The following is a 287734-nucleotide window of genomic DNA, read 5'->3' on the forward strand; positions in this document are numbered from 1 at the left end:
CTATCCGTGCCTCATCTGTCCTTGTTTTTACCATCGCCCTACTAAAACTAGTGCGTTTAAATCCGTTATGTACACATTGTTCTTAAGCATTTATACCACCAATATACTACCTTTTACTATACACGGGGGCACATGGGGACACACACGCACACGCGATACACACACCGTTGTCCACCTTTGACTTCATAAAACTGTTTCAACACTATGCTACTGTAACACATTTTCGATTATTCTACTCTCGCGTACATTCACACTGCAGATGCCGTTCTGTTACCCTACTATGTACAGGTTAAACCCATCTTCTTTAACCATTAACTTTAGTGAAAGTTTCTTGCCCCTTAAAACTTGGGCGAATTGGCGCAAGTCGACGTATGTTTGTTGTGTGGTTGTTCTGGGCCTTGTTGTCGGTTGGTAAGTATGAATTTGTTTACCATTCACACTGCTGCCTATCTGTGTGCTTGTGTGCAGGATAACTACACCAAAGCAAGCAGCCGCAAATAAAACTGAGAAGAAAATTCATTTCCTAACTTCACTTCCCCTCTTTTGCGCTTTGCCGTCCCGTCATCTTCATCCATTCCAACAAAAAAAACGCACTAGAAAGCAGCGCGTGACTCATCGGAATGGATAAAGCAGCAAAACCGTTTTGCTAAAAACTAAACCCTGCATTCAGTGTGTTTGTTGTAATACTTTCTGCCTCTTATCATCATGTTTCACACGATCCTTTTTGATAGTTACTTCTACATCATGGGTTGCTATCGAAAGTCTAACAATTCTGTATCCAAACAGCTTACACGAAAAGAACAACTATTCGGATCCCCCCCCACGATTAAACGAACTGTTTATAAGACGACGACACACCTTGCGGCCATTCGCTAATCGTGAGTGTTTTGTAGCGTAATTTTGCTCAAACTGAACAATAGTCGGAGGAACGATTTTGTTTATCCTTTCCGGAAACCAGGCAAAAGCACAATTTAAAGCAATACAAGCCGTCTTGACATCGGATCTACAAACGGATCTTGTACCGGAACAACGAAGCGCATAACTTATACAGTGTTATTTGTCCTTTCGTTCACACCAATACACCCGCACACACGCATATCCATCATACGCTTGATACCCATATGAGTAGCGTCCCTGCTTTTTCGCACAATTAGACGTTTTTGTTGAGGTCTTTGAAAACCTTCGAACTTTCAACCAGGCAACCCCCGCGTGTAGAATTGAATTCAATCAAAATATTACAATCTACTCATTTCTATGAGTAATACTATGTGTGGGTATGCACGTGCACGTGTGATTGTGTGTGTGGGTAAAGCCAAACTTCGCTTTTCGGCTTTTCAACCACCATTGATTCTCTTTTTGCACTTCTTTTGGTTCCTTCTCCTAGTGTCATATTGTTGTGTTTTGTGTTTCCTTACACCCTCGCAAACACCACCAAGCCTTCCTTCCTCCATTTTCTCTTTTCCTTTAGCTGTCCACCGTTTCACTGTTTCTTTATCCGATCGTTTTAATCCTGTGTCCGGTGTTCAGTTATTATGCTACCCGCAAATTAAACCCTTCTTCCAGTTTGCTTGATTTTATCATCGATCTTCGCTTTTTCTTCATTTTGCTAAATATATATTCCTATAAATATATATATATATATATAATATGTGTGTAACTATAAATAACTTTATATATATAATCTTCGATATACACATGACCCCGTCCAGAAACATCGCGTTCTCTACCACCTCAACTGATCGAATCTTGCGATCAATTCCGACCCCCACCGTCCAGACAGCATCTGTCGTCGGGTCAGATGTTAAAGCTGCCATTGGTGGCGCAATATCTCAGAGGCTCAGTAGACATTCCACTACGATGATGCCGTTATCGGATGCTGTGACGATGGTTGTGGAGGTGCTGTAGCGACATTCGCTGCTGGGGAGGAAGGGTTTGTAGCTGCTACGGCTGATGGACTCGTGGGAACGGTGTTACTACTGCTGTTGCTGCTGCTGTTGCTGCTACTGCTACTATTGTTGCTACTACTGTTGTTGCTACTGCAATTACTGCTGCTGCTAGTGCTACCACTGTTTGTTGTTGCCGTACTGGCGTTGCTGTTGGACGTTCCATCCGGGTTCACCGATGTTACGCTCGTCGCTGCTGCAGGGGAGGCAGGCGTGTTAGTTGCCGATGCACCGTGATCTGCCGCAGTGTTCGAGGACGACGAAGAACTGGACTCATCAAACCCAGCAACTACCGCCGTCGAAGCTGCCATGGAAGATGCATCAACGTTGGCAGTCCGATTGCTGCTGCTATCCACACCCTCAGAAACGTTAGCGGTTGAGGAAGGAGTGGATGGTGTGACAAATTCTTCCGCTGTCACCTGTCCGTTCGTCGCGGCTGTTTGGGTGATAGTCACAGTTCCATTGTTCGTTACTGGCGCGCCACTGCCATTCGTTGCAGCACTCGGGGAAGAACCATCCGCTGTGGTCGGTAAACTACTGCTGCTGCTGCTGTTACCATTGGTAGACATCGCTGTTGATGTTGTTTTCGAGTCAGCTCCCGATTTTGTTTCCATCATAGACGAAGAGTTGGAAGCAGCCATTACTGAGGAGGAGTTGGAGGAGTTGCTCGAAGTGTTCGTTTTACCTCCCGATTCGATCTCCATCGTCGTAAGCGGTCCAGTTCCCCGAGAGCACTGGTACAGTACACGGGAGATAATGAGCGCAACCTGCTGGTCCAGTATGTGGCTCATGACTAGCCCTAGCAGTCGTTGCTCCTGCTGCATGAACAGGGGTCGATTGTCCGGATGTTTCGCTAGGTGCAGCAACGTACCGGCAGCCCTTCGCAACATATCAAGACTGGTGCCCATCGAGTCAGGATTATCTCGTAGGAAGTTAATTCCGTGCTGGTTGGCAACACCCAATGCTGATTGTTCGGCTTGCTCGATGAATGCCACCAGATACGACACACATGGTGATTGCAGTGCAACCGTGCGTGCCATCGAACTGTCGGCAGCAGCCAAATAATGCAGCAAATTGACCGAGAACTCGCGCAACACCTGATCCTCGTTCTTGCATAGATGACGTGTTAGCACCGAGCACAACTTTTCGAGCCGCGAAAATGGTGGTGTCGCTATTACCAGATCCACATTTGCGTCCGTCACACACAGCTTGCACAGTGCCTCGAGCGCTAACCGCTGTGGCGATAAGGCCGCATTCGGACCGAGCGTTGGGAACGGATCCTGACCGTGCGCCGACGGGCACACCGCCCAGTGCAGCAGTCCGTCCAGGATTGGGCGTGAGATCGGCTCGTCGAAACGGGACAAATCGAGCTGGCCGGAAATGTTTGCCGTGGCCACTAGCATATTCTCGCGAATTTGCACCAGAAAGTCCCACCACCACTCATGCTCACCCTGCAAGCTGCTGCACGAGTCGGAGAAATCAGCATCTTCCTCGCGGTCATAGTTGCGTGTCTTTTTAGTACGCAACGGGTGCTCATGGTTCAGTAGCAACAGCTTGCCGAGTATCGCCAGAAAGCGGGATGATTTGGAGAACTCCGTCTCGTTGTTTGGCAGGAAGGTGAGATTGCGCAAGATGTTCGAGATGGCTACACAACGCCTAGCCAGTGCATCCTGTCCCTCGGTCACGAGGTACAGGCTAGCTTCGTCCCGTGTGTAACACTCGTCCTCGTAGTCACTCATACGTCGACGTTTGAGCACTCGGGCCGGATCACGCACCGTTTCCGCAATGTCGAAGGCTATCGTCTTTCCAACCATCGGAATTACTACAGACGAAACATCATCTTCTTCCTGTTCATCGATGTCCATCTTTTCGTCGACCAGTTTTACGACTGCTGATGACTTCTGACATTCCTCCGATTTCACACTATTTTGCTGAGGTTGCGGTTCACGTTCAGTCGTTGCCGACGATTCACTTGTTTCGCTACTATTTTCCCGCTCATTATCAGCGTTATGCGCCGGTTCTTGTGGACCATTCGATAAACTCGACGTCTTCTCCAGCTCCATATCGATCTCGCGGCAGTCCGCATCCATTGGCGTCGGAGTCGTACCCTTTGCAGCAACCTTGCCATCAACTGTCTCGCCTGGTGCTGCTTCCTTGTCATCTACCGTCGCTTTCTCTTTCTTCATTATACAGTTCTTTACCACCTTATCCACACCACTATCCACCACCTTTTCCCTCGCTTCTTCCTCCTCGCCACTTTCACCATTCATCAACCGCGCGATATGGTGATCTTTCCGGGTGCGTAACGTCGGTGGCGTTGCGGACGATTCCTCTTTCCTTCGCTTCGGTGGCGATAGCAGCTCCTCCTCCTTTATGTCCACATCCATCTCCATCACCTCTTCTGACGTGTTTTTCAACGCCGTTGTCGTGTTTTTCTCAACTGGTGCTTCTTGTACTTCTGGTTCCTGCTGATGCTGCAGCTCCCGACCGTTTTTACTTGTACACTTTGCACTGTTGTTATTGTTACTCACGGTGCTAATGTAACAATTGTTGTTGTTAATGTTGGCTCCTATCCGCTTGCCGTTCCGGGTGGTGATGGTGCTGGCCGTCTTAGCAGCCTCAGCATACTTGGCGCTGGTTTTAATGTATTTTGCAAATGGAATGTTCACAAACTCGGCCCGGAACGTGTCCATAATGTAATCATGCGGATCTGGATCAGTATGACCGGCCGTCCACGGATCACCCCCGACTTCAGTGTCTCGCTGATACTGATAATCGGACGCTCGGTCCCAATCCCTCCTATGGTCGAGCACAAACACATCCTCCTCTGCGGGATGAATCTTTACCGGACGACCCTTGCGAGACGTCATCGTGTAGTTCGTAGTCGACGTAAGTATCAATGTACGTTCGTCCGGGTTCGGTGGATTCTTTACCGCACCCAGATCTAGTTCCTCATTCGAATCACATAGTTTCGTGTTGCGTCTCGCATAACACTGCGTGGTTCTTCGTCTATCTATCGCCGAACCAGCACTTTTAGTAGAACCTCCTTTGGTACCACCGTTCTCCTGCGTTCCATTGTGATGCAGGGAAGCGGCATCCGGTAAACCATTCTCTAGCTTCTCCTGCTTGATCATGGTGGTAGTAGTTGTCATTGTAGTCGTTGCCATCATTATGGGCGACGATGGTTCCAGCTTTATCGTCGTTTCGGTGGTTGTGGTCACCGCGATCGAGGAGGTATTGACTACGGAAGTTTGTTGATCCATTTTTCGACCATGTTCTTCGCCCTTCTCCGTTTCATCATCGTCATCAACGTCTAGCATTTTGTCCAGCAGAGCGGCACGATTACTTCCTTCAACGCTGAATCGGTTTGTTGTGCCTTCCCTTTTGCCACTCTCAAACATATCGCAAAGACTCTTCTGGAAGTGATCTAGCAGTAAATTCAACAGTCCCGGCATGTGCGCTAGTCCGAAGTAAGCAACGGATGAGTCATCGAACAGCAGAATGTTTAGCACATCCAACGCCCAGGTGCTTTCAACGAGCAGTCCAGAACGTAGTGCCATAAATATCCGCCAGGCATCAGTTTGGCCAATATCCAGTTTAGTGATGCGCTTTCTCCGGTACAGTACCGGTGTGGTAGCTTCCACACTATCCGTAGGGAACACAATGTCTCGCTTTTGCTGTACACCACCGGTACCAGAAGGTTGAAAGTTAGGCCCAGCCGGTTGCACTTGTCCTCCGCCTTGCACAGTGGGCTGTGCTTTAACCGCTGGTGACGCATTAGCTGCCGGAACTGCTCCGGGTACCACGCCACTGGCATTACCAGCAACGGAAGGCACGCCACTACCCGGTACTACGCCGCCAGCGGAGGGAACAACGGGCGGAACACCGCCCGTAACAGGAACGACCGGTCCAGATGACGTGGTTGTACCAGGAGGTCCACTCACAACTCCCGGCTGTTGCGGAGGCGTGTTAATGCTGGTGGGTGGCATTCCAGGCATGGAACCAGGTGGTGTGGGAACACCAGGACCGGCTCCCGCCATTGGCGGATACGGTTTGCCACTGCGTAATGGTGGTCGTAGTGGTGAATTCTGCGACGTTGGTGGCATCTGATTCCAGGGTTGTTGTTGACTCTGTGAAAATTTAAGTAATGAGATATAGTCATACGTAGGTGGCACAATCCATATATTCAAAATCAATCATCTACTAACCTGCTGATGCGTTGGATAAGGTGGTTGTTGTTGATTGAGGGGGTAGCGATTAACATCCGTGGCGGCTCCCCACTGACCTGGAGCGCCCGGTGGACCTCCCGGAGGGCCACCAGCACCGGGCGGTCCCGGAGGACCGCTTGGCCGGGGACCATTATGTGCCCACTGTTGCTGAGGGCTTTGCGGAGGATACTGACCACGGTATTGACCACCAGGGCCTGCTTGCCATCCACCTGCTACAGAACAGAGTATAGACTTTTATTAAGAACCGAACCGGACACGGTAGGCCTACAAAGAAGTCAAATACTTACGATACATCTGAGGCCGTTGCTGGTATGGAGGGTAGGGCTGTTGGCTCTTTTCGAAATCCGGATGACGACGCGGCTGGTTGGGCTGTGGGTAGGGAAGAGCCTTGAAACACATTTACATGATAAATATCAGAATGCAACACAAAAACGAAGCCAAAACAGATAAGATAACAACGGAAAAGAAAAGCTAGCTAGGTACCTGTTCCTGTTGCTGTCGGTAGTAATCGGCTGCTGATTGAGGCACGCCCGGTTGACCGACCGGTGCCGGATAACCACCAGGTGCACCCGGTTGTCCTTGTGCGCCAGGTTGCTGCTGTGGTGGAGGTGTTTGTTGCGGTTGCTGTTGCTGCTGTGATGGTGGGCCACCTGGTGGCACCTGCCCTTGTGAGGCACCACCAGCCTGACCCGGAATTGGAGGAGTACCTGCCGGAGGAACTCCTGGGGCCGCACTGACGACAGGTTGCTGTTGCGGCGGATATGGTCGTTGCTGGGGTGGCGGAGGGTATGGAGAGCTGCCGTATCCACGGTAGGGATCAGCCGCAGATGGAGGTCCAGGAACCCCGGCCGCCGACGATGGTGGTGTGCCTCTGTAGAGAGATCTGTCATTAGGTTAAACGCATTGGTCTTTATTCGTTTGTTCTGTATGTTTGCACGACAATTACAACATGGGGTACGAACATAAAGTGACGCGGCTAAATAGAAAACAGATCGATGCACAGTGTAATTGGTCATTCCAACCATACCACCCGTACACAGAATCTTCTAATGCCACTATTCACACCTTACACAACCAATGGTCACAACTGACACAAAACATAAATATATAACCAATATCCTTACCCTTCTCCAGTTTCTGGCGGTACATATGGAGGATAGAGCGGTCGGTTCGTTGGCGGGTACTGTCCCTGCTGACCGGGCGGTGGTGGATATTGTCCAGGCGGTGTGCCCGCAGACGGACCGTACTGATCTGGTGCACCATACTGTCCGTAACCTCCCGGCTGTCCTTGATAAGGTGCGCCTACACGTATACAAGAATTACGAGAAAATGGAGAAAATTAATAAATAAAATACACTATTTTGCTAGTTGAAAGCTCTTTCAGTCGCGGTTACATTTAGGGAAAGTTTCGGTGCAGAATGTTAAGCTTGGGTTGTGTTTAAACCATTTTTTGTTTCCCCGTATTGATCTTTATACAAAACGTGTATGGTGTTAGTAAATGTTTTCGGGATCAACAAACAAACAAAACAAACAAATGGTGACGGAACGGGGATGAAGGAATGAACTGAACATTTTGCGTGTTAGATAGGGAGCGAGCATTGGTGTGCCATTACCTTGGGGACGTGAAACCGGTGGATAGGGAGCACCCTGTTGATATGGGGGACGCTGTGGACCCACAGGATCATCAAAAGGGTTGCTCACGCTAATGTTATCGCCAGAGGCAGGCGGTGCCGAACCTACACGATGTTAGAAAGAGGATAAACAGAGAGAGAGAGAGAGAAAGAGCGCAATGATGCAAAGGGAACCATGAGTCACATATACAAAAACCGGGACAACAGTAGCCACATGTGTATCTATATCGAGGCAACGAAAAACACATACTAAAGGAAAAAGGACAAAACGCGAACTACAGTTGCTAGTGAATGATGGGACAATAATGACTGGCGCTGCCTCTGAGTTAGATATATACAATAAAATATGGTGTAGTGAACGGTGTATATCATAGTCCTAGCAATTATTACGCCTTCTTAAATTATTTGCAGTTCGTGTAGTCAAGTAGTTAAAGGTAACATTTTCACAGCAATATTTATCTAAAAAATGATATAAAACAGTCAAATGCCTATACCTTCACCAACATATTTTACTATAACGGTAAACACAAACGAACACAAACATGTAAACAGTTAATGTGTATGGTTTTTTACTAGAATTATGAAAGTATACCGAAAACACCCTACCTGGATGAGGAGACTGAGTGCCACTCTGTTGCGAAGGTGGCCTTTGCTGGGGTTGTGGTGTTTGTTGCTGTCCCGGACCCGGTTGTGCCACGGCGGTAGTAGCACCCGGTGGACCTCCGGCACTACCTTGTTGTTGCTGTTGCTGCTGCACATAGTCCGGTGTAGAACCTGGCGGATATCCGCTACCAGGATACGGCCCATAACCATCCATTGAGGCACTGCTGCTGCCAGGCGCGGGAAAAGAGTCTTGCGAGTTGGATGAACCTAAAACAAACAAAAATTTAATAATAGGTGATGAGGAACGCTTCAGCAAACCTTCTTCAAGTAATGTAACTCATCCCCCATCCTTACCTGGCGAGGGAACGGAAGTAGTTTTGGCAGACTTTTTCTTCGAACCCGCCTCCACCTGTGCAATGATCGGACCCGGATCGATGCCACCGCGATCAAACTTGCATTCGAACGGTAGCAAATTCTTTGTGTAATGTTTTCGCAGCGTGTAGGCTGCACTGCTGCTTGCACCAATACCTAGCATACCGGCGATATCCTTCCACGTTTTGCTCTTGGTAACCTTCAGTGATTTGGATGGCGTAGAAGGAGTAGGTGAGGTAGTGAGAAAGGGAAGAAAAAAAAAGAAAAAAAACACGCAGACACCCGCGTTGTACGCTCAACCATTCTCGAATAAGCTTCAGCTGCCTCAACGGTTAGAGTGGGAGGGTAGGGTTAAGTTGTTGGGGGATCGGACAGGTCAGGATAGCTTAGCAACTCACCTTACACACCTCAACAAACCCGCCACGCTCCTGCACGTACACGTACAGCTTGTACAGATCCAACGGTGTCTTCGAGATCGTCGGACAGGCCGTGATCGGCGATCTTCGCTCGTCCATGTACGCCAGCAGCTTGTCCAGAAACACTCGTCGCTCCGGCTTATCGTCCATCTCGTACAACTTGTTCAAACTGTCCGATTTCTGCTGAGTTTGTCATAAAATGATAAAAAAGGTAGTGGGAAAGGTTAGCCTACGAATTTTTAACTTTCATTTATTTGATAAAATAAATAAAAATAGAAAACAAAAAGATCGGAATCACCTGTGTTACGAAAGAGAACAAAAGGGATAAAAACTCACACCAAAATAAAAAGAGCATTGTAAATTGGAAGAGCAATTATATCACCATATAATAAAATATTTTATTAGGGTTAGTTCCACGAGACAGGATGCATTTATTTTGAAAAGATGGTAATGTTATAAAACAAACGATTAATTAGAGATTTAAGATGAATTGTTAGCAAATAGAAAACAATGAAGAATCAAACCAAATCTAGTATATTAAATCTAGAATATTTAACATAAACAAGATTGGTAATGAAATTTCTTTAAACAAAACAAAAGATCAATTCCCTTATCATTCCTGGGAAGAACAACCAAAATATTTATAACTTTTTAATTTAACAAACATAACAAATTATAATTTAACAAATGCAAGATTGTTTCAAGAAACATATCATCTGAGATAGGGTTAAATATTGTTAATATTCCTAGCATCCAAAATTTTACTCACACCACACTGTGCAGATGGTAGAAATGTTGTGATGATTAAATAATTATTAAACACAAAAATAAAGTAATGAATATGCATACGTTCTGTCACCGTGCAAGTTTGTTCGGAACGAAGAGGGAACTTGAGAAAAAAATGAGACTTAAATATTGAAAGGCAACCCATAATAAAAGCACCGATGCACAGACATCCAAATCCAATCCATGCAATAATATATTTTTGCTAACAAGAATGCGCAATTCGCATTCACTTGGCAAGTGAAAGAAACGATATTAACCTTAGTTGATCTAAAAGGTGTCTCCGGCGTGGGAGGAACGTGACTGTTAAATACCTGCGAATTAGAAGGAGAAAACGATCGAAGGGAACCAGTTCAGTAAATGCGACAATTTTTCAGTAAGCTTTGGTGGTGGTTGGTGGTGGTGGTTCATCAATTGTTCAATTAGGTATCAACTTGTAATTGTAACATTGATAGTATAACAAATATGACAGTCCAAATTTAAACGTATGGTATGTTGATAGCGGGAAGAAAGAAGGATGCTTATTTTCTGATGTGAAAAGAGTAGCACCGAGGTACGGCTATGATCAAGAGTTATTGTCCATCCCTCGTGTATACATTTGGATAGGTGTTTAATGTATTTGGTATTTTGCGAACTAAAAAATGCATTACATAACGTTTTGAGCTTATCCATAATAATAAGCTCAATAATAACAACCGTAAAATCATAAGAACAGACAAAACAACAGCATTACAAACAAACAATGGAAACGAAACAAACGAAAGCCAAATCATGATTTTAATTCAAACCACAACTCTCATACGCCTATGCATACGACGTACAAAGGAATCAGCGGAAAGAAAGCTATGAAACTAGAAAAAATACCATAAAAACAGTACTACTGACAAAGAAAACCAATCAAACAGCTAAATTAAAATAAGAAACTTATGGGAAACTTTAAGGGTGGAATCGTGTAAACTGTGTATGTGTTTGGTGTTTATAGATGAATGTATGGAAGGTAAATAACGTTCTTGCTTTTAGAAACAATTCAATTATTAGTTTTAAATGTAATTCTTTAAAATAAAATTTAACTAATTGTCGATTCACGCAATAACAAATTTGAACGTCTTAGCACTGAATTGTAATACAAGTGGATTGGGAAAGAATTATTTTTTAAAGGATAGATCACCACACAATTGTTATAGTTGGAATGGAAAATTTTGACTTGGACACTTGGAAGGGAAACAAGAGGACAAAAACACAGTTGTTCTATAGTAAAAAGACACAAAAAGAAAACCGATTGTACATCTACGTTTCTACTACGACTGGCTACGTTCGACGGACGACGTATCAACATCGGCGTCGCCGTCGTGCTCGGCACGAGGACGTGTGAACGTGACGGCGACGTATAGGAGGAGTAGGAGTACCAGTACGCAACAAGTGCCGCAGCGGCAGCGGCAGTAGCGGCCGCAGCCGACGATGGCGACGATACAGCACAAGACGATGGTAACGACGGTGACAGATCTTCTCGACGAGCCAACGGCAAACGAGATGACGAAATGGCGGCAGCACCAGCAGCAGCCACACCTCCATCAACAGCAGGGACTATCAATGGATGATCACGAATTGATCTCGATCCGGTCGATGTGGGCAATCGGGAGGAGGTGGTCCCAAACTCATTAAAAGTAGATCGATTCGATGCAGTCACCGATCGTTGGGAGAAAGAATTGGGCCGACAAAACAACTGATGATAAGGATACGAGGAGAGGTGATGGTGATTTTGGTCGGACTGTTGAAAAGGAACGTTGTAAGTTGGTGGGTTTTGGTTTCGACGAAGTGGCATTGCGCCTCTACTGTGCACGGGACGCTGCAGAAATGCAACTCCACAACGCTCATCAAACGAGGGGGAAGCGGATGGAGGAATGTAAGCTACGACACTATCGTCTTCCAACGATATTTGCTCCTGTTGGTGCTGCTGTTGCTGATGTTGCCGCTCATTCCGAGACCGTAGCGAAGAGAGAAGAAGTGTCTGTGAACTGGAAGAGCTCAGACAACCGTCAACCACATCGCTATTGCTGTCGTTGTTGCAGAGTTGTTGCTGCAGGTGTTGCTGTTGCTGCTGTTGCTGATGATGATGCGGTTGATGCTGTTGTTGTTGGTTAGTGTTGTTGCGGTTGCTACCGTTGCGTTCGTTGCTGCTGATGTTGTTGCCACTGGCGGCAGCAGCAGTAGTAGCGGTGGTTTCGCCATGCGTTACTATACTCACTGGACTAGCTGGCGTCCGGGGCCAGGACGTTGGGGACGAGTTGAGTTCGAAGTCTTCGTGTGCGTTGTGCGGCCCGGGCGACGCGTTCGACGACGACGGCGTGTTGGTGCCCGTCAGATGGCTTTGGTTGTAGTGATCGTTTTTCCGCGATTTCGGCGTCGAGCACGTAGGATCTTCTCCGGAAGCTGTAAAAGAGCAAAAAAGGAAATTGCGGATTAGATGCTTAGCAAACATAAAACACAACGTGATGCAAACGGACCATCACGTTTAGCTAATACTTGCCTACTGAGGTATTGGATAAGGTACTCTGCTGACTGGCTTCGTCGAGTGGTGCGCCATCAGGTCCCGTCGTAACGAGTGAGGTAACTGGATGATGATGATGGGGATGATGGTGATGATGGGGACCTCCTCCCGCTCCTCCACCGGGCCCACCAGTCGCGTTTATGATGCCATTATCCTGTCCCGCTCCCGCCAAAAGCCCATGATGTGGTTGCGGTGGCACATCGGCCCCGGGATGGTGTCCCGGTTGGTGCTGCGCATGGGGTGGCGGCCCGTGCGCATGGTGGTGGGGCGAGTGGGGAGGTTGTTGTTGCGATTGTTGGGATTGTTGTCCCGGATGCTGTGGTTGCGTCGGAGGCTGTTGCTGATGCGGCGAAGGCGGATGGCCACTATCTTGCTGCGACGGATGCTGGTGTCCTACGGCGCTACCTCCAGCACCAGAAGGAGACTGGCTGGGTGGCGTACCGGCCGGTGGTGGTGGACCCATACTGCTTGCATTCGGCGGTGGCGGTAACCCCATCGGTGGACCCATGTGGTGAGGTGGACCCATCGGTGGATGCATGCCGGGACCGTTACCATAGCCCTGGCCGGGTGGTGGCGTAGGACTAGGGGCACCGCTGTACGCACCCTTGTGCTGAAGGTGTTGCTTTAGGTAGTTGAGCGGTTGCGGTGAACCACTCTGGGGCGGAGGTTGCTGGGACTGGGGTTGTCCCGGATGGTGGGGCGGCTGATGATGGGCTTGATGGTGCGGTTGATGATGTGGTGGCGGCTGGTGGTGTTGTGAGTGTTGCTGCTGCTGGGGTGACTGCGGATGCACTCCGCCAGCTCCCGGTGGCCCCGGCGGCATACCCTTGCCTTGCCGAGGGCCTCCTGCTCCGCCAGGTGTCGGCGGACCGCTCTGTCCCTGTTGCGATTGCTGTACATGATTATTTACATGGCCCGTACCGGCTCCTCCCGGTCCGGCCTGTGTGTGTGGTGGTCCCCAAGGACTTGGTGGCTGATGTGGATACTGATGCGGAGGGTACTGCGAGTGCGGTGGTGGCGGACCACCGGCACCCACATGATTAGGCATGCGGTGTTGCCCCGGATAGCCGCCGGGTGGTGGATGTGGTGGTGGTGGGCCACCACTACCGGGTGGACCCTGTTGGGGTGACTGTGTCCCGGGTGGTGGCGGTGGTCCCGGTACGGGTGGTGATGGCCCATACGCCCCCGGATACTGCGGACGCGGCGAGTAACTCGCGGGCGAGTGTGGTGAATACTGCTGCGACTGCGGTGGTGGTTGCTGGTGAGGGGGTGGTGGTGGATACGGAGACATCTGCTGTCCCGGACCGCCCGGAGGCATACCACCGGGCCCTCCGGGACCCATCTTGTAGGGACCGTGCATGTGCGGCGGATGTGGCGCTTGCGCCTGGTAGCCTTGAGCGGCCATACCTGCCGCTGGACCGGTCGATCCTCCGCCGCCTGCCTGAGACGACGGTGGCAACGATACACTGCCTGACGGGGCAGTCGACACGGGCGGTAGTTGCTGTGCGGAGGCCGACGGTGGACGATTCGGTGAGGCAACACGGGCGTGATGATCCGGCGGTCCCTGTGTCTGATTGCCGTGCACGAGATTACTGTTACTGCTGCCGTGCTGATGATTCGGACCCTGCTGTTGCTGATTTGGAGTTTGCGAGTGACTGCTGGATGGACGAGGAGGCATCGAAACACTTTGCTGGCCTACAATGAATTAAAATAAGGAAAACGGAAATAATTAGCTACTGCTTAAACATTTAGGTAGAAAACAAATTGATGTTGTATGTATTAACACTTGTAACTGGCGATTTTAGGATCTATTAATGTTGCAAGGAGAGTTTTTATTTTACATTTAGTATGTCACATCTTTATTACTTTAAAACTAATCAATAGGAAAAGCAGTTTTAAATCACAAAAGAATGTCAAACATGTGTCTGTGAAAATTCTTCATTTAGAAAACATTAACTTTACTAAGCGCTTACATTTTTACAATATTTCATTTACGTTTCGCTATTTGTTTTATTGATTTTTTTTATTCTTGAGCACGACGAATAATAGCAAAATATGGCGTTTTATTTATCATCTCTCGGCTATTTAATCAATACCTCTCCCGATAGTGACAATCGAAAGTGACGTCGACAATCGTTACGAACATTATCGGTGCACGTATTGACTGACATATTTATTATTATTACTACTATTTATTACATTAATCTATCACATCAACATCGAGCACTTGATCACATTTTTGGCAGTATAACATTGTTAACTGTTTTCTAAGATTCATGATTCGATGCACACAAAAATGCATTTTAAAACACCGTCGGTACAACAGCCACAATCAGCAACAAGTGTGTTGACTTACCTACTGCCGGCGACATAGAACGTGAACCGCTGCCAGAACCAGTTGGCGACGGCGTTGGTCTCATACCCTGAGACGACGAAGAGGAGGAAGAGTTCGGTGTACCGGGTGCACCGTGCACTCCCGTTGGCCCTGTGGAATTGCCAGGCCCGCCACTACCTCCTGTTGTGCTGTCATTACTGTTCTGACCCGTGGAATCCTGTGGAAACAACGAAAATAGAATGGAAACACATTCGTTAGTGGGAATATTCGTGAGTGAAAGACCTTGCGACGGGTCTACGTCAACTATCGTCTTCTGGTTGTAGTTATAGACATATTAATATTGACATACAAATGAACCACCGAAGTACCAGCAAGCACTAGCTCCGGTAGTATTATAACGCCGAGATGACCAACGCCGTGTGGTAGAAGTTGGTACCGGTAACATTGGCGACGTCGTCCGAGGAAACCCGGACATTGCCAGACCGGAATAAGGGACCGACGGAGTAGATGAAACCATCATCGCTAGTCGCCACCAATCATCGTACGCGGACGAAGCAAAGGATGATGGAGCGGACGATGATGACGTCGCAGAGGACGATGATGTTGAGGATGTTATGGACGAAGAAGAAGGTGGCCTGTAATTCATAGTGCTAGCAGTGCAAAGCAGCCAAAAACACGCAAGCAAACACCTCTACACCTAGCACAATCAGAAACACACTTCACACACCACGCGAGGAAGAGGAGGAGTAGCGATGATAGTGGAAACATAACCAACGGTCACCATCACTAAAGACCATAAGGAGATTGTTGTTTGTAATCTATATCACACCTACAGTACACACTGATTGGAGGTCTCCACCTCCACAGTCGTTTTGCACTACACAAAAAAAAAAGAACAACCGAGAACTCGATTCACTCCATCCAAATGTTGTTGTTCTTGATTATCCTTCTTCCTCTGGCCGCTTTGGTTTTGTTTTGCCTTTTGGGAGTCTTGGCTAGTTGGACAGGGAACAACAGCAGCAACAACGGTTGCAACAAAAAGTGCAGTGCATATGATCAAATTTTTCGCACAAATTCCACCATCCCCATTTAATCGCCCAAATGTGACTGATTTAATAGCCTTCCGGTGTTGTAGCAGTAGCCAGGACCCAACGGTCGTGTTGAAGCGTTATGCTTTTGCTGCATATTTCTACTTTACTGTACGCATACAGCTGCTGCTGCTACTACTACTACTACTACTAGTACCGCTACTGCTGCCGCTGTAAGCGAGCACGTCAGTGGTACAGGATAAAAGGTCCTTCCCTGGATATATTATCTCCCCCAGAATAATATGAGTGCCGTACGCACTACAAACGGTGCTGCATTCAGCGGGGGCCCTCTGTGGGAAACAAGTGACAGGTAGGAAGGACACATCTACCCTACTCACACACGGGTGCACTACCCAGTATACGCATACAACTGCACAAATGCAATGGGTGAATTTTGTTTTGGTGATGAGCTGAAAAACTGAAGAAGAAAAAAAATGTGGCAGGAAAAAGGAGGAGATGAAACAGAAACAAATGATGAACGAACCCCCCTTAACTACCCCTTTTTAAACAGACACGCACACACACACACTTAAATGTATACTAGGCCCAGCAAAGCCAAATGACCACAGCAAACCAACACAGACAGCGACAGAGAGGAAGGTGTGCCAATGCAACAAACCATTTTAAATGTGCCTTTATTTGGATGATGGGAGGGGGATGCTGATATTAGGGAACCAGCAACATCATCATCAGTATCGCGCGTGCACAACGAGAACAACGTGGAAAAGCGGTAATTTTTGTAGGCCGCGGTGCACGATCCACAAAACCCAACCAAAAAAAAAAACGCCACCGTGAAAGAAGCCACGGTAAATAGTTGGGACGCAACACAGGACAAAAAGGGATTTGCACACAAATTGCGAACATTCCCCCCCCGCTTCCCTTTACATTTTGCATTGTAGTCCTTCCTATTTTTGCCCTTTAGGTTTTCTCTCTGTGGCGATCCACTCCCATAAAAAAGCGCAAGTTTGGTCAACGATGCATAATGCACAGAAATAAAGAAGAAAAAGGAAAAAAACACACATCAGAGAGACCACGGGCTTCCACAACAGTATTTGATGCGGCTGGGCCCAAACCATCCCCAAACCACTCAAAAACGGACAACCCGCGTACCACACACATCAAATTTCCATGACACACACCAGCACCATCACTGTTTACCCTATCTGCCCTGTCACACACATAGTGCTCCTACTTATCTTGTACGCTCTGTACCTAGTTCGCCCGGTTTTATTTTATGGTTCTTTTTTCCCCAATATGACCAATAATCGATTCCGATGTGAAAGCATCGCCACCGTGTGTCCATTTTCTCACTCTCACTGATTCCCTCCACTCTTTCACAGTTTCGCCGCGCTGTGCTCCGTTTTTATATTTTTGTTCCGCTTTTTGTTTGGGAGGGAGCAAAAATTAAATTCGCACGTGCGCGCGAATAGCGTAGAACAGAGATAGAAAGAGAAACAAAAAGTGCAAACCCACCCACACGTACAGTTGGCTGACCGCTGCGGGAAATGCAAAAGGATAAAAGAGGCGCAGCAGGATAAAAAGAATGCATTTTACGAAAAACGAACTGCGCGGGAAAAGGAGAGAAGGTCAGCAGCACGCGTTCCACATATTATGTGTGTATGCGTTTTGGCAGAACGGACCGTGCGTGCCAAGTGTGTTTGTGTGTGTGTGTGTGTGTGTGTGTGTGTGTGTGTGTGTGTATAAAAATACTAAAAATAAATAAATGAATAAATGCAGCAATTCAAACCCTACCAAAAACCTGGAAACAGGGGATGCACTACGCCACAAAACTGGGATGAACAGAGTTGCTTGGCTGGGAGGATTGTGCATGCCCATTCAATTAGCCAGGATAGCACACGGACGGTGTGTGCAGGGGGAGGGGGTGGATGGGGTGCAATTGTGGAAATGAAATTAGAGTGATGCAGCAGTGTGGCTTTTGGCCACACAATCGAGTTTAATATGTGTCCTGGACGAGACTACTACCCACCCCCCACACCAACCCATCCGTACGTACTTCCTTTCTTTGCTTCGTCTGTTATACAAAATATCAGATGAAAAGTTTGGTTTTTTATTTGTTATTTTAATATACAACCCCCCCCCCCCCCCCCCTCCCGCACTCCCTCCTGCCACCCCGCTGTCCAACTCCCTCTCTTATGTCGCCCTGGTGCCTTCAGCCACAGCAATGTTGTTTTCGTTAGATGCCGCATATACATCATTTATGTATATTTCCAAGTAACCCCGGGAAATCGTACACTTTTCCTGGGCTGGCCGGGATTCGTGCCACTGAGCGATGGAATATTTAAAAAAAGGAGATTTATCATTACCAGCCACAGCAAACCGGAGAGGGTGGGCGGGCTTGTGATAGCGATCCTCAATGTTCTGGAAACTAGTAAAGAGATGGCGGAAATGTTCTTCTTTTTGAGACCGTACTACTCCCCATTATTACTTGCGCCCGGTAAAAAAGGCAAAAAATAAGAGAATATATGAAAATGAATCTTAAAGGCACTAAGCGGGTTAATTTTTGAACGTTCTGCTTCAATACCTCCGCTAGGGAAGGTGTTGATATACATTAAATTGAAAAACAATAAATTAACGTACACTAAAAGACGATTTGCTGTTGAATTTACATTATAATAGAGCAATTCATTTTGTGTAGTTTATTATGATTGTTACAAGAATAATTCAAATTTAGCCCTCAGGTTTCATTTCCTATTCGGTTCCACATTGATCCATTGAAGGAAAAAATGCAACGATGTTTTAATAATCTTGTCTCAATAATACAATAACTAATAATCACTAAACTTTAAAAGATTTGTGAGAGTTCAGTAAGTTATCCCACACTTGCAACATATCAAACTTTGCCGCCTGTAGTCAGTTAAATTGCACAACATCACATAAAATTAATTACTGTGCTGCCGTTTTTCAGAACACCCATAACATTTGGTATGATTGAATTCATGATTGTTACTATTTTGGTGCGAGTGCCGGAAAACTTCAACAATACTTGGCTCAAATTAACATTAAATACCTACAGGGGCACATGTGTAATGAAATTTAGCACCCGAAGTGTGGATAAAAGTTAGCGAAAGAGTGGGAAAAAATCATCCAACAATGAAAGTGCCAGTAATCCGAAGCCATATCATAAAACGATGGCGCAACACCACAAAATTGCTGCATGAAAAATTGTAAAATACATATTATACCTCCTGAAACCGAAGTCGAACGAACGAATCGTTCTATGTACGCAGGACCTCAACCGGCGATCGAACGGACTGGAAACGGTGACAAGCAACGAGGCGAGAACGGAACAAGCGGAATATGTACATATTTTTAATTTTATCAATTCGCATTTTCAATATAATTATGCTGCATTCGCAAATATGTGCAATTCAAGCTGTGCACACGAGTTCCATAGTTCTGTGCTCATCGTGCCCTTTTCATTACTTCCCACAATGTGCAGCTGAAAATCGACACCAAGGGACCAAACACACGGCGGCAAAGGATTAGTCATTATGGAACCATTTTCACCTCATTGCACTTTATAAAAAAAGGACAACAGTTTTGTGCATGTCTCTTATAAAAAATCAAAAATATCGATGAATGCACCACCGGTAATAAAATGAATTAAAAAAGAAATCGGTTTCATTCAATTTGTACTACGCTGTAATTTATAATTGTAATTAACTATAACTATTTTATGTGAGAAACATATTGCGGAATGTTTAATTTAATCCCTAAAGACCCACGCCAAAAATATTTAGATTTAAAAAGTTGCAATAATGCAGTAGACCCCCTCTCTCGGTGGGTGAATTTCGGTGGATAAACTTCAGGGAAAACCGCGTTATCTGATCGTGGGATGCACATATCGATTGCAGAAAGAGATGCAGTTTGTTTACGCCATCATTCAAACATAATGCTGGAGTTTTGGCTGTGTAAGAACGATACGAGAATCGAGCGTATCCCCTGAACATGCCAACAACGGTGAATCCGGATGCTGATTTTGAGGACAACCTATTACGCTGTCCGTTCTCAAACACCAATATGTGTCGCATGAAGAAATAGAGATACAAAAATGTGTTTGTGGTTTTGACATCGCCGACCGATTGGTTCGTTAGGTTTGGCCCGCACAAAATATACAGCTGTTATTTAATTATTTCACTTATATTTTAAAGCGAATGTCCAAAATGCTTTAAACATAATCCACTAATACAACATTTGTAAAGGGAGCGTCGAAAATACGACTATAATACGTTTAAAACAGAGTCACTGCATCACTGCAAAAGTTGCCATTTTTATAAAATTTAAACGCCGAAATGTATGCAAATTACAACACAAAAATATACTCTCTTAAGGACGAGGAATTCGAAAGAGATCTAGATATACATGAAGTTCTGTATACTTCTATTACGTAAATTGTTGCTTAAATAAATTGACGTGCTTGGAATTGTTCTATGTACAACTCAACTTGATTATAAATCTTACCCATGAAGGCAATAAAAAATGTATCATGTATGACCTACAATTCCGGTCGTAGGAAATCCTTTGAAAGAAATAAAATCCTTTTTTCCATAAAACTTAAGAAACAAGTACCGGGCATGATCGGCACAATGGTGAAAACATAAAACACAGGATTTTGTAATGGAATTCCGGACAAATAACACTCATGCTTCATCGATAGAAATCCAAGCATCATTTACACACAAACTACGGCACAATGTGAAGAAATTGTGCTGTTCTAAAAAGAGGTATCACCCCTACCGGGTATGGTCGAGAATCTTTGCTGCACTACAGCGGTACTGGGTTCTCTATCGTTTGTCTGCTCCCGCTTCCTACCGCCAATCCATGATTTAAACTTCCACCGATGCTCTGATCGACATTTTTCATTTTTAATTTCATATAAATCCTTCCAAAGGATAGTGATGGCCGAGCACGAACCGGAACAAAAACTTCCAACTCTACCATCCCCCTCGACTTCACCTCTTCGCATATATCCCAGTGTTAGGAAAAAGGAATCGAGAGAGTCTTTGCGTCAATTTATTTGCCCACCACCCTACCGCCTTCACCCTGCCGCCGATACGGGGCGTTTTCTTCAACTTGGGATTCACATTTTCTTTTGTGCGGAGAAAAGGAGAGGCGACATGATGGAGCAACCATGCTCCCTGACCACTGATCCCTCCCAGTTTACCGGCTCCTGGGCTCGGTCATCATCCTTAATTACACCGGCATACCGTAGAGGACGGCCAAGAAAACAACTAACACACAGGACGGAACAAGCAGCGGTGCGTGGAAATCGTCTCCCGACTGGGGAAAATCGACAGCACAGTAAGGATCGTTTGCGCAAAATATCGATCAGTTTGCTTAGTTCATGTCGTCCTTACCTTACGAAGTACGTCCTAGTGCTCCCGCCCCGTGGTACAATCGTTCACTGATTGGAGTTTATTGGAAGAGACCAAGTACGCTTGCTTGTGGTGTTACTGTCCTGGTGTGTGCAGGAAATGTGTTTGGTTTTTTGAATTTCCGAGTAAATGGTTTGAAATGCAACCGCAAACCAAACAGCAGGAAAATAAATTCATTGTATTTAAAGGAGATCAACTGTCCATAAACACAATATGCCCCCGGTAGAACAGTTTTTTTTTGTATTATTGTGTATTAATTATACATTTTATTCGGAACGGAACTCTGTTAAATGGATCGTCTAAGACGAATTTATAACCTCATAACTGTGATAACACAAATGAAGTTAATAATTTGAACATTTACACATATTAGCGTCAGTTGGCCCTATAGATTAGGTACCTTCAGGCCGTAGTAGGAGCGTGAAAGTTCATTGATGCAATTTCAAAACACCCCGTTCTGCTCTGGCGTCAGTCATTGACCCCAAATGCTGGATGAAAAAAAAGTATTAACAAAAAAAGACATCGAAAAGCTCAACTTCCCATACACCGAGAACCCATATTCCACGCCGCAACTGCATCACACACAAACTGTGTCATGTATTGGATCTGCCGGTGCACATCCCACAAAAACCAACCGAACCGTGCACCACAACACCACGGACAAGAATCCCTTTTGCCGTTGCACGTTTGCTTTCAAGGTCACCACAGCGCAAGCAAGGCGCACTTTTCCTTCAGTGGGTCGCCGATGAACACCGAGCCACTTGATGATGTTGAAGGTTGGGGGGTTTTGTTATTCGTAGCGTTCGTTTTTTTTTTGTTTCTTCTGCTTTCCGCTCTGCTTTTTGGTCTTTTGCCGATCTACCGCCGCCGGAATTCCGTTATCGGACGCGTGCGCGCATCTACACAAAACCCGCACACAAACGTGTCCCAAAACACACACGCGCGAGAGATGATATTGCCGGGTCGTGTACCGCCCTCTCGCCGCCAAATGCATCTCACTCTTTCGCGTTCGTTACGCGGCCCTCGTGGATGATTAAGGTCATCGTTCGCTCGGATGTGGCGTGGTGTATGTACAGCGGCGAACCTTTGTCAAACTAGGCAGAGAAGAAGCACCAGCATAAAGAAAAGTTTACAATAATTGCATAATAGAGGGTGGCGGCGGGTTACGACTTTACTGTTTTCTGTGGACGCGCCGGTTCTCCAGATGATTGTATGCGAGGGCAAATGATTGCCGGAATAAGAAATGGTTGAAGACAATTTGCATGCAATACATCAACAATAACAACCACGACTAGTGTTGGGAGGGAGAATCTTTATAACTCCAAAGGACATGATACATCACTCTGCTCTGAAGATTCATGAATCTTAAATGGTCGATTCCTGATTCGTATGACTCCCCATTCAATGATTCTTCTCAGAAGATGCATTAAACACAGCACTAATGCATAAAAGACTAATGCATTAATTTCTCTGTTTGTCTAAGTTCAATGTAATTTATGATGTGATTCTGTTGCTCTTGCTAAAACAAACAGCAATCGTCATACCGTCGATCATGGGGTGAGCATGATGCATTTCCGTTACACGCGCTAACCCCTCCCCTCCCGCCCTTCCCTAGGTTGCACACCTCAAACGACCACACCAAAGCAAACGGTACGATAATTGAAGTGACGTCAATTAATGTCACAAATGTTGGCTGCTTCTCGTTCGCTTATCACTCTTGGGTGGCTCGCGACGCGGGAAGGCCAGGGTCCAAACCAAAAGCAACATTAAAGAAGAGGGTGTGTGTGCGTGTGTCGTATAAAATTCGCAAACTTCACATAAATACACACACACACACACAGGGACATGCAAACTGACGAAGGAGCATGGAGGACTCTTCAAAAGCCAGCAGACACTCTCACTCACCTCTCCTCTGCTTCAAAGCGACCTCCCATCATCATCATCATCATAGGACCGGCGCGTCGAAAACGTACAATGCAGCAACATTGTGCGGTTACGGTCAAACATAAACCAAACCCATCACTTCCCTGCTATGCCGGCCCTTCTACCACCCACCACCCTCTATTCCTACCACCTCTTTCCCATTGGTAACGTTGCTGTGTTGAAAAAGTAACATTAGTTGCAAAAGCGATCCTAACGAAAGGGGGCGGGGAGGGGAAACACACAGCACGGTTCTTGTCATAAACGCATTAAATTGCAACGAAGTCGTCGTCATCACCGTCCGTCGGTTCTCCGTCCGTTGTGGGGCCGCCAGCCCAAAAGAAACCGGCGGCGCCCGTATTAACCTTGGCACGATCGGTCGTGTTGGGCCTTACCGGCAAATTCATTTCACCCGCCCGCTGGCCTTCCCCGCCCCCCACCACACACACGTCCATCCGTCGGTCAGCTAAACGAGAACGAGTTGAGTCAACGGGGAACACACACAACAGAACGGATAGTAAACTTTGTATGTTTATTTTCCCCTGTTCCGGGAGGCAGCAAAGGTTGGGGTTTCGTCGCTTCACCAGTTCCGCACCCACATCCACTGCGGACCACGCCACATATTTCGTCCACAGTTTTCGGTGTTCTTTGCCGTATTTCTTTGAAAAATACAACACAACGAACCTTTCTTTTTTTTCTTTTTGCTCCGTTCTTTGCAAGCATCTTCGCCAATCGTTTGAGACACTTGGTCAATCCACTTAGCTCGCCACGTCCATGGCGAGTTTATGGTCTCATCAATCATTGATTGTTTTTAAAATTTAGTATGACGTAACATAGCGAGTTTGGTGGGCGCGCGGTTCGGACCAAAAGGTACCAAGACTTCCGACAACAACAAAACCCAGTAGCAACAAAGTGCCATTCGCCGTTTTATCGCCTACATGTTAATCAGATTTCTTTGGAGTTCGTTTTTAACGTGTCTAGACGCTTTCACGTGCGTCTTCCAATCCCTTGTATTGACTTCCGATAGGTGCTATGAAACTGAAGCTATCCTGCATCACGCCTAAGAACTTTGGAGAGAAGTTTCATCATCCGTTACACTAATGTTCCACTTATTTCTATCCAACTGTTCTATGGTCACTAAGTTTGAAAGCCTTACTACCCTGGGAATTTAGTATTAACCGATCTTCCACTAACACTGAACACAATTCTATATGTGTTTCTTTGGTAAATATCGTACATCAATAGCAGGCCATTACATAAATTAACAATTCGACATAAGCAGATTATTTTTACGTCCAAAACAGCTCGCTCTATCCAACAGAAATTACACTACTAACCCCCTTTCATTTCCTGTTTACGAATGTTTGTTTCCGACTTTGGCGAAGGACACAACAACGAGATGAATATGCTACAATGCTACAGGCACCGAACCGATACAAAATTGCATAAATCCGGCAAGCTTCCGCCGGTGATGAGACAACGAAACGACTGCTGCGCTCTACTGAGGTTGGTATGAAAAGTATGGAACGTAAATGTGCATCAACTTCAAAATTTCCGCCCACACCAGGCCCGCTCCGCTGCCAAGTGAAAAGAACGGTTGGGACTAAAGTGCCAAACCCTGAGCTTGTGTCCCATCCAACCCCCCACACATTAGAATCCGCTGAATGGATGGAGTACAGATACAAAAAAATAACGCTAGCAGAGCAAAGGGCTTCCTTTGAGGGGGGGAGACGCTCCTACGCTTATGCTGGAACACGCGCTCCTGCTCCTGGTCGGAAACGTTGAGCTATAAATGAGATTGCGCGAGGTTGCCTCCTGTGCGTCAGGGTCTAATCTAATGGGGAAGAGAACACACCACCGGCAGCGGAATGATTCCAGTGACTCATTCTCTTCCGTCCTACTAGGGATCATCTGCTCATGCACAGGGGGGAGGTTACCCATTCCAACATCGGAAAACCTCTCTCTCTGTAGGGAAACCGCGCTCGGTTCCAAATTGCCATCAAACAGTCCGCGCTCGAGCTACGGTTGCGCCGACGTCTTGGTCCGTTGCCATCCAGAAAGAATCTGGGAAAGCTATGCCCCAGCGCTAAGAGAATAAATAATGGCACGAACAGAGACAGCAACCGAGGGGGGACGGTTGTACTGCTGCTGCCCGGTTTTGCAGCGCTCGGGCTTCGTCGTTGGCTTTTCCCAAAGGGTCGTCACCGTTTCAACGCAGGCAAAACCAAGCAAAAGCCCGGCCGGCCGGCCGTCCGGTGTGCTCGTAATCTAGCGTGTGTCTCCGCTAAATTGCCAACATTTGCTTTCTCACTCGATCGCGCACGCGAAAGCAATTGCGGCGATTATATTCCTTCCGCGAATGGCAAATCGCTCATTCCTTACCCAAGAACGCAAAAACTCCCCTTCGTGGCGGATAAGAGGACGGAGCGGACTCTGCGCTGGAACTTCACGAAAGTCGGAACCAGCAACAAAAAAAAAGACCGGGAAAGACGGCAACGTCGACGACGTCGATGAAACCGCACACAGAGACGAAGGGGGGGGACGAGCAACAACAACAACAAAAATGCTCACATAACCATCTTATCCGCTGCTGCTCCGGCTTCTTTGCTGCTGCTTCACGCCACACGATCCATACATCATCATTCCAAAGAAACACACGACTGAGTGAGTTCAGGTCTCTTGCGGTGAATGTCGTCGTCGTCGTCGTCGTCGTTGTCGACGTAGCTCTCTTCCCAGCGGCACACAAAAACAGGATGACAAAAACACGCAGAGGACGGGACGACGGGTGCCTGCTTGTTGTTGGCCTAACGACGTATACGCCCTTCCTCACCCATCACCCCCAATTATACTCTACTGCTCTCTCATGGCCAACAGCGATGGTTGAGGCTCGTTCGGTATCAGCGCTCTACACACAGCGGCACCACCAACGAGCATCGAAAATCCATCCTCACGGCAACGAGCGACAACCAACCAAGGCACCGTGCGCACCGCATCGAAATAAAGCATGTATAGTGAGCTGCTGCTGCTGCTGCTGTTGCTGCTCTGCTGCGGTGGTAGCACAGTCGCCAGAGCCGTGCCATGCCATATCAGCGTAGCCAAAGCCGGGACACAGCACCGAGAGTAAAGTGTATTTTCGACCCGGACCCGACCGACCGAAGCGAGCGCGATACGCCTCTGTGCTGTGTGCGCTTTGGTGCGGCTTTGGTCGAACGACACACCGAGCGCACCGGCACACTGGGCACAGAGCGATCCTCTCCGGTGGTAAAAAAATGGCGATTTTGGACGAAGTGAATAGGAGAATATAAAATAGCGCAAAGCGTGCCGTGAATGGTGCACAAATTAATGCAAACTGCTGTACTCCGTTCATCCGGCCCTGAGGGACTTTTCCTCTTTTTCTAAGAACTCCTCTCGATTCAAACCAGTTTTAAGTCACTGCTCACACTGCAAATCCAACGAATTGCAATTGTTTTCACCCTTTGAAGATACTTTACCAACCTCAGACACAGCTTTCAGCCGTTCATGCATTACTTTGCGAATTCCTAAATGGACAGCACATTTTGACCAGTCTGAATGTGCACCATAAACCACCGTGCCTCGACGGTCGGTGTGTACCCCAATGTCGACGCTTTCAGTGCTCTTGCTATGTGCCGTGCGGTGTGTGCTGTCATGCCAGCGCGTCCATTCCGTCCGTCCGGGTGTCGATGTACGTTCTCGATGGTGTTTTTCCCCCGTTGATATCCTGGGGTACACACTACACACAGTCGAGTTAGTCAAGTCAAAAGACAGATACAGGGCCGGGCGCGCGCGTAAGTGAGCGAGCGAGCGAGCGAGAGAAAAAAAACGACCAGCGGGTCTATATTGGGGAGTTATGGGTTGGAGCTGCGCTACCACACACTGCTGTTGCTGCTCTGCTGACGCTGTTTTCTGCTGTTATGGCAGACACACACAGAGAAAGAGAGCACTAAAAATGCGCTCTGCCTGCCCTGGTGTGTCCACATCACGTCGTTGCGGTGGTTCATTCGAGCAGAGCCAAGCTCCACAACCAGCAATAACACACAGGCACAGCAACAGCAGCAGCAGCAGCAGCACAAAAGCATTAACTCTGAAGAAGAATCTGCGCCTCTTTCTGCCCTTCTCATGCGCCACAGAAACATACTACTACCACCGGCACCATTTTTTTTTGTACCATTCCACAAACAGAAAACACAGTGAGACATTTTCGCCGTATAATTCCCTTCCGACAAACGCTGCTCCACAGTCGACCGCATTCTATAGCGCTCGGACATGCTTCGGCTGACGTTGTTTTGTGCTGATGTCGCATCGCAACTGACAGCACAACTGACACAAAAATTTAAACACACACACACCTATACATCCACTTTACATCCCCTTGCGCATCGCATCGCAATGTCGATCAACGATCGCGGCAGTTGAGTTGGGATTGGAAGGATGGGTGAGAGAGCGAACGGTAGGGAAAGGAGGGGAGGGAAAAAGAACAGTAAGGCAACCGAAAAAAAAACCGAACTCATGAAATAAAAATAAAGAGGAGGCAGCTTTATTTTCATTCGGTCCCGCGGACGCTCACAGGGTGAAGTAAGCGAACGCGATTTGAAGCCAGCCGTAATGCGTAAAGAATAGCGCATGCACCACCGCACGCACCCATACACATATGTATGCCGTGGGTGCGGGGGGTGGTGGGCCAACAAAACCACACATTAAATATCGCGATATCGCGCACGGAGGGGGGGCATGGCCCTCAAGGGAGACACTGAAGGTAGAGAATTGTGTGTTTTCTTTTTTACTGCCACGGCCAACTCTCTTGGCTCCGCAACATTTTTTACTTTTCACCCCGCACTGCAACTGAACGTGGTGCTGTGTGGTGTTGTAAAGGTACGAGAATCGGAACGAATGGAACTTTATTTTATCTAAAGGATTGATATCGCAAAAACAAAATAAATGTACAACAAAAAATTATATATTTCCAACCGTCGGGTTTACACGAGCGATGCCTTTTTGCGCTACCTTTTTTCGTAACACTCGCTTTTAAGTTTGCCCAGCACGCGCGCACCAATGTGGACTCACGCCGCGTAGGCTCTCGTTCGTCCGGTGTGTTTTGTTGCAATAAAATCCACCGTCTCACCTGTCGCAGCATTGTCCGATGCGCGGCAAGACAACAGAAAAAAAAACACGTAAAGTAATTAACGCACACAACCGAATGCGCCAGCGCGCGCATGAAAACGGCAGAGCGGAAATTCATTAAATTTATCTGTTTGTGTGTGTGTGTGCAAATGGGTTGATTGTGGGATAATAATATATTCGATCCAGCAAAGAAAAAACGATAACAATCCAGCGTGATCGTCGAATGTTGCTAATAAAATTGGCTTCACAAATTTTACGACAAAAAGATCAATAGAACAAAAAAAAAATAGGAATCCATTTGCAACTTGGAATGTTGATCAACAACCAAGCGTTCGGGACCGGGACCGTGGTCAAGCAAGCGTTACACAGGGTTTCACAATAGATAGGATATGGCGAGCCCAACTTGCTGAATCGCAAAAAACTGGATATAGAATCGTTAGTGAAATCAGTAAAAATAAATTAGATTACTATTTTGTGATTGTCAAATCGGCTAGGCTGTTTACGTACAGGTGGATTCAAGAGTTGAGATATAAGATACACAATTTTAAGAAATTTTTAACAAATGATGGAAAGAGTAAGAATTAAAACTATTATTAATAATGATAAATACTTGTGACTTGTTTCCATCAAAAGTAATCGTGAAAAGTTTCATTTAATATCTCAACTCTTCAACCCATCGATATGAAAACCGACGGCCGATAATGCCGTAAAGTGTTTTGTGTGTCACTATCAATCTTCCCGTTTATCTTGTTCGTTTTGTGCAATCGTTTGTAAAACCCTGTAAAGAAGATTTAAGTAATTTATCTTTGCCTTATCCATACACGTTGATTGACAATGTTGCGATTCTTCCTCCAAGACGAAGTTTAAAGCATCCTGACAGGCGTGAGGAAAAAAAACCACAATGAGAGTGAACGATGCGTGTGATATCTCGTTAATTCACTTCTCACTTGTGAAAGGTTGTACCGCATCACTCACGTCCGTCTTTGAGGTTTCCTTTTTCTCGTGTTATCTTACGAACCCTCCGTAGCGTGTTCAACTCGACCGGTAACAAAAAAAAAAAAGTTCCCGCCAAAAAAGGCGGCTCCATTCCGTTGTCGAGCAACTTGTGGAGAAGTCGTAAAGATTTAGCAACATCCTCTTCCCGTCTTGGGTGAAGCCAACCAGGCGGGACGGAAGAGAGCACAACATAAACAACTACAGCAACATCCACACAGCTCAAGCAAATAAAAAAGCTTGCATAAAACAGATGCAGGGTCTAGCGTCTACTGTGCATCCTTTTTTTTTGTCAAGCAACACCAAACGGTACACATGTGTGTGAGGCAGATCTAGGTGAGAAATGAAAATGAATGAAAATTGACAACAACAAAAAAAGGCTTAGTTTGCGAAATGCAAAAATATAACGCTCTTCAAACAAACCGCTCTCGCTATTGGGACCGTATCTCAAGGGCAAATACGTTAGGCAAAGTTTTTCAAGGGCCCGTTTTACCCGATTGCCGGCGATACCCACAAAAACCAGTACCTTTCACCAACAAAAAAAAAAAACACACACACACACAGGCGGCAATGTATTCACAAACATTTGCTCGATAGATTCAAAAATACACTGCCGTTCTACTCCCTTTACACCCGTGACGTTTGGGGGAGCCAGAGTCTTTTCTTTGCCGCATGAAGGCGACGCGGTGGCCCACACACACACACAAGTCGGTGGTGAATGAGTGGGTGGTGGGTGGTTATGTTTTGCTTTGAGCCGGCATAATAACGATGCTAACGAGCAGCGATAGCATTATTGCGACTACTTTTATAAACACTCACACACTTATAGGAACCATCGGCATCATATCACGTGTGCTGTGCTGGCTCCACTCCGAGACCAGACGCGGTATCATTCATATCACTAAGCGCCGTAACGGGAAGATCGTGACCGAGCGCGCCAATCGCTAACAAAAACATGAAAGACTAGGCGCAAACGGGGGGGGGACTGGGGTGGGACCGCGGAATGGGAAAGCACCCGGCACAATCCCTCATGCGAAAGGAAAATGCTTGCTTTACCGTTAAAACGAATTCTTCTTTTATCCCCGTGCGGACGGCGCGCGTTAACTCGGGCAAATTCTTCCCCGGTAAGGCTGCGTTGGTGGTTTGGTTGGTTTTGTAGCAAAACGGAAAGCGGTTTAATGAAAGTGAATCTCCCGGGAAAGTGACGCAAGAGCACCCCGTTTACGGTACTGCAATCGGGTCCGGGAAATCGGGTCAATAAATCGTGGAATTTGTTACAAAACGTACCAACATCCATGACTTCTGGGGACTTTCCGGAAGCTAAACAAGATGTTTACTTAACATTATGCACATTATGAACTGTTATCACACAAAATAATACACTCCGTGCACGCCGTAAGGAAACGCTCAAAGCAGAGCGGACAAGCGAAGACATTAATATACAAAGCACCGTGGAAGAGATGTGAATGGTAGCTGCCAATCACTGCATACGTGCGTATACTAATCAACGAACCTTGTTCTCCTCCCGTCGTCATGGCAATCAAGTGCGCGGTGCATAAAATTGCGATAAAAAATAAACAACCAAACTCACCAACAAACACACACACACAACGGCACACACCTTAAAAATAAAGGCCCGGTGTTGCACCGGTGTTCCGTAATCAAGTTGGGAAAGGTTAAGAGCAACCAGAAGAATAAAAACAAACCCAAAAGGAGACCAATCCAAACCACCCCCTCCTCCTTCTCCCCCTTCCTGCTCGGTAACCGCATCCAACGAGGGAAGCGAAAAAAAAAACCGGCAAGACAAAACACGTGAAAAGGGATCACACCACGGAGGATAGGGGGGGTGGGGGGGAGGGGGTCGAAATGAGAAACGTGTGAACACACAAGCCGGCATTTAACCGTCGGCTGTCGTCGCGTCACATATCTGTTCGTGTACGTGCGTGTGTGTGTGTGCTCATGAGATGGGGTCGGTCTTCAATAATAACAAGCAATAGCAATATCAGCAATGTGCACCGTTCACAGCGGTGCTGCAAGCAGAAAAAGGCCGCCACATCACGGAGGAAACATAAACAAATACTTCTTCACACACAGGCGTCGTGTAGGCCCCCCCTTCGCACATACCAGTACTACCAATATGGTTCTACAACCAGTTTCGCGCTGACGGCCACGTGGGCAATATCTTGCCGTAATCTGTAGTGTTGTTCAAGCTACGGCCAGACTGACAGTGTTACTGTTACCGTCAACGATCGCGCTTCTTATCAACGAAGCTACGCACTCGCCGGGCATAGGCATTGGCATTAAAGAATCGTCCCGCATCACACAGTGAGAGATTCGACATTCTAATTGTCCGATTGCCGACGGTGTTTTTGTTACTTTTGGGAAGAAACTGCAGATACACCTTGACGTTATCCAAGTGGTACACACACCACTGACCAGTGCCTATCCGTCACACGACATGACCGTTACGCCTAGTCGTCCATGCCGACACTATCCAGACCCACCGTTTGGTGTATTTGATAGCGGCGCCGTTCTTCACACAGCACAGGACCGGGACAATATTCAATCCCAAACCCAAACAACCCCGCGGTAGGCAAGACCGACTATCTCACTACGGGTAAATGAAGGCAAAGAATGCTAGAAATGGCTCTCTTGAGGTTGTTGTTGCCGGTACAAAAAAAGAAACGCCAGAAATGGTAGCTCGAGCCCCGAGATCTCCTGAGGTTCCCAGTCGTTGTACCACCGGAAAGCGCCTCACGGATAAAACAAAAAGCAGAAAAGGCTCCCAATGTCAAGGAAAAGGAAAAACACATCCGTCGACTGACTAATTTCCAAGTTAACGCTTAAGGTGGTAACGCTGTAGTGGTGCCCCAAAAAGAAAAGATTAATTCTATTCTGCATTCCATAAGCAACAATCGCATAAATTTGTACTCAATACGGAACACATAAACAGCAATTAAAATCACCAATCGACGTCACGAAGGCACACGTTTCGCCGTGCCAGATCACAATCGTACAACGCACGTACAAATAGAAATTTATGTGTAGAACATTTGGCCCATTTCGAAATTCCTTGCCTGCTTCCACGGTGAAAAGGGCATAAAGCAAAGGATATGCGACTGGCGCGAGGACACTAGGAGTGATTGGTGCTGCCCAGACTAAGAGAAAAATTATGCACGCCGGCACACTCGACTTTTCTTCGCCACAAACGATAAAATGCACCGGAGTTTCAGTGTAATGAGTCGGGAAAATGGCACAGGCAAGCAATGGCTGCCGTACCGTGCTGTTGTTTTCTACCAGCGAACCGTAAAGAAAAAGGCAGCATGAAAACACAGGACAGAACACACACGGCAGCAGCACGGTCACATCGGGAAAATCGAGGAAAATGCCAACCACAAAACCGAACAGTGTGTGTGTGTGAGCAGTGTGGCGCAATAAAACGGAAACCCCGAATGAAAGAAAACGAGTTTCCTGTGAAGGCAGAGTAAAAGGCATGCACACACAACCAAGAATAAATATAAGCAGCAAATAGTGCCGGAACGGAAAAGTCGTCTTTCTCCGGCGGGAAAGAAGCCACAATCAGCACACAGTCAACATAAACGTCCAAGGAAGACAGAACCGCCTGGTCTGCCAGGACGACAAAGGTACGAATTGGAATATCCAACAACTTCTTACCATAAAGGATGAGAAATGTTGATCAAAATACATACTACAAATATTCATTTGATATAATTTTCATTATTATAAGAGTTGCTGTTATTTGTTTACTACACAGGGTTCATATACACCACAGCAAAAAATTACAACACTATGCTCAATATTTTTAATGTCCCTCAAATTATATATATTTGTTTGGTGTTCTCAAAATTTCACACAAAACGTTTGCAAATAATTTAGTATTTTTTAATCACATAAAGCATAGTGATAACAATCTGCCCACTGTGCCGGAGCCATTGGACACGTTAACGGTGTAGAAGAACTCTGCAGCTGAATCAGCAGAATCAACCATTTTCCGGCACAGTTCTGGGCAAATCCTTGGTCCTTGGTACAGGAGCAAAATGCAAAAGGAAATGATGATCCACCCTACCACCTTCTTAGCAGAGGGAAAGAGAGAACGTGAGCTGATGTATATGTGGGGGGCTAACGTCTAAAGCAGACTACTCCTACTCATTCCACCCTTGTACTGTTCTGCTGAAAGGGCAGACACAGAAATTTTCCCCTTGGGGTCCCCGCGCTGTCACATCCGGTTTCTTTCGGAATCGGAAGCACTCTACCAATCTAACCTATTCCCATACACATGGACACATTTCGCAGTATGCCCCGCAAGGTATGCCCCGGTCTTATATATCTTGAGTGGATTCTTTATACGATGGAATACAGCAGCGGGTCCATGCAAAATTTGCTGCTCCAGTAGTAGCAGAATGACAATAGCTGGCTACGAACAAGACCAGACATTCCTCCCTTGCCGGGTCCCATTGGGCCTTTGCGAAAAGAGGACCGCATCGAAGCATTTCAGCACACGCATCAACGCTCTTCCATCGAGCTACGCGGTGAAGATAAAGGACGAACGACGCTAGACCAACGTGTGTACATTTTGATTCATTGCAGGAGCGATTTGCCGTCGGAACGATAAAAGTTGGTATGGGACAAGCCCGCGATTCCACATCGGCAACATGCGCTGGAACCCATATGGATGTATTAAAATATGCGAAACATTTCAATAGCTGCACAGCTGGGACTGGTGGAGGTTGCATATCTCGCCCGCAGCCATTTTTTTACGGCTTACATGTGCGGGTGTCGCGATGTCTAGATGAGATTAGAGTTTAGATAGGTTCGGCTGTCACGCATTAACGTTCTGTAGTATTTGAGTAGTTCGGCAGTACGGCAACGCAGACATTCTTCAATTCGAATTCTTCATCTCCGAATGCTTTGTCGAACAAACAGTAACATAAATACACGCTATATTACTATCATGGGGACAACAGTCCAGTCAGCTTCGATGTTAAATAGTCCTATAGGCCGCCGTTCGAAGCATACTTTATAGCCGCCATGACCTTCGCCGATTGATTGTAGTTCCCAAAATAAAATTAGTATCAACAATAAGGCACACATATAGCGACGCGAGAGTAGGGAAACCCACATAGCAAGAGTAGGAAATGATGAACCACAGTTGTTGCGTTGCACATCGCAAACAGCTGCTCTAACAAAAAAACAGAAATCTTCGAGCAGACGCCGTTGATCCGAAGGCATAGTTATTTTCCCAACAACAGAGGAATATAAAGCAATGCACACATAAAATATCCACGACCTACGTCAAGCTTTACCAAAACGAACGGCGACAAAGGGTAGATCAGGAGGGGGGTGTATATACAGACGGGTAGAGAATTTCAGGGCAAGAGGCTACACAGAACAGATGGCAATAGTATAGCGTTTGGTGTGTGTGTGTGTTTGTGCGTATGTGTGCACGCGGGAAAACCCCAAACAAACCACCCAAACCACCCTCGATCTCTCTCTCCGCAGGTTTTCGGGCGGTATGGTGGATGGGGATCTATCGTCGTTATCGGTCTTCTCATGTTCTACGCAATTCCTGCAAAACTGGACGGAGAACGGATGAATCCCACACCGCTGCGGAAACCTTTCGAACGGTGTTGCCCCTCCCAAACTCCCAACCTCTCTAAAGCTTCCTCGCTCCCCACTTTCACCGAAATGGTTTACGTGAAGTGAATGAAAAGTTGTGCAACCGATGGATGCTTGGGGGTTTGCAAATATTGTACTTTTCTGTTCTACGCGCTCCCCAGTGCGTGTGTGTGTTGGTGTAGGTAAATCGGGTTAATCAAGAACCTTTCACTAGTGTTGAGTGCACGAGCACTTCTAAACACGCTGGGAAACAGCAAAACACGCTTGAAGCCATTGGAAACGACCAGCTGCAAGTGTTACATTGGAGCTGATGTTGCGAGTAACGCGACCTAAGCTACATGGTCTCAAATCATTTGGAAAACCTTAACTCATATACTGGTACGAATGTTAGACAAACAGGCTTAATGCCTGGATGATTTGAATCAGGCTCCTCGAATCATGAGCAATTCATCCTCGAACAAGGCTGAACCCATTACAATCCCGGGGGTACGAAATCTTAATTCAAATGACATGAAAATTTGCAATCCTTCTAGAAATGACACAAAACAGGGGGGCTAGAACATTATTTTCATTGGGCCATCTTCGAAACTCGATCAAAAGTTGAACTATCCCATAGATTGTGTTACGTTTTTGTTATTTTCTTTGAATTTCGTGCAAAACTATACTCTCTAAGGTTGTCTTTAATAAAATTATCACAAATTAAATCAGCATCGAATCCTTTAAAATGCAAATTTTGGACATTTTTAGGCTTACGTTTTCAACTCAATTTCACACGAACTTTGCACGCTGGGATGTAATGGGTTCAATACCTTAGCCCTCATCTCCAATTAGTCAACTATCGAAGTCATTTCGTCTAACATAGTGTTGGGTAAATCTGATTCTGAACGAAACATTGAACTGCCTTATTGAATCTGAATTTCCTTTCCAAAGATTCACGAATCCTCCCAGATTCACGAACCCTCAAATGAAATGCATAAATCCTCCAAGGATCCTGTCCGCTATGGACTTGTTGCAACGGGGCTGGTTAAAAAGGGAAAGATCCGCCATTACTCTGAGAATTCATCAATCTTTTGAGAATCGAATCCTAATTTGAATGACTCCTCGCTAAAGATTCATATGAGTGACACTCTTCAAAAGATTCATTAAGCACTCTAACTTTAACTAACTCTAATTTAGTATTGCCAAACAAGCAACAAACTCCACTTAAACGCATCCGTTGTGAGATGGAAGTCGAAGTAATAAATCCATTCGTTGAATTGCCGTGCCATTGCGACTTGGAGAAAATTGCGCTACTTACTGTTTTCTTAAGCGCAAACAATATTTTTGTCGTGTACTTGCTAACATGAATCTCCAAACGTACCTGCAAAGGAAAGAAAAAGAACACATTATTAGTCAAACGTTCATAGAAACATTAGACGTACAAGAAAGGTTAGTATAGAATGGTATGCTTCTCGTCTGAAACATGAACAATCATATGATATGAACGGTTGAATCATTAAATTTTTTTGTGATCTTTCATTCACAAATCATTCAACGAACATATAAAACACCCCAAATGTCGTCGACGACCTTGCGTGGGACGATCCGAATTTTACAACCGGTTACTCAGAAACGTGGACACACACAAGCGGCAAACCGGCGTTAGGACATAGAACCGGTGTCGAAACGGCGAAACGATGTGCGTGTGCATTAAGTTACGCGTAATGCTTCCTCCGTACGCACACACGGACCTACTATTTCTCATCCTGGCCGACTAGGAGACCGTCGAGTATTCAGCTGAAGTGTGTGTGGAGCTTGCTTTAGCTGTGCAATCATAACAGACTCGTACACTAATGTTGCTGACCGAAAGGCCCGATCGCACGTACGTTCGTTCGGAGGTTCCACTTACGGGGCGTCGCGAACAATACAGCCCGAGAGTGCTCTTCGTTGCTGCGTATAGAATGCTTAACTGCTTGTTTTGCGTTGCAAATCTGTTTAGCTTTACACAACTCATGCATTCCAGAAGACCGCCACGCAGCCAGCGAGTTTGTGACATTGCTGAATGTCGCCCAGATTTCCCACAAATCAAACCATAGCAATGCGCGGTTCGAAAACACTGCTGTGAGAAATTTGGCAATATTGCACCAGCAAAAATGTGAAAATGCACATACTCGTACGAGCCGTTCGCCGTTTCAGCACACAACAAACGCACCGAAACCGGAATAATATCGCTTGATTCATCAACAGTTCCTTTGACAAACTCACCATGCACCGAATAGGAAAGCACGTGGACCATCATTTGGCGGCCCGGGCCTCTGCGCTGTGTGGATGTATGCGTGGGCAGGGTAAGTGAAACGAGCAAAACGTGCAAGTGTACACACAATAATAAACCGCATCTGCTATCCACTGCACCTCTCCCCCCCTCGGATCGCGCGCACCTAAAAAGCAAACCCAATTTCCATCTCGGCCTGCGCCGTCGATTATCAAAAGTGGGAAAATGCCGGATGGAATCGGTAGCCGGTCCCTCTCTCTCTCTCGTGCTCTTGAACCAAGAACCACCGATGGTACCGACTCCCCGGGAAGGAAGCCGTCCAACCGTTCCCACACGTGTGTTTCTTTGTGCATTTTGACCGTGTTTAGGAGCACGACGGCGACGGGGCGGCGGCTTTTATCGCCCTCTCGTTCGTAGCGGTTTTGTCGCGCAATGGAGTGGGTACGGAGATGTGTTTATACGACGACCTTGGGAATATATCGTGGTCATCGACCTACATTGAAACGAAAATAGCATACGAACATGACGGAAGACATGCAGGTGGCGGAAGTGTACCGGGGGAGGAAGCTTTGAGACATGGGACCCTGGATTTGGGTTACCATGTGTGTTTCAGACGCGTGTAGAATCACAGCCGTTTTTACACAATGCTACCATAAGATGGGTAGATCAGCTGATTTTGCCACCATGACCATGTGGCAAAGGGAAGAAACTGTCCGATGAGTATGGAATGGTTACTAACTGTGACAATATAGAAACCTGAACGGTGGACGAAATGTTTCAATCAGTTTAGAGCAATGATATGTCTACTGACGGACTTATGGCTCGAGAACACAACTTACGTAGAGAGCGAATCTCTAATTGATAGATTGGACTAACTTCATTTATGAAGAAAGGGTTTAAGGTGAATACAAGTTCAAAACAAGGCAAACGTATCACGAATACGCACATGTTTCAACAGTTTTTACGCACATATTTCGCTGACTACCAGCAATGCTATTGTTACATCGCTTCTCCAAAACTCCAATCGATTCAAAGCACACAACTTGTTCGAATTTGCTAATCACTCAATGGCCAAATTCAACGGAAGAAACATTCACATCATCCTAGCTCACACCCATGCAGCACCCGTATCACAACCCACAGCTCACCGATGCACGGGAGCACTGTGATTCGAACACGAACACGTGCATGCTGCTGTCTGGCTGGCGATGGTCGGTCACGAGAGCAAAGATAGGTCGGGTTTTAATGAATGAATCATGTTACACCGGTACCGAACAGTGACGTTTACGGTTTCGTTAAAGGTTCGCCTGTGTTGTTATTATTTTACGCCGGCATCATTCCCCTCTCGTTCCGTACACTTCCCTTGCAACACCCTGCCTATTTACACCATTTAACCAACCCCGGATCGGCTGCTGATCGGAGCATCGCCAAAGGAACGGAAAAGGAGAAAAAAAACACACACACACACACGTACGCCACCCAACAACGCAACGGAATCGAAAAGGGAAAGAGAAAATCGTTCACCAACAGGCCATGTACAGAAATAAGAAGAAGAAGAAGAAAACTACAACCCCTACTGCCATCGCCCCATTCTTGTCTTGTGCCGCTTCATCCGCCGCTCACAGCATGACGATTACATCACCGACCAACAACGAAAGCGCAAATCTTCCGCGGAGTTTCCCTACCCCCCCGGCCCAGCATTACACACACACACACATATCCATACACAGCCGCGCTGATCAGCTGATCATCTACTAACGATCTTTCGCGCAACAACAATCTTCCGCATTACGAAGGTCGCCGGCGCTGTAAAGTTTAACCGGCTATAACCATGCAAACCTACATAACGGGAAGGAGTTCGGCGGTTTCGTTATCTTATCAATTGCCTCCCTTATCATAAGGGTGTCCCCTTACTGAGTACCCTCGAGTCGACGAGGCGAAATTCCTGCTAAGTAACGTATTAAACTAAATGAAATAAAACTGAATGCAGATTTTCCGCCGTTGCGTTTAGCCGGTAGGTTAAGCTATTTGATTAAGAAGTATTCGTTCGTACAGCACAATTGCTCAATAAAGCGATAATGTAAATGGACCGATTTGCCAATGAGTCAGTGCTGGATAAACGTTGCGCCAAAGGGAATAAAAAACTGGACTGTAGTCGGCATCAGAAAGTCTAATCGATGAGAGCATTGAACGGTGATTCCATGTGTTGGGGCCTGCTGTTTGTGTACACACGATGACACATCGGACTTTCTTGAGGCAGGAGAGTGGAAATATATCTCCATCTCAGCGGTGAAGACCGGCAGCGCTAATGAGATGTAAACAAACGCAGTGGTGGAGAAATCAACACCAGAGGGTAAGTTTTCACAAAACCGCATTATGGTGATGGAATTCCGATAACTTACGCATGTCGTTGACACTGAGATGCGTGAAAGGAATTCTGCTAACTTGAATAACATCGCTTACTTATTCAATCGATCAAAGGGAACTTTGATAATTTTAACTAGATTTTTGTCTGCATTTTGACATTAGGAGTGGTGACGGATGAATCTTACATGGACACAAGAATCAGAAAGAATCTTTGAACCGAATTCAAGAATAAAGATGGGTTATATTCCCTATTACCTGACCATTTGAATATTAGTGAATCTTTCAAAATTGAAAACAATTACTAAGATTAAAACAATCTAAAGGAGTTTTGTGTCCCATGGAAAGGTGGAAGGACAATAGGGGAGCCGCCCACTGAATCATGAATCTTCCGAAATTCGTTACACTTGGCAATTTCAACTCGCTCTTTAACAGAAGCTTCCTATGAATGATTCTTTCATTTGTTTCATTAAGCGGCAACACAAGCCCGAAGACTGGTTGCTGTCTATTCCAGCTGGCAGAGCAAATCTGTGTGGTTTAGCGAGGGAAATCTAGACCAAACAATTAACTTCCACCCGACCATTCGTCAAACGAGGCTTTTCGCAAATTTCCTGACAGTTTGAACCTATTTTCGTCCGTGACAGAAGGTTCAGGAGAATGTTAATAGAACTTTGGGTGGCAAAAAAACAAGCGTCCCAATACCAACAGAAACTTTCGTCATGCGATGTGCACTCACTGGCTGTTCGCCGGTCTATATAGCAAAGCCCTTCTTTTGGCACATTTTTCACAGCAACGAAAGATCAGCGTCCACGCGTAAACACGAACCAGATGGGGAATTTTATTTAAAAAAAAACTTGTTTGTGTGTGTGTGTGTGCGTCGAAACACATAAACATCCTTCCTGTCACCACCACCAACAACCGAAGAAAGGATGTGCGTGGCAGGATGGAGTATTTCGTGGACTTTATGCAAAAAAAAAAGGCAGGAACGCCATCGGATGCGATTTTTGGCGAGTTTTCCAACCTTCTCCCTAGCTGTGTGTGTGTGAGAGAATTTCGTGAGGTGCATTTTTTCTTTCCCCTTTTTGTTTGCTCCCGGAAACTCCGAAAACTCCTTTCACTTTCTGCGTTGTTTACTGGCTTTGATAACGGCGTGTTGGACCGCGTTTCATGAGTTTTTCGTTTGCCATCGTATTGCTTTTCTTTTTTAAACTTTTTGTTTCTTCCGAATGCACGCGGGCACGGGGGAAGGTAAACGTAAACTTTCCGTGGACCACATGGACAACATAAAAATGTTTAGGAATATCTAGACATCCTCTTATCTGGTCTTGTGTATTCTTCACTTACAGATAGTATTTTGCAGATGCTGATATTGGTACACTATTTACAAGAGCTATTTTTTCCTAACCTTTCACTATCGAACCTCCGACACTGAGAAACATTTTTCCAACAAACCATATGTCGCGCAAACGGGGGGGATTAAAACTTTTCCCGAGAATTTATATCAGCTTAACTTTTGTCGAGAAAGATAAACATACACACACACTCGAGCATACGGCTATCAATTCGGCATCACAACCATGACCTAACAAGAGCCGTCTTTAAGCAAAGAGAGATACGCGCGCAACGGACGTGATTCCGCATCGCACAACCTCCGCCTAGAGACCACCCCCCACCCGCTTCTGACGCATTTCAATTTCATCGAAAAATCATGAATGAAATCTTTGTTTACTTTTTTTTTCAAGGTACGATTCTGTTCTTCACTTCTTCTTTAACACGCTCCAACACGAACCGTCGCGCCACCCATATCATCAGCAGCGAGCGTATTGTGTTGCATGTATCCGACAACGTGGTTCAACATCCTTCGGGTGGAGCAGATTCTCCACCACCCGCTTTCCGAAAACACTGTATTATTATACTGCACGTCGTACTTATGCGAACGGATGTGTGTGGTAGAGTAAAACAAAAAAATGCTCCCATTCCCAACAACAATCTAGACGCAGATATTTCTTTCCGATTTTTGACTGTTTCTCCTATCACTGTACGAGTTTTAATCACTCCTACCAGCGTTCCGGCATGTTCTAACGTATGTAAAAGCCCAGTGATTTTCAATAGCTTCTCTGGAACGCCGCAACACCCGTATGATAATGGTCATAAATATTGTGATTTTTAGTAAAAGATATCCTTTCCCGGTGGTTTGAGGAGAAAAATCCATACCACCCTTTTTTTGGGGGGTGCGTTGTGTTAAAACGATTTTCCACCCCGACGCACTATATGCAAATTGCGGAAAATGCCGAGCATTTGAGGGATTTAGTAAACACACGCACACACAGACAGATAGAGGAAGAACGATAACCTTTTTAGCTGTTTTCCCCCCATCGTTCGCACCATCCGCCCGGTGAAGTGACCTTCATAAAACCAACTTAAAACACGTGGCATTATTATGACATTGTAACGCGCCTACTAAAACCCGTCAGAACTGCAACTGCAACTTTCTCACATCTCTTTGCACCCAAACTAACGTCTTGTGATGCGATGTAAACGTCGGATTTAGAACTTACTTTGAATATTTCCTCGTGGACGTTCCTTTTCTGCGCCGGTTCCTTTTATACAAGCAGCAACTCTTCACAAATATTCTGCTTCTTTTGATAGTAAGCGGCTTTGCTTATATGTACTAAACACACTAACTCTGCAATGTTTGTTGTCTAGTTATTTAGGGCAGTGTTTTGTATGTTTTCATTAGTTTTACTACTGGTCGAAACATCAGTTAACATTCACACACACGCTGCACAAACATATGTTTCCTTTTTCGAGCCATCTTTTTACACGTATCGATATATCGTTTGCTACTCATTTTAGGATCTACAAAGAAGCAACAATGCAGAAACAGGGTAATATTTGAAAATAGTTTACTAGTGTAATGGTAATAATTGATTGCTTTTTTAATAGTAGTAGCTTCTCTGGTACGCTACATTAAAATAAAATATTGTTTCTCACTTTTCAGTAAAACATACTAAAAATAGAATCCAAAAAAGAAGATCTTATACAGGTTACTAAACTTATGTTTTACGTTAGAAACGAAACCATTTAATTGATCTTGAATAGCCTCTTTCAAACCGAAAAGAGCAGAATATCTAGTAAAAACATATAAAAGTGATAAAAAGCAGTAAGTACAAGCAGCACGCTAGCAAGGCTGTGCCTTTTTAATGGTAGTAGTAGTGAAGAATAGTGGTCATCTGCATCAGCCACATTGTTTTGTTGCAATTTCACGTGGCAGCTGGGGGCAGCTGCCCAATCACACACCGGCTTGATATAATCGTGAGACGACGGTCGTAGCGAGAAGGAACAAACAAACGAAACTTCTTGCTTGGATGCACCGTATCATCATGCAATACGCTCCCGCTTTATAATTTGTTGTTCACAATAATCTGGACATACAGCTGGACACAAACAAACGTGCACACACTGCTGGAACGGGAGGTCGGCCAAAATAATCACCAAAGCCGCGAATGTGGAGGACGCGGATCAAATTTTGATTAATTTGTCAATGCAAAACAAGCTTCATTTTCTATACGGTGTTGCTTACTACTTATCAAACATGCCAAAAATTACGCTCCCCCCAACTACCCCACACGCACACACGACGACCTCCTCGCACTACACACATCTTCAGGAGGATGCTGAACGGATAGGTGAGAGATGAGATGAGATGAGATGAGTTTGGGTTGCTTATGTTGTTTTTTTTTTTACTTCATAAAACCGTTCTCACCAAACATCATCACCACACTACCTCACACACACACACGCACGCACTTCACTTGATGGGATGTGTTCCACTTCATAGTGAGCTGGGTGCTCTTCAGCGAGCTTACGCTGTTTGTTCACCGAGAAAGAAACGCGCCTATTTTACTTCGCTTTGTGATAACGGTTTCGATTAAAGCATTCCATTCTTAAACGACACGGTACACACATAATCAATACCTTTTTCGTACACTTTATTACACATTCGCTGCTTTAGCACACACATGTACACAATGATCGGTCACGATGAAAAAAAAACCTACAGGGTTTCTATTTGCTGTTCCAACATATACGCGCGCGGATACAAAGTAGAGCACGGTCCGTAACTTTGCTGACCGCGCAACGCCGCGATTTGACGAGATGTCCGTGGTATGTCCGATTGGGTGGTAGTAAATAGTTTTTTCTTCACCTATCAAAGCTGGGCAGCTTTTTTTTTTATTTTAGTCCGAAACCCAACAAAAGCGACCCGTATATGCGTAAACCACGGCCACGGCTCGAAAGCGAAACCTCCGTACGGAAAAACGGCACCCGACTGTTCGCTGCTCCGACGGCGGCAACTTGGCCAAGCGGCAGCAGCGCCATTCGAACAACACGACACTGGTGTGTGCTCGGAGCGAAACAGAGAGGGGATCAGAGCGCGCGTGCGACCGGGACGGAGCGAACCTTAAGCTCCCATACACTGGCAAAAAGCAAACGGAGGCCAACCACACCATCTCACGGTGTGGTACCCCGCGCTCTCATGCGCCTCTTCCGATCCGTACGACACGTCTTACTGCTGCTACCTCTGCTGGTGTTGGTGGCCGTGGTGTAATCGAACAGCACACTGCTCTATACACATGCAAAGGTGTGTTTGTTTGCGTACGTATGTGTATGCCTCTGCACAATTCATATTGATAGCGCGCGCATCAACCTAAAGCAGGGCATGAGAAAAACGAAACGGGAACGCAAGGCACACGCATACACACACACACACGAAGAAGCACTAGAAGAAAATCGAAACACAATAAAAACAGGCGCTATTGCAAGGAAAGGGCCGCGCGCACACACAATGTTGTGGCAGTTAGATTCACAAACACTGCACACATACCAACGCCGTTGTTCTGCTTGTGCGATTTTACTGTGCGAAGAAAAAAAAACTCATCGCTGCACCAACACGAACAACGCTGCTGCTTGTGACGCTGGCGCTCTGACTACGCAACCGGCCCCAACGTAGGGAAGAGAAAGCGATCGAAGAACACACATAACCTAAAAATGCTTTGCCAACTGCTTGTCTTCAACTATCTCGCCACTACCACTACTACTACCAAATCCCTCCGTACGCACGCACAACATGCGTGTGTGTTGGTGAGATGATTCGAGCGTGAGATAACGAGCGAGCGGCAGAGGTGTGTGCGTAATTGTATACCCATTTGCAAAGGCGCAGCCAGCTCACCAAGGTGAGAATGAAGCACAAAGTCTTTTCCTTCTTCGCTTTTATGTCAACGTTGTTTCGTTTGAAATGAGACCCGCTTTCGACATGACATTACGCTGAAGGGTTTTGCAATATTCACCTTAAACACACTCGCACATTTACGCACACACTGAAGTTATGTGGCGATGACAATTGCGCTGCTTATTTCATAACTCCTTACCACTCTGAAGCTTCGGGAGCGCAAGACAAGGAACAACACCATCAAGCACATACATTCTACCGCAAGGCATCCGGTCACAATCCGGTTAGAAAAGGAATTATCACATTCATGTCTCACCGATTCACGCGCAACCTCTCATCGCATCTCGCTGGGCCAGCTCGTATTTCTCATCCCACAATGTAATGCCGGCTCTTAAAATGTTGTTTTAGTCGTTCCTTCAACGCTTCTCACATCTTCCTCATGTACCGCGTGCCCCCAACCACCACGCAGCAACGTGCCGCACAGAACAAACAACTAATAAATAAACCCACCCACCCAACCCCTTCGTCCTACACCACCTTCATTCACTCAAAACGCTATACCCAATCATCACTAACAAAGCATAGCCATATTCTGCCCCATTCCTTTCCCAACGCGCTATCACAAGACAGCTCACACCAGCCGGCGAGAACGAGAGTTGCCGTGTCCGCACAGCACACGGGAAAAAGATAAACAAGTAAACGCGCGCGCACCCATACACACGCGTGCACACATCGCACAAATCGATCGTCCGTCGCCCACTACACTTCTAATTTGCCAACCGTGAGATGAATTGTGGCACGCACCAACACGCGTCTCTGGCTGGCGTGAGTCGAGGAACTGGAACGGTACACGCTGGATGAGAAGCGAATTGCTCACACACGAAGGATCACGGTGCGGATATGCCGGTGTGGGGGCCGCACGGGAACCAAAGGACACCGAATGTCATTGAATTTAGGGGAAAGTTTGACGTATCCGTTGCGCGCCTATCCTGCGCCTTTTGTCGTCTCCGGTACAATGAGACATCACTCACTGTCAAAACCGGGTGTCTGTTTGCAGGCGTAGGGATCCAAAATACGAAACCATTTCCGCCGTACCGCGGTACATGACCGCCAGATGATGCCCAAGGATGCTCGGGAAACGACCACTAAGGGTGGGTTAGTGCTCGGGCAGATAAATCACGCACAACGCTACTGTATAGCATCCTGGAGTGGCTGATGATAATTGTTGCAAGCGCAGTGAAGGCAAAGGGTGTCGCATTTGATGTTTGTCCTTACCTAAAGGATGTTTACCAGCTTCTTCATTCCTTATCAAGGACTCTATCCCTTCAGGGAAATTAATAACCGAGATCACTAGCACGGACGTCGAAGTATGGCAATGTTACGTTGTTGGTGATGTCAATGGACAGAGATGAATACAATTGATTTACAATTGAAATTTATTAGTCTGTCAATCTATAGCTCAAAAATACACCTCTGCTGAGACTTCTAGTCATTTATGCTTTATGATAGCACATCTTTTTCTTGGTAAAAACATATAGAATATTAAATGCATGAATGACTGAATAAACATATTAATTTGTCGCATCCAAATTCTATTGAGTACAGAGGACTTTTTTATTAACAATGAGGTCTTGTAGTCTACGGTAGTCCATGACGACATGATCATCTTGGATGTAATGTACAGGCAGTTCCCGAGATGTACCTACAGTCTACCTGTTACTGATATACGGCAAACGAATCCAACTTCCTGAGCCATCCCTTGCACGACCTCGAAAGAGTTCGAGTTCTTCGAGATTAGTCCATGATGACATGTCTATCAAGGATGTGATTCTGACATTGTACAGGCAGTTCACGAGATATACTGATATACAGTAGAGAAATCCACGTACCAGGGCCTTCTCTTGGACGACCGCAAAAGAGTTCGAGACCGGGAACTAAGGCCATAAGTCTCTCGCACGGTTACCTCATAGATCATATCAGTGTATCTCGGAGATTCCCTGCAGCGTGGGTAGCAATCCTCGTGAAGTAGCACGCAACCGTGTCTACGTGCCAGACACCTATCTGTCAACTAAGTTTTCAACGTTATTTGCAGAGATTCATAATTATTTCCAAGAGATGTATATTCAATAGATCTTGGACGTGTCACATCAATTCTTGGTTTTTTAATTGATCTAAAGGCAATAGCGAGTGATCGCAACATTCCGTCAGCGATAACATTCACGAGAGTGCGACCGATTACACCCGGGATAAGGTGAGCTTTCTCTATTTGGAGCAGGAATTGTCTTCAAACGAATGTGAATTGTACGTTAGATTAAGCTATTATTAGCCATTAGTAATAAGCAAGGCCGTATTGCTTCCTTTCGAATAAAAAAAAAAAAACATTTATGAGTTGTCAGACCAAGTTGCATACATATGCAAGAATTAACTATGTTACCTGCCGTTGGTTGAGGGAAATTTTAGTCGCAATAAGAAAAGTTTCATGTTTACAATGCGCGCAGTCCAGTACGGCACGTCGCTACCTGAACTCGGCAGTGTAAACATATACGGGAAAGCAAGTGAAATTGAATGGAAAGAAATGCAATAAAAAACATTCACACAGACACACATACAACCATCCCAATTGCATCACAGATGGTTCTCGTTTCCGGATGTGGGTGAGATGGGAGACTTAACTCACTTTCATTCACAAAAAAAAAAACGAAACAAACAAAACATCCCATCTTCACCACGCGGCAACCGTGACTGCCCGGCGCGTTTCCTATACACGGGGAAAAACGGCTACCAGAGGAATGGAAAAAGAATGTGACCTTCTCGGAAGGAGGTTGTTTGCGGTGGGTGTGTGGTTGAAACGAGTAGCAAACAAGAACAGAAGTTTCTTGAGTATCGCAGCAAAAAAAAAAACCATCGCGACATTTCCCGCTTCTGCCACACATTTACCAACCCCCCGCACGTCAATGTGGTGTGGGGTGGTGGCGCACGGCTCGAAACCCCACCAACAACAATGCCGGCAAAAATAAGCAAAACAAATCAGAGTGTCGACACGCAGCAAAAATCGGTTATCGTGGACAACGCAGGTGTGTTTGTGTGGAAGTGTGTGCGTGTGATTGAAGAAAGAGATCACTTTTGGCGATAGTAAACAAAAACAGATTACGCCCTAATAAGAGTGGGAAGTAGAAAAAAAACCAAACATTGCAAACATAAAGAATGAGCAACACCAAAAATGTGCCGGTTGTGCACATTACTACTCCCGGGCACAAGGAACCACACAAACACGGACACAACGGGATGGCGCTCGGTGCGATAACAAAACAAAACGCACAACAAAACAGTTCGAACGTGGTAGAAGAAAAGTAACAGAACAACGAATGCGAAAACATAGAAAAACGAAAAAAAACAACACATCGGCAGCATAACAATTCATGAATCACAACACCCCATCGTCAATGAAGATGGATGAAACAGACAAAAAGGGCCGAATCGAAGGGGAGGAGAAGAAAATTCGTGGTGATGAGCGCCGTGAGTAAGGGCACGGAAGCACCGGAGGCAAAGTTTTGTGTGTGAACGAATAAAAAAAAAATCGAACGTCCACCCACGAGAACTAGGTGAAGTACGGTGGGTGGTAAAAAAAAGGGCACCGGTTTTCCCCATTGCGCACATCCCTGGCTGGCAAGCGCAGCGTAATAAAAATTGGGACGTTGCGAGCTGCCAACAAGTGGATTGCTCCAGACCCACACATTCGGATAGTCCTGGACCTAGAGACATCACCGTTCCCGGCGTCAACAGCCCCGACGACACGTTTTTCTCGCATAAACATACACACCCACCGACCCATTCGCCCCCCAAACGAACACAGATCGAAGCAGGCCCACGGTGGGTACTGCTGGGGGGTTTTGTAGCCGGCCTTCTTTTGATCCAACAGGACAGGGACAGCTTTAGGGGGCGCGGGAGGGGGAGGGTTATATGTTACGCTTTCGCGTGTGTTTTCGTTGCATCCACAAACAGGCACATCGGCAATATAAGCCCGCGGATACCGCCGACTAACACGCAGAAGGTGAATGCCTTTATATGCAAGTGACCAATCGACCGACCGACGGTTGTTGCTCCATGTTCTCGCTCTTTCTTCACACAAAAAACGCACATCTTAGGTGCATTTTTCGTGTTTCTTACGCAATTTCAAAAACCATTCATTCTATTCTTTAAATTTTGTTTCTGTTTCGGCTTCAAGCATTATCGATATGTCTGCGTCGTAGGATTTAAGAAGCATTCTTCTATTGCAAAGGAAAATTATTAGATTACATTGTGTAAAGAAAGGAAATTTAATGTTTGTTTTTTCAACCTTTTCTTCAGCTTTGGGATGTTCCTATGGCCAATCTTCCACAATCTTTTGGGGCGTTTGGCAATCAACTCATAAGACTCGAAAAAGCGAGTGTGATGTACCCGGAAAGAGAGTTTTCTACATTCAAACCGAACAAGAAGACTTCCACCACTGGCAAACCGGTCCGCAAGTCAAAAAGAGTTTGACCTCACTTCTCGAATGTTGGTTAACACCATTTTATGATCTTCTTGACTTTTGAATCCTGATCACTGGAGAATATTTTAAATAACGACGCAAATTGTCGGGACTACCGCCGAAACCCATGACAGCATAGGGTCATTATATCTTCATCTTTACAGTGCATAAAGAATTCCAACCTGCAACATAGTCAATATTACAATAACAATAAGAATTATTTTGTCGTTCGGAGTTGCAGTTTGATTTTAACAAATTTGTTCCATTGGATGAACTTCAACAGAATATCATTATTATTATTATTATTGTTTTTATTATAATTATTATTTCATTTTGACATTTTCAACCCGAAGTATCTTTGGAGGATATTCAACCCAGCTAGCAAAATAATTTATTCCGGAATAAGCAAAGTCTATGACGAAAATGTTCGACAAACACAAAAAGATGATTTTTTATATAGTAAGTTAATATGATAAGCCCATGTTTTCCATCTTCTAGAAGGTTTCATAAAAGCAATCTAATGCTTAACACAATATAGACCACAATACGTGATCAGAACTGTCCGGGGTATGGCGACCACTCCTCGCATTATTCATTTCATTCAAATAGTTCGAGAAGTCGAGAGGAATATGCACTGTTCACCACGCTGTACGATGGATGCATAAGCGTAAGTGGCAAACGAACAGCTGACCTGGATCGATACACACTTCCGGCGCGGCTAAAAAGCACGCGGAAAAGGGAGGATTAAACGCAACCAGGCAGAAGAGATAAGCGAAAGCGGCTGAAGAAGTGAGTCTGTAGCATAATAACACATGCACAACATACACCTAGCGACAAAGGTACCAAAAAACCGAAGTGAAAAAAACAACAACAATTCAACAGCTGACATTATTCCAAGTTGCAAAAAAGACCATCCCACGTGGCATACATGCAAAAACGAAACCGCACACACCTAGTGCAGTACAAAACAGAACTTGCACGAATTTCCCAATACAAAAAAAGGATACAATAAGCTTGTCTGTTATTTTTTTTTAAGGTTGCACGGTATGGGATGCACAAGCAAACACATGCATATGAAGTCACTTTAAATTTTTAAATAACGGACCAGATAGAAGGCAGGTCGAACAACAAGGTTAACTATTTCGTTGGTGGTTTTGAAGGCATCTGGAGATAAGACCTACCATTCAAGAAGTTTAAAAACGCATTCAAATTTAAAGAAATAGAAAAGGAGAGATGCTTTTCCTTTGGCTCTGTCTCTATTCCTTCTACTCCTTTTATCTGTAAATCGCTCTTTCTCTTCATTGCGTACTGGAGATCAGTCTTCATGGGATTGAATGGCACTTACGAGGACCGGCGCCGCTACCACTACGATCGATCAGGAAGCCTGGACCACGGCATGCAATTTCCCTACAATATTATTTTATGATCTTATTTACAGCCTTTTAACAAGATTTTATACGAATAATAAAACCTGGCATTGCAGTTTACGCTCGAAAGGAGCATTAACAAATCAGATTGCTTTCAGTTTCAGGAGATCGCAACAAGACCGAAAGTGAAGCAGCAAAAAACCGATAACTTCCCCCACCTCGCTTCATTAGCATGCAATGGCAACGATCTCGTACAACGCCGTCCAATTAATTACGCAATGTTCTCCACCAGCAGCGGCCAGAGCGCGCTTCGCCATTGATCATTCATTTTGCATTCTGCTTTAGGTATTCTTTCCGACCTGCCATCAAATCGATGAGGGAAAAACCGGAACCCGGGGGTACCTCTTTTACTTTTCTTTTCACAGTCCGGCGATGTTTAGGACCGCTGCGACGATATTGCATTGAGGGGTGTTTTTTTTTGCTGTTGCTGTTGCTAAAAAACAGCTGATGGGAAATAAACCACTGCCAGCAACACATAACATTATGGTCTGGTGGGGCGATGTGAAGGAGGCTAAAGCATGAGAGAGGGAGTGTTCTTATCCACCAGGCTGTGGTGGCGGTGTGCAGACGAACAGTTTCCCTCCGGATGGGTCGGCAGTAAAAGCGAGCTGCGGCCGATTCGTTTTTAATTTACTTCTTACTCACATCCCCAATCCATCACAGTCCGTCGCCTTGTTGTTGCAGGGTTTTATGGTACGGTTTTTCGTAATTTTATTACAATATTCTTTGCGAATGTTCGATTTACGAGGGTTGCACCACTGGAGACGGCAAGAACGGACGGAAAGGTAAAAGGTAATTTCGTACAAAACGAAGCAAAAACTCATTCCACTCACACACTCCCAAGCCGTTCGTATCACTCTTTCGAACAACTCCCGATTCTATCCTCGATGTTTGATCCTTCTGTATGTGCCTCACTCAGGGCTTTACTTCGTTGCATCGCTTTAGCATCGCTTGGGTAAAAGGGGTTTTATACAACCCTTAATCAATTTTGTTCCTTTTCCTTCGCAACACGGGTGAAAAATATAAATTTCCAACGACCGTAAGAGGAAGCGAGAGCACTTTCGCATGCCAGCAACACAACCAAAACGCTCTGTTTTCCAGGGTACGTTTGTTCGTGTTGGACGCGTGGGGTGAAAGCAATGGAACAGTGTGAATGTACGTGTGTCTCTCAAAGGGCGATTGATTGGACAAAACAACAAAAAAAAACCCTCCGTATGGTATGACAATCAGGATAAAACGAGCTGAAAGCGCTTGCAAACGGGAGGAAACATTACATATCCTTTAGTGCCTTTAGGGCCCGTTAAAGGGGCGAATGAGATGCACTGCACTCGCATATAATGCTCTCCTCTTCTCACACTCGACACGCTGAAGGCGCATCGATCGGTGTGAGAGGTTTTATTTATCTTTTACCACACACCACCTCTATTCGCTGGCATACACACATACACGAAGCAAGAAAGCATACAGTGTGAGCGTGTGCGTGTGTCAGTGCGATGGAATAGTAGTATGCGTGTGTATTGTCGCATGAATATTTCACTTCACCTCACTTTTGCCGCTGCGTGCGCACACGGCTGTGTGAGTGGATGGTAGTTGCAGAAAGAGACGGAGACAATTTCCAACGCTACCGGCCATTTGCTTCCCAAGCGACGGATGCGGTCCTTCTTTTCTTAGCTACCCCTGTAGCAACACCAACCGGAATCGAAATCCGGTTCGTCACGAAACGCTCCGCGGCGGGGCACTTTTATTCGAGCAGCAGCAAAAGGTGAACTTGTAATTCGAGCAGCGAGCTGTACCGTGTGCGAGCGAGAGGTACGGATGGACCTACGGTATATAAAATGCGCTGTGCTGAATTGTGTTGGTGCGGGGAAAACAAACGTTGCTAGCCTTTTGGGGCGACAGAACGAGACACAAAATAGCACAAACGCGTGCGCAAGTGTGAGAGGGAGCGCGAGAGAACGGTGAGAAGGCAGTGTTGCCATCGACGCGCTCTACCCGACCCAGTACATAGGGGAATCGGGCAAATGCGTGTGGCGTTTACATACCCGCTTCTCGCTATTTTCGTGGCCCTTTTCATTCTCACCAACCTTCACCACGCGAAGGATGTTTGTGTGAGCTGAATATGGCGAGTTGATGTTAAAATTATACCCACCAGCGAAACTGAACGGAACACCGATCACAGCACAGCAGGCGCGTTTTTGTGCTCGACAGCACGGGGGCATACTCGTGCGGTAGCAGAAAAGAGAAGGCGAGACCCTGCGTTGCGTCGAGCAACTGGGCGATTAAAACGATGTCAGTCAAGTTTGCTCGAAAGAAAAGAGTGGATGGGGGTGGTTCTGCACTTGGGGGTTGGTTTGGCAAAAACAGTAAATCCATTTCGATATTTAACATTCCACCAACGCCTTTCCTTTCCGACAGCGCACTATTCCGCACAGCAAATCGAAGCCGAAGGATGCGGCGCTCGAAGGAATCAGATGCACGAAAGAGACAGATAGCTCCTCGGGCAATAAAAAAAAACTAAATTGATTCGAACATCCTCTGGCTAGAAGCGGGATGGTGGTGTTTGGGCGCCGTTATACACTAATCGCAAGACGAACAAAAGCCTGTCATACCACCCCCTGTGCACTTAGGGGGTTGTCTGCTGTATTGAGGCTTTTATTCTTGGTTTTTAGCTATCCGGTGAATATATTGTTACTACTTTTGCCAAGGTACACTATTGGTAAAGGGGATGAAGTTTTTTCATTGTTTTTTTACACCAGAGTTTTTCTCTCGCACCGCTCTGAAACGTTGGATGGGAAAGAAATTAGATTGCAGCAACGGTACCGGTAAGCGACGGACAGAACCAGGGAGCACCGGGCGACCAGACGCCGGCAATATTTAAACTCAATTTTCTATTTCTTCTATCGAGACCGAGCGAACGATTCGTGAGATATTGGAACTGGAATGCGGGTTAATATTTAACGCTGATCAATGTGACCCCTCCTTCAGGCAGAATTCCTTAGAAGCTCTGCGAGCTGGATACTGTAAGAACTAGTGTTGTGCGCAATAAATCTTTTGAAAAAAGGTAATTCATGTGAATCTCTATTAAGAAGCCATTGAATACATGAGTCAACTCTCTCATAAAACTCGTGAATCATCCACGATTCATCAGGTGTTGGCAATCATCAGGTTTTTCGAATGCTAGCTGTGGTTGGGTTAGTTAATCTTTTTTAAAAAAAACTCTTATTTACGAAGTGAAAACTAAAAAATCATAATTTCTTGTAAATTCAACGCCATTCGAAGATTTATTACTCTTTCGAAAAGAGAATCTAAGTCATTCTTTTGGTTTTATGTTTTATTGAAATTTTTGAATGTGAATCAGTTTTAGCCGGTGCTTATAGAAACGCAGCGAACAATGGCGCAGATCATACCATAAGTTAGAAAGGTTAGGCTTTCAGCCTGTATAATTCTGTACATACTTGGAAAGGACATAGGATTTTGACATAGCGAATGACACAAGGGATTATTTTTGCAGAACTGCAATTTGTGAAAAATCGATTAATGTTCATAAATTTAACTTTAAATTCAATTTATTTGAAACAATATATAAAAGTGAAAATAAAAACAATCAGAAATAACCGGTATAACCTGGTATAACCAACCAGCAAAATGGTATGCCAATCCAATCCTTTTCTCGTAGACTCAACTTGGCTAGCCATGACAAGTATGGGGAGCAGTATGCAGATAAGACAGAAAACTACAAAACGCATACAAAAAAAATTGGCTTAGAATAGAGTCCATGTAGCTGTCTTCATTGGATTTCGTCGTAGATTTACTATATGAGTACCATAAATTAAAAAAAAAAGCACGAACTCTTATCACGCGACAATCAAAGATCTTTTTGAAAAGAACTCCTTTTCAAGATTGTTTTGCAAATAGGTATAGATTCTTCATTTTGAATATATTTGAATTAAAAAAAATCTGTTAATAGCATTTATTTATTCACACGAAATAGCATTAATTAACAACCGGTTGGTTTAATGATTTTACTTCGAAAAGAACTCCTTCATCAAAACTTTATTTCAAATGAAACCGAAATGATACTTGATACCTCTGTTCTGTTAGTTCGATGGCAGAAAAGCTTTTATTTCCAATATGACGGCTCGATGGTAGTAAAGCTCTTCGATTAAAAAAAATGAAGACAATTTTACCCAGCCATTTCAATAAATACCATTAAATTACAGAATTGCAATTTGAGGAAGCTTTCAACAAAGGAGGATTGCCAACAGTACAATTTAACAGAACATTTTAAACTGAACCGCAAAAGGATCAAAATGGTACGACCTAGTTTCGGTCTTCTATTTAATCCTTCGCCACATTTAATGAATGCCTTCTACATATTCTCCACAAACAGTTCGGGAAGTTCGGGCCCCTGCTGAAGGACACACGAAATCTCGTATGCGTGTCGAACAAAAACAAAAGGATAGCCAAATAATAACAATAATAAAGGCAAAAACCACTCGAGACCGGAGCCATCCGTCCGCAGCATGCAGTGGCGATTCATTCGCTGCGCGCCGAACACATACACATGCACCCAGAACCACGTGCAGAGTCCAGTCTCAGAGCCATGGACGACCTTGAGGCGGCACACATAATGCATTATTCTAAAACCGAAAGTGCGTACGGCAAATCCAGGAGAAGCGAAACCAGGCGTGAATAGTACCGGGGCGGGATGAGGAGTGGTTGGATAGAGGGTATAGGTACACATACACGCCACACACTAACCGAACACCAAAACACAGCTGTTGAACGGTGCGCGCCCGTCGTCGTCGTCGTCGTCGTCATGAAATCCCGCCAATGAAAAATGTAGGTCTTCCTCTTTCACTGCAAGCTTGGGGGGGAACGATGGGATTGGCAAGTTAAGAGGGGTGGGCGGAAGGTCGATTGGGAAGAGAGCCGGTCGAGTAGACAACCCGCAGACGAGATAACCGGGGCAAATGTAGAACCCGGTTGAGGATGATGGCGAGCAGGAGATAAAGGCCTCCGATTCCACTACTCCGCAGGCACCGGCCCATCGCCGAGAACATCCTCCAATTGCTTCTTCCCTAATCCAACGCGACCCACAAGGGCTGCCACTGTGTTCTATTTCGTCGATGGCTAAACAAAACAGTCCCCCGACGATAACGACACAAGCGACAAGCGAATGGGTGGTAATGGGATGGTTGGAGGTGGGGGGGGGGGGGGGGGGGGGGGGAGCATTTTGTTTACCCGCTGCCACTTGTCAGTGTGCTCCCCGCCGGTCGCATACCCGGGACATCATGTCGTTGATAGGCCGTGGTGAGCATGGCGATGATGTCGGTTGCATGAATCTGCAATCGTACCGTACACGACGACCGGTACCATTCAAGCATTGACCGGCGAAGAAGCACCTACTCTCTTTCACTCGCAACCAAAACAACAGATCGCTGCAATTGGCGAACGTAAATTTCGATATGCGTTGTATTTCTGTCTTTTTTCTTTGGTTTTTGCTTTCAAGTCCTGTAGATATATTTTAAAAGCCATGGCAAGGAGAGCATTGAGTCTGGGACTGGGTAACGGACGCAAAGTAGAACATTTCCTTTCTCATCCTTATGTAAAACCGTCACGCCAAGTCTATCTAGGAACTAGACTTAAGTAATAACGTGTGAGTAATTCCTGCTTGCAAACTAGATAAGTTCCAAGCAACCTTCAGCGGAGCAGAGGCTTATTTTACGTTTAAGCCATCTTGAAGAGCCCATCAAAATACACATAACAGGGCTCGTAGGTAATCTCATTCTTCCATATCCTGAATTTGCTAATCTGTCCACGGGTAAATGAAGTTGAAAGATACCAGAAATTGCAGGCTAAGATATCCTCAATGTTGCAATGTTAGAATACCCCAAAGGCACTGGACGACAGGTTGCGCTTGCATACAAACGAGCTTAATCATTCTTCTGAGCGTCTTCTGCTCGAACAAGACTTGAAGTGGTTTTCGTTCGACTCTGGGCAGTATTGAATTGTAGCATAGGGTTTTATCGAAGCTTCTATTATCCCCGAGCCTTGGATAGCTCTCGCTAGAGAATCACAAAACATATGAAATAAGATGCTGCATTTCGCTGGTCATGACATTTTTACAAATCGCGAATCCCAAAAGAGCTCAAGGCGTCGTATAGTTTTATCTTGGCTAGAGTTGATTGGGGCGGCTCGGTGGTGTATTGGTAGCGGCGCCGGTCTCCACACGACAGGATCGGTCCAAAATCTCATCCGGACCAAAACCCCGTACGCAGGACTAGACTATCCAGTAACGGGTAAATACAGTCAAAGAAAGCCAGAAATGATAGACCTAGTCCTCTTGAGGTTGTTGTGCCGATGATGAAGAAGACGAGAGTTGATCATATAAGAGTTGCCGTATATAAAAGAAAGGCACTAATTCAGTAGAAGATTAGCAAGCTACTGAGTAAGAAAGTAATAAACGGGTCCCTTTAATACTCACATTCTGAATCATGGCGGATATGTTTTACTAATAAAAACCATGCAACTCCATGATGGCACAAAACAAAAACGTTCATGATTACACCAGCATTTCAGACGAAGCTTACCTGTGAAATAGAAAGAGAAGAAATGATTGATTACAGCGTAACGATCAATGTTAATTGGCATGGATAGCAATCGATATGATGTAGAGTACAGCAGAAGTATTTCAATAGTAACCCTGATCCTGCAAACGCTCATCATCTACATAACAAATAACACGTCTGTTTTATACAGACAAACAGCCGTTCCGGTAGTCTATAGCTGTCCACTTGTGTCGTACCGTGTCTCGTGTATGGTGGCAAGGTCTACGCGCGCATATCTCCCAGCATACATAAAACCAGCACCATGAATGGGCCCCACCAGACTAAGGCACATGAATGAATGAATGAATGAGAATGCATCCGGAAGCGGTCCGAGTCCGAACACGACCTGAAGGACAGGGGCAAGGAGGGGAGGGGGCGGGTGATCCCGCGCGGTAGGTCTGGCGGTTTGTTTTGTATCGGTAAAGCGGGAACACGCAGCTTCAGGTTCGCGTGGCCCGTCGTCTCATCTCATCCCTTTCAGCGCTACTCTCTCCTTTTGCTTCTCCTCCGCCCAGTGTCTTCTGTGTGTGTACATTTGGTGTTGTTGCCTCCGTACGCCCAAATGTAGTGCAATCTGCGTTACGAACGTACGATACGTTGTGTACACCGGCATTCGTATATGATCACACACATCGTACCCAAAACCCACAAACACACACACACATCCTACTGCAAAGAAGGTAAACTAGTAGAAATGCGTCGCCAGTTATATCGCCCGGTGTGTGTGTGTGCCCATTAATAGGACCTTGCACTCTTGTTGACTACTGCACCCTAACGGTGCTGTCTGCAACCTGGTTGCATTCCAGGAATTCTATCGCCACATAAGCACAGACGAATTGGTAATGTGCAGCCGGGAATCGATCGTTCACCGTGCGAACTGTGCCAGGGGGAAGGGTAGAATTTGGCCGTTCTGGTGGATGCGTGTGCAGTTCGGTTCACTTTTGCCTAACAATCAGCTGACCAGTTTTATCCGGATGCGCTCAATATTCTTGATTTTGTGTAGACCAAGTTGTTAAAGCCCATTTCAAGCCCAAACTCATCGACAGCAACTCCTCTGGCATGTATTGGAGATACGCAAGATACATTCAATTCTGATGGTCACCAAGCATCCTAGTTGCCTACAACCACACCGAGCGAATTGGTCCCTTCAATCAACCGAGAAGTAACAACTACCGATCATCTGACACCTGTCAACTACAGCGCGGCACACATTGCTTGAGCATTATTTACGTTCGACTTTTTTTGTTGTTCGTATACCAGCACATCCGTCACCTGCGGCCGCGGTCTAAACAGACGATGTTGTTGTACATTTAAATACACTTGCGGTGGAAGCAATGAGAACCACATGTTGACCGGCATTCTTCGCTGGTACGTACTGCACCACACCACTATCGGTACACAGGGTGATGGTGGTGGTGGTCTCAGGGAAAAAGAGCTCAGGCACCGTGTGTACCAGTGTACCGCATCTTCTCTTCCGACGCCTGATGGTTTGTTGCGACGGGTTTGGGATATATGGGCGAAAAAGGAAAGAGCAAAATAAAAACATTCAAACGGTGGGGTAGAACTGTGCCTTTTTCCTTTTTTTCCCTCGGCCGTCGGTTTGCTAAACCGATAGCTGTTTCCCGCGCAAAAACGCTATCGTCTTTTTCGGCTATGTTCCGATATCATTTATCACACAAAAATAAACAATTATTTTAGATCTGTAGATATTATTCTCATACTACTAATTGCTATTTATATTTAAAAATATGTATGTAATTTATCAACTTTTTTATTTTGTTATATAATATTAATTTACTATTTTCATCTTCATAATAATACATCACTAATATTTCCCAAGCTTAACGACTCGCCAAAGACTTAAAACATATCTAAAAACAGTTTATGGTTTAAGCTTTGACAAGTTAATTTCCAGTTTTATCAATAAAACATTGAAAAACATTGAAATAAATCGAAGAATAAGCAATGAAAAGGGCACACAAAACAGAGAAAAAGATTAATGAGAATACGCTCCCAACTTCGCCCCTTGCTGCCTGGCCGTGCATGCTGCTAATATTTGTTTAATCGGCCCTAAAAGCCAGACATTCGGCAGGGAAACCAACCATAGCACGGGTAAAAACCGAACGGGGCGGCAGTTGAAAATGAAATAGAAACAAAGTGACAGTTCCTTCAAACGCGTACGCAATGCACACACGAATAATACAAAATTGCAAACACTCCTGTGTTGGCGGTTGGCCCCGGTGGTGCGGAAGTGTTGTGGGGACGGCGACAAACGAGATAGCGCTTGGGGGAGGGAGGAGGGGGGAGGGGAACCTTCCTTTCAGTGTTCCAAACGAACCCTGAGATGTGATGATAAAAAAGAAAACCCACCGCACCCCAAAAAAATAAACGATACACCGCAGCGAAACGATGACTGATGAGGGCCCCGGGTCGGGGTGCCCGATGACGATGATGATTGGATGAGTCAAATATAAAATCTAACCGATTGCCGGGCGCGCAAAAATGACTCCCCACACACTCACACACACACTCTGCAGAGGAGTGGCGAGACAACCGAAGGGCCACACGGAAGAGCGAATGGGGGGTCGGATCGGGCCGGGAATTGGGGATTGAAAAATTAAAGACAGATCGACCACGTGTGTGCACGGGTGAGAGTGTCTGGCTCTGCGCGTGGAAAGGGGTGTGGAAAGTTCGTTAGTGCGAATGACGACGAACGAACGAAGCGAAAATAATAATAAAAAAAGAACGGCAACCGTAGCACAAATCATTCCCACCCGTAGGACGCCCACCCACCCCCGATGAGCTGGGGTGAGGACGTAAGAGAGTGAGAGAGCTGTTGTGCATCGTAAGCGGAGTGCGAGATAATGAAACTCAGGGAACTTTGACAGACGAGCGCGGCACCATTGACGTTCGCATTCGTATCCGTCCGTTCAATTTGAGGTCCCATGCCAAACAGCATGCACCACCACTCGCTATAAAATTAAGGCGCACACACACACATATATACAGCAAGTTTGAGGGGGGAGGGTGGGGATTGTTGGTTGGTTGGGGGGAGTGGGTTTTGGCTTCCAGCTCGATGGAATATATCGCGCAGCAGAATGTGCGAGTAAAAGAGACGGGGTTATCGTTAAAAATAGGTGAAGGAAGACGGCAAACGAACATGCATTGCGCGTCTCACTCGTTCTCGATGCGCAACCCCGGGACACGCGGGCGATGATTTCATCTCCCCATCGAGAACGTGTACACAATATACGGTTTCGTGCGGCTCTTATCCGGCCCTCCTGTTCTTGCCAGCTCACGGACCAAACGTGATCCTTTTTTCCAATGAAAACGCACCCCGATCCCGTCGGCAATTTTGTGAAGCGAAGGTGGGAAATGGCAGCGTGCGGCGACGGGAAGGAACGGGCGCCGACACGGGTAGAGGGAAGGAAGCATTGGTATGGCAATGCTGCAGCAGGCGGGCCAAAGTATGTTTGTGCTTCGTTTCGTTTAAGCTGAAGAATTGAACCATCACCCTCCGTATGCATGCACGCGGGACCTAGGAGGATACCAAGGGTTTTGCTCTCTACGTTGCGGCGCTGTGTGGCTGTTGTGTTGCTGTTGATGATGATGATGATGATGAGAGCACACACCGCCGCAGAAGAGCTCACGTCATAGCAGCAGCAGCAACAGCAGCAGCAGCAGGCATGGCTAAATCGACCATCGTCGCTGTGCACAACAGCACCGAGCGCACCGAGAGAGCACCAGCCAGCACACCGACGGCAAGAGACAGTGAGTGCGTAGTGAACTTCACGCTGGTCATAAAATTGTTACCCATTTTTTCGCGGCAAAATTGTAGCAGACATACAGGATTGAAAAAAAATACGGTGCAAAACTCGTATTTTTTCAAATGGGGATATTATATGTTGAAACAAAAGGCGTAAAATTTACACACTTATCTAAAATTAACATGAAACTGAAAGAATCTTTGAACAGAATGTATGACTGTGAACCTCTGTTATGAAGGTTCATGATTCCTCACTGAGTACCTGGGTTATTTCATCAAAACAGAAATAGAAAATCTTTAAGGATTCACGAATTTCACGGAATTTGTGGACCTTTGAAAGAATGATTCATATTTTAAGAATTAACTCTTTATTTGAATGACTCTTCGCTGAAGGTTCTTATGCAAAACCCTCCCCAAAAGGTGCATTAGACACAACATAAATCCTAATTAATACTGAGAACTCAATATCTGAAGGATGACTGCCACGGAGAATTCCCTGTTATTGTAACAATTTAACAAATGTCTGTAGTTTGTCTGAACAATTTATGCAACAAATAATTTTTTAATTGAAAAATTATGTCTAAACCAAGTACTGAGAAGAGCTCGTGTATACGAAAATTGATTTTCAACATTGAGCAATTAAAAATACACACATAAAATACATTTCTGACCACCAAAAACACACCTTTCGTAACCCAGTGTGCCGTTGCCCAGTCAGTGTGCTTCTCCGGTGCGCGCTGTGCCGGGTTTTGTTGGTGCGCTGGGCTTCTATACTGCCTCTGTTGCTCCGTGTGCCCCTTTTTGTTGTTGATTCCGAGTGTGTCCCGTGTGCGTTAGTTGGTTGGCTTTCGCATCTCTCGCTTTGCTTCACTTCTTCCCGCACCGCACCGGGAGGGGGTTTTGTTGCTCGGCGGACCGGGTCTCAGGGTCCGTGACCATCTCATATCATCTCATCAGCCAGGCGGCGCACAACACGGAGAGGTTTTAGGTGTTCCGGGCCCGGATCCATCCATTCGTTTCATTCGCTGAAGCGCTCGTTCATTTCGAGCGCGTTTTTGCTGCAGCAACACACACCCTGCCTGCTGCTACTCACCACCCCCTTCATCAACATCCTTCTACCCTCACCCAACCAACCAACCAACCTACCTACCTACCACTCAAATATTCTCTGGCAAAAGGGAACTTGCGGTTCGTTCAGCACAGCACACTGCGAAGCGTGTGAATGAGAACGTTAAAGTGCGAGAGTGGGACCGGAACACTCCAAAGCGTGTGGAATGTGCTGACTGTGTTCGCCCGCTTTTAATACCCGGTCTTTCTTTCTCGCTTGCTCACACGCTATCGCCCTCCGTTACACGGACTCAAATTCGACCGCGTGTGTCCTGACCCTTGAAAAAGTGAAGCCCACGGAACGGGGTGGAATAAATACACCATCTCCCAAGTGGTAGGAGCGCGTTAACGCCGGTGGGAGGACCGAGGGTTTATTCTTCGCCCGGGTTCAACCCCGAAGAAAAACCCGACACTAATCCCCTTTTTACCATTTATATGGCTCGAGAGCGAAACCGTCACGAAAGACGGTGTGTTTTGGGAAGGTTGAAATCCTGCCATTCGCTTCGTTCCTCTCGAGCAAGAAACGCGCGGAATATGTTTGCTTCCGCCCCCACCGCAGAATCTCATCAGAAACTCGCCGGGTTTTTTTTGTTGTTTTGTTTTTGCTTTTTGTGCTGAAGTGCTACACAGCGATATCTTCGCTGTCATCCCAGCTGCTACGAACACGGGAAGGCCGGGAATTTTCTTCGGTTTGCGAGGAAAAACGACATTAGCGCGTAGACACACTAACTAGTGCAAAACAGCAGAACCATGAACCATCATTTGCCCCGGCACGGTTCGTCGATGTCATTTCTCTTATGCACGGTTCGAGAATCCGGCGTATTTTTTTCTTTGAATTCGACTTCCGTTGAAACCTTACAGCCGCACACCATTTGAATGTGATGCTGCTAATTGGTCGAAATTTATCAAAAATAAAGTATATTTTACAAACTTGAAAACAATTAAAAAGTAAAAATAAGGGACAAAATAATTATTTTATTTAAGAGCTTATTAAGGAATTCTAAAACATCTTATTAAGGATGGGAAGAAAGTCTTCTTCTCCCATCCATTACTCAAGCGCCTCGCTCGGTGGGTCGTCCACGAAAGAAAAACATCCCCCGAATGGATGTTGTTTTGAACGGATCAATTTACAAAAATAGAAAAGATCCCACCCGCACACCCTAGGACAGGCCCACCACGCCGCACGAACACGTACACAAATAAAGGTCCACTACCTCACACGACCCTTCGCAAGATGCAGGCCCGCCCGTACGTGTGTGAGCGTGTTACGGCTTTCAAAAAATTTTAACTTCTAAAGTATGTCGGTAAATTCTGTCCATAAATTTAGCGCATCAGTTCGCGTGTGAGCCGGCGAAAGCAGCAAACAGAAGCAGCAAAAAAACAGAAAAAAACACCGAATGATAGCGCGACCACGTGCGCGTTTGTTGGCTGGGTGCAATGAGAGAAAAATTAATCACCGCACCGAGAAAAAAACGGTTCTCGCCGGAAAGATAAGTGAAATTGGCAAAAGAAAGGAACAAAGGGAAACAAAACCGACAGCAGACACAAGAAGCAATTAGTTACGTGTACCGCTCGCTTTCGCGAGCTGTGCTGCTGTCGGTTGGTCGATGCCACTACAAAAAGGGACAGTAATAAACTGAAATGAAATCGTCGCTCATTTCGCGTTTATTGAAAAATGGACCATCAAGAAACAGAACTTCACAAAGCAAATTAAATGCAGTGGAAATATTGGTACAACACAATAGCAATATGTTGGTATAATTTGAAATAACGAAAAGGACTATTCAATTAAGCTATAATTATTGTTATAAGTTTAAATGTAAAACTGCCTAAATTTAAACTGTTAAAAGTTTGAATAAAAATAACTGCCACAAAAGATTCCAACACCCAGCGCAATGGAGTGCTCTGAAATCTTTTTATTTTCTTAGACCTCACACGATCGCTCGCGATGTTTCCCTAGGAACCGCAAGCAGGGCTTAATGTACGGAAACGTAAGAAAGAACCCCACCACCTTTGCACCAGGTCGTCTGAAACGTAAACCAAAAACCGAAACGAAGGAAATAGAACCAATTAACTTTCCCGCCGGAATTACGTCAAAGGCCCACCACCACCGCACCGCGATAGTGAAGTTCAACGGTAAGTGGAATTGGCCAGGCTAAACGAGAGAGATAAAGAGAGAGAGAGAAGGAGCGAAAATGGGAAGTGCACTAACGGAAGTAAGTCTGGGCGAAGCCGGAAAGGCAAAAGAACCAGAAACAGCAACAAAACCACATGCATTAGTGTGGAAAATGGAAAATATTTGTCATATTTTTCCTTCTCTTTCGATGTATTGTCGATAATGCACAATTTAATCACACACTATTGTCTAGGTTTAAATAGCAGTACGTAGGTGCCTTAATACGGTGAACTTAAATATACCACTATTCTAATAGCTTTACTATATTTGTAGGAGATAACCTAAGCTCGATATAGTTTGCAAACAATTAGAAACCATTCAGCAATACAAACACTACGATAATCTCACAGCGGTATGTAGCTATGTAAGTGAAGCAACATAAAATATAAAACTGTACTTAATTTTAGAAAATTTACTGTTCATTTAACACATTTTTTCAGTAACATTAAACATATTCGTAGCACTGTACATTTATTTTCACCAAACAAGCCGAAAAGAAAAAAGAAAAGTAAGGAAAGAAAAGATCGCAATGACGAGCGTCTGGTAGCAGAAAAAGCTACTTAGCAAATAAAATATTAGCACATTTAAAACAATAAAGCAATTTGTCCATTACATCAAAACAAAACGGCCACAGAATACAAGTGATGCAACGAAGCTATTTGGGAGAAGAGTTAACAGCCGGTTTTAGCATACATTTTATTCCTCATCGCCGAGTAATAAACAGATAAAATTTTCCAGTTTGAGCCTTTCATACTGGTGTTATTCGCGCTCATTTCCGATCCCTTTCACATCCCTTTCGCACCAGAACGAAGCGAACGATCAAGATATCTGATGAAGGGGTTGCAATCAACCCAAAGCAGCAGGTCTTCGAAGCGCAAAGCGAACTGTGCTTTTATTATGCTTTTGGGATTGATTTTGTTTGTTTATCTTATTTAAACGCTGTTCCTTTGGGATGGTACTGCTATCCGGGGTTTAATGTTTGATATTTTTACGTGCAAATATATCGATGATTACTGGTACCTTAAAACGGGTTAAGAAAATGGAGCTGGAAGCTTGTAGCAAAAGCACACCCATTTGTTTCCCCAATACCTTTCTGTTGCACAACATAACGCAACGCGAAAAAAACACTCCCTGTGGTCGGCTTTTACTTTGTGTTGTTGCTGTTGCTTTTGCATTCCCGCTTATCTGCTGAGAAGAACAAAATTTAAAATTCGGCCCATCCTTTCGGCTCCTTTAAGTGTAACAAAACAAAACATTCCAATATAAGAAGCCAAACTGGCAAACTGAGCAAATGGTAGGAGAGCGCAAGTGAAGCAGCACCACAACGGCGTCATTCGCTTTATTTTTCTTGCAATGCGGTGCCTGTGTACCGTTCACGCATGCATTCTGTGGCGTAGAGAGCATCGCGAAACGTGTTTTTTTATTAATTTTGTGTTGTTTTGCACGTAAACACTGTACAATCATGGGCAGCGAGGAATGGAGAATGTTTTGTGTAAACAAGTGCAATAATTATGACCAGCTGCTGCATTTCGGAAGAAGCCAGAGTTCATGTACAACTTTGACGATCGTTCCGTTTTTTTTGGACCTTTAGCAAAGAATTATCAAAAAATTATACTATTTTCGCAACTAATCTATCTCCTTTCAAAACCTTCTCCGATCGAATATGCATGATCATTCGGACACGAGTGAAGAAGATGAATGCTTACTGGCGTTCAGCGGTGAAAATGAATAATTCATTTCATAAAATCCTCGACGGTATCACGATTAGCGCATACACACGTGACCAGTGACTATGCATCCGGTGGAACGGACACGTGAACGGAAGCAAATAGTTTCAAAACAGTAAACTGCATTACGAAATTTTAAAACATTCAGTAACCAAACATGAAAATCAACCACATGTTTTAACATGTTGCGTAACGAAAATGAAAAATTACGTAAAGCCAATGGTCAATGGATACCCAAATATCATGAAAATACACAACGGAATGAGTTTCAAAGAAAAAAAAGTGTAAAGTGTGAAAATAGGGGCGGGCCGGTAGCATGATGGCAACGGCGCCGATCTTCACACGACAGGACCGATTCAAAATCTCATCCGGACCAATCTCCCGTAGCAAGGGCTGCCTATTCGGCTACGTGGTAACATTGAGTCTAGTAAGCCAGAAATGGCAGGCATAACCTAGAAGCTCGATACGCTAAGAAGAGATTGTGAAATTAGGTACTAACATCTAAATTATTTTTTAAAAAATTAACATTATATTGCACATAGTGTTGGAAGATGTCCATTAAATGAATGAATGAATTAATGAACACCAAATTAAGAACAACGGCCTATGTTATTGATGTGTAAATCAACCTTCTTATATAAACAGTTAATCATTAACTTACTTGAGAAATAAGGAATTTAAAACTTCAACTATTAACGATATGTAAATTTGCGAAAACCCGATTGCAGGTGGCAGATTACAGGAGATATGAGCCCTTGAATTGAAGGAACTCAAGTTCTCTTTGTTGTACAATTCAAAGGAAAAAAATTATAATGTGTTTAGTTTATTCAATACTTTTGTTGCTAAAAGCTATAGTGAAAATAGTAAAAGTAGCCCTCGTAGTAAAGAATAACTAGCTACAGGTAAATCAAGCCACAGAAACCCAAAAATGGCAGGCCTAGTCCTCTTGAGGCTGTTGTGCCGATAAAGAATAAGTACTTTCCGGTAATAAAATATTCAAAGAAGTCCAATAACTGAAATAGTTTAAGCTATAGGTAGTATCAATAGAAACAATTTCGGGTTTCCTATACGCTAATCCAATGCTAATATCTGCTCATGGTCCAAAAAGAAAATTAAGTTTAAATAACCATTTGTTCGATATCCCCCGAAGTGGGATGGTCTACCTTTGCATGAACAAAATAAACCCTCCACTTAATCTACAAAACACATATCATGAGATTAAATAGCTTCCCGTGCTCTAGCGGCTTACGATATAGAGCAACGTAATGACAAGCAGGCACATGAACATTTAATTTGGTTCGGAATTAAATGTTCACAATTAGCTTATGCATTACGCGCGCACGCTCTCATTAGGCTTCATTTAACGTAGTATTTTTTTCCCTATTATAATAAATTATCAATCAAAAATCAATCAATTATTCGCTTGCAAAACGAGCCGATGAATCTCCCCGGGTCATCCGCGGGTCATCGAAAGCGGAATTAAATCTCATTCGGTTGCAAATCCTTCGTGTATCCCACCTCCACCAATATGCCAATATGCGGTGTGGTGCGCATAAATTCCCAAAACAACTGGGGCCCTGTACGTGTATCGATCCCGGGTTTGACCAAAAGTTGTCGCTGTATTATCTGATATCACCACATATCAAAATTAATAATTAGCGCTACATAATCCAATACTACTGCAAAGCAGGTGAATGTGTGGCCTGGAGAGATGTGTTCCAAATAAATTATTATTGATAACTGAGTAGTGCAATTTACGTCAGCTTTCCGTTGGGTGGTTTGATTGGTTGCGAGTCATAGTGGAAATGTTTTGATCGCAAATAGGGAAGGAAAAATAAATCTGATTAAAATAAATGTGGTGTTTGTTTGTTTTTTCTTTGCTTCAGCGGACACACTTCTTGGAAAGTTGGAAAAAGGATTTGTTTGAAACAATTTAAAAGCCGAACGATTCCAGGAGTTTCAGGATGAAATGCATATCGTTTCGGTTTCATTCACACGTAAATCTCTCCAATCTCAATCGGTAGTGATGAAACGGCTTATTACAGTACACATATTTCATAACTTTCAATAATTGTAATTAATTAACGAACGCCAATCTGTCCCGCTGCTATTAACTCATTTTCTCTCTCTCACTCTCTCTCGGTTAATTCATTGTAATGGAAATCGCTCGCTTTTCATGAAAATTGCTTTTATATTTATGTTCTTTCCATTCCTTTGGTCTTCGTCGTTCGTTTTATTGACAAAGAGGACAAGAGGAAGAGGACATACAGCGAACTGGAAGGATATAATTATTTTCCATAATTAAAATGAAACCCACTACCCATACCATCGGCACAACATCATATAACCATGCGCAGTTTTTCGCTTATTGTTTCAATGGATATTGTGTCAACCATAGGCGTTGTTAGGAAGCGTTATAATTTAAAATAAAAAAGATTTATTGTGAACACATCGTCCATAGAAACGATTATTCAGGAAAGTATTACGGATGGCCAATTATGGGTGAAGTACCAATTATGGCAAAAGTAAGCCATATATTAAACCTGAAACGTAATTTTTAAACATTTAAACAACATTCAAACATTTAAAATTAGAGACTTGCATGTATAATATAATACAGCTTTAAACGATGTCACCCCAATCACTCACAACTGCTAGCACACATTGCTATGAACAACATAGTTGAATATAAGCTATTTTTAAGCTTTTATTCATTATATCAGATAAAAAAACAACAATACCAAGATGTAAAATAGAATATTTTCTTTCAATTTACCTAAAACAAGTTGCACCTTCATTCCAAAAAGATCACTTTTTCCCTGTGTCCATAATTGGTACAACTGAACTTGAGGGATTCAATTATGACAGTACGCGAAATTTGCATTGTTTTTGAGAAGTTGTTTCGCTTTAAATCCAGCAGAGCCGTTATAAGTGGTCCATTTTGAGGCACGTATTGATTGAGATTTTCAGCGATCCTCGTCAATCGTCACTAACATAATAAAAATATGTTTCTATTCTAGTTACCTAAGGCTTCCAAAAATGCTCTCAACATTTAACATCCCGGAAAAATCGCTATGTCGATGACATATTACAGCCTGTACTATTCTTTTAAAAATGTTTTAAAAAACTATTAACTTTTAGCTTTAGTATTGCAATAAATGATTCACAATATTTATTCTCGTATTGGCATAAAACCACTATACAAAATGATACCAGAGCAGCAGAGTGTGCTTCATTTGTGCATATAATTTGCTGTCAACACGGTTTCAAAGCCAGTTGGCAGGACTAATCGGAAGGTCATCGAGAACTATGGAGCAATTGGCGCGGGAAGCGAAGACATAAGCAACAGTGCGAGTCATCAGCGAGAAGCCCAAGCATAAGAATAGAACGGCAAAAAAAAAAACAGACCAACCTGTGCTCAAAACCAAATCAAAACAAACCCCTCCGGTTTGTTTCCACTCTCACAGCCCAGAGCTCGGTCCCTTCCGCAAAGCATTTCAACCCAACCACATCCCGGCGGGTGCGCGCGCGAGGTCGTTTGATGTTGCTTCTTGTTAATTTTTCCTTTTCTTGATTTGTGTTGTTGCTGCTGGTACTGTTTCGGTTTGCTACGCTTGCCCCATTCCGTCATTCCTTCCTGCCATTGCTCTACATTGAACGGTATCGTCCCCACGAGCGGGCGCGCTGAAGGGAAGCGGAAGGCCACCGTCTAGCGCCGAACGACCTTGAGAGCGAGCAGCATTATACACCAGCCCCCTCCTACATACCCACAACAGTACAAACCAATGGTCCCACCGAATGCCAGAACCTGATTCACTTCCTCCGGTACCGATAGCGCACCCACCATCGCCCACCTCCGCCATGCCCCACCACGCAACGTGTCCGTTCCCTTTCTCCACTGACACGGGACCGTTGACCGTCTCGATAGTAACAGCTTCCTTTGCCTTGGCCTTCACATCCTTCATCGTGCGGTCCCACTCGTTCCTTCCTTCGCGCGGTTGCTGCTGCAGCCCTTTCTCTAGCCGTAAATTTTTATAGACCATCGCTGGGCGATCTCCACCGAACCTACCCAATCACCCACCCGCCCATTCCCAGCCGTTGCACTGTTGACGCAACGCGAACAGTACACGTTTCACGAGTAAGGCGAATACACTTGCCATGCCCACTCACATCCACCCCCGTCGGGGCCATTGCCGCAAAGCGACAGGGCCAAGGACGCGAAATGATGTGACATAATCGTTTGGATGGAAATACAGACAGGAACGGAAGGGGGGTTTCTTTCAAGTGCCGCCACGAGGCCTCCCCCATGCTGAAGTATTCGCCGCGCGCACACTTGTTGCAAAGCGCAATTTCTCTTTTTCTAACCTCACATTCATCTCCTTAGTTGTTGCAACTGTGTTTTTTTTTGCGTCCACAACTCAGTTTGCTTCATTTTTTTTTGCGTCCACAACTCAGTTTGCTTCATTCTTAAAGTTCATACTTAAAGCACAGCAAACGATTGGCGTTTTTTTTTGGAGTTTAAAATCATACTATCGTAGCACTGCCAAGGACACGAGGATGCCAGCGATGTGAAGCATCCTTCAATATTGCCACAAGCGTCAACTCTCCGTGAACCGAAAACGATCTGATAAATTCATAAATTTATCGAACTATTTTGTTCATTAAAAAGACGTATCGCTAGAAAAGTTCATTGACCGTTAAAATTCACACTTCCTTCTTTCTGTTTGTACCGTCCATTCTCCTTTGGAGATGAAGTGTGAATTTACGCACATCGACCACCCAAACCCATACCATAGCCACAATATGACATGCAGAAAAAACGTAGATATACTCGGTTCCAGCTGTGCGTGTTAGTTAAACAACAATCACGAGCTTTGCCGAAGGAACTAATCAATTGCAACAGCATACATATACATCTGATAATCTTCAAGCTTTCTTTCCATAGTGTAGTGGGATAAAATGTAGTAGAATGGAGTGTCGTTTATGGGAGAAATGGGTGTCTGTTCATCTGTACAATCCAAAATGACAGCATCAAAAGCGATTTGAAATATGTCTTTCCAAATACACAGATAAACTTCAAATTCAACGCAGGGACATGGTAAAAGATTCAATTATAGCAACTTGAATAACCATTAGCTCCAAAAAAGAAATGCTTTTTGAAATGAAATTAGCTTCAACTTCTGAAGGTTTTCAAAATAATAATTCTTCTTCTTTTTCTTTACCAGCATAAGAACCACAAGAGAGAGGTCTAGGCCATCCACTTCTGGCTTTCTTTTAATTGTGTTTCCCCGTAGCTGGATAATGATTCCTGCGTGCGTGGAATTGGTTCGGATGAGATTTTACACCGATACTGCGATGAATGTGAAAACCGGCGTCCCTACCAATTACACTGACCACGGCACCCAAACAAATGCTTCGACATTCGACAAAAACATCTTCAAAACAATCATTCTATTAATGTTGTCCAATGATACAGCTAATATCAAAGAGTATCAAATAAAATAAGGGCAAACTTGATTTGCAGTAAACTGTAAGAACAAATAGTAATATGAACTGTCTCACCAGATATTGTTTTTTTCATTTCTTCTGACTTTTCTGTAACTTGGTGTTCTGTGATGCGTGCAGAGCCCCGCCGCGTGCCGAACCCGCCTATCATACAATCACGCTCAAACTTCATATGCTTCGAGAAACAGTATTTATCGTGCATTTTCGCGACAGTTCTAGTCTCTTTGGCTTCCACTTCCTGCTGCAATCATACAAAAACTGCTTCAAACCTATGTCGATATATTCAAACATTAAACATAAGACCATTGTTAGGATCTTAAGGAGGAGATATTTATGGAATGAATGTCTGAAAATGAATAAATTATCGAAACGAGTAACTAAAACGTCGATGCAAAAATCTCCATCGCAATTTATCCACCAAAAACCTTGGATCACCGTTTGATCACCATCAAATCCAAATACACAAATTTAAGTTTAAAAACATTTTAATATTTTAACAGAAAACTAGATCGTCAGCAGGCTACATGTTGAAAAAATTGATACGAGAAGAAAGTGAGTACGTGAGACGGACCCTCACACACAGTGACCAATAATGAGAAATGGTGAGATTTTTTTTTTGCCTCACATACCTTTGCCGTTCAGAAAACTATTCGTCGATGAGAGGTTACCCCGAAGTGGTGTATTGGCAAATGCTACCCCACCGGGTGCGTTGTCTAGAAAGTGGAACAATCTCCTCGCGATGTCTGTGTATGCTTTTTTGTTCAATGCATTGCTTTATTACGAGGGCTCGCAGCGAGAAACAGAGAAGGCACGCATGCGGCCGTCGTATGGTGAGTAGTGTGTTGTCTTTAGCAAAAGCAATCTAATTTATGATCCACACCATTATGCACACATACACACCCGGGTGGGTATTGAACGTAGGCAGCGAGACACACTCGCTTTTCACCACTTCCACTATCCTGACCGACCGACTGCTGAAATTCCTGCACACATACACCTTCTTTCCCCGCCGGCCGGCATTTGTTGGAGCGCGATTTGTTTTATAATAGCCCACACCCTCCCGTACCGCTAGCACACACCAGCCGCCCCCTGTATGTATCACCCGAAACAACGAAAAAAAAAAGCGAAGTGGACTGAGGGGGTTGGTTTGTACCGTTTGTTGATTGTTTGTTTGTTTTGAACAGCTGAGTCTCGAGAGTTGTCTGTCGATGGAGGTCAATGTACTGCGCGTAAGTCCGGGGTGTGGGGAGCCGTAAGGGTGCCTTGCTAAGACTAGGGATAAACGATAGGGAGGGTGTAACCTAACGGCCTGTCGTCGTTCGTCCGTCGTACCTGCCCCATCTCCTCGCAGCTGGCTGCATCGATGACGCTGCTAAAATCGAACCCACCAAGCCTAGACGACACATACGTCATCTTCGGAGAATGTACCTATCCCTGCGACAAAAAAAAAGGTGGTTGGAGGTTTTTTGTTGCTGTATTTTTACCCCATATAACAATCTGCTTATACCGGCGGCGAGTAGTAAGCAGGTTAGCGCAGAAGTAAGGGAAGCTTTTCGATGGAGGTGTGTCTCGTGCGGTAACATCATCATCACCGTTCCGAGAATGAACAATCGTGCACGGTATTAACTGGGCCATTCACAGAATGAGAAACTGAGATCTATGCCGAACACAGGCACCGCCACTTGTGTCCCCTGGTACACCGACCAATCACCATCACCACCCAGGGATGAATGAAGCCGTGGCCGCCGAACAGTAGGACTGCGTTTTGCTCTTGGAATTGCCACCATTTTAAACGTCCTTGACATTCATCAATCAATCGTGATGCCGTGAACTAACCTATGCACGACGACGGCGAGACACCACGCGCGTGTAGTGTTCGCTTTGGCCCTTATAGTACGAGAGATTGGGCTGGCGTGTGTCTGTATGTAGTGACGCCGTCCGAACGATCGTCGGGATAAATTTAAATCATGCTCTTTCCAACCATTCTCAGAACGCTTTCGCTACGAGACCGTCTAGTCGCTTTCATCCAGTGCAAACAAATCACTTCCGAAAGTCCGAAAAGTTCGTCCATCAGTCAGATCGCAGCAAGACCAAGCACGTGCGATACTAGACGGAACCAAACCTATCAACAACACAAACTACCGCCGGTAGGCATGTGTGGGGAAATGTGTCTACATTCCAGCTTCGTCTCTTCTGCTTCAGCTAAAACGATACTTAAATCGCCCTCATCGCTTCGTCAACATCGGGGAAATGGTAACGACAGCGTCAGCGAACCTGTGCTGCCAGGGATGTGTATGACCGGCAGTTGTACCACGAAACTGGAACTTTTAGAACCGGTTCCCATGTCCTCTACAGGAGGGACCTCTTCATTATCTGAATCACGCATGGTTTGTACGTTTGTACTGTTTGTCCATAGAATCAGCTGATGCTGAAGCCTTTTTTGGTGGAAAGGTTCGATTCCGATCGATTAGACAATACATGGAGACAGTTTTAAACCAGAAGGTGAATCATCACTCTTGAAATTTGTAGAGCCATTTGTCGAATTCGATAGTGGGAATTAACATGCAAACTAACTTTTCTCACAGAGGGAGCCATCGTGGACACGTGCTTTGGCGTTCGGTATTTTATGGTCGTAGTCTCTACTGACTGACCGACGGACGTGTTAAAAATAATTCGAGTCACTCATTATTAGGCAAACGTATCCTTAACATTTAGATGTTACATCCACACGTAGATTTAGTCGGTGAATAACAGTTGTATGATTTTTCATCAAAAGTCAATTGCTTACCATAAACCTAATAGATCGAGATTTATCCAACAGTGTCCGAACTTCACTCCCATGTTTACATACCTTAAAAGAAAAACAGAATTGAAAATAAAATTTAATATTGCGTATTTAAAGAAATCGACCAATACAAGTTGAGTAAAATTGGCAGAAAAAATAATGACAATAACTTCTGGATGTTAATGCAACTGTATGTTTAACATATTAAGAGTACACAGTTGAAAGACTTTTTCACAGTAAGCGCATTTTAGGGTCCTGCAAATATTTGTTGTGATGGAAAAGACATTTCCGCAAAACGAATGAAGCACTGGTACGGATTAAACTCACTACAAGAGGGTTGACTGTATAACCTTTTTTGGTTATGTATTTTACTCGTGTGTCTCAGGCTCATGACTCGGCTAAGCGAACAACACGGATAAAATACGTATCTGTTTATGTTGCTACATAATCATGTATAAAGTATCGGTCACAAATATCGGTTTTGAAGTAAGTATAAGAAATCGTGTTGAGAATTGTCATTTCCGAACTCCACAATTAACTCAACGTCTGGTTAAAAGGCACCCAAACAAACGGCGTTTCAATGTGTTTCATTCTTTCAAACATTTGTGAAACAGTTGCACAATGGTACGGTCGTGTTTTACTAGGGGACCTTCACGTCGGAATGTCATGTACCTTTGGACTACATCATAAAACTAAACATAAAGTGTAACAAACATCAACATCACACCAAAATCGAACCGAAAATTGCCATCCATAAAGTGTTACTCCGAACGGAACACGATAACGAAACCGACACCGTACGCGGAGAAGAAGAATTTACAAGAGTGCAAGAAGTCGATTTTACCTAAACTTTCGCTTTCTTCACAACCAGGCGAACGTTGCCGGAAAAAGCGAGCGGTTGAATTGGAAATTGGAGCAAAATAAAAATCCATTTTACCATCACTCGGTACCCAGGCTCCAGACCGTTGGAATGTGCTGCGGCAAACGTTGGCGAAAATTTTCAACGGATCGCTTGGTCGTTCCTTATGTTTATTTAACTGTTACGACCGCTTACGAGACACACACACACATAGACCGGGCGCAAAAGTGCGAGCAAAGTTCGGTACGGGACGATAAAAATCAAAAGCCATTCTGTGTTAACTTTTGAACGGGTAATGGGAGAAAACAGGGCATAGAATGTAAGCCACCGTAATTTCACCTACATGTTAACGTTTGCAGCACCGCTTCCCGACGCTCGGCCGGAAAGGACATTAAGCAAAGCCCGCAAACAGAGCGCAAGGAGCACAGCGCAGGTGGTAAAGGGTTTTATGGTAAAATAAATGGATTAAAATGAAAGGAGTGTTGTTGGGTTGTTGGGGTGGGTTTTGAGCGCAAACACACCCTCCCAGTGCATCAGGTGCCTTGGCGCCTCGTGAGCAAGCAGAGGGGACATCCGCCCAGGTTTAGGTACATTTGGTTTGTTTTCCTTTTTTCTGCTTGGAGACGAAAGTGTCTTACACGTTTTCATATAAATCGATTCGATTTTGTACGGGAATAGCCGCCACGGGGCATAGCTTCGCTGTACGTCATACAGGCTGAAGCGGTGTGTTGTTTTTCATTACCTTGCGCAAGACAGGAGACGAAAAATATCGATTTCCATGACCATCCCACTTTCCCCCGCACCAATAGGGGGTTGTTTTTTTATGGCATGAAGCGAAGGTTGGTTCACCAGCGACTTGTTTCTTTTTTTTTTGCTAGTCCGACTGCCGCGACAAGGGAAAAGAATTTCCGTTCAAAAGTTTCACTTTCATCGCGCTCCTGAATAACGTCACACAACAAAAGGGAAGAAAGAAAACACCAATTCGCCGCGCTCGGTTAGACCGTTGTCACGGTGAATAGAAAGGAAACTTGCACCCCATAGCCTCCATCCGCGCAGTACATACGAACAAGAAATGGAAAAAAAAAGTAACGTCCCATCGCCAAGCAAGTGAAAGAGAGGTGAGCAAGAAACGTCAAGGAGCGAATGGAGACGCCCGGTAGCTGACGGGGAAAATAAGAAAAACCTAATGGGGCGGGAGAGGAGAAAACATGGGGGGGGGGGGGGGGAAATGTATGGGGAACTGTTGGATTTTATGAATTTTCCGAGGGATGGAAATGGTAAAGCATTGTTTGCCAGACCGAACAGGAGGACATCTATATCGCAAGGAAATGAACTGCTGAGCCAAGATTACGTGATGGTTGTGTACAAGGGCCATTTCCCTTTGATAGCGAGACAATTCTACGTAATATCAATCACTCTCTGCTTCTTCATACATCCCCTTCCTCCCTCTCCCACACACATACACTTATCCGACCATTCGATCGAATCGATTGGTTGGCTTGGTGGTATAAAAGCGACCATATCGAAAGAAATTAAGAACCGCTTTCGTACGTACGAGGCACATCGGGAGAGAGTCTTCGTTCACCGTTGTTGGCGTTGTCTTATCGAATCGATTTTCTTGCGCAACGCAACTTTATTCCATTTACACAGCGTTCGTGTACGTCCTGTGGTGTAAGTGGAACGGAAATACTTTTCTTTTGTGTTTGCTCCAAGCGCCCGTCCTGAGCCGCGAGCGAAAGAGATAAGTAGTCGCAAGATGCTAACGTTATTCCAAGTTTCTTGTTTATACTCCGAGGTGAGAGAGAGAGTGAGTGAGCGAACAACGTGAAAGGGAAGGGAATGATTTTATGTAAAGATTTTATTCGTATGTACCCCCTGCATTGGTGTTGCCGTCCACTGCAGAGAAATTTCCACCGTTACATAGCAACATTTTCCAACAGAAAACGGTAGGTAGAGCAGGGTTTTCTCCGGTCGAACGTTTACAGCATGCTCAAACGGAGTCTTCTGCTGGGTCGATAAAAGGACGTTGCTGCCACCATTTACGGCACACACCAGTGGAAAAGGGCGGATTTCGGTCCTAGTTAAATGTAGGATGAGAGCCATAACCGAACCAAACCAAGACAGCTAAATTGGATGGTGTACCATAAAATTCTTTACCTTGTTGTGTGTTGCGTCAGATTTTTTTTTCGTTTCTTGTCCTTTTTCAAACTGAGGACTGATTTTAGCTTACGGATAATTTGCTGTGATTTGTCTTAACATCTTATTGCAAAGTTTATTCGACATGCATGACGTCTGTTTCCAAAAATTATAATTTGTACATAGGATTCTTTGGCAAAGTTGGGGCATGAAGAAATGATAAGTTTCAAAGTACAAATTGGTTTATGTTGGTTTTTTTCCATGGCCCAATATACTATAAAACCTAATTTATTCCATTACAATAATGCGTCCACTGTTCACCACGTTAAAGTATCAATATTAATGCAAGCCATCAACAAGCTTGTTGGAAAACATTGTGTGAAATCGTACCCTTCAACAGGTTGTTTTGCAAAATCGAACCACATCCACGCAAAAAAGACACACGGTCACATGGACGAAAGCGAGAGTGTTTTTTTTTATCCTACACTTCCTTCCTTAACGTCAATTCACCTAACTACCAACCATACACTCTCGTGTACAACCGCGTGCAGAAGGCTTTTCAAGTGCAATGACTTTCGTCAACGATGCAATGGGGAATGGATTTCGTTCCAATGCTTTTCCCTCCCACTCACCCTGCCCTTGAGGGTCCCAGAATTATGCTGGAGGGAATTCAATAAAAAAAGGGTGAGACGATTGAGTGTGTGTGTGTATGATGTAAAGGAGTGAACGTGAATGAATTTTCAACCAACAGACAAGCTCCAGACGGTCGACAGAAAAAAGGTCTAAAATGGCGCGTAATACCAAACACAATAGCTGGGAAGAATGAAGGCAAAGGGACCACCTTTTGGATATGAGATGACTGGATGGAGATTGAATAACTCTGTTAGTGGATGACGAATGAAATGGTGGAAGGTACGTGTGTGTGTGTTTGTGGCTTTTTCGCAGTTATTTTATAGAAACCGACGAATTTAGGTACTTAATACCTTCCCTTAAACCTTAATAATTAAAATGCCTAGTATGAATTGAATCTGTTAGATATTCGTGCATAATTGTGTAAGATGTTTATTAAGCTGAAGTGCCTGTTTTTTAACCACCGATATTCGCATTAGAAACGCAGACAAAATTGTCACATGGGGACTTGGGTCACATGGGGTAGTGAGATTTTAGCATCATCAAAAATGTTTGTGCCAATCGCATCTGGCCCCGATTGGGCTATTGTATCAAAGGCTGAACTATCCGGAGATGTGATGAAACATTGGTCTTCATATGATTACATATTGGAAACATATGATCGACCTGATATAGTAAACGCCAAGCTCATCAGCACCAGATCAATACTCTGTAAATCAACAACTTTATTCAGTAATCAATGTTGGTTAATCGAGACTCCCGGAATGCTGAGAATAATCTGTTAATCAAACAAGCTGTTGTAATTATACACCATTACACTTCGCTCGCTGACAAATTAGTTTATTTTTAATGAGAAAGGTACCGTGCTTCGATCAACGGTGATCTTTCAACAATCAATCAATCAAAGAATTTCCTAAATCGATTGATGGTCATCCCGAATCAACGAAGTTTCATGGCAACAAGCTATATATTCGGAATAAATTATCGTAATTATATAAAACAGTTTACTAAATTAGAATGACAATCTCAACTTCCTAATCCAACCTAAATCTAGAATCCCATATTTATTCAGCCTTTTACACCAGCTGACTGGAAACTTAGTGAAGGACGATTCGTGGCCTGCTTTCAGAAATTGTTCTGAAGAACAAGCTTTCCGTTGGGTACCGTTGAACAAATCTGTAGCACACTGGGGAGAGTTGGCGGACATCGGTAAATCGTTTACCATTAGCCAGCTGAAAGGGACTTTGGTTTTAACTCTTCAGAAACTCCTTCTTCTAAGTGGCACTACTTAGATCCGGCTGGCTAATATCTTCACCTCGCAATTTTTCAATTAGTCTTAATACGTACAGGTACGTCTAACGCGTCTTCCTGTTGGTGAAACATCCGGACAGACCGATTTTAATTCGGCCTTAATCTTCAACTTTAGAAACTGAGGACTATACTGTAGCATGTTGGCTTTTCTTTAACGAAATGACCTTTGTCTAGAAAGGCAAATAAGTATTATTACAACCAAATCTGTCATTGGACACGATGTCAAAAATCTTTGCTCCAATGTGAAGCTGATATTGCACCCAAACCAAGAAGCGGTGTATCGTTGATAGGGGTTTCATACAATCGTTGCTACAAATTAATTGATATCGTTATCAATATTGTGTCCGCACAGCAGAGTAGCTGGGTTTCCCCAAAAAGGTCCGGGGAACTCGTATGACTCGTAATCGCCAAAATTAGTCCATGTTTTAATACGTACTGATACGAGACTGTTTTGATGGTAACGGATACGTAATTTCACCGTACCTCTTTTGGACTTTTTGAGATGAGAGCTTGTCGCCAGAAGCTTGCTTTCCTACTGACACACATTTTTGAAATGGATTAGATTGTAATTCCATTTAATTTGTTAACTTAGAAGATGTGTGAAGAAACATATGCCCATTCTGTATCACAGAAAATGCAGAACACCCATAGAGCTTAGCATAGCGCACAGTACATCCTTACAAACATTACAGGTATGGACCACCGGTAGGCTGTACGAACGGGAAATAAACCGACTGGGTAGTAAATATAACACGATGCACTGGACACAAAGATAAAACATCAAAAAAGGGCCGTCGGTTACGTGATACGCGGTGACTGGAGCTTCGGGGGGTACTCTTCCGATGGATGGATGGAGGGTGTGTATGGAAACGCACGAGTTCACACGATAAAACACACTGTACAGTAAAAGGAAAGCCAGCCAGACTGGCACGGTAGCGGTAATGTAGAGCAGAGTGTGGTAGGGTGCGCGCGGCAAGGTCGAATGGACTTGTTGCCCGTCGAGTCGTCGTCGTCATCGTCGTCGAGAGAAAGACCGCGTCAGTAGGTCGCGAGGTACAAAGCGGTCGTCGGAGCTAAATTCGTCGGGAGGCAGGGTCGGTAGAGCGGGAAACAAATACACGGCAGCAAGGGAGACGATGCCGAGGAGATGGGTGTGGGGATACTGGTTGTGTGTTGCGGATATGCGGATGCGGAGGTGAATGAACGACCAAACGACCGACAGACGAACGAACACCCGAATCCCTCCCGTCCCCAAACCCCCTCCCAACACACGTACCCTTTTTTTTCAGTCCCCATCACACCCATCGACGGCACACAGCGCGAAGACGAGGGCAATGTTGTGATAGGGGGGAGGTGCGCAGTGGAGAATGGTGAATCACCATCTTCCGGCCCCTATCTTACTCACACTCTCGCGTTCATCCACCCCAAACAATCCTATCTGTTGCTTCGTTATACAACAACAACAAAAAAAAACACGCAAACACACAGGAAGGAAAGAAAAAATAAATACATAAACGGGAAAGAAAACGCAGCGGCAAAAGTGGCATTCGAATTCCGTCCGTACGTCCTGTCCTGCCATTTTCTTCTTTTTTCCGACCCTTTCACAGCCGATCAAACTGCACACGGTGATGCAGTGGCGGAGGAGGACCTAGAGGAACTAGTGACAACGGGGGGAGTGGGCAGAAGAACAACAAGAGAGAGCTTCCTCGAGCTTGCGGTGCGCACAACATTGCGGCGACGGCGGTACTGGTTCGGTTCGGTTTTGTGCTTACGCTTCTCACACCTCTTCAACCTTGCGCTTCCCTGGCCGTTTCCTTCCCTCCCCGACACTACACACCAACTTGACGACACATTTATCGCGCGTTTGATGGAATGGCAGCCGGCAACAACAGCAACACTCCACCACCGCTGCCACGTCTATCAACAACCGTTACCGTCGTCCGTCCCTATCATCATCATGCCCCAGCGCCGTCCCTCCGGTCTCTCGCGTATGTCTCAACCAAAACAAACCTCGCCCGGTGGAAGGAAGCAAATTTGCCTGTTTTATCTGGCGTTCTTAGCCCAACATTGCGCGCGTGTGTGTGTGTGTGGCTGTGTGTTTGGTTTTATTTTAGTGCTTTTTTTCATTCGCTCTTCCATCAGATCGTTGTGGACGGTATGCAATCGACCCCCTTCGAAATCTGGGCCACTGTCAAGGTCGACTCTGTTGAATGATAGGATAAGAGTGTGGCGAGCATTCGGAAAGGTTACGCGTATTGAACGAACCAGCAATACGATGATTTGGATGCCAGTTACCAAGCGCGTCGTTGCCGAAAAATTATGGTGGTATTGTGATGAGCTGGATTTGCATTTAGCATTAATGCTTATTGATGGATCAGAAAGAGAAGCAACAAACAATTGTAGTGCTGTGCTTAATGCGTCTTTTGAGAAGAGTCATTCATATGCATCTTAAGTGAGAAATCATTCAAAGCTGGAATCGATTCCCAAAAGATTCATGAATCTTCAGAGCAGTTACGGATAAATTTTTCTTGAAGTTGGAGCCCATTTTTAGCAACTGTTACCCGGGGAGAGGCGGTACATGACGGTTATGCTCCAAGAAGAGAGTCAGCAAAAGGTAAAACAAGGACAGTAGTCAAATATACTGTTTACATCATATACTTCAAATTAAATCCAATATTTAATTTTTTAGAATTCAACTTCGGTCCAAAGTAATAAACTAATTGCAGGGGTGGAGAATCCACTGCCCAAACTAAGCGGTCACGGGGACCTTGAGCAGCAAGAGGCCCAAGCACCAATAACACCCAAAATATCTGCCCCCCATCTGCTAAGCGCTAAAAGACCCCACTGTCATTTCACTTAGGGTCTCCAAGGAACTCGATCCGCTAATGACTATCAGTAGAAAATATCCTTGGAATTTGTCTGGACGTAGGATCCTTATTTGCCCTAATTAAATCCCCTTACCGGGGGCGACTTGGCGGTGTATTGGTAGCAGCACCGGTCTCCACACGACAGGATTGGTCCAAAAACCTATCCGGACCAATCCCCCGGACGCAGGACTGACTATCCGGTTGCGTGTGAATAACGTCAAAGAAAGCCAGAAATGGCAGACGCAGACCTCTTCAAGTTGTTTTGACGATGAAGAAGAAGAAGGATCCCTATTGTTCATCGTTTATCAGTTGTTTCTTGATGCATAACGGAGCGTAAGCTTTACTAACCTGATGCGGTGATGGAGCTGGTTGTGGTGGCTGCGGTGACGGACTGGGGCCACTGTGTTGCTGCTGCTGCTGCTGTCCAGGACTTTGTGGAGGGCCGTGTGGTGAGGGAGGCATATGTCCCGGACCCGGTCCCGGACTAGCAGCTGGCGATGGCCACGACCTGACGGGTTCGTACTATAAAAAGAGCAGACACGCGATGATAAAGCGTGAAAAAGGTATATTAGTAGCACATAATTGAAAACATGCAATTTTTGTGAAGTATTTTGCGGTCGAACTTGCCAGCGTTGATATTTTGACTAGAACGCTTCATTTTAATCTCATTAATTGTAGAGGTTAAACAATTCTTCCATTATGTATACTATTATGTATAAAAAACTGAAAAAAAATATTCAAACAAAATCCAGGTCTTTGAAACCGTTTATGAAGTGAACATCACCAAAAACATAAGGTTGCGAGGAGGTGTAAATCATCAGTAAATGAAACGCTTGTAATAATTAATACGATGATAGACCCCTCAATTCATTCAACGCTTTATCTTACTTATTGTTATACTACTCAATAGTATTATGCCAATTACGAAATGGATTTGATTTTAGGATTTCGTGAGTGTATTCCGTTATAAACGCTACCTGATCTGATTGTATGTCCTTTACGATTGTTGAACTAATACGCAAAGGTAACTTCAAAACTCATAGCAATTTACGTCAAGGGCTGCTAATCCACTGGATGTGGATGATCAAAGTGAAAATGGCTAGCGTCATATTAAAACAAGTGATGCAATTCGACCACAACGCAAAACTATCCTAAACGACAGCATTTGTATCCGGTAAAATGATGAATTCAAAAGGACGTATACGTGGGACGTTGAGTATAGAACATAAACCAGGAAAACAATTTTTTTTATTTTATCCCATTCATCCCATTTCATTTATTTTATCCTATTCCCAAACATTCAGCAATAAACATCAGCTGATGCCAAACAGTATTGCAAAGCGCGTACGAGACGATGGTTCGTTAGGGAGAATAGAAATGCCCATGGGAATGGATGATACGTGGCTGGCAAGAGCTTATCGAAACAGCTGTTTCGAGCGGTTCACACTTTGCTCGGACGTTCTGGTGAAAAACATGAGTCATCCTTTGCCGTCCTCGGTACTCTCACAATCAAATCTGGAGTAAATCTAGCACGGATACCTAATATCCCTGTAGTAGCGCTGATAGAGATGATTGATACGTTCCGAGAAGACTATTTATGTCGACAGGAAAAGCATTACGCGAGCCGATCTTACCTGATGCGGCGGATACGGCGTACGATGGTTCGGTGCGTTGGGTCCGCCTGGCGTCGGATAGCGCTGTGGCTGGTAAGGAGTATACTGAGTATTGGCGGGCGGTCCCTGCGATGTGGGTGGATGATGCTGCGGTGATTGGCCGGGCGCTCCGCCAGCGGGCCCACCAGGGGTACCCGCCGGCGGTGGTCCCTGGCCCGGTGGAGCTCCTGGTGCCGCGCCGGGTTGGCTACCGGCCGACTGGGGTGGACCCGGTGGTGGCTGCTGTTGCGACCCCTGCCCGGGCGGTTGAGGTGGAGGATAGCTGCCGGGCGCTTGGCCCGGTGGGCCCGGCGGATATGGTGACTGTCCTCGTCCGGTATTACCCTACGCGAGAGAAAAATGAAACAAACATGTTTATTAATGAGACGTGTTTTACAGAACTCCACTGATCTTTAGAGAGATAGAGAGAGGGTTAAAGTTTTACAGATTTTAAAAGAAACGTTCTAAGCATTATACCCAATCAAACAACGCAACATCAAACATACGCTCCGATCCGATCCTGTCAAAAGGATCCAAGTTCATTTGACTTTCCATTAATTTCAAAAGCAAACGTCAATCGAATTAACGGCCGATAATGGCCATCTGTTTCTGATCTGTAGCTAATTCCTTCAATATCCCTTCAATATTACAAACACCACACGAGAACACTAAAACCCGTTGAGTAAGCACGTTACGTTGCAATACAAATCAATACATTACGGCAACAAATTCGGTTGGAAAGGCGGAAACTCGCTTCGAAGAGAATCATGCCGGGCAGGGTTTAGTCGCTTACCATGTCCCCAGAGTGTATCCCCCACCGAACTAAAAAAGCCACTGTCACACCCTTGCGGAAAGATGCATCCTGCGTTGCTGCAGCCGGAACGGGAGCTATCAACATTAAACAACCGTCAGTCTGCATCTCCGATGGCATGTGCGCTTGTAATGGAACCATAATCGTCATCATCACCTACCTATGCAACCGATACATATTACCGAGCGCTCGTGCAAAGGTGGACAGGTCGTAGCTCGTGTCTAGCACGGGTTGGTTAGTCCTTTGCATGTAACGTGCCAACCGTGGAATGATACCATTTCGCACATCATTCGGGATGCATCGCAGCGGGTAAGCGATGATACACTTTTTAAAACATTTAGCGACACATGTCGATAGTTTCACGTCCATTGGTTAGACAGTATAATGGTACTACATCAGAACACGATTATAGGTAATCGTATAAACCAGGGAACGGAAAACTGTGCAGTCTGTTATTTTTGGTATAGATAGCGATAATTAGTGAAATTGATCAAGTTTTAAATATAAATGCACAAAGTACCAAAGATTATTCTTTTTTTTATTCAAATAGCTAATTATAAGTAAGAACAGTTTTAATTACCGTAATAATTATTATTTGCCAATAATACGACGAAACAAAGAAATATCAAATGTTGGACAACATCCAGAAAAAATGCAATCCCACACCTATCCCACAGCTATAACTATAGAAATTTTCTAAAAATATACAAACATATTGAATGTAGTGAGAGAGACGAATGAAGCTGCGGCCCAAACTTTCAGAAATTGTAGAAAATAATATAATGATAAAAGTTTGATTATAATATAGTGTTTATATATCTCGTATAAGAAATATCACGCACGATATTTCTCGTAAATTAATAAATTGTTTCGCCACCCCTGATACAAGGGAATGAAAATTTTACGCATGATTGTTGATCTAATTGTAGCACCATTATTGGCGTTTTAGGAGTTAGATTATTTAAGAGGGGATGTACTAAAAGGCTTAACAATAACGCCACTTATCGCCGCTTAGTCAACAAGAATAATTAAACTGAAATCACTTAAAAGATTTCCCATAGCTTCGTTCGTCTTCGTTTGGCGGAAACCAATACTTGATGCTAAATGTTAAGTTATTTTTGAAATTTTGCCTACAGTTGGGAAAAAATAAACTAGGACGAAAACACTGACCACACTGTTTCGTAATGGATGTATTAAGCATTCGCAATAATAGTGTTATGTACACGAATTAGTAGCAAATGCAATTTAATTCCTCAAATATCTTTGCTTTTTTTCAGCAAGCTGCCCGGAAGGCATTTGTTTTGTGTTGTGAATCCTTGCCATTGTTTCGACTTCTGTTACCAGCGCTATATTTGTTAAGGTACGTTTCCTAACTTTCCCAACTACTGTTGATGCTGCTACGTTCACACTGCTGCTGCTGCTGCTAGATAAATGCTACATAATTACTACGGTTCGTACACTTGTCATGATGATGACGCTTTCCACTGAGCTACGGTGGTAGATGGTTTAGCATCCACTAACAACCAGGCGTAGTAGGAACGAGTGTACCGGTAGTAAGAAAATAAACATGAGCTTCCATGCTGAACAAATAATGCTCGCCGAAAGGGCAAAGACAAAAACACGATTTGAAACTATAGCAACTGCACACCCACAAACAGTGCAGTGTCCTCCGGACGAGCGAAAGGTCTCGCCGTACGTGGAAAAATAGTACACAAATTTCAACATTCACACATTACATTGCACAGCCCCGCGGTACCCATTGTTTCCATTAGTAAGTGGCAAGCAATTGCAAAATTGTGTTCCATCCACCCGATGGTGCTCTGGAAGACAGCCGCGTCAGGTGGAAAGCGAACACCCGTTATCCTTTTTCCAACATTCCAAGCATACAGCCAGCCGGCATCATCATCAACGCTGGGGAAGAACTCACGAAAACGCCCCTGTTTCCAATCACGCCCATTCTCTCTCCCACCCCCCATTTGTGCTCGTTTCCCCTTTCCATGCAGCAAGAGAGCATTATCAGCACGAATCGCAAAAGCGTCCTACGGTTGCACTAATCCCAAGCACCATGAATACCCCTCGTATAACGCAGTGGTACGTGCAGATATCCGTCGCATGGTACGCTGCTAAAAGTAAAAAAAACCCACACACACACACACACCCGGAGACCTGAACACAATTCCTCTCTCTTTACTGGAAAGAGAAATGAAATGGAGGCGCCTGGTGTAGTCGATGGTAACGTTTTGCGTCGGCAAGCTCCGCCCATCAGCATCAGCACAACAGCAGACCAGAAATGGCACAAAATGGCTGACCAGCTAAAAGCCCGAACAGTTGCTGATGTTGCTGCTGCCTGCATGCGGCGCGCTGATATGTTGCGGAGCGGCGAACAGGCTGTATTAAGGCAGGCAGGATGATGTGGAAAGGACGGGCGGTGGGTGCTGGTGGCTTTTTCAACCATTCCACCATACATTCCCGGCAAACCGATGCTTCGGTGCGCGATGCTATTGGACGATCATACCAGGCACAGGGTGGCAAATATCGATTTTCCTTCGGGGTGGCTGTTTTGCGGCAGGAGCATACTCTCTCCCCAACAGGGAAATCTGATTCCTGGCAGGTTTGTGGTATGTGTGAGAGATGAGCATTTATATTTAAACGGTGAAATAGACGGTGCTTATGTAGTGGTGCGCACTTTTATTGTTGCCCTGAGTAGCTATCGACGTGGCAACTGTCATTTCCAGTGCAGCTAAAACAGGATAAAATACAGTGTTTCAGTGTTTCTGAATTATTTCAATGGGGAATATGGTGTTTCCTTAGCCGTAAAATAACGGTAACTTACAAACCCAAAATAACGAAAAAATAAACAAAATTAAAAATAATTTAACTATTTATAAATTATATAAGAAATAAATTTAAAATTATTGTTTAAACCTCTCCCTGCCTTTTCCTCATACTAAACACTGTGTCATGTGTGTTCCTCTTAATAGTGAGTGAAAACTCCATTTGAAGCACCCAATTCGCTACAACGTAAACGGAAACTGGCATCGCTAGAGAGAGATTGCAGTTGCGTTCGAAACTTACTGCCGTTATTATCCCTCTCTAGAACACGCTTTTTGGCCAAACGAATTATATGACGCCGGCGAAAAGGAGAGTGTAAACGGTAGCATTTTCCACACATATTGCAACCATATTGGAGTTGACAACTCTGGCTGCTTCTGGGCAAATTTGGGGATGCACAAAGGACTAGAGCACTGCTGGTAATGTTACGAATGCAGGATGGATGTAGCGAATGGAACGATGGCGAAGAAGATATCGAGCACGGGGAGAGGAAACAACAAAACGGTTATAGATTGTAATTTTATCGCAGCGTACAATTGTTTCGTCCTTCCAATGCAGAACATAAGCTGTGCCCTGCCGTTGGTTGTTCGGAATATAATTGAACGTAAATATCCCACACCGTCCTACAACAACTCCCTTCATAGATTTAATCGCAACATTCAACAAGCAAGAGGAAGTCGATTCCAGTTGGGGGAAATGAAGGGAAACGGATAGAAACAGACTTTCATCAGTGAAACAACTGCATTGGTGCATGTCCCTTTTCCATGCTGACGATTTTATAGTTCCCGTTCAATGGATCATTTATCGGTCCGAATGCACTGGAGTGAATTTTTACCAGGAAAAAACCTAAACCGTCACTATCCGACAGACGGAAAGCGAATGATATGCGTTGGAAAGAGATACTAGCGATTACATCGAATCCAATGGAGGCGCCTGGTGTTTATAAAGAAATACAAGATATTGGAATTAAAAAAAAAAACGATAAGCTTTGCCACGTGAACTCAGCATCCGTTTTGCTTTCTTCTCAACATCCATTGCTGCAAACTCCGGCCAGAAACCTCATTCATTGCCATTACACGATTTCTTTCCACACCGCCTGCAATGTGTCTTTGCTGCGGAATTGCTTTGCCGATATAAAATGGGGCACAGAAAACACGGACCGAGAATGGGGAACAGAGACAGGAGAGCAGTGCACGGAAGGAAAAACAAAACCGTTCGCTGTGCCGCAACTTCACAAAAACCCGAAGGGACATCACTCACTGCTGCCCTTCGTTCTGCTAGCACATGCTGTCTCTCTGTCTCTCTCGCCGCTCTTGCTTCTTTTTCATCGGGAAAATGGATAGGAAAACAGACGCACCAGCACACACACACATACAAAGAAACCCACCCACTTAAGGGGAGGGGGGGGTTTTGGCGTTGGTGGTTATATCGGCTTCGAGCACGGAGTGGAGCGTGCACAACAACAAAAAGCGCTCTCGGTCGGTGTTTCGCCACGGTTCACTTCCTTTTTGCTGGAAGGGAGAACACAACGAGCGGAAAGAGCGCGATCGAGTGAGAGACAGAAAACGGATGCAATGCAATAGATGAGGAGCAGGCAGGGACAATGTTGGCGTGTGTCCCACGTGCCGGAATCGTTATCCGTTTTATTCCAATGTGCCGCCATGCTCGGGCAATCCTAGTTTTCCAAAGTGTCCGGGCACAGTGGGATAAAACGTAAGCGCCAAAATGTGTTTTACGCGTTGGTCATAATTTGGTACAAACATTCTTGTGAGTAGCTGATTTAATAACTCAACTATCAAATGTTTGAAACTAACCAAAACTGTGAATGAATTTTGTAGTGATCGCTTTTTAAATTATATACTATATAAGATTTAAAAAAATTCCATTTTTAAAGCTACTAACACTTATTACTAATCAAAGCTAAAATAATCTGAAACATGTTGGTAACGAACATTGTGTCAATTATATCAGTAAGTAGAAAAACAAATAAAATCTTTAGAAATTTGACCTCTGGCATCCACACGATTGCACTCAGTGTTCCGGGACGGTTTTGTCATCGCTTCCGAGGGCACACCAGAAAAGCCGGAGCCACAACACACCAGCCAGCCATAAACGACTGAATGCCAGCAGCCAAGCATCGGGCACCGACCAGGGCAAAACACCGAACACATTTTCCCGGTGCCATTGGGCTACTGGTAGCGTCAGGACATTCGCACATACACACACACACACATACAGGCGCAGCAAGCACTACAGAAGGCAGAACACATTTTTGTGCACACGCCTTGACTGGTGTACCAACTCCCACTCGCCCTGACAAACGGTGGTTTTGTGCCGGGGTTTTGCTCCACCCGTGACAGTTGCTGCCCGCCCAATCCCACTCTTCCTTTGCTTGCCCCACCACACCACATTCGATCTTTCGGCGTCGTGTGTACTCTGCGTTGTAGCCAGCACACAACTTTGCTGATGGTAGTATTTTATGCCCAGCTCGCAATCAACCACCCCGGACCACCGGTGGTGGTGCTAAGCTCATTCCCGCGCCCAGCCAGGACCGGCTATCTGAAGAACCGGAGCAGCTTGATGTTCTTCAGTAAGGAAAATCCAAGCTACTTACTATGGTAGTGCGGTGTGTTCGACGGGTAGCAAAAGCGGAAGACTCCTTTCTGTGTTCGAAACTGAAAGCCACCAGTCAGTGGTGGCAGCTATGGGAGCCGCTGTGCTGCAGAAGGAGTTGTTGAAGCAAGCGAGCAATTTTAGGACTCACACATACACACTCTGGCTCAGTTTGTCAGAGGGCCCGTACCGGGTTTCAGATGCAAACGTCTTGCTAGCCCGCCAGCCGGAGCACGACGGTGGCAAGCGCTTAGATGGAGGGAGATCGACGAATGAAGGATAAAAACCCAGACACACACCGGGCTTTTTATTCCTTCAGTAATGGGTCCGAATGCTGCTGGTTCCACTCTGTTCTCCCAACAGAACCAAACCCCGGTACAGGCAGCGTTAGTGTGTAGTGTCCGTTACCATTTTGTTTCCATTCCATCTCCATCTCGACCGATATACAAACTATACGAGAAAGTTTCTTCCACTTTTCCGGCTGTAGACGGGACATTGCAGCAGGACGATTCGTCCTACCTATTTGACGACTTGCATTCGTGTAAAAACATAACCTTCATCAGTGTGGTAGAAGCGAACAAATGAGTCTGGAGCGAAAGGACACTAAGACAGGGTTCGGAAAGGTTTGCCAGCAAATAACACCCAGAGCGTCACTGCGAATAAGCGAGCAAGGGTATATTACAGTGTGCTCGTGTCAGAGGGAATGGTTTATGAGGATGCATCTGATCTGAACGATTAGAGGTAAGCGGCAAACGGGTCGACTACGTACCTTCTTTGCTGCTCAGTCAACCGAAAAGACGGCAAAAGCAAGACATTTCAGTTGACAGTTGACTAAGGTAATGGAGGCACAACGTGTCAGGGAATCAGAGGCGTTCCAACCGAGGAAGCAAAAGCGTCGTAAATGAATGAGTGCGGGCATATGTCCAAAGTTTCCCATTTCAAATCCCTGCTCCTGTCCGGATGGGAATGTTTCCTTCTGATGAAGTCATTTCCTTACGAAAGGGAAACTACTGTCTAAAACCTTGAGTTGTGCAATTAAACTTGCTACTGTCAGAAATGAAGTATCATCCAATTGTGGTAAACGTAAATAAGAGCTCTTCAATATGGTTAAATATTTAAATGTCTTGATTTGAGGTTCAATGCTGTACGTATGGAGCATTAAGTATTTAATATTACCGTTTCTTATTCAATGTTATTTCCGAAAATGTTATCGGAAGATGATTTTCCGTTAAAAATATTCCGCTGTTTCTACCTTTCAAAATCTAAGCTTTTAGTAAATCAAGTTGTTATGTAAGTTTTTATGACGAAGAATTTCTAATTGCTACACTCAAACTGCTGTACTGATTTCCAAAACTTCTTTCCAACAAAAGTAATTAATGAGAGCATAAAAATGAGTCTCAAAAGTCACGTTCCGGACCGTTGTAAACGCGCGAAAACTACACTGGAAAATTGAAAAATCACGACACCTGCATTTGCAGCGAATGCAAGTAACGATGACACGTTCAGAATGGAAATCAACTAAACGATAAGCAGGGCGAGAAAAAAAAAACCAAACACCAGAGCTAACAGATGTGTTCGTTTATGCCAGCCGGAAGTAATGAGTTTCCGACACTACGTAGCACGAAAAGGATGCAGTGGTGCTGGGTACCAGCAACGATTTACGCACGGTATCATCACCGGGACATTCTGAAACCTCGTAGGAACTCAATTTCCAACCCGTTACATAGTGCACGGTGGTTGGAATCGGGTGAGTGCATCATAAACATCGGTGCATCCGAACGTTTTCCATCGAGACTTAACTGAAATTGAAGCAGTGCACGATGATTACTGCCCCGTGCGAATGAAAGCGGAACAGGAAAATGGGAGGGGGGGGGGGGGGGGGGGGGGTGGGGAAACGTTCGATTGAAACGTAACTCCGAGATGTGATCGTTGAAAGACGAGCGGAGGCTATGGAAGGAGCAGAAGCGGAAGATGGGAAACCATTCCACCTCGTGTTAGAGAGAGTATACGCTAGTTCAGGTCTCTACGTTTTGTTCTGTAGCGTAGCGTACGCGAGTTTAAATTGAGGATATGGATACAAAGTTTACGACGATTGCACCAATCACGATGATTTGGGGAAAAAAAGCGAAATAAAAAATAAAAAAAAAACAATGCCGCAAGCCAGACGGTGATTGTTTTATCCTGGCACGGCATTAATTTATCGTCCAATTATATTGGGAATTGCTTTTCGTGCTCATAGCAATATTGCTTACTTACGAAGTGTACAAAGGAAAGAACTTCTCTTTATATTTTTAATTAATTCCCGACACATCCTAAATTGTTACTACTACTATGGGAATTATTTATAATTATTTAATTATGATTATTTTTGACATTTTTACACGCTTTTTTATCTTTTTACATGTTTCAATCTTGTTTTACTCAAGTTATTTTTGAAATATACGTGTTAGTCAGAATTAGTCTCCACTAGATGCAGGCAGTTACAGACACTGAACTGTCTAATGGAGGCTGCCATGATGTACTCTCTGTCATTATTATCGGACAAATAATTAAACTCGTTAAAATCCAGTAGGTTTGCCACGTCATTTGAATGACACCGAACAACCGGATGCATAAAGTAGACCATCCACATGAGCCACGGAGCCGTGGTAAGTTGAAATGCAGTACTGATATTGATATTGATCAATAGGCAGAAATAGAATGTTGAGGGATAACAGTGTTCGACTGACTCCTTCAGCGGATAACTTCAATGGACTCCTGCTCAAGAGGATTCCAAGCCCACTAAATAGCACATTAAGCTATTGCAACAACTCTTTGAAAAGCGATATAGAATCTAAGTTATAAAATAATTTGAAAACTATAAATTAGACGAGAAGCTAATTCGTGGAATATTGAAGGATGATTACTAGTTTGTTCAAAGTCATGAAATCATCTAACGATGAACAAAGTTGATTAATGCTCAAAGTAGCATTCAATACAATCGATTCTTTCCGTTCCAAAGACCTCCACAGGTTGTAATATTTTGAATCATTGTCAAAAACATCCAACAATTATCAATCATTGCGAAACATAACATACGGCGTATATATTGCTAGAGTTCTTTGCAAAGGTGCTGATAAAATTACATCACTTCAAGTGACAGGAACAGGGCGACAGATTATGGTTTCTGAATGATATTTGCTTCCATTGCCTTCCAGTAGGGGGTTCGATTTCACCAATCGACAATAATTTATTGTCCAGGTCAGGAACATTGTCGCGGACAAAGGGTGAAACGAATTTCAGTGGATATTTTAAATGGGGAAACCACATTCGTCAAACATTAACCCATGGAAGCATGTCTTAACTGGTATGCATACAGGGGAATCGAGATCCGGACAAAATATTCTCCATTACGTCTACGTTTGCCTACAAGCATAAGAATGTGAAGAACTTCTTGTTCTCGACAAATAACTATACTCAACTTACTTATTTTGGGATATTTTAAATCCTTCTCTAAAATATTTGACAAACTCTTTTCGGCGTACTATTTGCTTACTGTGCTTCAATTACGCTAGATGATCATTAAAGTCTTCAGCGCTATCGTTTGGTAAAACGTTACTTATCGCCTTTACCTAAAATAGATAAATTAGATTCCTTGGAAAGCACATTGACCTCCCATTTGCTAGTGTCTTGACTGAGTCTCTCGCTCTCTCTCTCCTCGTACCTTCGTGTGCATTGTCTTCAGTGTCAAGCAAATTAATTTTGCTAATTAACTTTTGATTGATACTCTCCCGTTCACCCACTGCAGAGTGCAAAGGCGAGCATGGCAGAGGCCCGATTGTTGACGTCCCTTTTGAACATTTACAATGAACGGATCGAAGTAAACTTCAAATCTCTCGCAGACAAATATAAAATGGCGCATAACACTGCACACGCACAGAGAGTGGACGTGTATTTGTGTTCTCCTTGTACTTTCCCATCTTTTGCCCCCCCCCCCCCCCCCCCCCTCCCTCCGTTAGTAAAGTTGCATAGAGATAATTAGAAAATGCACCCGATGCACCCGAGCTTCACCAGAGCACATCCGATGCTCGTGATTATAAACAATTGCCAATAAGCGGTGTACACACAAATACACACATACGCAATCCGAATGCGATAACTGCGATCGATTATTTAGAGCCTTTTGGAATTGTGGGGGCAATATCGGGGTGACGGAGCTTGATGCTCTGCGCTTTGCGCATGCATTTTCGCTTGCAACGAAACCGATGATATCCTTGCAACACATTTTGCATGTTCTAAGATGGCTGACGATGGCCTCGGGTCAAAGGAACATATCGTCGGTGAAAGGTGTTTATAATTATTTGATGGTTGCAATAGAAAATCGATAAACAGGCAACTCTGCACATGAGCGTGAACGACTATTGAAGATGTGTATTCGTGTAGTTTAAACCCCTTACCTGATTAGTCAGAAGTGCAATGCAGCGGGAGAAGCACAAGAGAAAAAAAAACGGAAAAAAATATGTTAGTTTAATTTGACTTGTTCTAAGGAAAACCAACCCTTTAAACGCTTAGAATTATTTACGATGGATGAAACAACAAGAGGGCGCTTAGCTTCGATTCTAGCCAATACATCACCAGCTCGACGATTAAATGGGTTCTAGTGAAAAGAAGATGCTCGCTGCGGCAAAGGGATGTCAAAAATAACTCCTTCACTTCTTCTCGCAATGCTTTCTTCTTTCTTCCAGCCAATGAAAATTAAGATTGAACGGAAAACAGTGAAAATAGAACCCAATGGACGACTGCAGTAAACAGGTAAGGTCACTATTATCCACCGAACAAAACGTCGCTCGCTACGTAGCTGTTTTCGCGGGATGTAACTACCACTAAGCTCGCGGAAAAGCGAAAGGAAGCTTAAAAAATGCTAAGGTAAGGGTAAGTGGATATGCGCGGTTGCACTTTCGGCAGGACGTAGTGTACGTGAGTACGATATGCACTTGCAAATGTGGGCCACAACACCAAATACACCTCTTGTAGGCTTCACTGTCGGCGAAAAACTGAACGTTCGCCGAAAGTCTCCAGCTTCCGACCCGTGTTTGCCCGAATCGGGCGACCGGATGGGTGACCCGTGCTACGCTAGAATTTCGCCAGCCGGTGCGGCGAAGGAGTGCGGTGTGGGACACGCAAGAAAAGCGCGACGGTAAAGCCGAAATGGACAACAATATTGTTCGACGTAGCAGTGTGTGCACTTGCCGTGTCCGTTTTCGCCCGAGGAGATGACGGCGAAAGTAGCAAGGATGTTTCACCGCTGCTTCCCTCCACCGGCAGCAACCGCCATCCGCAGTGCGCTTGGTTCGCATTTCGATGGCAACGGTCATCATTATTGCCGTGCGTGGTGTGCGGCTGTAGAATGCAGAGGCACGGTCTGGGTGCGTTTAACTGCAAACGCAACAGCACGCATAAATGAAATTCAACCTCCACACCTGCCTCCTTCGATAAACCAAACATCGACAATACGCTCGATTCCCTTTCACGCATACAAACAACCAGCGGTTCCGGGAAAATGTGGAAGAGTCCGTGTGCGTTCTCGGATGCACATTCCTCGAACCTTACAAGGACACGTGAGGCAACCCCACAAGAGCCTGCCCCCCACATTCACTTTGCCGGCAAGGTAAATGGAAGGGTTGAGAAACGATCCCGTATGAAAACTCGCATTCTGTACAGCGGCGTGTTCTCTCCCTATCTGGCTCGTGTGGTTTTGATTGCATCATGCTGCTGCAGTGAATGCAAATGTACCGTCAGATTATCTGATGTTGGTAATACTAGAATCAAGCAAATTTTTATCGTGAATCAACCTCCTCAGCAGTTCTGATGGACGTCGAACATCCTGTGGCTTTACATTTGAGATTCAACGATGTCGATTGCTGGTGAGCGTTATGTATGGCAATCTCATCGATCGATACTGATTGCGTATGTAGTAAATGGATACGGAATGTCTTAAGTGGTAGGCGATGAGAGACGTGTGACACAAGCAGATAGTAATCAATAACATGTTCTGCAGAATAACCCTACTGCGGCGGTTCGATCAATTGTGTATAACTTATTTCTCCCGAAAAATATTATCGCTTCTGCGAATGGAGACGCCTGGTCGTTGCTGCGTTCCTTTCCTTAAATTATCCTTTTATTCACCCAAATCTTGCAATCGATGCGAACAGAATTGCACGTGCACGGAGGTTGCTGCTAACATGATTAGGCTTGATGTTAGGCCGTGCGTTACCCAAAATCTCACTAGGCCCGAATTAAATTGCTGTAATATCCATCATATGAAATACACGGATGACCAACGGATGCGCTGAGGGAATGGTTTCAAATTGGTTCGAAATTGGTTGCAAGAAAAGAAATTATCAAAAAGAATTCTGTTTTCCATAGCTTCATCATGACCTGTGGCAACACAAATATTTAACAAACGATCCAACAGAACACGTCGATTTCAATCAAGTGCGGCATAACACAAATTGAACCATCCGAAAGCGTAGCGTTTTTAAGATAGACAGAGTTAAGAAAACAATCGTCGTAGATATGAGAAAACCTGTAGGATGTTGTAATGATGGGAGCAACAATATCAAATAATGAAAAGGTATGTACATTATAAGTACATTCTCTTCAAATTTCGCATTCGTCTGACCTTTGCTAGGGAATTGGTCGAAGCCTTTAAAATATTCTCTCAATGTTTACATCCTTCAGGGTAACTCTTCCTTGGTTAAAATCCAAATTTTCCATTATTCTCATTAACGCATGCAAAAACGTAGATTTTTTGTAACCATATCAGATTTTCTTGCGTTTGCCTTCTTCTCTCCAGTGGCCTTTTCAGTCAACTGACGAATAACGAAAAGGTACTTTGCGTTGAAGAAGATTCAAATTGTAGACATAAGATCTATGAAGTAACGCACAAATCGATATTTTTTTAAAATGAATTCTTGCTGGTTCCGAAGCAGAAATGAAGTATGAAATATTTCATAGTTATTACAAGATTCAATCATGGTCAATCATGTACATCTACCAACTCAAAACAAACGACAAAGGAATACTGAACCCTATTGGACATGAAACTTACGTGCAATTGCACCAGATGGTAGCTGGCTTACGCGTTATTCACTCACCATGGACAGCCTCACCTCTTTCCGTCAATGCAATACACTGCCCTAGGTGGGTGAAGGTGGTTAAAAAAGAGGTGACGTCGTTGACGACCCAAGCCAATTATCAAACACTGTTCAAATATTCGAAAAGTCAACCATCCGGCGGGCGACGTCTATCGGCGTTACGAGTGTGTCGCCGCACAACAGACCCGGTCCCGCACATTGTGCGTCATCGACAGCTTTGCATTAAGAGCACGACCACGCGGTTATGTGTGTCGTCGCCAAGTTGACCACCCACCACTCCCGGGGCAGCGGTTGTTGATGCAGTTATTTATAAAACCCCATTTGCACGAAACCGTTTGTGCCGATGGACGGCTGCTGAGGAACTCTATCTGTTGGTGGCAATGATGATGATGATGATGGTGGTAACGGCGATGACGGTTCGCCCTGAGGTTCGGTTTAGTCGTGTCACAAACGATCGTGCGGTTGATGCGAACCGACGACAGCCACCCCATAGCACGGGTGGACTATTTTTGGCGATTATTTCAAAAAACGACATAGGACAAGTTATGCACCGAAACGAAGACGAAACGGTAAGGATAAGGGATTGTAAGTAACAATGTAGTCCGAAAAGCCCAACTGCAGGGAAAGGAAACACTTTGTCCTCCAAATCAGTGACTAAATTGTTGAATTTTGACACAATGTTAAAGGACAAATTGTAAAATCCTTCCATAAATATTTTTATTTTTTTTTATTTATTTCCATTATGACGGCCAAAGGCCGTATGGTCAACCTTCCATAAATAATATAGCCTTCCATAAATAATATAGCGAAAAAACAAAAAAAAATATTATAAAACGAATAAAATTATGTATAGTTTACTAAAATAACATCGACAACTCAGCAAAGAAGAGCTTCTTTATAGGCATAGCAACCTCAAGAGGTCTAGGCTTGCCACTTCTCCCTATCTTTGAGTTAAGTTACTCGTAGCTGGATTCATTCATCGTCATTTTTTTTTTTGCATGGAGTAAATCTGCAAACAGAGACCATAGGGACCATTACCTCACCTCACATATCCAAAAATTACGCAAAACAACATCGCGGAAAGATTTTGTGCAAACACGTCGTCAGTACCAGCACTCATTGTTTCATTACGGATCCGAGGCAACTGAGAAAGTAAGGGAGCAGAATCTTTCAAAATTTGCCAAGAAATACATGATTTGGCAAGCGATCTGCTCATGTGCTCAAACAAAGCAGTGGAAACTAAAGCCCATCGGAAAATGCTAAGCTATTATGAAAGCAGGCTAAATGGAAAAATTCTAAAGAGGTCAAATCTCAGGCAGACGTAAGGAAAACGTGAGGTTAACTACAGAAGAATCTGCAGCCAGGTGTTGTACAGAATCTAACGAGTGAACTTAAGTGTAAGGTACGAGGGTACGGTTATGTTATTGAAGGTAAATTAAATTAATACGCCAAAAATTTGCAAATGGCTTATATTTTATCGCTTGAAAATTTAAAAAAAAATCAGTTAATTTTTTGCAGCGTATTTTCCGTGATGCAATTTGATGTGTTATAGTTTAGTATTGGCTACAATATTTTCTTAACTCTGCTCTGCTCTAGAATTTGCGACAAGCGACAACACCTTCTTGCAGTTATTGGAATGTGGAAACGAGGATCACAGCTAAGATTATTAAATTCTTTGTGTCGTAATAAAAGTCCAGAAACATTCTGTGCATCCAAAATGGTTGTCAGATGCTTTTGACACCAAAGATAACCATTCCCCACGTATGCAAGATATGCCAACTACATGTTTTACAAGGTGTATAGAAAAAAAGACATATGTTTTACGGTGTCTGACCAGATTTTCTTTAGCTCCATCACACAACGCCATATGTTTGTTCTTGTCGCTTGTCAAGAATAGCGGCTTATTGTTAAATGTTGTAAAACAACTGAATTTATGTATCAACTCTCGAACTCGCCAGTGAACTATAGTCACTAAGCTGTGCGCGCGAATCAATATCTACATTTCGAAGGTCAGAAAAATTGTCCAAAAAATCTCCAATTAAACACATGCACGTCTACATTAACTCGAATTGCCGCAGTTAGCATATTCCCTTGCGCTATTCAACGTGTTGGTTCTCTTCGATATCTTCCGGAACCCTGGAAGTTTTTAAATCTCAATAAGTATTGAATTGACATTCTGCTACCTATAAACACGTTAAAGACATGTTCAACTTAGAATACTTTCCCAAACCAAAGTAAAACAGCTTATGCAACATGTTGTACATCACCCCGTACCCAAATATTTGGATGCCAAAAACGGTTTACAGCAGTAGATGGACTTACCGGTGGTGGCGGTCGATACGGTTGCGAGTGGGGACTGTAGGGTCGGGGCGGCGGGGCCCAACCCTGCTGTTGATGCCCACCATGGTACGGATGCATACCGGGCTGTCCTTGACCGGGCGGTCCACCACCAGGACCGGGCGGTTGACCGGGCCCGGGCGGCTGTTGACCCTGGGGTGCGGATGGGTCGTACCCGGTCGGTGGATAGCGGTGATGCGGTGCACCCGGATGTGGTGGCGGCGGTGGATGCGACTGTAGCAGCGAGTTAAGTGTCGGCGTCGGGCCACCGGCGGCTGGTCCACCGGGCGGTGGTGCGTTCGCACCTCCACCGGGTGGTGGTGGCTGCCCACCAGCTCCAGCACCACCGGCACCAGCGGCCGTCGGCTGCTGAGACATGTAGCGGCTGTGCCGCCCATGCATCGGACTGCCGGTGGCTGCTGCTGCTGCGGCGGCGGCGGCTGCCGTTGCTGCGGCGGCCGCGGCCGCCGGTTTTCCCCCGGTATGCTGCGGTGGCGGTGTGCCCGCACCACCGGCGCCCCCACCACCACCGGCACCACCGGTCGAGGCAGCAGCCGCTGCGGCCGCTGCTGCGGCGGCTGCTGCCGCACCCATTCGATGCGCGTGATAGTGTGCGTATGGGTCGGGTGCTCCACCAGCACCCGGCGGCTGCACGTTCGGGTCGTGCGGATGATGGGGATGGTGATGGTGGTAGCGGGGCGCGTACTGCTGCTGATGCTGCATTGCCGGCGGTGGCGGCTGACCGTACACCTGCCCGTGATGCTGCATCTGATGATGGTGGTGACCCATCGGGGGTGGTGGCGGTGGACCACCGGCACCACCGTGCGGTGGCGGTGGTGGAGGCCCGTGGCCATGGTGCGGCGGTGGCAACGATTCATCCTTTCCGCCGGCTCCCCCTGCACCGGAACCGCCCCCGTTCGGTGCCTCACCCGGACCGGCACCCGGTACCGGATGGTGGTGTTCGTAGGGCGAAGAATGGTGTGGCGGTGGCCCATGGCCTGGTGGTGGCGGTGGTGGTTGATGGTCACCACCCGCACCCGGCGGTCCCGGTTGATGGTGGTGCGGGTGATGGTGTTGATGCGGATGCGGCGGCATATGCAGTGGGTGCGGTGCATGCGAATGGTGGGGCGGTGGCGGAGGGGGCGGCTGCTGATGGTGGTGCTGCAGCTGCGCATGCGGATGATGCGAAGGCGGCTGATGATGTTGCTGCTGCTGCTGCGGCGTCGTTACCGGTGTGTTTGCAGCAGCAGTTGTCGTCGTAGTCGTGGCAGAGGCGGCTGCCGTCGAGGATGCTCCTCCCGGGACCCCACCGGCCCCTCCACCGGTTGTTCCCGCCACACCTCCTCCTACTCCTGATGCGGACTTTTGACTTTTCGGATCACCCATCGTGTGTGACGTCGGCGGCGGCGGCGGCGGCTGGCCTCTGTTTTATTGCTGGCAGTTGGTTAGTGGCGTCGTCGTCGGTCTGGGTGACTTGATTGCTCTCCGTGAGGCGACAGACCACTTAACTGCTGCTGTGGTGCTGTTTTTCGGCCGCTACTGTTCTACTCGAACGGCGCTGGTTCGATTCCAACATTGCTGTTGGGTTGAGATGCTGAAGGACTTCCGTCCCTAACAAGATACTTAAATACACAAACACACGCGCGCGCGACTCTCTGTTTTACGCTGCCTTCGTTTACAACAACGTTTCCTTCACTTTCGGCTATTCGACTACGCGCGGCACAATATTCATGACAATCGTACACGTACACGGTTACACACACACATACACATAGATAAATGCACATACATATACACGCACGGACACACACACACGCGTGTGCGGGTGGGTAGCGCGGGAGAACAAAATCTGACCGATGTTGTGGAAAATTTTCACAGTAATACTTAACCCTTCACTTGTGGACTTCCTTCCCGCTTTCACTCATTTTTCTCTTCCACTTTCCACAATCAAATCGCTGATTTTATTCCAACCTGCTTAAGCTGCTTCGCGCAGCACACATTGCTAACACACACGAGAGCGAGCAAAGCACAACATTTTTTTTTCCACAACGTGATTACACATTCACGTACACACACATACATTCACCTATTTCTGAATTTGCAATACTCGCTCGGATGCATTTTCCTCCTGCAAACAACACACAGCAAACTTAGATATTTACATACAGACACAGGCGCGTGCACACAAACACACGCATACACTTCGAACAAAAAAAAAATACACACACACTGCCTTTACAATGAACACGTTGGGTGAGCTAAACGAAAAGTCAACACACACGCCGGCTGGCTGACTTTTCTATTGGCTCCACACGTTCCAGACTGAGCAGCGCACAATAGCACCAACAAAAACAGAAAAAAAAAACAAAAACCAAAATAAATATACAAAATATACGAATGGCGAACAAAACACTACACCAAGACGCTACACTTCCATTCAATTTGCCGGCATCATTTTCGCAAATCCCTTGCCGATATCAAACAGGTGGCCTTCAAAACAGCCCTTAAAAACACCCCCACACCGAAAGCGGTGAAGAGATGGTGCCGGACGGCTGTGAAATCACTTTTTTCCGTAGCGGTTGTTGCTCTAAATTAACTACCATCAATCATGCATCGGCACGGCTGGAGTGAAATGTAGAAAAACGAAACCTTTAAACAAACGCACTTCTGACTCTCAGGGCATTCACGGACAGATCCAAACGCATAACTCAACATATTCGTCTCTTTGGAGCGCTATTGGCTTAGATTTGCACATTTCGAACTGACATGTGTCCAGCGGCAGTCCTGAGGTCTCTACGAAAATGATTCTGAAAATATAGAAGAAACAATAAAACTATTAGATCCATGTGTGAGGTTGCGTACCATTGCATAGATGCATAGAATAAACGTTGAGAACATGCGAATGCAGCGACCAATGTGCTAATTTTGTTATATTACAGGGTTCCTCTATAATATTTTCAGTTAGTTTTGTATGTATGCGTTATGTTTTGTGTTATGTGCCTAATAGATTAAAAAATGTTACCACGCCAATGTAGGAACATTGGATTTTTTTAAGTTGTTTGAAAAGGGTTGTCCATATTTTCTGTATTCTGTATTGTATTATTATTGATATTATTGTATTATTCTAAAAATGCAAACAAATTTTCAATGAACATGTGATCGGTCCGGCAAGACCATTAATTTAAGATTAATTAAAAGTAGTTGGATATTACATAATGGCAATCTTTTTACAAAATTGTATTTCATTGCCTGTGATGTTCAAATCTTTTTTTTTTTTAATTATAATCCAACCAATAGTCAAAGTAAGAACACAATTCGGTCGCTGTTACTCCGGACGCGCAGCTGTAACAGTTGTGCCTCTAGAAAATACAATTTTACACCAACCATTGCGCCTGTTTAATCACGTGCAAACTGCAAAACAAAGTGTGTGTGTGTGTCACATCTTGCAAAACGATCGAAAACTTGCACGAAGAAAATTCCCGAACCACCCCGATTCGGGATGCCGCACGGTCTCTTGTAAGAAATTAAGCTTTACTAAACCCACCCAACACCCAAACCCACCTGCTGTGCACAAACCGGTGAAAAACCAAACGCGAGAAAGCGCATCGAAGCAAAAGATTGTGTAAAATCAGACGTGGCCACAGTGGAACCGGCGACCGAAAGGAAAGAGAAACCGCGAAACGGAGCATATAAATTGAAACGCGCTTTCGAAAGCAACACGCGGTGGTTTTCTTTCCCCGTTTTTTTTGTTCAGTGTCTGTAAATTCCACCGGTTTCAGAGTGTCCAAAAAAAAGCACAGTGTGTTCCGATGCTCGAAAAGCGTTTTGACGATGCGGGAAAAACAAAAACACAAAGCCACAAGCACTAGAGCTTCAGTTGGAAATGGTTTGGGTTATCCGAAGACCCCGGATACCGTGGATAGCACTCGTGTACGAGATACAAAAGCCGGATAAGAGTGGCATGCATGGAAAACGGCAACAGAACTCATCATCTTCGTACCGTTTTGCCGTCTTCAAAATTTTGCGGGCCCTCCCCAAAAACTGCACATTGCACAAAGCTGCTCCCTACACAACAACAATAACAATTTAAGAAACAATAATAACAAAAAAAATAAATACACTAACTCAGCTCGGTTGTTCTGGTCACCTTCCACTTCGCCTGTCATCATCTCATTTGCTTTGCTTCGCGTTTGAATAATTTTGCGCAGCAGCTGTGCGCGCCAAACGGCGCGTTGTTGGAATGATTCTCATATTTTGCTCAAATTTGCCCGCTCAAAAGTTAAAACTTTGTTCGCGTTACCTTTTGGGCCCTACCATCACGCGTACGAACGTTCTGCAAAAGCACGGCCAACCCACCCATCATCATGGGGCCACTACTTATGATGGTCAGCTTCTTCAAAATGTTGAGCTTCTTCCAACAAGCGATTCCTTTCAGGCCAGCGGCTTATGGAGAGCCCGTTTGCCATGCCAAAACTGTGAAACGCGAAACGAACCGGCCGACGAACAAACGGAGGAATATGAAACGGCAGCCCGCAAGAAAACGAACACTTAACCGTGTGTATGTGCGTGTAGCTACGGTGTTGTGGCTGTGTGGTAAAGAGAAGATAAACGAGCGATTGCGCTGCCGTTGGACAGAACGAACGCTCGAAACAACAATCAGCCAAACCCATCCACACCATACACACACACACACCTTCGGAAGGAAACGATACCGATGGTTAGTCTACTGGCAAACGAATGGCTGCTGGAACCACATCCTGGCAATCGTTGCGGCGCCCGCTAAAGCCATTAACGATGGGTGCGAAAGGTTGCTGCAGTAGGACATAATGCATTTAACATGCCGCTTTATACAGAATATATCTTTTAACTTTGATTTAACGTGTTTTATTGTTTTGTAAGCATGTTTAACACTAGAACCACCAAGCGTTTTAAGCGTTTTTCATTGATGGTCACTTTATAAACAATTTTGATGTTCTGGATTATTTTTTAATACATTTTTGAATTCATACTACAGGTAAGATGTGTAAAAGTCATGCAACCGCTATGGTAGAATTGTTTTACCTCAAAAATTATTGTAATGAAAATGAAGCGTTCCAGTCAAAATGACTGGTCCGGTAGTTCCAGTGTTAATTTGGTAATATCTTCACTTTTTTACATGATTTTTTTTACAAAAAAAGTTAAAATTTTCACCATATAACTAAAGTCGAATGTGTAATATGGCTTTCTCAAGATCGATTGAATGGCTGAAATCGATTTTGTGTAAAGAGTTCTCAACTCAAACCATTTGCGAAGATTCTAACGGAAACTGTTAAGAAGTTATTATAATTGATCAAACATTTTGAACCTGATCCAGGAAATGGAAATTCTAGATGTTCCTTTACATGTATGTACCACTTCAACTAGGAAAGAATTCAGAAATTATTCCAACATTTTCGCTTCAACACTACAAATTTTGTTCGCTTTGGCAAACACTACAAACTACAAAAAAATATAAAACTCTTATAACATACTTTGTACCTACAACCTCGAATATCTAATGGAGATCTAGTTGCTAATAACCTTTAGCCTTTAAGCATCAAGATTAGTACTGGTAATAACGAATTATGTTGAAAATCTGCTCTTCTGATATCGAAGATTTGATCTGAAAATAATAAAACAGTAGAATCTTCTGACGTACAACACAAACACACGAAAAGTGCGCGTAAAATTCACAGCACTAATTTGCGTTTTATATCAAATACTGTCTGTTATACCAAACAGGAAAGGAAGAGTTGTACATAGGAACGCTTTTGTAAATGTTAGCTCGATAATTTACCGTCACAATTTCAAGCGTCCGATCAACTTCGTCGAACTAACCCGTGGTGACGCCTCCTGTTAACCTTGCCTGTGGTATTTATTTTCTTGTCCCGTTTGGCGTTCTGTCAAGCGCGAGAAGCTAAGAAAAATATGCCCCGACCTGAGAGTTATCCAAAAAGACAGGACGGCCACAAGATACAAAAACACTGAGCGAGAGAAAGAGAAGGAACGGGATTTCCGTTTCTTGTGGTTCCATCGGGCGATCCAACCGAGTGCACGTTGCGTTGCGGAGCAGAAGAAGTCAGATGGAAAAAAATGACCACAAAAGAACGAAACATAATGTATTTAAAAAAAAGGCAACAAACGTACAGCGTAAAAACGAGTCAACAACAGAGCGAAGGGTAGAGAAAAAGAACGAACGCCACTCAACAGCATCGATGTGCTTTCGAACGAAACACAACACCGAACTCCCCCGGTTAACAACTCGCACAACTTAATGTAGCTTCCTCTCAGCAATGGAGAGCTTTTGCTTCATAAGAAACAAGTAACAGCAACAGCAGAACCAATCTCAAGCTATATTTTTCAGCCATTCCCACCAGTTGTATGTGCCCGGGGGGCACATGAATGGGGTGAGGTTGGTTGGTGAGGTGGGGTGGAGTTGGGACAGTGTTATTTGTGCCTCTTCTTCAGGCTGCCCACATTTTTAGTTGCGCGCTTGTTTTTTTTCCTTTCTTGTACGGGTGGCCACCACAATGTCCGGAGAAGTGATGAGAAAGAAAAAAAAACACACGAAGCACCTCATCTTTGACCGTATCCAAAAGGGAAGTTTACCCCTACCACCGTGTGTGTATGCATCGTAAGAGGTGAGGGATAATGAAGATGAAGAGAGAATAGGAGAAACCCAACTAAAGTGGATCTTAGCTCCAACCGGGCCGATCGACCAAAGGCGCGCGCGAATCCCGGGTCGAAAGGAAGAAATAAATAAAGTGGCAGAAGAGCGAGAGAAAAAAAAGTACTCATACACAAAGCGTCCATCCGGGACCGAACCGAAAGGGACATACGGCTGCGTCATTCTCTGTGTTTTTCCTCCGGATTGTCTTGTCCGCTTCGACGCGAACCATTCTTCGGACCGCGATCTCGAAGACGCTCTGTGGGACGAAATGGATGAAACGAACAATAAAATTGTGTAGCCCAAAACCTGCGATGAACCTTTGCCAGTCGCCGGGAAAGGAGAACTGGTGCTTGTACCACATTCGAAGCGAAACGATGGGAGAAGATCGCATCGATCGCAAAAAATAAAACATTCACACACACACACACAGCAGAACAACCCCTTTTGGAACCTAAGCTGAGCTGTCAGTAAATGTTGGGTGAGAAAAAGAGATGCAAACCACCGCAATGCACGATCACTATTCGCGATAGTTTGGCTCGCCAATCAACCTCAAACGAACGGGAGGAACGCAACACGCAACCAGCGGGGCAGGGTGAACGCATTTCAATTTTTCTTCAAAGCAACGAGGATCACTTGATCAGCCCAATTGAGTGTAGAAAACAAATATTAATCCTGGTTGGTCGCCGCTCACTCGTTCGAGCCGCATCCTATGCTTCGCACAACTGCCGCAGTTTGGCCTTTTAAGCGTATTTCCACCACGGACGATAATTTAAAATCTTGACATTTTACGACACACGATACCGAACGATTCCGCCCGTATTCTTTAGTTCTCGTTTGCAGTGTTGCAGTGTGCTCGTTGCTGTTCGAGCTGGAAGTCCAATGAATAACCGAGGTTTTGCCCACCGTTCGTGTGGATTAACTTCTGATTGTCTAGGTAGATATGTTGATATACCAACAATATCCTAATGAACACGAAACCGTAAGGATCTTTTTAGCGGAAATAAATTGTATCATGACACTTGGTAACAACTCGTAAGAATGCATCATCTATTATTCACAACAATAAATGTATGTTCGTCAGGCTGTTGTTCTTAAAAAAAGCTTTTATTAGTTTGTTTGTAACTTTTAATAAGCGATTGTTACAGTTAGAATTGGGCAGTTTGAATGGGAAAATGGTTACTAACGAATTTAAACAACAAAGGCAATCAAGCTTTAAGTTGCAGTTGAAAGGTCTCGTCAATGTTATATGAAAAGGCATTTTCCCTTAGAATAAATTAAAACTTTTACAAAAGTTATAGAACTCAAAACGGCAAAGAACTACGGAAAATGTTGTGTCTCGTTATAGAGCTGTGTCTGGTGATCTGTGTGGCCGTGAATAGAACACATAGTTGAAACATACTCCTTATATTTAGCAAGCTCCAGTCGGGATTTGAACCACTATTAGGCCTTGGAATTACTATGGGCACTACTACACTACTGAGTATGCTATTTGACTCAATATTAACCCGATCGTACGATCCGAACCACTTTCAAAATCGTAACGTTCCTAGATTAATCCTCTTCAAATCCTATTTCCTAAATTAATCCTGAAATCCTAGCCCAATATGTAAAAATTTTAAATTGTTTGAGAAAATTTTAAAAAAATATGACACCAAAGTTATCAACCAGGACTAACGAAAATTATGAAGCAAATGCTACAAGTTTCGTCCTCTACTTCGCCATTATCCCGACTAACTAACCTGCTAGAGTATGTTTCTTTCGAACATTCCCCAGACAAGCTTCCTCTTATTGAGAGAACTGTACCTTACGTCACGGAACACTTTATTGTGGCAATAAAAAGGATTTAACCGTTCACCAGGGTGGAGAAGCAATGAGGTGCACCACTAAACTACAAAACAGCCGGAAAGACTTGAAGAATTCAAGAGCGCACCTGATGGCTGGCTGCGAAATAATGCTGATTCGTATGGTAGTGAATGAGCCAAACACAAAAAAAGAAAACGCCTTACGAAAGACAAACCGGACACCTTTTTATGACGGCGATGACGGATGACAGAGAATAAAAAAGGCATCCAATCTCCGTGGACACTCGAACGAACGAAGGGAAACGTGCAACCGGGATGAATGTGGCTTTTGCACGGGTGAAACAATTTGCAAAATCATAAATCAGACTCGTTCGGAGCGTATGGCTTGGAGGTGTGAAAATCAACCCCGCATGCGCTTCAATGCTCGTTTCGCTATATCCTTTTCGTTTATTAATTTTCGATAATTTACCACCTCCGCAAGCCCGAGGCAATAAGAAGCCTGGAGTATGGATTTTTAATTTTACTTTTCGCGATGAAAAGCACGAGATGGTGAGCAACTCGCTACTGGGTAGTTACATCCCCCGGCAATACCCTGACTGCAAAAGTTGTACCAACCAGCAAGCAATAAAAAGGAAGTTGAAAGTTGGCGCGGCTTGCGATTCACCGTTCTTTTGCTGGTAGATAATGAAGAAAATACATTAAATTCGCTCCCACCTTTCCCGGTAAAGAGCGTTTGATTTATGGTACCTCACACTTTGCTTGATGGTTTCCAACCGTGGCGGCGTCTAAAATGTATCAATTAAAGGTCGAACAGACAGGAACAGAAAGCAGGTCAACGGAAACATACCGGACTGAAGTCAGCTGATTTTTGTTTCGCAATAAACGTAACATTAAGATATTAAGAAATTATGTCGCAACAGGGTCTTAAATATTGTGTGTATGATGATGAATTCCGAACAAAAATGTACAGCAGAACGTAAGCCGCATGCAAGTGTTAAAAAATCATCCTAGTATTGCATTTTCTAATTCAGTCAGTCTACAGTCTGGGTAGGGCGGCCCGTTGGCATGATGATAGCGGCGTCGGTCTTCACAAAAACGGACCGGACTAATCCCCGTACGCAGGACTGACCATCCAGCTACGGGTAAATAAAGTCACAGAAGGCCAGAAATGGCAGTCCCTAGACCTCTTGAGGTTGTTTTTGCCGATGAAGAACAAACTCTACGGTTATTTGTCAAGGTACACGACATCTGACGTATGCTGATTTAGAAACAATACTACAGCATTGTACAAAATTCATGCAAAAATAGTTATAATGCCTCCTAATTCCATCCATTTGATTTGTTTTCATTTGTCGACTATCGTTTCTACATGTTTGCTTGAACTGTTAAATTCATTAAAAGCAAATATGTGGAATTGAATCATAAACATTCGGATATTAACGAAAAAGCTGCCGTATTCGAGATACGCAAATTTCTGTAGTAAGTGCTTATATCTTCGGGACTATCTGTAAATGGATTATTATTTCATAAATGTCATAAACACAGTACTATAAAAAAAAATTTTTTCCAGACTATCTTCGACTTAACTGAATTGCGAAATTAAATATCATGAATAAAACGAATAATTCCATTTTCTGTGTCATGACCTGAGCTATTTGAAAAAAATAAATAAAAGAAAACTTTCGACTCAAGTGCACTTGAATAGATTGTCAACATTACTATCGGACAACAAACGCTACAATAAATTGAACAAACACACCGAAGCCAACCGACTAACAACAACAATGGATGTTTAATGAGTCCATCACAAAATTTGTCTGCTTTTTACACGTTTCTATTCCGCTCTCATCATCATCTAAACAGTGTTGTGACGATATAAAAAAAAATTACTTCAATTTGAGTTTTCTAACCCAATGTTAGTAGTGCAGGAATAAGTGTAGCGCTTGTCTACGAATGTAAAAATTACCCATGAAAAATTGCTAATTGCTAGTCACGTCGAATTTTCTTCTCCCACCGGGTCTATTCAGCCCATTGTGCATAAAAAAGATCTTCTTAAATCCTCCCATCTACCTTGCTTTTTCTTATTTAAACCCCACCGCCACCAACACCACCACCACCACCAGAGAAAGAATGGCACACAAACACAGAAATTGTTGGACGAGCCTCGGCCTATACCCACGAGAATCTCGGCCCGAGAAGAGCCACGAGTACGTGCAGAATACATGGACCACGTTTATCCAATCTTGCTTCTTTAGCGCTCCCTCTGCTGTCAGGCACAAACCGGCCACCAAGTTTGCGTTCCGTGTGCCATCGTGAAAGGTTGCTGCCGAGTGGGGATAGGGATCGGGCCCACGTCCATTTAATCAAGGTGCAGCAGCACAGCAGCACAATTTGAAATATTGCCACCGCAGCACGGAATGGTTGGATTTATCTTGCCTTTTTTTTATCTTCCTTCCCCCATGGCGCAGATCCAGTGCTTTGCTCGGCTGTTCGACGCTGAGCTGGCGTCGTTTTGACCTTCTGTTCTGGAGGAGCGGGAGGAGAGGACCGGAAAGAAGGGACCGGATTTCAGCGAGGAAAGGTTCGTGATGAAATCATGCCTTCCTCTTCACGGATGAAACTCACTGACGGACTGACTGAGCGTTTCTTGCATTCGCAGAAAGCGAACCTCCCGCCAGAGGAGATCTCCGGGACGGGTCGCAAAGATCGCAATCGTTCACTATTCAACCGCTGGGGAAGGGTTCGTCCATTCCGGAGCGCTCTTGCTGTTCGTCGGAACAAATGCGCTCGGTTCGCAGTGCAGATTGCTCTCCAACGGGGAGCGCAAAGCACCTCTCGACCAGCGATCAGTTAAATTGACTCTTTTCCGTTTCATTCCAACCTACTCACCCAGGCGGGTGCGTGTTTATCCTTGTATCCTTGGATGCATATTTAGTTACCAGAGCCCCAATAGCTGGACCTTGTGCCAATGGATGGGGACGAATGCGAGGCAAATGATAAAACTCGCGAGGAGGCGCGCGTTACATTCCTTAATCACGGCCACCATACAAGGCGCTTCTCGCGTAAATCGAACTGTACGAACGAAGCGAACGGGGCAGCCTTTATTTCGATTCTTCTGCCGCGGTTCCCGTCTCTATCCCATTCCTGTGTGTAAAAGGGTAACCATGTGCAAGATTGATTATCGATCGTAAAAGCGGCGGCTCTGTTCGGCTAGAAGCCGGTCTGCGAGTTGGGAGTTGACTGGTACGCTTCTTCCCATTTCCTTCGCGTCTGTGCGTAATACTTCGGTCACAATATGGTTCCACACTATTGCATTCACGCCGACCGGCGAGTGAATAATGCCGGAACACATAAAGGACCGGCACAATACACAAACCCCGAAGAGTTGAAATGGATTTTTAAATACACTCGGGATTGAGAGCGAACGTGAAACACGAGCAGGAGAGTTAGCGCATTAGTGTAATGTTACAAAAAAGGGCGCGCAATTTTTATTTTGCACAATGCACAAAAAAATTTTGACAGTCTGTCGACACTTGTACAGAGGTAGTAAAATGCACAAAGTTGAAGTTTATCCAATGTGTGTCAAATTTCAGAAAATTATAAAAGGAAATCGTTTAGTAGGTTTGAAATTTCTAAAGAAGGGCTAGGAATCAGTTTTGAAATAGTACGTTTACATATTTGCCAACAAAACACGGTTCACTGCTCACTTCCCTTAACACTAAATCATGATGATGAACCACCGAGGCTGCTCGTTAATGCTGAATGAAGAAGGAATTGATAATGTGTATCCGCCAAGACAATTCCACAACCGGACCTACCTCACTGTGTAGGAAAAGGTTGGTCCTTTTTCCCAATCGCACAACCGCCCCCCCGCTCGGATATTATCCCCAACCCGGGCCGGAAGCGAATGGATCACTGGAAAGTGCACCACGTGCAAAGTGTGGCGGGTAAGGAGCAAAAGGAAAAAATAACAACCCAAACCCTTACAACAACCGGCCGCTATTCATTCCCGAAAAAGCATTGTACTGTACACCGGTGGCTTTCATCGTAGCCTTGTTTATGGTTTGCCCTTCTTTTGTGTTTTGCATTCGCACCAATTAAGCCCTGGAATGTTTTCATTTTTTATTATTATTGGGATTGCTGTTTGTAGTTTTTTCAATTCTGGTACTGTGTTTTAGAGAGAGGCTCATGAAAAAAAATGCGGGTGTGCTGCATGTATCAATAAGCGATATATGACGTTACTTTCAGTTTTGTTATTTATATTACTTCAATACTTTCTTTTCATTTCTGAGCCCTTATCGAAGCGTGAGAAAATTAAAATGAACGCAATAAAGGGTTTTCCCTCGAGTTCAAAATGGGGTTCTGTCCAATACTGTACAAACAATTTCCATGAATGGTTTTACCTAGTATCCTTTAGTTAGTATACCGATTTGAGTACTCCGGTGAGCCGCATAAACTCATAAAAAATATAATAACTTAACATTCGCACGTACCACGGCATGTCTTTCCTTCAAACCGCACACATGTTCGGCCATATTATGAACTTCATGTTTGCCGGGTGGAGCGTATATGCTCGGCACAAACCATGACAGTGGCACCAAACCGAAGGCGAGCTATGGTGGTGTATTTGACGTTTTGCCGGTTGCTTGATTGTGGGGGTTACACGCGGTTGCATGCGCTACTCCCCCCTTCCGCGAGCTTCTTACTCACCCACCAGAGAGCTTTTCCGAATCCTTGTGTTTTGTTCACTTGCCGCTTGAACATAATAAAGGACCCGGCAAAAAAGAGGCGAAAAATACAAAAAAATAACCCCAACAGTCACGCCAATGGCAAACCACGTTGTAAACATCAAAGCGGGCAGCATGGAATGGTAGTAAAAAGAGGCAACGTTGCTACGCACGGAGCAGTAAAAAAATAAAACCGTCGAGACATTTCCCTTTCGTTCTGCAGCACACTGCTGAAGGTTTTCTTCTTCGGTGGTACATTGCGAAGGGACTAAGGTTTTCATAGTATCGGGAGGGAGATTCGAAAACGTGGTATCCCCAGCACACAATGTGCCGCTTCCATCGTATTCCATGGGTGGCAGTAACCGAATGAGGAATTTTTTCTGTTGTTGCTTCCTTAATCTTCAGTCACCACCCTCAAGTTGCACGGTGGACGACATAAACAACAACGAAACTAAAAAAAAAACAACACTTTTGCGAGAGAAGCACTTTTCACTTTCTTTTCCCCAGACACTGGGCTAGTGCGGAAGCGCAGTGTATTCGCGTGCAATCGCGAGAAACAAACTTGGCATCGCCTCTAAGCCATGGAAAGGATGACACACATATTCTAAGTGCGCCGTCACGGACGCATCTGTACGATGGACAGCAAGCGAGAATAAATGATCGACCCTAACCATATCAAGGCTCTTTATCGATGAAAACATCAACACTGGCACTGTTGTGTATGTGTTGTTTCCAATGCTGTCGGTACAGCGCGCGGAAGGCATACGGTACTACGGTTATAAACAATCGCGTCCCACTGACATCGAGCCGAACATGACAGACGTCCACCAAACGCGACCAAACCAAGCTCCCGGTGTGTCTTCGTGTGGGTGTGACGACTCAAAAACGGAGCTTTGTTAGTTTGTGCTACCGGTGTGCGCAGAAATTGCAACCGCGCACGGGGAAACTAAGAGCGCGTTGATAAGGTACAGACGACGGCGAGTGTCATATGTCAATTTGCTGTTATTTATTGCAGAGAAACGGAAGAGCACATGAAAGGTGTGTGGGGTGGAATTGTAGGTTCATTGGATGCAGTCTGTTGACCGTCGACCACACACATTCGAGTGCCGGTTATCTCAAAATATCACTCTCCTCCAGTACAATCCAATACCGCACAGATGTGTAACTTTTCCCACCATTAATCAAATAAACACACGTTTTTATCGCATTTTTTTTTGAGCGATTGAAAAAAAAACATCCCCAAGTAATGAGGCGGGAATGTTTTTGATACGATTTACACACCTACCAAACAAAAGTGCAGTGCAGAAATACTGTCTTGCCTTGGGCCGTGAATGATAAAAGTATGTGTCACACCTGTCGCTCAAAACAAATTTGTCGCCGAAGCAAGTAACGATTGATTTGAGATTTTGATGGTGAACAAAGAACGCTGTAAAGGGAATAGAGACGAGTGATCCAGTGATATGGTTGGTGAATGTTAAGGTGGGAGAGTATAATTAGTCTATAAACCTTCTAAAAAGCCTTTACAGTGTCAAATAAATCTGAAGACATTCATATTATTGCTATTAGTTAAATATTTCATAACATTACATAATTTCACACAGAAAGTTTATAGATATTCACATTTTAAGAATGATTAATATGACATTATAGAATTTTAATAATTTCCAAAAATATGTTCACGAACCAACGGATACACAAACTTCTTCCTAATCTCAATAAAAAGCGACAAGACTATCAAAAGGTAAATAATAAGTATGTATACAATTTAGACAACACTTATACTTAAGTGCCTAATCCATCATTTAAGTTACTTTGAACATAGGCAACTAAGACCTGATGAAATGATGTAGTACGGTTGATGTTGCAAAATATGTCTTAATCCATACTGCCGGCCATCCATAATGATCACTTTCTTTTAAATAATATTAAAATTTCGTATTTTTTTATACTGCTAAGCATTTGGATTAAAAAGTAAACTATAAAATTTTAAAATTAGAGAATGAAAAAATAAAATCATGAAATAACAACTTAAGCAGAGTAACCAATTTTAAGCTCTCGGATGGGCAAATTCGAGAGTTTGAAACAAAAGCGGATAATCGAACGCTCAATTATATACAAAATTTATACGAAGTTGGTCTAGCTTAACACTACTGTTGTTTAACGTAAGTATAAATGTTCAACGTGCCTATACTAAAAATAAAATAAAATAAATCATGCAACAAATCTGTTGTTGCTCTCTCAACAACATCCATGAAATGAAATGTTTGACTTCACGCTCTCACTCCCCATCTCTGTCTCTCTTCTCACAGCATGAGCAAACATTTCTCATCCGTTTCAGGTGAGAAACTACGAGAGGTTTCTATCTACCCCTTCACAAAAGCAAAAGTCAAGAACAGAAAGAACCTGTCGCGTAGCCCTAGCATTCTTATGACCCTTTCACTGTTGGCCACTATCTATGTTACACGATACCTCAACCAAACACACAAGGTGCAACTAACAGTGACAATTGATTTTCACTTGCTCACTTCTCATCTTGTTGCTCATAACACTTTTTGTTGTTGTTGCTCACTTTCATCAGCCACAACATCGCACAAAAGACCCGAGGACAAAATCAACCATTGCACCTAGTAAGAAATCGAGCGGCACAGGTGTTACTTGGATGCACAAAGATAGTTTTGATGTTGATCCATTGAGAAATGCAATTAAATGCATGCCATTCCTTCTCTCAGTCCATATCCATTAGCGTATGGTTCGGTCGCGGCCCTCACTTGGCGTTCTCATTTTGGACTACACACCATCACGTTTTGGGGGAACAAAGAACGACGCCGCTCGTTTTTTCGATCGGATTTTCACTCCCCTATCGTAGTCCGCTAGGCGAACAGTACAGTACACAAGCTTTAATATGTATAAACTAAATCGCACATTTAAAAGATAAAAATTATTCCACGAACCTGTACGATGGCCAAACACGCAGCATTGGGAGTGCTGTTTGATGAGATTGAATCTCCCTCACAGCATCACACGGTTTCACTGGTCTGACTGGCCAGAGTGTACTGGACAATGGTGATGGATGCTGTGCGACTGACGGTGGCTCGAATCCTATTCTACACACGGTACATCTCATTTCGTATGACTGTTTTTTCCCGAATGCGATTCTTCGATTTCGGTTCTGTACGTAATATTTGATGCAGCAGTAAGATAAGATCACTCGTATAATCGACGTTCGATGGGAAAAGACCCAGTATTAACGGAAGTTAAATGAAACGTATTGTCGGCTAGTGCCATTTGGTGGCTGTGTGATGGTACATTTCCCACGACGGGAACGGCAACAGCGACACGGAGCAGTAAAGCCGGTCGGAGCGCTTTTCCTGCCTGTGCGTACCTCAATCATCATCGCGTCATTAACAGCTTCCGGTCTTGATTATTCTTGATTGCTCTTTCTCTCTCTCTCTCTTTTTCTGATTTCCACATTTCCTTTTGCAATGCGACATCGGGGATGTTGGAAAACCACATCGGATCGAACTCATCGGGAACAATGTTTCAAACTGCAAACACTTTCCGTTCGGGAAATACCACTCGTTAAAAAATAAAAACGGCCACTTTCTTTTCACACTTAAAAGCTAGGATACACGGATATATGCCAGATATTTCTAAACTAGCCACTTCGCATTCGAACAAATCCCGTAACTGAGCCGAGGAACACTGGAAAATGTCGCAGCCTGCTTCGGTGATCTGGTACGGGAAACATATCTCTAGAGCGCGCGTGCCCCAATACGAAGTAGGCAGTACTTTTACACACACATACCGGGCAGAAGGAATGCAGTATCTAATATTTGTGCACACGATCAGAACGACCACTTTTTCCAACAGATCAATTTTATCGCACTATCGTGTGGCCCATGTTCTGTAAGGCAGGTGTCTGTCCCTCAACCGTTACCGTTTTCCTTCTGCACCGAAATACCGTCCATACAAATAGGAATACTTTGATTTTGTTCCGTTCCGTACACTGCAACGAGAGAAACGTTTGTAAAATGATTAGGGGTTTCTTCTTTACTCGTTGGCATTATTGTTTTTTTTAAAGAGCAATCGGCAAACGGCTATGGCTGACGCACTTTCACGATGCAGAGTGCTCACACTGTACATCCCATCATTGCCGTTTGGCTACATCACCATTCATCTCCATTTTGCCTTACGAATGACGACGGCGATGATGATGATGATGACGGCTATTCAAAGGCTGTGGTGTTTCATGCGGCTTTTCCGTGATGCTGACGCGGTTATGCCGATTCTTGCAGAATTTTCTTCCGACCATTCCACGAATTCAGAAGCATTTTACTGAAGCACAACGCCGCCATCGACGGGCACACACCGCGCACACACACACATAGAGACACGGAGGTAAAAGGTGTCTACTTCACTTGGCTGCCCTCAGCAGCTTAGCAGAGGGATAATCGATCCAAGCCAGGCAAGAAAGAATTGGACACTTTTATTCAACTTACATGCTGTATTCCGGGCCACGTCGATAACCGGCGAATAGAAGAATCGTTGGTAAAGCCGATTTCGTACTACTTTACCATGAGTTATACGGAAACAAACGGAAACGGTCAAAAATGCCCAGCGACCGAAGGGAAATCTCCGCGTTCGCGTTTTTCGCTTGGTCTGCGCTTCTGGCTGCTTGGTTGCTTGCTTCGATTCGAACGATTTTCGGAATTTACACACACTCTTGCCCAACTACCCTTAGGAGCGCATTGCACGCACACATTCGCACATCGTGTTGTCTCTACCGCGCGTTCAGCGGTGTGCTATGCATCGGACTCACTCACACGCTCCATTGCACGCACACAACTGCACCAGCTTTCGGACACGCTTTTCTTCGACCCATGTTCGAAAATGACTGCTCGCTGTGTTCGAAGTGTGAAAGATTCGAACATTTCGAACAAATTTTGACATTGGAAGCGTTTTGCTCCTCAAACGTGCCAATGATACAAAAAAGCCGTTACCAATTTTGTTGAAAAAGTAACGGCTTTATTGCCACTATAAATTAGGATTAGCATAATTAGTAAGTAATACATAATGCTGCATTACTTTCAATGATGCGTTACAATACATATAATTCAGCCAGTAACCAATAAATCAGAAATAAATAATTACATACGCATTTATGCTTTTATTTTGTCACTTTTTTATAAAATGTTATTCAAGTGTTTTATTACATCTTAATCCTTACACTAGTATTATAGTTGTTTATATTGTAGTAGTAAAATGTAAAAGAAAACATAGAGATGTTACAGGCTATGCAGCAGTTCTTGCCCTTCCGCAAAGAGCTTGATAGTAGTTTCAGTGTTTTCTGTTTCGTTCTATTTGTTCATCCGCTTCAATCCTTTCGATATTGAGACGCTCCTTTGAAGCATTTAATGATGTTAAAATGGCCCTACGGATGATAGGCACAGCAATCAAGGCAATGGATCACATCGGCAATAGAAACAACCAATATGCATTACACTTAACAGAAGAAAAAAATCGCTGATCTACCTAATTATTGCCCACCAACATTCCAGGACTTTTTCATTGAATATTGATATGATGTGTGTAATAGAATTCGGAAGGAACTATTAAGGTAAGCGCAACTGTACCACCATGCGCCTGCTAACAAAAGCAAGCAAATGGTTACGATAAAAAGATGAACGTGAATAAGAAAGCTATTAATTTTGCCAGTGTTGGACGATACTAAATTTCCCTTAAGCGGTGCCGCGTTTCGAGCTGTAGGCCTGTTTGCTAATTTTTGTTGCTCCCTATTTGTTTTGTTTATCCCATTCATTCTCGGTTCTCTCACTGTCTCTTTCTTCATCTTTATACAAGGATCACAATCTCACATTGAACCGTCCAACACAGTTCAATCGCCCACGCATCAGTCATCGACGACAGTCTTATTATCCATCGGCTGATCGTCACCGGGTTTCTCGCCGTCAGTGGGACGAAACACACGTCCGATCACGAGGAACCGAATTCCTTCATCCACTGCTGATACTTCGCTAGATCGTCTTTGGATACGCTCTTGTTGCACTTGGCGATGGCCTCTTTGAAGTCCTGCTTCGATACCGGCAGATCGAGTTCCTCCTTTGCGAGTTGCCGTATCTGTTCGGGCCGCAAGCCGGCAATTTTGCGCCGCATGGACATCATCGATGCATCACGGCAAACATTCGTAATGTCCGCACCCGAGTAACCATCCAGCCGGTCGGCAATGTCGCGCATGTCCACCGACTCGTCGACCTTCACCTCGCGCAGATTAATCTTCAGCAGTGCCTCGCGGCCTTCACTGTTCGGGAGCGGGATGTAGATTCGTTTTTCGAGACGTCTCCGCAACGCCTCGTCAATGTCCCACGGGAAGTTGGTGGCAGCCAGTACCATAACAATCTTGGTTGCCTCATCGTTACTGACACCGTCCATCTGTACCAGCAGCTCGGATTTGACCCGCCGGGATGCTTCATGCTCGGACTCCGAACCACGGCGCGAACAAAGTGAATCGATTTCATCGATAAAGATCGTACTAGGCGCGTAAAACCGTGCCATCTCGAAAAGGAGACGCACCAACTTCTCAGACTCACCCCGATACTTGGAGGTCAGTGTTGACGAGGACACGTTGAAGAACGTTGTGCCACATTCGGTGGCAACGGCTTTAGCGAGCATTGTTTTGCCGGTACCGGGAGGACCAACCATCAGCACACCTTTCCAGGGTCTCCGGATGCCCTTAAAGTAGTCCGGCATCCACATCGGTAGAACGACGGCTTCCTCCAGCAGCCGTTTCGCTTCATGCAGATCCGCTATGTCATCCCAGTGAATGTTTGGATTCTTTTGCAGTATGTCACGCTCGAGCATATCCACTAGATCGACGTCCACATGGCTGGCTGGTTCGAACTTGCGCTCCACTTCCTCCGGAGTATCGCCACCGTTCCCTTCGTCGTCGTCCAGCTTTTCCTTGTCGCTCTTCTCTCCATTGCCGTTGGTTGCATCACCACCTGCCACTACTGTCGAGCTTCGCTGGCCAGCACCACCCTTCGTTCTCGTCAGCGTTCCGGTACGCGATGCACCGTTCATTCCCGAAGTTCCACCGGTTGTGGCACGTGCTGACTGACTGATTGTCTTGCGCCCTCCGACGGTAGTTGTGGATGCCGATTTAGTGGCCGCATTTCGGCGATTCACTTCCGACTTCCGGTTCAGTGCCGTACTGGAGCGTGATTGATTACGGGGTGCTACGGCACGGCGATGATCGGGCGGTGGCATATCCGGTGGTGGTGCCCACACATCCGGATCAACACCACCGCGCCCGGACACCGGCGGCATCCAGATGTCTGGATCAGCCCGGAACCATGCTGCCGGATCTTTGCTGGCCGTTTCGTGCAGGGGTGTGCGAATGCGGGCTTGTAGCGGTGCATTTTGCAGATCCATTGTAATTTCCGTAAGCGTCTTTTGAATTAGTTTCATTTGATTGTACTCTTTGTTAATTTCTTGTTGTATCTACAATAAGAGGAGATGGAGAAAGAAAAACAGTTAGTACCAGGTGACAAAAAGGTCATGTCCATGTGATGTGTATCACTACAGCCTTACCATCAACCATTTGCCCTTTTGCAGTGGTTCACTCAGACCGACCAGCAGTTTGCGCAGCATTTGCAAAACACCCTCATAGTAGATACCGGCCGAATCGTAATTTCCCATCACTGCCATTTCACGGGCCAGTTTCGTGTTTTCGCATATTTCCGATGTCGATAGACCAGCCATAACGATGGTCATTCCTCCTGCCTTATGGCGTGACGGCGCGTCGGTAGCGGCGACACAAGGAACCAATTTTCTGCACTGCTCCTCAGTGATCCTTTGATTTCTGTATTTGCTGTGCGTGCCGCATTTACGACTTATTCCGTGAATCTACAATGAAATTGAAAAAGCAACATGTTAACATGTTATTTTATAATTTTGGTTACCACAAATACACTCATATACATTTACATTCAATTACTTCACATTGCAAACGCAAGTTTAACGTTTCTTCTTATACTTCCCAGCCAATTGGTGGCAAGTCTTCTCACCGAATTTAAGTGACATGGCAATAGTCCCATTCACAGCAACGGAGCGTAATGGAGAAGCAACACAAGGCTAAGAAAAAACCAAACCCTAAAGCAGAGCTCATTAAAAAGTTCTCACATTTCAATCACCTATACAGTGACCCTGATACTGGCCGACGTCTTTTGTGGCCTCGTTTAAACCTTCGTCTGTACCATTCTTTCCTTCGTGGTTGGTGCTGTTTTGTAATCATACGACGAAAACACACCGCACAGCGAGGAAACATTTCATCCATTTACAACCTGTTCATTCCAGGTCCTGGGTCTAGTGCTACCCCGGCATTTGAGTACTTCCTATGCTATATCCCTGCTTTTTTCCTCCTAGTGCCTGTCGCACAATCGTCAATTATAAGCTAATTAGTGAACGCATATGCACACCTTCTGCTGTGTCCATAAACACCACCTTACAAGTGTGTTGGCTTCGGTTCGGTATTCTTTGGACCGGTCGGTCGGTCAAACTACTTCGTCACAAATCACACCCCGTTCCAGTGTAGTTGTGTGAAACCACGAGGCTTGAATTTGTAATCAGAACCGTTTGGTCGAAGAAAGCCAGACGAAGAAAGGCACGTGCAGTCTGGCAACGGTATGCAGACAGAACCAAGCGTTGCTCTGCCGCTCCGGATGTATTTTCATTTTTATCGGTTGAGTGAAAGGTAATCGCGTGCGATGAAGAAATGAATCTTACCATCACCAATACTTTTCTCTTGGAAAACTTTCTTTCGCTAATACGTTCTGTTTCGTTGTTGCTTACCGACTTAATGTATCGTCGTGCAGTATGCTCCAAGTTTATACAAAAACAAAAAAACAATGCAATGTCACACAAATGGTGTGAGAAAAAGGGCTTTAGGAACTCTCGTCAAAATTAATGAGCCACTGCATTGGTCAACTTGAACTGGTAAAGCGTGGTGCGCAAAAGCTTTATCTTGCTGACCTACAAAACGCAACCACGACGGCGTTGGATACGAGACACAAGCACATGACTAGCGTTGGAAATTATGTTGAAAGGTTGAAAAAGTACGCACAATGTGTAGGATGAACTTTGCTAAAAGTAAGTCAAACCAGTTAGCACATTGCCGATCCACCTTAGCTTATGTCGGGGTTGTCCAACTCATTCGGAGGTTGGTACCGGTTGTTGGATTGTTATCATAACAATCTTTACTTTATAGTTATTTTAACCGAGAGTAAAAACACGCTATCTTACTTATGGTGAACAAATGTTTAAAAAACAAATATTTTCAATGGGAAAACATAGATTGAATATTTCAAACAAATAACAATCGGCCATATCGGCCAGCCTACATAGTACAATTGTCCCATTGGGAAATTCCTTGGTGTCGCGCATCAAGTTTGGGTCTAATACAACGAAAATAATCGATCGAAAATCAATTTAGCCCAGTCCCTTGTAGCAAGTTGTATCCCCGGTCCCTTGTTAATTGTATGGCCATGCAATAAAAAAAACCTTTTATAAACCAATATTACTGTTGTACTTGTGTTTCTCTCCTTCACATGAGTGAAAGATTCGTCATTTATAGTTCATTCATGCCACAAGATACCCAAACTACTTCAAGACGGGAAAGGATGGCAAAAGTTTTTAAACTAAAAGAGAAAAACAATAATACCATATTATTACAACTTAAACCACTTATGTTATATGTTCCTTGCAATTGTAAAGTATTTCAGATTAATTTAAATCTAACTGTGGTCGGAATCATACTCCAAGCTAGTTTTTTTGTATGCGTTTTGACGTTACAAGGCTTATCCGCTTACAGCTCGCCATACAAATGGTAAGCCAAGTTAAGGCTAGGAAAGAAGGATTAGATTGGTTTCCCAATGAAAGCAGCTTGCAGCCAAAGCTTGACAAATGTCAAAATAAAGAATTTTGCTAGCTGGTCTGAGCCAGGTTAGTTTAGTAAAAATGTAAACAATTTTTGTTAACGAAAACAACTGAAAAAGGATTATTTTAATAATCAGACTTAGATATTATTTCAAATGAATTGAAAGTAAACTTAAATTTCTAAACTTTAATCTATTTGTCTTAAACTGTAGTTACACAAAAATGATCCCTTGTGTCCATCTTTATGTCAAAATGCTATGTCCTTTACGATTCTGTACAGAATGATACAGCCCGGTACATGGATTATTAAGCAGATACAGGCTAAAAGCTTAAGCTTTCTACCTTAGAGTATGATCTGCCCCTTTAACAGTAAATCAGTCAGAAAAATCAGTAAACAGTCTTATAAACAGGTTTGACATACCTGATTCTAACGAACGATCAATCGCTAATACTCTTTCTAACTTGAATTGGAAAAACAGTGCAACTAGTCCGCACGGTATGACTAATACGATCACTTGCGCTAGTTTCCTACAAAGAAAAAAAACGAAATAGACAAAAATTAAAATATAGAAAGCGCAACCGGTGGTCTGCAGAAACAAACAAAACAATGGACAAATAAAATATGAAACACAATTAGCCCGTTACGTCGGTAGGTTCTCGCTTGTACGCTTATATCCCACTTTGGGCGAATGATGTTGAACTTCCCCCACCGTACCAAGTTCTATTTTGATTCAAACATCCTCGCGTTGATGCATTAACCACCAGAGGGAAATGCCGGCCAGAGGTGTACTGGACGGTCCCGGCACAATGCAATTGCTGTTTGTTTAGCCATTTATCTACACACATCTTTACCAACCATGCTATCCAAGCAAAACAAAAACAAAAAACATGCTAACAGGTCAGTCAGAAAACGAGACTTTTGCACCAGACACTTGCCACCGGGACGGTTTTTTGGTCGGGTATATCAATCTCTTTATTCATCGCTAGATCAACACCGTTTAGCACGCCTTCTCGTCGCGAAAATTCGTCTTATCCGCTCGGGTTTCTTTTGCGATGCAACGATGAACACGAAAATAAAACGTGCGATGTAACGTGCACGCCATGTACCGAAAAGCCGCTAGTGCACAACTCTACTCGATGGCTTGAAAGAATGCATCGTATCCTGCGAGGCGGAATCGCGTCGCAGCAAGGCGTCAGGTATGTCGGCGGACGGACGTCTTGTACCGTCGTCGTGTGTCTTTTGCTGCATGCCCGATTTAGAGCAGTTTTTCCATAACACGCAAACGGCAGTGTCGCCGCTTCGTCATCGGGTTTTATGTAGAGGGAATTCGCGTGTGAGTCATACCGTACGGTATGCCGCAATCCTGGCCTGGGCACGCAGTTGTTGTAGTGACATGAAAGTAAGGAAAACAAAAATCTAACCGCAACACAAAAATCTCAAAGCAGCAACGAATTAAAAATAAAGCATAATAACTGATTCATCACACAATTTTTGCGTGCAGCAGACTTAAAAGAATAAAGTTGAGATAGCGGAGTATAGAAAACATTTGAAACTAGATCATGTTGCTCAACGCAACACTCACGGATCGACCCGCGTATAGCAACCAAGCACCGGACAATTTAAATATAAAATTGCAACGATTTACACTGAAATTGCAAACGCGAAATTCGCCATCGCCTTGGGGGACCACTGTACCGAATGGTACCGCAGCGCAACGGGGAGCTAGGTACAGTTGTTGGATGAATTCTACCCCCAAGGGCTTCAAGTGACGGCTAAGCAGAGTGGTTGGGAAAGATACGATAGTCATCGATCACGACACTATATCGAAACAGTATCTAGAATAGCAATTTGGTTAGTGTGATACAGCACACGGAAAGAGCCGCCGAGAGGAACAGACATCGGTGTGCTGGTAGTGATGTGCCGTAGAAAGTCCACCGATGATCGGGGTGATCGAAACCGTAACCAATCTCGTCCTAAAACACCTTCCCTATGCTTCCCTTCCCTCACATTAGTGTAAACGACAGGGCTTGGTACGTCTGTACGACCAAACGGAGTATTGTCCTACTGTACGGCGGCAAAAAAGGAAAACAATGACCAAACCCCACCATCACACGGGCAACAACGAACAAGCCAGTTGTGAGTGAATGTGTTTGAAGCAATGGAGATTTGTCTATAGATGGTACGATACGGGTACAATGTGTCCGTGAGGAGGAAGTCACGGTGATGGACAGAGCTGCAGCTTCTTAATGGCTTAACCGTTTGTTGGCAACTTAAAACCGGAATGCAAAAGAAGCCCGCTAAACCCGACAGCATCACACTGCAATTTGTAACAATAGACAGCAAAACGTGGCGTCCATTGTTGGGTCATTTCGGCCGTTAGCTACATAGAATGGATCGATTGCAATAAATAAAAGCGTCTTACTTTTTTTCAGGAAGACACAGTACGAGCATGTGTAACATAAACAAACGGTTAATTCGAATCTGTTACTATTTCTATTACACATTTGTAGCTAGTAATTTTTTTTTCTATTCTTTTAAAAAGTGCTGCATTATTAAATTGAGCTTCATCTTCATGTCTCATTTTGTAAAATAATATAACGAAAGCATCTGCTTATACGGATCCTCCCCAGACACTGCGGCAAATTGCGTACAACAACCTCATCTTAAAAACCCCGATCGGGAAACTTTCTCAAGAACTACTCACAAACACTGCAATGAAGCACACACAATGGCAACGGCCCATAAATCAAATGTACGGCGAGGGCAAACGCAACGAATCAGCTGTCCCAAAACCACTGACGATTTGTCTCGATCCGTTCCAGCGGACCACCACACCAGCCATGGGGGGGTCAGAGACACATTCGCTACGAACTTCGTAGCAAAAAGGAAGAGAACCGGCAATGCAATGAACTTCCGTAATGAAGCAGTGAAGCAGCGTATTGATGTATTAATGTTTTTTTACCCTGAACTTGACCGATCGCACAACGATACAAACAAAACAACCATCGTAAGAACAAAAAAAAGCAGTATGAAGATTGAAAAATGGCCACGCGCACTGTGTCCACCAGCATCATCGTTAACCCTTCGGTAAGCATCAGTGACCAAAACCGGTTAATGAAAGATTTCTATCACACCGGGAAGCTTTTTTTCCCTGTATGTGTGTCACTTGTGCCACAGGACTCTGTCAGCAGCTCTCAGACTACAGGAAGGGTATTAAATCCCATGTCTAAAACAAAGGAAGAGTACTAAGAGATACGCAAGACTGACTATATCCAGCTTCGAGTAAACCAATGTCTTGAGTAACTAAAATTCCCAGACCAAGATTTCCGAGGATATAATGTCCAACAGACGAAGCTGTGTACCGCTAGGATGACAAGTGCATTTAACGATGCTGTTACTATCGGACAACAGAGTAGAACACCGAATGACGATACCAGTTAATTCTGTTCACACCATCAACATGGACAATGGCGTTGATACGTATCTTGCAAAACTGAACATAAACGATCGGCAGACAAAGGATTCTGGCTTGTGAGCGGTTGTAGTGCCTGTCAACTAAGAAAACAAAATAAACATAGTTAAATTAGGTGCGAAGGACATAACAGAGCTTCATATATGAGAAAAAGTTATTGTTCGTGTTTCATTAATTTTCTCCAAATCATATGCGCTTGTAATATTCGTTTTGTATCCTACACTTCCAACACTTGTTCATTCATTCCATTCGAGTTTTATATTTAATTAATATTTAACTTGAATTGATATCGCAAGACTTTAATGTCATAAAGTTGTCCAGTGCTCTTCCACGATGGAAGCACATGGAGCTGAAACATGTCTTCTTCTTCGCAAAGATTTTTTAGTTTTTTTTGTAATTTTTTCATGATTTTTTTTGTACTTACACCAACCATCCAGCTTGAAACCGGCTAATACAAATGTAATTTAATTTTTCTAAAGCAAAATCATTATCTTGATCGTTCATTTAAGGGTTAGCCAGTGTAAAACCACCAACGGTCACTAAGAAACATGCGTCGGTGGTTGAAACAGCAAACACTTCCATCCGCGAGAAAGGACAGAGAAGGCCACGGGGCAATTAATTTGTACTATGCAAATAGTTTGTTACAACCACGTGTAGCCATATGAGGCGTGTTTTTAGTAACGCCATTGAGGGGAACCTTGATGATTGCCAACATTGTAGCAACAGCTGCTCACACTCGGAAGTTCAGGGCAAAGTTCACCGGATTTCAGTCAACTTATGGCGAGCAAACATATGTTGTGCATACGCACATTTGCCGAAAAGCCCAAGGACAAACATTCTTAGCCGGTTTCAACTCGAACAATCACTTTTCTCTGCATTACCACTCGCGATCTGTTTGTGCGATTTTCCCATTTCGAACCTTTCCACCTACCAATGACCGAGACAACCACAACAACAACAACAAAAACTAACGCCCCACGGAAAACTACCGTACAGTGAGGAAGGCTAATGGACGATGGAACACTCCTCCGGGTACCAGTGACTCGCAGGCCGGTCTCGACAGTGAAAGATTGTGCCCAAACAGGTACACACGCACACGGGAGAGTGTTGCAGTGGGGTTCTGATGCTGGTCGGATCTGTCCGTCTGGAAGATGGTACACGAGAGGTGTGGTGTTTACGGTTAATTTCTCGCAAATACTCGTCATTCAATTTAAGAGACCGTAATTACACTCCCCACTCCGGACGGGAGTCGATGTGTGTGACTGCCCTTTCTTCCACCCCGGGAGACCAGCAAACCAAACCCGGCCAGCTTCAAATGTACACCGATATCGTGGAGGAAAAAATGGTAAAAGAAAAGCGTCGTTGGTCTTCGCGGCAGAAGCATGCACGATGATGGAAGGAAAAGCATGAAGAGCACTCCAAAACAGGGGAACAGAAATGAAGCTAAACTATTCGAGTGTATCCATTCTAGGCTAACGGAGTTTCCACCTCAAGGTAGTGGACGATTCTTTAACTGCACAGTTGCCCAACAACACAGGTTTTTTTTTATACATTTCAAGTAAAACATCATTCACTAAATTAAACTACATGTGGATTATATGCGTATATATTTGGCACATAGGACCATCTTTAAGCGGAACATCACATCATGATCACATCGCGATGCAAATGACGCAATACGGGACGGGTTGGGAAGTAAGTAAACATCCACATTTCATCCACAAACAAAGTCCGAACAAACACACAAAGCATCAGGATTGTAAATAACACTACGAATTTACACTAAACATTTTATTTGATTGTGAAGTTCAAATGGACGACAGCAAACGAAAGATTGGGCAATACACCTATTGATCTGATCCTCAACCAAACAAAGGTGGACTTTATTCACAATGTTTACTTTTTACTTTTCTCAACATGTCTTTCATGTTAATATATATTAAATTCATTTGGCCATCTTCAGAAATCGAGAGATCTGAGGACCAAAACTAGATTTTTTTATACAACATTTATATTCACTTACATTTCGTCGGATTTTGTTCAACAAATATTCTAAAACTTGTTTTTTTTTTACATTTGATTTAAACAAATTATCCATTAAATTTCAACTCCAAAATTTTAGATGGTTGTTTTTAAAAGACTGTTCCTGGTACTAAAGGTAATCCTGCGTTATAATTATCATGTGATATCACCAAAAAAAGAGGCGAATGAAGCTGCTCAGCTCAAAGTCTCTAAAAAAACAATAAACAACTACATCATCAAAAACAAGCTGAGCAATTTAGTTGTAGTAGTAATTAAATAAAGATTTTTTTTATAAACAGCCTTTCTGTGTAGGAAATTATAAACGCTGAGAGGTGTTAAATAAATGAGGTCTTGTGCTTAATGAATCTTTTGAGAAGAGTCATACATTTGAATCATTAGCGGAGTGAGTGAATTCAAAACAGGAATCGACTTTCCAAAGATTCATCAGTCTACAGAACAGTGGCGGAGCATGTCCCTTGGAGGCCTAAAATGGATTGCTGAAGGTACACCCCCCTGACAGACGGGCTCATAGATGGAGCAATTCTCTAAGATTGAATCTTTGACATAGAGATTCAGATTCATTCAGATCACAGATTCATGATTCTTTGTCTTTGGGGTATTGAGTTGTTTGAATGTATGCGGTCTAATAGAGTTGTCGCAAGCCCTTCGGTCCAATGTACCTTAGGTCGTGGATCTTAACTCATCTGGAGCAACTACCCAGAACCTGAAACTGGTTGTACATATAAAAAAAAATTAACAAATCGTATTACATGGTAAGACGTAACACCGATCGACTGTTTCGAATGGTTGGGTCATGGCTTATGGATGTTCGGCCATTACAAACTCCATGCTACGAACTGACTAATTCTTGTAGATCAGACTAACATGTTCTTTTGGAATTAGAAACTTTGTTGGAATGTTTGCTGATTCCGGTGATCATGTCCTCTGCACCATCGTGGCGACTTAGCCTTTCACACCATGATCCGAATAGAAGACAAAAATGTTTTAAAGATTCCACTGGAGAACATTTAAAGAGAAGGCATCTGCCGCTACGGTACCATAGCAGCAACTGTCTTCTCCTTCCAACAGCAAACGTTTTCTTTGGAAATTTTGCATCAAATCGCTAATTTACACCCACCCACAACCCACCGCGATCGACCCTGAACCGACGGAACGCGTCGAAATTACAACGGACCGGCTGATCGGTATGTACCGGGGCACCAATACCGAAACCACTGCGATCCGCAACCGCGTCAAACATGTGAAGGTCGTACGCGAATTTGCGTACCGGTAAATACGCGAACCAAGGCGAAAAAAAATGTTCCATTCGGCCAGAAAGAAGCGTGCGTTCCCCACCTTCCGGGAATAGTTTTGCGAACAAGATTGGAAGGTTTTTTTTCTCTCTCTCTCGATTGATTGGTGCAATGCTACCCATTGTTACACATTCGCCATTCGCCATTTGTACCGCAGACACTACACCGCGGGGCTAAATGCGTTCGGCATGTGGCCAAAAAGTGTTCCGGAACCGTTTCCGGCCTGTTGCTTCTTAGTGGAAAATGCCGCAGAAAGAAAAAAAAAACCTAACCAACGATCGATTTAGCCGTTTACGGTGGAGAGCAAAAGAAAATAAGTTGCTACACGCGTGGTCTTTTTTGTACCTAAAAATAAAGTGTAGAAAACCATCGCGGAAGAAAGTACCACACTCCACAAGTGATCGCATTTGGTGGTTTATTGTCTGTGTGTCTTGTTTGGATGTTTGAAAAGTTTTCTTAAAAGAAGTGCAAAACGTGGCGGACACGGTGAGTGGCGTCTGCAGGTATATATTTACGCGTCTCGCTGTACGAAAACTACCAGATCTTTACTTAGTTTCGGCACCAGATCCACGAGCTCAAATAGCTGGTGCTGTTCAGGAGTTGTTCGTTTAGTGTAAAAATGAAACAATTGCAAACGCAAGCAAACGGTGCTGTGCGTCGGGTACGGAAATAGAGTCAGTAGAGCGGTGTGTGCTGCACCGAACGAAAGTACGCATTTAAATGCACGTGTAAACCTTTTTAAATTTAAATCATTCACTAGAAAACAAAAAAAAAAAGAAGGGGGTACAACAAAAAAAGCCCCACCCGCCAGGGAAGATGTGATCCCAAACTACATGATATAGAAAACAATCGTTTGGGAGCTGATTTTCATCCATTGCCCCGTCGGGTGCATCAACGCCATCGGGGGACGGGAAAAGTGTGGGAAGAAAACCTCCCATCCCCCCCCCCCCATCAACGGGAGTTTAAATAATTGTGCAGATAGAGACGGGACACCATCGGTTTGGCTGGGTGGCACCAGGTTAGCTTAGAAGCGGAAGTGGAAAGTGGCCGACTGCATAACGACCTTCGCCCGGTGCGACTAATGGTGGATGGCGGTGGGGTAGTGCGCTTTGGCACAGATTTGGGCCGATCATACCCGAGTACAGTTTCGCACTGTCTGTGACACACATTTGCTTTTGCTGTTCGCTTTACATTGTTTCTGCGTAGAGTTAGTAGCGGATCGCCTCACCAACGTTCAGATCGGCCGTAGGTAATTAATTAGCAAATCTTGCATTCATTCAATTCAATGGTGATAAGTATATGGTAGTATTTTTTTCATTAAAGTTTACGAATTAGTAATCGGTTAATGATGAATAAATTTGTATGGTAAAGGCATAAACACCGATGAACGATTTTCTTTCATGTCTTTATGTTATCTTTAGTGGCATTTGCTGCTTAAAATTATCATCAGTTGATGAACACCTTAAAAATAGCTTGAAACGTGTTCGTATACTAATACGTGCAATGATCGGAACGATCCGCACCTACCAGTGGTCGGAGTCACCTGTAAACGGATCGAGTCCTATATACGTCTCTAGCGAGTTCAACAAGTTCTTACAAGTTTGACGCGTATAGGAGAACAATCATGATACAGACACAGTGAGTCGAACAGGTCGGATTCGATTTCGATTATTACTTCCACACAGGACTTCGGGTCGTTCCATAAAAAAACTCACCTTAGTAAATAGCCAATAAACATTTCCAATCTATTTTCTTCCCCAATGACGAATATATTTTATCACAAACCGGTTTAATTTTGACTCTTTTGGTGTGAAACAATTGCTATACCTCTGACATCTTTAAAATTCTTTGTAGATAACCAGAATTATGATCGATTAAACTTAATGTTAAGTGTAAATCATTCTGGAAAAGCCCTATTAGATGCGCCTTAAAGCACTTTAAGAAAGATTTGAAGATATTAATTCAATAAAACCCATTCTTATGGGAAATCATCAATTGCTGTTCATCAACAGCAGTCTTGTGGAAGCGTCCCCGCGTAACTTTTAATCAAATTAGAGTTCTATAAAAGCGTTTAACAAATCCAACTCCTAAAAAGAGTCGCAATGACATAGAGGGATGACGAGAACGTAAGAAATGTGATAAAACTTACAATCTTATTTTGGGTACGAATTCCCAGTGGCTGATGAGTCACGGAAAAAAAATAACTGAAAAACGTTAAAAGATAACAAACAAAAACGTGTTTTATTCAACTCCAACATGACACGTTTCAAGTGGTGACAATATATTATTCATTTTATTACAATTCAATCTTGCTAAAGAGTCATAAAACCAAATGTGTATAACATACATCCTTCCTGAACAAAATCAATAAACAACAAACCTAATAGATACGCAAGAGCACGTTAAAAATGTAACGCCGCCACGCCGATCTCTAATCAAATCAGAACGTAATGTCCTACCCACGGAAGTTCGGCCTGAATGACACTTGCAAAACCATTCATCTCCAAACAGCAAGGCTTGGAATCTACGAGACTGCGGCCGTTTTTTACACTGCTGACGTCACCGAATTGAAGCGCGGACCCATTCAAAAATCACACAACCAACACCCCAACGCCTCCGCAAAGTTTTCACGCAAAATACGTACAAAAAAAAATACAAACACCAATCTCCGAACCGATTGAAGAGTATTTAAACTCTAGCAGCAAACGAATGGTGAGATACGAAGCAACCGATCGATGGCCACTTCCATCCGTGGGACCTTGTATCCGGATGGATGTTTTTTTTTTTCTCCTTCTAGTGTCTGTGGCTACAGAGCACCGCGTCTAGCGTAGGACGACGACGACGACGACGATGATGATGATGACGACGTTCCCAAATGGAAGAACGGGAGGGTGACTTTAAACAAGCGGCAAGGTACGGTCTCGCATTGAGCACCAACGATCTCGATACTCCTCCGCACGATCGTTCCCGCGTTTCGCACGTTTCCAGTATGGAAGCGGTCGTTCGTGCATGATTTGACGTGATTTTCGCCAAGTACACACATTTCTGATGGATTATCGTTCCTTGCAAAAGGTATGTGTTATTCACGCTTCTATATTCAACTTTTAGTTAAAAAGTTTAACTGAAGCGATCGAGGTAAGAAAGATCTGCTAGGGAGTCAATCTGAAAGTGATGGAAAGGCGTTGCTCAACCGATAAAATAAATGTATAAATTTCATCTTAATAGGTCTATGTTGAGAGTGTGTAGAAGACAAAAAGGAAATCACTCGAAGTACTAGATCGTGTGATTTACGGTTAAAGGAAATCCATTTCATATCATCTCAGCCAGAGCTAAACTCACCCCGCCGGGATGTAAATTCCCGTAACGACGTTACGGCACGTGAAAACGATGCAGTAAAGGTCACAGCATCGACTGCCATATGCATATTGATGGTTCTCATTGCACGGCGGCGCAATTTGCCAATCATTTTTCTCTCTTTATGTCTAGGCAGTTCTCGTATTCTTTTCTCCCACCACCAGCAACACAACCTCCTCGCGTGTATCTCACCGTACGATTGTTTTGGAAGCAAAGCACGGCTAAATAAAAAAAGAGTGCATCCTCACACATATAACCGTTTTGTTACAAACGGATCGCTAGCATTCGTTGCAACATGGAAACTATAGCGAAGAAACTACCTCTTGGCAAGATGCTTTACCTCCCACGTGGATTCGTTACGATCGCACATGATAAATGATCGTGCGGACTTGAATGATCGAGTGCAACGAACGTGATCCATAATTGTTTGGTTTGTTGCACAGTCTGCTGCGGTAACTTCTCTTCGTGATCATTCGTTTGATACGCTGTTGACAATTTTGACGTCAAAAAAGATGTAAATGCCACTCCTACCGTGAAAAGTTCAATTTTTCGTTCCCCATCTCAATGTCTTTCGTAGTTGTCTACCTAAAACTGAACAAATGTTCCTATCGATTCACAGCTTACGATCTGGCTGAAAGAGAAAAAAAGAGATCGTTTGAAGACAAAGTCACAACAACCCAAGCCAGGGAATTGATAGCTGACGTATCTTACCACCAAGCGCGTAGGAAGCCGGAAATTAACACCCTGGCGGGTTGGATTCCCATTTTGTATGCCGACCGTTCCATGTTGGCGTTGCTCAAAGGTTCCGATCGGGATGCTCCACAAACGCTTGCAAGCTGCAAACCGTTCGAAATGGAAAGTGATTTCTTCCGGACGGCAAGGCGAAAGGTTAGCCCACCCGTTTCTGTCCAAAGATCGAATTCACACTATGCTCCATTTTCGGTGGATCATTTCCATTTCTAGCGCCATAATCAGGGTGCGAAACCGGGTTGCCAGTTCGCCCCCCGGCAGTTTCGTTGGCAGCATTTGCGAAAGTTAATCGCTATCCGGGCAAATTAAATGCGAATTGTATCAGGTAACGGGTGAATCGATACGAAAATTTAAACTTTATGCCGGGTGAAAGCATGTTGTGCCGGATAAAAGTTTCAATTACAATTACAAGATCACTTGCGCAAATTGTTGTTGGTTGGCTGAATGAAAGCAAAACGATAAACAAGTGTAAAGTTCGTCTACTGCTCATTTCTTCACCACTTAAAACCACCTAGGCAAACACGTGTCGCAGATGTTGGAATACGCGGGTTTACTCTCTCTCTCTCTCTCTCTCTCTCTCTCTGCCTTACAAAACGGCGAAGAACTAATTACACTGTACAAAATTATCGTCAGCTCCGGTAGTATCGTCTGACGGAAGCAAAGCAGAGCACCGACGTCTTATCGGTGGAAAGAGTGCTCTATTGTAGCTGCTGATGAGTCGCGGCCGCGGAAAAAATACAAAAATTGACTATCAGCTGGCGCCAAGTGGGTGACTAATAAAACTATCACACTCGTAGTGTGAGTTTCGCTTCTTGTTTCGACAGAGAAAAGGTGTCACATGATAGCAGCATGAAGTTCTTCCCTCAAAATATAGCTTCCACGTTTGTCGTGTTAATTTTCTTGTTTAATTGAAGGTGATTAATTCCAAACATAATGATTACTATATTAGTTGAGTTCTGTTTAATATTAGATTTGATGATAGTGGTAGATATCATCAAAATCTAACGAATAATGGTTAACAAAAAAAAAAACATTTGTAAGCCTATCTCTCCTTGACGAATAGAGTCTCCGCAATCCTTCACCAACGCTGTGTTCTCCAGTTGTGTTAGATTCTAGGTAGTTATGTTTGTACACCAATCGATAAAATTCGTTTGGCCACAATAAAAAAAAAACCGTCACGTACGACACAAAATGACCGAGTCATCGTAAATTTCCAAATGGAACTAGATTAGTGTTTATCAAGAAAGGTAGCTATTTTGATAACATTTTTTCTCCGAAACTACTCGCACCACAGGGAAGCGAACGAACCATAAGCAAGGAACCAACTACAAAATTACTCCCATGAAGAATTGGAGCACGCTTGATCAATACTCGCGAGTCACGCAGTGTGTCTTTTGCTAGACAATAAAACCCCGATACACCCGAAAGAAATAGCGGTCCAAAATTTAAGGGCTGCAGCCTAAAAGGCTCCCATGAACGAAGCGCGGCGGTGGTATTTCGAAACAGCCTGTGAGAAACCGCGCTGTACTGAGTGCATTTGGCGATGAAAGTGCCACCGGAAGCGTGGTACGTTTAAACGAAAAGAAGAAAAAAACCCTTTTTCAAGCATGCTGCACCTGGAGAAACCATTTCTATTTCGCACGCATTTTCTACAGCTGGTGAGATGAAGCTAACTTTACCGCCAACAAGGGTAGTATGATCGACCTCTTTCACACCGGAACTAACCTTCGTCGTAGATGTACCACTTCAAAAGGTGCTGCAATACATCATTTTCCCATCGTTCTTTTGTACGAGCGGTCAAAAACGGTCCCAAAAACGACCTTAAGGCACGATTTGGCCTTGGAAGCATGAGCCACCAATTGGAACTGCTTGTGGGAACTCTCTTCGCGAATACAACGCATCTAATCGCGGCTCTATCCGACCGAACGCAAACCACCCTGCCAGTTTTGCTGATGTTGCTACAGGTGACAACAGGTTTGATGGCCTTTCTGGGTACGTTGGTTAAGCCGTACGGACGCTGACGTCGAACCGGTTGACCTCGACGACCGAGTGGTCGGGCGGTGTGGAATAGAACGTGTCGGTCTGTCCCCGACGTGCCTGCTTGGGCAAACACAACGCACAGCGGTTCTCTCTGTGCGGTGTGGCACAGTATCTGAACAGTTCTTGTCTCCCTCGACAGCTGAATTGAAATCTGTCGAAACGGTGCGGTCGCATCTTCAATTCGTCGATTAGAGCGTAGATGTAAATGAATCTTACGTATCGATCACATAAACTACGGTTGAAGACTATGTATTGCATTAAGCTTTTTCGAGGGTAGAAGCAATCTACTTACCGATCGATGTGGCCGCCTCTTATTCGACTGGCTCTCCTCTGTTTTGGTTTCGCTTTCTACAGTGCGCCTTCAGGAATACGTAATTTCGTCCGATGGGAAGGCGACGGACGCCATTGCAAGGCGGGTGCCCTAGTGGGCGATGGAAACGGTACGGCAAAACAAGCAAGCTGATAAGGGAACCACGACGAAGTGTGTTTCGATTCTGACGAAGGCGTACGAGAAGGATGCCAGCTGATAAAGAAAACTCGTTACGCCACCCCACTACCGGTTGCTGTTGACCGACCCGGGCTATCCACCCACCGTGACAAGCGTTCTCTGGCCGTCTTTTGATGGTCGATTTCGTTGGCGAAGAAGCTTTTCCAGCTGACAGCGATGGACAGGCTCATTTTCCGCGTTGACTAACGCCGACCAACCATCGTCTTTTCTTCACAGCCTACCGTACAGCTTGATGTTGCTTCACAAAATCGCAATGAAGTAAAAAAACATTCAACACACACAACCACAACCACATACACTTACGCACGCATACAGCTTGTATTGTGTAGGAATATTCTTTCGCACACGCTACTTTGCTCGGTGTTTTCTTTGCTACACCGTTCCCTGCAAACTGCGGGTTTTCGTAAAGGTGAATAACACACAACCGTTGCTTGGTCGATTTCTTTCTCCGGTTCCGGTGTCAGATGGTAGCTTGCAACTATGCACGGTCAGTTCTAAACGAACACACATTAAAAACTATAAACACCACGGATTGTGTAGTTTTTGCATAGAAACACAAATGTTAAGCAAACGAATTCACACAGAGCGCGCCCGCATTAGGCCCTCGCGGAGTGTTGCTTCTGGAGCAATGGCACCGACCACACATAGAACGACGGTGTGTTGTTTTTCGCATCTACACTCGAAAGATGCAGCTCACTTCTAAACCGTTGGAAGCTGTTGATCGGTCCGCACCAGAGCTTCGATCACCTCCGATCGCCGTATACGCAGTGTACGTCTTCTCACGTACTCTCTTTTCTCTTCACGGGCAAAGATTTGTGTAGTGACGCACCGTAGGGTTCGAAGCTACCCTTGACAAATATAAATTTGACATGACACTATGGGCTGAACGTAGTCATCAAGGGTAATAAAATAAAAATAAAGGTGTTTTTAACTTTGTGTTCCCGTTGCAATTTTAAACGGTGATTTAAGGGAAGTTCAGTGAAAGCTATGTTGAAATTCATTAAATGTAATAATTAAGGGTCTTACTACTTAAACACCTGTTTTCAGCATTATTTGACACACATGAAGCATGGAATATTTTTTATCATTTATTTAAAATATGTAGTACAGTCTTTTCCCGAGTTACGCGACACTCGAGTTAAGCGAATACGAGATTCGCGGATCCCAAAATGTTGACAATTCGTGTATTTTATTAGTGGAATTAAAGTTTGTATTTGTAAAATTTTCCTAAAACTACGTTAAATTTCGATATTAAAAACATTATTTTTATTAAAAAATTATTCCAATTTTCGTAATAAATGAAAAAAATATCAATTATTAATATGCTTTGGAACGCGAAACGAAGAAATCCATCACTGAATACAAACTAAAAACGATATTTGAAAGGGAATACGAGGTACGCGAAAATTTGAGTTACGCGAATTTTTATGGCACGCATAATTTGCGTAACTCGGGAAAGACTGTAATAATTTATACTAGGGAATATTCATAACAAATAAAAACAATTGAAGCAATAAAAAAATATGTTAAAATAATGTTTTTTCGTTTAAGATAATGAATACATTTTTTATGCTGTTAATTATATGATAATTATCTTAAAATCAAAGAAATTATTAAAATTGATCGCTGAAAATTTAATATTTTCTTAATATAATCCCTTAATTTATCATAATTTTCATCAACAGCATTTTTTTACTATTACAGCAACGAAAACAAAAATTAAAACTTACCCCAAAAAATTGTGATTTTTACCAAGCCATCCTCAACTCGAACCCATGATGCATCAAATATATCCTGGGTAGCTTCAAACCCTATGCTGGTGGGGGGAGACTCTTTAACCATGAATTCCGACATGGCCGACACCCAGCAATATTGCACTCGTTCTTTTTCCTCAAATCGAGATGTCAAATGAACGATCGTTAAATTTAAATTTTAAGACTAGAAATTATGAAATTAAAATATTATATTTGAAAGAAACTCTTGAAAGAATATGACTGCATAAAAATAAAGATGGTGATTTAACGACAATTATCAAAAGAAGATAGTTTTATGTTTTTCTTTCACTGTACTGGCAGTTCCCAAGATACGGCATTATATCGGGGTTCCCGCTATAACGCGGGAAAATCCGCGTATCTCGAATTTCCGCGTAAGTCGAATCATGGAGTAAAATCGTTTATACTTCAAATTTAGATAGTTGACTTCCTTCTATGCTTTTATTTTATTTGGCAAACCTCGCAGCAAAAACTAACTCAGCTGCCAAATTGCAAAAAAACCGCGTATCTCCGAATCCGCGTATAAGCGGAACCGCGTATCTTGGGAAATGCCTGTACTCTTGGCGGCTGAAATATTCCATGGCGGCTATGTACGTTCGGCGGCTAGTGGTTGCAACCGGAATAATACATTTCCGTGCTTCCCGTATCTTTTGATCTCATGAAAATCAGGGGTTCTTTTTACTTTGTATTCGCTTTGCTTTGATGAAACTTTATATTAGAGAATTAATCTTTTCCTTATCACTGTTTTGGGAAAAATTAAAACATTTTGTAATTACAATGTAAACAAACCGTTTCAACCGGTTCAGTTTGACACTTGCGATGAATGGCCGCAGCAGAGCTGACACGCACACAACCAAATGAATCGCGTTCGGGAAATCGTTGGTTCGGGAAAAATCGTGCTTCCCAGGAAGCAATTCCGAAGTCGGCACCTAGCGAGAAATTGGCCGTTTAAGGGCCGGATAGCAGAATTGTACGGCCCATCGAGGGGATAATTTTTTTCAAAATGCCTGCAACGTGTTCATTGTCATGCTGTAAAAATAGTTGCTCTACGGTTATAGAAGGAATAAAGACTATATTTCACAAATTTCCAACCAAATCCAAGACAATAACATTCTTCTTACTATGGCTAGTTGGTTTAATCAACACAACTACACATAAAACATTTGAATGGAAAAAGGCGTCCCAACGTCAAATCACGTCCAACGAACTTTTGCCTACTGGTTCAATCGCTCTATACTGTTACACCTCGTTGCTACACAAACCTTGGCTTCAACCGATGTTTTGAACTCGCTCACACACACACACATGGCCAACATTTTTTTGCTGGCTGTCACTTGGTGTCAAATCGAACTAAATTTTGTCGCTCAAAACCACGATTTCAAAATTGGTCAAAAATATGTGCTTGTATCATTTTATAGAGACATCAGCATTTCAAATTTCCTAAAACACATTAAACTTTCATTCATTGTCCATTTTCGTGGGGACAATCGGTTCTAAAAGTGATTTTGAACTAGCACAAAAATTGATACACCTATGGCACAACAATTGGTGCATTGCAGAGGTTTCGAAAAATGGCTACAAATTTGATGATAAATGGTGAAATTACAAAAAAAAATATATAAAGGAAAATGTGTGTCTATAACAAAAATCCATGTTTGTATAATTTGGATCAATATTTATATCACAATCGTTGTTTTTGTAAAAACGTTGTACAAACTCGTCCATAATTGGTACAGTTACCCTATCAAGTCGCTCAGTATGTGCAGTCAGCCGGCGTGAAACGCAGTGAAACTGTTAGTTGCGGGTTAAAAATTGTTCCTTGGGTTATGCTCGTCGCTCAAAAATTTTTACCCATTTTCCAGTGTGTTTTCTTGAAGTAGGTGAGTGTAATGTTGTTGCAACGTTCGAAGAAACCTGGATATATATTGTTGAACAAAATTAAGTTGTATTCGATGGTGCTTTACTGTGCACATAGCGTTAAACTGCTGTAGACAAAGTACGAACGCATTGAAGACAAAAATATATAGTGGATCCTTGTGAGTGGAAAACGAGCATGTTGGTGCGTTGAAGAAAGTTCCCTTTACTAGTGTTCACGCTCTTAATTCAAGCAAATAATTGAAGGGACTTTGCATAAAGGGAACGTGTTTCGGGGTTTTTCCATGTCCATAGTGGAAAAGCAGAAAGAAGGTCATTTTTGGTGTGGTGCGTATGGTTGTGTTAGTGAGCAATCCTTTTGTCCTGCCATCGTGGAGCGATCGCCCTGGTGTATTACTAGCCTAGTTTTAGGAGCCTCGATTCGAATAAACATTGAACTGACTTTGTGGTTGCCAAAAAAAAAACCTAATCTTGCTCAAGGCAAACCAAACCGATTCCATTCCATACATTTCGTATGCGAACAAAGCAGCGCTCAGTTTTCAGTTTACCCATATGCAAAGCAGGCAAATGCAGCCTAGAAACCGGAGAGTGCGTGTGTTGGACCAGAGAGGTGATCTAATAGAACGAATGAGAGAGAGAGGGAGAGAAAAAGAAAGAGCACAGAAGAGACAAAAAGCGAGTGAGATGGATTGAAGTTGGTTCGTTTTTCAGCGTACAGCTGGTGATTTTTATTTTCGAGTTATCGTGAATAATTAACCGCGACAATTAACCACCACATCGGGAGGGAGTGAACCGCGGGAGCGACTTGTTTTTGGGGAAAGGGGGTTGGCAGCGAGTCACTTGGTGTGGTAGTGCTTTGTCGTTTCATGTCTTCTTTTTCTTTAAGCGTTTAACTACCCCCTAATGCATACGTTGTCTAACCGAGCATGTTACGCGGAACCGCGCTGCAGAAAACGCGCACCGCATTGCGTGACATTACAACGCACGCATACCAGCGTACGTGCGGCGAATGGAGAGTTGTTGCTTGCATGTGTGTGCCGGTTGCTAACCTAAAGGTGGCGATTACAATTCTTTACAAAACAGAGGTCAGGGTTGCTCAGTGTTTTCTATGACTGTTAGTCTATTGCTCAATCGTGCCGCGTAGCATATTCGTTAGCATATAAACATGTTCTTATGTTTCAACAACTATTATTTTTCTTTTCTTTAATGTAGCAAACTTGACAACTACCATATCCGCAATTAATTTAATCGAACTCTTTCTGTCCTTGAAGCGCAAATCTTGTTTTGGCCCTTTCTGCATAGATTTCAGTGAATCGACTGTTCAACATTGAATATCAATTTCAATTCGGTGTTTACCATTAGATTGATCATTCGTTTTAAGTGTTGATGGTTACTTTGAAAAAAAAAGGAAATCCTTGGAATTTGTAGTGTTAGTTAGTTATTTAATGCGAGTTAGTGCTGTAGAATATATATATGTAAAAGTCATGCATTAAACAAGGTAGAATTGTTTGATCGCAATCATTAATTTGAAGAAAATAAAGCGTACCAATCGAAATGACTGGTCCTGACAATCCAGTGTTATTCGACTTATTCAATTGTTCATGCAGGTCATTTACATAGTAAAGTCAGGTTTCGTGGAGTGTGTCGCATAATACATACACAACGAAGTACGTGCTATACCTCCTATCTGTGTATTTGAAGGTTTAATGTCATACATAACGAAATACCTCAAACACTTGAGCAACCCTGATTGTCTGCCGTTAACCTAACACAGCTGATGGTCAATAGAAGTGTTTGCGTGCAAGTAAGCAAGTAGATGTGGAGTAGTTGAGCAGAAACAAGAGGAAGCTGTTTACCTGCCAACGTGTGGATGTGGGAGTAAAGGAAACTGGACGATGTAAGAGATGCGTATGTCGGACGACATTCTCTTCGAGTTTTTCTCCCTCTCTCTCTCTCTCTCTCTCTCTTTGGCTCGCTCTCTTGATGGTTGTATCATGAACTCTCCCTAGCAACTAGACAGGAGGGATAGTTTTCTGCAGCACTGATCATGTGAATTTAAACTTAAATTTCCTTGACCACACATGTAGCCTGATCGATTTGAAGCACATCGTGCAATAGGTTACCATAGTTACTACCATCGTTACATCACGGTGCATCGCGTTGGTGAAATAGTGCACCATCTCACCAGCTGCGGAGAGTATTCGCATTCTCTCTGGGAAAACTCTTTTAACGATTACCTACCCAACCACCCACCCGAATGGTGCGCCATTCGCAGTAGTAGGCTATGTAGTTGAAGATTCACCCTTGTCGTTTGTTCACAGTTCTTGCGCTAACCTGCCGGAAGGTGGTCACACAACAACTTCAACAGCCGCCGTCATCGTCGATTGCAACTATTGTTCAAAGTGAAAAGTCCGAAAAGTGCCAACAGTGTTTTGTGCGTTTTCTTTGTTGTTGTTGTTGTGTGCGTATGAGGAATTAATAGTGGTATCATCCCAGCGTAACAACTTCTTAGCCTGTTTGCATTTCATCTGAACGGTTCCGTCGGAGCCGACGCACTCTGCTTCGGCAACTTTTCGATCCTTGGCGTGTGCGGGAGGGTTCGAATCAACTCTTCTCGTCGACTTTAAATTCCGCCCCCCCAACTTACCCACGGGTCCGGACGGTTCCTGCTACACCCAATTCCAACACCAGTCAAGGATGTGCCAGTTCAGAGTTTTCTAGCATCGTTCAACAGCGAAAGTCAAGTTAGTGTAAGTATGGCACGATTAGAGGTATTATTTTATTTTAGCTCTTGCTCACAATAAGATATACTAACTTCAACTGTCGGAAGAGAATATCTTTAAACAAAAGGAATGAATCCGGAGGGATTGTTGAAGTTAAAGTCTCTTCTACGAAGATATTAAACGCACCCCACACAATTGTAAAACGCTCGAGCCTCGTCATGTGCAGCGTGCATTGTGATTGCACTCCGTATGTGGGTTCCGTAGGTCTGCTGCACTTAGATAAGAGAATAACAGGTTCCCTGGTTTTCCTTCCTTCCGCCACCCATCGGAGAGTGACAGCCACGAAAGAACTTGGCAAGCAACTTGCATAATCCATCAACCCTCCCTGATCTCAACCGGTTCATTTTAGAATGTACCCAAGTGTTAGCTTTCATGTGCAGTAGGTTCTAGCTCGCTGCATGGGGCAGTTACAACACCGTCAACACAAAAACCAGTTACTACACAACTTCTTGGGGTGCACGACCTTGCCAAGTTGGCTGAAGTCTAGCAAATGTGGGCACGCGATTGGATTGCGCATGGATAGTTTTACGATTTGAGGCGCACCACTGCTGTAGTTCTGTCTGCCGGGGTGCAAGATACCGCAAGACATTGCCGTTCGCCTGGAGGCCATGCGAACCACGGAATTGGACGAACTTGACGAACTTCCTTATCGTCGTTGGGTCGGAGTGTTCAATCGTCTTGCCTGGTGGAAGGGGATGGTACTACGGAACGAAACACCACGCCACAGTCAGAGCCCCCAGAGTTGGCGCTCACATATGTGAGGAGCGTCATGCGTACTGCTTTGTTTTGTGCGGAACCGTTCCTGTTCGATGTAGATGCAATTTTGCAGGGTTTGTTTTTGTATTTTTGTTTTTGCTTCTGCGTGCTTGTCTTTCAAGCGTTTGCTTGCTGTTGAGTCATCATTATACTTCGCTCGAAACAGTATAGCTGCTTGTCTCAGCTATCGATTCGACAGTTATGGAAGGGAGTTAAGGTTTTAACGAAATAATAATTGGTGTTTCGTTATGATTGGTATTGGTTTCGTAATAATTGCAATTAATCACTGGTTCTACAACCGTTTTCGGGCTTATGTTGTGTCTAGTTTTACTGTGACTTAATTTACCTATAGATCCGCAGAAGCGGCATTAAGCGTTGTACTACGGAATTTCTATCCACTTACAGCTAAATGAAGCCGCAGAAAACTTTATGAAAGACTTCCAGATTTATAGACATAGCCCAGTATAGATCTAGATAGGTTTGTTTCTGAACTGTGTCTACTATTTTGCTTTAAACCTGTCTATATCCGAAGATGTTCAATGGTCCCGTGATTCAGTGTTCGGTTTAAGGAACCAAAGGACTGTGGTTCGAATCTTGTTTCTCGCAGTCCTTAATAGCGAACATTGATTATTTAACTACGTGGTAAAAATTAGACGGTAGCTCCTAGATAATAGACGGTGAACCCAAAATACGCAGATTTCCCATAACTTACAAGGAATAAATACAGGAATATACAGGAATTGTTCTTGTTTAAAAAAGAATTTTGTTGTTGAAAAGGAATTTCCACACAACTTAATTAATTATAATAATTTTTAAATTTTTAAACGTGTGTATCATATACTACTATTTTATTACTGTTATTGGTTATTATTATTAACAACTTGTGTTATTCCATTCTCAACTAGTTTTACTAGTTTGCTGGAGGAACTACATGTTACTCCTCCATGCATTTGATGTGTCCATTTATTACCATTATTTGCTGTTGGCGGTCGGTAACGTCAACAGTATCAGTTTTGACAAAGTAACATAGTAGCAGCGCGACAAGCGCTTACAACACGACGTATGTTACTGGTTTCTGTGCGCTGTGTCTCCAACACTGCTCTCAATATTCGCAAACGTGTTGATTTTTTGAGGCGAATAACATTTTCCCACCCGTTCGCTCGATGGAGAAACTTAAAATGCAAACCATCTGAAAATATTCAGACTCGTAGCAGTTACAGGGCCCTCTCGAAAAAGCACGTACAATCTGCAGTGCAGCGTCGATCTAGACGGGAGAATGAGTTCATGTTTTTTTTCGTTCCTCGGCTCGATGAAAAGTGTGCTAGAACAGTGCAAAAAAGCATCGAAAGGTAAGGGAAAAAATCACACTTTGGCGTCAGCTAAAACAACCCACCATTGCTATGCTGTGTGTATTTATGCGGTAACGTTTTTTTTTCGTTTAGAATTATGTTTTTCTTTTGAGGGCACTGAAGGGATGCACTGTAGCAACATGTTGTTGCGTTGGCCCAAAAAACGATCGAGGACATCATTGGTTGGCACGGGTCCAAAATGGAAGACCGCAGTTTTATCGGGCGAATGCTGTTTCGGCCATGTTTGACTACCCAGTGACCTAGCGTTAACCCGGCAAAACATCCCTTACGGGGCTGTGAGGCTTTGCACATGACCTTGAGTAGACCGTTGATTTATAGTCTGCTTGTTTTGCCGATGCTACACAACAATGTGCTGTTTGCATTTTCTCTTATATTCTTGAAATTCATAGTTCGCGAAAAGCTTTTGTTACATATTGTAGTTGAAGTTAATGTTATTTGCATGTACATTTTCAATGTTGTTATCTTCTCGATTCACTACAATACATGCAGCAATGAGGGTTTGTTTTCGTCACGCACACATTTAACTAATTAATTTAGAGAAAATAAGCAAGAAAGTACAATCGACTCCTATCGTATGAAGAAGCCACGCATTAAAATTAACATTTCATATCTTGAATTTGTAAATGTGTTTTTTAACGAGCGTTACATTCGTTACAGTTAATGCTTAAATATGCGACTCGCACCAGATTTATCTTGTGGTGCTGGCGATGCTCGTTTCAGTGTATGCCCACTCGTATGTATACGTGCGTAATGAACGATAAGCGGTTTTTAACGAAGATAAACGGATTAAGTTGTGAGCAAATAAAAATACGCACCTGCCCGCGATAACGAATCAAAAGCACGATTATAAGTGTAATGAATAGGCAATGGTCGGGACACTCAATCTAACGTACCAACAAATCAATTCTCGAACCATGAGCTAATGATTTGTAACCTAAGTTAGATGCGTGAAATAAAAAAAAACGGAGCCGGATAATCGGTCACGTGATACCAAATCGTCAAGTGGGTACCAAAGTGGGTTTCCGATACCAAATATTAACATTCCCGATTCCATCGATTTGTAAGGATAATTCACTGAAACTCCCTCGAAAGCACCTCTCATCCATTCTGCTAAACAGCGGGAAGTTGTAGAGGCTGGCCCGGTGAAGCTTCAACAAAATGAATACTGTCTCTTTCACTGGAGTTTTAAATTATGCCGAAGAATTTAAAATGAATCATTTTTTAAGATCCATAAAAATCCTTACATACGATAATAAAAAATCATGTGTAAAATTAAGAAAAGAAATTTGCGTATAAATGGTTGGATGTAACTGATTGTGCGTTAAGCTGTCCTCAACTTGACGTTCCGGACTTTTAGAACATGATTTCGAGATGATAATGTTTGAAGTATTACGAGCACGCTCGGAATGTTGTGACAGTTCTTAAAAACTTCGAGAAAAAGTTACCACTCTAAAACATTCCAAATATTTTTTCTATTGAATTTTTGTCTAAACTTGTGCTGTGTGCTACCCTTCACAAGTTATTCTTTGTAAAAATACTCGTTTTGCAGTAAAGGTTTTACAGTAAATTCTTTCTTTTCGATGCTTTATTATTTGCATTAATAAAACGAAACGATACCACCGGACACCATTCGGTTGGTTGTTTATGTTTTTTGCGCTGAGAGCGAGCCTACCCGGTACGTCATCGGATTGCGGATTGTTCTCTTTGTGAGCAAGCGTTGTTCCCACCTAAATGGAACAGCAATCTGCATGGAAATCTTCCGGTACGATAATACTATGCTAAGCGGTAACCATGAAATCGGATTCTTTGTACCATTTTCCTATGTGTCCCATACACTCCGGCAGGTGTAAATATCATCGCCAACGTTCCACAACGTTCCATAAAAGCCCATTTGCAGACGGAAAACGGATGCTGTTACTATCGCCTGTCATCCAGCGGTTTTTAGGTTGCTTTTGATAAAGCGATCTCACTGGATAATTGCACATGATAATGGCACAAATACGTATGATGACGCCAACAAGCATAACGCGTTGAGTGAAACTGTGCTCTAGCACTGTCGGAAAAATAGCCGGAAATGTTTCGATCGGCAAGCACAATGTACGTGCAAAACATTCTAAAATGCCGTAAATATGCGAGTTTGCAGATGACAATGTCACAAATATGGAGTCGACGATCGTTCGGAATGTAATGCTGTCTGATTCTGACCAAACTCACTATAGCTTGATTTTATTTTGATTTTATGTCACTTAAAAACAACATAATACCGTTAACAAGTTAACATACGTAAAACTAATCCAAATACCAATTATTAGATCACCCGATTATTGTGTTTTTTTGTGGTATGAATAATTTTTTTATTATTGTTATTATTTTTGGTAGAATAAAATTTATGATTACAGTAACTCCAATCATTTTTATCATCCATTTATTTTCATTATCGCATTATTATTATTATTATTATCATAATTATTATTATCGTATTACTATTATTAATAATTCATAATTTAATATTATGGATTTACCATGGAAATTGTTCTACTGCATGTACGAAGTGTGTGTTTTCTCAGATTGATCAAAGTATTTGTTTTTAAGTATTTCGCTGTGTTGAAACGGAATAATATACACAATTTTTTATTTATTAGTTGTATGCTTCATGGTTCATTAATTACGAAAGTCAAAGGAAAAAAAAACTCAAACCAAACAGAAACGAAATATGCAAATACACATTTGTAACGCTTTTTCACGTGTGGTCACCATTTCTTTCGTTATGAGTTTCGATGGTAGCGATAGCATATGGTGTTAATGTCATCATAACACTCAGCAAATAGTGACCACTCGTTTGGATAATGAAACCCCCTCCAAAAACAATACCCTTGCACGTTTCGTTAGATGCAGCGGAGCGGTTTTCGTGTATTGATTTTTATTTACTTTGGCTTTTCACCACATCGCCGAAGCCAACGCGGTAGCATCCAATGGCACTTTTCCCGCCCATTTTGTTTCGATTGTCCTACCCCTGACCCCGGCAACATATCTTCCATTCCGAGGGTGCGTCATTTGCTTGTTGTGGTTGACTTAATTTATTACCTTTATGGCACTATATTGTTACCGGAGTGTGGCATTTGCAAAACGGACCAGAACATAAATTATGATCACTTTGCGTCTATAAATGGTTGCGATCGGAACTGTGCCAACATGGCCCTATTTTTATGCAGGTCATCTTTAGTTTGCATGAATGTTTGATCCTATTTGGTTTGGGTTTGGAGTCGTTATGTTAAAGACGCTAGTAGCGCACGATCTCTTCGAAAGAGTTTTAAACAATAAAAAGTAAATTAATCGACGATTTAATCGGATATTTAATGGACGAGCACAGCACATTATGTAATTAGAACTATTTATTTTTTATTGAGCATTATTTACGCTCGACCGCGTGAAATGTCAAGCCTAATTACAAAACTTCTTAAGGGAAATTACGATTTTCCGTTCGTTTTCATTGTTGCTTTTATCATGATCCTTCCGTTTGCCGCCATTACTCATCAAAGCGAGTTTGTAGATGGCTTTTCAAAGCGACATTTGTTGTCCAACAGTGTGTGGCGTGTGTCTATCCATGCCATAGCCGCGCCTATTAGTCTCGATCGCTTTCACTCACGTCGGCTCGGTAGCGTCGAACAAAAGCCATTTTCGCGAACCATCAATCTTTCTGCTGTGCTGGAATCGCACACCACAGTGAACGTGCGATAGTGTTTTCTGGTCCTCTCTTTTTCTCGTTGCCATTATATCTATTAAAATCGTCTTTTCTCCAGCGCATTGATGCCTGGGCAGGCTGGCGTCACCTTTACTGTGAGGAAATCGTCCTACCGTCGTTTGGCGCCAGCAATGAATGTGTTTATCGACGTTCGCCGACGTCTTCTCTCCGTAGTGCTGTCGTCACGGCCGCATGTTGTAGCAAACGTTGAATGGTGCGTTCTTTAAGGTTTAGAAATCGTAACTAAGTGAAACGGTGTGGTGCGATACATTGAAAATCATGGTACACAAAAAAAAAAAATTAGCTCTTTAATGGGCACTCTGCCCTTTAAATCCACAACTTTAGAACTAGCAGCATTTTTTTGTTAAGATAGATCTCTATCCTATTTCTTCTTATTCCTTATTATTAGAAGATCTTATTCCTATTGCGTCATAATTTCCATAAAATAATTACGAAAATAACTTGTTTGTTTTATACAATCATTCTACTGCAGTTCGTAAAGCCGACATTTAGTCAAAAGTGTTTGTTCCTTCGTACCAAAATTTTCATCACATTTTATAGTAAATTTAAACACTTCATGGTTTTAATTTGCTTCGTCTGTATGTCCTATTATATGCAACAAGTCTTAAACTTTAATTCACAAACGGCTCAATATTGTTACTAAAACACTAATCACTAATAACTAAAGATCTCAGATAAGCAGAATTGCATGCTAGAAGAATTGTAAAATGTAGTGTTGTGTCAGCTGAATCTTGTTAAGGACAGCTATCTATTCGAAATATTTCACTATTTCACTTAAAAGTGCCATCCTCAAAGTTGGTGGTCAAAGTTGGTTTGTATATCATTCGGTCACATGGCAAAGTGGCTTGTTAAACCCTGTATCGGCACAACAATCTCAAGAAGACTAGGTCTGCCATTTATGGCTTTATTTTTGGCATTATTTACCCCTTAGATGGATAGTCTAGTCCTGTGACGGAGGTTTGATCCGGATGGGATTTTGGACAGGTCCTGTCGTGTGAAGACCTTTTATTCTTCCAATTCACCATCGCGGCCCTCATATGAGTAGACTTGCAAAATATTCCTAAATCCTCATAGATTTATGATTTCCCAAAAATTCGCAAATTCTGAAATATTTATGCATTAGTAATAAGATAGAGCTCTATGAATCATTGAAGATTCATGAATTATTGAAAAATATTACAGGTTTCATGGAATCTTTATTGAATTTCAGGATTCAAAAATTCATAAAACTTTGAGGAATCATAAATCTTCAGATTAAAGATTCAGAATCATTCATTCAGCTCAAAAACTCATTCAGATTTATGAAAATATTTTTTATGATTGTTGAAACTTATTTAAATTTTTCGATTTTGGTTTATACAAATTCTCGCTCGATATTGAATCTGCAGGCCAAAACCTCGAAGCAGTTGTAGCGTTTAATAAAGAAATAAGTAAAGTAGTAAATAATATCAAAAAAACTAACTGATAACTGTGGAATAATGTACAATACCCAGCAATATAAAATAAAATTAAAAAAATTGCTTCCTATTCTGAATTAGAATTCCTTTCCATCAGACAAGAAACCCTTAGAGAAGGTACCTATTTTTATGAGCCCTACCAGGCGGCTCCATTGATTGGTTGATAGTTGATGCCTTCAGTTGAATGGCACGGGGGAAGGACGCACAACCTAGCGCTTAAAGGCACGTGCTAGGTTAAGGGTACGGATGTTTCGTTGCTCCCGTCAAACGATCATTTGTCTCTGCCACCCATTTCATACACCTTCGCCCCTGCTCCAGACCAGGCTCGACGGAGGCGCATGATGGGTTTCACGAACGTTCCGAGCTCGAGACAATATAGGTTCAAGGTTTTGTGAGACGGGTTTTGATTTTTTCCTTCCCCCCGTTTCCTAAACACCTTTAACGTTGCAACTTCTAGTTTCCCTGCCCACCGATCAGTGGTACACGTGTGTGCCTGAAATCATAAGTTTACAGTGCAAGCGTGTGTTATTAGTGTATGCCTCTCGGACAACCATTCCTTGTACGGTTGAAGTGAAGGAAAGCAAGGAAAACCGTGTGAACATCCGTAGCATGTTTGGTATGCATGTTTGTGGGTATTATAAATACATTAAGCACTAACCCAGGCGTAGGTTATGGGACGAACAGGCTGGGGCTGGCATACTTGGGTTCTTGCACGTGTATCAATCGATGCTAGTTGGAAAGCGAAGGGACAAAGCGACCCGTGTTTTGAAAGCTGTTATGCAATAAACTGGGTGAATCTATAAATCGTAAGCACCAGCTAGCTGTACCATAAATTGTATTAAACATTGATTTAACGGTTGTACTTCAATATTAGACAGTTTTGTAATACGTCATAAACATCGGACGCCATTGTTCGGCAGATAGAGTCGATTTTTAAAACCGGTGTATTGGTCTAGTCAATATTTATAAGATTTTGGTCAAATCTCCGTTCATTATAGTTTAATGAAACATATCTCTTGTGTAGCTATTGATGGTACAATCTAAAAAATATGAATATAAAATGAACAAAGTGGCAAAAGTTTGCGCGGATTATTCAACTTTTTATTGAATAATAGAGGAATGGTCAAGTCATATATAATTATATATCATATAATAGGTCTAAGTCTGCCATTTCTGGCCTTCTTTTTTGACTTTATTTATCCGTAGCCGGATAGTCAGTTCTGTGTACGGAGATTTGATCCGGATGGGATTTTGGACCGGTCCTGTCGTGTGAAGATCGGCTCTGTTACCAATACGCAACTGGGCCGCCCTATTGTTGGATATTTAATGCTTATTTAAACATTGAAGTTTATCGTTGATTGGCCTAAAAAGCCGTTAATTGAAATTTAAATTTTGTCGATATCCTACTGAAGGAAGCGTAATAGTTTTTCTAAATTGCGCTATAATTATGCGATTCACCACAAGTTACAATAAAAATATAATTTGTATTGATTGTTAGTGGCAACTTGCATCACTTCCGACCAGTACGAAAACTAAGTGTGAAATAAATCACCTAATCCCCTATCTTTCCTGTTCTTTTATACCTTTCGAGAACTGATTGCTACCTATTGCGAAACGTGAGAATCGCGCTTGGGGAGAATGTGTTGGCTTCCGGAGAGACGGGCTGCAAGAATGCGTCTTCTTCCGTAGGGGACCTGATACGATATTGATACGATCGCACGTGCAACGCAATTCTATATTTTCGTTAAAGTCGAATTTCAAACATGTTATAAAATATCCTGGACATAGTGGACATAGTAGAGACACAGCATTGTACCAATAACTATTACAGAATCTCTAAAAACAGCATCTCCGTAACGATATGAAAGATTCCGGAAAGAACTGGTAAATTTGTCGGAAAAGAACTTGTTTTATTAATATGAAGTGCTCTACCAACAATGAACATTCTTTTTATTGTTATAAAGCATAACTTCGCACAAAAACCATACACAAAGCCAGCTGAAAAAGTGCGGAAATGTAAAATCGCTTACCGACATCCAGGAACAAATGTTTCACGTGAACGTTCGCCTTTATTGATTCATTCGTTCGTGCAGTGTGATCATCCGCTGCACTCAAACGTATTCATTTCGTTGAACGTTGCGATCGCATTGGTTGGATTGCTCCGGAAGATCATCATCTGACGTATTGCGTTCATGCGTCGGTTGAGTGGCCGCGCTGGGCTGTGATCTGTGAGCGGCTGTTGGATCTGTTCCGTTCCGAACCGTTGAAGCAGTTTAGCTTCCGGCATCGAAGCTGCCACAACCCGTCGAGCTCTCGGCCGAAGCGGCCAGACAAAAACCCCCATTGTGCGCCGCTCAAGAGCACAATCTCCGTCCGTACAATGAATCGGAGCAACTAGTGCACGCGAACTGCAAACAGAAGACATCGTCTAATACCATGTGGTGGTGTTTGTGTTTCGATTAGACCACAAGATGCTGTCCGTTCTGTGCTTTGTTGAGTGGCACGGTTTAAATTTCCCAGCCCCTTGTTCCGCACCAGATCCATCGCAACCGACAGTGTGCTGTTGTTGATCGGACGACGGGCAGACGGGTGCCAGTTGTCGGTGCAGGTGGATTGCAGGTGGCCGCGAGTGTAACATTTTGGGAGGGGTTTTTGTTTTTGTTTATAATTACCCAATCGATTACCGTGGCGTGTCGGGCGGGCAAGTGTTCAGTGTGGCAGTACCGCCAGGCCGAAACGTTTGTTCACACAAAACCCATCGCGCACCAAGCTTGACGCGGGGAGTTGTTTGGCCTTTGAGTTTGTCTTTTCGGGGTGCTTTTTGTTTTTGCGCTATTCGTGGCAGCAGTGGCAGTGCGAAAAAAGGGTACGATATTTTTAAAGCACCAAAACAAACCACCTTCAGCACGCACGCGCGTCACAACCGTTGTGGATGGTTTCTGTTTTGGCTTAACGTTCGTTCCCGTTCGTGACCTTTGCAGAAGACGCTGCTTCGGCATTTCGCGAGATATCCTCGGGAAAACCCCCTTCTTGTAGCACGCTTGTCCAAAAGCTGCTGTGGTTGTGAATTTTACGTTGTTGTGATGTGCCTTCCAACATGTGATCGAAGTGTTTCAACCAAGTTTGTACGAGAGCAACCGAATTGCGCGTAAGATTTGCATATGTTTCGAGTGCATCCACACCTACCAGCAACAGTTCGAACACGCCCGACCGTACAATAGTTGTCGCCGAGAGCTTGCTGTGTTTGCACTCTTCTTTTCTCGCCACAACTTTCACCACCGAACGCAACAGATAACGATAGATGATAAGGTGCCGGATAGGTGGTACAGCACGAAGACAAGGTTGATGTTGCGGGTTGCGCTGGCAGAACAGCCCCTCGAGGTGGTACGTCAACAGGCAAACGGCAGCTAGTGAAGCGGATGGCCGAAGAACGCGCCGCGCGTAATCGGAGAGGTTAACTGTCAGCTTCGCAGTCAAGCGTCATTCAAAGCCGGCTTCTGGAAGTGTCCGATCTGTGTGGTGGCATCATTATCAGTGTAGGATGATCTAAATAATGTGAAGCTAACCAATCGTTCCGGTACGCGTACTCCGGGTGTGTGTGTGTGTGTGCGCTTTCGATCGAGCGTTACGGAACATTTTGAAAGGCTTCGCGCGCGCACGGCGTTAGGTAAAATCGGGGAGTTGTGCATTCCCGTACCGCGTGGTGCTTGTTTGGCGTGGTTTGGAGCGGTGTGATTGCCATTGATGAATCAACTAATGAAGGTGGTTTTTCTGTATTGCAAAAATATTTAGCACATAAAAGACGCGCCGGGTTTGTGTAGGACAGTGAATTGTTGTGTGCATCTGGTAATATTTCGATCGGCGTTTGTGTTCCTTAACAGTTGGCAGTGATGGTGCAGCTTATCATGGTAATACATACAAATGCCTTAAATTATGTATTATATAAGGGTTTCGTGGAGATTAACAGAGGAAAAATAGTCAAGTGCAAATGATAAATGTTTATAATTATATTGTTTATACCGTAATCAAATAAGTGTTCCTCAAATTCTTGAAAGTTTTTTCTATATTCCATAAAATATAACACTGTTGCAATATACAGTCTTCGCATCTCTCGACATCAAAGAAGCATTAAAAATGAACAAATGAATTCATTTATACTTTCGTATAAATTTCGTATAATTTCGTATTCAGTCATCATTAGAAAACATAAATAAATATTATAACGCTGTCCAAGATATGACATGAAGGAAAACAAAACGTGTAAATCAGGCTGACCATTTGATCCATTGTACCCGTGAGCACTGTTTGCGTTGCAATCCATCGCAATTAAGACGATTTCTCAGTGAAACGTACTGTCCTTCAGGCATTTATTATGCCTGGCTAATTGTTGTGCAAATAGAAATAAATATATAAATACTACCGAAGCTGCTCTGTCAGCGTTGGTGATGCGGATACCAGCACAAATGAATCTAGAAATATAGAGCGAGGGAGAAAAACAATTATACTGATCGTTACATGTTACTACCATCAAGTAGTACAGGTACAGCATAAACCTCCCGAAAATGTACCCAATATTTCCATAAAGTTATGAATAGTTGCCGAAAGGATACTTTTGCCACGATACGAAGAAAATCTATTATGCATGCAATATCAAAATCACGTCACTTCGCTTTGTTTTGTACCATTGTTGCATAATATTGACTTCAGTCAACGAAGTGTAAGTACATGGCGAAACGTTTGACGTCGAAGAAGACGAATTAATCAAATTCAAAAGAAGGTAACTTAATATGTCTGATGTTAACGACGCCACGCAAAGCATTGAAGTGAACGTGATATTCGGTTTCATGGACCGTCCGTATGAACGGAGAGTATCAAAGTAAAAAAGGTGAAAAATCTGTGACAAATGATATATTATGCAGTTGATACTGGTCTATCTTCGATTGTTGATTTATGGAGCACATCACGTCATCCGTCTGCAGCTCAAAACGATTGAAATGGGGTAGGTTTTGTTCACAACACTGCTGAAAGGTGCCGTCTTCCTTGAAAGGGGACGGCACTGTTCGAAAGGTACTGTTTTAATTTGTCACCGAGGAAACGATTTTTTCCACCTAATTACACTTTAATTTTGTGTCGCCGGCGAAAAAGGCAATCCCGGGGATGAAACATTGCTATCAGCGTAACTACAGCCACACTTCTCTCTGACGCCGCTGACCTACATTGCTACACGATCTCTCAGCTCTCCGTGATGGTTGGAACGGTCCAGAAGCAGAATTGTGTCAGCAGCATGTGGTGCGGAAGCGAACTAGAACCCACAATCCCATTGATGTTGTAAAGCGAGGTGAATGGGTGGGCTTTAGGTGTAATTTATCATCCTGCAAAGCGATGCCCTAGCAATTTGGTGCATTCGGATGGAAGTTAGCGAAAGATAGATGCATTTTTGCTGATAATTGCGAACAGGTCATTGTGTTTAATGAGTGTGTCCATGTACTAGCGAAACATTCCAAATGTGTGGCAATGCACCATTTTATATGCACATATTTTAATCATTTTCCATATTTATTAAGCATTTTCGTTTGCGTTTTGCTTTTAGTTGTTTTATATTGCATCAACACGTCTAGATGGTTTAAACTTATTTATATTTGAATTATAAACATGATTATCTAAACAATAAAGTTTGTTAAACAGTGCCTTTTTTTTGTCCCACTTGCTCAAGAACACATTTGTTTACGCTTTTCATACTTGGCCACGTTACTTGAAATGCCACACTTCTGTGAGACGCATTAGTCTCCAGTGCCCCGTGCGCATTAGAAATCGCCCATTGTCTGTTTGTTTTATTTTAAATTTCTTCCGGTTGAGCAGCGCTTGGTAATCATATTTTATTTGCAGCACAAGTGCAGCATACATTGTGATGGATCTAAATGTCACAACAATGTACGATAGGTGGATTATAGCGCTACAGTGCATTGTTTACACGAAACATATTCTGTGTGTTCTGGTTGGAATGCAACTATTTGATCCAAACGGCCGGAAATGGATGTACAATTTGAACACTTTATGCTCTTTGAACACAAACTTGGTGACCAGTGGAACTCAAAGAAAATGTGCAGGCATACGTTAAAGTTAGCAAATCACCCAGTGGATGGTTAATTTTTAACAAACGAAAATTCAACGAAAAATTGATCACAAATCAGTAGATAAAACGAATTTCTTCGAGTTTAAATTCTTAAGCAACGTAAAATATGGCCAGAAACTGGCAAGAAGAGTTAGTACTCCCGGACACGGCAAAGGTAATGTTTCAAAGTCATTCTAAAGAACAAACTATGCAATTTTAAAAAGAAGCCAATCGGCGGTAAAACACCGATACCGGGGTGTGGGGAACAAATAACTTTACTTTAGAATTCCACAATTCACCGAATGCTGCACCAGGAGTTTTCGCAGGCCACGGTCGTGTTAATAATTTATGTGGCTATCCTTCCGGAAACTATCTTTCCCACCGTTTGGTAAAACAAACATTCGGTAGATAGTGTGAAACGTTATGCTCCTCGTTTGTAGTAGGGTTCGTAAAATTGTCGGCCGTTCGAGAAGATTCTCACTTCGGCGTACGATGCAATCTTGCCAAAAGACTGTAAGCTGCTCATTTTGCATAATTTAAATTTGAGAACATTTGCACGAGCTACAAAATGCACATCTTACCGGATGGTACGTTCTTACCTCTTCCGCTTGGTTCAATTCCCGCGGGAGGCGGAAACCGTGTACCGCGAGCTAACCATGAAAGATGCAACCGGAAGCAACTTTCCGTACCGCGATCTAGGTCAATGGGCTTATCCATCCGCTTCTTACAATTTGGCATGTGGCATTGGCTGCCTGCAGTGTATGCAGGTGCAAATCAGGACGAATCTGGAGGTGAGATTGTTCAATTTTTTTTTTGTCCTTGTCCAGAAGCCATTGTAGTAAAATTAGAATTTCTAAAGGATAGATATATGCACAAACTACAACTCACAATGGGTACCGTGCACCAGCGGCCTCAGTGTGTGGCCCGTTAAACGAGCCCACCAACGAACAGATGTGTGTGTCCTTGCTGTGATTTCCGCAGGACTTTCGGGACAGTAAAGTACTGCTGCCGTCGATGGGGTGTAGCAGTACTGGCGGTGATGCTATTTTTAGCCGTCAAGCTTCAAGCTTTGCCGTGCCGAAAGTTCGCCATTAGCTCAGTGTCATGCTCCGTCACTGGCCGTGCGACCTCTGGATCAGCCCATACCATTAAGGATAGTGCTTCGGCAGAGATAGTCACAGAGGCGAGACCCACTTCTAGTAATCAAAAGGAAAACTTTCCACAAATCCAATTCCGTTCCAATCGTGTTCGTTGCTTGCTAATGCATGGGAGGACTGTTTAATGATGTTTGATCGTTAGGTGGCTCAGAATCAATAACGAATGCGCCTGGGGTTGAGATACCAGGCAGTTCCAATTTTATCGATAAATTCTATCGCCTTCCATTGTTTTCTCGTTTTTCTTTGCGAAGGTACGAAACACATAGTTTTCTTGCTCGGTGAGAAGGATACCATTTGGGCTTCGCTATCGGGCTGTTTGCCAACATTCGGTACCACTATTTATACGTCACTGTGTTAGGGCTAATAGATACGGAGAAAGGAACAATTCTAGAACAGTAATTTGGCACGCTATTTTTTCTTTCTTAACGCCGACACAGATCGTACTGGTAGTTGAGTTGACGAATTGTGACAATTACCGAATGCAAGGATGCGAATTGACGATGGAATGTATCATCTCCACACTGTCATGCAAAAGAAGATTTTTTGGGTGCGTTGGTTGTGCAGTAATTATCTTATCAGGGTATTGTTCTACTATCTACTTCACTCTATCAGGATTGTTCCAGTTTAAAATATATCTCTGAGCATATCAGTCACACCACTTAAACACCACTCTTGGTTACAACGTATTATTAATCGAATGGAAATGACGAGAAATCTGTTTGTTCCAGTTTCATTTCGTGTCGAAGGAGATAAGGGAGTGTAGTAATTAGTAACGTATTTTACGATATCTTTCTCTTTTACCAGAACCGTTTGCATTGTCACTTGTTTTTCAATATCTCCTGAAGAATATCTCCTGTTTTTTTAAAAGGTTAATCAATTTTCCGTCAAAATACGTTTAGTAAGCCATTACGAAGACATTTGGATATGTCGACATATACCATCCAGTAATCTATTGGATGCCTTGATTCTGAGCAGTTGATAAGGAGAGTATATTGTAATCTAATGGAGTTTGGAACTCAACCATTCGGACGTGTGTTGGTTGAGCAATGGTGACTCTAGCTGGAACCAATTCGACAAAATCTTTCGTTTAAGTCGGTCCAAATGTTCGATTAGCAAAAATACTTATTACAACCAGTGTTGCCGCCATCGGCCAGTATGATCAGCTGATCGTTGCGCTTCAGAGCCGACAGACGATGGGACGTAGACAAACAGATGACATTATCATCTTTCTGTCACATTCCCTCACGTACCGTTCACCGTGCAGTGCATTCATGGAAGGTACAGAAAACAGATCGAAGGTTAAACATTCATCAACAAACCGTTGTGCTACGGTTGGTACGTTCTAGTGTGAACCGCCAAAGATGGTACGCAGGGTGTGTTGGGATTAGAACCCTCGAGGTGTTTTCTTTAGAGACTTTCGTAGATTGTGGTAAACTGTAATGGTGTCGTATAACAAGCCCCGTACAAGCTTCTATAGTGTCGCATAAAAAGCCATCACCCTATCAGTTCACCATCGCGAACAGCTCACTGCATCGCTACCACGACCCATCCCGCTGGCCGTTGCAATATTGCGTCACATGAATTATGCAGCGGTGTTTGTCGCACCGTTTACACCGGATGATTGGTGTATGTTGAAATTTTCCGACAAAAATCATCCGATGGTGTTGTGGTTGTCGTCTGTGTGCGTTTCGACCATTGCCGTTGATGATCGGCGTTGTATAAAAGCAATAGTGCGCACAAGGGAGCCAAAAGGCAGAACAACATTCGCACAAGTGAAAGCCTCGAATGGGTGAACATCGACCGGGAAATGGGTACCGCAGCAGCGGGCAGGGGCGGAAACGAATGTGTAATGTGCACGTTTTTGTGATGGGAGTATTTTTAAAATTTATTATTTACCGGTTTACGAAAAAGATGCTCACGTTTGCGAAGATTTGTGTGTTAGCCGCAGAAACACTCGGCACCTGTTTCGTTGCTTGTGAGAGAACACCTATGGGACAAACGGTCGGAGGATGGATTGCATTTGCTGTGATTGTTATTTTTACCTTTTTTTCTTCAATTTGTTTTTCTCTCGTGTCTCTACCAACGCAACCAAATGGATAGCATTTTATGATGCTACAACCGTATGATCAACAAAATTCTGACACCGTGCTCTAAGGTGAAGAAACCATGGTTTGGTGGGGCCAAGTTCAAGGGCCATTTCGATTACAGAAGCGTGGGAAAACTAACTTGTGCACACAACATTGTTGCGAATCGTAGCGCTTGTACAGAAACAGTTGCGAAACAATCATTGGCAATCAATTTAATAGTTTTCGGAGTTATTCTTTAATTACAAAATATCCTCTGTCATTCTTCCCGAAACCCTTCCGCACAGCTGGTCTAATGATAGATTTGCTCCCGGTTGCGCATATCTCTTCCATTCGACCAGCGCAAACCTTTGTGGCTTCTTTTTCCATGCCAAGTTTACTCTCCTCTGGCCGTGTTTCGGGAATCATCACCATAGTGTGTTCCATGACCATGGAAGAGCACATGGCATGCGTTCGTCGCCCAAACGCACATGTACTGATTGTGCGGCCTCCACTATCAGCAAACCTACCAACAGACTATACAATTTAGAACAGCGTTGAACATTAGACCACCGTCGCCATTGGCTATCGTCAGATTTGTCAGGAGGTGTGCTTGTCGCTGGTTTCCGTACGGCAATGAACAACGACAACGCGTAGCTGGGCGCTATCGATCCAAAACAAGGGTTCGAACAGAAAGCGCACAGCATGTTGTGCAAATCTATCGCCCAAAAGCTCAGCCGACGTCCATGACCCAAGAAAAAAAAAAGCTGTACGATTAGGTAACATAAGATGGGATGACGTTTGTTTGGACCTCCCGTGTCAATGGTGTTTCGTGACCGCATACACGTGAATCGATTGAAATTAGTGATGAAAGAAAAAGGAACCGAAAAGGTCATCGACACCAAAAGTGGCGCGGGGAGAACGAAACGGAGATGAAGCGAAATTCGTTATAATTATCATCGTCAAGGTCGCTCAAAAAAAAGTCTCTCGAGCTAAACGTTCTGCTGCTAAACACTGTGGTCTACTTGAGGAAAAGATGGTTTAATTTTAAAATATGTTTATATTAGTTTGTATTAATGCTATTGCGGCTCATGAGATCTAATAACAGCAATTGGGATCTGTGCACCGTCACGTACCGATAAACATCTGATAATGATAGTGATAGTGTAGGGTTAACACCTCTACTACTATCAACTGACTCAGCCAGCCCTATTCTAGAACCCTCGCTCTCCCCATAAGCAAGTTTGATTGCGTTTGTCTGGTTTTTGTTACTATGGCCATTCGGCTTCCTTGTAGATAAGGAGTTTGACGGCTGTGGGTTAGAGTTGTACCGCGACCGGCCTGCACAAAAAAGGTTATTCTTTTAACCTTAGTACTACTTGTTCGAGGGTGTTGATGATTTGAAATGGACAACCGATGAAGCCCATTATTATTTCTTATCTACGAAACCCAAATAATTCCAGCTACACAATCAATCGATTGAATCTGGCTATGAGCGACAGTGATATGTAGATTCGGGGAGAGCCTTATGGGGATGATAAGGGTACAGGTGTAGTGTTTGATGTTGGATGACTCTTATCGTCTAATGAATGCGAAAATGATCCACTCCGTATTAGCATGATGTGTGGCACTGATTTGACATTGAAAAGTGTTACAGTTTCCAATTTCGTGCCGCTTGTAAATATTTCACGGTGTGCACCTGACTGCACTAGCAACAGTTCGTTCGCGCAAGGGTTGTACTACCGCCGTGGCTGAATGAATAAAGCGTAGCAACCCCGCACGGTTGATGGACACGACCGGTACATCAGAGTTAATCGCCACCAAGCGTGCAAAGTGTGCTGGTTCGCACTTATTCTAATTCAATCTAGGCATCGCGCGCGGTTGCTCTTCGTGGCAGAAAGGCAACTACGGCTGTCGGAAGCAGCTTTTGTGTTTCAATCTCGCTCAATATTGGTCCCGTTCTTCATGTTGGCTCTGGTGCGATTCAAACATTGCATTGGCGGTCGGCCAGCTTGATTTGGTTGTTGTTGTTGTTGTTGTTGTTCTAAAGGTTCCGGCCGATAGGCCTTCTTCGGGAAGGTGGTAGAATGACATTCAGGCCAATTTGACTATGCGGCGCAACATGTATTGTACCGTGGAACGAAAGCAACACGACGCAACGTGTTCCGTGATGGGATATGTAATGCGTCACCGTGTCCGCATGCCCATCTCAACGTTGTGCGCTTAATGAAGGTGATTTTAATGTCCACTTTGGCGGAAGCGTTGACAACCGTTTTGTCGTTGCATCGGGCACACCGGAAGAGTGTGTACACCCGTCGGCAGGAGCGTGAATAGCAAATGGGCTTTTCAATGCATTAATCAACGTGGGCTCGTGGGCTATATGCGCTTGTGGAACGAAATGCTTTTGGTGTGGTTTTCCTGCTATCAGGGTAGAGATGAGTGATATGTGATGCAGTTAGACAGTTTGATAGACATTCAAATTGAGTTTGTCAGAATGTGGTTGAAATTACAGACCCTGTTGAATAAATAAGATACATCACTGATACCACTGATTGTTTCACTCATTCCGTCATGTTAATCATATTTCCGATATATAAGTAGTTCATGTGTCTGCTAAAAGCGTCTTCGATTTTTAATTAAACAGCCAAGACATCTCTTAAACAATATCAGCGGATGCGCAGTACATGCAGTTTTCAATTGTTTGCAGCTCTTTTGGAAGAAAATCTAATATTTTTGTATTTCATTCTCTCTAAGCTTAGGGTTTCAGGAATACCAGGTACAAATTTCCAATATAGATACTTACAAGTAATTTTGAACTTACACAACAACTTTATTTTAAAGATCTAAAGGAGTGGGTGTCTAAAAATATTTAGGAAATTACAAGATTCCGATAATTTGTTACGAGGCAAAAATATTAAACAGTCATTTTTCGTATTCTTGGATGAGATAGATGAGGATTCTTGGATCTTGGACTCTTATGTATTACGTATTTTTGCACACGGAAAGAATTCCTATCAAACAGACGAGGTCGCAATAAACGCGGATTAGTCAGGTGGCGTAAAATAGTGTATTTTGGAGAATTACATTTACCTTGATTTTCCACACGTGAATCTAAGGCGGTGAAGTACACAAAAACCCAAAGTGCGTTACAGAACGTTACAATGTAATTATCTTTTTGACCATTTGGTTTGTCTTTTGCTGTTTGTTGAAGATGGTCGCCTTCATCAATTTCGCAGGGTTTCGAACCATATAAGGAAACATCTGATCCGCTTGGGAGATTTTGCAATTTATTGGGGAATATTTTCAGGCCATGAAAAGAATTTTGCGATCTTAAAAGGGAAACGTGCAAACATACACGGACATTTTGATAAAAGGTTCTGAAGAGTAATATTTCAATTGTGATCATTCTGTTACGGTTCGATTGTCTTCGGTTTTTTTTAAATTCGACAATATATTAGTATATAAATTAGTTTAGATGAATAATTGAAATGAAATGAAAATGACTGTATTACGTTACTAGCAATGAAATAGATTCGTGCTTTTGGACCCTTCCAGAGAGTCCAGTTCTACCATGCGGGGTAAAGATGATTGGATGCAATTAAACAATTGACGGTACGTCCGTCGATCGTTCTGTTAAGTTCTAATTCTTAATTGCTTTCGTGAAGAGTTCTCGAATATCAATCGATCAAGGCTTCTACAGCACCACCTGCTGAAAAGAGACGCATGATGAGCTTCGATCTTCGAAAGTGTTGATCTTCCTTACATAGTCAATTTGACCTAATTGTGCTACTTCATAATAGTTTAATGAATGTAGCCCTAACCTTCCGGCTAGGCAAAGAAAAACTTTTTTTATGTAAGATTTGATTAGTTGTGTCTCTGTTCTTAATACCTTATGCCTTGCTAATACCTTGCTCTCTGTTCTCTGTTTCCAACCATTACAGATTCATCAAGTCGTACGATACAGTATAGGGATAAAACCGCATGGACGCCTTTTCCACGAAACGTAGGCAACATTACGTAACTGGCGGGGATTTTAACTCACCAAGTCCTTATTGCAAACAAGCGCAGCGGAGAAGGAATATTTTTTCCGAACAAGAGGTAAGTAGTGCGCAAATGCTAACCGGTAGCATTGGTCGATCAGTTGATTAATTTTCTGTATTGCGTTCCGTGTATTGCAGGTGTTCCGCATGCTTGCCCCCCAACTTGATCCATTAGCGCGGCGTCACGATCGCCATAATCGGGAAGAATGGATATTATCAGAGCGCCTGGAAATATTAATATTAATGGTAATGACAGCGGCGGCAGCAACAGTCTGGAGCCGTTGTTACGCAGCCCCCAAGGGGCAAAATCAAAGGACAATAATGGTGGGAGCGCCCTCCGGCAGCATAACTTTCCCGACGATCGTCAACCACAGAGTGGAAGGAACGGCCTAAAGGGTACGCCCTGTTCAACAGCACCGGTTGCGTCTGCTGTGACAACGCCGCAACGACAAATACCATCCCAGTGCCCGTCCACCGATTCGGGCAACAGTTCCTGTGTGAGCAGCGGTAGCAACGGTGTTGGTAGCGGCGGTAGCAGCAGCGCTGGTGGTGGAGGTAGTTGTAGTAGTGCTAGTGCTTCCGGTGTAGTGGATGATCCAGAAACTCTAAACCGGCACCGACCCTCACGATCGTCGTCCGCATCATCGCTCAAGAATCGAAATATTTACGTGAACAGAACCTATGATGATGAGACGGTAGAGGGCGGTGCCGTGCGTGCGGGTACCGATACCGGTTCGGCAATTTCGATTTCAATCGATGAAGGAATTGACGTGAATGTGTGTGTTGATGCGGCTGGTAACACGAGCGAGGGTGGTCCCGCCGGAATCGACGGCAATCCGGAAGAGGAAGAAATAAAACCATTGCTCGAGGTGACGCATGAACGACGGAAGACGAAAAGTATCGTGAAGAGCCCGTCGAGTCAAAGCATCGGTGAGAAACCGGTACGTCAGCTTAGTTTGCAGTTTTCCCAACCGGAGTCGGTCATTGTGGCCGAACGGCCGGTCCACCATGTGCAGTTCAGTAATGGAAGCAGATACGCCAATGTTACCGGAGGAGATGTTGGAGAACGGCAGGTACTTGGCGGTGGAACGTACGGCACCCAGCAGGGTCTCGGTACGAGCACGATGGAACCGCACTGTTCGAGTCCGGTTGGAAGTATCCTGTCGAATGGTTCCGCAACCTCAACTTCCTCATCCGGTTCGTCATCGTCGTCGTCGTCGTCGAATGAGAACAGCTCGCTGGGTGCGTACGCCGAAGCCCGCCCACCGGATGGTGGTTGGGGCTGGGTTGTCTGTTTTGCCTCCTTCATGGTGAACCTGATCGCAGACGGTGTAACGTTCAGCTTTGGCGTAATGTACATTGAGCTGCTGTCCTATTTTGGCGAAGGCAAGGGAAAGACAGCTTGGGTTGGATCGTTGTTTATGGCGATGCCATTACTGTGCGGCCCTGTTGCTTCGTTCCTAACGGATCGCTACGGTTGCCGGAAAGTGACGATCATCGGTTCGATAATGGCTTCGATTGGATTTGCGCTGTCCGCGTACGCTACCTCGATCGAGATGCTTTACCTAACATTCGGTATACTGTCTGGGTTTGGGCTAAGCCTGTGTTACGTCGCTGCGGTTGTTATCGTTGCGTATTACTTCGACAAAAAGCGCTCCTTCGCTACGGGTCTGTCGGTGTGTGGCAGTGGCATCGGAACGTTTGTGTTTGCCTCGTTAACGCAGGTCCTGCTGGACGAATACGGGTGGCGCGGTACGACCCTTATACTTGCCGGTGTCTTCCTCAACATGTGCCTGTGCGGGTTGCTGATGCGCGACCTAGAATGGACGACGCACAAGTCGAAGCAGAAGCGCCGCAAACAGCAACAGCAGCAAGCCGATTCGGTGAGCAACAGCACGAATACTGCTGGTGGTAATACGAGCGTTCTGATGGGCAACGGTGGCATCATCGATGGGGTGCCGATCGGTGGTGGTAACGGTGGACTGGTAGACGCTACAAACGACCATATCTACGATCTGGATGATCCGCGACTTTTCAGCTCGCTGATAACACTTCCGACGTTCCTGCAGAATGGTAGTGGGCAGGAGAAGATTACCCTGGAGGTGTTGGCTATGTTGAGCAAGCAGCACAACATCCACGATCACCATGTACTGCAAAGTCTACCGGCGGCACGCATGAGCAGTTCGCGCAGCTTCAGCCAACCGCTGTCTCCGCAGAGTGGAGACAACCTGGCAGATCTCAAGGAGCAGGAACAGGAACAGGATACCGAAAAGAAAACGGGAGCGCAAAGAGTAGCAGTATCGACGGACGAAAAGAACGACGCTAATGGGCAGGAAGCGAAGGAAAGCAAGCAGGAAGAATTGGCAAACGGTGCAATCACGGTGCAGCCGTCGCGTCACCGAGCAGCCGGCGGTCAGCGGTCCGGTGCAAGGGGACGGAATGGGGCTGCCACCGATGCCGTCGGTACTACGTACGAACAGGGCACCGCTTTGCCGCCCGTGTTCCTGCGGCGGGTGCACAGCCACAGCACACGCGGTACGGCCCCGCCGTCCGCGGGGCCACCCGCCGCGACCGCTTCCTACCTGAAGGATCTGCGGATGCACCGCCATTCGCTAACGTACCGCGGTGCTATGCTGAACATTCAGCGCTACCGGCTGCGGGCCTCCTCCTGCCCGGACATCTACCGCAACTCGATGACGACGATCGCAAAGGAGAAGTCCGCCTGGTACCAGGGCGTGGAGGAGTTCCGAACACTGCTGGTCAGTATTCTGGACTTCTCCTACTTCTCGGACGTGCACTACCTGCTGTTTGCCATCTCGAACTTTCTGCTCTACACATTCTACGACGTGCCGTACGTTTACCTCGGTGACAATGCGTCACAGATTGGGTTTTCCCATGCCCAGTCTTCAATGCTGATCGCGATCATCGGCATACTGAATATGGTTGGCGAGGTAAGTTTGCCGGCGTACGTTTGCATATATTCAAAACGAGTGGCATCGTTGTTGCTTAGCATGTATATGAATTTGTGTAGTCAAAGCTTGCATAATTTAGTTATCCATCCAGCTGCTACGTATGCTACGTATGCTTTCAGTTCGAACTTAAATGTTGTACTGTTTCAGTAGTGTTTTGTTGAGTTTTTTTTTATTCTACAGCTTCCTCATATGAAAATTGGATTTTTGGTTTAATTTGCTGCATGTTTGTTTTGCTTTTATTGACATTCAGTAGAATGGTTATATTTCATAACCTTTCAAACAACTTTTAAACACTAATTTTGTTATAGAAAAAAATACGTTACCAATTAATAAGAATAACTATTATAACAACAAGGAAAACATTAAAGATTACTAACTAGTTAACTTAATTCGTGGCAAATTTTTAGAACCCTGTTTGATCTTGCTTTGAACAACAGAAGTTCAATTATTTGCAGTTTGCAAGATTGTTCAGTTATTCTGTTCTATCAAATGCCACAATAAATGAACACGTATTCATGTATAAATGTTTCTTGTACACCTAAGCATCTCCCTCCGCTTCATATATTTTAAGTTTGCCATCATTGTTCTATGTTCTATCGTCAGCAAAGCACGCTCTGGCTCGTTTGCATTTGCGCAGCATGCACCGATTACTCGTTCTAGAACCTTGCCAGAACGTCTCGGATTATGCTATATACGACAACTTGTTTACGTTATTATGTCTCGTTCAACAGAGATCGCTCTATCGATCACTTTGTATGATCGTTGGTGGTTTATGTTTATTTTCAAATGCGCTGTACTTTTTTTTATTCTAGAACATAATGAGAAGCAATTCTTACCAAACACAAGTACAAATTGATCCGCTCGATTCCGTCGCAAGAAGGATTCATATTGGAACTTTCCCACCCCACCAAAAACCGAATACTTCCTACTGCACCCCGTTTGAAAAGTGTGGTCGATATATATATTCCTATAAGTGTCTATATCTATTATATACCTTTAAATCATGCGTGCGTATGTGTGTGTGTGCCAGTGTACGTGTTGGACTACGAATGGGAACTAAGAAATAGAGAATTGTTAGAGTAGGTGAATTCACTGCTGGATGATGAGTTTAATACGTGGTTTTCTTTTTTCTACTTCGTTCTGGATACTTTCCAAATCAAATGATTCTAACTGACACACTCGACTTGAATCCTGGAATGCCCTTAGGTTGTGCTCGGATGGATGGGTGATCGGAAATCGGTGAACGCCAACTACACGTATGCCATTTGTATGGCACTGTGCGGACTAGTGACTGCGCTTGTTCCACTGTTCAAAGATTACACGGTAAGCGACAGAGAGAAGGCAATGGGAAACAATGTGAATGGGTTTTTAAATAATATAAACTTACATGAATCTGTCACACTTTCAGAGTTTATCCGTATTGGCTGGTGGATTTGGACTGTTTATAGCAGCAAACTATTCGTTGACCAGTATTATTCTGGTGGAACTGATCACGCTGGAGCGTTTCACCAATGCGTACGGTTTGCTGCTTCTGGTGCAAGGTGTAGCGAATCTTGTTGGTCCCCCATTAGCAGGTATATCTACTAGTTCACAATTTTTCCGGGGATATATGGCAAGTTTAATAACATTAACCTTCAACCATCATATTTTTTTCAGGCTGGATCTCTGATCTGACGGAGTCGTACGATTTGGCGTTCTATTTGGCCGGCTTTTTCATAGTCATTTCCGGTGCATTGTTGCTAGTATTGCCCACCATAACGAAGGTACGCAAAATATTGGAGAAACGACGTCGCAGTTCCGCTCTTGCCAGTGGTGATACCATCAAACTCAACAAAAAGGTAGTTCGTTTGTCAGACCGTAAATGGAAGGGCTGCCAAAAACTAATATCTCTGTTCAACTGCATCTTCCACAGAGCTCTTCCGCCAGTTATCCGCCAGCACATCAGCACAACAATAATGTCGCAAATAAGCCGGTAGTGTTAGATCTGAAAACTACGTACGTCAGCAATGGAAAACGCATCGTCACCGGTGTTGACGCCAAGAATGTTTCCACACCGAATGGGGTAAGCACGGGCCTCAACGGCTACAAGCTGCCAATGGAAGAGGGTGCCACTGTTTAGGGTGTAAAAAGCGATGTGATACGTACGGATGGCTAATAGTATGTAACCCGTCGTGTAATCGGTTTCTTCCATAACATTATAACCCAGTAGCGCGAAAACTTTATTGCGTAGTGAATTCCGACCGAATAACTCCAACTGTACAGCTGGGAGGACGTTTAGATTTGGACATTTCGCTAATTTGGAACGATGTAGCTTTGTTTGAGTATAAGCATTAAGTTTCCCTTATTGTGCGGATAAAATTTGGGTTTTTGTTTGCGTTTGTTGTTTTTTATTCTTTATACGACACATAGCTAAGGACAACCAACAACACCCGGTAGATGGTATCCGGGGGTGGGAACATATACCTCAGACTTATTCACTAAAAGAAATCATCATTTTTATAAAGAAGACGAAGAAATTAATTCACTTTTATAAAGATATTAAGGCAAAACTGAAACTATTCTTCTCCTTTGGTCATAGCATAGAAACTTTCCAATTAAATCTGTCAGTTAGTTTTGCTCCATCCAGAGATTTGACTCCTTTTGTATTTTAATTAATCGTTTTTGGATTTTTTTTTAAATACCGTTTGGTTATATAGGAAGGAACTCCGAACACTTGTACCAGTAATTAAAGAACACATTTGACATTATAGGCACCCTATTTATAAAATTATAATCAACAATACACCATAGCACAACCTGAACCTATTGTTGAAACTTGCAAGTGTGTAAAGATAAGCAAGAATGGGGACACATTTGCATTTCGTTCAATTGATTTGATACTAGACGCCCGGCATGATGCACGGTAGAAGTATGCACTGTATCGGCAAACATCATGAGCACAATCTGTCATAGGGGCAGATCATTAGCTAGCCACCGTTCGATTTTCTGGAGTAAACTGAAGTAGATCGTATAAAACGAAACACACTGACCAACTTCATAAACGAAATTATTCATTTTGGGCTCTGCTACTCTCATAAATACGTCATCTATATATTGACACAATCGTAACATTGTTGTTGATCCAAAGCAGATGCAATAGAGATTTTTCACAAAGCAAACATTCTATACAATGAACATCAGAGGCGACAAACAAAGATTGATTCGCGAATAATAAAGCTTTTCGATACAATCTGAACAAAACCGTTCGTGGCAATATGTTTGCTGTTGATGTTGAAACATTACAGCAATGAAACAATTGCGGAGTTTGCTACAAAAAGGGAAACTTTATGAAATGTATGGAAAAACATACACAAATTTACGCAAAAATAAAGCGTCACGTGGTAGTGAATGTGTTGGGAGGGGAACTGAAAATGGAGACAAAACACTAGGTAGAAAGAGGAAAAGAAAAAAATATAAATATATATATTCATCAGCTGTGATCACCTAGTATATTAATAATTAAACTAAAGCTAGTAAAGCGATGCTAATTAGACACATATATTGTAGTCGTGTATTGAAAGACATATAGCATATAAACCACACACACACACGGGCGAGGAAACGGTTACGATGGTTAGGATAGGGAAAAAGCGACCAGCAATGAAAAGGTTTTACCGCGACGAAAGCTGACCTGCGTTTGGTAAAAGACAATGTTAGTTGAAATTTATTTTGAAATAGCGAGTAAAAAGCACTTCACTATGGATGGATATCATATACCTGAAAATTATTCTATTTCAGTTTGTTGAAATACTTTAAGTGACAGTGTATAGCGATTCAATTAACGAAAGTGAAAGGCTACCAGTTCGAATAGGACAGTAGAAAGGCATGTGAAAGCTTTTTGGGAATGGTAAAAGGAAGCAAAATAATTCAGCGCAAAACACAAAGGGATCAAACTCAACCGAGATGAGGCTATGCTCACGCGAATCAAGAAGAAAACAAACCAGAGGTAAACTAAATCAGGTGTACACATTTCTGCCAAATAAGAAGAAAGACATGAGGGTAACGGAGAGTCAAAACCAACTATATCAACAGATTTAACCGATATATTTTGTGATGTAACTATTACACCTGTGAAAAAAATCCCCTCGATTGTGGTGACGGTACAAAAGGTACAGGAGTGTGCAAAGAAACAAAGTTAAAGTCTATTTTGAACCAATATAAGTTATATATGTAAGTACGCCTGAACAGTTGATTTAGCTTAGCGTTTTTGTTTTATTCGTACCGTAAGTGGAAAAAAAGGACCTTTACAGCTTGAAATGATATATTTTGCACTTTTTCGAATGTTTGGTGAGTTAGAAAAGGACACCGGCAAATTTGTGCCGCATTGCGCAGACAGGAGAATGCCAGAGAATTGACGGCGCAACTGGATGCAAAGTTGGGCCGATAATTGGAACTACCCTAGAGCGGATGGGACAGGGCTCGAAACAGTAGGTGCGAGATAATAATTACATGCATCCATGTATGACACGTTACTCTATAGAGCATAATCTAGCAATTTGAATTAAAAAGAGAAAATATACATGCGTTGTTTCAGCGGTTGGAAACAATTTCGAGTGATTACATAACACACTCCCCAAGGACGGTCACACTTACAGGACACACCAAAATTTGAGTAATTGTGTGGAGTGCGCAAATGAATTTGAATGTAATGCACAACATAGAACCAAGACACAGTCACTGGAGGCAATTCTTGCACAGACAAGAAATTTTCCATTTACCGAATTTTGGAGGGCAACCAAAAAAACAGGATACGTGTTCTGTCCTCATTGCAAACAATGGGACAAACATGTTAGAAACAACATAAAAAAGCCCATTTTCACTTACAAACCACACCGACAGAGAAGCATTGAACCGAATGCAATGTAAAAGCGCTCCCTTATAAACAGCAAACATTGCGCGCGTTACACTCTGCACGTGCACGTGCGCGTCCTCATGGGTGTGCATGTGTGCGGTAAAAAGTAATTTTTTTTCTCGCTGTTAGGAACAGATAAACAAAAGGAAACTTATAGCAAAAAAAAAAAAAACAAATTATAACGTGACAGTGGAAGGCAAATCTCTAAAATAAAGCTCGTTTCAATCGAATGGCGACAATGTGTTAATTTGTTGTTATTAATTTAGTAATTCATTTTTATGATTTTTGTATGCATTACTGGGGGTTGTTAAACGTGGGGGTAATACGGGACACGATGAAATTATATAACTGAACAAAGGTACACATTTCTGCCGGAGGAAATTAAATTTAATGTTTCAATTTTCCTTGCTTCATTAATATAAATTGAATGCTTACGAGAAACACGCCAGACGGACTTTTACTCATAAGAGAGCAAAATGAAGGTCAATTTAATTCGACATTTGACCTATAGCGATACAGCTTTCCATCAAACAACTTTACAAACCCCATGGAGCAATGGTAAGGATCCACGAAAATTTCTTTATTGCCATTTAAACATACCACAACTTCTGCTGGTAGGGTTCACGTACGGCAACGGAAGGGGACAGGTTCTGGCAGGTGGTATTATGTCTCGACGCACACAACTGGGTCATTCCCGAAAAACAAAACCAAAAAATCAAACAAAACCGAACGAATTCCCCTTCACAACCGGGAACTGCTAACCCGATTGAGCTATTGCAACCGTTCTGTGCGTCGTACCGTACCATGTGCCGAAATGCAGAGAGGTGATCCGTCCGGGTTCGATCACGCAGGACGCCGCACCCAGCGCACGCTAACAAACAGGGGCACGGGGGAGAAAAACAAACCCCCGCACCTCCCCCTCTCGAGCAGCAGCGTTGATGCGTTGCCGGGACAGCGACCAGAGCCCTTTTGGTCGGGCATTTCGTTCGTACCGCTCTATCCCATCCGCCCCCGGCAAGGTATGTCCCTTTTTTTTGTTTTGCTTTGTTTTTCAGCTGCGGAAGTAAGCAGCGTGCTGTCTGTCCCAGCAGTCTGTTCGGTTCTTCGGTTCTTTTTGGGGGGTGGTTTGAAAGAGATGGCAACAGCAGTGTGCGAGAGTGTGTGCAGGTTGCGTTAGGAATGGGGAAGTATCGGTTTAGTCGCGCGCTGTTCGTCCGCCGGATCGGTAACGGATTTTCCGACGGGACGGGTTTTGTACGGTGTTCATTCGGTGTGCCGATCGTTACCGCCATTGGTAATGCTCAGTTGTTGCTGTGATCACTGTCATTTGTGCGGAGTGCTCTTGTTGGTGATTAAAAATCGCTGTTCCTGTCATCATCGGTCGTTTGTTGGGGGGGAAAACCGGAGAGGAAGTAACGTTTTCATCCCGAGTACCTTGGGCTGTCACACGCTTGGAGGGACCAACGCAACGAAAGGCCGCCCCCCCCCCTGACAGACAGCAAGCCAGAGCTGAGATGCAACAAGAATATGGTCCATTTTTGTCTTCTCGTATGCCTATAAATAGTTGACGCGTGATCGTGCGGAACTCGGGTTGGCTTTTGGTTTCGAAACCAAAATTTAGTGCGTCCGTGTTTGCCTTTTGCTGGTTGTTATTTGCGTCTTGCAACTGCATGATCAGTTTGCTCTAGGAGCTCCAAATCACGCGATTTTATCACATCTGTCAACATCAGCAGAACAAGCGATGTCCAACTTTTTGGAACAAATTATGATCTCTGTGGCTTACAAATAAGGTTCTTTATGGAAGGGAAACCTCAGTGGACACGCCTTTACACACGCAGGTTACTAGGAAACCGGGAAGGAAAATTCCAGCGGACTCTTCCCTTTTCCTTCGCCGTCGATTGCCCGATCGTACCGAAGCGAAAATGTTTAATCAATCAAAACCATAGCACCGCCGCTCTGCATCCAACTGCACGGTGCGACTGTCCGTATTCGCCGTTTGGTGCCGGCGTCTTGGAAACCGTCCGCTGTGTACCACCCTAGTCACCTTACGGGAATGTTTTCGCATTCCTGGTGCTGCTTCGACATTTTCAAGTCGAGTTTCGAGTCGACTGATGCCGCACGGTACGCGTAATAGTTGTTTTTGTTGTGGCGCCATTTTGACCGCCTAAGAAAGGGCCTCGGCGAAGGGCGTTTGCAAGCGGCATACCGCTTTCCGGTGGTCGTCCTGGGTAACGCACTAAAGTTGTTTGCTGGTTCAGGCCTGTCCATTTGATGTTTGGCACATTGAAAGAAAACACCACAAACCTTGAAAGCACCCACCGATAGTGTAATGGTTGATTAATCGTTTCCAGATAACACTTGTACAACTTCATATCGCTAGAATCATATTACAAATTGGAGTTTTTTGTGCTCTCTCTTTCTCTCTCGCAAGATTAGCTACCACTAACTGCAGCCCTGCACTACTTCGCATTTCAATCGAATACGAAGAGGCCCGTGAAATTGGTTTGCTATCGGATCGACCACCAAACAACGCGCGAAAGGACCATGGTGATGATCCACTTTTCACTAATGACATCCCGCAGCAGGTTTGGTGCGGTTTTTTTTTTTTTGGAAAGGGCACTGAAAGGGGTGAGAATGGATTCGTTCTAAAACACCATTAACTTTTACCTATTCCGTTTGTTCATAGAATGTTTATGATTACTGGCTCTGTGGGGGGGGGGGGGGGGGGGGCGGGGGTAGGTTTTGTGATTGGTTGCTCCTTTTTTTGCCATAGAAACGTTGCACAAACGTTGGGCGGGTAGAATAAGGGAAAGGCTTGCTAAAATTGTTTAACCTAGATTTAGAATTTTTTATCACCACACCCCCCCATGGGGCGTAGGGTTTCACAGTACGATAACGTGCTGGTGTGTTTTCATTTTTCCTTGAAAGTAAACTCCACAATAAAAGAAGTTGACATGAAATATGCGAGGTGTATAATTAATTTAAAGAAAACAGGTAGAACAATGAAATACGATACTTACAAATCGTGAACTGAATCGGTGTAATATTTATAAACACGCTAATTTAACGAAATGAATGGGTGCACTGACGCATTCACAGTGGCCTTGCTTAGCCTTCGTCACTCACAACACTGCGTCGTACTAGGGTAAACTGAAACCGGAAGGTGATGGTCGAATTGACCGCGTCCGGAAACAGTGCAGTTTAATAAAAGCGGGAATAAATAAATAGGGAGAGAAGCACAGAGAGAGAGAGAGAGAGAGAGAGAGAGAGAGAGAGAGAGAGAGAGAGAGAGCTAAACAGTTGTGGCCAATTCATCGGTTCCACTTCATTGAATTAACGGTGTGCATGTTGTTTTGAGTGATTTTTGAACTTATTGCACGCTATCATTTTGTTTATGGCAATTATTTGGGTGAAACCGATTGACATTGGCAATTCTAGCTCGAGAATTATTGATTTGTGTTTATTTTGGTTTTTTGCAAAAAAAAAACCATACTACAACAAGTGCAATGTAATTACAGTGAAGTGTGTAAATATGGTTGTAATCGCGAGCAAAATTACAGTGAAGTGAGTAAATGTGTACAAACCAAGAGATGGAAATAATGTTCAAGTGTGGCGAACGTTGCACATCCAATCACAAAGAATAGTGCTAGCTCGTTACTGCTAAGTGTGTTTTAGTGAAGCGAATTAGTTCCCTGTTATTATTGCTAATTAAGCACTGAAATAGTGCATAGAATATAATACTGTGCAAAAGCAGACAAGATGAACAGCAACAGCAACGAGGGAAAGACAACGACAGCATCCGTTTATCGCTTACTGCAGGTAATTGTTGGTAGCGTCGTTATAGAATAATATGTTTCAAATAAATTATGCCGAAGTGAATAAAATTACATTCAGTTGAATCGGTTGCCCAATAACTCAATTAAGTAGTAATGGATCGTTACATGCACCGCACGGTACAACCATAAGCTTGATCCGATCTGTCGAAGCCAATCAACCGAAACAAGGAAGCAAATGATCTGCGGCCAGATGCCTCACCCAGAAGCAACTGGAATGCAAATCGATCGATGTAAACTAGAACATAAGCCATACGGCCCTGCCGCGGTATGATGCGCAACATATGCACTCTACGAGCGTACGGAGCCGTATCTACGATCGTCAATTAAGATCCACTTATGATGTCTGTCTGCTAAATTCTCTTCGCGAAAAAATGGGACTCGCTCCACTGCCTTGACCGTCAATGACCTGTGACCGATAAGCAAAAGACAGCTACGTCGCTTCCCGCCGGCCGTTGGTGTGTAACACGGGAGCCTCCATTTTTGGCTGCCTGTGCTCCCCGTGTGTGCCATGTGTTTTCACTCAAGTGCAAGCAACACTTTGGGTTGGGTAAGGCGGCACATGCCAGAGATTAATTACAACCAGCGGGAAGCAATTCGTTTTGGGGTGTCGGTTTTGTTGTGTTTCTTTGCTGGAGAGTATCTGCTTGAGAAGTTGTCATCACAGGGATTGAGCACGAGTTTGGCCGGTTTATTTGCTGCAAAGACGTTAAAGATCTGGTGGGATTTTGTAGAAGACATGGGCTGTTGAAAGCATCTAATTTTTTTATACTGTGCGAGATCAATTATTTTTAATAAACAGAATTTATTTCTTATAGTTTAAAGCCATAATGCATTTCTGACGGAGTTTTAGTTAATTAGTTTTAAAACTAGATAAGATAAATTATTACGGCCTGACTTTCATCAACGGCCACTACATAAACTAAACCGTTAAGTGAATTGCATACTTTCAGGAGTGATAACTATGCTATAATATCCGATATTGATTGATCATCCCCATTTATCGCTCTCACTTTCAGAATCCGGCACCGATATGTATGTTTTATTTTGCACATCCCTTTGGCATTGCTTCGCCGGCCAGTGGCGTGAAACTGGCCCAAGTTCGCGATAATGCCACAAACGGATGCCATAAAAACGCAACTCTGGCCGAAACGAACGCCGGTGGTAAATGTACCATCGGCAATGGTACGGTGAATGTTGAGCAAAAGCTACGCAAATCAAACGGAAAGGTAGCTGACGGTGGGCGGCACCCTTCCAAATCACATCGGAAAATAAATGGCATGTGCGGCGGCGGGGTGGGTGACGGGGACTCGAAACACCCGTCACATCAGTCGCACCGGGAACCGCAGCGGAAGCATAGGAAGCATCGGACCCATCGTAGGATAAGCAACTTTGAAAAATTTCTGCTCGAAATTCAACATTCGCACACATGTGGCGGAGGCTCGTCGAAGGTACGGCGCATCGATCAAGAGGATCGTCTAACACCACTCGTACCGTGGCCGAGCATCATCTGGAATCGGGATTTTCTCATTCCTACGCTACTGCAAGCCTTGGCCCAGCAGCATGGTAAGTAAATACATCTTTTATTTGGATACCTTTTTTTAGCTTTCGGTTGGTTGAGATTTCGTCCATGAGTCCCGTACAAAGTAAAAAAAAACTAAAGCGAAAAATGGAATTTTCCTTCGCTCATTTTTCCACTTCATTTGTGTGCATCCGTTTCGGCGAAATTGGTGATTCAGCGCGCGGTACCGACGGACACTCATTTCGGCTAGACTGGGATGGGAGCACCGGGGATAAGACGCGCCGGTCAGGCAAATTCATACCCAACTGTGTGCGGCATGTGTGAAAAAAATGTAAACAAAACAGCTGATGGAAAACGTGTTGTTAGATTTTCCTCTCGCGAGCGTTCGCACGTTTACTCGGCAATTTTCCCGCTCGGGTACACTCGTGCCGGCACTCACTCTCACCGTGGGGCGATGCTTAGTAAGATGAGTTACGATGAGTATAAGGGCGCCGTCTACTGTACTTCAGTTAGTAGCGTGTTTGTAAAAGCGATTCAATGAACTCAATTTTTGTTATATCAATTTTAGTTAATATTATGTTTATATTGAAAAGATTATACAGTTTGAGAGTTAAATAAATAGCTTAAATATGTGAATCAAGAAGATATACTTAATCAAATGTTATCTTTGTCAAAAACAGTAATCCTTGAAACGTACACACAAATTTGTGTTTTTTTTATGGAAATTCCAAGGAAAAAAACGGCGCAGTTAGTATTATTCGCTGTATTAATAAACAGTCATATTTTTATTTATTTAATTTAAATTCATGAAAAACTACGCAAACATATTGTTGGTATATTTATGTTTAGTGCATGTACGTTCGGTTGCCTGCAACAATGAGGGAACTTTAATGTCATAATTTCAAAGACCTAATTTTCACGCTAACAGTTGTTGTTTAGTAAATAACACAACATTTAATCGACACACTTTCCCACAAGTGTTTCTTCATCTTGCCGTTCACGAGCATTTCCGTCCATAAGCGCCATCCTAGCAACACGATCCGATCTAACAAACGCATTTGTGAGTACTCTTTCAAGTAGGATCTCAGCTAGCTAGTGTTCGTTCCTATCGGCAGCTAAACTAAACGGCACCGAGAGTCTGTTGACGACCGCCGACGAGGCACGTCGTTTGCAATCGGGACTTGGTGTTCGACAAAGCGACCCCACAGCTAGTCGCGCTATCGGAAGACCGGTTCGGTTTACAGACGCTCCCCAGGAGCAATCAAGACACAATCGCAAGGTAAATGGTTACGATTTGTTATTAGTTGACGTTGCGAGTCGTCAAGTTGCAAGACAAATCGGTACGACCCGTAGATCGTATCGCGTTGACGGTTCTTGTTTCTTTGTGCGAAAAGCATCACCGTCACCGTAAAGTGCATTCGACAGTCGGTGTAGTAAACGCCTTCTCGCAAGCCGTCGGTCAGTGACGGTAACCTCGCGAGGTCATAACGGCTCCACCGCGTATGGTCGGAAGGGTGAAAGTGTGACGCGTGTAACGGTGTTGTTTTTGTGGTTTTGGTTCATCAATTGCAGTCCAGTGTTTGGAAGATGTTTCGAGATTCAAGCAGTGAGGCAAGATTTTAAAGCGAGCAATTACCGAATGTGTGTGTGTGTTGCCGGGTGGGCTATAAAAGCGTAGTTTGATTGTGCCGTGTGTGTAATATTATCGCAAGTGTTGTTGGAAAAATAAATGGGTATATAATATTTAAAGCCCCCGTGGCTCCACTTCCGATGCTTATCTAGCGCATATTTCCATGCAACAGGCACCATTTTCCTTTGCAAAGCAAAACACGTAGTACTCCGATGGAGCTGCAGGAGCCCGGCCTGCAAAACATGGGAACATTTTTCCATGGGTAACTAGACAGAAACAAAGACGAACGGGTAGCGACAATAGTGCAGCATCGTTTCCTTAGCCCCGACCACTCCGTTCCGGTGCATACGTTTAAGGTAGGTTCCTGTCCATTCGTAAGCATTTAAAAAGCACCCCAAATGGGGCGATGAGGATGGAAAATGTACCATCCCTCTCCGGAAAGCGAACCCTTATTTTTCAACATTTCCGCCCTCAGCACACAACAGAGTGGTCGGAATGGTTTTTCCAAGAAATTACATACAAACAAATCCAAACCCGGGTCTTTATCTTGCTGATTGCGAACCAGAAGAGAGAAACATAAGCTGTGTAACACTGTTTCTGTTGATATCTGCTGTACTGTGGATAAAGGAAACCATGGCTCGAAGACTGAAATTTCCTCAGTGATTACAATTTCTCAGAACGAGCCACTTTCTACTTGTTGCGTTTCTTCTGCAGCTTCTGTTTTCACTTGAAAGATGGCTTATTTTGCTATTTTATGATGTGCAAATTGCATACTTTAAGGCTGTTGTATGTAGAACGCAGTATATCCAGGTGTGTTTACTTGTGTGTTAGGTTCGTTTACTAACCTCAAGAACGAAGAATTGTTGTTTATTTAAGACTATTATTTTCAGTGTAGATGGTTCTGAGAACGTGCAACAACTCAACAGTGTACCATTTAATGCACGAAAACACGAATCAACTTCCATCAACATTATCTACGCGCGTAAATTAGTTTCGTTCGCCGTTACGATCGATCATTTTCCTACCTCACGTCATGTCTATTAAATGGAGTAAAATTGGCCCTGTAAATTGGTACCACCTTCGTGCGAACTTCCAGTTCCGACTCATCATCAACACCAACACTGTTGTGATCAATGTTGCTCCTTCGATTATCGATTACAAGACTGGTGAATGTTTCAATAGGAAGTAGACGTAAAAAAAAGCGTCATAAAAAATGAAACCACTTCATGACGTAGGACGTTTTCTTTTCTTGTCCGTAATTGAACCATGCAGGCTTCTCAGCGGGCTCTTTGAGAAGTATCGCCCCAGCCCATCCGGCCATACATACGTTCGTCCTGCACGGTTAGCCGAAGGAGCTGAACAGCTGGATCAGTTCCCTTCGCTTTAGTTCATAATTTATCGTCTCAAAGTTCGTTGAATTCAATTCGTACACGAAACTTGCCATTGCCGGAGTTCGGTCGAAGGAGCGAAGAACTGATACAGAACGTTCTTTACTTCGCGTGTTTTCACATCAAACTTTCAAACCCGGGAGGGGGTAGAAAACTTTTGATCCTGAAATGGTTCTATTGTCTAAACGTGGCATGGTGTGTGTTTCTATGTCCTGCACAATAACTAAATGAACAGGACGAACGCACGTACGAAAGCTTTCGAATGGACGGCGGAGTGGAACTGGTGGGCCACCGGGTTGGCTTGGAAAAGAAAAAACCTCTCAATAGTTGATGATCTTTGAGAAGCGGGCTTCAGTATTTGTTGTTTATTTGAATTCGCCAAAAGAGGGGAGCATCCGGCCAGTAGCTTAGCAGCTACTAGTCCCAGCACCAACAAGTGTCATCGGAGGGCTGAAAAGAAGCACTCAAGAAGTTTTCCCGTGCTGTGGCGTGGCTTCGAGTGTGGATAAATTGATTGTGTAAAATATTTTCATTCTATTTGAGGTGTCGATATTAATTGGAATAGTCTATTCCGGGTGTCACCGGGTTTTTTAGCGGTCAATTTTAACAACTTCGTGTTTTTTGTTTAAAAATCTAATAACTTGGAGCGATATTGAACCTTCAATCGATCAAAATCACCAAAACTTCCTGTGAAAATCATAAAAAACAAGCGAATTCGTTTGATAACCAGTGCGGTTTGGAACCATTTCATCCAACCAGACACTCTACAACTCATTAAAATATTCCGAGAAATTGTTCCAGATCAACCCACAACCAACAAACAGAGACATGTGAGACATAACCGAAAGTGGAAACTGTCAACGTGCATGCCAGTAATCATACATTTATGACATCCGCTCTTTGCTTTTGGCACGCCATGACAAGCCATGACGGCATACCGTGCTGAAGGATGAGTCACCGAGCATAACCAAACTCAAGGGTGACGCAGAATCGTTGTCTCCGTCAAGACTACCGTATCGTATGGTAGCCATCGTTTCGCAATGGTCCCATGTTCCGTCCGTAATGGTTCGCGGGAAAATTGTTCCCCGGAATCTCCGAGGGATCGCCGAATCGAATGCCACATCGCCTCATTAGTGGGCCAATTTTAACCTCCAATGAGCGAGAGATCTACTCAAACCTCTGGAAGCGCAAACACCGAACCAGACGTATAAGCAGAGAAAGAATTTCTTAACAACTAGAAGAATACTCCAAGGACTGTCACAATACTGTAGAGAGTAGGTTGGTAAACTATGTTTTGCCTGCTTCTTGAAGCAAGAAGATTTGGATCCTCAACGTATTGCGCCTGCACAACTACACGTGCAGTACATTTTGAAATTCAGTAATATATAATTAAGTGTTCATGTGCTTGTGTGATTTAAATGGATAATTTAATAGCGCTACATAATGCGAAATTAAAAGCACTAAAATAAAAAACCATATGCTTCGGCTCATTATGTCGCGTGATCTAGACGGAGCAAAAGCGTGCTCCAATGCGCCAAATGTTGCTCAACGCCGAAACACATGGCAGCGGACGAGTCGTGTTATTAATGTTCTAATATTAACAATGACATTCGGCTCCAACACCACAATCGGCTAGAAGGGAACGAAGATTGTCTGTTTATTTGGATGGCTATGAAATCCCAAGTCGGAAAGAATTCACAAATGATTAATAAGAGTTTAATAAAATTATAAAGCATGATGGTCCATTTGTCCTGTTACTGTCCCGAGGGATTGATACCTAAGAGTTCTAGAATTTGGTGCATACACATTCTTATGTTTTCATAGAATTAAATACAACTTTATTAAAGCTCTTGGTTCGCACGTTAGCAAACCGCGGATTAAGTGACAACGTGTTGCTTATCTACAGTGTGGATAACGTCACGTAGCTCGTTTAACGCTTTTCCACTGCACCGCGCCGCTTGTCCTCGGCGTGGGAATAAAAGTGTGCCGGATGTTCTTTTTTTATCGGTACTTCGTTCTTAATATTTGCCTCAATAAATCTCTTCTACCGTGCCCACATTTTTGTTACAACCCACCCACTGGCGGCCCTGATATATACAGACCAGGATGATAATCTTCCCTTTTTTTTATCGCACGTACACAACCGTACGTTGAGTGAGTACATTTGCCTTGACAGGAGCGTTATAATGTAGTCGCTCTATCGGGCTCCCGGGTTTTTTTTTCGCCTCCCATCGGTGCAATGGCTTCACGTCCCGGTGGATTATATCCATCCGAATGCACACGGAGTGTGAAAGTTTCCGTACATCCAAACCCCGGTGCAGTGGTTACGGTTGGCCTGAGGGTTGAGTTATTTTTTGAGCAGATTCCCTTCCTTTTCCTTTTGTGGTTAGCTTGCAGCAATTGCTTCGATCGATTGGAACGGCAAATGGTTGTGAAAGGTCATGGTCATCCTTAGATGGATAGGATCCCCCAGGAATAGTGTTGAACTGTGGCGTGGCGTGAAGGATAACTATACGACACAATGGATGGTCCGGGTGAAAATTACCACCGATGGCTTAATGACCAAGCTTAATTGATTCATCAAGCCGCTGGAATTAAGTTACGACGTTTAAGCTTAGAACAATTGAAGGACATTAAAAACAATTCTTCATGTTTTACATTGAAGTAAGTCATTTGGGAGATTAAGCTTAATCATTTCCTCATACAACAGCGACACACTTGCTCACTTATTTTTAAACTATTTAAACTTTAAATAGCTCGACTGCCAAGAAGATGCACTCGGATTGCTGATTGTAAGCAGTGTAATTTGCAATTTAAATTACTGCAGATTGTAAAATTACATTCCGCCGCAGCGTCTTGTGGTTCACATCAATCAGGCTACGTTTTAAATAGAATAATTGCCTTTATTTGATATGCTTTTTCAAGTGGATTTTTATAACCGCTGACAATAGTGCTACTTGTAGCGGTTGGTATACATACAACAAGTGTGGCAATTTATGTGCAGGAGTGTTTGTTTATAAATTTTACTTCTATTGTTTGGTATACCAAACGAAACGCCGTCACTTCGCCACCCCATGCTCATCGATGCTGATCGCCAATGTTCAACGCTTAATTATGTCAACAGAAGCAATAACAAAGAAATGGTGACCAGCACAACAAAGTGATAAGATAAATCGCGCCACAAAACGAACCCATCGCAATCCATCACATCGTTTTGCTGCATTGCTTCCAAGTCCAACAAGACGGCACGGCAGGGAAGAAGTGGGTGTGTGTTGGGGCCGTAAAAATATGCTCCCGCATAAGTTCAAACCCGTCCCAAACCCCAAACATTGGTGGTGTTGGGGGTCAGGGCAGCGACGGTCAGGACATTTATTGACGAGACGTGACCTCCGTCTTGAACGTCGGAAGAATTTTGTGATAGGTTGTTTAGTGATCTTTTTTTTCTTGTTTATGCTCCACTCACTTCTTGATGAGAAAGTGTCTGATTTGCTATCACATTTTTTTTAGTTGCTTCTTCGACACAAGCAAATTCATCTCGATCGGAAGGACTTGAAGCGCAGGAAATTTATGCGTGCGGTGAGCTGTGCCAAGTGGTAGAAGCTTTTAAGACTGTCGACAGCCTTGCTGTGGTGAGAAAGTGGAAGCGTGCTGGAATTGACTTGGCGTGGTTGCTATTGTTGATGGTGTTTGCATGATTGGTGGCGTTAAATATTCTTACAGTACACATTATACTTGTGCGATTTTGTCCAGTCCAATGAAAATGATACAAATGGTTGTATTATTGCGATATGGTTGGATTTAATTTTAATTTAACATTATTTTTTATATTCATACAACTGCTTGTTTCAAATAAATCTTAATGTAGTAATAGCCTATCCTTCGATGAATGAATGAATGAATCGAAGATGAATCCTTCGACAAAGTTAACCACTTATACAACTTTACAAGTCGAGGATTTTGTGTTGCAAGCGCATCACCTCTCCATCACTCCATCTCAATTTGGAATTACTCTACCCTCTCCTCCGTTTTATTGGGCGAGTTTAAACATTTTCACAGACTACGTCGTCCGGTATCTTCCTAAGTAAACGACACCTAAAAGAGGTACTACCGCTTCGAACGAAGTTCTTTAAACCTCTCTCAGTCGAGCACCATTGTCTGCCAATCCATTATTCCGGTCTTTATGGTGGACGCATCAACGCCATCACTCCATCTTAATACGGGTCTACCACAGTTCCTCTGTCTATGAGGAAGGCCAAAAAGGACTTTACGGGCTAAGTCGTCCGGTGTCATTCTCATGACGTGACCAGCCCACCGGAACCTGACGAGCCTAATCCTAAAAATCCTGTACGAAAGTAAGTTCGCCGTACAGCTCATAGAGCTCGTCATGGTAGCGGCACCTCCATTGTCCTTCGACACATGCAGGGCCAAATATCCTTCTGAGTATCTTCCTCTCCAACGTGGCTACGAGGGTTTCGTCAGTTTTGGACAAAGGTCATGTCTCAGAGGCGTATGTGAGTGTTGGAACTGTATAGGTTCTATATAGTCCCAGCTTCGTTAGTCGTCGGAGAGGAAAACAGGTGTTTTGAGTCGAAAAGTTGTCTCAGACTGTAGAAAGACCGGTTGGCAGCCAGCACCCTAGCACGTATTTCAACATCAATGTTATTGTCAGCGCTGACTTTTGACAAAAGATACTACAGGTAATACTTTAGACGAATTCGTAATGATCTATTCTGCGTAGATCGCCAGGGTTTCTGGTACAGAAGATAATTCATTCATCTTCTCCAGTCCACAAGATTGGAATGCGCCATGAATGTGTATCTCCACCATAGAGCCTTGGAAATTTATTATTTACCAACACCTGACGTCAGCTTTTAAACAATGGACAAAACATGGGTTTTGGACGAATTAATAATTTATTCTATATCATTGTTAATATTCTTAATCATTTCTATAGAAAGTTTTGTTTTTTTTTAAGTATGAGTTGTAAGTATAAGAAATATTAAACCAGCTTATTATGGTCACAGTTATACCAGACCAGCACTAGACACCGAATGGTTTGATCAGACTAATTACATTATGGACCTGTTGTTAAAACCATTTGATACAACTTAAATAACAGTGCAGCATGTTATGAATGAAATTTCGTTTTCTAAAAAAAATTAGCATTAAAAAAAGTTACTGTTCTAATGGTGCCCTAAGTTGAAGCTCGGCTTAGAATTAATGTACACTTTTAAAATGTAATAATTGTAGTTATGTCTCAAACACGTGTCACCATAAATGCTGCCACCAAAAAAAGGAGGTTACGAATGTTACCGATTACCGGCTAATGTCGAAACCGTTCTACACGGGCATTAGCCGGCAGGACGACAGCGAACTGAATGGATCAATTTATTTCGGACACTTCGGAGCAAACGGGACGAAGCCACTGCATTGACTACAGCCCGCGTACATAACAGGAAACCACTCAGGTCCGGCCACGTGATAATCGGGTGGGCTCGAGCAGCCGACCCGAGAAATGAGGCTATTGCAGAGCCACGGTGTACGACTTACGATGCGAATGCCTTCGGTGGCACCTTCCCCCAAACCAAACCCAAAGCGCAATTGGAGTAAATTGTATGGATATATACACTTTTTTATTCTAGCATTTGCTTATCGAAAAGTGTGACAGCTGACCTGCTCCAAGCAACTCGCGTAGACTTTACGCGAGTTCAGCATACTTTTTGTTCTTAGGTGTGTACAATTTGGGTCAATAGCCTGTATGGGTCAATCAAGCTGCTATACATTGGGTAGGTAGCGGGCAAAGATTGACCACAGAAACCGGCAGCCTGGCGAGCCTGAACTCGTAAGACGGAAACAACGAATCACAACAACACATTAGACCACATTACCACTGTTCCTTTTTGCGGGGTATTTGGATTTTCGGATTTTTCTTCACCTTTTGGGATGCTATCGGACGTAAGGATCTAGTGCAAACGCGAGTTTAATTGCTCCTTAGCCGGCGACCGGCCCCAAACCTAACCTCATTCACTTTCGTTAACCTCCTTCGTGCTGCTCGGATGCCAACCCTCCCGAGCCGGTTGGTCTGGCGTTGGTAGGGACCCCAATTTGGCCCTTAAGTAACATGCTGGTTAGACATTTTGAGCCGGTGCCAACAATCGTGGATAGGCACTTGGCACGTCGAAAAGCGTAGGGAGAGATGGGTCAGCATGATCATCTCCGAAATTAAACAAGCACCTCGGTAGTTACACGAAGCTTTAATCTGGCGGCTAGATAGATAATTTGCGTGCTCGTCCGAAGGTGAAGTTTATCCTTTACGAGTGCAAACTTTTCCCACGGTAAGCAGAGAGATGCCTCTCCAATTAGAGGGCGACATTCTTTGTTAGCTTTTTAAGGTGATCGCTAATGATGTAAATTCGGTCCATACGGTGTCCAACTTTATCGCTAAACTATGTGCAACACAACCGGGCAAAACGTGCACACACACACATACACACAGAAGCAAAACTTTCGCTCAGGACAGCCCAGTGACTCGATGTCGAAAATGTTCTCTACGCGTAGAGGTACAGGTGACCCGCCAAAACCTTTCCAAAGCGATACAACTCAAACAATGTTTATTGTTTTTTCGGTGCAATACTCTCGAGAGTAGGCAAATATTGGGTTTTGTGAACGAGAAACTCGGCATCCTTATGTATGCTGGCAGCAACAGCAACAACAAAAAAAAAGCAAAAGAAGCAATAAACCATACAACTTGAGTGCCGGGGCGTCTCCATCGAACGGGAAGCAGCCAAGTTTACCAAACCTTTTGCAATGACCTTTGCGTTTGGTAGTACGAGAGTCTGGGCAGCTTGTTAAGAATGTGCTACGGCTACAGCTCGTTGCTGGCGTTAGAAATTTCACTTCCAAAGCAACACAACTCAATTCGAACAAAATAGAAGATGAAATCAACAGCGCTCCTCAAACAGTGTCTCTTGGAGGGATGAGTTCCGTCAGGTTTTGGTACCGACTCGAATTTATTTGCAAGTGTTCTGCAGTTGGTGTTTACTATTTCCTAAAGTAAATGTAATAATATCGTTTCCTACCTTCCCACGGTTGTACCTTTTAGACTCTCTAAAATAATGTTTACTCTGTACATACTTTGAACTATCGCTCACGAATTCGTTATTGATTTTCGTGTGCATAGATGATCCATTCGTAGAGTTCTCAAGTTCTGATGATTGAGTTGAAAATTCAACCAAACATACACGATCACCTATATTGATTCTATTCAAGTATATTGATAGGGCGTGCCATCATTAAGCTTTTATGTTATTTAAGTATCATCAAGAGACGCTACACCTGGTCACCTTATCAGTATATCTGATATATGTCTATCCATTAAGGGTCTACACAAAATGGTTCTTTAACCCTCTGAACGTGCGCAGCTTTTCCATGCTATTTAGTGATATGTAGCACACACTCTATCGATGGGAAGTTTATAAATGAGTGTCCTTTATTATTCCTTCGACTCATCCCAATGCTTGGATGGTGAGTGAGTGTTTGTCGAATTTGCGAGAATCACACTCCTTCTTTATCCTCATTTTTCTACTTCAATAACACCTTTTCCGATATTCCCAAGCACACACGTGTTGTTATTCCCCTTTTGTGTTTGGGCTTAATGGATCTTTTCTGCTCCTCTTTTTGTAAATCTTGCTTCGACGTTGTAAATCGCTTTGTCGAAACAACTCTTTCTTGCTGTTTTTATTTATAGAAATAAGTGATTTAAAGGTTAGCACGAGGATGGACGATTGAAGCGTAAGATAATGCGTGCATAAATAAGCATATTCTATCCATTTTGCAATAGAAATATCACCCACCAACCTATCGGACGGAACATCCCCACGGGCCGTCAATAATTCCTTGAAGGCATAGGGAATTAGCTATAAATGTCACCAGCTTTAACTCTCGCATTCAGCGCGTTACGAGCGAGCGTAATTGAATCGATGGCGATCACGTTGACTTGGGGCCTGCAACTGCAACGGGCATGGCCTCGGTGAGGTTGTCGGGCCTCGGATAGTTGTCATGCGCTTGGAATTGCGATATTGTGGATGTAACGCCTATTAGTAGCAATAAGTGTACTTTCATTCAATTATTTGTTTTTGTAAATATAAATTGAAAAACGTTGAGTGCATGTGAGTAGAAATAGAAACGTTGAGTGCATGGAAGAGGTGCTGCTGTTTTACATACCTGTCAAGCGGATGATATTCTCGTAAATCTTGTGATAGAGTATAGGAGGGTAGAGTATAGGAGTGTATAAAAAAGTACAATAAAATAATTAAACTTCTCACCACAGCCAGCTCTTTTCTTTTCAGTTTTTGCTAGGGCATTTCATTCAGATCGTATTTGTATGAGCTCTATTCACTTTTTTGCAATCGCAGGATATATTATTGACTCGAATAATAGGTCTCTCTCTCTCTCTCTCTTCTCTCTTCTTGGCGTTACGACCCACTAGGTCATTTCTGCCAGTTTTGTGGCTTTATTTACCCGTAACTGGATAGTCAATCCTTGCTACGGGGGATTGGTCCGGATGGGATTTTGGTCCGGTCCGTTCGTGTGAAGATCGGCGCCGCTACCATCATGCCACCGGGTCGCCCCAGAATAATAGGTGTTAATTATTACTATTTAACACCATTGATTTACTACTACTCAAATTATAGCTTTGTGTTGTTGAAGAATATGAGTAAATTCATGAAGACATTCGCATGCCATTTGAATGTGTTTTAAACAATAGAATTTGCAGTTTACTACCTTCAATACTTTACTACTAAGTGTAGATAAATGATAATGGCTCTTAGGAGGTTTCCTCCATTCACTCAATGTAGTCTGCATTGTCTGTCTAGTACTAGTCTAAATAGAGAACAAAACCCATCTTCACCAAACCCTGTAGACAAAAAAGGTAAAGTTCCTGTAAAGGCTTGCTGTTGGACGCGTTCTGATCCATGTCACGCTGCTCAGCTGCTCGGACCATGCTCGGACACACGAGATTTCGTCTGAGTTCCGTCTCGCTGTGTGTCTTCTTAACCCGATACCGGTCAGGTGCGGTATATTATCGATCGCTAATGGTCACCGTTGCTCAAGGTCGTAGGAACCATCGTCACGCCGTTCTGGTCATCAAAAATTGTTCTTCTAATCACGCACGATGAATGTGATGTTCTGTGTGAGCGATTAGAAAGGCAGTTGGATGGCCAGGTGACACGCTTGGATCGTGGCATACCTTGCGTCTCGATGGACAATCACGAGCAAAAAAAAAACGAAACATTAACTTACAAGAAATCTCTGCTGGGGAGGGGTATCAAAAAATGCATTATTTATTTACTTCACCAAACGCACACCTAACCCAAACTCGATTGAGACGTGTGAGTGATGAAACATGGTTTAAATTGTATTATTTTAACACATTTAATTCATACACGTTTTCACTTTTGTTCGATGCGTGGTTGGGTCTATTTCAACCTAATTTGGCATTTTTTTTGCTTGAATGAGGTCTAAAATTTGATATAGGTGTAATCTGAAACAAGCCAATATGTTTGTATCCGATCACTATTGATAAAATTATCACACTAAATTCCGACCATTTATATTGAGGCAGTTCAAGATTATTTAATCTTTAATCAAAAATAACTAACCGAAATATGCTGAGGAAATCATTCTTTAAGCGTGATCTTATTGGGAATGTAGTTTGTCTATTAGAGTTTTTATACGTATTTCGAGCTACATTCGGACCAAACCGAGCTCAATTAATTATGTGCTAACCATATTAACACCACACTATCACAAACAGTATCACAGCAAATAAAAGATTCCCAATTGGGTATTGATTTTGGAACACTCAAAGTTGACAAAACCCTGGTGGGCTGCGTTAAACAATCTGCTGATGATACCCGTGCCACATCAATTGACACGTACGCACGTACTCCATTCGGTATAATCGCGGTCAAAAGCAACACGTACATTAACAGCGTTTTTTTTTTAAATACAAAACAAATGTTTCACATAGCGCATTAATTGTTCAATTGTTTTTTCTTTCCCACAGGTCGAAAAATTCCCGACATCGAGCAGATCCTGCGTACGGTTCGATCTGCCTGGAATACACCGAAATCGCAACGATCACATTTGCAAAGGTAACGGAGCACATCGCTATGTTTGTTATGTGGGAAAGGAAAGGGTAAGATTAGAGATTTCGACATCGTTACAACAAAAAAAACCGTCTCAGAACTGACCTACAAAATGGTTTCCATCGAATATCTCTTTCGCCCGGCATTACAAAGGATGGATTCCGTTCTGGGTTGAATTCCACCAGATTCCATCAGAATTTTGTTGTTGTTGCTCTTCTTCGTACTGTTTACTCACGCTCGACTGTGGAGCTTCCTGGTTCTGGCTTCTAAATGGCACTAATTAAATTATAATCCACGCACCCAGGACACTCCAATGGTCCATTCCGCGCTGTGGAATGAACTAATGCCAACTCCATCAGGTATCGCTTCGAGCCCTTTGAGAATATTTTTTGATCCTTTTATGATACTCATTTTTTTTACGCCGGTTGCTGACCCACTGCCGGATGTATGGTAGTGGGCACGATTTCGAATATTCCGGCGTGCCACAGATTTACCGCAAAAGTTCAAAGCGCCTTCCACAAAAAAAATACAAAAACACAAATACCACATCCCCTTTTCGCTAGCGGGGGTTAGGTTAAAACACGTGAATAATTAAATAAACCCTCTCCCTCGGTCTTGACGCAATTCCGGAGACTAAAACTTGGAGTTTTCGTGGAGTTCGTGGAGCGAACGACTAAACGTGGAATCGGAATAAGAACGCACAGCGGAAGTCGGCACCCTGTAAGCATTGGTGCTAGATGGTAGAGGCATATGAACAGGTTCACAATTATTCACGTAGAAAATGAGCTCAAACTTCCGCCGGTAGGGATCCGCTGTTTCTGGCTGTGGGCGTAACGGTTTTCACCCGTCAACGCTTGATGAAATTGAAAAGCTAGTTGGCACCCGGTGTTGGTGAGTTAAAAAACTGGCTGAGGTTAATGTACGCTTCGTTTTGTTTAAAACATTGCCATTAAGCTATTAAACATTAAGTTTAGTGTTGCATTAAATGGTTCTAGCATATGTCTTGAAACACGTTCAACAAGTTTCATCGCAAGACATATTGATTATACTTCAATTCCACGTGAATAATCGTCACACTCATAATAGCCCTTACGAGTTCCCCGCAGACCCACACAATGATGAATTCGGAATCCATTTGCTTTTGTGCTCGATATGGGTTATCTGGTTGGAGTTAGGGTCAACCCGTTACGACACCCTTAAGAGTGGAATAGATTTGTACACTCTATTCCTCCCTTCGGTTCACATGAAAAAGCATCTGCTAAGCGCAGTTAGGCTAACACAAAACAACAACAATATATCCATCAGCAAAGCACCCGAAATCCCAACGCGTTTGACAGTCTTCGCCATTCCTTTAACAGGTCCCATTAATAATGCAACGTTGAATGATAGTTCCGCGTCGTTCGCAGCCGGGCAGCACGTGTTGTACGTGTTGCGAGATCATCGTTTAGGCGTTACGGTACCAACACCTGATAAACTTCATCATCATCAGAGATGTTCGTGATTTTTTGTGCCGCTTTCGATTTCAACAAACAAACTTTTCCTCTCCTGGGTAATCAGACTAAGTGTGGGGGAGGCGTTTCAGTGGAAATTATGATTTAGATTTCCCCGACAAAACACTTCCTGCGATCAGTTTGAAAGCACCAGGCGTACGCTTGTCCCAGATCGATTAGTTGCTAATGATGCTGGAAGAAGCAAGTATCGTGCGGCTATTTTTTCTCCTTCAATTGTATCATCCATTTTTTTAAAAGAACATAAAACGATTCGTCATGATTGTCGTGCAAAGGTGAGAAATATGTTTTGGAAAGTAATGATGATAAATGTACTACATAACATCGCACGCTTCGAGCAGAATCCTTAAAAGAAAGGATACAGCTTTATTTGGGATTTAATTTAATAAACTTATAACAAGATGTATATTTTTCAAAGCAGTAAACAGGGATGCTTTATTTAGCGAAATTTATAAAAGAAAATCGATACTTTTCCATACTACAAAGTAACTTTTCGTTTTGCCTCACTAGCTCTCTTACATACGAAGCGCCATCTATCGGGCAATAGCGCAAACTAACGGACCCTAGCCAACGGGTAACAGTTTTCAAAAGGGAAAGTGACACCTAAAAAGTTCATGAACTTCGTTATGTACATGAATAATTTATTAACTATTTGCTCCCCATCTGTTTGCCAGCAAGACCACCTGGTCAGTGTAGTGTACTCACTATCCGTACGTTGCGTGAGGACCAAAATGTTGGACCTTTGCGTGTTTGAATGAGGCACTCGTAGGAGCGGATTGTTACCGTCCATCGATTAACTGACTCCTTCGGCGAAAGTTAGTTTTAATTATCCAAATGTTTCTTTTTTGTTTGTTAACAATTCTTAAGCATGGTCTGTACGCGCAAGATTTTTTAACCACCTAGAATCATTGGATTACTCTAATTCGGCTGCGTATTATCACATTTCGCATTTCCGAATTTATTCGTTCTGACAAACGCAACCGTGTACATGTGTGTCTACCATTCATACAAATAAAAAAGCACAATTGAATTACGGTTGGTTGATCGATGTAACCACTTCTGACAGGAGAGGAGATGGGAGCCTTCCTTACAGTACGGCCCTGTCCTCCCTGGGGAGTAGATTGTGTAACTTCATCTTCCATTACTTCGCACATCAATTGGAATAGACAGGTACAATAACGCTAGAACACGAGAAACGAAACAACTGCAACAACGGCATTGTACATAAATAATGTAAAACAAGTTCTACTAGATTGCAAGTCGTAGGTTACATCATTGTCAAACATTGTTATAAACTTTTGGTTGATTTGGGGCTCATTTCGAAACGATAACTGTTTGTGGAGAAATGTAGGACAAAGAAACACTGGCATGGGTGTTCATAGATAAAAAGATAGCTGTTTTGCGTGATACGGAACACTTCCTTTCCTTCTACATTGTCAATCTACTGACATAGTCCGTAACAATTTAGTATCTAACCATTCTTTGGGCCTATCTATTCCATACGAAATTGTACATAGAAAACGGGTTACAATTACGGAGCAAGCCAGATATCTGAGTTCATTTGGTGATTTATTTGTACGATCACTGTACATGATTGTCTTTTCTTCCAACGTCTTACAAAGCTAACTTGTACTACATTTTGTACAATCAAATCACATATTTTGTCGCGGACCGTGTTGCCCCCCAGTCATACAATTACATTTTGATTTACAATTAATATACAATAAATTAACGAATATCACTATGCTCTAGATTTCGTCCAGATGGCGATCTCTTCCTTAACTCTGTTGACTTTCTAGTAGCTCACCATGAGCAGCCGATACCCGTTTGGCTTTTCGCTGCTTACGCTGCATTTTCCGTTCGTGTGAACCTTCATGGCTGTGGCAGTGATCTTTCCGGGCAAACGTTTTCGAACAGTACCGGCAAGCGTGCGGTGCCTTTCCGGAGTGCTGGAACCCGTGTCGGCGCAGATCGTTCTTGTGAAAGAACGCTTTCGGGCACAGCAGACATTGGTACGGTTTGTCGGTGCTCGTGTGCCGCTCGAGATGATCGTCCAGTGCGATCTGTTCGCTAAAACACTTCCCGCACGTTATGCAGCGGAATGGTTTCTCGCCCGAATGGTGCCACTTTGTGTGCTGCGTTAGACCGCACTGCCGCGCAAAGGTACGACTGCATTCGAGACAAGCGTACTGGTCACCGTAGTTGTTGGTTTTGCGCGTCGCTTTTTTCACTGGCATGGTGCCAGGACTGCTGTTTGACCTTTTGTCATTCGGTAAAGGTAGCAGATGAGACAAAGACGGTGATTTGCAAACGGGCTGTGATCCGTGCACATCCGTTAGGTGATTACCTCCCGGAGGAGGTGATAATGATGAATCTGACAGAAGCTCCATCTTGATGCAGCTTCCACCGGTGATGGTAGATGGCGAGGGAGTGTTAAAAGCGGATGGAATATATTCCTGCTTGATCGCTATCGGGTGTTCCATCGGTGACATCAACGGTTGGATGATGGAGGATTCCGAGTTCCACGCGTCGTACTTTAGTGGTGCGAACGGTGATTCCAGCGTACTTAGTCCAATGGTCGGGAACGCGGCTGCACTCTCACCATAGCCCATGGGTGACACATTGTACGGTTGGTAAAGATCATTGCTAACTGGTCCACTACATAAGCTGGTCAGCACAGGTTCTGAGTAGCCGGTATAGCCGATTGGAGCCGATGGATGGTTGCCATTCATGTAAACCATACCGAACGGTTTGCTGTTGTAGTTCGTTTCTTCGGTAGCCAGCACTTGTCCCGGTGGCGATGGATACAAGCTCTGCTGAGGTACTGGTGATGCAGCAGCAGCGGATGTCAATGTACGCCCAGTTTGGGTGTAGTAACCGTGAGGAACATATCGTGCACTGTTCGAAGCATTCTTCTTGACCGGTTGCTGCGATTGCTTTTGCGGATGATTTTGCTGCACATGCTGATTCGGTCCATAGTTTGCTGTCTGATGCTGATGATGATGGTACGGGACCGCGTAAGGATAGCTGTTGTGAGTGGAATCTGCCTCTGTAGCTTCGGCTGGTGAGGTCTGCGATGAGTGTCGATGAATTCCTCTTCCGGTCGTCGGCTGGAAGAAATTATTTTGCTGTGCCGCGGATTCGCAGCTTTGTCGCGCACTTTCCAGGTTCGTTGACGGGGACGTCATCCAGTCCGCATTCGGCGGCACACTGTAGTCACTGTAACCGTACGGAATCGCACTCCATGAACCACTGAACTGATCACTTGCCATTATTTCGATAGTATTGGCTTGCATTTTGTACACGGACGTGGACACTGTTTACTCGAGCTTCAAACTTCCACACTGTTAAGAGGAAAATTTTCGACTGTTACGTGATTTGTCTTCGTTTGCCGTTTTTATACGGTATTGCTGCAGCAGCGATCCTGGAAAGAGAGAAAATGCCTATGCTAGACTTTTTCGTGCGATCTGCCACTTTACCAGCCGGCCACGCATCGTATCCATATTGGGGGCGTAATTCCTGTGACACTTTATCCTGCCATACCTTGCAACAGGTACGATCATGCTACCTGGGGTATTCACCGAACGTGGCACCAAACATAACCAATATGTACCTGTACGTTTTTAACAGGACGCGTTGAGAAGCACTACCTGGTTAGTTTTTTTCACTTACCTTGGAGAAAAAAAGCTGGCAAGGGGTTATAGAAGATGTGGTAACACTATTAACGCACAAGCCGATGTTCTAAACAAATGCTACAACGATGGACGAAAAGCGCAGTATAATTAAACTCGTCTTTGAACTATTGGCGCACAATATCGGATAAGCTTTTCTTTTTTATATTAGACATAAATGAGCGTAAAAAGATGTGAATGTGATCAATCACATATTCAATTTATTATCGTTTGCTCCAATCGAGAGTGCGTTTTGCTGTCAACCGGTGACGATGTGTCAATTTCTTCCTAAGATCATACCACTACACTCACACACTTGTTTTGATTTGTTCGTTATCTATGCAACCTGGCCATTTGTTATTAAAGTAGCTCAAACATTAATTATTATTCAAGATAGTGTTTTCCCTGCTCTGGCAATCGGTCAGATCGATTGTCAATATCTTGCACTGTGTAGCAGTCCGTTAGTTCTTTCATTCGAAATTCCTGCTTTTGGTGCGTTAATTCGTGCCTCTGCATACGATCCCACCGAACAAACCCCCGCTCACAGACGGAACAATGATATGGGATATTACCGGTGTGAAAGTACTCATGGCGCCGCAGATCCGTACGATAGCAAAAAGTCTTTGGACATTGATCACACTTGTACGGTTTGTTTTGTGTAATATGGCGTAAAACATACCGCTGGAGCAGCACCAATTCCGAGAATAGTTTGCCACACTTTGCGCAACGGTGCACCCGCATGTCTGGCCCTGTTATGATGCGTTAGACCCATTTGGCAAATTAAGTGCCTATTGCACTGTTCACAGCGCCATTTGGAAGAGCCCGGGCTAAATGGTTGGGGTTTCGATTGGTCCACCGGAAGAGTCAGATCAAGCACGGAAGTTAAGTTGTCCAGCACGGGTTGCAGTAGTGTGCCATCAGGGAAATGATGAGTATTTGGTTAATTCTGAGATGCAGGCTTGGAGTGCGGATATTCCAACAGAAACATCGTACGTGGTTGTATGTCTGGTTGCTTCATCATATTCTCGGGCGGTGGAAAATAGAAGGGAGTTGGTACGTTGTAATGGAAATCCGTGTAATAATCATCCTTGAGGTGCTGCAATGAAAAAGGCGTGGAACGATTTCATCTTACGATGCAAAGCTTTACGTCCAACCATAATTCGATTTATTTTCGTTGGGAACACCGTGGGCGATAGTGGCGGGGATTGCACCGATAAAAATAATTCAAACTCAGGCAGTTGATTTGGCTGAAAGTTCGTTGTAGCAGTATCACCGATCTGCGTGGTGCCATAGTAAACACGACCAGCGTATGGTAAGGAGCCGTTCCAGTCGAAAGTTTGGGTACCGAATTGATAAGGAATTGAAGGATAAGGATATATCACTTGCAAACTAGTTTGCTGTGCCTTGCACAAAAGTAGTCAGTAGTTGTTGATAGGCGGTGAGAAATAAATCGTCGATCGTGGTTTACAGTGTTGCCAACAAAGTTGTTATACTTCATCGATGAAGATCTAATGCAGTGGACGGCAATTTGTTGCGCATGAGCTCTTCGATCGTGGATCAGTGCTAAAGTGGTTTCGTATGCGAAAAAGCCCTTTTTGCTAAATTCAAATTATCAGAACGTAATTTGGCAAGAATTAGACCTTTGAGATAAAAAGCACAAGGTTTTGTATTTGCTTTTCTAAATTACCCTGACAACGACAAAGTGGGAAATGGGGGCGTCAATACCTCGGCAAGATTATCACCTGTTGCATCCAGATCGAATTCAGCAGACATTCACCTGTAGCACTGTGTGGTGCACCTGTAGCACTGCAAGGTACATCTATTTGAAACGCGGGCCTGAATAATTGGACTGTTAAACAGTGAGTGGCCAACAGTAATATTATTAAGGTAGTAAAGTGTTATACTACCTGTGCACAATTATATGTGTATACAACAAATTAATCAGCTCAAACAGGAGTCTCATCGTGAATCATTCATGCCACGTACAGGCAGTCCCCGCTATTATAGCGTCAACGCTATTATAGCGAACCGCTATAACCCGTGGAAAATCCGAGTATCTCGAATTTCCGCGTAAGTTGAATCCGGAAGTAAAATCGTTTATACAACAAAGTTGGATAGTTGACTTTCTTCTCTGCTCTTCATTTATTCAGCACACCAGGCTATTTTTTGATAGAATGCATTAAAATAAACTTAAAACAAATGTTGTATATGACAAAGGAAGCTATTTTAGACCAATTTTACACCCTTTTGCTTAGATTTTGTGCTATAAACTAACTCAGCTGTCAAATTTCCAAAAAACCGCGTATAAGAGGAACCGCGTACCTCGGGGACTGCCTGTATTTCATAAACTTATACGATGGCGAAATGGATTTTTGGTTATGGGTAAAAGGAACTTGTACGATTGCGAAATGGATACGTGTTTTATTGTGGTAAAAGAAATTCTAGCTGCTTTTCTTTCAGAATTGGAGCTCATTTAGCTTATAAAATATGGTCTTTCTTCCATCGTCGATGTTGATCTCCGCAGATAATCAGACACCCGGATAATCGGCGCTCTACCGAAGTTGGTTGAGCACTACTGACAAAATTGATTAGATCGATTTTAATTGGTATCTGAGCAACCTTAAGATATTTCACAAAAACAATATTTTCTAACCTCGGTTTTGAGTTGTTTTTGTCGTAAAAAAACGTATTTAACCGTTCCTTACCTGTGTTCAGTATGTTGTTCCGTGCATCAGCTACTCATTGGAATGTCGTAAAACGTCGCAGTGGATTTTGCGTGTCATGGATTCTCTTTGAAAACGAAAATTACGCCTGCACATATTCGCGTGACTTTACCAGCCGGAACGCCGGTACGGTGAATAGTAGCATTGACCTCCCGGTTCCGGAACCGCAAACCTACGTGAACACCCAAGTCCAAGGCTTGTTGAATTCTGGTCTGTTCTACTTTTAGGTATGCTGGCAAGCAAATCGTTCTCACGAGATAGTCCCGGTCTGTTATGCACGTTCTAGTAGTCCGTCTGTTGCCGGTGTTGTTTAAATTTAGCGGCGTTTTAACATCGAAATGTTTTCCGAAGACTCGTCTGGCTCGCTTGTAATGCCCAGAAACTGCATTTATCAACATCCGGCATGACGGTGCAGTCTCGGGAGTCTTATGTCGCACGGAATGTGCAACTGCTAAAAATAAGTGCTAAAATAAAAAATAAAAATAATAAAAACAATGTCATCAGTTCATTTCAGTGCGTTGTTGCCTTGAATTTCGGTGCGCAGAGTTTTAATACATACCCCGATAGTACTGTGTGGCATATAATATTATTCCCTTCTGTGGTTTACTCTCTTCCCAATAGCCAAGACAGCCGCGAGTCATCCGCATCGAACTGGGACCTATCGAGCTTGTGCGATAGCTGCAGCCTTAACACAGTTCACCAGAGAATGGGAGCGGGAACGTACGCGAATGCGGCCAGCCCCGGGCCGGGATTACTTCGGCGGCGCTATTCGGTTCCGGAGATCATTATGCGCAAGTAAGTCATAACCGACAGTGTGTAACGATAACTTTTCATGGTCTTTTCATCGTTATTCCAATTGTAGGAACCTTTTCTCTACCAGAGTAACCTGGCCAAATTGACTTTCTTGTTGAAGTTAAAAGTTCGTTACCCTTGCTAGCGGCATCTGTTGCCAGTTTTTTTTTATAAAGGGGTTTCGTGATGTTTTACCATGTACAACACATACCTATTCCTCCGGGCTAATAACGCTTCGACGCTGTCGAGGATGTTCATTACACCGAAAACATAGGGTTTAAAAAGCACACCAAATGTGTTTCGAATTCAATTTGCTAATAAAGCATAATCGCAACATGGTGAGCGTAAGCACTACTTGTCACGAGGTCATTTCGTTACATGCGCAGGATCGTTCCTGTTTCGTAATCCTTGCATGCACCAGTCGAGACATTTCGGGGACTGTGGGTGGAGACCGTAAATAACGTACCGTGTTACAGTTTCGCATACTTCGGGGGCCGTACCCGGTGGGCGTTATTTGGTATTATTGACAAAGACCTCCTGCTAACAAAGAAATAAAATGTATCAAAAAATACACGGGGGTACAGTTACATCTCTTGTTGGACGACCGTTATGTCCAGGGGGTGGTTCTGTTTTCATCCCTCTCAAACGTTGCTAACTGATCTTGTACCCTGCATGTGTGCCTACGAGCCACTCATCATGTGAGCAACGTATTAATCCAGGTAGCTATTAAAAGTAGCTGAGTAGCAAAATTGTTGGTTAGCAACTCGAACGATCGACTGATTCGTCGCTTCGTGATCGCATACTGGCTCCATTGAGGATTGCCGTTAAAGGCACAAGCATGTTGGTTCTTTGATTTTGTGATGCAGTCTTTAGGGTAACAAAACAACGGAACAAGAGTGTATTAGACGTTTCACTCAATGGTATTCCCGGGACATAAGGAAAATGAAGATCAAACATTATGAAAGTGATCGTTTCCGTCTGCCTAACGTTTTTTTTTTTAATGAGACAAGTCTCATACGTGCTATGGACAAAATACGCACAGTGCATCCTTTTTTAGGGTGATGTGTGCCAAAAGAAACTTATTGTACCTGTGTTAATACTTATTTACAACAACAACATAGACTGCCAACTGTTGGATGGTTTTGAAATGAAAATTGAATTTTTGTTCACTTATTTGCCGTACTAAGCAATTCTGTTAAAAAAATAAAAAAGGAAAAATATGTGTACAGATCTTTCCTAACAATTTGATACGAAGCACAGATTCATCCTTTTGTACCAGAGACATCGGAAAACAAAAAAAAAGGAACGCAAATGCACATTCTTATGTACAAAACAAAGAGCAGCAAAACACATCGTGGGAAATCGAATTCTTTTTCATACTCGGCGCGAAAGTCCCGCGACCAGCGTCCAATCAGGCGTGGCAACTGGTTGTGAAGAGCATTCAAACCCTTCGTTTCCATGCTTCCTAACCGTACTGCTTATACCATCCGCTGGGTGGGTTAGGTAGGCACCTACAATCACAGAACTTAAAGGATATTACTTTGGCTGACGTCACGGTCCGACCGGGTGGCAGACGAGCACGGGCTGCTGTCGTTGTTTTTGGTGGAGTCGGAAAAAAATCAATATCTCCAGCCACCAGGAATTCACCACCCAGACAACCCGGAGCTGCTGGTATCGCACCCTCGCACAAAGACCTATGCTTGTGTGAAAAACAACACCCTCGTCGCCATGTGAACGACCCTACGAGCAGCGGGCCGGGATTCCATTGCGGCATGGGAAACAGGCAGAAGAACGCTTGAGTTTGATTTGATTAGAATCGAATCGTTGCGCAATACCAACGGACCAAGGACACCACAGGTGGTGGATGGCAAACAGCACGAAAGGGTTGACCTTCGTCCAACCCCCAAAAAGGTATCCACAGACCTTCGCACATTTGATGAGAATGAGTGAAGCGTTGAGGTGATGTTTGGCAACCGGCCGAAGGACCACGGGATTGAACGATCCTTTGAGCGGGATCGTTCGTCCGTTTTATTGTTGTTTTCCTTTTAGATCCATTCGTCAAGCGCATTGACACACTTGTATGTCAATTGTGATCTTTGCACTGCCAATGGCTTTATAGAAAGGAAAAGCGTTCCAGGACGGATTCTCGACGACAGGTGAATCAATTATTGAAGCCATGCCCGTCGTCATTTGCTTTGGGTCGATTGTGTTCGATGAAGCTCGTCGGCGGCAGCTCGGTTCCTGCTACCCAAATGCTAATGGCGATAAACTTCCCGCAAACGGCCGTTCATGGTCCTGGGTAGATGGATTTTCAAGGCCAAACAGTCAATTAGGAGGAGGGATGGTTTGGGCATAAATATTGTAATATTCATTCGCGATCCGAAGGGACGTTACACCGGTATTGTTGCTACGTCTAACCTTCACCGACGTGTGCATGTTAGCTTTAATTGATCGAGTCGAATACACTGGCGTTCATCAGGTGATGGATAATTGATCTCAGCCTTGTTTCCCTGTTTTTGTGGAGGAAAACAAAACTTTCATTATGAATTTTAACCGATTTGCTATTGACACAAGTTTCGATTCCTGAGATATAAATAATATTGCGCGAACCGTTCACTATTTGACTAAAATGATAAAAATAAACACCGCTTGGTATGGAACTAGTTTCTAACACCGGTCACCCTTACTATCCTGGTAGACTACATTTTCTAACCTTCCGAGAAAAGCGGCTTGTGCAAACTACGCATTTCGATCGAACCACCAATCGGACAACTTTTCGAGGGCAACCATCGAAAAGTTTTCCCTCCTTTGATACGGCATATAGGCAGGCAAAACAACAAACGCTGTAATTATGCCACTGGAAGTTCTGAACCACCACTGGGGTCTTTGGCACCACTTATCCCCAGTGTGTAAGAGAGGGAGAGAGCAAAGGAGCGAGAACGAGTGTAGAACTTACCGCCGACTGTAGCGCTCCATCCGGACGCTTAGCCTAATTTTGGCACCGAAGTATATCAAAAGCTTAGAAACGGCAAACGCATATGCTCATGGCACCATCACCTTCCGCTGCGTTGCTGAGCAAATGGTTCGAAATGGTCAGGTAAAAGGTTAGCCGTATACAGGTTTTTTTTTGTGTGTGGCTTTTAATTGCTTGGCGGGGTTTGGATTTTATCGATCCAACTCTTATGATTCCGGTGCGGGTGGTTTTTGGAGTGGGATGAACGAAATGAGGCGTTCGTTTGTTACTGCCAACAGTTTTCCAGCAACCAGGGTCCTTTACCAGGCATAACATGGATGCAAAAGAATGTGTTGTGAAGGTATGTACAGTGTTGTTTGGAATAGTTGTAAGTAAAAAGTGGACTATTCAAAGAGGTGACTTCTTTTCAGTTAAGTCTGTAGGAGAATTACTTTACACCACTTCATCATATGTTTACAAAATATTATATGCTCGCTTCGAAACGCTTTCCATCCTGCTTTTTTTTAACCTTTCTTCTGCTTCCATCACCACAGGCATACACTCGCACAGCAGAAAACAGATGATGAGCCGCTGTGGCTGCACCATGACACCAATCACAATGTGATCGAGGTGGTGGTCAACAAACACACGGGCACGGTATCGGCCCGCGGAATACCGAACGGACGGTTCAGTGGTCCGCGGACTCCACCGCACCGGAAGTCCTTCGGTTTGCGACATCACCGGGAACACCACGGTTCCATGACCGGTCGCAGCAGTAGCGTGGAAAGTGGCGGCGGTGGAACGAACGACTGGTTGACGGGGACGGTACAGGCGGGAACACTCACCGCAACCGGTTCGGATCCGAACCTGGCCGCGCTGAAGCATCGGAATCTGGCGGGCGGACGGTGTAGCAGCCCGCTGTGCAATGGTATCGGGTCAAGCCGGACCGTGGCCACCGGGACTGGAGGTAGTTTACGATCTATCCACAATAATTCTCTCAGTTGCAGCAGCGCTAGCAGTGCGAACGGGCCCCTTGCCAATGGTAGTGTTGTTGGTGGTGTTAGTGTTGGTGTTGCTGGTAGTTGTGGTGGCGGTCATCAGCAGCACTATCCCCTGGTACCTTCGTACCGGGACGGTGACTTCTCCATGCGAAAGACGACGCTGTTGCGGCGCATGTGGAGCCGAGAGATGCGGCGCTACGAACGCTCCGGTAGCTGGTCGCCACCGTTGCGCCAAATGCCGCGCCGCATCTACAGCGTCGAAAGCATCGTCGCCTCAGTCGAAGGCCATCAGAGTCCGTCGCGTGCGGACGATAGCGAGAGCGTGCTAGGGGAACGGGTACCGGGCCGACCGGGGAGCAGTGGTAGCGGCAGCAGCGTCGGTAGTGGTCGTTGCGCTACCACGGCAACGACAACGACGACTGGTACGACCGACACGACCTCGTGCCTAGAGTGCGCCAGGCTCGAAAGTCAGTACAACGGTGGCTTCGGTACGAGCAAGAAGTTGCTCTCGCGTACGCATTCCCGCGATATCGACTGTTCGGGGCAAGCTTCGGGTGGCCAGAGTCCGGTTCCCGTCTCTCCCGCACCCTCCGATCCGGCCACGGTCGATGACCGGCGGCAACGGCACCGACGACGCATGTGTTCCTCGCAAACGGCCGACCTTGGCGAATCGGAGCCGATCATTCTGGCAGCTGTTTCGGCTGCGGCCACAACAGTCCTTGAGGGTGGACACGAGCGGGAGGCCGTTAACCACGTCAACGATCGCGACGTTGACGACGAGCTCGAGGACGAGTATCCGTCGCACAGTAGCTCGCTTTCATCGATAGCGTCACAATCGTACCGCGTATCGTCTGCAACGCGCGTCCGGCCGGACAACGAGAGTGATTTAAGCGAGTTCCTGCAGCAGGAACGGTTAGCTGCTGCGAATGGCGATGGGCGTGATCGCACGGCTGCTCGGGAAGTTACTTCTGTCCGCCCTGGTAGTACTGATGCTAGCGATTATCCTCGAGAACGTGCTCCGGCTGCTGATGGCGCTGCAGGAGCAACAGCAGCAAGAGCTCCAGCAGCAGTCGAATCTCCCGCATCGGCAGCAGTAGGGCAACAGTTTCCGCTGGGTAGCAGCAAACGTCGTCCAAGTGCGGACAGTAGCGTTGCGCTAAGTGCCGCTCTGTCAGAAGACTCGGATTCCAGTGAGGACGCCGGTGATACGGGGGTTGACGGCCAAACGGCCAACGGTGTTGCTGACGCAGAACGTGCCCGATTGGATGAGTACATTTCCGGATTGCTGCTGGAAAATCTGAACAATCTTGCTGACGCTAAAGAACTCGTCCTGGCAACGGATATCCGTGACGGTGAGACCGAGATACTCGGTGTTTACAGTGAGCGCCGTGCACAGTTGAAAGAACCGAAACAGACGACGACGGAATCTGATCGCCAGAATAATAATCAACTTCCCGCGTCGGAACCGCATTTGGCTGGTACTATGAAGCAAAAGCTTACCGAAAAGTACATTGGTGATGGTGGTGGTGTGGTGTGCAATTCTCCACCGCAATCAGATAAGCGCAAACTTTCACCCAAACTCAGTGGTGGTGAGGGAGTGGAATGTGATAAGGAGAATGAGGAAGACGTTGCTAACAACAACAACAAGAATAGTAATAATACTAATCAAAACAATAATAGTGATAGTGGCCCAGGTGAGCGTGGTCATCGACGGCAGAAGCATCGCTCGAAAGGGAATGGTTTCTTTTTAAGATCCGGCAGTAGATCACCTCGAGCAATCGATACTACGATCAATGGTGGTGCGGCCGAGATAGATCTGAACGGCAAATACTATTTTCCTGCGTACGGGCTGGAAACTGATCCGTCCGACAATACGGACATTGCGTCAGAGCCGGAAGGACTGGTGTTGGGCAAGATTGGCACAGGCTCCACGTATGATCGTGGGTCAGTGGTAGTTCCACGCTTTTCCGCAATGCCTCGCACAGAATCGATGGAAGTTCAACCGTCCTCTACCAATTCGGCGGAGGATGATGTCGATGGTGCTGATGGAGCTGGCGGAAGGGACGAAGATGATGAGGACGAGATCGACGATTCAGATGCGAGCAGCCTGGTGGATAGCTTGGATGGATTTGGACCACCGCAGTTAATGTCCGAGTCTGTGACGCGTACCAGAAAGACTAGACAAGCAAAGGCTGAGGTAGTGGAGTCGACCACAAGCTCAACCGACCGATCGCCAAGGCACGAAAAGGGTGAGGCGTTCTTCGTGCCGATCCATGCCGAAACGACGGCAGCCTTACGTATCGATGAGCGTGTGGTCGTAGCTGATACGATGCCGCTACGCATCAAAGAGCGGCTAAACAACCGGCGGCGCTTGATGAAGTGGAAACAGGAGCAGGAGAATCTCAAGAAGCAGCGCAAAATGATGCGTATGATCGAACAGAAGCGATTCTACGGCGAACCGGCAATACAGGTGATCAGCACAATCGACAAGTCGATCAGCCGCAAGGAGTTTATTCCACCCGGTGCCAAGAAGAGTGTGTTCGGTGGTGCCAGTACGGCGGTAATACGTGACACATCCACACCGTCGGGCCCCACACCTTTCCGGGCGATGAAGCCGAAAAAGCGCGCTGGAGGCGGACCGGCAGCCACGGGATCTGCATTACGCTCCGAGCTGGGCATGCTGGAATCGTACAAGATTGATGGGAAGGGTAACATGCAGATACAGACCAGCGCTACCGGTGCCGGTGGACGAAAAGGCGGAGCAGCTCCACCGTTAGTTGCAGCCAAAAGTCCATGGGGTATGACAGCCGATAAGCGCCTGGGGAAAACACCTCAAACTCAGTCTACTGGTTCGACTGCGGTTGGTAGTTCCGGTCGTACGAGTACGAGCCGGACAGGTGCTGGAAAGGGTCCACCAAGCACTGATGGACGGCGTCGGCAGCAGGTGCTGAAGGATGTACAACAGATGACACTGTATCCTCAGGCGGATCTAACGCCGGATATCGAAGGTGGTCCGCGTCGTGTTTATCAGAAGACAGAAATCCAGGAGGGCGATAAGCACATCGAAATACTGGAGATAGTGGAGTGTGCAGACAGTGCACCACGAAATCGCCATGGAGCCCATGGAAGGCCCGCTCGTGTGCACAGTGCTGGCCGTCGTCACGAGCGCGGCAGAGGCGATTCAGGGAGCAGAAACCGATCACGCATCCCTGTTCCGATCTACCGGTTCGGACAATACCGTCGCAGTACGCATTCGCGGGACGGAAGTCCACTCTCGACCGGCAGCAATCCCAAGGTAGACCGGATGATTGCCGACCTGTTGCTGGAGGCGTTAACCAATCCGGAAGAGGTCGGCGTGAAGTTGGTCCGAACGCCGGAAGCTCTGCGGGACGCATCCCGTTCGTCGTCCAAATCCAGACCAACTGGTGCTTCCACATCCAAGAAGTCGGTCTCCACAGCTAGTAGCAGTGGTGGAAGTGGCGCTAGCGCGAACAGCAACAATAACAACCTTTTGACACCACGGCGCACAGCGAGCGGACGCTACACGCAAAAGTTTGAGGTAATCCCTGAAGAACGGTCCAGCGTTTCGATCGAGTCTTCCACCGAGGAACTGTCCACCGGTGGCGGTGGTGGTGGCCGTAAGAAAGGTCCTCATCCTTCGCCGCGTCGCGTCAGTTTCGATGAAAACCATCAGATATTGAACCGGGACGAGCTGGAGGCACCCGCCGCAACGACACTCGTTGTTCCGAGTCCCTCGCCCAAGCGCCAACCGGTAGCATCGTCGCCCGCGAAAAGTCCAACCCGAAGCCAGCCGGTGGCCGGCACTAAGAAACAGGGCACGGCTACGGTAATGACCAGCGCTGGCAAAACTAGCACGACCAACACCAACACCACAATCACGACCAGCCGCGGCAAGGCGGCTATCCAGAGTGATGTGATCGAGGAGAAGGGATGGATCGGGTTCAGTACCCAGCACGAGGACATGGCCACCCCAGTCCACAATGGACAGGATGATGAAGGTATTTATCAAACGTTACTATTCTCTGTTTAATCTAGCATCTTTGTGATTTTCGAACTCAAACAAACAACTGTGTACAGCTATGCATGTGCAAACGTGTTGAATGTGCACGTGTTTTTTTTGTTGCGGACTCTTCTGTTAAACCGTGTGTTCACCTTTTTGCACGAGACGTGTTGTGAATAGTTTGCAGAAGTTTAAGATGTATTATTAGTATCAATTTATCGTTTAGAATTACATAAACTATTAATGCAAAACACACGGTTACTAAACGAATGAGTTGTGACAGACGACAATGGTAATAGAACTGAGCTAGAATAAAAAAAAACCTACAATAAAACCACTTCTTCCACTTAGGAGGATATCTTATTGGCACAAAAACCTCAAGAGCTCTAAGGCCTGCCATTTCTAGCTTTCTTTAACTTTTAACATAGCTGGATAATCAGTCCTTATGTACGGAGGATTGGTTTGAATGCGATTTTGGACTGGTCCTGTCGTGTGAAGACCGGCACCGTTCTCAATACATCAGCGGGCCTGCCCAAGCATGGCGGAGCATATAGTATTCTAAAATGACGCATTTACAATAATCAATTAGACAAAGATGGCCCCGAAGGTGGGCCAAATATCAGTTAAACTTGGTTGGATAGAATGAATTAGTAATGTGATAGGAATAGGACTCCAGACACCAGACAACCAAGTCCTTTCACTGACCCATAATGATTTCAAGTTCGCTACTGAAAGGAAACGTAAGATTATTATGAATTTATTCGAGATTTACACGACAGTATTTTAATAAAGATGAATGGGTTCTATGCCCCCAAGAAAATGCTGATGCGAATTTGTGTTGGTGATAATACGTAGTTTCGATATAATGAAGCATAATGGTCCGTTTTTCAAGAGAAACGGAACATTAATCCACAATACCTTCCAACCGAGTGGAGAAACTGGATGGAAGAAGCTAATTGGAGGTAGAAATGTAATGATAAACATTCCGTAACCCACTTTTTACACCGCAACATTTCAACAATGTCGCAGTTTGATTTCGTTACCGTGAATAGCGTCCTTCGAGAACCAACGGAACCTTGCCACATTCGTTTCGAGTGCTTAAAACGGGTGGGTGTACCGTCGGCACGCAAATGCTTCATTTGTAATCGCAACGAATTGTTTGTCAGCTTGACCGAATATTTTCGATCCGCTGCGAAGAGAACGTCCTTTTCTGTCGTGGTGGGATTTGTGCCGTAAAGCAGCTTTCTAATTTCTTTCTCCTGTTGCCCCTTTGTCGCTGACTTGCTGGTAGTAAAAGTGTACAAACTCTGTAGTTTTCACCGGGCGGTATATAAACTCATTGCATGCATGGTGTGGGAGTCAATTTTCCGGTCGCTTCTTTCATTGTTGAGATTTTTTCCTCCAGTTGTTAGACTAAACAACTCTGGACAAAGTCTTACTTAACGTTTGTCAACGAAAACCAACATTTGCTTTGGTTGGCAGCAGTACGCTCATGTGCTCGGTATGTCCAACATAATTGGGCCACGTGGAATCCACAGCAAATCCTTGACACAAAATGAGCTGCCCGAACGAGAGGCGAAGCGAAATGAAACAGATGGACGTACGCGTCAGAATCGGTACAGTAGCTCACCATTTGCCTTTTGCTATGTTGCGTTTGTTTGTCTTTAAGCACGAGCCAACGTCCGAACCAGACGGTCGTACACTTTGTTACCGGTCCGTTCCCTGTACGGTCCGTTCCAAGCGAAGGAACCACACAGCGCCGTGGTCAGAAGCTCTAATCGAATAGTTATCCTACCAACCAGTCCAACCAAAGTTCCATTTTGTATTCCCCACATTGCCCTGGAAGTGATATTCCACGGGGTTTTTCGGGTGGTGAAACGTTTGGACAGAAAATCAATGCTTGAAAAAGACGGATTTTTCCATTGTGGAACGAATATCAAAACCGTCAGAGAAACGCCATAGGCCATGAATTTGACCAATGGGCTAATGTCTTCTAATAAAGACTTAACTCAAGGATGTTAACTCGTTTATTGTTTGTCGTCCTTTTCGATCGCAAATGAAACAGGCGTCATCGACACCTAAGCTTATCGAGCCCTTGAGCTCTCGAAGGTCTAACCACAGAGAGAGAGCCATTCCTGAATGGTCATTTCCATTCCAAAAACAACTTATTGTTGCTTGAGGTCGTTCAAGTTGACGCGCCACTGGCCCTTCCAGAATTTGAGGGTCATGTTGTTGTTTTGTATACTTAAGCATGATTTGATTGATAATTAGCAGTCAAGCTAGTCAGGGTTAGTGGTACGTGAGAGCTTTCACTATTTTAGTTGTTATTAGTTCAGTTGGATGATGTAGTTGGATATGTAGAAGTCCATATATGAGTGTTGTGTCTAATGAATGTTTTGAGAAGCCAGTTTGAGGCAGTGAAGAGTTATTGAAATCATTTATTTATTTATTGATTTCAATTTAATTTGTCTGCCGCAAGGTTCTACTTATATGCTAAGGGAGATGGGGAAGTAAAAACAGAAGGAAGTTAACAGATTACACAGAACACTAATGAGGATGTAAGGACGTGGACTCGCCTAGACGTGAACGAAAGTGGGACACAGGGACACTAAAGTCGAACAGGTGATACGAGCTGTTGAAGCTGTCCCGATGGCGGGATGGGATGTATAAGGGAGGTCTGTCGTGTAGACAGCGGGATGGGGCGTAGGGAGGGATGGCTGATAGAAGGGAAGGAACATCCCGATTATGGGAAAAGAGATTAGCGATAAAGCAAGATCGGAAGTGGCAATGTCGATCTTAAATGGAGTCTGATCCATGAGGTCGATAACGTATGGTATAAGATGGGAGAGCTAGTTGATAACCTGCAAGGAAACGACAATCTCTCGGGTGGATCTCCACTGCACACTAGCCAACCTGGTCATTACAGTCGAACCTGACTGGGAGACCAGACAACGGCGACATAGCCCAAGGTGGATCGAACCCAGCAACAGAAAAAAGCCTTCAGGCAAAGAGGGTCTTTGAGTTCGGAGGAAAGTCTAACAATTAGACCAAGGGATTTGTTGGACTTGGCTATAACGACGTGGCCTACGTATACATTGAAAGAGAGTGCTTTTACAGAAGTTGCTCGACTTATGACTGTGCCATGAAGGGTGAAGATGAACGGAAGCTTCATTGATCTTCCAAACGAAGTGACACAACAATTATAGGGACATAGTAAAAGGCCGATGTAACGACACCAAATGGAAAAGCTGATGAGGAAAATTTGAAGGAAATAATAAACTACTGACGACTTCATCACACAAAGCAAAATTTTGAGTTCGTCCGCATAGAGCAGATGATCATTCGGACGGAAGGAATACACACAGTCGTTGGCAAATAACAAGTACAAATAATAGTGTACTGAAGACACTCCCCTGAGGGACCGCTTTGTTTTGCGAGCCTACAAAAGGAGTCGGAAAAACAGGACAACACTTTAACTCTACAGGATCTACCATTGAGATATGATTCCAACCAAGCCAGTAGTCGACCCCCGAAACCAATCTTTTTAAGTTTGGCCTTCAGAAGGTCAAGCGGAAGACTGTTGTAGACATTCATCATGTGTCGGTTATCAAAATATTTATGAATTCTATTGATGATGATATTGATTACTTAAAGATTTATTCATTTTGATAGATTCGTGGGACCTTAAATTTCTAAATAAATCATTTAAAAAATTGGTGGTATTGGTTGTTTGCGCATTTTTTTTCATATATTTTACTCCTTATTCAGGGTGTACCATATAGAGGTATACGAAGGTTTTTTTTAATCAAATAACTTGCCCACCCTCTAACAGATGGTCACGTTTTTTAATGTACTAGAAACGTCTTTCAAGTACAATTTTGATCATAAATTACTTCATACCAGAAAAACGTACTGAAATTGTTAAAATGTATTTCGAAAACCAGTCTTTTGCTACGCTGACGGAGCGCGCTTTCAGAGCAAAATATCGTGGCCAGGATGCGCCTACCGCGAAGATTATTCGTGCTATGGTTGCTAAGTTCATTGTCACAGGATCTTTGGGTCTTCTGCCCGTCAGAATAAACCGCGTAGACGTTCTTCGGAAGCACTAGCAAACGTAAGTGACGACGTCGATGAGCGGCCAATCAGATTTTTGAATCAATCTGATGGACGATGAGCGATGAAGCGCTTTTTACACACAAAACAGCCGCTTTTGGGGGAACTGAAAATTCTCACCAGATCCTCGAAATGTCGTTACATTTGCCCAAATTAACGGTTAAAGATGTATTCCGATCGATGAATCTGAATCAGATTTACCCAACACTGTGTTTAATGATATGTTTACTTGCATCATTATTGTACATTTGTTGTACTGAACTGCAAATTAGAAATTATTTTATATTACAAAACGGAGTATGAAAAACCTTCTTTAAGTAGTGTTGAACTTTTGTAGCACAGTTTCGTTTTGGTAAAAGATGATAAACTGAATACGATTACTCGAATTGCGTACAGGATTTCTGCTATTTTTCTCGCTTGTTATGTATGTACTTTATTTTTTCCTTCCTTCGTATTATTTTCCCTTATTATTTGTATTTTGTATTTCCGTTTTTCTCCACCCTGACACAGGACTAACGACCTGCCTTGCACGCATCGCCCAGTACGCCGGCATGTTTCTGTTTCGATTTTGCTACATTGTGAACGAACTGCTGATCGTGTAGTGCTGGCCGCGGTTTGTTCCAATAACACCCGACAAACTTTACCTCGCACAACTTCATTATCAACTTTAATCCTAACCGTGCTGTGTGATAGCGAATGAAATGCTGTGGTTCTTCCCCGCTGGTTGCTGCTTGAGCATGTTATGTTTGTGTTGTTAGCACAATTAGTTGCACTGCACTGGTGTGTTTCCTTCCCTACGAATCGCAAATGTAAGGCATCACAGCACATTGCATAAATTGTGTGCGTTTGCGTGTGTATCTCCACCTCCCCCAAACAGCCCCCGTTGTGTTTTACTGGTTTTCATTTTGTTTTATGTTTCTTTTGCAGGATTAGTTTGCTGTAGAACGTAGTGGATGGATTAGCTCAATAGCATGTGCAAAAAAAAAGCGTTATGTACATTTGGCTGCGTGGTTTCGCTTTGCTAGTTAGAACCTTTCGTGTGGAATCAGATGTTTATGTTTAATATTAGGCTGTAGAAATAATTTTAATAAAAAAATTTGCGGCATAAAACGCGCGAAACTCGAAACAAAACATGTACATTGAACATAGTCATGATAAGCCGTTATCTTATTGAATATCACCCAATATAGACGGCCGATTACGGCAGGTCGAATGACTTCAACTTAATGAAGTACTGAAGCAAATTAAAATTAAAACATTCCATTTGTTGTATTGATTTAGAAAGTATACCTCCAAGGGTTTTCACTCGGAGGTGCGTTTTGTTGCAAATTTCAATTTGTTTTACTAAAAAAATAAGAACCAATAGTTTGTGTACAGAAATGCTGTCTAAAAAGCAACATTTTGTTTGTAACATCGCGTGTTCGCTTGATCCTTACTGAATTAAATGATACATTCCGTGTAAACCACAGCAAATCATCCATCAATCCATGCGCTATGAAATATCGCTTGAACGGGGCGCACAACTACCCAACAACTGTGTAAATACACGCACCCTACACTCCTACTATGCCCTCCACTCCATCCGTATGCATTTCAGACACAAGACTCCACATCGTGCCGCGCGGCGCACTAGAGCAAGCCCCTTCCCGTAGCCCACCGCACATCGGTAGAAGTGTAGTAAGGACGATCACCATCGGCAACTGTGTGCCGGAGGCGATCGTACACGATCGGGCCCGAGTAACCGCCCAATCGCACGTCGTTTCTAATTCCTCCCACGGTGATGGTATCGCTTTCGGTGCTGATGATGGTCCCGCTCGCGACGCAAACGATGACATCCGGGACGCACGTCACCTCTCCTCCACGGCAGATTCATTCGTAACGGACAGCTTGAATACCAAGCTTACTCCGCTCTCCGGACCCTCGTTTCCTTCACTGCCCTCGTCGGCGGTACGGTGTTGCGAAACGGTAGTCGAAAGCGGCCGACAACCGATTGGCGAAAAGCAGCGAAATGGCAAAGAAACGGCGGGTGATGTTGTGTCGTATCAGCATCACCATCATCATCATCATCGGTTACCAGCGCCACCGTTTCAGCACCAGATACGCGAGGAAAATGCCTGGCAGGTGTTCCAAACGGGCGATTGTAAGGTGATCCAGTCGAAGATCGAGTACTACGAAACGTCCATACACCGGACGCCACTGACTGGTGGCGATGGGGGTGAATTCTTTACCACGGAAACAACCGCCCTGTGTCCGCACACGGCCCCACTCTCAACGGCGGACTCGCTGGAAGAGTTGGCCCGTTCGAGTACGGGCTCGTGGCATCGGCAACGTACCACCAGTTTCGGTGCCGGTTCAGATGCTCCTCCAAAAACGTCCGATACGACATGCTCCTCCTGTTGCTTCTGTAATCCGGAACTGCACGCCCATGGTGGCAGCATGAAATCGATCACGGACGGGTGTTTCTACTGTCGGGCAAAACTTGGCCAATCTCCAACCCGTAGTTTCCCAGCGCCGCCAACACCTCCGAACATACAGACGTCGCCGGTTCCACCGTCTCCCCAGACACCGATCACAGAGTTAACGCCGACACCTTCACTGCACGAGATAGCAGTTCCCGTGCGCAAGAGTTCACTCGCACGCCCAACCGGAAAGGATGGTAAGGCAATGTCCGAAGCGAATGTTCCATCTCGCGAGGACGCCCCGTCTAAGAAGGTTGATGTACCGGCTAGAACAAAACACCCGAAACCTTCCTCGGATGTCTACTCGGACAAAACAGGTAAACGGTCCACTGCTAAAAGCTCAACCACCGCAACATCAACTACGGTGGCTGGAAGTGAAGAAGGACCACAAAAGCCACTGCCACCAGTGCCCGGAGCAGCAACTCCAAAGATGGCACGTAAAAAGGCAACCGAACCGGGTGGCGTACTAAATCGACCCAAGTACACGAACAATCTGACCCGTGCCAGCACCGTCGTGCAGTCGGTGCAAAAGGAGATCAAGAATGAGCTGCGGGCGCCGATACGGGTGTTACCCAAGACAGCCAAGGAGGTTAACAATCGGAAGGAGAAGGAACGCCAGATCGGTCTAAGCTTACCGCAGGACTACGCATGTCGCACCCGCCCTGCCGTGAGCGCTGTCGCAGACGAACCGATACTGGTGGCGGTTGGATCGGCTGAAACGCACGGTTACGATAACGAAGCGAGCAGTTCCGACACGTCCGAGGGCAACTCAACAGCGGACAGCAGTCCAAACGTAAGTCCGTTTAAGCGGCCGAACCTGCAGCAGCAGCAACAATCATTACAATCCTCGCAACCACCAACGGCGGCCACCCGCTGGAAGACGAATAGCGAACGCAACCTGTCGCAGCTGGCCATTCAGAAGCTGGTAAGCGCTAGCCGGTGGGGCAGTAAGTGGCGCAAAGGAGCCACTAGGGGATCACAGCAACTGGGGCAGGGTGACGGGAACCAGCTAGCGGAAGATGATGAAGTTATGGCGTCGGTGGGCAGCTGCAGTGAGTTGAGTCCGTTGAAGACGGGAACAAGTGGTGGAGGAGGTGGTGGTGGTGTTGGCACGATAGGTTCCACGGCCGGCACGACAACATCGAACATCATCAGTGGCATCTCACAGTCAAGCTCCAACCAAGGTACACAAACTCACCTTCCCCTTTTTACGTCTACGATCATTTAGCAACGACTGCGTGACTCTTCTCTCCCACGGATTCCATGGGCTGTCGGTTAAGGTGTCTGCATACTAAATACTACTGCTTATAATACTACCGCCCTACCGAACAGGAACTTCAGCTTCCTTTCTTACTTATATGCTTCTTCATCCTTCTTATCCGTTCGTTTGCCCCACAGGCTGGACGGTGACGGTCGCTGGAAACTACAACCCTGAGATGGCACCGGATGTGGAGATGAGACTTAGCTTCCCCAAGGGTGCAGCCGGTGCTGGAAGTGGAAGCAAATCGGCTTTGACTAGCTCGGCAGCTACTGGTAGTTTAAGTCATGCGCCCCACACACCCACCGGGAGCTACACCAACTCAAACGGACCCTCTACGCTGACGACTGGCGCTGGACGGAATCGGCAAACACATCAGTTTGCGGATGGTGATCATCTTGACGGGGTTGGTTATCTCGGCGCTAGTAGAAGTACTTCCCGGGCAGGCGCCTTACCTCCAACATCCTCATCCCAGGCACCGGGTACCCTTAATCCGAGACGTAACCTAACACGCTCCGATGGAACAGGTACTGTGCGAGTTCTTAAGATATTCGCCTTTCGTCTAAGATTCACCTTCCTCCAGAGCCTAATCTATCTGTTCTATCATATCTGCTTTTTCCCCCTCAATGCGTCCACCGTTAGCTGCTGGTACCACAAACAAGGATTATCGTCTTCCGAATGTTGGCACATCGCACAACATTCTGGCAAGACCAACGGCGAGGAAAGCGATCAAGGTACCCGAACGCGTCACTCCGACTGCAGTAGTAGTGACACAGGCGCGCAAAACGCAGCAAATTCCTCACCACCGACAGCGGAGTCGCCAACTTTCGGCTACTTAGTGTGTTTGTTTTTGCGTGTGTTGTTGCGTTGGAAGTAATGAACCACTTCCGGTTGTCTACTGTGGGCACTACTAAAGTGTAGCTTTACAGGACGGCACAATGAACCGAACTTATCTTGACGTTAGAATGAATTCTTCTCATGCATTCCCTTATGCTACGGCCGTATATGGTATGAACAGCACGTACCGCTCGCCTTATGGTTGGCAAAAGCCTTATTCTTGCACTGTGCCCTCTTCTGTTTTTGGAATGTATTAGTCCCGTCGGCCTCTTTGCGTAGCCCCGTAGCAGAACGAACCACACCACCAATGGACAGCTTCCCTAGAGGTTGGTTAGGTAAAGCCAAATGGCCAATTCTTTCATACTAAACTCTATGTTTCCTTCCAACTCTGTGTAATGTTTCCGTTCATTCTCGCTTTTGCATTGTTGTAAGCGTCGTCATGTAGCTTCTGTGTATGTTTGACCGGTCGACGGAATCAACCGGTTCGTATGTGCCTTGTCCTTCCATGTGTATGTCGTGTTTTGTTTCGTTGTGAATAATTTAGACTGCTGTATTGCTCCAAGCCTATCATTCGATAACAATCATCTGCGACAATACTATTCATTCATCCGGCTCATTCATTCGGTCACACATCGATAGTGCATGGATGTATTCGGAATTGTTTCCGTTCCTCATCATACATACATTCTGACCGTTGTCTGTTCGTTTGAATAGAACATTTCCGTGCTTCGCATCCCGGACAAGTGGTAGAATTCAAGCGTTTGTTTAGATCGTGTGGATGTCTTACTTAATTTCAAGGATCCTCTAGAAGGATTATTCATCGATTCATTTTAGCCACTGCAAAGCACTTCGACATAGCTTCGTTGTTGTGCTATATTCGACGATCAATTTCGTAATGCGTGTTTCGCACTTGTGGCGTTGTTTGAACCCATTGATGTTTTTTTTTTATTTATTTTTGCCAACCATTTTACTACCTTCGCGAAACCACATCCATCTGTCGGAACTGCTCGACGCTGCTTTTGCTCGCCTCGTGCATGTGAACGCCGTAAAGAGATCTTACCGGCACACAACGTCACAGGCAAAGCCATCATCTCTCATATCTTACCTGTTTCCATTCTCGTTGTCATTCCATCGTAACGTTGCGTTCCGGGTCCGTTTGCGGCTTAAGACGGTGGAATGTAGTGTCGTGGCGTCCGCAACCCGAACCATCGCGAACAGCTACCATCAGCTGTCACACCAGCATCAGGCGGCAAACACTGGACAGCAGCAGCAGCAACATCACATGTCCTCGCGTGTGCCACCGATGGCAACGGGGCGCGGTGGTCGACCACCGCCCCGCAATCAGCTGCTTCCTCAGCCTTCCGCACAAGTACTCCATCCCACATTGCAAAATGGGAGCGGTGGAAAGTTCCTCTCATCATCCTCCCCTTCACTAGTGTCGCAACAGCAACATCCATCGCAGCGCTTTCACCAAACCGAACCGTCATACCATCTAGAAGACTATGGGTAATTTCATCCTACGCGTTTTCTGTTCATGATTCTAAGATCACCCTCACTAATTGGTTCTTCATTTGCTCGAAATTGCAAGCTTTGATTTGCATAAGCCTAAACAAATGCGCACGACATTTTCGGCTGTTGCACGCAGATATTAATGTGTTCGTTTCAAGATTACGTTTTTCGAGATGTTCGTCTAAATTGAGTGTTTTTTCTTTCTTTTGTTCCAATCCTTCTTACTAGCAATGTCTACTACGGCCATCAGCAGCAACAACAACCACATCCTAGACGCATGTCACTTGACAGCCAGCAGCAGCAGCAACATCCAACAGGATCGCCCATAGCAACTGACTGTCTGTCGGTCATGGGTAATGCGATCGCTCCAGAGATAAAACCAAGGGTACCGACCATGAGCGAAAGGGACCTCACACGCAGACATCACGTATGCTATACCCGCACACAGCCTTACTTTTCGTAAGGCGTAGGCATTGAAGATGGTATGCCAATGATAGCGAAGGACAGGTTCTACGTTTGGCGATGACAATTCTCAGGACAGGTGTAAGCAACTACAAAGCGTCTCGTACAGCAATGTGGTGGCCCATCTTCTCCATTAACAAACAGTTGACAACAATCCTCTTCAGCAATGGACTCTCTCACACGTTTTGTTTTTAGTGTAAGATATAGTGCATTTTAGCGAATAAAAACACAAAATTAAAATGTAATTCTCGCCCGGTATATGAGCATTTGTCTATATACGTTTTTGTTGTAGCTACTGGCGCATATCATGCACATCGTTCATTGAAGTAAGCGATTAACAGGTGAGTCTTACCTTAAGCATCAAAATCTTCAAAGGATAGAATTTGGAATCTTTTCCAAGAGTTAAAAACAGTCTTTTCCAGCTGTATAATGCGAGTTCCCTATTATACAGGGGTGGTCATGTCATCAGAATGACACCGGACAACCTAGCATGTGAAGTACTTTTAGGTCGACCACACGAAGGTTTGGTAGCCCCAAACTCAGGCGGAGTGATGACGTTGATGCGTGCGTCAGTAAGGTCGGAGTGATGGTTTGGCAGACTTTGACGGACCCGATATTCGCCGAACTTGAAAAAGGCTGAATGAAGTTGCTCTGTTTTGACCAAAGTGTTTTAACACAACCTAAGAAGGAATCAGCGAGTAGAATTTCTTTCTTCTCCCAAGCATGAACAATACGTAAAACAACACACGGTTGTACACGATTGCATGTATTCCTTGAAATTGATAATTTTAAAATGCCGCTTCAAACCATATTTCGTCTTGTTTTTCTACTTCCACACCATGATGTAGCTTCAATCGGCATCTACTTCTTCTACCCGATACTTGCCCTTCAACGTGGACAGCGCGGCATTGGTCCATTAGCTAACGGCAACGAAAACCAGCCAGGCGCTAATGATGGAGGGTGGACACTTTATTAAAAACTAAGTTATAATTGAGGTTCACCCTAAACGCATACGCTTCACAGCAATCGAATTCTCAGTATTTGCGTTTCAATTACGCTGGATTACGAACATTCCGGTTGATGGTTGATCTTCACGATATGTTTTCAATTGCCTGGTACCATCATCATAAATTCCTTTCTTCTCCATTAACTGGCCGTGTTTCCGAACGTTTATAATCTTGCACTCGCTACACACTCGGCACATCGCAAAACCACATTTGTTAGCGGGGTAAAATGTGGCAAAAAATCGTGCACGCCTAAGCTACGACAATCCACAAGCTTTGGGTTAGGTGTCCCTTGCTCACTACACACCATATAGTCCGTTCGTAACACACAAATACAAACCCCGTCTGTGCTGATACAATCATTCATTGCAGCGGATTTTTCGCGCACTGTGTACTATGTGTTCATCGTGCCTGCTACGATGCTTATTGTTTTTATCACCGTCACACGTGCTTTGCTAACTACAAACAGGACATTTTTATTCATCTTCACCCATTGCGGCTATCACTGCTTGCGCTCTTGAGTTGCGCTGTATATTGTCCACCGTTTATGTTGAATTGGAAACACCGTTTCCGGCTGTGGTTTCTCGTACCCCACTTTTTGTTATACGCTCGATTCGATTGTTCCGTCCTAGAAGATCGCTTTGGCAGAGAAACCACAACATACCTACACCCTTGCACACGCCTCGAAACGTTGTACAATACCCGATACTCCCTTATAACCGCATCATTGTTAAACATACCTTACCAGAAATCACATAAAAAAATCAGACTTTAGGTGGTGCATTCAGACGAAGACCAAAGACAAAGTGAATGAAAATACCTTCGATTTTCTCATGTGCAAAAGGCCGCATGTGTAACACAACGAGAAAAAAAATGTCATGAACTGGCAGAACATTTACAATCGAATTAAACGTGTGACAGCTGAAAAACAGACTTGTTGGAACTTGGATAGGTTTGTTATGCTACGCAGGTAGCAACATACAATGAGAAATGAGATGGAGCGTTTGTAAGAATTTTGGCCATTAATGTAGTACGATTATAAATATATATCTATATTCAAAGATATCGATTTTGTTATAATATTTGCATGCTTCTGTTACACTCGCGGATACGCTGATCCTTTAATTCGTAGGCGTAGTAGTAATCCTAATACTCTAGTTTCCTATCCATCCTATTTCCATGTCCATGCCTTACTTATCTCCGGTATCATTTCACATTTTTGACGAATGACGAATAACCCCAAATCGCGACGCAATTCGAAGTTGTGAAATTTGTTTAAAAACAAAGGGGAAAGTACGGTAGAGCTCTACTGGAGACGCACACATCCGAAAAAAAACATACTAAAAGAACGTTATGTGTTAGCACATATGTATTCATATCGTACATCGTTTTGTTGTAGACCTTGGGTGTAACGTTTTCAACCATAGATTATTTCCAATTTAATTGTGTGCTCTCTCTCTCTCTTTCGCTTTCTCTTTCGTGTGCTAACTGTTACGCTTTCCCTGACCAATTACACCAATCTGCAGCTATATCCCTTTCTATGCTCGTTGTGGCGCACACATTCGTCTACTTGTGATAACGGTGTATTTGTGTACAATTGCTTTTTCTTTTCAATATCCCTTTTTATGACGAAAGAGAAATCATAACCGTTGCATGGCGATTCGATGATTTCCCATCATTGGCAATTTTCGTTATGTTTATGCTAGTATCACCCTAAATAATACGCAAAAATTAAATCTACGTTTGTTCCCCTGCTTCATTCACTCTTTCGACCTTAGCATTTCAAAAGTGGTTCATGAAAGCAAAGAACAAGTGTTTTTTTATGTTTGTTTGCTTACAGCTTACTATAGTTGCAAAATTAACTACAAGAAAAGTATAACACAAAAACTAAACGAAACACAATTCCGTAGCTGATAAGTGATCGTGTAAATCATCCGATCAAAAGAACATTCGTTAATAACCACAGAAAACACTATGAATATTGCCTTGCTACAGTATGCTAAACGCGCAATTTCCCTATATCGGGGGGTTCGAGTGTACGCTAGCATTTAAGGAAACATGCTTTCCCGCTTCAAATTATAATCAATGCACCGCTTTTTTGTTTTTATTCCTTTCTATTCTTGCTCTGTCTCAATCTTTCACCCTATCTATTTCTTTCCGTCCCCCACCTATAACTTGATTTATCAAATTTTACACAAATCCAAAGTTTTTTGTTTTGATCGCTAGGAGGAGTTTGTGCCGCAAGACTGCTTTGCTTGAGTAGAGCGGAATATAAAGCCGGGAGATGCACGTGTTCGCCGTCGGTAGATGGGAATCATCTGCCGGACGTATCGTCACCGATGGCATCGGTTGGAATCCTTCCTCGGAAGCAGGAAGCGCTGGTGAACCAGTCCAGAAGTAAACCTGTTTGGAATGATAGATAAAACAACAGAATAGTAACGTCGCCGGGCCGAAAATGGGTTGCAGCTAGCAAGAAATATAGCTTACCAAATCTTGTCTCTCTAGGTTGGTCATTTTCTCAACCACGTTCCAGAGCCAGCGCTTAAATTTGGTTAATTTATCGCTCGGTTCATTGGATTCGTCATTGAACGCCGTGTAGGAAATGAGCGTTGCTACATGAATATCGCCGACACCGTTCAGCAACAATCTCAAATCTTCAGCGGTCAGTTGATCCAGTGCCGTATCGGGCAGTACGTCAAACACACCGGAGCGAATAGCCTGCGGAGAATTTTAGTAAGCAACAGGAGAGCGATGGGTTAGGATAGACAGTTCTTCTCACATTTCAATAAACAGTGTCACTTACTTCCAATGCCTTTTCTTGCGTTTTGATCATACGATACTCTGCGTACTTACGCACATAATCGTACACATTGTTCTCGTTAACCTGAATGTCACGTCCGCCCGGTACCAGTTCTACCGTTCCCGAGCCTTCCTCCATCATGAGGTCAATCCTATTGAAATAAAAGATGTAATGTAATGTCAGGTAAAATTAAAAACTCACACAAGATATTTATAGTCGATAAATACTGGTCCATAACCAGCCAACTTACACAAAGTTCATTTCAAGGCTTTGCAACATGCTGATGCCGCCTGTTTTGGTTTGCGAATCCTTTATCAGCTGCCGTAGAGATTCGTACAACACCGGATCGAAGAATGCTAAATCGTGGAAGCGAATCTGTCGGCCTAGAATAAACTTCAGTACGTGCCGTTGCAGGAACAGCGGAAACAGTTCGTTCTGGAGCAAGCACAATCCTATCAATCTGCGAAACAAACATAAAAAAGAAGGAATAATATAAATTTCGCACTGGACGTAGGATGTTACGACTAACTCATAATTGTCATAATTGAAAAGTCAATTAATGTAATTTTCACTGCACTCACCTGCCTACATTGCGGAACGCGTTCATTCTATCGCTGGAAGGATATCCCTGCCTAGGGCTATAGAAACCACGTTTACCCGGTGTGTAAAACAATGGTGCATCCATCTGACAGTCTTCCAGCAGTAACACTGGGGCACATTTTTTCGTTAACGATGGAGTGCCTTGTCCCGTGATGCTGTTGTAGCCACCGCTAGCTGTAATACTACCACTGCCCACAACTTGTTCGCTACCAGTGCCAGAGCCCGAGCCTGATGATCCACCGCCACTAGTTCCCGCTAGCGATACGGAACTGCCTAGCGAGGATGAAACTCCTTGTCCTGCCGACGAGCCGGTACCGCCAGATGATAACGATTGGTTTCCACCGTTGGAAAGGTTGTCCATTTCTAACCGCTGACGTTGCACGATTATCTCCACCGCTTCACTAATTCGCTGGCGCAAATTTTCGTCCGATGCTAGCAAATGCAGCACTTGCGTTGGCGGTAACTCAAGCAACATTCCAGTAATCTTGGCAGCATTGTTCGGATGCTGCAGTTGTACCTTTGGATAGAGCCTATCACCTAGCTGTTGCTGTTGAACGGAAAATACTTCACCAACGTTCAGCAGGGTAGGACTGGCACCTCCACCACCACCTGCCCCTGACACATTCTGTTCATTCGCCGGCCGGAAGGGACGTGCATCATAGTTGAGCGTTTTGCGAGATTCACGATTCGGGCGCCACAATGGTTGTTTGCTGGAGAGTCCACGACGGGAGCTGCTGCTGCTTCCACTTCCACTAACACCACTACCCGGTGCGTTACTCCCTCCACCGCTTCCGCCAACACCAGCACCAACACTTGAACTTCCTCCTCCGCCGCTGCTGGCACCGCTACCACCACCGCCTCCACCGCTGCTGCCACGATGGCGTAACATGCTGTTGAACGGTCCTGCTCCGTACTTTGCCGGAGTCTGGGCTACCTCGAGCGGAGGCAGCTTTTCGTTTGCCAGCAGTGCTTCCGCGATAGCGGTGTAGAAGCTACGTGCCACACCGGAACCCTCGCCAGGTTCGTCCTTGAACGTAACTTTTACCCTATTAAATACTAGCGGCTGCTGTACTCTTCGGTTGTTGTAAAGCACATTCAGCTCCTTGAAGGTCTGCGTCAACAGGGCCGCTCTATTGCGCTCCATTTTTAGCAATGTCAAATCTTTTTGTGTTGTGCAGCGCAGCTTCTCCATATAGCGTCGGAATTTTGTCTCCTTTACGGGGAATCCGTTCAGTTCGTAAATGACGCTGCCCGGTTCAACGCCAACGTCTTCGAGGAAGACGCGAGCAAACAGAATTAACGACAAACGCCAGCGACCCAGCAGTATATCGGACAAAATCGATGAAGACATAGCCGACGAACCACGCAAATAGATACCTCGTGGAGGCATTTCGGGCTGTAGGGCAGTCGGCAGTACATTCGGTGTCGTTTCGACTGTTACGTGAGCTGATATTTCCTGTATGTCCATCGCTTCCGCCGACTGAATCAAATCGACAGAATTGCTGCTGCTGCTGCCCATATTTCCCGCGGCAAACACCTAAAACAAAAAACACGAAACGGAAACACCCGTGTGAGATTTAAAAAAAAATCGCAACATACAAATTAAAAACAACGACTTCTGTTCACTTCGTATCTGTCCTCTAGTTAAACAAACTCTTACCCGCTAGAGGTCATCAGAAAGCATGGCGATCGCAAAAAACGCCATAATCTATGAGCAATAAGTGAAAGGAAAGCTACTGCTTTTCAAAAACTTCCTTCGTTATCTGTGAAGCTCAAAATGGTACGCAGATTTGCGTACAGGTTCAACGATTTAATTTTGGCGTAAGTGACTTACCGTGGACGAAGGTCCAGCGCGAACAATAACACTTTTGCCTGGAGATGTTCCTGCCGATGTATTACCGATCGTTACCAGTGGATTAGCGAAGGAAACTGAAGGGCCCGAGGATGAAGAAGATGCAACACCGGCTATCTGCTGTTCCCCGGACATTACAACGTCCGTCGGAGCGGAACCTTGTGCTAAAAAAAGAACATAAATTGCCAGGTTGAAATACACATTTATCATGAAATTCAAAGTGTTGCGCGCATTACGGTTACCTAGAGTGACTGAAGATCCGTCTAATGTGGGGCCCGATCCCGATCCGGCAGCCACCTTTCTACGTGCAACAATAATTGGAGGACGTATGGCAGACGAGGGCTCCTGTTGCTGTAATGACTGCTGTTGGCCAACCACACCTTCACTGCTGCTTCCTTGCTGTAGCGACATCGTTATTGTTGCAGTCGTCGGATTGCCTCCAACGCCACCACCCATATCGTTTCCAGAATCGTCCAGCTTCTGGCGCTTGGCTGTCGTCGAGGAGTGCTGCCGCGAATCCTCCGAATCCGACTCCGACAGCTCATCATGATCCTGATCCGTATCGACATCGATTTTAATCGACGATTGCGACAAGTCCTGTGGCTCATCCGAACTGATACTCACTTCATCGACGTCGGATTCTTCGCTGTATTTGTTGCTCTTCATATAGAACAGCCGGTTCTTTTTGTAGTAAACCTCCGAGAACGTTGTGGTCGAAGCGCTACTGCCGCTACCAGTAGGACCACTGGCACTATTACTTCCGCTACTGTTTCCACCACTTATTGGTGGTGGAGGCGGTGGAGGAGGTTTGGGAGAATGCGTTTCATTCGATTTCGTTGATGTCGTGCTACTACCTCCACTGCCACTGTTACTGCTACTTCCTCCGGATGTTCCACCGAGTCCGCCGGTTGCTTCCATTTCCTGTTGTTGTTTGATAGACGACCCGGTTCCAACGGTTCCCGATCCGCTCGCCGCAGCTTGATAAATTCCTACGGGAAGAGAAATTTCTACCCTTACACGAGAGTCCGTGTTCGGATCGGTTTGTGCGACACCTCCATCGATAAAAGCTACGGTGTTATCTTGGCTGGATGGTTGGTGCGGCTGCTGTTGTGACTCTGAGTACAAAGCTTCCGTCGGATCGACAATAATTCCTGTGGCAACTACGCTGTTACTCATTTCATGTCGAATTGAAGACGATAAACTCAACCGAACGGGAGGTAGTTCCAGATTAGTGATACCTCCAACACCACAGGGCCCTCCCTCCGACGGACCTGCGTACGCAGTGTTTTGATGCTGCAGACCACTGCTACCGGCACTACCACTTACGCCCGGAGCAAGCGTAATCGGCCACTTGGGCATACCGAAAAGATCTTCCCGCTTTGCTGTGGGCTGCAAACGATGTGGTTGATCCGCCAAGGGTAACGCATCAATGAGCGGTGTGTTGAATGGATCCGGCGCCGGACATCCGAGACAGAGTGTAGAGTCCGATCGCTGGAAGAACGAATGTCGTCGACCGAGTGATGGTCGACTAAGCATGTCATCGTCGACGGAATCGGTATCCATGAAGATGGAAGTAGAAATATCCGCTTCCGCTTCTTCGTTTTCGTTCTCATCCTGATCGTCCCAAACGTTAGAACCGTTTGTTGTACGGTCGAGATCACAATCATTTGTTGCACGCATGTAAAACAGGATAGCATCAAGCACGTATGCTACATGGCGCAGGGCCGTCACATCCAACACTGGCAAAGAGTCGCGGTGCTCTGAATTGTGCGCACGCATCAATGAAAGGCAGTAAGTGAGGAAATCACGTCTGCTGGATTCCGAATCTGCCGTCATAGAAGAACCACCTACGAGAAAGTAAATGTCGATTACATATTAGTGAAATATTCCTTGTTTGCTTTTGAGCACTACATATACTAAAAATAATGCGAAAAGAATACTATTGTATTCACTTTTTTTACGTTTTACAAACGCATCTTGTTCTAGGTATATGATTTTTTAAAGTTACAATGGTGATTTTTTTGCACCTATAACTACCCATACACAAATATACGACTTAGTCGTTTTTCAAAGTATACACAAATCGGCATTTGCAACTCATAGATTACAAATTTTGCAGAATATTTGGATTAAATTACATAAGATTAAAAAATCATTTATGCTTTATCTAGGATTCTATAGTATTTCGGAAAGAACTGTGATGATGCTTAATTACATCGTTATACGATAATTCACAGGCAGTGTCAGTTACTATGAGCTTTTTTTTCGCCTATTGTATGCAATCACAGAACTTACCATCTCTCGTGCTGCGATCACTATCAGCAAATCCTAGGTTGCGCGCTGTGGTCGCTGTGCCGAGCGTGCTGATCGTGGCTCTACTTCTACCTGCTGAAAATACACATAACGAAGACACAAATTACAATGAATGTAGATGAAATTAAAAAACCTAAATTGCGCGATGGTTTGGGCGACAATCAACTTATATTTTAGATGAAAGATTTTTCTTGAAAACTTCTTTTCTCTTGAAAATTCTTGAAACTGTTTTAAAATAAATTAGATTAATAATTTTTTTCAAGCCATGGAAGCCAGTTATACACACTTAAACATCCAACATGTAAATCTGTTGCATGTTGGATGTTCATCATTCATATTTCTGTAGGGGGATTATCGTTTTTTAATTGTAAATATTTTCGCTTGTTATAAATGCATGTGCATTAGTGTGCATTTATCAAATAGTTTTTATCGCGAAAATTATGTAACAATTTAAATTTCCTGTGGAGATACTTACTCGTAACACCAATCATTGCGGAGGGTGCTGCTTCACTAGTGCTGGATGAAGTCGGAATGTTGAGCGGATGCAGCGGATGCGAGGGATCTGTAGAGTCAGTCAATGAAGCTCCAAAGCGCAGTTGTGCTTCGGTTGCTTCCATCACGGTTAATATCCACTCCCACGTAAGCTTCAGCCGTTTTTCAACATACATCTGCAGCAATTAAGGATTGGATGCAATGGATTATAAACCTTTGATCCGCTTACATGAACATTTAACGAAACGTACCTGTAGTTGTACAGCGTCCTGATGAGTCACGTCGAGTACTGACGAGGAACCACTAATGCTGGTTGGTAACATACCAATCAGATCGGAAATTTGTCGCAAAATAATACCGAACGCTCTGGCAAGTGCACTGGCCGTTGTAGTCATCGTAGGGGATTCTTGCTGCTGCGCAGTCGTGACTGCGGTAGTCGATCGACGCAATGAACTCGGATCGATAAACACCAAATTGGAGCTACCCGCTGTCAAACGGACCCGCTCTGGGGCGGTTGTTTCGCGACTGCGTATGGCCCATTGCATTGACTGCGGGGCAAGATTGGCGATACGCTGGTTTCCACCCGGTGTTTGACGGCGTTCGAGTTGATCGTCATTCAGGTTGAAATCTACGGTGGACTGATCATCGCTTTCACCATCTTCCGAACCCTCATCGTCTGGCTGGGTGGAATCCCCAGAATCGTCTTCGTTGTCGAACAGCAAGGAGTTTAGTCCTGTAAGTTGTGGAACCATTTAACATCAACCACCACAATCTCCCGGGGGGTCTTCAGGGACCGGGTTGGGGGATATATTCCCCGTTTTATAGAGAATCAAAGTTTCAAGAAAACATAAATAAAAGCAAGATCTTCACCTGTATCGGAACCGGCGGTCGCTCCTGTTTGAACGCTACGTTGGGCATCCTGGGTGCTCTGATTATCGTCAGAATCGGATTCGGTTTCAGCCTCATGGAAATTGAACTCGTTATCACTTTCACCCTGTGCATTTTCTTCGCTTCGCAGTAGATCCTGTGATTCCTCCTCAGCATTCATGGAAACCGCACTAGTAACTGGCCGAAGCGATGAAGAGCGCCTTGGCGGTGGTTGTTCCCGTTCCGCCATATCTTCCTGTTCGGAAGTTTCACCATCGTCTTGCACCAACGCATCCGCATCGTTATTATCTTCGATATCGCCCAGGCGAATGTTAATGCGCGAAATGAAACCAGACGACGAACGCTCACTATCCAATGGGTCCACCCCGAGATGCACATTGGCCGTGTTATTAGTAATCTGTGCAATGCCAGCGGCATTGGAGCGATTCGTTGGCGGTGCTAACGGCTCGACTGAGAACAATTCATCAGTGCTCTAGAGAAAGCAAAAAAAACAGTTTGTGAAAATTATGCATTGTGATGTACGATAATTAGAATGATTGGGCATGACACTTACGTCGATATTGTTCGATGACAAATTAAACGGCGCGATAGGCTTCACGACTCCCAACCGTACCGGAGTAATGAGTGCATCTGCTATCTCAACAAGCTCTTCGATGGCGAATTTAAACAGTGCAGTAAACACCCGCCGATATGCTTGCAGATGCTTCGTCTGCGTCGTGGAATTACGTTGCTTTTCCGGGTTTTGGAACCGTTCGATGCTGAATATAACGTATACGCGCGCCACTGATCGTACGAAACGGCGAGCTACCTTCTGCGCCTCTTCTACACGCCCCGGAATCGAATCGTTCTGTAGCTCATGAACGAGTGTCATAAGCAACTTTTCGAGAGGGTCGCTGCTGCAACGAACGATCAGACTATGCGTAAACTTATCTAACAGTGAGGTGCCGCTCTGTGATTGCAGATACACCTGCTGGTTATCGTCATCGTAGAACGGTTGCTGGTTTGCATTTGGTACGATCGGTTTCTCATGCTCAGCACCCGTCATGATCATCGCTCGTACGGCTGGCCAATCATTAAGCAGCCGATCCAATGCCTTACGGGCGAAACGAGGTGGTTCTAGATTGTGCTCTGGCATTTCATTATCCGGCTCAAGGTTGGGCGTTTTACGCGTATTACTAGACGACGTTGAACGAACGCGGGATGTTGCTCTGTATTGGCGCTGCTCCACCATCTGTCGGCCAACGGTCTGGATGAGAAATAGCAGAATCGATTCGCCACGCGAATTAAAACGCGTTACCAGATCCGTTTCAGCAGCCATCTTGCACAGCAGATCGTGACGTTTGGACTGATTGCCTGCTATCAATGCTTTGCACTTGCACTTTTCCCAACAATCACAGTATGCCGTCGGTGAGGTACGTTTCAGTTTGCAGTCGTGTCCCTTATGACACACCTTGGCGCACTCGGTGCAACAGCAGAGCGAACCCGTCAATCCACAGGTGCGACACTCGAAGATGTCCTGATTGATATGATCTGCTCCAGTCCAAGTGAAAGAGCATGTATCATTGCAGCACAGTATCCCGAGCGGTGATTGATCTGGCGAAGAACCGGGTGGGAAAATCATCGAATCACGCACCGCATCATCACCGTTAGCAATTTTCTGGATGGCTTTAAACACTGTAATTCCCGCCTGATACGCACGGCAGGTTACCGCCAGCATGAACGGAGTCTGACTCTGAGCATCCTTGGCGCTCAATAGTGCGCGCAAATGTGGCTGCAAGACAGGACTTTCGCATAGCAGCTGCAAAACAAGTTGCGCATTTTGGCGCCGCTCATTCGGATCGGATACGTACGTTTCTGGAATCGCAGCCAACGATTTTTGCGACGTAAAGATCGTTTGTTGATTACCAACTGTCCCTGAATGCTGTTGCTGCTGATGACTTCCCGTGCTGGCCATAGCGTTGTTTAGTCCACCAAGGCTATCATCGTCCCCGCTCGTTGGATCGTATTCCGACGGCCAGTAAACTACTGGCATTGAGTTCGCGCTCAGCACTGGCGGTTGATCATCGGGACCTGGTGCAATAGGAACTGGCAATCCACCTTGCACATTATTTGACACGATCGCGTTGTTACTGCTGGTACTATCCATTTCACGATTGCCTACATTACGACGCATGATCTCCCTAATGCTAACCGGTCGGTTGCCTATCATCGTGTTTGTTATGACATTGATCGATTCGAGACCAGCGGACGAATTATTTGCTCCTACAGAGGAACTGTTTCCGCCATTCGAAGCCCCACCGTTTCCATTGGAACCACTTCCAGTGGCCACAAAATCAGGCTCCCGGTTCGATGTCGGTGAGCACGTGCTAATGCAAGCGTGGATTATGTTTCTGTTACCGTCCGTGTGCTCTGCCAACATCGATGCCAGCGAATTCCTCATCTGTTCTGGCCCTTCCGCCGCAATGTGTGCGAGCAGTTGCCGTACGCCTTCAATGTCGCAGCGCAGTATCTTTGACATGAGCAGCTGCTGCTCTGGTGCTAAAACCACCAGTGCCACTTGGGACTTTAGATTAACACCTACCGAGGGTAACGTAAGGGATGCTGCTGCAATGCACTTTATCGGTGGTAGATCGAGCCAACTTGGGTCTCGTATTGCATCCACACAATCCTTCGCCATCGGATAAATCGTGTTGTTACCGTCGCGAAGCAGTAGTACACTGTCTGAACTATCACCAACACAGGTCAGAGACACGTCCTGCATCGAAGCGCCGAGAAATGATCCTATATCAGTGGGGAATACACTATCCTGTTCCTGCCGGCCAGTGTTCAAGTTGAACAATGAGTAGTGGAGTCGATTGTTAGCTGTTTTCATAATACCATGTATACCCTTAGGATCTACCGCAATCGTTAGCAGCTGAGAGGTACCTCCCATTGCATCATTATTGCTACTTGACGAAGCGGTCGGGTTAAGCACAATGCGACGCGGTATCTTTTGGAAGCAGTCGGGAACGCGTGGCGTTGTCGCAGATTTTATCACCTGCAAATCGTCCTTGCGCAGCAATCGGCAGTCTTGCCAAGCTTCGATGCTATCGTCAAATTTATCCTTACTGTTGCTGCCACTATTGGTCGATGATGACAAGGACCCGCCTGAACCGGGCGCAGGAGGAAACTTAACAGCTGCAAAATCACCGTCAACCTTTAGCACACGCCCAATCGGTACGGAGCGAACGTCTTCCACGAAAATTACGTCCCTAAAGCAAAATAAGAACATTATCAATAAGATACGGCAGCAATAAACATATATGAGTGTGACTCACTTCAATAACCATTGTTCTTCGTCCTTCTTTGGATCCGGTTCTTCCTTCGGTGTCATTCGCTTAGGACGTTTGTGCGAATTTGTCACACTACCGGTATCACTACATGTACTGGAAGCCGGGGAAGGTGGTGGTGGCATATCAATGCGATCAGCAGATTCCTTATTGTTGCCGGCCCCCTGCTTTGAGGACGAAACTCCTCCCGACCCAGAAGAACTACCACTAGGTGCACTCGAAGAGTTTCCGCTTTTGGAATCTTTATCCAAAATTCCACTCATCCCTCCCGATGCAGTAGCGGATGAACTTTGTGATCCTATTCCGCTTGCGTTCGATCCAGCACTCAGAGAACCTGCAATACCGCTGCTAGAAAGTGTCGAGCTAGTGCTCAACCCACTTCCACCAACTGATCCTGCCGGTGTGCCTGTGATTCCACCCTGCGTGCTGGCAGCCAGCTGTTGCGACAGAGTCGACATTGAAAGCAGCTTGAATCGGCATACCTTCGTAAATTCCCAAGCAGCATTCATCAACTGCCCCACTTTTGGTACACCATTCGAAATGGTAAACCCAATTGCACCGTGCTGGTACATTGGGCAGCTTTTCATGCACACTTGAGCCCCAACCGTTACTTCCGGTGTGTTCACACTTGGTCGTATGGGTTTCTTCGCCTTCGCTTGATACTTATCCCAAAGGCGTTTGCGCTGACCGAATGGCAGCACACCCCACCAAAATAATTCACCGCTCTCCGTGCGAGCCACCGTGTACAGCGTGCAAGTGTGTAGCGACACTATCCGATCGAGTGCAAACTCGGGATAGTTGGTGGCACTATGCTCCAACTTGTTACCAGCGTAACCAAGTAACTCGTCCATCCATGTAGCAATCCGGCCACTCTCAGTAGCAACGGAGCAACGGATGAGTGTGGCCGATATGTGTGTTACCTTTTCGTACAAAAGGTTTAATGGAATTGTCTTCGGATGGTGAACGTTCGATGCGTCGTTGCTACGGTACGGTTCTGCATCGGCCCATCGCCACTGATGTATCTCACCGCGAGCAGTCACGCCTATAAACTCGGAGTATAATGACGCTATTTCCGTGAAGCGCACCGGATGTTCCTTCTCCGGCCAAGGCTCCATCTCATCGGACACCCATAAGGGATATCCGGACGAATAGTCCTTCTTTTTTGAATCTGAAATGAAAGAATGGTCGTTAATTTTTAATGTACCACGACATGTGATTGTGATTTCTTCACTCACCACCTGCTTCCTTCTCCCATACATCCTCTCGTCCTCCTTGAAACCAACGACGTGGTCCAAAGTATTGCCGATCTCGCCATCGTCCAAATCCTTCACGTTCTGCACTGCTCAGTCCAGAGCCTCCAGAAACTCCAGAGGGTCCACCGGCTACACCTGATGAGCCACCACTACCCGACTGAGCATTGCCGGAAATGATCGCTGATGAGCCGGTTCCAGCACCAGCTGCACCGGCCTGACCGCCACTTCCGCTAGAACGACTACTAGCTACTGTACCATCGTTGCTGTTTCCTGCCGATCCAACTGCACCACTAGATCCGCCGCCACTTCCTCCAGCAGATGATGAATTGTTTTGATTTCGTTCACTACGGGCACGACTGTATAACATCAAACTAGTAAATGAAACAATCGTGACGAAAAATGTACATACATGTTAGATTCATGGATCCAAAAGGCCGAAATAGATTAATTCTTTTTGTTTAATGTACATTCAAAACTAACACCCCTATCAAATTCCCAACACACTAGTTAAATAAATATACAGTCTTCTCTATTTAAATCAAATCTACATAGGTTAAAGATATAGTAACTTTTTACGCTACCATTAGCTGTATTAAATATACATTAAAAATTATTTGTACCTCTATTTGTAGCTAGTATCTGACTTTTTTGTACTATATGTTAAATTTTATTTCAATTTTCGTATCCATTCAGTATGAATTGGTGTTTGATTAACAATAAAGCAACACAACGAATTAATTGACAAATGTGATCTGTGAAAAATTGTCAAAAGTGTCATTATTTTTGTTTTAAATCTGTTTTAGGATTTGAATATGAACACAATTAGCTCCAAATGTCATTGCGGAAAAAAACTGTACTTGGAATTTAAGTTTACTTGAGTTAAACCGTGTCTGCATGGATCGTCTTCGCCCGGAAATAGTTTAATTTTGTGTGTACATATTTGAGTTTTTATCTACCTTAAACCAATTACCCATTCCAAAGACCTAAACAACAGACTAAATAGAACAAAAAACTTACTTTCGTATATTCGAAAATCCGAATACATCGTCGGTGAACATAGCTTCCGCATCGATGATGACGCTATTATCCGGATGGAAACCACCGTCCAACAGGGAGATCAAATCCTCGGCCACATAATTGTCACTTCCTTCCTCCGTATCATCACCACCCTCGTCATCTCGCGATAACAGATTATTTACGGCCAGATTCACGTCCAGGTTGGTACGCTGCAGTTCACGAATAATCAAATTTCGGCTCTTGCCTTGTAGTACCACCTGGGCCTGCGCAACCAGTTCTTCCGGCACGAACGGTGCGGGAACGGATACGATCGACCGGCTGCCGGACGATCCACCGCCCATAATAACACCGGTACTGCGTGAACCGGATCCCTGCGAGCCACTGCCGGCCCGGACCGAGCTGCTTGTGCGCATAATACGCGCACGGGAGCGACATTGCCTGGAGGTAGGAGTGCTCTTGGAGTTGTTGTTCGACTGATTCGATGATTGATTTCCTCCACCACCTCCGCCACCACTGCCTCCTCCGCCGGAACCACCACCTCCGCCACCTCCGCCGCCACCACCACCACCGCCCCCGGTTCCACCGGTCTTTGAGGCGTCCTGTTTGCTGAGATCTAGCCTCTCAGGTATGATGGAGAAGGCCACTCGGAAGGCCCTTCCATCTTCGAGCAGTATCCCAAGATGTGCCGGACCGATGACGATTTGTTTTACCGGCACTTTCAAGGACTGTAATCCGGGTAATGTTTGGACACCATATTTGTTGATTTTATCGGCCACGTCGCGTATCCTAAAAGAAAAAAAAATGCGTTTTACATTACTTTAAGTAATATACACTTTAATTTATAAAAAAAAAACGCTTTACAGCCATTACATTGCTCTGAAACCCGAAAAACGATACACACTCCTTACCCTTATCTTGGTCAATTAACTGTACTCTGGTAGCAATCTTACGTTGTCTCGTATGTTAATTAGAACATAAATGTAAAATATACTCATTCTTGCAGCCCCACGATGACGCTACGGCCAGAACACATATGGGGAAGAAGCATGTTGGATGCCAACTGGATAGAACGTACAGGTAAGAAAGAGACAGTAAACTAACTATCCAAACTAACCTAAGGAGGCGCTGTCATACAGCTCTGACAGCTCCGATACCTTTTTTCAACATCCAAAGCCTTTAACGTTATGGACTTTACATTTTACGGCAAAATTGCCTGTCTCGCACAGGTTGATGAGCATACTTGTAGTCCTTTCCGTCCATATTCTATTGCATGTTGAAGAGAGTGTGTTTTACAAGACAATTTTTATGCAACGACCATGGATGGTATCGACGATGACTGTACCCACCACCTGTACATCACAATGGCGGACATGAGAAAGCTTGGCACTGGTCCGTTCACCATTGGGCTACGTTGAAAAGAGTTTCTACGAATTATCGAACAAAAGTTACCTGTCGTTAAGTTGATCCTCTGTACCGGGGAGCGGATGTACGACAAAATGTAATGTCGACATTTTGTCTGGTGAGATTGTTGCTGCCTCCTATTGCGCTACACGATCGCCTATATGTTTTGCCCAATGCTGCACTATGGTACGCTCTCATTTACGAGATAATGTCGTTCCACAGAGTATCGTGGCCGTTTGATTGCTTCATCGACAGAATCTGCCTCCAGCTACGCGACACGCGTTCCGACAAAGGTTGACTTCACTGATTGAACCAATAATGCTGCACAGCAGACAGAACGTTGTTCTTGTCCACACCACACACAGCACTTTTGCGAACACCGATTCACACACTGCTTTACTGTGGCTGGGGCTGCGGTACTACTGGTGCTCTTCTTCCTCCCAACACTGGTTGGCACTGCATATGTCAGTGACACACGACGAAAAGCATGCATTAACACACGCACACACCCGTCGTCGCACTGACGTCCTGTGCTGTACTTCACTCACACTAGGAAAACAGAAATTATATTATTTTCTTCTTCAACACACGGTGCTCACGGGAGGTTTCGATCCTCCGTCTTTGGTACGACACGAATACAACCACACTCGCGCACACGTAGCGAGTCGACGACCACCGAAAAAAAAGAACCGTTTTCTTTCCTTCTTGTCTCGTTCTTCTTCCTAGCTACACTCCGGATTTTCCGGTGCGAAACACCCGAAACGCATCCAGAGGGAACACTCTGCTCGTTCTCTTATGATTAATTTCGATCTCTCTACTTCCCTGATCCTAATCTATTTTCGACGTGCAACACACAATGCCTTTCTAGTTTTCTCACTATTGCATGATCTAGATTTTTGGAGAAGTGTGCTTCCGCTGGCTCGAGAACATGTATACGCGATGTGAATGCGGGTTAACTTCAAAACCACACGTTCATAGCTTGCTCTGTTTGCGTGAACATTCGGTCCACGTACAAAACGACTACTGTGTTCTCGTCGTATGACTCTGCAATTCACCGGAACCAGATAACGTTCTTCTTCTCTTCTAAACCGCGTGGAGAGCAAATTCTTGCTGTGCGCGAAATGTTAGTCAACCCTTCAAGGAGGTTATTTTTCCGAAGAAATATTCACTCCGCCATCATCAATCGTTGCCCATCACCGCCAGGATGGTAGCGCTGGCGGAAGCACCACTACCAATACTACTCTCTCACGTTGCTTAACCATAGCTTGTGCTGGTGCCCTAATAGTGGTTCCGGTTCTAATGGCTACGTAGTTCACCGGGCGTGTCTTTCGAGAATCCGACACTGCACCAGTTTTTGTGGATTCTTGAAGAAAATCTTTCTCTGTCGGGTATTTCTCGTACAGCGACAGCTGCCCTTTCCTGACTGCCCTATCATCACTGCCTTTCCACCAACCAATGCTATCTCTCATACGGTCTCTAAAAAAAGAAGGTAAACTAACAGTTTTTAACTATAATAACACCGTGATACAATGCTTTGCGAAGGAAACGATCCATTTATCGAGTAATTTTAAGTATTTTAGCTGCCATATCACCTTTTTTCGCTTTCTAACTCAACACCTTCGAACAGAACCCGTGCACGATGTGTGAATTCAGTAGTGATGGTCACACATCAGTGTGAGAACGCTTAAATCCAGGTAGATGTTCCGAGTGCGATTCCATCCGATCCGTTTAATCCGTCTAGGACAGGAACATTTTCGAGGTTCATTATGTGTGGTTTTTTGTGATGGACTTATTACTTTTCTTTCACAAAATGATGTCAAGTAATTTGGTAATATTTATGCTTCTGCGTAAAAACTGGAATTCTTTGTATTGTTTAATTGTTTATTGTTTAGTTTTGTTTAGATTAAGCACATTTGATAACTCTAGTCATATTATGGTGTACAATGCAGAAGGTGCATGTATAGATCGCTTATTATATCGCTTTGAGATATCAATAAGCACTAAATTTGAGAGTAAAACTAAGAAAAGTTACAAAATTTTAGACAGTGCTGCGAAACTTGATTAAATATTCGATACTTTATGTCAATGATGCTGCTGTCAAAATTGCTGGATGGACCAGCCTGGGCACCCATCGCGAATGCCAATTTTCATAAATAGTTGAGTTCATTCGCTGTCAAACACTTCAACCGATGCAACGCGGATAAAGTTGTAGGATCCGACACGAAAAGTACGCACCTTTGCGACGATAGTGTTTTCCGTTCGTCAATATTCCTACCGGTGGAGTGAGTTGAGGTGCGTTTCCAAATCGTTTTCCTCGTTACGCTATCATTCGCCTGCCTGATTTGTGACGTCCACGTACCAGTGCATGTGCATGTTTTCATGGTGTGTTCACCCGATTCATTGGCCGCTGACGCGCTTCGATAATCCCGGCCCCACCGTCGTTATCTCTGGTGTCTTGCCTCCCGGACGGTTTGCGACGTCACGGTTTACGTTACGACCCGTTCTCCGCTAATCCACCATCGGCACGCCCCCACTTCATCGTGATTACGTGGTGGCCTTGGTCGATGTGAACACGAATCGGTTTATTGTGCCAGTTTTCTGTGTGTTTTATATATTTTGCACAAAACGACCTTCTTGTGCTAGCATACTACACTCAAGCGAAGAGGAATTGTGAAAAAAAATATATCCGTGCGTGCGAAGTGCGTAGTTAGCGGTTTTCCCTGACCAGTTACACATACACACAGCCGCAGCATCTGCTTTCCGGGTTGTGCATTGTGTGAAGGAAATTTACCCATCAGCCGTTGCTATTCGTCTCACGCCCGGCCACTCCACATTTCATTGTGAATCGCCGTGCCATTGTGTGTATGTGTGTGCGTGCTTTAGTGTAGTGTTTCATTTGCTCGTTGTTGCACTTGCTTTTCCAATTGTTCCGAGCCATCGAAGCAAGATGGGTTCGCAGTCCTAGTGAAAAGTGAAGAGTGGGAAGCATAATACCGAAAAAAATCGCTTCGTTGCTTTTAATGTTGTGCTCTTTCTCGCTCGCTTTTAACTAGTTAATCGAAGTGTTCGTAGGGGTTGGCCGGTAAAAATAGAGACTTTATCGGTTCATGGTCAACTAAGATCTCCCTGCCTATTCGGTCTCATTTGCCTGGTTTTCATTGTTAGCTTCCGTCAATTAAAGTTGGCTGTTTTGACAGTGTACGGCCGGGACGAGAACTAATTGGCAAAACTTTGTTGCAAACCTGAGATACTGGCTAAATAGCGTCTATAAAACCGTGCTACCGAAACCGAAACCGCCAGCTGAAAACAGGTAATGTACTGCTCACATTAACTATTTTATATAAATCAGTTCTATGTTGGAAAGTATGAAAAAAACAATGCTAGGCGCACCAGCTGTCAGTGTGTTTGCATTTGTTTGCCATAGAAGAACAAATTGTACGCATTTATCGCTCAACGAACAAATCTATAATCCTTGATATCCCTTTATTCTGAGTTCATTACATCATTTGCTGCACAGTTGTGCACACTTGTGTTGATGTATATTGGCGTTTAAGAATTTTGCTGGTATACATGCTTCAGTGACAGACATTTGTTTAGCAAGATCTTTTTTATTAGTCACGAAAAACACCTCTAACGAATCGAATAATAATTCGACGGTTTACGGTTCTTCTATGTGTGAAAACCTCGGGTTGTAGATTAACGAGGGAAACCCCAGGATGATGGTGGCACCACTAGTGGCCTTGATAACACATCCTAACTTACGCAAAGGTGACGTACTAATAAGTCAGCGCACTTCCGAAGTCGTCCAAACTTTCTTTACTTTATCTTGGGTCAAAAGTCAGCATCGACAATCACATTGATGTTGAGATACGCACTATAGTGCTGGGTGCCAACCGGTCTTTCTACAGTCTTTTTACGATCTTTTCTTTCAGCGAATTCATTTGCTGAGAGTCTTATTTTTAGTTCTTAAAGTGAGATGTTTGCTTAATTAGGCAACAGTGTTAAGTTCAATTGCCATCATTAGGCTTTCATTTGCAATATTTGATTCTTCGACGCAGTGGATGCAAAATTGTTAAAAAAAAATCGCATTTTAGTTATCGAATAATGTGCTTTTTTCTGGAGCAATAATTAAGTGCATTGATGTGCTCTTTTTCATTATTATTATTATATGCGATTGTATTACGTTAACAAAAAACGGACAACTCATGGATAACCCCACCATCATGGACAGTCGAATATTCTTGGTAAAAAAATCTTGCTATGTATTTGGTGGGACCAGCAAGGTGTGGTCTATTGTGAGCTGCAACAACCAAGCCAAAAGATCACAGCGTAGGTCTAGCGTTTTGTTCATTGTTTTTAATTTCTTTGAAAAGTTTTAGTGTTCAATAATTGTAGGGAAACGTAGTGTCATTGTTCCGCTATCTGCTGACGCACCAACATTTAAAAATAAACAAAAGGATTTTGTGAAAAAAAACTACTAGAACTAGTCAACAAGTTCAAAAACCTTACGAAAATTGGGTCGAGTGGAACGTAAATAAATGGTATCATTAACCTCAACGTACATAATGAATGCCAATTGTATTTCGCCGACTATTCACTAAGTCGGGTGTTTCCCTATTAGTCACCAACTTCACCGTAGCCCCATTATGCAGAGACATTAGAGAGGTGTTAAAAAGGAGGGCTAAAATAATAATTAGTTTTTACTGTTACTGACCGGCATGTTTGGGAAAGCGCTGGCGTGTAAATTGACTTAACAGTTGGCAAAGGTCATTTCAGTTAAATGAGGAAGATGAAGTGAGTGCTGGAGAAGGAATTGTTTATAGAATGTTCCCTATTTCGTAGAAGACAGTCTCGATTCTGCAATACTGTTGCTGATATTCATCCCATATTTGGCCTGGAAGGTTGAAAAAAAACTTTTTCGTCCTTGTTGAAGCTTTAAAATATAAGAAAAATTGATGGTAGATTCGCTTCAATAACGCAACGTTTCATACGAACGAAATACGCTCAAGATCACATTAAAGACACGAATAAAAACAGGAGACAAACATTAGTGCTAGTGCGAAATACAATAATTGCAGCAGAAGCCCCATTATGTTGAGCGTGGTTAATGGCCTTTTTCCGATAAAACGTAAATATTACTATTTACCAACTGAGATACTCACATAAGTGCTCCCAAGTGTAGCCTATTTTTCCAATATTTCCGCACCGACCTGTATTGTATTTTTTTTTACCTTTTTACCTTCTTTCCTCGTTTGCAAAAAAAAAATCACACAAAAACATAGAAATATATCAACAGCTTGAATCGCGATTGCATGGGGCAAAATCATTCCTTATCATCGTTGTTTGCGTTACCGGTACTAGCCGGCGGAATGATAGCATTTCCGACCCACAAATTGGGCGCAGCGAGTCAGTCAGCTAACCCACCCCGGTTCCATCCCGCACCTTGCTCCTGCGATCCCGTACCAATTATGCAATCAATTAATTAGTCCAATCAAGAATGAACGCACACACCACGGATTGCCTGCTGTGCGGTGTCTTGTGCGTGTGCTACAAATTGATGGCAGTTCTAGTACGAACGTTGGTACCAAACTGAAGCTTAGGTGTGGAAGCTTTTACCAAGCAAGGGCCAGGGTTGCGTGAGAGATCGCTTTACGAAGTCGCGCTTAGATTGTCACTGATGAAAGTTCGATCCCTACGCTTGTGTCGTTATTGGTGTTTGCTGTCTGTTCTGCCAACTACGGCACTGTGCAAGGGGAAAATGCCAACTGTGCCAGTGTTAACCCTTGGATAAGAAACGGTTGAATGAATTAATGAGTAAAAGTGGTCAAAAATGATAGTGCGTGTTGTGGCGATATTGTCCCATGATCATGCTACGATCTTTTTTTTCTAATAATAATACAACCGTACTGTTTCTAACCATTCATAATGAACTCAGGAAAATTAATACTTAATACAGAGATAGCTATAATATGAAATATTCTATGGGAATGTTTAGTTCGGTTGGGAGTTATCATTAACCTGATTTATTAGTCAAATAAGCTTTTACATGTCTTTTAAAGTTAAAATATAGCAATACTGGCAATGTTTCTTGCTCTGATGAATTTGTTTACTTTTTACGGTAAATTTTCTGTAAATTTCGCTGGTGAATCTTTACGTTGAACAAACTGACAGCAAACTACTATATTTAATACTATTATTCATATCAAGCTAAACAAAGAGACTTAATGCTTAAGGGTTTTCTTTCGCATCTTCGCATGTAGCAGAAGGTCGACACAGAATCGATCGAACAGTGGTGGAGACCCATTAATATAAATCGCTGTTTTGCTGTCTGTCTGTCGTCAGTCTTTCCATCTTTCGTGATACGGTTCGTTCCGGTGGATGGGTTATTAGCTGTAGTGCTTTCCACGTACCCAAACACCATGCCAGCAGACACGGGGACACGCGCGGGAGTGCGGTTAGTTTAAACTTTAATTTGGTTGCCCAGCCCGAACGCAGCTATATTGCACTCAGGGCATCATATTCCGACGACCGTGACCGGAAGGCATGGAGGTGTTCGTTTCTTCCCCTGTTGGTGACGTTAGTACGGTTACTATGCAACTTTGTGGGTCGTACCAGCAAGGAATATCATACACAAACAAATCGCACTGTTCGAAAGTTTCGACGTTCTTAGCAAGTTGGTCAAGTTTTGGGGAGTGAAATCTCGTCGGAGTGTGGAAGGAAGATACTGTACGGTAGTAAGCCCCAATTCCTTGCGAGATGTACAGGCAGTTCCCGAGATACGCTATTATAGCGGAATCCGGGAGTAAAATCGTTTATACTTCAAAGTTAGATAGTTGATTTCCTTCTCTGCACTTAATTTATTCAGCAAGAAAGGTGACTTTTTGATAGAATGCATTTAAATAAACTAAAAATGAATGTTTTATAGAACAAGAAGGCTATTTTTGACTAATTTTACACCTATTTGATTAGATCTTGTGCTATAAACTAACTCAGCTGTCAAATTTCCAAAAACCGCGTATAAGAGGAACCGCGTATCTCGGGGACTGCCTGTATTTAAGCAGTAAGTTATCCTCCAGGACATTGACCACATCGGAGCCCGAAATTCTGTAGAACGGAGTATGGTTTTGTTTACCCTCAGTTTGAGTGATAATTGGACGAAGATACCATTGAATAGAATTAAACGGACAGACCAAAAATAAGGCACCATGGGCCTAAGGATTGTACGCTACAGAATGCATAAGTTATCTAGATTTATTTTTCTTTGCTTGTCGATTCGTTAGGTTTTGCTTGTCATATGTAATGGTCTGGGAGATTTATTTATAGCGCAACAGCCTGATAGTTAGTTCTATGTTAAGGAAATAAGAGAAGCGTAACTGATGCGAACTAGAACCTTCAAAGTTCAAGAATTCGACGAATTTGGATGATAGGTACATCATGGACTATTTCTACGAGTAGGATCGCTCAAAGAAATATGAAGAGCTATCAATTAAAAGAAGCGTTTTTTTCTCATTTTTTATTGAGTTTATAGAACATATTTAGCACCGTAAGATAATTATTAAATGTGCAGAAATGTTTTGCTAACTGCACAAACCTGTTCACAATCTTTCTAATCTATCGTTTTTGCTTTTAATCCAATAAATTGAAAACTCATCCACGCCAATTAGCGGATCGCTTGAGCGCTGATTCGATTAAATGACCACTGGCATAGATCAGACGAGCTACAGGGTGGTGGAAAGTGGTACCGTGTACAGCATTAATCCAGCTTGAATTGATATTTAACGCCAGCAGCGAAACTTATACGGATGCTGGGAACTGTTATGGATATAACGATATATAACGAATATCACAAATGGTAGCTCACCCAGTTTCATAACTGCAATCCACTGATTGCATTTGTAGTTTTTCTTCTCGTCTATTTACACAATTTTCCATTCCAAGGAAAAAAAAGCACATCCTATACGATTGCAACTAATTATAATGATGCATTTCAGAATTGGAGCCTTTTTAGGTCGTACTTCAAATTGAAATGAAATGAAATACATCTCCATTACATTTTCTGCTCTTTATCCTGGCCATATCAGTAACTATGTCGTTATAGTGATCGAAATAATACATGCATATCCTGTGTACAATTCTGTACTTTTCATTCGTTTGGTTGTTGGGACGAATTCATCATCATCATATTGATTTTATTTATGCACTGAATTCTTCGCACTTCTTTCACGGATGTTGTTCTGTGCTTTAGTTTGTCGTGTGCCTGCTTTAGACTTTGAAAGACTGTCATTTTTCTAACCCTGACCTTTCAGTACAATCGTACCTAATCGTACCTCCCTAATTGATGATGGAATGACTTCCGTGGTGCAAGTCGGCACGGTCACCAAATCATCACTGGATCACATTCTGGACATTCTGGGGTGTCGTGCATTGGAGCGGTTATCGTACATCCGTGCAACCGTTGATCCGACATTCCCCAGTTCGCAACGGTACAAAACAAAACAACGACAGAACAGCAACAGTGCCGGCTGGGGTTGGTTTTCCACAAGAAGAAAATTATACGACCCGCAACCACAATTGCCTTTCCCATTGGAAATGACCCAGTTTACCTGAATGAGCGAAAGAAAATGTCACCATGCTTGTCAGGCAGTGTTTTAGCGGTGTTGTGACAACTTCTGCTCTACCGTTCTGTTGTCTCCGGAGAGCCTAAGTATTGCTACGTTCTAACCAAACACCATGCGCACACTTCACTGGAGACATCATTGTCCGGTCTCGTATCACACCTAGAGTTTGTGAGCCTACCTTTTGTGAATATAGCCATACCGTTTGCAGCCATCGTGTCCACGTCCCGCAAGTGATCACTATGTTTGCCGGTATCATGATGGTTCTCCAGCTTCCACTTCTCAGCTCCCATTTACTGATTCTGTTTTTTTTTATCTCTTTTTCTCTCCTCAGACATCTTCATGGCTGGTTGCTTTCGGTTAGGAAGACATGCTTGACGTACCGACTGGTGACTTTCGTCCTTATCGAAGTTCGGTTTCCGCTTAGTAGTAGCAGCTGGTGTATTAAAATAGAGCTGCCTTTTTTCGGTATCCGGCCGCTTTAACCTGTCGACATTGGATCCTGTCAATTGTGAAGGTATATTGAAGCATAGCAATCAAGTCATATCCTGTCAATCAAATCATTTAAGCATCTGTAAATATTTTAGATGAAAAGCAAATCTGTCACGTCATGTCTGCCTACCTTCTCTTTTTGTTTACATGTACAATAATTAGGAACTATTGTAATGTCTTCCAAACAGTTCTATTACCTTTCGTTTACGTAACCGTTTCCTTTTTTTCTCTTTAATGTTTTCGATTCTGTTCATTGCAAATAATGTTTACTATGTTGTTTTAGTGTTCTTTTTGAGACTATAATTTAGCTTGAAATTGTAACGCTTCACCATATTTCACTCCATTATTTCGTCTGATTAATAATTTGTTTCTAATTCTTTGCTTCTCTTTCTTTTCTTTTCTTCCTCCCATTTCTCTTCCCTTTTTCGTGAATTTTATTTGTACAAACCATTCTTGCTGGTAATTGGGGATAACTATTATCTATTCTTTGAACAACATTTTAATTAAAATATTTGTTAATTTTTCTTTTTTTTAATTAATGAAAACTGTATATTTTTGTTGCTTTTTATATATTCTACTGTATGTAAATATTGTGTTATTTTACAAAATGTGAAATTATCAAGGTGAAAAGATTCAAGACACGATACTTCGACATCGTTTTTTGATACTGATACGGTACGAATCCTTAAGTAAGGTATAAGGAAAAGGAGGATATATAGACAACAATTACCCAGCTGCATTAATTGTGAACTATGAAATCCACTGGTATGCATCGATCTTCGGTAAAAGGTGATGACGATCCTACCACGAATCGAGCCGTTGTGAAAAGTCACAGCTGGGGAGGTTCCTCTGTCAACAAATCAAACGGTGATCATTTAACTATGGCCGGATTCCATCAACGGGCAGTGTCGCTCCGTAAGACCCGCACCCAACGGCTTCTGCGTCATCGGTATAAGGAGCATCTGGATCAACCGTCGCTACACACTGTAGCAAAAGCAAAAATGATGTCACGTTTTACACGCATTCAAGGTATTACACTTCCGCGAGAGATGTAAACATAATTGACGCTGTTTCGACCTAGTTGACGTGTCGTCTTTTACTGATCTTTTCGTTGGGAAATACTAATCCCTCTTGGGTTTGTTTGTGAATACTTTAGCTCGCTAAAACAAATAATCGCATTTCATCGTTTGATAGGTTTTTGTATATCAGATGTATGATAAAATAATATGTGCTATTTGAATTTGACACTAAATTGCTATTAATCTTGCAGCAATGCTTTAATAACGGTTTGCATAATAATGTTTTCCTAATATTATTAATCTAATTCATGAGGCATTAGAAGAACTAAATAGTCTAGGTTTGCTGCAAATGTCAATGATTACATCATAGATTAATATCTATTATCCGAGCCTAGCTGGAGGATGCTTTAACCATTCCATCTTTTGAAACAAAACTAGGTCTATATCGCTTCTACGCCTAACAAAATTTAACTGGGCTGGGTCTCAGTCAGGTGTGCCAGAGCCTGTCAATTTGTCGTGGCCCTAACAATGTCGTTCCTAAGGAGCAGGAACGGACGATGAATCAAGGAGAAAACGTGGAAATATAAGATTAGGGAAAGCATAGGTTCGAAGTTGAGTCAAGAACCAACAAGAGAGGAATGCAAATCAAACAGATTCGCCACAACATTAAAGAGACGAAAGTTATTCGTGGAGAGGGTCATAGTTGCTGAACTGCGTACGACGTTTAGCAACAGATATAGGAGGACGGTAACGTATAGTCGGTACAGATTATAATTGATCCTGGAATTTCGATGTCGGCTAGACCAAACGTCGAGACGCGAGGCCATGAGACTACCCATTTTTTTTACATTCTAATTCACGATTTAAATCGTTTATGACCTGTGCTGCACTGTCTGTACTGTGTAATATTTCAAATACTATTAGCTGTAACTAGGTTAGAACAACTTTGTCCAAACGAATGTTCATTTGCAAGGACACTAACTCATTTGATCCTGTCTAACACATGAATATGCCCATAAAATGTCAACCAAGTTTCTGGTTATGGTAGTGATAAGCTTAGCTCATGAATGTAGTATGATGGTCTTGATTTTATTTTGTTGTTGTGTGTCGTTCCTTAATCGCACATCCACACTACGTAGATTATTGCCTTGGATTAGGTTGATAAAACTGGACACAATACAGGCATGACATAGTTACACTTTCCGGTACTTACCTTCCGTTTATCCGTACCTTGCTGTATGGCCACGGTCGCGTGTCCTTTAACCGTGCCATTAAAAGCACGCTAACAATGTCCCGTCCTCGGTAACGATAGAAGGTGATGTGGTTGTAGGCTTGCGAGCTCCGGTCCAGGCGCCATAAAAGTATTCACACTCGGCCAACACAGGACCCACCGGTTGATGGACAATTAATTACACTCCATCTTCTTACTTCCCGGTCCGCTGGACGGCGTACTGTGCATGTTTCGGGAAATGATAAAAGTGTTAACGGCTGCCCACACCCGTTCTAACCGGGAAAGGGGTGTTAAAGGAAATGTTATTATTCTTCTTTACGTTGCAAAGCCGAGTACGAGAGCAGGCCCGGATGCGGATACCGGGAGTAATTAAATAATAATTTAAGTGATAAGAAACTGTAGTCTTCGAACATGTGAGAAGAGACAGACACAGCCTCTATGTTTGCATGGCAGCGTTTCAAGAAAACAAACCATAACGTTTTTTGGTAATGGGTTCCTATTGCTCAGCATCAATATACCCTCTTCTATTCCTAATTCTATGGCGACATTCATAAGTTTTCTTACTCTACAGATTCGAAAACAGATAATTACGGACGTGAAGTTTCCGGAAGGATCCTTCCAAATGTTCGTGAAGCTCATCGCAATGTTTTATCCATCGTTCCACACCAGCGCATGATTCCGTTTTGGTTTTTCCCCCGGTTTTTGTTTTGCGGGGCTAATTTTCCTGCCCAATCGTTGATGAACCGCTTCTCGTAATTCACTCGCAAACATGCTGGTGAAGAACATTGCAGTCGATTTTCAATCTTCCGTGTGTATCCTTCAGAAAAATAAGGACGCGAATGGAAACTTTTTGGAACACGAATGGAAGCTTGCCGCGTTTCGTCGAACGCCACATTTGTAGGAGCTGTTCTTTAAGATTCTGTCAGCATTTTTTCCCTAAGTAGCGCTCAACATTTGCCGTTTTTCGCGGATTGTGTTTGGAGTTTCGATGTTAAAGCGACAAAAAGGAGTCGATTTTTCATCAGGAGCATGTTTTTTTTCTTTCTTGCCGTTTTCTTCAATCAGTCACTGGAGCCTTGTTGTAGTGTGCTGCGGTTGTTGATGATGCTGAAGTCGCTAAGAAATTGATGATAGGACGAAGGTGATGCAAAACAGAGATAAAAAAGAATTCCTCTCGATTCCTATCGGTTATTTTGCTAACTTCGAGCATCTGGAGGTTGGAGGTTAATCGATGGCGGAGCAAGTTGGTTCTTACTACATTATTCAACCGCTTTTTCTTCCGCCACTCTGTATCCTTTTCGTTGCACGATAAAAATGGTTAAAATATCATCCCTAGACAATAAGACACAGAATACCTAACCAAGGTTTACGGGTAAAATGGCAACGGTCCCAATAGTAGCGGCTCCGGTTTACATCTAGATGCGTTTGAAGCCGTTTCTTTTTTTTTTGCGTTTGCTAGTAGCCTTTATGCCGTGTTTGCGCGCGTAATTTGATGATTGGCCAATCCGTATGCCACCGCCAAACCAACGAAGACAGTGTACGCTCGCACGGTGACAGTGAACTCCGTTCACCGAAAATAAAAGCGTGTGCTGTGTGCGTTCTTATCAGCTATCGGCGGGTGTCGCATGCTGTTCTCACACGCGATAAAGATTGTTGTCGCGACGCGTATCTCAAACGCGTCACTTTATAGGACTGATTGCAGAATCGGATGGACCGTGCGTGACGTCAATGGGAGAGCGTAACAGGGTGGCATTTTCTTCCTCAATCGCATATTTGTTCGCCGTTAGCCGTTGTGTCTCGTGGTTTGTTGGGTGGGATGTAACTGCTGGGTGTACTTACCCTGTGGGAAGCACCTCCGATATGTGTTTTTTCGTGTAAAAATGTGTAATTTTGTTGTATACGCTACTAGTTTTGTTATTTATAGTACGCATTTGTCTGCCTTAAGACTACACAAACCCCAATTTAGTAACTACCAATGGATACATCACAGCTCTTGGAACTAACTTTCGGTGATCATAACTCTCTGCTTAAGATGGTAACGTACTCGGGGCTCTTAGACGTTAGGTGGAAGCGGGAAAATTGTATGGATAATTTGATATCAAACTTGTTTGACTAAAAATTAATACACGGTTTTATTGTTGTAAGTTGATCAGAGCACATTGTCGCATATGATCATTATGGCATTTTTACATTTCGCGCACAGTCATTCGCGGTGTGACGGTTTCCGATATTTTTTACTCACAGGAGAATGTGGAGAATGAGCCAGTACTTTGACTTTGCCGCTAAAGTTATTAACACAAGAATTTATGTTGCAAATAAAACTTTGCAGTTATAAAATAATTTATAAACCCATGTGCTTTAAATGTATGCTTCTGTTGTTAGATACCAATGTTTGCCAACCCCATTAGTTGCCATCGTAGGCTGTAGCCCATTAGCAGACGTGTGATGAAGTGGTGCACAGGACTCGTTATCCTTTTTATGCTATGCCTTATGACAGTGGAGCGGACGACCGTCATTACCGTGAAGTGCCACTCGGTAGCACACGGTCAACGATGAGTGGTGGTTTGTCTCGCCTGCAGAATACAGGTGTTTCGATGATGTCTATTATTTCTGCAAGAAGTCACTTGAGAACACATACACAAAAGTGCCACCGTTATGACGTTGTAGGTTGATGGTTTTAGGTGTCTTTCAACGATAATTCCGATTGGAAGTAAAACTGTACTACTAACAAAACCTGGAATCATCATTGAGCGAATTGGATTATTCGTAGGTTTACGTTAGGTGTAATAACTCAAACCATCAGTAGACACCGAAAACATTAATGTGTTGATATTTATAAATCTCTCAAATTTAATGAACACAAGGAAAGATGCATTACTTAAGGTATAACGAGAATATACTTCCTGCAAACTTCCATACATGGAATGCACGAAACTTATGCTGATAGGAATGTTCTATCGTAATGCTAAAAGCACTGTACCGCAGCAGCTGAAACCGTTAAGTTTGCGTAAAATAATGATTCTTAAGAGAGTATTTGCTCTTTTGCTCTTTAATGATTCAAGAATTTTCAACGATTCATCTTTAGAGATGTATGGCTCCGTAATGAAGTTTGAATTAATGCATCTCCACAATGGAGTTTCATGGTCATCAGAGTCAGAGTCCGGCTTAAGGAGATGTGTCAAGTGTGACACGGCAGTGATCGATTTCTCAGTTCGCGCTACAAAAGGGAACCACGTCAGTCTGAAAATTCACACACTGTTTATCGTTGGATTTTATCGATATGAACCAGCTGAAACCGGTGTGTAAAGGGAGAAATTACGGTATAACTCTCACCGTTGTAGTCTAAAAGCTATTGAACTTAAAAACGGAAGAGTTCCAAGTTTCGGACATGTTTCTGGTGAACTTTTTCTAACTCTTTGTCTGTTACTGTGCGCTAGATAGCCTCCTGGGGATACTAGGGATAGATTACTACGTTGAGGAACAATTATCCCCAGGGTACTGTTAGATTCTTATCGACATAAACCATCTCGTACGGTCACCACAAACCGTATATGTTGGAGAAATTTGATACAATTTCAATATCATTAAAATGCTATGTTTAATATTACAATTTTTCACTATTTATTTTGCTGTTGAGTGGCTTAAATTCAGCCCATTGTCTAAATTGTCCTGATTTATAGATTTTGTTCCTTATAGTTTGCGAATAGCTTGACATTTTATGACATCGTTTAATGTCTATTTTAACTATGCATGCATTTATTTTACCTTAATTAACTAATCATTCTTATAACAAAAAAAATGTTGCAATGAAGAACTTGTTTAATTCCTATTATCACTTGAAGCATTGTAGTGTTATTTTTGGTATGCCTCTATAGTGAAGGATAACCGCGGCATATAGAATGTATTTTGTTTCCCAGCATGAATTTCCTTTTAATGCGTATTTTATTGTTTCAATCTTTTGTGAAAAATGTCATTTCTTGGTGCTGGAGAAACCATCTCTTTTGTTTGTTTGACCCGATGTGTACTCCCGCTGGTTCAATGCGAAATTCAATGAAATGACTTGTTTAACCCGGTACCATCTCACTACGCCTAAGGAGGAGAATGAGAACGCCTTTGAGACGTCCGACTCAAAGGCTCTATAACACTAGACAACAATATCGTCGTACGCAAAAGCTTACCCACTACTGCCATATCCCTTTTCTATGTTAAAAAAAACGTTACACTGCGAATCACCAGCGTTCCAGGCACCGAGCGACTTTAGCTTTCAACCGGCTGGCTACACGATAATGAAAGCTGACTGTTTGACTAATACGGTTAAGAGGAGAAGAAAGCAGCATCAAACGCCTAAACCGTCCCTAATGTCGTCTGATTAATTCTATTAGCCCCTTTTGTGGATTGATTGTGGATTCTTGTTGATATGGTATCCAATTTTTCTTAACATGATCTCTTTTTTCCTCTCCTTCTTTCGTTTACTTTGCAAACTTGGCGATGACAACCGTGTACGCGGATTACTTGCTCCTTCGTTCGTTGTTCTTCGTGATATGCGTATTCGACTGGCTGCGTGGATCCCAATCGGCTGACAACCGTGATGATGACACGATTTCTTTCTGTGTACCGTTGGTTCGCTACATAGTGTTAAGCATTATCAAATTAGCGACCATGGACAAGCTGCGCGACACGGGTGCAGGCGGACCGAACGACCCGTCCGCCCAGCAACGGTTATCGACGGAAGGTGGTGCGAGTGGCGGTGGAACGACGGGCGGCGACGGATGCTCCGATGAGTTTCACCATCAGTTCTATAACACCGGCCGGATAGGACGCCGGAATGCACTGCCAGACATACTGGGGACGCATTGTACCACGACAACGGCCGACCTGTCGACGCAACTGGGTGCACTCTCTACCTCGGGTAAGTGTAGACACGGTGGTCTGCTGGTTTGCATCCTGTGGCTGTGTCAGGCGCACAGTTGCCGATTGGCAAGTCCTTGAGCACGAACAATGGTTTCGAAGGTCCCCTGTTAGCTGGCACGTAATCGAAATTCAATTACAATACTCGTAAAGTTGTTCGTTGCATAATGCAAAGTGGCTTGCATGTATGGTTATATTAGTTTCTTGATTGTTTTGAGGAAATATCGGTTACATCAATGGTCGTCTACTCAAAATCCTTGATTTCACCGGAAACAACCATCCATTAGCGTGCATGCAAGCGTATCGTTGAGGATACAACGTTCGAGGAAAAGAGTGTAGGAGATATAGGGAAATATTTATAGTCAACCAATCTTAACGAGTTTCTTTCTAAAAATGAGTTAGATTTATAAAGAAATGTGTTCAAACCAGTTGCTATTCATTTGTTCTACTGTAAAGTTTGCTTTTCGTATGCGATACGCAATACACACTTGCCCGGGCGTGAATGTCGTAGATTTAATTAGTACGTAATTACCAAAGGCAGAAACGTTCGGCGCCGTGATTCGATTTCTATTAACTCTCCTATTGGGATTTTCTATCCTTCGCAGACTGTACGGGCAAAGCTTCCGACGCGAGCAGTAGCAGCATAGCATCCGGAAACAACGGTCAGCTTCCACCGACGACAACCGCCACGTAAAGCCGCCCAGAATCTATCTCCGGTTCGGCATCGTTAAGTGAACTGCGGTAGAAGGTGCCCGACCCGGTATCAGTGACTGTGTTCGTAAAGCCAAGGCAAACGTCCGATAGAAAAGTTTAGGCACATAAGCGAAAGCACGTTTTCCACGCGGTCCGGTCAGGGGCAGATATGGAAGCTCATGACGGAGATGTGACCTGGGTAGGGGAAAAGTTTCTCATTTAATTTATTTATTTTTCGCACCCTAAAAATCGTTTCAGGATGTAATTTGAAGTTCGTAGAAATGCATAGAAAGCAGCGCATTAAGCAAGAGAAAGAGATACATAACCACATTTAGACAACCCGCAGAGCCAAAGATATGCGTTCCGAAGTGGACAATTGAAACGGAAATATAGAGTGTACGGGTGGTGAATATTTTTGATAGCTAGGTTAGATGCTTTTGTACGCGAATGTGGCTCAGTTTTGTAGTTAGGATTATGAACGTTGCAGAGTGCGAAACTATTTCGCGCGGAATGATGCCTCCACTCATTGACGAAAACAGCTATTATATATCTATTAAACTAGAGCCAATCCCATGAACGACGCTGGAGTACGGACCTTTACTCTTAGACGTGATCTCTTGGTTTTTTTTCATTGTTATGCATCATTTATATGCAGTGGAATGTTGCAAATGATTGCAAAAGAAAAAAATTAACCTTACCAGTATAGTTTGCTTGCGTTTAACCCTTTCAACACCGTGTCAAGGAGTGTTATTTTACGATGATGCTCGAAACAGAACAAAAGTCGCTCGCGCACTCGTTGGTTGTATGCATCAAGTTTTAAGCACTAGTAAAAATATTTTTTTTGTGTTTAGCATCCAATCCTCCTTTACATTTCAAAGCAAGTTCTATATTGGTACGCTAAAGTGCATGTTCCTTACGTTGTTGCTTTGTCGTTTAGATAATATCTTAACCATTAGGTGTAATTGAACTGAATGGAAGAGAGCGGTCAACAGATATCGAAAAGATGTTTAATGTGATCTAGATTAGCTTTAGTTTATTACTCGCACAGACGTATTACAGGGAGATAATCCTTTAGTATCGATTGAAAGTTATTTTAATGCTTGCCGATATTTCTTAGCTTTTAGCATAAATGATAATATTTGTTTCCATATGTCAATAAGTGGCTTTATTGATCATTTATGATTGATGCATCATTTAGGAAAAACAAACATCACAGAACTGCTTTACGAGAAGTCTTGTTACTGCACATCGTTTGAATCTTTTTATTTTTTATACTCTGTACTCCTATGGTCAACAACGAATTTTGGCACTCGTATCGCGCTTAGGAAAACTTATTATGTGAAGTGAAAAAAAAATCACTTTGTTTCATTGAAATATGCTGTTGAAAGGTTAAAACACTTTTCGTTTCTTTTGTTGTATGCAAATACATATTTTTTATGTTATTTCTTACTTTCCCTCAACCGATCACCGCTCTAAATGGTGCGTAGAAGATACGTAGATACGATTTAAACCTAAGAATATGTCCATGTGATAACTAGACCGTACATGCCCGAAAGGCTACAATAATGTCAGTAAACTAATGGCAATCCTTTGGTACGAGTTCAAATCAGTTTATCCCAGCTGTACAATGCTGTGGCGCTCTCTGCAAAGCTGATAGTTTCCCATGACTATTTTCTCGTTCATCATTCAGTATCGTTTCAATTTCATTGAACATTGCTCAGTCTTCATTTTGCTTTCTCGAAGAAGCTGATCGTTTTGCTTCGGCTTTTTTGAATGTATAGAAATGAAGCCAGTAAGGCTATTGCGATTCATTGGAACCTTTTAAAAGGACAACACGTTAACATGAACAATTGTGCGGAAGACCGGATCCTGTCGAACGGAACACATACACACACACAGAAGTGAAAGATAATAAAAAGATGCCAGCAGCAAAGAAGGCAGTAAATAAATTCACCGTACTATATGTGTCAATTGTCGGAATACAAAAATAACGAAATTCGGTGAATTATTACGCGTAGTACAGCAATTAAGAACAACATTTAATTAAAATGCATGGAACAGAGAAGTGTAGGGCAACGATTGGAACTTTGATAGAATCTTAATGTTGCGTGCAGAGCCCAATTATTTAATTAAAATTTATACAACAAAAAATATATACAATTACATAGGAACTTACATGCAAACATAACAAGCGACAGCAAGATGTGGTCTACGTGCTTATGATGTGCAAGTAGACAAACTACATCACATGCGAACGACGGAACGGGACAGTGAAATTGGTGTGAAAAAAGTTGCAAAATTGTTAGCAAATTTACTACTCGTTTCTAACAATAGGATCTTCTGGTTGATCTTTGCGAATAATTTGAGAAAAAAAAACTAATCGTTTCGGTGCCGTGTGATGTGTTGCAAGCATGCCGAGGAGAGCCAGGGAAACAATACATTTCGAGAAAAAAAATTTTGTTCGCACACAACCACATGTAAACAACAACAAAAATGCCCCATTAACACCATACCAATTACACAAATTTAGCAGCAAAATGTGTAGATTTTAAGAGCTGTATTTATGCTAAACAGATAAACATATACATATTACAATTAATGAATGAATAAAACAATGACGACGTGGACTTTGAGTGGTTATTATACATTTATAACGCCGATTAAAAGCGAGACGCATTATGCATTATGAAGCAGATGTGAAGGGTACACGTTTTAACAAATTTGGCCTGCCTTTCGACAAACTTGGACATGTAAAAATCTTCTTAGCCAAGCCATGTATCTTAACGGTAATATTATTAAGCTAAAAGTTAAGTTTTACGGGCTATGAACAGCTTTGATAATGCCTGAATATTCATTTTATCAGACTTATTTGGTTGATGTGCTTGGGTTTACTTAAACACGTAACAAGCTGAGAAAGGTGTGTGAATATATTGAGAATAAGTTATAATATGTTCTGCCCTTCAGATTTACATTTGATTTGCATTGTTCTCTTCTTCGTTGATCCATTCTGTTGAACTTACGCAAGTAATTCCAATAAGAATAGTAAGTAAGTAAGTAAGTAAGTAAGTAAGTAATAATATAGTTTTCCATTGCAAAACATAGAAAATGTCCAACGCTTGAAATTCAAACGATGCGCTTAGCTTCTGCACTTTTTCAACACAGCCCTGCTCACTTTGACGTTTACGATTTGTTGTTGGCAGGGTTGTCTAATTGATTCGCAATCAAAACAACTGTCAGACAGGATTGACGGGCCAAAACGCAAACAATAATACAAAGCAAAATTTACACAAACCTTACCGGCCAAAAGCGATAACGAAAAAAGGGCTCCGCATGGTATGGAAAGGGAAAGCTTGAAGAGGGAAAACAAAATTATCGATCGTTTCTGCGGTCGAGTAACATTGAGTGTCTTGGATTGGTGCACAATTCCAGTCCAATTTACTGCGAGTAAGTGGTTGTCTCATGGTAATTTGGAGTTATCACGTTTTCACCGAAAGTGAAGTGATACCACGCGTTGAGTTGTGAATTTTTCACTGTGATTGGACTATCTAGCAATCTATTTTCGGTTGCGTTTTGATTGCATGCTATCGTGAACAATTGTCACGCAGCAGTATGTCTTTTTCGACGCTGTACAAACGTGCCCTCGTGCGCTATCCCGTGTTGGTGCAGTCGGTCCAGTCGGGGCTACTGATGGGGGCTGGTGATGTGATTGCGCAAGGATTCATCGAACGAAAGGATTGGAAATCATTCGACGGTATGCGTGCCTTCAAATTCTTTGGAATAGGATTTTGCGTCGGTGTAAGTATACGTATAACACAAATGTTGCTTTTATGAAAACCTAGCGCAGATAAATGACATCTTGCAATGCACCGTCTTTTCAGGGTCCAGGATTACGAAAATGGTATGGTGTACTTGACCGACACGTTGGCAGCAAGGGCGGTAGTAAAGCGATCATTACGCTGAAAAAAGTCACACTGGATCAGCTCATCTTTGCACCCGTCTTTCTCGGCACACTGATCGGAACGATTGGGTTGCTGCAAGGCCACAACATGGCCGAAATTAAGCACAAGTTGCGCCACGAGTATGGAGACATCTTGCTGACGAACTACTACATCTGGCCGTGGGTGCAGTTGGCAAATTTCTATCTAGTCCCACTCAACTACCAGGTGCTGCTTGTGCAGTCGGTGGCAGTGTTCTGGAATACGTACCTTTCCTGGAAGACAAACCAAAGTGAAGGTGCGTCCGGTAAGCATGGCACCGTGAAACCAGTCGCACATGAACCACTTACCGCTGGAGAGGAAACGGTTGCCACGTAAGTTCATCACGCTGGTGGAGAGTGCGAGCGGTACGTGTGACATCAGGAACCGCATTAACTTTGTGATACTAGTGGGTACGTACCGGTGAGTGGCATTCAATAGCAATATGAAAGCTATATTGCGACTGGGAAATGCATATGTAAGTGCGTGATTGCTAAGAAAATGATTACGTTGCGGTCACAGCGTTGTTGATAAATATGACAAAAAAAAAACATTTATATAGTTCTTCCCTTAAGAGCTTTTTGTAGATTGAACTGCAACAGATAGCCATGTACTAAAAATCAATTGCCACAACCATGGTTGGTAGCCATAAACTTACGTTTCTGGTTTGAAAAAAGAAAACAAACGGTCAAATTGACATTCGCTCTACAAACAGATCCTTAAAAAGACAACTATTAGTGCGATACAATACCATTAAATGGTTTGATTTGGTAAAATTATTCCTTTAAAAATAACGCGGATAACAATATCATACAAAACACTTTGACTAGCATAGCTACATTCTGCACTTTACGATGTCATTATAGGACATTAGTGTTTTTTTTGTTTTGCACTTTAAAGCTGATATACACCGTACCAGGTTTGCAACATAATAACACCAAACCAATATCAGTTATATAACATTGATATAGAAAAAGCTTTCGTCAAAGGCTTATTTCTAGCATCGGTATAAGGCTAGAAGACAGACAAATTTTTAGAACATTCAGTTATGACGCATAGAAAACCTCGTCAGTAAATAACACTAAAGTCCGGTTTTTTTCTATTATACAGCAAGGAAAAGCTATAGCCATAATTAACAAATAATAAACTGGTCTCTTAAATCCAACTACCAACGTAATTCGTTTTTATTTCTTGTTTAGATTTTGCTAATTTATGTCTGTTCTTCTTTTACGCGTGTTAAGTACGTTTTCTGTACGATACTTACGATGTTTAACAATGTTTTATAACTTTCCTGCTGTTAAGGTACATACTATTTTTTCATTCCCGTGGTATAACTATTGCTTTGCTGTACTCGATCGCAGATTGTGAACCATTTTAATCAGATTCTCTGCCTCATCTCGACCGGTCGCGAGAACTATACTACGGAAGGCACCATCCGTCCGTTCCAGTAATTCAACGGGTCGGCCAAACTCGACAGACGTACCTTCGCTCATCACCAGCACTCGATCATAGTCCATGATCGTGTTGAGTCGGTGCGCGATCGTAAGCACAGTACAGTTAACAAACTGTTCCCGAATGGTGCGCTGAATTAATCGGTCCGTATCAGGGTCAACGTTGGCCGTCGCTTCGTCGAGCACCAGAATACGATTACCGCGCAGAATGGCACGGGCGAGACAAAGCAGTTGCCGCTGGCCGACGCTAAAGTTCTGCCCACCGGCAGCAACATACGCTTGCAGGCCCAGCCCGGCAGATGATTCACTGGCAAGTTCGCGCAATTCTACCAGCTCGAGGGCACGCCACAGTGCCTCATCGGCGTAGGTTTCGAACGGATCCAGATTACGGCGCAGTGTGCCAGAAAACAGCACCGGATCTTGCGGTATGATTGATATGTGCGAACGGAGCGTTTCCAGTGGCACGTTGGCAGTATCCGTGCCATCAATCAGTATGTCACCTTCGACTAGCGCCATGCGAAATATGGCAGCGATAATCGACGATTTACCGGCACCGGTACGCCCTACAATGCCTACCTTTTCCCGCGGTTCGATTGTAAATGAGAGATCGTGCAGCACCGTCACATCGTTATCCGCGTAACGAAAGCACACGTTCTTAAACTCTATGCTACCCTTCTGCGGCCAGTCGGCAGGGATCGGCACGGTAGGAATTGGTACGATATGAGCTGGTTGCTTTTTTCCACTTTCCGATAGCTCTTGACGCTCAGCGGGTAGTTCCCGATACTCGAGCAATCGTTCCACCGCTATGAGATGGTTAAACATTTCCGCACTTTGTCGAATGCCGAACTGTAGCTGGCTGCCAATGCTGCCGATCTGTGTGATGGCAAGACCGACCCGTGCCCCCGTCGCATCGTCATCGAGCGTTAGATAGCTGAAGGTCACGATCGTGAGAAACAGAAAGAAGATACCGTCCAGAAACAATCCGAAGGCGATACGCGCCGAATGAAACATAAAGTATGCGCCTGTGTTCACGTTTTGATGCGTGTCGAACTCCTGTATGAGCAACTGCTGCACACCGTAGGATCGTATCGTTGGCAACCCGTTTAGAGTCGCCGCAATGTGAGTGAAGATTGGTGATCGAGCTGCAAAACAAATAATGAAATGTACGATTAGTATGAGTGCTCCCGATTCGTTGTTCATCCCATCCGGTCTTACTTATTCCCTCAAGGCGTCTTGTGTTCTGCGACGTGCGTAGGTAAACTCGCCTTGCGGCCAAAAGCACGGCAAACAGCAGTAAGATAGGAACCATGAAGAACGGTTGCACAAACACCACCACCATCATGGCGCCGACGAACATGAGAAGAGTTTGGGTAGCGTCCAGAATAGATTTTGGCAGCATGTCGTCCATCGCTCCCATATCCTTAGAGAAACGGTTCAGAATACGACCGGATGGGTTCGTCTCGAAGAAGCGCATCTTAGCACCGATAAAGCCCGCAAATACGGTATCGTGTATGGACTGAGAGGCACGAGCACACGTTTTATAGAAACCGAAGGCACGGAGTACTGCCACGAAAAAGATGGTGCATACGAGCGTGGCATGCACGAGCACACACGTATCCCTGGTGAGTGGATGCTTCGGAACGGCGTCAATTGATGGTTGCGTTTGGTTAGTTCTTTGCAAGGTCTCAATCGGTCTTTCCTCCTCCAGTGCGGTCCAGTAAGATAACCACCAATCGGCTACACTAACTACGAGCTGCGTCACTGCGAACAGTAGGACCAAACCGACGAAGATCATCCAACTGCCGGCACCGGAAACGTATTGCAGAAATACCGACCCTGGTACAGTCCCCTGTGATGACGCTTCAAATTTTTCTTTGGCGATATCTCCCTCCTTTAAGTCACCGCTGGTAAGTTCCTCCAGCGTAACACTATCCACCGTGACCGTGGAGCTAGTGGAGGTGTGCGAAATCTTACGATTGGTAGTGATGTTGTCCTCATCAGGCTCGCCCTGTTCCATGTGCTCCAGCTCAATGCCACGTTTTTGTAGCTCTTGTGGTGTTCCTTGTGCTTCCACGCGGCCCTGTTATTGAGATCCATTAAGATTACTATTCTTGTATAGAATGACTACACTATGCAGAACGTTCGTTACCTCCTTCATAACGATCACCCAATCCGCTTGCTTTAGGAAGTGAATCTGATGTGTTACCAGGATACGAGTTGCATTTGGATTGCGGCGCTTGAGGAAACCCCCGTTTCCAATACACAGCTCAAACAGGTGTTTGGCGACATGTGCATCAACCGCACTCAGCGGATCGTCGAATAGATACACGTCCGCTTTGCGGTACACCGCTCTAGCTAAGCTAATGGGTAAGACCAATCAAGAATAAATTAATTTGTATACTACAGTGTCATTATTCTATTGCTTTCAGCTTACCAGATGCGTGCTTTTTGTCCACCAGACAGTGAAACACCTCGCTCACCGATAACGGTCATATCACCGGCGGGCAGATGTGCGAGATCCGGCTGTAGAGCGCACACTTTCAACACCTGTCTGTACCGGTACTGATCTAGCTCATCGCCAAACAGTACATTCTGCCGCACACTACCAGTAAACAGCCACGGTTCTTGGCTCGCATAAGCAATCGAACACTTGCCCATGCTCAGACTGCCACTCTCAACCGGTAGCTCTCGTAGAAGAACCTGCAGGATGGAACTCTTGCCCGAACCAACAGGTCCAACGATACCGATCAGGCAGCCCCGCTTAAACTGTATGTTCAGTTGCGAAAGGGTTGATGGCACGGCCGGTGATTCCGGTGCAGTTTTATCCGGATCACCCGGTATAATCCATCGGGCGTTTAGATTATGCATCGCAATAACCACCTCATCTGCTAATAGACCGTCGCTGGTCTCGTCTAACAAACGTTTCGTTTCGCCGATGTTACCATTTTCCCTTTCCTTTCCATCCTTTGATCGTTTGCTGTTAGTAGCGTTATCCTCTCCATTTTCCACCTCGTCATACTCGAGAAATCGTTGTAAGCGACGTGTTGCCACCAATCCTTCGCCCAGTTCGGCGATTCCTCGCCCAAACAAACCCGCCATAGTGTAGGACACGTTAGATAGATAGCTTGCCGCAACGAACACTTTCGCCGCAGTAATATCCTCATCGAACGCGATGAAGGCGAGCATTACGCCGAGAATGGCGGCCCGTGTCGTGAATAGCTGGAAGGACATATAGAGCGCTCGAAGGTAGCCACTCTTGAGTACCTCCTTCATTTCTTTACGGCGAGCCAGTGAAATAAGCTTTGCGAACGGGCGTTCCCAAGCGTACATCTTGATGACCGCGATGCCGGCTATGATTTCATCCATCAGACGGATGCGTTCGTCAGTTTTTAGTGCGGTCCGTAGTCGGTAGCGTGACGTTAGTGTGCCGGTATAAGCTGAGAAAAACAATATCGTATAAAATGTGCTGCCCATACACAGCTGCAATTATTTTTAATCATTCGTTTACGATTTGCAGGAAATTGGTTTGACACACAAGCCATCTCCATTTGATCGCAGCTGGACGTATTACTCACACTGGATCGGTGTAATGATGAAGATCGCGATCAGTCCCATAACGCCCGACCAACCAATTTCATACCAAAGCAGTACGGCGGCGAGCAGCATTACTAGTGGTGATGTCCACATAAAACACACAAGATAGGACGCTATATCGAAACGGTTCACATCGTTCGACATCAGATTAACCACCTTCCCAGGTGATGTGTCGCCAAGAGCATTTCGCGCTAGACGTAGCGATTTCCGGTACACCACACTACATACGGCAATCTTGGCCTTCACACCCGTCAGAACTGAGATGATACCGTACTGATTGTCACACAAGACGATGATTGCACGCACTGCCACCATACAGCCTGCGTAGTACAGCGCATCCTCTCGCGTCATGTTCGATCCTTCACTGAGGAAACAGGCACAGAACGGTAATGAGACATAGGCTAGGAATGGTTCTTAACGTTGAAGTACACTCACCGAAAGTAGAGTAACATGCGCCCGAGAAAAATTGGTTGCAGTAGACGAAGCACCACCTCGGCAAGTAAAGCCAGTACGGAGAGCGTTAGCCATTCCTTCCATAGAGTTCGAAAGATGGCACGTACCAGCGATGGCGTGTGGGACGGTGTGTGACATTGCAGCTCTAACTGTCTGTTCCACTGTCTGTTTGCAGTTGTTTTATAAAAGTTAAGTGAAGCGAAGGTATTGCCAGCATTAGCATTAGATTAATTGTAATTTGTGTTTGCTTCCGTACCTCTCCAAACGATCACCTAACCGATCAGCACGATCTTCCTCCAGCGGTGTGTAAAGATCACTGATTTCAAACGTGTGATTATAACCCTTCCGGAACATGTCCACCGTCCACCAGAATGTCAGTTTCGAGAGGAAATTGGCACTCTGTCGCGGATTCGAACTTAAGCTGACACGCGTTGCTTCCATATTTATTCCTTGGGAAGGAGTTGCTTTATTTTTTCACTCTACTCACAGCAAGGCACATAACTTGAAATAAAAGTATTGTTAATTTAGAACGCATAGCCCACAAACACGGAACACTCCGGCGGGATGCTTGTTTAGCTTTCATAGATATGGCTTATCATACGGCATACGGTGACACTGGGCGCGGATGTCCAGTCGGAACAGGAACGATCAAGCTTGTTCAACGGCGCAAGCAAATAACACCCTTCATCATCAACTTGTTGTTGTTTGTCCGTGAAATCTATGGGCGCCACTTGCTGCAATTGTAAATCACACTAATAAACACCACGAAAAGCTCTGGCCACCCTTTCTACCAACAGAAATCGAAAGAAATAGGAACTAAGGACAAGCTTGTTGCAAAAAATGCATCCACTGTGAGAATGCAGCGTCAAATTGAGTTGACAAAAAAGAGAAAAACGCGCCTGTTTGGCTAAATGCCACCAATTCACTAACGGCCATCCCTATTTGTGACATCCCCCCCTTTCCCAACACATACAAATTCACACACGCACCAACACACACACACACACACACACGTAGGCGTGCAAGTTTGTTGTGCTTGGATTATTTTTCCCCCCAGCCGAAAATCAGCTGTTTTGCCTGACAACCTTTGCGCAATCGAACGCCGGCGTGTATATGACGTGTGTAGGCGCAGAGATGACGTAGGTGGCGTGTGTAGGGCAAGATCGCACCACTGATAACGTTTCGACGGAATATACCCCGGTCCGCGCTGGTAGAAGATTTCGCGATGACTACTGGTCATCGGTCGGTTATTTAATGGGGCGGACGGCCAAAACGGCTGTCGAGAATCGCGCACTCGCTCCCACACACGCACACTAACGAATGAATGGGCGCGCGTGTTCTTGAATGGTAACATAGCAACGGAATGGGCACCAGGCGTGTGTAGAGCAATGTTTGAACAGCACATGTGTGCGCTGTAACTGTGAATGAGACGCCTTATTTTGATCAGCAATTTTAGTGATTGTTGTTTGGAGTAAGTATTGCAGCCAAAAATGGATTGTTCAGTGTATGTTTAAATTTTAACCAATGAGGGTACGTCCTGGACGTAGTGTTCCTATCGATCTTGCTCACGCACCCCCGCAGGGTTGAGCAACACGCGGTATGATGACATTGAAATTAGTATTACAATTTCATTAATAAATTTCACCTTTAGCTTAGTGTATAAAAGGGACTACAAGCAGTTTAGTATACGGGAATGACGGGAATTATAGGTATGGCAATAATGGTTTATCTTATCGAGAGTTTTTTTCTCATTAGATTAGGCCTTTATCCCGTTGATTGCCATGGCTGCCAAGCATGGATTTTTGGAGTGTTATTTCTTAGATATTCCTTCCCTTCGCATGTTGATTTTTCCAACTGTCCTGATAGGTCTATCGTCCTAAGTGTGAAACAGTATTCTTGCTCTGGTCCCCCAACAGAAGAGATCGCGATTGAATTTCCCTAAAAGTCATATGAAAAAGTCATATGAAAAATAGCTGAAAGTTGATCATTTTTTATTGCAAACGTTAGTGTTTCAACGTAGTTTATGTTTCACAGCGATATCAGTTTCTGTTTCTCCAATCTTATGCGATCGTCTGTTGGGAAAGTTCGACAAATATTTTCCCATTAACGCGATCTTTTGCATGCTATAATGGACACACGTCGGACGTATGCGATTGTACGGTGATAGAGATTTTAATTTCATTCATTTTTTTCATTTGTAATTTTTTAGATTTTAATTTTTTTTCAATCTTTAATTTTATATTTTATAATTATAAAGTTTTTGTAACATGCTGCAGATTATAAAGTGTTGGGGAAACTTTACATTCACCTTATGTACGGATTGTCACAAAGAAAGAGTACAAAAATTATAGTATATTTCATGAGGTGCTATATGGGATATCACTAATGATAGCTTCTTCAGAAACGGCGTGACTCGACGTATTGACTTGAGCTAATGAATAAGAAAATATAAATTAATGTGCTTAGCGTACGCAAGGGGGGTTGCGCAACCCTGCAAGCTGTGAAATCTCGCGAGCATTGCGCGAAGTTTCCGTGCCCACGAAGCAATTCCGAAGTCGGCACGAAGCAAAAGATTGCTCGTTTTTGGGCCGGATAATCAACCGGATAGCAGGATTGTCCGGCCAATCGAGGGGGTGTGAAAGGAACTTGGAAGGGGCAGTGCGGATTCCTGGCTCTCATTCTCCCGCAATAGCGTTGATGGAAGCAACCTCGCACAATAGCTGCGCTTGCTCCACAGCTGTTTTCGGATGTGAATAGAAACAAATATTTAATGCACTTTATCTTGCTCCTCTAAGCGGCTGCTTGGATGCCATTCGCGAATGGCTATTGTGGTCCTGCAATGACCATGCGTATAATTTGTTCTCCTTGCTCAAGGAGAAAATAGGAAAGTGGTGCTTAATTAAAATGGCCTGGTAGTGGCAATATTTAGCAACACATTTCTATTTTAAGCACTTTTAATATAGCAAAAAACTACACAAATTCTGCATGCACGCCTACACATACACATCCAGCTTCGTTGCCGTGTCAAAGAACGCCGGTAGAATGCTGTTGCCATGAGTTTCCTGCGGCCATTTGAATAGACAGTATAAATAAATGTTGCTTGATCGATTATATTTAATTTACTTGCCATTTTAAACCGATATCCTAGGTTAATCTAGAATAATCCACACACGCACTTTTCTTCGACGTCGCCTTTAACAAATGTGTGCGAATGTGTTCTTCACAGCGGGGAAAAAACAGTCTCAGAAGAGCGAGAAGGTACAAGCAGCAGTACAATGTACGAAAGGGATAGGCATAATATCTTACCAAGAGCCGCTCAGTATGTGGAGTCAGCCGACGTGAAACGCAGGGAAACTGTTGGCTGCGGGGTAAAAATTGTTCCTTGGGCTTGGGCATGCCGTACTGTTCATTCAAGTTTTCTCCCAAGACACGGAGCGGAGGCCCAACAGTTTTACCGGCGCTTCCAACGGCAGTGTGACGGAGCGCGTAAATTGCGGTACGCCTAGTGTGATGTGATTTGTTGTGTTGTGTCGTATTTTCCCATCCCCCCCCCCACACCCATATACAATCCAAAGATTACTTCATTGCGTGAAGTTCTGTAATGAGACACTGTTCTAATTATCTGCACCCCGGTTTCCAATTACGCACCATTCCGCAGCTGTATGTGTATGCGTCCGTGCGTAAGGCAATCCGTATGAATGTGTGTTGTGCACAAGCGAATTTTTTGACAGTACTAAAAAAAACCCCATTACGAAACTAAGGCCACCCTTTGTTGTTCTTTATGCCATTGATGGGGCTGCAAGCCACAGGTGTTTGTGCTGTGTGATTTAAAGAGTCGATCCTGCACACAGCGCACTAGCTGCATGCAGGCAATACGTCTGTATTTGTGTAAGTGTTTATTTTTGTGCGTGTTGATGTGTTTGTGTGTGTAGTTGGCAAGAACAATATCACAAGCGAAATGCGTACACGGCAAGCGTAGCCGGAATTTTGACAGATAACATTGTTTGTTTACATTCGTATTTGCACAGCCGGCCAAGATTGGAACGTCGCAACGTCGGAACGTCGGGATAGGCAAAAGATTGCGAGTTGTGTGGCAATGTGTGCGTGCCAATTTTTTGTTATTTGCATTGTTATTAATCAGCTTGATGGATGACGGGGTGACTTTCAACGTGTGGATAGATGTAAATGGTTCCCATTTTGGGCTATTTTTAAAACTGGTTAACGATCTGTAGCATCCCGAAGTCCGGTGTGTCTCAATGTCGCGTTTCGTGGCGAACACAGGCTATCTAATCTCGTTCCATCTATTCAAGTAAGTTTTTTTTGGGTTGATAGTTTTACCATGCACCAGGAGACGAATTCTCCTTATCGGAAACCAATAGGACTTGGTTTCCACGGTATCGTAAAATCGTTAATAAAAGGGAGTCTCAAGCATACGAAGTATTGGATGCGTCATATCAGGAGTGTTGGTTATCAAAAAGGCGTCGCTGTGACGAAGGAGAGATGCTGCGACTAAGGATGACAATCGCTGCTTATCGCGTAATAATGATGGTATCAAATTTCCCGCACAATTCCATACAATTAGAACAAAAAGGACGTGTGACCCATGTGTACATCACTGCTGAGCGCTACAACGCAAGTACAGCAAAAAGAAGGGCACCAGCGACTGGAGTACGCGAATGATAAGAACGTGTTGTGCGGCTTTCATAAACCGGTGAACCGTTACTTGCAGTTGCCGGTCATGGGAAATTGAATGCACATGATGTGTTTGATGTGGAGTGCACTCGGTTAGAGGTGGGACCCGTGCGGTGGGAGGATAAATTACAACCCACCGATGCACGACGCAGCGCAACAGTTTGCCTCGTCATGCTGGTTTGATCGAAGAAGCTGCCCTCGGGAACGATCAAATATTTGCGTCATGTGTGTACGGTGCCGTGTAGCTGCCTGTTGACATAATGATAGCGCCGATAGTGATTGCATGCCTGGTGAACGATGGTACAACTTCAGTAGAATTCGGAAGAGAAAGCGACAGTGTAGCAAAAAAAAAAACAATCATACAAAATGGTTATAATGTTCTGTGTTTTTTTGTGCATGTTGTTCACTGCCTTATCAGTGTGGGCATACCCCTTCAACTGATGAGATGGCTGGAAAGGTTTGCTCCCTTGGGCACAAAAACAGACGGATCCATTCAAGGTCACAGACGACTACGTCGATCGGGTACGCCGGCGTAATCGATCCGTCAAAATTCGATCTATTTCCTGTTCGCTATCGCACTTTTTTTCTTCGACCGTCCGAGGTGGTGCTGGGTGGTAGCGGCTTCACGACACGACAGGACCGGTTCAAAATACCATCCAGACCAATTGCGGCTACGTGGTAAAAAAAGTCTAGTAAGCCAGAAACGGCAGGCATGACCTACTAGATCATTACGCCAAGAAGATGAAGTATCTCACTTCCATCTTTACTACTCCGTGCGAAAACTTTTACCTTCTCCCTACGTCGACAGCTAGTATAAGAGAACATCTTTATCGCTTGGGTACACCGTTCGGTAAACTTAACGGACAAAGTATTTAAACATCCATAAATGTCCGGAGGCTTTATCTCGAGTGTAGCAAACTATCCTTCCCAACGATAAAGTCACGTGTAGTAACTATAGCAGGACAGAGCAGACCAAACAGACCGTGCACACATGACAAGTCAGTTGGTGAACCATTAAACAGCTGGTTAAGGATGACGCCCAACAACGATCAGGACCGCTTGTTTAAATTAACGACGTTTTAAATGGCTTCAAACAGTGCGTCTAATGTGAGCTACTCCTAACCGGAAAAGAATAGTAAATTATATGAATATTGTTACCCCAGCTAAATCTCCGACACACAGCACAAATCATGGGATGCGTTACTTTATTTACATGCAGCTAAGAACCTGCTCGCCGATAAGGTATCCGGGTATCAGGAAAACTAACGAACGAAGGCTTGGCGTGGGTTAAATGCAACCGGCCTTCCGGATCGCTTGCATTCGGTTAATGTCGAAGATTGTGCGGTACGCGTGGCTGTTCGGTGCACGATGGTTCGGGAATGTCGGTGATACCGTTATCATTTTATCACGGGCGCCTAATAGTCGCGTGACCAGTGTGAAACAGATTTCGAATCTAATCCATTTAGATCAGGCTTCCCAGCCCACGGTTCAGACGGTGGCGTAATCGCTCTCCAACGATCTTCACTGATTGGACAAGTTAAGTGTGGCTGTGTGTGTGTGTGTGCGTATATATATATATTTTTGTTTGAGTGTGCGTCTTCTTAGTGCCAACTTGTGTAAGAATTCACGATCGGTAGTGTGCAATTTTTATGTTACCGTGTGCGCCACGTGATTGTAACAGAGTGGTTAATATTCGGGCTATGAGCACTTTGCAAACGTTTGAAACGATCGTTAACGCTTGGAAAGAAATCGTGAAAAGACAAGTTTGTGTGTGTGCGTGTGAGAACAAAAAAACGTGCCAACAATGGAAGCAATTACGCGTAAGCTGCCGCCGAATCCGCGACAAACCGCCAACATCGTCTCGGCGCTGACCTTCTGGTGGACGATCGATCTGTTCCGAAAAGGGTACAGCAAGGTGTTGGAGCTCCAGGATCTCTTCCGCCCGCTGGATGTAGATCGTTCCGATGTGCTTGGTGATCGGTTAGAAAAGTAAGTAGAGACTGTCCATTCGTTTGATTTGGGAAATAATTCAGGATTTCTACATCAATTTTATGTTGGGGGCTTTTTGTTTTTGATCGTTAGCTGCCCATCTTTTGGGTGTAAAAATCTTATTATACTGCTAGAATCAACAGCACTAGAACTCTGGCACCTACCGCTAGAGACCACAGCCTGAGGAAACTGTTCATCTCAGATCAGCGGGTTAGAGTCACCAGCAAACAAGTGGGCTGGACATGTCACTTGAGTGATCACTCAGCTCGTAAAACCTTACCGACTTCTTTGCGTTATTGGTTTGTATTTTGCTGAAGTGATAGTGTTCGTTCGCATAAGAGATCGGGATAATGGTTTGGCGGACCATCATTTGGCCTCGGTCATCATAAGCAGTTTCAGGGACTTCTGTAGTAATTCAAGAACCGAGAAGTGACTCTCGCTAGACAATTTAAGCGTTTATCACAACTGTTTATCTCTCCCGTAACTCTTTTAACCATCTGTCGGATGGTTAATCATGATCTCTATGTAATTTAGGAAACACACCTTTTAACTTAAGCTTAAATGTTTAAGGAGCTTAAGTTAATTTCTGACGAGACAACTTCGAAAAACAACAGGAAATATTGGATTATATTATATTAAGCATGATTTAATATTTAGCATCTTTTAATCCTCTAAAGAATTGAACTAAACATATGAACCAGCCAGGATGGTGGTTCTCGGATACAATGTTATCCATTGTTTAGCTAACCACTCTCATTTGGGCCGAATAGGTGTGCTGCTTCAAAACCAGAGACAGCGAATTATAGAAAATCTGGTCAATGTCGCAGAATGGCCATTTGATGTGTTTGTCCGGAGCGCGTTACGTACAATCGTGTTGTTCGATCACTTCGTGCCAGTTGGAGCATCTGATGGCAGTGAACCGAAATGGAGTATGTGGCGGAAACAGGCTGTATTAACGTTAACCGTGAGTCAGCATGTTTCATTGCGATTGCAGGCACATGAAGATCGGTCGATGGGAAGATAATGATGATGATGACGTTCTGCGAGGGGCCCTTGAAACCCAAACCACATCGTGGGTAGCTTGTTACGTCGATCGTTTTGAACCAACGCGCAGAACGAGAACCAACGTTGGATGGATTGAATAGGAAGCAAGCGTTGGTGTTGTTTGCCCGTTGTTCTTGGGGGGTTTTCTAATTTTGGCACGAGCTTGTATTACAGCAACCCTCGTTGGATTGGAGGGTTGTCATTGGAAAGGAACAGTAAATTAAGCAAAGTTAGTTTTGTTAGTTAACTTATGTGTGACATTATTCTTTAAAAGTAGTCACAACTACCATGTAATGTAGCATCTTCGTATTTATAACACGTCAAAGTATACGATCTGCCTGTTTCTGCCGATTGTTGACGCGCGTCCGTAATAAAAAAAATGATACTTGAGCTGTCAAGCGAACACACGAGCAGCACACGTTCGGATACGGCCGAGATGACCATACCAACAGTTTCGTTAGCGCCGGGACCGGAGGATGATGATACAAATTGAACTTTATTAAAACTAATTGACCGGCGTCACGCGTATCACTTTATGTGATGGGCCTGTGAAAAGCAAATAGTGCCCCACACAGGGGAACCATTCCGCAATTGATATGCGATCGCAGTCCGCAACTGACTGCATACCGCTCTTAAATTTTATTGATGAGTTTGTATCCACTGTTTCGGTTCCGGTATGTGTAGAATGGTTAAATTCTACGGCTAGACTGGTGGAATGCGAATGTTGGCGAAAAACGGAACACAATACTGCTTACTCGCATTATTGGAGAGTTACTAAACAGTCAACTTGGTGAGGGAGGGTTGATCAATTCGTCGCTGGGCTTTCTTCAAATCTCGAATGGACTATGTTTTTTGCAGGAAGAACTGATGAATATTTCATCGTTGGATGTTATTCAACAGCAAGTCACAGAAATGCCAAGCCATTATTAGGTCGAAACGAATATCCGCTCCAGCTGTAGTTTCTCTAAGAATTCAACTAAGAATAATACACTCATTTGCTATTTTTTACGTTTGTTCATTCTGAAAGAGAAATGCTGTTTTTTCAATAGTGCATTGAATTGACAACCCGGAAAATGTTTCCCATGCTATTTGCTTTGAGCTAGTGAAAGAATCGCCAAAGCAATACATCTCTGCCCCTTCGATGGCCAACATTGGGGCTGGTCTGGTATTCTCTCTCTCCCTTATCGGTTGTGTTGTCTTGGGACAAACAAAATTATGTAAACTTCCACTTGGCTGTGTCTTCTTAGCCATTAACCACAGCGCAACCTGCAAAGCACCCAATGATGTTCGGCGGTTGAAGTTACAATACTGTTTGGCGCTTCAATATTGACTGTTTGCTATGCGTACCGTTTGGTTGCTTGGTAAAGCGGTAAGCTGCGGTTTCTGCGGTTGCGTCTCACACGATCGTACGTGTACCAGGAGTGCCTGGTGCGCTGGTGGAGTTTTAAAATTGCAGCATCATTGTTGCGTCGCTTCCACGTGTTCTCTTCCACTGCCCGGTAACGTGCCCGCAATGGCAGACTAATGTTTGCCATACTGATGATGATGATGATGGTGATCGTTATTCTTTTTCACATTCTTGTTTCCGTGAGGTACTTAGCAAATCCGGCATGACCGGTTACCAGCGATGTCATAATTTTCGTGTCACTGGCCAGATTTTGTTGCTTATCATCATTACGCATAGTGTGATAAGAGCGCGATGAAACATACAGCACATTGATGCTATTGCACAATGATGTGAATAGAATTTCACAGTATTGTGTTTCATGGAGATACATAAGAATTGTAGCAAATGTTTCGCTCATGCTCTTTACATTCGTATTCATAGTAAACGGATGATAAATGGGGCCCTGCAATGAGTTCTTCCATCTCATCGCATACACCGGAATGAAACGGCTAATTATTTACGGTTGACCGGATTGGACGAGACCGCTAATTACAATTCCTCCTGGTGTACCCTCCTCCTCGGCAATGGTGCGTTTTGTGAATCTGGTGGTCACGTACCGTTTTACTCTCATGCCCCACCTAGCACTTCCAATGATGTTGAAGGAACAAGAATGGGCAAAAGTCACTGAAATACAGTCCTATCTACTTGCTTGGAGATATGCTTTGGAATGTGTGTTCCAAGAAAAAAAAAAATTGCCTATAATACTAGAAGTCTACGATTTGTAAGATTTACAGTGTTTCTCAACCCAACTCAAAACTGTTGCCGTGAATCTCAACGCCTTCTATTTCAATGTGACCATGTAAACATTGCAACAGGGTTAGCAGACTAACCCACCTACAGTGAGTGGAAATTGAACAAATGTTGCAAAATGTAGAACTGCACCTGGTCTAGGCTCTCATAAAAACAACGAGTAAGTCTCAACTGTCAAAGTGATATATATTTTGCTGCAGAGAAGAAGAATATTTTATGCAATATGATATTTAAAACATTGCTCAATTTTCCTGTATAAAAAAATAGCCATAAACTTATGATAATCATCAGTAGAGATGTTTACCGTTGCGAGCTGAACAATATTTTGACAATTCGAAATTGATTTTCGGTATCAAAATCGGTTGAGGATCTGAGTCATCTGATACATCTGAGTGGAAATGTAGTACGGGTCAACCAATAAAAAGGGTTGGCCATTCTTGAGGGGCCCTTTTTCTCTCTCACCTCGCACAACCATAGACGGATTCAAACACTTTCCACACTCTAACTTTCTTCGGGGCCCTCCGTGATGACGGGACCTAAAGCAGCCATAAATCCCTGCCTGCCTGCCGTTGGAATACTTCTTTATCGGCACAATAACCTCAAGAGGACAACGTCTGCCATTTCTGACTTTCTTTGGCCTTATTTACCCTAAACAAATATCATATATCATCTAATAGTCAGTCCGGCGTACTGAAGATTGGTTTGGATGGGATTTTGGACCGGTCCAGTCGTGTGAAGATCGGTGCCGCTACCAATACATCACACCAGGATGATTCGATCCGTCAATAGTTGTTGTCATTCTTGCCGTTCGGAATCGCTTGAAGTTCGGGGTGAATGACTGCTTAGTTAACTCTTCGTAAGGACCGCCTATTCACACATGTATGGATGTTCACACATGTTCGACGCAACGTAGTTGAGGCTCTTCGCAAAAGTATTGAGTTGGCCGGGGAAACACTGCATGATTAATCCCGAATGACAAAACGCCTAATATTATGCAATTCTCCGGACAAAACTAACTTTCTGCCATGTTGATCATAGCTGGCCTTTCTCTTTTTGCCAACAGTTGTGCATCAATAATCTTGTATTAACCTATATTTTTCTACAGGAAATGGTTCGAACAACAAGCCGGACCTGGTCGACCATCGTTAGTGAAGGCAATCTTTAAAACTTTTTGGCGGGAATACGGTGTGCTCGGGTTCATTACCATCATCAACGACATTGTTATCCGGTTAGCACAGCCCATCTTCCTCGGTTGGTTACTGCTTTATTTCCGGTAGGTATTTCATCCTCTCCATGATTAGTTGCCATATGAAGTTTAATTGTTTACTGTCTCCCCTCCGTAGGAAGGACTCGGAAGTCTCTCGCGAAAGTGCTTTCCTGTATGCCGGTGCGATCGTACTACTGAATGCACTGAGCGTGATCACGATCAATCAGTACGTGCTGGGTAGTTTCCAGAATGGTATGAAGGTACGGATAGCGGTGTGTAGTGTTATCTACCGCAAAGCACTTCGTCTGTCGCGAACTGCCCTCGGTGACACGGCTCCCGGCAAGGTGGTAAACCTGCTGTCGAACGATGTGAACCGTTTCGACATCGTGTCGGTGTTTTTGCATTCCATGTGGTCAGCTCCACTGTTGGCGATTGTGATCGGCATAATGCTGTACATCGAGATCGGTGTAGCCGGTCTGATCGGCATGGTGGTAATCTTCATCGTAACACCGATCCAATCGTACACGGGCAAGCTAACGTCACGCTTCCGGCTGCAGACGGCTTTACGTACCGACGAGCGTATCCGGCTGATGGACGAGATCATCTCGGGCATTCAGGTGATCAAGATGTACGCCTGGGAGCGACCATTTGCGAAACTGATCCGACACGCGCGCCAAATGGAGCTGAAGATTGTGCGCAAGAGTGCGTACGTGCGCGGTCTGTACATGACGTTTCTACTGTTCACCACGCGGACGGCGCTGTTCTGCACAATGATGGCGATGGCACTGCTAGGTGATGAGTTGACCGCGGCAAGGGTGTTCGTGATTGCGACGTACTTTGGCATCCTGGCGAACACGATGTCGGCCATGTTTGTTCGCGGTATTGCGGAAATTGCTGAAGCGATGGTAGCAATGCGACGGTTGCAACGCTTTTTGGAGTTCGAGGAACGTGAAGAGGACCGGGCACTGCCCGACAACAAAAGCCGACTGCTGGCGGAGTTTGGACTGAATGGAGATGCGACCGAGAAACAGCGGCTGATCGAATCTGAAACTCAGCTCCCACCAACCATTGCCGTATCGATGAAGGACGTAACGGCGCGTTGGGGTGCTGTCCGCAAGCAGGAGGACTTTCCACGAAAGGGCGAAAAGCAACCGAACGGTGGGTTGGCAGTGGCGGGCGGAGAAACGGATGATATACCGCCGACGACGCTGTCGAACCTTAACATTGACTTCCGTAAAGGCCTTCTGATCGGTGTGATCGGACCGGTAGGTGCAGGCAAGTCCTCTTTGTTGCAGGCAATCTTGCGTGAGCTCCCGCTGGAAACGGGGAGTGTCGTAACGCAGGGCCGATTTGCGTACGTGAGCCAAGAGCCGTGGGTATTTTCCGGCACCGTACGGCAGAACATCCTTTTTGGCCAGCCGATGGAGAAAGAGCGCTATGATTCGGTGGTACGAGCTTGTGCGCTCGTTACGGACTTTGAGCAACTTCCCGACGGTGATCGGACGATGATCGGCGAACGTGGGGCTGCACTGTCCGGGGGACAGAAGGCTCGCATCAGCTTGGCACGGGCCGTGTACCGGCGAGCGGACGTATTTTTGCTGGATGATCCGCTCAGTGCGGTCGATGCGCACGTAGGTCGACATCTGTTCGATCTGTGCATTGGTCCACAGGGACGCCTCGGTACACTCCGGACGACGCGAATACTCGTCACGCATCAGGTACACTTCCTGAAGGAGGCCGATTGGGTGGTGGTGCTGAACGAGGGACAAGTGCAGGCTCAGGGTACGCCACACGATCTGGCTCAGGACGGTATTGATTTCGTGGAGCTGGTCGAACGTAAAGGTGACGATGGCAGTGAACACGACGGTACCGGGGGTGATGGTGACGGTGGGTCTATCGGTGGTGGGGGTGATAAGCGTAGCCGGCGGGATTCACGTGCATCGGCCCGGTCGGGTGGATCTTCTGCCCATGCCGAACTAAGCGACGATGAGCTGAAACGCGAAGAGCGTGAAATGGCAGCTGATGCGCCGGTCCAGAGCAACATGGAAGGAACGTCACGAGGGAAGGTGCAAGGGTCGCTGCTGCTGAGCTACCTTGGAAGCGGTGCGAATGGACTGGTCATGTGCGGACTGTTGGCACTTTTCCTAGCGACCCAACTTGCCGCTAGTGGTGCGGACTACTGGGTTGCCTTTTGGTAGGTGTGCTTTTGGTCACGACACGAGGGTCTAGCGTACTTACAACTTTTGTTTTCTGTTTGTAGGACCTCGCAGGAAGAACAGCGCATTTTCCGAGCAGCACATCAAGATACCATTGCGAACGGTACGGCAGCATCTACGGACGAACTGCGACCATTACTCAGTACGGAGACCTGTATGGCCATCCATGGTGCACTGGTGGGAAGTATCTTTCTCATTGCCATTACCAGGTGAGATACAAAAGAGCAAGATGAGATAGAATCTTCTGCTGTCAGCTACTAACTGGTGGTCCGGTGTCGTTACTTTGCAGATCAATTAGCTTCTACCAGACGTCGGTTCGTGCATCGCAAAATCTGCATGACTCCATGTTTGCGGGCTGCGTTTCGACGACGATGCGTTTCTACGACACCAACCCATCCGGTCGCATCCTGAACCGGTTCTCCAAGGATATGGGCTCTGTCGATGAGTTGCTGCCGAAGGCGATGCTGGACGCATCCCAGATCATCCTCAGTCTGTGCGGCACGCTGGTCGTCACCGTGATCGTAAACCCACTGTTTCTGATACCGCTCGCTGTACTCGGTGTCATCTTCTGGTTCGTGCGTCGTATCTACCTCAAGACATCGAAAAACATCAAGCGGCTGGAGGGTATCACGAGGTCGCCCGTCTTCTCGCATCTATCTGCCTCGCTGGCCGGGTTGCCAACGATACGCGCGTTCGGTGCCCAGGGAGAACTGATCCGAGAGTTCGATGCGCATCAGGACATTCACACGGCGTCGTTCTACATGTTCATCACCGCCAGCACAGCGTTCGGCTTTGCGCTCGATCTGCTCTGTCTGATATTTGTGTTTATCGTCGTGTTTAGCTTTCTGCTGCTGGAACAGGACACCTTTGGCGATCGGGTCGGGTTGGCGATAACTCAAGCGATGGCCCTGACCGGTATGATGCAGTGGGGCATTCGGCAGAGTGCAGAGGTAGCCAACTTCATGATGTCCGTGGAACGATTGCTCGAGTATCGCGATCTTTCGCCTGAAAGGCAACCAGAACGGCCGCGAGCACTGAATGCTAGCTGGCCGGAAGAGGGTCGAATCGATTTTAAGAACGTCACCTACCGCTACTATGAGGGAGCATCGGCAGTATTGCGCGATCTGTCGTTCGAGATACGACCACGGGAGAAGATCGGCATTGTAGGCCGCACCGGTGCAGGCAAGTCGTCGCTAATTGGCGCACTGTTCCGGTTGGCACAGATCGAAGGAGAGATTTTGCTCGACGGTATCGATACGGCCGACATTGCGCTGGAGAGTCTCCGGTCGAAGGTGTCCATTATACCGCAGGATCCGGTACTGTTTTCCGGCACGCTACGCCGCAATCTGGACCCCTTCGAAGATTACCCGGACGTGGAGCTGTGGGGTGCACTGGAGCAGGTGGAGCTGAAAGAGCTCGCCAACACGCCGGCAGGTTTGCAGATGGCGGTGGCGGCAGGTGGCTCCAACTTTAGCGTTGGCCAACGGCAGCTGATTTGTCTCGCGCGTGCTATTTTGCGCAACAATCGTATCCTGGTGCTGGATGAAGCTACTGCCAATGTTGATCCAACGTAAGTTTACTGTCCTCGAATCGAACCGTTGGTGAAGTTTGGATTGTGATCGCTTTTGTTTTCTTTGTACGCCCCACTTTCAGGACGGATCGTTTGATCCAAGACACGATACGGCAAAAGTTTGCTGACTGTACCGTGTTGACGATCGCCCATCGACTCAACACGATCATGGACTCGGACCGTGTGCTGGTGATGGATGCGGGCCAGGCAGTGGAATTGGGAACACCGTACGAGCTGCTACAGCTTCCGATCAGCATCTTCCGCGACATGGTGCTCGCAACGGGGCCGACCGAATCGGAACGTTTGCAGCAGATCGCGCGACTTAAGCACGAACAAATAGCGCCCGTTCAGTGATCACTTTGGTGGCAATAGTAGTAAAAAGTGTCCTTACATGTGGATGAGAGTAGCGTGGAACGTGAATCTCGTGCGAGTTACCCTGAGGAGGTCGGGTTGGGAGGTTGCCCGAACGCGATCTGGCACACCCAACTGCTGTCCTTTCCGTTTTACATCCAGTGTCCTTTTTGTAGATATAGTGTTGTGGAAGAATGTTTGAAAATGGCGCAAGCTCCAATTACAATAAGGTGTTTCGTAGGCGGATCACATACAGGGCCCAAACGGTATCCACTGCTTTCCTTTACCAAGCGGTTAGCAATTAAGTAGACGAAAGTAACAAAAGCCGAACAAAGCAGCAGTAGTGTTACGAAGGAAATGTTTTGAAGAAACATTTCGTTTTACTGTATAACAAATATAGTGTGATAACAGGGGCGACGTAAAAGAAACTTGTGTGTGTTTTATTCTTCATGTAAATTTTTTTCATGTGTTCATTTCTGCGCTTAAGAACGGCATCGTGTGCTTAGCAGCTTCCTAGTAATGATCATCATGCACGGTAACATTGTTAACTTCGGCACTGCTGTGGAAGCGAATATTTTGCCCCATTCCGCTGGTTGCGATGATTCCGTGTTTGTAGCACAACCGTGCCATATGTTTACCAGGCGCGCAGACACAACGGTCGCTCACTGGATGGAGGTGTGTTTTGTTGTTGTTGCAGTAGATGGCTGTCTCTTTTCCACTCTGTTGTTTACTAGTGTCTGTGCTTCTCACAGTCGAAGGGGATGGCAGGGTTGGTGGTGTAAGCTAAATCGATTTGTTTTAACTGTTATTTTAGTGCAGTCGATATATTGACATAAAATGTGGTTTAAAATAAAATGTAAAATCATTCAAACTTTTTTCAAAGGATTGTAAATGCCATAAACTTGAAGCTTATTTTCTGCGGCGTTCTGCGTTTCAATTTAATCAATAAACAACTGAATGATGAAATGCAAATGAGTCGGACTAACCCTGCATGGTCGTCAGCGTGTGATCCAAACCAAAATCGGATATGCTCCTCCCGCACTGCGCTCTTGGCAGTATGACGCGAAAGGTCTACAAACCTTTATCGTGTCGCAACGCGAACATGTGCGCGCTAATTTCGTTCGTTTGCCGGCGTTTTCGCTTCGCTACTTGCCAGTCGAGATGGATGTGCCGTGCAAAGCGCATGCGCGGTTAGGCGGTGGTCCAAGCGTGCAAGCGAGAATTATTATCAATATATGGCGATGAACCGTAACGAATGGTCCAAGTGTTTTTGCGAATGGAGATTTAGATTGGACATTACCGTGACAAAAGAGCCATGGTCAAACGAGTGTTTGTCACCAATGATCGTATATTTGGGTTTACACTACTAATAACATAATACCCCGGTACATATTGAAAGAAAAATAATTCTTTATAATTTAAAAAGGATGAAAATATACGTAGCCGAAATATTTGCCACAATCGCATTTTGTTTCGATTGCATGATGCTCCATTTTTCAAGCAAGCGTGTGCAAAATCGAACATTAATCCCTCATAATGCATAGACCACTGGCTAACGTGCTTTCTGCTCCCCTCCCTGAAAAGGTCGGTATAGAAACGTTGTGTAACGTTGCCATGGGAAAGCGCACAGCCTGCCAGCATTGCTGCGCGCCTGTTCAAAAAACGCGACGGTTGTACAAAGTGTTGAAAATGTGCGAAACAAGTGCGAAAATCGGTCCACGCTGCGACGAGTTGCGACTTTAAAACGAACGCTACCGGGTGCGCTTTAAACGGGCGCCGCCACACGGAATTTGAAAACAGCTCGCTTTTGGAACGAATGTACCGCAACCGCACCGGGCGACCATGGCACGGTGGAGGAGCGATCGCGGTCGATCACTTCCAGTGCGCTAAGCCGTCGGCGAGTGCGCGGCGGGTTGTGCGCGTTGCCTGCTACGGAAACTGTGCCCCTGCGATTTCCAACGCAAACTGAGCCGAAATGCGCACGGTTGCGGTGGCGGCCATCGTGAAAACTGCTTCTACTTTGCTTACTTGTTGGTGATGGGTGTTTTATGCGCATTGGAAGGCAGGGGATGTCAACCGAAGATGGAAATTGTGTTACTGAAGAAACAATTTAAATTTTCATACAGCAAGCAACAGTTTGCTTTGTTTTATTTGTTTTAAATGCTAGCACCAAATGTGAACGATGATGGCATACACTAATGAATTGGGAGATCGCGATTTTTTGAAGAATTACTGGCGAATTATGATGTGTAAAATGATAAGAAGCTTGTTCAGTACAATTTATTGTGATAACTGTTAAAACTATTGTTGACTTTCGAAGAAATTCCTAGCGAAGATTTTTAAAGCCATGAACTAAGCCATAAAGCTATACATGGATGTTGAAAATGAGCCGTTAATTTTTCCGTATTCGATGTATTGTATTTGTTTAAGAGACTTGTTGTTGTTTTTGTTTAAGAGGTTTGTTGTTTTTGAGAAGAGATTTGTTTAAGAACAATAATGGGTCTTTATACGTCAAAATCATACGTGGGAAACATGGTAGTCTTTGCAAGTGTTGATATTTGATAAAAAATTAGTTTAATTTCATCGATTAAATTTATTAATGTTTGCACGCTTGCTAGCCACTGTGTTGAAGAAACCAGTGCCTGGTAATAAGGACAGCATCCCTGCGCCCCTGGTACCAGGCGCAACTGAACCACTTCCAGTGGGACTCTTCGGACTCATTTCAATCCAACCGCGCAATAATCCATTCGCTTCACGCGTGGGTAGTATTGATGATGGAAAAGAAAACGGAATAATACGACAACGATGATTGAATTTAGGAACAAATTTACCGTATCGTACCTTTACGTTCGGTGGGAAATCATTGTGCTTGACGGAAAACGTTACAGTTTGAAGACGGGATGGATTTACAATGTTACAATGCAATGGAAGTGTAAATGTGATATGTTCATAAACGTTGTGGTGAGATTCTAAAAAAATGCAGGAAAATCAATAATTGTAGCTGTAGGTACGTTAAAAATCTTTTAATAATATACCATAAAACATTCTTTCTCAATTGGTTCCTTCCAAAAAACTTCCCTAGTAAAGTTGCGCATGATCAAAACTGTCTTTTTATTGTATTAAATATTAAAACTATGAATTCATTTAGCTGTTTAAAGAGCAAAAACAAATGCTTCAGTTTCCCTGTAGAGGTGGACATTTGCAGGTATGAAAAAATGAAATTTTTAACCTAAATTCGTTTCGATTCATTCAGTTCAAATTGTTTAATCAGGTTCTCTTCAACACTAGTTTCAAACGTTTGTAAACGTCTACGCCTGTTTGGCAAAAAGAATAAAACAAAAATACAAAAAGTTGCCAAACTATTTTCAAACCAACCAAACCAAACTGTTAACTGCAAAAATAATCATCAAATCATCAAACTAAAATCGATTCTCAACAAACAAACAATACTGTTGTGTAAATTATTACTCTTTGGATCGGTCACTGTAAACGCATACGTCAAACTCGTCAATCGCATGACGTAAACGGGTTTAGAGCCAAAGGGCTAACAGTTACAGGAAAAATAAAGGATCAGTTGCGAACAATCCAGAAGACCACGAGGTTTAAACTTTCTTCAAACATAGTGCTAGTTGAGAAAACCCGTGTTCTACACTACAAATACCTTATGCCAAAACTATGATGGTTTGTATATTGGCTAGCTATTTGCAACAGCCCCATCTAGCGGAGTGTAGCGCAAGTACGGAGCTAGATCTCCACACTGCAGATGCCACTAAATAAAAACCAATTTGCACAACAGTAATATCATGTCTGATCATTCTTTATTTGTCTCAGTGAACTCAGTGAAAATAAATATCAACGGAAAACACATTCGACACGAGGTGGCGCGAACGTAGTTACACGCAACATAGCTTAGTTGAGGGTTGAGTTGAGAAACGAACCGTAGGCGCTTCGCTCCCCTGGCCGATTCCGGTCGCATACCCGGAACCGTGCCCTGTAATCGATATCGCATCGCATCCCTGCCCTGTTGGCGTGTGTCGTACACACTTAAAGTGCTCCTATTTTCGCAAAATACAAACATGCTACATTTCAATCCCTATTAGAACCTTTGCCGGGGCCGTTCATTTCATTTGGTTTGCTTCCATCTGCGCCACTGTTGTCTAAAATTAATCAAATTCAATGTAAATGTTCTTACGTTAAAGGTTTGTTTCTTTATTGAACTTTGAATTATTCCCATTCCTAATTCCCGTTCCCCATCGTTCCCACCCCGCGAGGAGGGACCGTGTGTGTATGTGTGTTTTTATTTCGTTCGTGTTCACCCCACCCGTTTCATTCTATAATAATTGAACTATAATTTCGACCGAATGGTGGATATCCGATCGGTTAACGCTCACTCTGCTAAATATATGTGTATGTGTATCTCCAATGGCTTCATCGATGGCAAAGGAAAAAGGTTTTACCATTTTTGTATGTGTAAGTGTGTGTGTTTTTTTTTGTTTACTTTCGTTATCTTCTTGAATGTTTTCGCTTACCACACTTTCTTTTAATAACTTTTCTTGCCCGTTTTAATACCTTTTATTATTTATATTTAACTAGTTTTAAATGTGTTTGCGTGGTAATGGATGTGTTTTCATTGCGTTCTACCGTTCTGTCTTCGTCCATATTTGTTTTTACGATATTTGTTTTTTTCTTCTAGTGTTTGGAGTAGCGTAAAGAATTCTGTGAAGTGTTGTAGAACTTGTTTGATCTTGGTAATGATGTTTTTTAACGTGTGTTGGCTTGCGCTTTGTTTACATTTCTTTACTTCTTCCCCCTTACGTGGTCATATGTAACCACCGTGTAAAAATATGAACTTTGCTATATATTTCTGCTCTCATTCTTTCCTTTCCATTTACTGCACAGGTAATAGAAAAAATGTTGCTGCTGCATGTTTTTTTTTGTCTGTGTGTGTTTCAAGTTTTTGTTAATATTTTGACGGATTAGGTTTTTTTTTGTTTTTGCAGTTACATACTCCTTTATATATGAGATATTTTGAACTTTTTGTTTGCTTGAGATTTTTTCCTTATCAATTTCCAACCTACACAGTGGCGTTCTTTTAGTTTTTTTTTGTCTTTGTCTTGCTTTGTCCTTTTTTCACCAGCATGTTCAAGGAGCGTACCGGGATTTTCCCCCTTTGCCAGGAGGGGTGTTGGAAAAAAAAAACAACTAAAGAACATGGCCGCTACCAGCGCTGAGCCATATGATCACAATGAACGTGATGGTGGAAATTGTTTGAGCTGAGTGTGTTCATGGACAATCATTGGCCCTTGCAGCTAAATCCCGCACAATTGGCCCAAGATCGGAATGGAACTGTGTACTGTGGGAGTGAAACGAGATAAAGCTTGTATCCATCTACTTCCAAACGGGAGCCCTGTTTGCTTGCTGGCTAGGATTGGAGGATCCTCTTGCATTGCCATCTTGTTTTGTCTTAACATCAGTAGGACGCAAACGCTACAATCGGCCAAACTGAGCTGGCATTATACTTTTTTTCCTTTTTGTTTTCTTGTTACATTTTGTCATCCATTCCATTTCCACGCGCGTTTGCAAGGTTTGATTTGTTTGTTCATTAGTTTCATTTCACTTTATTTTTATATATTTTTTTTTCTTTGTTTTCACTCTTTCGCACTATAAACAATTCTCTTGACACTATCTATTCACCTTAAATTTGTTTCTTTTTTTTACTTCTTTTTGTTTCTTGTTATGCTGCGCCAGTTTGCCTGGCACTATATTTTCCGTTTACCATAATGTTGTCTACCATTCTGCTGCCCATTATGTCTTGCTTTGTTTTAACAACGTTACTGCATCCTATTCTACGGTGTCACATTCGGTTTTTTTTGTGGCATTTTCTGTTTTATTAATTTTTTATACTTTCATTATTACACTCTACACGCGCTATAAACTGGCGGAACAAATACCTTCTTTCTTGTCCCCTTGTGTGGTTATTTTTTGAACACAAAATATGCCACAAAACAACAATACAATCTTGCTAGTTACCTTTTTAGTAAACCCCAAACGACGGTTCATGCAATCGACAGTTGGCCATCATCTTGTACTGCGGAAGTAAGACAGAACGTAAAACTAACCATGGTTTTATACGGTGCACAATCGTTCGTGAAATTTGTTGCCTAGTTTTGCTAATGCTCAACAACTATAAGAACATATCTATGGAGAACACTCACACGGAGAAGTAAATCATACCAACGCCAAACATTTGATGTGTTCATTTCGTTTTGTTTTTCCTAGATTGTTTTCTTGTTGGATAAATGTTTTATTTTTTTTTACGTGAACAGCAGCAATTGGGCGTGTGAGAAGTACGCAAACGCAGAAGCTTTCTTCAACACAACAGCTTCAATTAAAGGGACGACAGTCGAGAACCATGTTTGAAATGGTTTCAGCTACCTTGTTATCGCATGCATTTTTCCGGTTAGTTGGTTCGTGTGTAGGTTTTGAAAAGAACGAACGTGAGAAAATGTGACATTGCTTTACTGTGCCTTAGACGTTATAGATGTGTCAATGATGATAGCAGTGGTGTTAAAAGGTTACCCATGCAGGGGATCCAGCCGGGCAGGGTTTTATAAGAACGGTTCGGTTTTGTTTGGAGCTCCAGCTGGAGCAGGATTCATTTATAATTCTCTATCTTACAACGATCTTCCCTCGTGGTTTGGAGGAGCGAAGAGAGGGAGAGAAAGAGAAATAGAGAAAGAGAAATAGAGAGAGAGAGAGTGGATGTGCTTTTTAAAGGTTTGCTGAAAATATTGTCTATCATTGAATTGTTATGGTATTAAGTTTTATTATGCTAGTTTTGCTTTCCTCTCATATCTTTAGTTTCTCTTTTCATATGGATGAATTCGTTTGCTATCATATGCGAACAACGCGAAAGTTGTTGTTTTCTTTTTATTGAGATAGTTAATTAGTTTGTATGTCTTTTGCTCTAAAAGTTGATTTTTATTAAAATGTGTTCAGTTAAGAACATTGTTGTTTCGACAACAAAACAAAACAAGGTATGGCGAGAGGGAAATAACTAGAAAAGTTTTTTTTTTTAAACAAATTTCTTCTTCTTCGAAGATTCAACTGCATCAGGATTTATATTTTCAAACAATGTCTCTATCTCTATGCAACATCCATCGTTTCCGATGGCCAAACATAAAAAAAAACGGACTAGACTAGCATCTTGTAAATTGTGGGCACTGTGAGGAAAAATGGTGTTTGAACGGTTTGAAAGAGGTATGGAAAAGTTGTTCTTTAGTAGTATAGAGCATGTGCCTGCACTGTATGTTTAAATATTTATATATAAGTTCTATCGATAATCATGTGTGTATGGTAGTTGTGCATAGTATTGAGAAACATGGAGACCACTTGTGATGCCATTTGGTTTGGTTTGTAAAAGGGTTTTTTTTCCTGGTGCGTCATGCAGTATGGTGTAACAATTGCATTGAACTCGTGTGCAAACAATGATATCATTTCGCACGAACTGGAAGAAGAAGTAAAATGGACTTTACAGTGTGTGTTAATGTACGTAACGTTTATGTTTGTAATGAAGAAATATTTGTATCGGCAAAAAAAAAACAAATACCAAAAAATGGTTCGTCGCTTGCACGCACGTTGCTGTCCTCCTAAGCTTCCGACAGACGGAACGTTGCACTAAAACTATATCCGTCCTTAGCAACAAATTGGATACGAGTTTTTAACGAGTGTGAAGCTGTGTAATGGTACAATGAAAATCCTTTTCGCACAATAATATTTCACAATTTACCTAGTTGCGTTCCTTCTCCGCTCGGCCAATTATCCTTTCAGTCTACCAATGTATCAATAGCCACTACTAGAAACGTTAGGGGATTGTATTTAAAGGTTGTTTTGTTTTGCCTTTCTGCCCTCGTCCTGCCTACGATTTGCTCACTGTTAGTGGGGTTTCATAGTAGAAAGAGAGTTTTTTTAAGGGATGCCATACAAACATACGATCCGTTCTGGTGCCTCCCCATCCCTCATGCCCAAAACCAGAGCCAGCAGATTACATTAATAACAGGTTGTTGGCGCACCGTATCCGTAAGTGATGCGTAATTAATCCTACAGTGTTATGTTTCTGTTTGCTTTCTTAGAAAAATATCTTTCTATAAACTTTCGCACCTTAACCTCGACTACTGTAACGGACGCGTATTGGTAATCGGTTAATGTTAATGCGCTTGCTGCACACAAATCCCATTCAACTAGCGATCTTCGGTGCACGCTTTTGCATGCATTAATTTGATTTGTTTGTCGTTAGTGTGACGTTTCCATTTGTTTTTTTTTTATTTTAAATTTCAATTTTTGCAATGTTTAATTACTTAAATACTTTTGTTTCACAACGCTTGTACACACTCGTGTCCGCTTCTTAGCTATATCGCTCGTACCATAAAGGTTCGATGTTTAAAGGATTTTCCGGAACTGGGGTTTTTTTTTCCTTTGCATTGTTTGCTTATGTTGCACAGCTGTTTGTTGTGGATGTATTGGTTTAGTTAGTTGTCTAGCAAAAGGAGAGACCGCACCACAGTAAAAAGGGGAAGGTGATGTATGTGTGTGAGTGTGTGGGTATGTGTCTATGTGCAGGATAAAATTCGTAGAATAGCATTTTGGTTGTCTATATTTCTTTTCTAAATATAACACCGTTCCGTCTGAGCGTTCGTGATGATGCCTGATGGGGGGTTCCTATAGTTTCATCAGCGAGTGCAGCATAATGCGCCTCCATTGTATGACCTAAATGTGACTTAACGCGTAATCTGAAGACTGTTTTAACACCTGACTGAATAACATGAACATTTCGTAACTTTTTGTTTTGCGTTCCCGGTAGTGGGTAGAAGCGTTCGTCAGCCTTCTGCTGCAGTAGGTACTTAATTTTTCGGAGACCCTCGAATTTATCGCTACGCTTGTAAACCATTGTTGAACCATTAGTGGGGCAAAAAACTGACTAAACAAAACGCAAAACAACAGGTTTAAATACACAGCACCGCACCAAAAGAGCATATGCAACATAATTTCCTAGACACATTGTATTCATTATTACCCTATTCTCATCTCACCTGATATCGCTAGCAAACTCATTCCGCACGACCGGCCAAACCGGAGTGAGCATTTGTGTATGTGTGTGCGTGTGTGTATGTGTCGTGGTTAGTTATCCATTCAACAAGTAACAGCAATAGATTTATCTACCATCACAACGTTAGACATAATCGGCTCTCTAATCATTGCTCCTTTTTTTTTTACAGACCGGTTTCGTTTGTATTCCACCAGAATACACCCACAGCTAAACAGGCTTCCTTTATTCCACCGCTGCCGGTGTGTTGTACTATCGATTGCTACATTAATTCTTCATTTCCCGGCTGCCCGCGCTTTCCTTGGCTATAAACACGCTGGTACAATTCATGGCTGGAGTAATAAAAGAAGCTAAAATAAAAAAAAGTTACAAAATAAAGTTAAAGTAATACAAAATGAATTATAAGAATGAAAAAAAATATGAAAGATGTACACAATTTATAGAGAAAAGGAAAAAGAAATATAAGAAAGATAGAAAATAATATAATGAAAAATCGTTTGAAGAAACAATGGAGCAAAAAGTAGAATTGGTAAAAGGAAAACAAAATACTAAACCATCACAGAACACCATACATACAAAACAAAACACTCACGTGGAACATAATGTTCACCATGTTCAATTTGTCTCTTGTAATGTTCCATGTATTTTCTCTTATTTTCATTCTTAAAACCTTTCTTCATCGGTTTTATCCCGCATTTAATATTGTGATTCGTTTCACCTATCCTACACACTTGTCTTGCTTACTGTTTTTTTTTCTTTAATTCCTCTTCTCTCATTTGTTGTTTGTTGTTTGCCGTTTGATTTCACATACACTCTCGTGCGCACACTTCCAGTCCTATTACGGTAACATCCACAGTGGCGTTTTTCCTGTGGTAATTCAATTTGTTAATTTTCTACTACACTCTCAGCTCTTCGTTTGCTGCACCACACGATTTGCTTTGCTTACTTCCAATGCTTTCCCCGTGCGGTTTTATTTCCGCCTTTTATTTTAAATGTTCTTATGTTGTTTATTTCTTTGTTTGTTTGTGTGTATTTGTGTATCTTGGCGCATCTACTTCTTTCGGCTTTACATTTTCACTATAAATATAGATAAACTTTGAATAAAACATAACACAGTAGAGTAGTAGTAGATGATACGAGTGTATGCATGCAATATATGTCTATGTGTGTTTGTATGTGTGTGTGTGAGAGTGTGTACGTGCTATCATTGTGAACGTGCTACATGGTGTTGGTGATAATGAAAGGTTGGTTGTTTGCTTTAAGACCTTTTAACAAATTTCCGCTCTACGTACTGCCCACTGACATGACGGACGACTGATTGACTACGTTACGTTGTGAAACTAGCAACATGTGATGTGATGTTGAACGTATGCCCACCGCATTCCAATCTCGATCGGTGCAATCACACACACAGAGAAATAAAAGAAACCCGTCCAAACGCTCTACATACTATTACACGCTTCCGGAACATCCTGCATACTTCCTTGCCTCACATACTGTGACTGTTTAATGTCCCCTGTTTCGGGGACCGTCCTGCCGGCGTACTGTTTCATGGTAACTGAATGAAGAAATATATGCTTTTAATAATTACATCATTTTAACATCTGACATGTACGCACGTGAGAGTGTATTGGAACACTTGTAATGGATAAATGTACCCTAAAATTATTCGCTTACATAACGTCCCAAAAACCCACCATATCGCTCGCCTCCTTCACCCAAAACCACGCTGTACCCGTTTCCGTTACGGACTTCACCATACCCCATACTGCATACTGTCACCTTTCTTCCATCGATTCCATTAACGGCGTGGGGCGGTTTTTGCATTTGCACACCAGAATATCTCACCGATCGTGCGAATGCAAGGAAAGGAAAGTTGGAAGTACATTTGAAAATTTAAATAGTGCAAAACAGAAACAGCGATCAAAGAAAACGGGAAACTTTTACACACACACACCACATACCACAGCTTTGGAAGGAAGAAGGGTAAATAAAGGACAAAGATGCAATAGAGAAAGAAAGTAGCAGACAAAGACAAAGCAACAAAGGACATGAAGCTCGGCTTCTTTGTTTGTCGCTGGAGACGGCACTCCTTTAGTGGAAGGTGGCCCCAACACAGTCTTATCTAAGTTGAAATGGCCTGGCACATAAAATTCGGCGTGTCTTTTGTTTGTGTTTACTGCTCAAGTGTTCCTACAGTCTCCTATGGTAATCTTTATTTCCTTCTCGTTGTCTCTTTCTCTCTCGCTCGTATTCTTTGCCATTTCATATTGTTCTTCTATTATCGAACATCAACATTAATATTTACCTTTCTTCCTTCAAATTGCTCTGTGTTGTGCATTTTCCATTTCGCATACTCGCGCCCGTATGTTCACACGGATGATCGGGGATTTGTATATCGTCTTTTTTGGTTGTGGTTTTTTTCCTTTTTTGTTAAGAGTGGTTTCTCTCTTACCCATTTTTTCACTTCCCTCTTCTTCTACCACAAAACAGCTAATTGTTAGCGCAACTACTTAGCTTATTAAACAATAAAGAGGTGAGTTCAATTTCCATTTCTCCCGCGAATGGAACGAACGAGATAAAACATCTTTGCGCAACGGCTTGCACGGAATTAAAAGGAAAAAAAACGAAACGATAATAAAACATCCATAAAAGTTTCATCTGTACGCGTGAAGTGCGCGTTGTGAATTGTAAATAAGCAAAACAAATAAAACTCTAACATTATGCGCACAACAACGCAAATGGTATTCATTTGTAATTCGAAAACTGTTAAATATTGCACACCGGACGTCCAAGAATGGAAGAACATACTCCAGGCGATATTTTAAACGTTTCCCCCATTC

The 287734-nt window shown here is 43.9% G+C and overlaps 10 protein-coding genes across 10 annotated transcripts; 5 read left to right on the plus strand and 5 right to left on the minus strand.

Moving 5' to 3' along the window:
- Positions 1–1852: 1852 nt before the first annotated feature.
- Positions 1853–101062, minus strand: LOC128709016 (trithorax group protein osa). Its single transcript, XM_053804000.1, has 16 exons — positions 99662–101062; positions 83930–84292; positions 82644–82817; positions 14882–15077; positions 12505–14220; positions 12223–12407; positions 10238–10291; positions 9177–9377; positions 8761–8977; positions 8410–8673; positions 7786–7908; positions 7297–7474; positions 6656–7055; positions 6460–6559; positions 6152–6384; positions 1853–6073 (listed from the first exon to the last, which is right to left on the minus strand). The coding sequence occupies exons 1-16, from the start codon at positions 101060–101062 to the stop codon at positions 1853–1855; spliced, it is 10026 nt and encodes a 3341-aa protein (XP_053659975.1).
- Positions 101063–118884: 17822 nt separating this feature from the next.
- LOC128719677 (katanin p60 ATPase-containing subunit A-like 1) lies at positions 118885–120681 on the minus strand. The gene is made up of 2 exons (XM_053813305.1): positions 120499–120681; positions 118885–120408 (listed from the first exon to the last, which is right to left on the minus strand). Exons 1-2 carry the CDS (start codon positions 120679–120681, stop codon positions 118885–118887), a joined length of 1707 nt encoding a protein of 568 aa, XP_053669280.1.
- Positions 120682–163655: 42974 nt separating this feature from the next.
- On the plus strand, positions 163656–168540 carry LOC128707793 (uncharacterized). The gene is made up of 5 exons (XM_053802750.1): positions 163656–166400; positions 167628–167744; positions 167830–167995; positions 168078–168259; positions 168334–168540. The coding sequence occupies exons 1-5, from the start codon at positions 163656–163658 to the stop codon at positions 168538–168540; spliced, it is 3417 nt and encodes a 1138-aa protein (XP_053658725.1).
- Positions 168541–175071: 6531 nt separating this feature from the next.
- Positions 175072–217144, plus strand: LOC128719339 (mucin-19-like). Its single transcript, XM_053812963.1, has 10 exons — positions 175072–175131; positions 176165–176711; positions 189755–189842; positions 198360–198533; positions 202038–206503; positions 212216–214261; positions 214476–214862; positions 214978–215069; positions 216341–216678; positions 216910–217144. The coding sequence occupies exons 1-10, from the start codon at positions 175072–175074 to the stop codon at positions 217142–217144; spliced, it is 8433 nt and encodes a 2810-aa protein (XP_053668938.1).
- On the minus strand, positions 193123–194640 carry LOC128719340 (PR domain zinc finger protein 1-like). The gene has a single exon (XM_053812964.1). The coding sequence runs from the start codon at positions 194638–194640 to the stop codon at positions 193123–193125; it is 1518 nt and encodes a 505-aa protein (XP_053668939.1).
- A 3193-nt stretch (positions 217145–220337) lies between the features above and the next one.
- LOC128709980 (E3 ubiquitin-protein ligase hyd) lies at positions 220338–234202 on the minus strand. Its single transcript, XM_053805019.1, has 16 exons — positions 234141–234202; positions 232692–233477; positions 231657–232045; positions 230410–231589; positions 227646–230343; positions 227075–227564; positions 226456–226937; positions 226188–226380; positions 225695–225787; positions 223642–225246; positions 223382–223563; positions 221529–223084; positions 221198–221407; positions 220951–221098; positions 220635–220865; positions 220338–220550 (listed from the first exon to the last, which is right to left on the minus strand). The coding sequence occupies exons 1-16, from the start codon at positions 234200–234202 to the stop codon at positions 220338–220340; spliced, it is 10518 nt and encodes a 3505-aa protein (XP_053660994.1).
- A 9749-nt stretch (positions 234203–243951) lies between these two features.
- LOC128708949 (uncharacterized) lies at positions 243952–251051 on the plus strand. Its single transcript, XM_053803930.1, has 3 exons — positions 243952–244228; positions 250083–250358; positions 250963–251051. The coding sequence occupies exons 1-3, from the start codon at positions 243952–243954 to the stop codon at positions 251049–251051; spliced, it is 642 nt and encodes a 213-aa protein (XP_053659905.1).
- A 3608-nt stretch (positions 251052–254659) lies between these two features.
- Positions 254660–255363, plus strand: LOC128708343 (protein Mpv17). The gene is made up of 2 exons (XM_053803316.1): positions 254660–254845; positions 254929–255363. Exons 1-2 carry the CDS (start codon positions 254660–254662, stop codon positions 255361–255363), a joined length of 621 nt encoding a protein of 206 aa, XP_053659291.1.
- A 995-nt stretch (positions 255364–256358) lies between these two features.
- Positions 256359–260963, minus strand: LOC128718008 (ATP-binding cassette sub-family C member 4-like). Its single transcript, XM_053811682.1, has 7 exons — positions 260779–260963; positions 260505–260687; positions 260051–260433; positions 258910–259912; positions 258625–258835; positions 257691–258555; positions 256359–257617 (listed from the first exon to the last, which is right to left on the minus strand). The coding sequence occupies exons 1-7, from the start codon at positions 260961–260963 to the stop codon at positions 256359–256361; spliced, it is 4089 nt and encodes a 1362-aa protein (XP_053667657.1).
- Positions 260964–267018: 6055 nt separating this feature from the next.
- Positions 267019–275791, plus strand: LOC128709182 (ATP-binding cassette sub-family C member 4-like). The gene is made up of 6 exons (XM_053804166.1): positions 267019–267203; positions 271550–271717; positions 271788–273845; positions 273912–274076; positions 274157–275437; positions 275521–275791. The coding sequence occupies exons 1-6, from the start codon at positions 267019–267021 to the stop codon at positions 275789–275791; spliced, it is 4128 nt and encodes a 1375-aa protein (XP_053660141.1).
- Positions 275792–287734: the final 11943 nt, after the last annotated feature.

Source organism: Anopheles marshallii, chromosome 2 (genome assembly GCF_943734725.1).
Source record: "Anopheles marshallii chromosome 2, idAnoMarsDA_429_01, whole genome shotgun sequence".
NCBI classification, from domain to species: Eukaryota; Metazoa; Arthropoda; class Insecta; order Diptera; family Culicidae; genus Anopheles; species Anopheles marshallii.

What these genes read in the sequence shown, in the direction of transcription:
- LOC128709016 (XM_053804000.1), bottom strand. Translation starts at nt 101,062, where the DNA reads ATGGGTGATCCGAAAAGTCAAAAGTCCGCATCAGGAGTAGGAGGAGGT. An exon ending in CAGCTCCATCACCGCATCAG is followed by an intron (nt 15,078 to 82,643) that starts GTTAGTAAAGCT and finishes TTGTTTCCACAG; the next exon opens with GATTCCACGGGTCAGAACAG. An exon ending in CCCGGACGCCAGCTAGTCCA is followed by an intron (nt 10,292 to 12,222) that starts GTGAGTATAGTA and finishes TCTAATTCGCAG; the next exon opens with GTATTTAACAGTCACGTTCC.
- LOC128719677 (XM_053813305.1), bottom strand. Translation starts at nt 120,681, where the DNA reads ATGACCATCGTTATGGCTGGTCTATCGACATCGGAAATATGCGAAAAC. An exon ending in AAAAGGGCAAATGGTTGATG is followed by an intron (nt 120,409 to 120,498) that starts GTAAGGCTGTAG and finishes CTCTTATTGTAG; the next exon opens with ATACAACAAGAAATTAACAA.
- LOC128707793 (XM_053802750.1), top strand. Translation starts at nt 163,656, where the DNA reads ATGGATATTATCAGAGCGCCTGGAAATATTAATATTAATGGTAATGAC. An exon ending in TACTGAATATGGTTGGCGAG is followed by an intron (nt 166,401 to 167,627) that starts GTAAGTTTGCCG and finishes GAATGCCCTTAG; the next exon opens with GTTGTGCTCGGATGGATGGG. An exon ending in CACTGTTCAAAGATTACACG is followed by an intron (nt 167,745 to 167,829) that starts GTAAGCGACAGA and finishes TCACACTTTCAG; the next exon opens with AGTTTATCCGTATTGGCTGG.
- LOC128719339 (XM_053812963.1), top strand. Translation starts at nt 175,072, where the DNA reads ATGAACAGCAACAGCAACGAGGGAAAGACAACGACAGCATCCGTTTAT. An exon ending in AGCCTTGGCCCAGCAGCATG is followed by an intron (nt 176,712 to 189,754) that starts GTAAGTAAATAC and finishes TCTTTCCCACAG; the next exon opens with GTCGAAAAATTCCCGACATC. An exon ending in ACAGTCAAGCTCCAACCAAG is followed by an intron (nt 214,262 to 214,475) that starts GTACACAAACTC and finishes TTTGCCCCACAG; the next exon opens with GCTGGACGGTGACGGTCGCT.
- LOC128719340 (XM_053812964.1), bottom strand. Translation starts at nt 194,640, where the DNA reads ATGCAAGCCAATACTATCGAAATAATGGCAAGTGATCAGTTCAGTGGT.
- LOC128709980 (XM_053805019.1), bottom strand. Translation starts at nt 234,202, where the DNA reads ATGTCGACATTACATTTTGTCGTACATCCGCTCCCCGGTACAGAGGAT. An exon ending in GACCGCCGGTTCCGATACAG is followed by an intron (nt 226,938 to 227,074) that starts GTGAAGATCTTG and finishes CACAACTTACAG; the next exon opens with GACTAAACTCCTTGCTGTTC. An exon ending in GCGTTCCGCAATGTAGGCAG is followed by an intron (nt 221,408 to 221,528) that starts GTGAGTGCAGTG and finishes TTTGTTTCGCAG; the next exon opens with ATTGATAGGATTGTGCTTGC.
- LOC128708949 (XM_053803930.1), top strand. Translation starts at nt 243,952, where the DNA reads ATGAAATCCACTGGTATGCATCGATCTTCGGTAAAAGGTGATGACGAT. An exon ending in ACGTTTTACACGCATTCAAG is followed by an intron (nt 244,229 to 250,082) that starts GTATTACACTTC and finishes TTCGCTACATAG; the next exon opens with TGTTAAGCATTATCAAATTA. An exon ending in GGGTGCACTCTCTACCTCGG is followed by an intron (nt 250,359 to 250,962) that starts GTAAGTGTAGAC and finishes TATCCTTCGCAG; the next exon opens with ACTGTACGGGCAAAGCTTCC.
- LOC128708343 (XM_053803316.1), top strand. Translation starts at nt 254,660, where the DNA reads ATGTCTTTTTCGACGCTGTACAAACGTGCCCTCGTGCGCTATCCCGTG. An exon ending in GAATAGGATTTTGCGTCGGT is followed by an intron (nt 254,846 to 254,928) that starts GTAAGTATACGT and finishes CCGTCTTTTCAG; the next exon opens with GGTCCAGGATTACGAAAATG.
- LOC128718008 (XM_053811682.1), bottom strand. Translation starts at nt 260,963, where the DNA reads ATGGAAGCAACGCGTGTCAGCTTAAGTTCGAATCCGCGACAGAGTGCC. An exon ending in GGACAAAAAGCACGCATCTG is followed by an intron (nt 258,836 to 258,909) that starts GTAAGCTGAAAG and finishes CTTACCCATTAG; the next exon opens with CTTAGCTAGAGCGGTGTACC. An exon ending in GGGTGATCGTTATGAAGGAG is followed by an intron (nt 258,556 to 258,624) that starts GTAACGAACGTT and finishes TCTCAATAACAG; the next exon opens with GGCCGCGTGGAAGCACAAGG.
- LOC128709182 (XM_053804166.1), top strand. Translation starts at nt 267,019, where the DNA reads ATGGAAGCAATTACGCGTAAGCTGCCGCCGAATCCGCGACAAACCGCC. An exon ending in GACTACTGGGTTGCCTTTTG is followed by an intron (nt 273,846 to 273,911) that starts GTAGGTGTGCTT and finishes TTCTGTTTGTAG; the next exon opens with GACCTCGCAGGAAGAACAGC. An exon ending in TTTCTCATTGCCATTACCAG is followed by an intron (nt 274,077 to 274,156) that starts GTGAGATACAAA and finishes GTTACTTTGCAG; the next exon opens with ATCAATTAGCTTCTACCAGA.